Source organism: Diadema antillarum, unplaced genomic scaffold (assembly GCF_040938485.1).
Source record: "Diadema antillarum isolate AM-2024a unplaced genomic scaffold, OU_Dant_1.0 seq00000320_RagTag, whole genome shotgun sequence".
In the NCBI taxonomy this organism is placed as follows: domain Eukaryota; kingdom Metazoa; phylum Echinodermata; class Echinoidea; order Diadematoida; family Diadematidae; genus Diadema; species Diadema antillarum.
In genome coordinates, this window is record NW_027271339.1 from 1,927,079 (window position 1) to 2,178,164 (window position 251,086).

Below are 251,086 nucleotides of genomic sequence, written 5' to 3' on the forward strand. Positions count from 1 at the left end.
TCCTGTGCATCATTTGTTTTATAAAATGGGTCGAAAACTAACAGCATTTTTCACGTACCTTTGTGGGTCAATACCAGTCAGCTACATGTAGCACTCGCTCAAGTCAAAAAGTCAAGATGTCCGAAGATGTTCGTCCCAAACATTTATGCACGTCGCACTCGGAAATCCCGCACATATAAGTACTGTACGTATAAGAGTATACGTACGCCACATGTATGCACTAGGAAGGCCGGCTGGCAGCCCGAACTAGAAGTTGTTTACAGGATTGACAGCGCGTACTAGCGCGTGACGCACTTGTAACAACTGATTGAGTGCGCACTGCTAGTGTAAACATTGTGACGTCAGGCCGTGCATGTTAGTAAGAAAGTAATGCACGCACACGTGACTCATTTCAGCGCTTGCAATTGGCTACATTCTTGAACCCATTTTATAATATACATCGTACAAATGATGTACAGGATAGAGTGCGTTAGTGGAGATGTAGGGCACTCGAGGGTATTTACAATTGTGAAACATGCACCAGGCGAAGCCGAGTGCATGTTACACTACATTGTAAATACCCGAGAGTGAGCTGCATCTCCACTAACGCCACGAAATAATCCTGTGCATCATTTGTTTTATAAAATGGGCCGAAAACTAACAGCATTTTTCACGTACCTTTGTGGGTCAATACCAGTCAGCTACATGTAGCACTCGCTCAAGAATCAATGTCCGAAGATGTTCGTCCCAAACATTTACGCACGTCGCACTCGGGAATCCAGCACATATAAGTACTGTACGGATAAGAGTATACGTACGCCACACATGTTATGCACACAAGAAAGGCCGGCCGGCAGCCCGAACTAGAAGTTGTTTACAGGATTGACAGCGGGTATAGTAGCGCGCGACGCACTTGTAACAACTGATAGAGCGCTCACTGCTAGTGTAAACATTGTGACGTCAGGCCGTGCATGTTAGTGAGAAATTAATGCACGCACACGTGACTCATTTCAGCGCTTCCAATTGGCTACATTCTTGAACCCATTTTATAATAAATTTTAATACACACTACGTATCGGGAAAGTGAAAAGTTTCCCAAATATTCCCTTAGAAATATAAGATTGTGACTTCTCTTCACTTCTTTGGTTTGTGCTTGTAAGTGAAAGTATTATTACTTGCAATTGTTGTAACAGTATAAGCAGTATGGTATTGATGATAATGATGATAATAATAATAATAACAATAATAATAAAAGCAGCTTCGACGTAACTTGGACGATGTGGGTGTGCACGACCGAGTGCAAAAACAGAATTATTTCTTTCAATCGCGAGCAACCAAATCTACAATCATTTTTGTGCTGTAATTGCCTGCAAAAAACAAAACAAAACAAAAAAGCTACGAGGCACGGCGATTCTCTGCAAAAACCCAGTCAGATGTGTAACCCATGCACCTCCCTGCATGCATAATCCATAATGCAAGCACTCTCAGGATTGATGTCTCCAGGGAGGTTCGTCAGCTCCACAGAACTCTAGCTCTCACACCTCCCTGATGTCTCTGAGATCTTTCGTACTTTCATCGACACTAATTTTGTTAGCGTTTAGTGTGTGGTTGTTTTTTTTTTCATGGGGATTGTGTGTGTGTGTGTGCTTGTGTGCGTATCATGGTTTATTTTAGTGGTTTATGATTCCTATCAATGGAACGCTAACTACGATGGTTATATATTGTACGTGTACTTCTTTTGTGCTTACTTTAAACATAATTGATATTTGTATTCCACAATTACAATGACATCTGATTAATCTTCTGCAACTAAGAATCAGCATGAATCTTCCATGCCTGATTTTATTGTCCAACCCAAGGACAGCTAAGTGACCAAGATGGACAATGCCACCATTGCCGTAGCTAAGGAGAACTATACCATGACACAGATTCTTAGAGACGAGAACAAAAAGAGTGCAATTTACAAGCACAACAGACAAAATCTGATCAAAATCGGACAAAGATTATATAGAGAAGTTATGAAATGTTGAATTTTCAGTGATCATTAATATTAGGAGTTATTAATTGTAAAGTTAATGATGATTTAAATTTATAAATGTTTTAAACTTTTAGAGTAGTCTTTTTTTTTGTACCCGCATCAATGAGAAGCTATATGAGGTGATGACATCTACCGTCTCACTCATTTGCATTATCATTCCTTATAGGCAGCTGTTCGAGAACTGTGTTGCAAAAAAAAAATAGCGAATGTTTGTCTTCTTCTTAGTTTCTAAAAGATTCATTCTAATTTTGAGCAAATATTCATCGTTGAGCTTGTAAACCTTTACTCTTTCTTTTCACCGTTTTCAGACTAAGTTTTGAGTGATCCGGAATTTCCCTTTTAGACATGGAATATGCTTTAATCATAACAGTTAACATTATGTTTTCATTCAACGTTTTAGATACATTCTGAAAAGATATGTTATGATTTTATATTGATCACCGAGAGGAATCAACTTATACAAGCTGTGCTTTTTAGTGGATCACTCTTTTCCAACGCTTTACTTACTTCTTGGCGTTATTTCTGTATATGCATTGTTTGTTTTGATACAAATACAGTGTATTATACATTCATTCGCACATTATTAAAGTTGTAAGTACCATTTTTTATATTGTGTGTATGAATATACTTACCCATACGTTTTGCTTGTATACGTTGTATTATGTATCGCCTTTTGTTCGATGGAAAGAAATTGGTGCATATGCACAAAAATTCACTATTTTTAAGGATGCAAAATGCCAAAAGTTTCCAACGCTGAAAATGAATCCGAATCATGTGACTTTCATTGTGCTCATTTTTGTGCTCATTGTTGCCTTATCTGATTACGTGGTCATCACCCCATGCGTGTGCTAATTTTTTCCCCTTGTACACTATTTGTTTTGTTTTATGTTGTTTTTTGTGTGTGCGTGTTTTCACTTCGGTCATCGATGTTTATTCCACTTGAGGTATAGATGCGCAAAACAAATATTCATAACACGGCATCTTATGTCAAAGAATATAATACCTTTAAAAAGAATGTGGGTGAAATCTTTCATAAAAACCACCCTCCCAAAAATGTACTAAACTACTCAACAATCTCTCTGATAATTTTGTTATCAAAACAATTAATCAAGATTTCATCAATAATTATAAGCAGGTGAATGAAATATTCTTTTTTAAGAATTTGTAAACAGTAAACACAATTTAACTAGATGTGAATTATATTCTAACAAGACTATCTTCCTGCCCGTATATGTCTTTGAATGATATTTCTCTCTCTGCCCTTTAAGCCCTCCTCCCTAACTCTCCCTCACATCCTCTCCCTCTTTTACCTTCCTGCTCCCCTCTAATCCTACCCTTTTTCCCTAACCCGGGGAGGGGCAATACAATCATGTTCAGTCTTGGGGGAATATTCACGCGAGGAAACTTTGGCATTTTTTAGAAATTACATTTCAATTCAATTCTGTCATTTTTTTTTCTATCATGATCAAACAAACACAACATGGAACAGGCAGATGGAGAAGCGAGAATAGAGAAGAAAAAGGGGGAAAATGGAAAGAGAGAGATCTGTGAACAAACCATTCCATCGTCAGGACAAGAGAGAGTCCAAAAATCATTTCATAAACAATGATAAAATTGTGTATGAAAAGTATCGTATGTCAACAGCAATCTCATCAATTATTAGAAAATCTAACACTCGAGCTTTATAGGGAACTTTTTCTGGGGTCAATTCCCCCATTCTCCCACTGCCGCTGCGTACGGCCCTGGAGAAGGGTACAGAGTTTACGGGTTGAAATAACACTTTGTTAAAGACCATTATCGCCAATGGGTGAGACAAAATTATGGCCAATTTAAGGCATTGAATGTTTCAGTATACCTTTCCACTTCTTTAAAAGATTGTGTAACTCATGTCTTCTCTTCGCTGCCTTTTACCAACCCGTCTAAATTCCTATCCCCATATAACGTTTTGAGTTTTCCCCAAATCAGTCAAAATCTATCATCTTGTATCACACACACTCGCATACCGTCAGTGCAGTCCCGTTAGCAGAAAACTCCTTTGATTTGGTCCTTCATAATTCCCATTCCATTATGAATTCCAAATAGATTATGCTAATCTCCGCGATTACCCATCACTTCGGAACAACTAGAGATAAGGAGACATACCGGTAATCTAAACAAACCCTAATTTCTTCAGCAGATTAATCTTCCTCATTCATGTCGAATCTCTCTGCTTTCAGCACAGCAACCCCAAAAGCTTTTGACTTGAGTCAACAGATCTTTGTAATTTAATTCATTCGTATAATTTTTATGTCCAACGAAATATACTCCCAAAATGTTCAATCTTGTCACTGTATTTATTATAGGTAACGCTCCCGTTTTTCTTCTATTTTTCCTATTTAATCAATTAGATGGTTTTTTTTCTGCATTAATATAGACCCCTAGGTCAGAGAAGGCTCAGAATATTATCCCACATTCATGGAAGGTGATCGATGCTTCATTTTTAGCAGACAACGTCATACATCAGTGTACAATATCTGCCGCATGAACTATACCAAACTTAGCTCCTTTGATAATGCTATATCTTCTCTCAGTGCAAGTGCCAAATTGTTGATTACTAGCAGCAACAAATAATTGTGAAATTGAATCATTCTGTGATACTCCTCGACTGACAATTAAAAAAAAAAAAAAACTGTTGCGAAACTTCCATTTATGACACAAATATATTATGATACCTTTATACACTGGTCTTAACCCAAGAGCAGGAAGACTGCCCAAACCCAAATAGTGATTCTATACCTTGGAAAGAAAAGTGTATACACTGTATGTAAACAGAATCAAATGCTTTTTCAAAATCAACTGCTATATAATGCAAACATCTTCTTCGCAGTAATCATTGTTGTGAATTGAAAAATCACATCGTCTACGATATACCAGGCTCATTATAGTGCACTGTATCTATATAGCTTCACCAATATTCCTATCATTCATGTATGACCTTCCTGATTTGGGTGAATAATTTCACTTAGAACCTCTTTTATTCGATTTATACCATTTGATAACTTTGAGAACTGTGTTTGATAATGTGATCGACCTGATACAGGATATTTTCCATCTTTACCATCATCTTTTATCATCTTTATGATTTTTCAGATATAGTATTACAATTCAACTTTAGCTCTGACAACGAAGATGAACTCGGTTGGCTTTGTGGAGATACCAAGCATCGCATACCTGACTCATAGTTGAGTATAGGTCTGATGCATCGCGTGCTGAGCAGTGCAGGTCAGTGACGTGATACCTGCACGTCGAGGGACCCAGGTCGGCTGGTGGGTGGTACATCAGCACTTCGGCGATGACCTAGCATCGCTTGACGGTGGACCACCACGATGTTCAGACTAAGGTTTGAACTCCATGAAAGCAGTCACTGTTTCCTTCTTCGGTAGCTATGCTGCTCTTCCTGCTACCCTCTGCTCCATCTGTGATAATGTGCAAGCAGACATTAACCTAATAGGTCCTATATATAATTATATTTCTTTTAAAATGCTCTGTTCGACTGTATAGCATTCCAAGAATAGTGCTGCCTGAGTCAACCGTGCCTTTCAAGTGTAAAATTTGTAGTCCCTTGACGCTAAGAAAAGGAGAATGAAATTCAAATGAGTGCCTCTTACTTGAAAGTCGTGTTTCAAGCATAACTTTTTTTTTCTTTTATAAATTATGAAGACACACTGGAAAACCTGTATGCTACGTTGCAACGATATCTTGGCGTGTAATAAAACAAGATTATAAGGGGCCTATCCCATCCCATTGTCAAATCGACAAAGGGCTTGTTACGCCTTGCTGCTGTCGGCATTCTTCAGACCAGTATAACAAGACATGCTCATCATTGGAAAGGCTTATTTTTACTTGCCATCAAATTCTACGGGTATGTAAAGTAAGAGCATGCGGGGGGGGGGGGGGGGGGGGGGGGGACACCGCATGCAGCGCCACTTAAAGCTGTCTAAACCTTTATCATGGGATAAGTGCGTTCTAAAGGATACTACCGTACGTCATCAGTTTAAAGACAGCCTTCGGCGCCGAATCCCCAGCACGCCACAGAACAGAGCCTGAACGATAATTTAGACTGCTCTGTTACGAATGTCTCTCGAATCAGCCCCTCATTCTACATGCTTATGTCACATTTTACGTGGCCAATACATAATTGTAAAAATAACTTCCTATATACGCACGTAACTCCGTGGAGGGAGAAAAACAAATATACATCAGGGAGTTGTCTAAATACGTTGGTTAAACAAAGTAATCGAAGACGCGTGCAGTGCATTTAAAGCAGCCATGAATATGTTAGGACATAATCATTAACATGGCATACCAGTACAAACAGAAAATAGGCACATACAATAAGAGTGATAACTGTGATGTAATCAGGAAAGACATGAAATACACAATTTTATAATCTGTAGACGTCCGATAACCTTGCAATGTTCCCACTAGCCGTTTCGCGTTTTCGACGAGGGATCTTATTGTCCTTTCACGTAGTTGCAGCCCGGAGTTGCAGATATACACAACACTGCCATTCTATACGTGCAAATTAAATTAATTCACCAGCTGGAGTGTTCCGATTTGTTCTCGAAGGCATTAACCTTTATTTAAGTGATATACTATATAGTACTCTCTTTGAAAACAATCCCAATCCCTTTCGATACAATGTATTTCAAAATCAGAAGCCGAATAAAATCCAATGTATCCTGAATGTGTGAAATACTAGTATCGGAATTTTTTTTTTTCTGTACAATTTACCTTAATGGTTTTGAAGGGAATGAATATCAACAAGCTCTACTCTTCAGCTTTACCTCCATTTTCAACAATATTTAGTACATAATGCATCTTGGCTTAACAGTTTATTGCGTGTTTATGTTATCATGTTTCGGTATAAAAATAATATATGTATATTGTTGTTTTTTGCATTATATCTTTTGTACACTAAACAATCCTTGTTGAAAATGAAAATGAATGACTGAAATGAAATGGAATGAAAGTTTTTACAATGTTTGCAGTTGCTAGATCTCATTCACTTAAAAAAATCCGAACATCAAGAGATACTCTTTGAAGAAAGCAGGATTGCATGTTATCATTATGTAATATTGATATTAACGTTATCATTTCGGTTATGACCCATTATCATCAATGTTATCATTATTATTATCGATCATCATCATCACCATCACCATCATCATTATCACCATTATACCTTCATATCATCTGACACTAATGATACATAGAATCTGACATTGATAACAAAATAAATGCAGCTATATTAATCAGTGCACAATTCTTAACATTCCGGGGTACTGAAAACGTTATCTTATATAACTATGGCCCTCGGGCCGTCTTCCCTTAGGAGATTGTTTTTGTTTGACAATCATCTCCCGAGTTTCTGGTAACTCCATTGTATCTCACGATTTATTGAGCACATTGTAAGACACAATACTCAATTCTTGAGCCTGAAACACGCACACGAAGCCAATTTGAGTGGAGATTAAAGTAATATCACTGTTCCGTTTGTTTTGTGTCTATTTTCTCACCGAAACCGTACGATGGGTGAGACAAGATTTTACTATTCCGATGATGTTATAACATCTGGGCCAACTGATTAGATCGTTGTGTGTTTAGAAACGTGTGACGCCGACATTGAAGTATGTACATGCATCAGTGATAAAGAGCACTAAATTCATTTGTTGATTCAGCTGGCCTAGTCGGCAAACAAAGTTCAGGAAAGTAATGCAGAGACGTGTGGAGGTTATCACAGTATTTTATGAGCCTCGTTTCATTGACAAAAAAGTACAATATATACCTAAATTGCTGCCGGTAGATAGTAAATTATCTTTCTCTGCGTATGAACTAATGCGTACAGGCTGTTGCCAGGTGATCAATAATTGCCGACGAAAATTTTCCTCGTGTATCTGATCGAAAGATAATTGCGCGTCTTATAATGCATCGTCATGGGGTTACTTTGTTCTGTATGTTGTAATTTTACTGAAGTACTCGTGGATTCAAGTATCGCAGACTCAACTGATAATAGCTGCACTTATCTAAGAGCCTTTCTGTTTTTATATAAAATGTTGCTTTGTATATAGGCTTGGTTGGTTGGATGATTACGATTGATTGATGATATTGATTGATGATATTGATTGATTGATTGATTGATTGATTGATTGATTGATTGATTGATTGATTGATTGATTGATTGTTTGATTGATTGATTGATTGATTGATTGATTGATTGTTTGATTGATTGATTGATTGATTCATTCATTCATTCATTCATTATTCATTCTTTCATTTTTCACTGTCACTGACATGACATGAATTTAGACCGCCGTCGATATCGGTAGGATGGAACAGCAGCACAGAACGAAAGTGATATACTTCCGATGATAAAGATATTGATAGGCGAGAAGAGAAACGTCAAAGACGCTCACACAAACTTGTACAATGAAATGAAAGGTGCGTACAAACGAACATTCTGAATTACGAGCATTATTTAGTTGTCGTTGTCGGAGTAACGAGTCTTCGGAATAACACACCTTTGAAATAACGCGCCTTATTTCATTTTCGGATTAACGAATCCTCAGAGCATGAATAGGCAGTTTATACAATTCGTTATTCCCAAGCTTCGTAATTCCGAAAATATAATAAAATTCCATTATTGCGGAGGTTTGTCATTTCTTTTTTTTTCTTTTATATCATTGCATTTATGTACTAGTATAATATCATTCATGGCTATACAACAAATAAGCATGTAGCACTTAATCAATTTTGAAGTTACAATAAAATACTAGTACTCCTAGCAGTGAGGGAGAGAGAAAGAGAGAGAGGGGGAGGGGAGGGGTGACAGAGAGTTAGAGAGAGAGCTCTTGGGTTATGAATTGAAGAGCGACATACAATGTATTCTCAATCATTACATTTTCATTATTTGCTCAGCTCCCTGAAAACCAGGAAACCAGCGGCATTATCTTCTATAGAGAATAAGTAAATATATATAAAATTTATATATAAAATATACTAACGAACATTCTGAATTACGAGCATTATTTAGTTGTCGTTGTCGGAGTAACGAGTCTTCGGAATAACACACCTTTGAAATAACGCGCCTTATTTCATTTTCGGATTAACGAATCCTCAGAGCATGAATAGGCAGTTTATACAATTCGTTATTCCCAAGCTTCGTAATTCCGAAAATATAATAAAATTCCATTATTGCGGAGGTTTGTCATTTCTTTTTTTTTTTCTTTTATATCATTGCATTTATGTACTAGTATAATATCATTCATGGCTATACAACAAATAAGCATGTAGCACTTAATCAATTTTGAAGTTACAATAAAATACTAGTACTCCTAGCAGTGAGGGAGAGAGAAAGAGAGAGAGGGGGAGGGGAGGGGTGACAGAGAGTTAGAGAGAGAGCTCTTGGGTTATGAATTGAAGAGCGACATACAATGTATTCTCAATCATTACATTTTCATTATTTGCTCAGCTCCCTGAAAACCAGGAAACCAGCGGCATTATCTTCTATAGAGAATAAGTAAATATATATAAAATTTTAAAAAAGTACGAAAAATTTGACTTATAATGTTTGGTATGGTTGAAATACATTACATGATGTTAGTTAGTAACCTATGATTGTTTTTCTTTAACACATCTGAAAGATATCGCAAAGAAAAACAAAATGTTTCCAAGGTGTGCCTGTAAAGCTTCAAACATTAGATGGCGCTATTTCGAAAATACTGATCATGTCAGAAAGGCACTCGAGGGTTTCGTCCTTGCGAATGAATCCATGGATATTTATAAACGGGTTTATAACTAAATGATAGGTGATTGAATAATCAAGAACAAAAATCGATTCACTACATAAGTATACAAATTAATAAATAAACAAACAAATAAGAACAAAAGTGCATGCATACATAAAATGAGAGATAGGCAAATAATTAAGATTAATGATAGATAAGTAAGATAAATGAGATAGAAAAATGAATAGAATCACTGAATGAATAATAAATAAGTGTATGACAACAATAATACAATGTAAAAGAAAGAAGAAGGTGAATTTCTTTGATTGTTAGAAGACATGCCCATCATCTGCCAATGAAATTTTACAGGCAATCTTCACATTGTCCTACCTCATCATATTGGAATGACTATAATTATTGTAAACATGTGCTGCGGAAGGAACTATTTAAACTTCTGCAGACATGATTATCTATTGATTACCATTGATTTTGATGTTTAGCACAATTAGTTGTCATTAAAGGAAACCCAAAACCAAATATAAGTATGTATTGAGCACGTGAAAGCAGCAATATTAGCTTAGGACACATAGACCTCTGTGACAGCATGAGAAAAATAAGAAAAGTTATATATATAAACCCCTTCAAAAAAAGTTTGGAAATGTGAGCTTGATCAATCATTTCTCATATTTCCTTAAAAATAATTTATTTGTGCTTAGTACCACACACAGATTCTTTAATTCTGTATAAAATGATATCAAACTTGTTATGATTATCGTATACATGGAGGTGCAGTGCTTACAAATATAGGGTAAAGTCAAAATTTAAAAGTTGCAAAATGGCCCAATTTTTGACCTCCCTAATGGAGATTTTTCGTTATGAGTGAGTTCCCCATTGTTTCGTTGGTGTTTATTTACTGTAACATCAGCATTTTTACTGAGTGAAACATGTATGCGTTCAAACAAACAGATAAACAAACAAACACACACACACACACACACACACACAAACAAAAACGATTTTGACTCATACCATTTTATTTCACAGAACCTCGCCACATTAACCACAACAAAGACATAAAGAAGTGAAAGGGCACGGTTTGGGTTTTATTGGGGTTTCATCTTTATTTGGTCTTCATTTTGTCGTTATTTTGTCTTTACTTTATGTTAACTTTGTCATTATAATCGTCAATGAACATGATCGGGGCTCAGTATCTGGTGCACCGCCGCCTGGCACCACGTCCTTCAATTATGCTGTTGATTAGCTTCGTGCTTCGCTGCTGAGGAATGGTGTTCCACTCGTCAACCAGTATCTGACGGAGTCCTGCCAATGTCGTTGTATTTGTGACCCTCTTCCCCACAGCTCGGCCAAGTTGATCCCAAGATGTTCTATGGGGTTGAGATCGGGGATGCATGCAGGCCAGTCCATTCTTGTGATGCCCTCTCTCTCTCTCGAGAAAGTTCGCAAAAGTCTCGCTGTATATGGTCTTGCGTTGTCATCTTTTTGAAGCATCTCAGCTTCATTTTGCCCTATTTCGCGGGCTTTTTGAACATTGCTTACACGTGGCATGATGTACAACCATAAACTTGATGAGCTATCAAAATTGCCTGACATGGCACCACTGAAAACTTGAATGTGAAGTTAAGATGTCTGTTGAAATTTGCCTTCATGGCTGACCAGTTGAGAACAAAGACATAACACAAAAGAGCATGTTCTCTATTATTACTCTTCACGACCATTCTCATTCATTAGGACCGTTCTTGTTCATTTTGCAACTTTTCAATGCAGACCTTATCAGACATTTTTGAGTACAACCCTTTACTTGAGGGCATAATCATAATGAGTAGAATATCATTTTAAAGAAAATTTGATAATCTTTCCATTGACATCAAGCATGTATTGTATAGTGGTTATAAACTGGAGACATTTACAACTGAAGTCAGATTTCCAAACTTTTTTTGAAGGGTATATATATATATATATATATATATATATATATATATATACATACATATAAATATACAGTATACACTGTAATAGAGACAATAATAAGGACAGAAGATGTTGCAGGATGCTGGCTCGTGGAAGCTTTTGACCTTAGGTCTTCTTCAGCTTCATTGTCTGTTTATATAGGAAATGAAATAGATGTTTCGAGCATAACAGATCATACTATGGAGTAATGAACATAAAACATTGAATACAATTTCAGCATGAGTTACAGTATATATTGTATATACATATATATATATATATATATATATATATATATACCTATATATATATATATAAAACATACACATACACATAGTGGTATGATGCTGGTATTTTTACCAAACACTTTTGTCATCATTAGAAGATTGATATAATTGTGTTGTTAGTTTATGCTGAAATCACACCCATTTCATTCTGTTCATTATTCCATATGGCTTGTTATGCTCAAGACTCATATTCCATCCATGCTTGTTTGTACTAGGTGTTACAAAAAACATTTCCCACTTTTGATCCTTAATAGTTCAAAAACTATATATCAGATAACACTGATATTGATACGAGCAACAGCTGAATAGTATACAATTTTGTTGGAGGTAATTCAAAAATGAAAGCATAAATCATTTTCATTAAATTCAAGATTTATTTCTAAGTTAGGTTTCAGATTTTGCTCTATTTTCAACCCTCTGTACAAAACTTTAATTTTGCACAGGGGTCAACTGGTGTGTATGGGAGTGTGTGTTTAACACCCAGACAATGGTCCTGTACAATGGCCAGGGTTTGAATGCAATGCTCTGGGTTTGAATGCAATGCTCTATTACATATTCATGAGAAATTCCACTTTACAGCTAGTCTTTATTCATCCTGAAATGTGGTGTATGCAAGCACATGAAAACATGTACATGCATTTACCCTTTACCATGTGCATGCATTTACCCTTTACCATGAATTCAGACTAGCAGTGACCAGGGTAATTCACATGAATCATTAATAAGCATTCATGTGCCTTGGAGCAAGAGACCAGAAGCCTATGTCAGCAGATCACTGAAAAGGTAGTACTGGTATTTGTGGTATTCATGTCTATTGTTCTGGGTCATGTAAGCACACAATTACATACACATGATTGGTTCCTGTGTAAAGTTCAATTTTGTACAGAGGGTTCAAATTTGAGCAAAATCTGAAACTTAACTTTGAAATTAATCATGGATTTTAATGAAACTGATTCATGCTCTCATATTTAAATCACCTCCAACTAAATTGTACACTACTTTTGTATTCAGCTATTATTCATATCAATGACAGTGTTATCTGATGTATAGTTTTTGAAATATTAAGGGTCAAAAGTGGGAAATGTTTTTGTGACACCTAGTATAAACAGACAATTAATCTGAGGAAGACCTAAGATCAAAAGCTCCTACTACACAGCTGACATCCTGCGACAGCTATTGTCTTAAATTGTCACAATTATGTTAATCTTCCCAAAATGACAAAAGCATTTGATACGTTAATCAGCATCATACCATGCTTTCATATTTTACATATACATTGTATGTTTAAATATAAAAGTGTCCATGGGGGAAAATATGTCTGAAAACAAGGTATCTTAAGGGGAATTTGCTCCAAAGGGGAAATTTTTTATTCTCCTTAATTTTTTGACAATTTTTTTCAAAGGGTTAATCATTGATCTGGGGCCTCAGGACTACTCCATAGCAAGGCACAGGTGGCATAGTGTGTGTAGATTGAGGACTATACCATCAATACAATTTAGGGGAGATTGGCAGGGATGCTAAAAATGGGTGTATATCAGGTGCGAGTTTCTTCACTTTGTCTCCCTCTACAATTAATCTAATATGCCTTGTCTGCCTTGGACTACTTAACATAACAATGTCGGAATTTCGGAGCTTGGATATTTGTTCCATGTTCATCGTGTGACTGCTGGCAACCAGGGACAGCCTGGTGGTAGTGTCGCTGCCCAGAAAGCAGTAGATGACAGGTTTGAGTCCCACTGGTTCCTTTTTTCCGACATGTTTGTTAATTTACAGATCAGCAGTTGCGATCTTCACTAATTTAATTTGTACAGGGAGACAAAGTAAAGAAACTCGCACCCGAACCTTTACCCCTCTGAATAATATCCGTCTTTCATTTAATGGGTGTATATATTGGATGTGCATAGAAAACGGGTCACTGGGGGAATGTAGGTATATCTTCTTTTTCTAAAAAAGAGTTGTATTTTCTCATTAACATACAGACTTCAGTGGCATTAGGTGCATTTTGTGCTCTTGTCAGTTCAATTCTGCATTGAGCCCATATTAATGTATAATTCTTCAAAAAGGGCAATATTTGCATTTTCCTGAATATTTTCATGCTTTCTATCAAATTCCCCCAAACTATTATTTATATAATGATTACTTACTTTTTTTTGTGACCATGAAAAAGAGTGCATTTTTTTTTTTTTTTTTTGGATATCATTTGTACATATACTTTATATTGTATTCGACAAACTGTATTATCAGATAAATGAAAGTCAAATTGACAATTTGTACCGCTGGAATTATTCTTTTTTTCTTCTTTGATGGAAATAAATAAACTATTGAATTGAAAAAAAGAAGAATATATATATATACACACAATGTATATATATATACATATATATATATAATTTTTTTTTTCAATAAAGCATATATATATATATTTACATATACATATATACACTCAGCAAAAAAAGTAAGTTCCCCCCTAACATTTATGTTTTTTATGTATTTTATGTATTTATGCCATATTGCCGTTTTATCGCTTACATCTCCGTGCATGTCAATGTACGTCATATTCCTGTTCTGGTGTAGTGAATGTTAACTTTTTATGCCATGATGCTGTTTACTTTTTGCTGTTTTGTTGTTTTTGCTTTAAGCTCAGTTTCATTAAAGGCAATAAGTGAACAGCTGCAACTTCCACTAGTTCTTCCATCCTGTCATGACTACTTGTATACCTAACAATGCAGCACCCATCACGTATGTGGCTAAGGCAATTTCGTGTTACACATGCATATATTCATGTTTTAACAATCTCCAGTATTATGTACTTCACACAACCAACAAGGATATGTGAACATAACTACACAACTTGCTATTCACTTGCTATCAAATATTGAAAAACCATGTAAGTGGTATATCGCTGCTGGCATGTATCATTCTGTTTAGTCTGAGGAAATATCTGCCTGCAACTTTGTCTTTATACATATTACTCGTTATTTCTTGTGTTCTGTTGAAAATGTTTCACACTTCATACTGATAAAACAGGGTGGTTTGGTATCATAATGTATAGTCGCTTCTGTCTGCTTGATATCTTTCAAATTCAAGTTGTAGAGGTACACAGTGTATATATGTTTGGCTGAAAATAGAATTAGTATCCCACTATGTTTCTTCAATCTTCATCATCATCATGTTCAACAAACAACAGAATGTGCGATTAACCCTTTACCTGAAAAATCACAAGTCACATCAAATATGTTGCTTGTAAGAGAGAAAATTGAGTAACCTCGATATATATCTTTTCTTGTTGCTGTTCTCCGTATTTTCACTTCATTCATTTTGTTGTCATGCAGTATGGATGACTCTCGTCTGACTTCTGTGAATATAGAATAATGTCATCTATCTAAAAAAGTATTTATTACCTCCGCCAAGGGAAGGGTTATGTTTTCATCGCCATTTCCTTGTTTGTTTGTTGGTTTGTTTGTCCTTGTGCAAAATAACTCAATAAGTAGTTAACAGATTTTGATGAAACTTACAGGAAAGGTTGAGAATGACACAAGTAACAGATAATAAAATTTTGGTAGTGATCTGGGAATTTGTATGGATTTTATGAAGTTTTTTTGATATTTTGGTCAATGAACTTAGGAGCTCAAGCTGCACACTTAAGTCTGCACACAACCACTAAAGTGCGTGCTCTAGTTTCTGCTAGGGTGAGGAACGCCGCACAGCTAGAAGTTGATGATGTAACAAAAGACTTCTATATTGGGAAATCGGGCGATTTTCACCATGCATATGTATGGAAGAACAAGATCGGTGGTGATACAATGGGCTGCTTGGCGGAGGTCTGTGCTCTCAGAGTGCTTCTCTAGTTATAATATGCTGTTTGGTGAAATCAAAATCAAGGTTACATTGTTAAATCATTCTTGACCCCAGCCAGGCTACAAGGGGTCTACACTTACAGAGTTAAAATCATCATGTGCTAAGCAAATTAGAGTCTGTGGTTGTCAGTTATTGACATCATCCCATTTTCCCACAACTTACTTGCATTTTCAGTACATGTATTTTCAAATGCGATAATCTCGTACTTTTATTGACAGTTAACAGATCATCAGAATTGGAGACTGCAGTTACCATTTAGTGTCAACAATGACCTTTATTAATAGTGCAATGCTCCTTTCACACTAAAAATGATGCATAAAATGTTTCCAGTTCACAAGTCCAGATGACAGAAACTTGAAAACATTGGCTGAATTTTAACTACCTTTGATTCTCTGATAAAGAATTGTATCACATTCTAGTCAAACCATGTATTCATGATTTCTGACTGCCACTGCCTTTCTAAAATAACCGAAGAAGTTGTATGCAGTATAACTTAGGTTTCTTTAATCATAGCCTTACATGAAAGGGGTTGGTGCAATTTACAACATGAATTTGTTACCCACAATAATGTGATTTATATTCTGTTTTGGTATGTACCTAATTTGGGACATAGTGATAGTAGAATGTACCAGCAAGGGAGGTATACCAGCATTTTGTGCAAGTACTGAAATGACACACATTTGTCACCATCCAGTATCCATTTTCCCAGTCAATAGGTAGACAGCTATGTGCAATCTGATCACGCAAACATCAATCTAATATAATGGTGGACAAAGACATCACATAACTTGGTTGATGACACACAGCAAAGATGTGAAAAATCAAGATGAAGGGAGTTAACTTAACAAACTCAGCATTCTTGCCTTGTATCTTATCTTGCAACAGATGTTGATTAGGTAGTTACATCATGTCTTTACCTCATATTTAAAATGACTGACTCGATATTTTTCGAAAAAACAATAACTAAAACAATGATGACATAGTTTTTTACTGCATCTTGACCCAAATCCTTCTCTGGCTAACATTTCAAACAGTCCATGTTTAAATGTTATGGCATTCCCTCTGCCATCAGTCAAGAGGTACATAAATTTCCACTCTCCCCATCATTCACACAAAATCCCATCAAAGTTATTTGAAATATAGTGATTAAGTTAAGAAGTAATACAATTTTGTTGGTCTTTATGGTTCTGTAAGCATGGGACTCTACACAGATCTGGAAGACTTTTTGGTCCATGACAGACAAACTTAATGTATAAAACAGGGATGAGGGTCAGTTGTGAAAAACTGCTAAAAATGATGTTAACCTGAAGTACCCGAGGTAGGTTTTCTTATTACTTTCTTTAATTTTTAGCAGCTTTAATTGTAAATATCTCAATTTAAAAAGAATGGGGTTAACTCATTTTGCAATTAAAGTCTTTATTGAATTATGTTACCGCATAGACAGACACTGTACAGACACTGAGAAATACAGTCCTTATGTTCGGGTGCAAAACAATTTGTTATGCTTATTTACAGCATTTTTCCTTTCTAAGGGATCGACACTGGCTAACTGTATTGGGTATTTCTGCATTAATTACAGATTGTTAAGACAGGGGGATGCCAAGGAATACAGGCTTAAATTCATACCATTCCCTCTTTGTGCTTCGTTGGAGCCTCTCTCTTAAATCCTCTCTGTCCAATTATTCAGTCATAAATGTCAACTTGATGGTACAATTTTTTCCAAGACTAAGATGCTCTGAAAATTATGATGCAGAGAACTGGGTCCTGTTGTAATTCAATTTGCAATTGCCATAGCAATCTTAATCTAAGAAACATCTTGGGCTGTCAACCAACTCAGATAAGCCTTTGGAAGCTGTTTTTTGGCAGAAAGGATTTCTGGCAAGACCAAATGTAATGTGTTGTTGTGCAGGATGCCTTTTATGTTTGTGAATAAAGCTGTTGTCCATGAGGATGCATCATCATCAGTCCATGAGGATGTATCATCATCAGTGAGCCATGGTCAGGTGTGTGAGGATCTCCTCAAGACATCCAGACATCAGCCACACACCACATGACTCCCCTACTCCCACCAATCAAAGTCTGCATCTCTACAGCACACTGGATGGATACTCTCTATGACATTCCTCCCTGATTCCAAGTCTGTCCATTTTGCAAAGGCTCTTGACATTATCTGCAGTATTCTGCACATGTAGGTGCCCACATGAAAGTCTGTAATGGTTGTTGCATTGACAGCCTTGGCTAACTCGCAGCAATTTTCTGCTGCTCTGTCTGCCCTGAGTCCAGCTCCCTTACAATCCTCTGGTGGAGCTGACTGTGCTTGACTCCATCCAGAGGAAGAGGTGGTCTCTTTTCTGGGATGTCCAGTAGGTTTCTGAGGGCGACGTAAGCTGCCTCCTCCTCAGCTGCTGAGATGGACTCTCCTGGGGCTGACAGATTAAGAGAGCAAAACATTCAGATAGTTTTAAACTAATCAACTCAACATTTGATGTATTTACCCAGAAGCTCTATATGGCAACATTCACAATATGAATCAGGTATTTCATATAGGTCTTGATCCATTTTCTGAGTTTTTAGATTACTCAAAAGTGGAAATATGCAAGTTGGGTCCCAATCTGCTCACCATTATGTAGCGCCATCTCATGTTCACACAATGTGCAGTTACACATTGCTATTATGGCCGCCAAATTTTAGCAATCTGCGATAAGAACCACAATGTCAATTCAGCATTGTAATGACATGGTTTACATAATAACAATATTTCATATCTATTATAGTAAATAATCACTCATACATCCTTAAAAAATAAGAATTATATTATTCAGGCATATCATAGACAACCTACAACTATATTCTCACATCCATCAGCTTTTTAGAGGACTATTAAGAAAACTCACCCCATCCTAACAGCCTCTTGTTGCTGTAGACACCAACAATGTACAGGGGAGTGATGGTGGACTTCCCTGCTTCTCGCATTAACCTGTTGAAGAGCAAATTCAGAAATCATCACTTAACATCATGCGACATTACAATGGGCATAAATCTTCTTTACTTAGTAATTTTATATGACATTAGATTGGCATTTTTTTATCATGTCTATGTCTTTTTCCACTGAGAAAGAGGGGTCAAATCTCATTTGTACATGTTAACCAATACTCTAAAAAACAAGAGAGCGTGTCTAGTGCTCACCTGAGCATTGGACTTTGCATTCATGGCACTTTGACTGAGGCAAATTACAATTGTATTTAAAAAAAAAAATCTTGAGATTCTGGAATTGCTGCATGCCCCTTGGGCAACATCTTCCTAATTTGGGGTGTTTGGGACCCTCCTAGGGCCTCCCCCCCCCCCCCCCCCCACCTCCCCTACTCATGGGGCACCCCCGCACATTTTTATACAAGCTCCCCTCACAGATGATTCCTACTTGGTCATAAGTTTGGTCACAATCCGGCCAACTGTTTACAATTAGAAGATAACAAAGCAACAAATTTTATGGATGCCTCTCTCTTAAGAGAGGGGGTCATGGTGCCCATTTGTACACATAGTATTTCTATTTCCCTTGCAATTACAGTGGAATCTGGTAAACATTTCATGATGTAATTTCAAGAAGAATACGGCCAAGTGAAATTTGACCCACAAATGGTCCTGGGTCCTGGGTCTGCTGTGAACAGAAATGAAACTAAACCCTCCAATGTACTTCTCCATAGCATTATCTTAGCTGTATTACTTCTAGTTTCAAGGATTGCCTAGATGGGCTGGGGTGCCCAAGGGGGTCATGGTGCACATTTTTACCATTCCTCTATCTTCCTCATGATAATGACAGCTAAGTTTGGGGAAAATTTGAATGCAAAGATGAAGTCACTGACCAGGGACGCTAACCTGAAAGCATTAATCTGCACATTACTTGAATATGAGACCATTCTAAAGCAAATCATTTTCACACAACAATAGATATACAATGAACTCTTGAATGAATCCCATAAGGATTGGAACAATCATCTCCAGCATTTCCACTGATTCCCACTGATCAGTTACTAGCCTTCCCCTTTGACAAATTTGTTTCTATAAACCAATGCAAACTACTTAGTCGATGTCACTTTTCAATGTGTTATTCCTAAAATGTGTCAAACTCAGCTTCAAGGCTTGCCCTGTGATAGATAAAAAGTAATGTACAAAGTATGATGCATGCACTGCCAACCTGGACTCCGGCAGGTCTTTACCCTCCGCCTCCAAGATACCAGCGACCACACCCATGGGGTTGTCCACTCGCCAGATCTCACACAGATCCTTGTCCATTAACTGGGGAAGAAGGAAGTCCCGAACAAACAAACCTGCCCTGTCTGGTCCCTGCAATGTCATAAAAACACAAACAAACAACAAACAAAAACACACTGATACATCATATGCAGTGGAAAAGCACAACCAAACTCATACATAAATGGAGGGTTGAGAATTGAACTTGATTTAAAGAAACAAACCGACAAAAAACTAGTGCAATTTGGCAGCAGATGTTTATGCCTTTTCACGTGATCACTATATTCTCCTTAAAATATGGATTTTAATCACATAGAAATGACATTCATTTATCATGATATTTGGTTCTCTTTTAAAATCCTCTTTACATTACAGAGGTATCTCCCAATGAATATCTATCTTTCTGTTAAATCACATTTCATGAGACATTCCTAGCTGAAATTAAACTACAATTCAGTGATCTCGGACAGTAAATGTAATGTTTATCATTGGGAGCAGTGATTTAAAAACTGTTTGAGATATCACATTTGATGCATTTGTGTAGTTCAGTTGTATCACAAAACATCCCACCATATAAAAGTTTGACAATAAAGCCTAAAATATAAGAAGATATTATTATTTTTCTCACAAAACCATAACTGAAGACGGTTTATCTAGAAACAATTCTATTATAACTGTTGTTCACATTCTGCATATTCCATAATACTTACAATTGATAATATGATTAACTTTTTTACACTGGTCGTTTCTATCCGTAACTCACATTTTAGAACTATTTTGAAGCACTAAACCTAGGATTTTTGTTCTATCTGCAAATGATTAATAATGCCTTTAACGGATTTTGCTTTAAATATCAGTGACACATCTATACTTCATGCAGCATGCTTGGGCTAAGTACAAAATCAAAGATCTTCTCTTCCAATTGCAATTAACTAGATTGGGACACAGGAATGGAGGATAAACAATCCAGAAACATAATGTCTTCTGCACCGTCAGAGTGCAGACAAGTGAAAATAATACATTTCATCTGTGAGAAATTTTATAGTTCCACAAATCAGTTGTCGCATGTTTGCTTACCTGATCCTCTAGAAGAGCACCAATGATTGCCATGAATGTCATCTCCAGGATCTCACTTGGTACAGGAAAGTCCTGTCAACCAAAAGAGAGAAGGGCCATTATAAAAAGTGTGCAATTAGTTGGATTCTTAAAGTGCAATTCCATTCTATGTTTAAGGGGGTTGCAAGGCTCTCTCTTTTGGGTTTGTTTTTATTTTTGTATTTTTTGCTTTAGAAGCACATGCCAAGTATATAAATTACATGTGCAGCTTACTTCTGTTTGTGCATTTTATGATGCACAAACAGCATAATCTTTAAATTATTGGATCAACTGTATCAATAACAATAAAGCATCTGCCTCACAAACATATGTACAGTAGGTATAGACTAGATATATCATCACAATGCATGAGTGGTAGTTGCCTCTGGGTGCACGCAGAGGCCATCAATATACTGTTCTACATTACACTGACTACGTCTAGTGATGCACTGAGCTTCAACCCACAAAAAGATTGTACATACAATATCTTGTCCTTTTGTGGAGTCAATAGGTACAGTATATTTCTGACAAAAATAGTTGTGATATGTTGATGAGTGGTGTATCTGTGGTATATCAAAGTCCTTGCCTAGAGGTACCCTTTACCAAGGTTACCAAAGTTGATTAAAATGAATTAGGTCAAATCAAACAGAGTGGTAGAAGTTTCATGAAAAGTGGATATAAGGAAAGTATTTTGGAGTTTCATATGTTCACTCTTGCAGTGACATTTGTAGATAACCACATGTGCAAGTCTCCCTTTCACTTGCACACAAATCTTACTGAAATTTCCGTGCAAGAATCAAATCAAGAAAATAATCTCATACCATTTGCACCAAGTTATTGTAATGCTGCAACAACCAAGTGACTTTAGTAGCTAAATCAGTGAAACAATTGAAAAATACTTTCGTCCACAAACCAATGAATGTTATAGATGACAAAATCTTTACCTCTTCCCATTTGTATATATAATGTACTTGATACCAATACCACTGGTTAGAGAAAACACGTGGAATTTGTATGTAGATCTAAGATGACACTAGGAAAATTAAACTATTTCTTAATCTTTAAAATTTTCTTTCAGGTATCTAAAGCCACAAAATCTTCAGGAATAAAGATGAAAAGTGGAGAAAAAATTAGCTTACTATGGTTTATTGCATAAAGCTCTATCATGCAAACCACTATGCAATTTTGATTAAAAGGGCAAGGAAACTTTTTTTAAACATAATAAAAAATTTACTGAATATCACGTATTTTATTAGGAACCAGCTTTGAAAGTGCATATTGGGAAAAGTCTGTTTTTACTTGCAGACAGCCAATGTCATGGTCATAAGATACAAGCTTATGACATTTCTTGCACTTTTATCATATACACCCTAACTGTAGGAACCCTATGCCTACATGTGTGTGCATACTATCTTAAATGTTTGATTAACTTCACTGACTAATAATTGGAGACACTATAAAAAGGTGAGACTTATCATTTTGATTTACGATCAATATATGCAACAAAACATTATGCTAACACATTTTAAGCAGTTCTCACAGCAATTTTTTCCTAAAGCTGAATTTTGAATTTAACCTGGAAGTTCTAGGATGATTTTTGCTACAAAAATTATTCCTTTGTCCTTATCAAATTGGCAACTTCTACTTTCTACTGCAAGAACAGATGGAACCACACACATCCATTAAATTTGCACAAAATGGAAATAATAATAAAAAAAGTACATTGGTCATAATCACCCATGCAAAGTAAATAAGATGATGATGTCATAGCAGCAACACCTTTGACCTGCACACATATGTTAATCAAACTCTCTTTCTCTGAATGGAAATAAAAAATTCATATACACCTCATTTGATAAAATCCTCTATTCTTTATACTGGTTGAAACTGGGGCAATTCCATAATTGTCCGTTATTGAAAAATAGTACTATACTGCCCATAGCATGTAAACTCCCCATAAGAATAAACTGATCCACAATACTAAACTGCCCCAGAGTACTAAACCACCATCTTTTGGTTCATTGCAGTACATACGATGTATTATAAATGCATGGCTCACATAGCGAAGAAGTAACCCTTGTCCAATGTGATCGCAATACAAATAATGACTATGGCAGCGCTGACAACAATTTGTCAACATTAAAATAATGTGTGACTAGACTCACTTGATCACGACTGACCAAGTAAAATTTCACTTAATCTTTTATTTGGTATATAAAACAGATATGGACTGCTTTCATTCAGGGCATTGTTGATATTGTTGCCAAGAGAAGCACTCCATATCTGTATCATAGATTAGACACAAAGCATCAGTGATTGCAGGAAGATTAAATTTTGTAATTTTGATGAGTTTGTAGTTGTGAAATAGTAAACAATCTTAATTTTATTAAATTTTGTGTACAAACAGGACACTTGTGAGGCAGTGGTATAATCAGCGTCACTAATATGCATTCCTGGTATGTGGTTGCAACCCATACTATTTGTTGTGAGAACAGGCTTACCTCTGAAATTCTACATCTTTCTTTTCTAAGTCAGATTTCTTGAATCTCCTGATTTCTTGTTTGATTTCATTCTCTTACTGTTAACTCCACCTTTCTACCTCAATGCTAGACAATCTGAAAGCATATTTACATCAACAAACACAAGGACAAATTTGTCTGACCCTTAAACCAATTTCTTTCTCTTTGTTGTATGAGTGTGTGTGTGTGTGTGTGTGTGTGTGTGTGTGCGTACGTGTGTGTGTGTGTGTGACACAAAAAGAGAAGTAAAGTATCAGTCAAATTAAAAGGTTATGTGAGAATTAAAGAATAATTTCACTTACGGCACATAATATGAGATCCCTCATCCCCAAGTTGCCGGCGACATGTGACAGCACATTTCCGCTGAGGAGATACTGATGGATGGCCCTGCATCAAGCAAACAATAAAACTTCCCTCGCCAGTGAAACAAAAACACCACAGACAGGGTGACCAAAATGCAATACCAGTCTGAGGCAGTAATGCATGCCGGCTGCAAGCAAAGGGAGATGTGGGGGGGGGGGGGGGGGGATGAAGGATGACACAGGATTGAGCCTCAGATATAACCAAATAAGTGTGGGTTGAACTGATTTCTGTTGGTGTAGAGTGTCTGGCAAGACAAACTGTCCGAGATAGGTTGGCATTAGGTGGATGAGCACTAATAGTCACCTGGGAGAATCCCCACGCTCTCATTTCGCTGCTGCTGGGTGCACGGCTGTCACCCATTTTGGGGGGTTAAGATGATTGAGCAGGCATCTGAGACAATGGAGTGATGCTAAGTGCGACAAAACTAAAACAAAAGACTTAAGAATCCCGAGAATGGAATGTTTACACAATAGTGGTCCCGCCGGTCTAATCATGAATCTGGTTTTTGCCTTACAGCAAGATGACAAGTAGGATTTCATGTTCAGGGGATATAGTAGATACTGTGGCAGTTTCTCCTATCAGAGTGTGATATATTGCTGCAAACACAAACAAATATTACAACTAGCAGAGGTTATCAATCACCCCTAGGTCATTCTAGCTGATCATACTTGTCAATTTCAGCCTGCATTTAAACCATCAAAAAGACCCGTTCTATTTGTTTTATTGAAACTCTTTCTGGTAACAAGTAAAGTGAAAGAATTTAAAAACTTATCATTACTGAAAAGATTTAATGATGGTGCTACAGTGTAAGTAAAAATTCTTGAGATTTGTGTGTGAAAATGATTGTATGTTTTGTGCAATTTACATATCTAACCATGTACATGTATTTTGTAGAAATCAAGACCCTCCCTAAATTTCATATTGAGATATTAAAAAAAAAATCAAACACATCAATAATGTAAGTCAAATAGCGGCTAAACCATTATCTTCCAATGGCTGCATTACTACAGACACAAGCTAGATACAGTGTCCTAATCCTCTGTTATCATATTAGTCCCATTTGAAAAATAGCACAAGACAAATATTTGAAAGGAAATAACATATATTTTGCTCTACCTTTCATGTACCTACACAATATCATAAATGTTGGCTATCAACTGTATACAAGCCAGTTTACAGTTAGCAGGAGTCTGCAATGATCTCTTAACACCAGACTTGTCAAAACATGGACTAATCTCTTAATAAGAGAGCAGCTGAAAACAGCCACACTTATCTATTTGTTGAAAATAATGTAGATTCACTTGTACATTTTGTCATGCACCTAGGTCATACATGAATATTTATAACATAATCTTCATGAAGACCTACCAGGTAAGGGTCTGCAATGACTTTTACACATGCTCAAATGGTTAACTGTGAACTGGCTTAACCCTAAATTGAATTAAAATAAATACATACAAAGGGTTACGTTTTGTGACACTGAACCAAAAGTATATTGTGAAACTACAAAACATCACTTTCCCTCTGTCACACCTACATTGTGCAGCTGAATACATTTCCCATTCACTTGCCAATAAATCCTCGTAAAATTTCCCTGTACACAGAAGACTTGAATTATATTTGTGAGGGATCAAAATACAAACTTGTGTAGTCTGGAGTTGTTATACAATGATCTAGTAATAATGGATACTAAAGTGGGAAGGGGTTACAAGGATCACTGCCCATCACAAATGATAACTCAAAATTATCATTCACATTTTTTCAACATACAAGCCAATAGAAGTGTTAACATGCAATGAAGTCATCGTCTCAGACTTTTGTACAAAGCTGATTGTGATCGACAACCCGGTACATGTATGTAATAAATCACTGTTCCAGAGCTGTCAACATTCACACTTCAAAAGAGAAAGAATCCAGAAAGGTCTCAGAAATACATTTGTGTGTTACATGCATTTCAATGGGCAATGAGAGTTTCCAAATCAGGGAGGTTTTGTATATTCTTTTGTCAGGACTAGATGAAATACTGTTCAAAAGTTTCATAGAGCCTCCTGCAGGATGAAGGAGACTTGGCAGCACTGCTGGTCTGCTCAGACATGTATTAAAACTAAAAACGCCATGACTTTATATCTTTTCTCCAATTTCAATGTTATCTTCGTCTGACTTCATTTTTCAACTTTAGCATTTAGGAGTTTATAGATTATGAGTCATGCCGTTACATTTTGATTCCTACAAGAGTACATACAGACGGAAGATACTTGTTTCATAATAACTTGTATGAAGATATTCCTGTGAGTTCCTCTTCATGTAACTACAAGTAAAAAGTTAATATGCACACAACATTTTGAACACATAACACCAATATTATCATTAACCATTCCAGACAATCACACCAATTCAACCATTACAAAGCTAGGACTATTTCACTATGATCACAAATAGTCATACTACCATCTTGCACTAAAAACATCCAGTTGCTCATTTCCAATTTTCAATATTTTTCAACATTGAAGCTTTCCATATTTCATGATAGTGTGTTTCACTCAATCCTGTTTCATGATTTTCTTTACATTCAAACTGAAAATACAATGTCTATTCGGCAACATTCTATTTTCTTGTACATCATCACTATCCTGAATATGAAAAGGCATGATACGTGGTATGGAACAGCAGTGTCGCATTTTCATGCTGGCATTTTATGAAATTTTTCATAATTCATTCTGAGAAAGAAACTTTTTGACACATATATATATATAAATTCATTCTATGGAAATCTTTCTATGAGTCTACCAATAATTTAGTTGAAACAATCTGAATGTCTACAAAATTGAACAAAGAGTGACACAACACTGCATAGAAAATTGTCATGTCTCACAGATGTTTCTAATCCTGGGTTGTACCTCGGATTCAACTGCCACAACATGAACTTATTACTGAGACAATAAACTACTACACAAAGCCATCTTCAACACATTATCTAGATATGACCAAGACGGCACACAAACTGTATATAACAAAGCCATTCCTGTCTTTTACAAAGTTTACATAGCTTCAAATTCCAATTGGTAAAATGTTGTTGTTGTTGTTGTTTTTATATGATGGCACTGATTGATCAGCATTTGATTCTATTATTGCACACAGCACAATGAATTAGGTTTCTTACCTGTGTCCTTCCTCTGGGACTTTTGGCAATGAATGCCTCAGGTAGCTCTTGATATAACTGGATGAAAACAAATACCCTGTTTTGGCAAAAAGCCAGAAAGGGAAATAAAGTGACAACACCCTATCAATTCTCCTTGTATCTTGAAATTAATAATACAGTGTAACAACAAAACAATTCCACATAGGTCGTCACATTGCCGGTGTAACCCCCCCCCCCCCCCCCCCCTTTGCAATGATTTATACTTCCTTTTAGTTTTAGGATCAACATTTCCTAGTTTCCCACATTTATCCTTCCCTCAATGAACGTTACCCGAATTAGGAAAAACTGCAGAATTGCTTGTACAAACAAGCAATTGCTGTATAAGCAAAACTCCATTTTGTATATCAGTCGCCCAATCCAGCCAGTAAAAGATTAATTTTGTTCTGTCACAGAGATGGCTTGATGTCATTTATCAAATTTAACTTCAAAGTGGTTTGGAACTCTTTGAGCTCTTGCAATGACGTAATTTTTCCCTCATAGCCTTACGAGCACAGTGTGGGGCAATGGTTACATTGTCAAGAGCATTCCGCTCTAATTACCTGTCTGGGAAAGAGCACTATTGTCTTCAAGTTGCAGCTGGGAGTCCTTTTCTAGTAAGCCCATCTCCTTTCTGTGTGCCTCCTCCTTCTCTACATAGCTGTGATGGGTGAATGCTGTTCTGATTGTAGCATCATTGAACTGCTCACCAAAACGTTGTCCGAAAGCATATATCTCACTGGTATAATCCCTAGAAGACAACAAATACATTCAAAATCACAAAACGAAACAAAAATACATGTAGATGGATCACAACTTAAAGACAGAGATTAATCAAACTGACTCGATGTCTGTACATCTTACTGCAGAATTTCTTTTTATGATTTGGAGCATTGCAAAGACATCCAATCGACCTTACAGTCAATTGACTAGAATTAAACCACTGCCATTGGGACTCCTAAGACAGAGACAAAGCAGCCCCGGCGATACGGTGTAATTAACTCACTGATAAGAGGCCAAAGCTTTTGAATTCGTAACGGTCATCGAAGCGCTGTGCGGAGGGAAGGACAAAAAAATCTCGAAAGTTCACCTCCTCGTTTCTCCCTTATTTTAGCACCAAATCCCTTAAAACTTCACACATATATCTAATATGGATATATCATCCTTCATATGATTTGGGGTGAAAATGCTGATGTATCTTTTGAGATATGTGTGTTTTTCTGTTTAAGTCGACCGTGGGAAAGGGTTACAATTTTTTTCTGGACATAAGTCTGCGCCTGCATAAATATGCATTTGATTAACAAATTGCTAGTCTGTATACACCAGACTCACTACCTGCGAAGTTTCGTGTTGGCGCAATTAATAGTTAGGTGAAAATAAGAGCAAAAAGACAACCCAATTTAAGAGAAAATACTGGACATGCACAACTAGATCATCCTCCTGCACATGCGTTCTCTACTGGTCAGTGCACGCTTAGCCAATCAGCGGCATCAGGTTCGGCGCAGTGCGACAGGGTTCGGTTTTCGGTCCACAGGGTGGTGAGTGGGCAAGAGAGGAACCCTGCAATGTGCTTCAACTGTTTCACGCAGCATGAAAACCGATACATCGGACTGTGTACTGCTTACTCTATGGATTTTACGTGGGTCACAAGTGACAGTGATCTCGATTTTTTCTGGACATATCTGTGCGCCAAATGATACAGAAAAGATATTTGGAACACAGTATGGATATACTACCATAAGTCATATACCGAAGTTTCATTTTTGGGCAATGAAGGAAAATGTGAAAAAATAGCACTTGTTTTGAGACCAAATTTTCTGTTTTGGAAGCTATATTTCGACATTATTTCACAGGTCTATCCTCAATAAAACCTACAATAACTAACATAGCGAGTTAGAGACTTGTGTTTTTCTTCAATTTGCTGTATATAGATTTAATCATTTGATGGCTTCTGAGGCGAGATATTGCGATTGCCCTGCAACACTTCCCCAGCGGTTTTGGGTACACAAGCTGTCTACTTTATGCAAATGAGGCTTCAAGGTCATAGCTTTTGGCGAGTTAATTATACCGTATCGCCGCCCCTGAAAGTGATGAAGATTCCCAAGGACATATCTAAAAAGGACAAAATGTTCCCTAGCCCACCAATTATCACCGATCAAAACAAAAATACAAAGTACATCCACACTGTTATAAGCCAGAGACCAGCAAGAATGAATCAAGCCAAATTCTAGATATAAACAAACAACAAATGACTGTTTCGGGTTTTTTTTTTTGGTTTTTTTTGTCTCTCTCAAATATCAAGTACAAGGTAAGTCCCTGAAGCTACCCACTGCCATGTGCTATGCTGGTAATGGTTAGGGCTAAATCAGTGAAACCTCTCAACAAATCTAAGGAATAGAGGAATCCAGAAAAGCTGAGAGCTCTACAATACATTACCACTGTATGTCTCCCCCCATGCCACATACACGTGTACATGCACACACACAGAGACATTATGCTACACTACAACTTGTAGATCTGAAAAAAATACATGTATATTATGCAGACTGCTGTGACACTACATTTTCCAGAAGTACAAAAACAAAACAAAGTAAATCATCATATTTCAAGTTCAAGTTTTAAAATGTACATCTGGAGTTAGAATTCAAGATTTGAACTGCAAATGTATTTATTTCAATAAAACCTTGAACTGGCTCTTAGATCAGGTCAAATTCTAAATATCTCTCACCAGTTATCTTGATGTGAACGGGGCTTCTTAGGTTCTTCTCCATACTTTATCCTGAGAAATTTCAGCTGACCCCCAAGGGCAAACAGAAATGGCTTCAACCAACGAGCATGATGCCGTACATCTGCATTGTAAAAGGATAATGCAAGAGAGCATGTCCATCAGTTGAAGAGCCAGAGGGTAAATCCTAAATGATCATTGTATGCTCGTTTCTAGATTGCATATTTGCAAGAAATTACTCTCATATTAATTACTCATGTTGTAAATTGTAATAGTTATACAACCACAACAGAAAAGTCACGAAAAATGAAAATAAAATGTCTTGGACAAAAATTGACGCAATATTTTACGTACATGTACATGGATCACTAAAGTTACGCACAAAAGGATAAAATTCATACTGGACTGTGAACTATAGGACAAGAATTGCATTCATATCTTTTTAGGACACTGGAGGGATTATGGCAGAGCAGATTCAATATCAACCACTATTTACCCTCACTACTAATGTACGACATGCTAAATAAACAATCATGTTTGTTTGTTGGTTGATAAAGACTTTGATAAAGAAAGAAAAACTAGACGGACACAATGACAAATATTTCTTCTAAATCAGACGATAAGAAAATTAAAATGCAACTTGAAAGTATGCACAAACTGGAAGAGGCGATGATGTCATCACCTCACAACTCATCCACTGGTTTGCAAACAAATACGAGAACAAATCTTGGTTGATGACTCAGCAAATTGCAATAGCTTTCCCCCTAGGAGTCATTAAGGTTATTACAATACTACAACTATTTGATTATGAGGCTGCAGCTACACGTACATTGTAATATTTCTGATAGTTTTTGGATTATATAAAAAATTTTAAAATCCATAACTAAATTTTAAAATCCATAACTGTTTAATCTAGGTCACATTTTAATGAATAATCTATTATTAGGTTCCTTTAATTTTACTTAAAATAAACTTGAGTATGGTGCGAAATTGTATTTTACAACTTCATACACTATCTCTTCCTGTCACACAGAGCTCCCTAGAGACAAATAACATCTACACATGTAATATAGTGTATACATTTGAATCATTATAAAAAAAACCCATAACCTTTTAAAACTACGTCATGCTTTCATTGACCACTAAGTACTGCAAAAGTATGCACATTTTTTAATGCAACTTTTCAGAAAGCAAAGAACAATCACATTTAGGCAGTCCAGTAATCATGTAGAAATGCACACAATACATTGTACATTTTGTACCAAGTCCATTTGATTTAACTGAAACTCTATGTGGCTAACAGAATGTACAATTCTTGTACTTGGGCATTTTGTGAAAGTTTTAAAGTTAAGACAAAAAAAAAAAAATGACTCCCACATGAAAACCACAACATTCATTGCATCATTTGTGTGTTATCAATTGGTTATACATGACTTTATTGCTTAAAGCCAGTCTACATACATAGTCTCTTAATCAGACCCTTAGCATTTTACAAACATACATACAATTATAACAGGATGGCTGACTTCTGCAAGCAGCTGAATCAGCTTCCTACACCTACTGTATTGCATGATGAACATGATTTCGATTCTTATATTTATAGGTTACTGTATTCACATTTGGCTGTTTTAATTCTTAAATACATCTAGGAGAGAAAGAGGGCAATGGGGAAAGACTGCACAAGGAAGCTAAGGAATAGTTGAGGAGAATCCTAGGCTCAGAATTGATCAATAAGAAGAGTTTATATGACCTGGAACACACTAATGATTAGAAAGACAACAGGATATATCATTATTTCACAAAGCAGGGTTTATAACAATAGAATTGTTCAAACATAAAAATAAAAATGCAAAAAATGCAAAACTTCATATTTCACATGACATAGACCATAGAAACAAATATTGCAATCAAACTAAGATCAGAAAAGTTTGCTTAAGACTGAAAGATTCTGGCAGATGAAAAAAAAAAGATAAACAAAAATAAATATAGAATCAGAAATGAACACAAAAACATATTCTCTACATAAGTTGTGTATTGTGGTCACTTGCACATGTTTGCTGATGAGTTCTGTTGCATACATACATGTACATGAAAATTTCTCCTGGGTATACATTACTTTCTTTCATTCATTATATCTAACAACAGCAGAATACTGGTACATCAAAGTATAATCAAAATCTCATCTTAATCAAATTACCAAAATATTACAAAACTATTATCATTATCATTTTACCATTTATACTTTTTATTATTGGCAGCATAATGATGTTATGTCAAGATGTTATTAATAATCATAATTTAAAATAGTATTTTTTAGTAATAATGAAATATCTATAAAAAACAAGTGTGAGATATACTTGTAAATGTTTCTCAAATCAACATAAAGGTGTTTTTTTTTTCAAATATAATCAGTTTGATTGACATCCTCTCTCATCAAATAAACATTAACAACTTTCATATCAAAATACATTCAATCAACTCAGTTTCTACAAATGTAAATCAGGTCTTTGAATAATATGATATACTATATTGTATATGAAAAATGCATAACATAAAATACACTGTACTTGCTAACAAGTGCACTATCTCCTCTCTTGACAATGCATCTCTCTCTCTCTCTCTCTCTCTCTCTCTCTCTTTCTCCTTACTCCCATTAAACTAACACATACAAACACTCTTGTATATACACATTTTTTTTAAATCCTCATTTTGCAATATCATATGTTTTAAAAGAGACACCTTGAAACACACATACACACACACAAAGCACAACTATTAATTCAAAAGACAAATTAAATGGGGAAAGAACTGGTCTTAATTTACTCTTAAATGTCTTTCTGTTCTGTAAAGGAGAGTGGTGAATTTCTGCAGGCTTCTTGTACCGTACTTGTAAGACTGTATTTATAAGCTGTTATTTTGGCATAACAAATATTTTCGCAAATGAGGTCACTGACATTTTCACGAGATGTTTTCGCGTATTGATACTGTAAAGGCTATCGTAAGTGCACTATCACCCTGGCACATGGCAACATTTTCGCGTGTTGTCAAATTCCTGGTCCAACAGTGATTCGTGAAATTTGTGAAAACTAAACCCTCGCAAAAGTAACAGCTTATACAGTATGGTGTAAGTGTTTACAGGGTGCCGGAAGCAGATGGTGCACCTTGGAGGCCGTATCCAGAAGGGTCCTTGTGAAAGACACACAGAGATCTCGCTGTCTATCACTGAGGGTGGGGAGGCAAAGTGTCCATAGCATCTGAATAGCCCGAATAGTCAACAAATGATGATCCTCCAGTCTCGCTTCATATGAGCTCGATAAAGTCGACCTGTTGCTTGGTGATAGCCATGGCCCAAATAGGCACAGCATATTCTAGGATTGGTCAAACGGCGGTTAAATAGATTGCAAGATGGTCAGCTTGAGGGAGGCCATGGAACTTAAGTTTGCACAGGATGAAGAGTTGACTGTTGCCCTTGCAGACCATGCTGTTTACCTGGGCGTCCCATTTCAAATTTGACTGGATGAACACTCCAAGTAATAACAACTTTGGTGTTCTCAAGCACTTGGTCGCTAAGAGTTATGATGATACTTGGTGGTAGAAGTGCTCTTGCAAATATCCATGTTTACACACTTCTTCAAGTTAAGTTCTCCAACTTAAATACTAAAAATTGCTTCAATCTGACTACATACATAAATGTTGACAACAGAATACGTTGAACATTTGGTTCCTCCATTAGTCTATTTCTGTCCAAACTGATGACTTTAAATGATCCGGTCAAGAGGAATCTGTGAGAACGGCAACTGCTCCGTACGACGGATTTGAAACCTGTGCACATGTGCTAGCCAGTAGCAGTGTAGCCTTGTGACCAGGCACTCCTGCTGCGTGACATATTTGTGTGGTACCCGATCGCTCTCTGCTAGGCGTGTTTCACTCAAACCCTTTCACACTCGCCACTACACTAAACTTGGTCCCCAGCGCGCACATTACAAGTAGACCCCCTGGCCCGAATTCACGAAGGTGGTATAAATGAAATGATGGTTCATAAACAAAATGACCGTTTCGTTAACGAAATTATCATTTCGTGGACGAAATGTTCATTTAGTTACAAAATGTTGTCATTTCGTTACAAAATAATCATTTCATCGACGAAATGACTGATTTCGTAACGAAATATCTCATACGACACTTGGCGCTCCATGGTTTTTGTCCATAGTTTAAAATCATGGTTTCATTTGTACCACCTTCGTGAATTCAGGCCCCTAGGTCTACTTGTAATGAGCACGCTGGGGGCTGAGTTTACCCGCTAGGCAGCCAAGCAGCCAGGTTTGTGTTTCACGATTACCGGTACTCAAGGGAATCCAGTGTCACTTCTATGCTCTCTTCTCTCGGCTGGGATACACTACAGCATCGTCGCATCCTCCATCAGTGCGAGATGTTGTACAAGATCCACTATGGTTTTTTGTCAACATAGCCAAGCCAGAAGAAGTCAGCATAGCACAAAATAACACAAGGAACCACAACCTGTCATACCTCCAACCATACTCCAGAGTCAACTGCCACCTTTACAGTCTTTTTTACCCCTGAGCCATAAGAATTTGGAACACTCTCCCTGCCAAAGTAGTAACATCAGGTACTTTGATGACCTTTAGGAGTGCAGCCCTACCTGTATTAGACAGATGGCGCCGCCCCCTACCCTCAAGATGCTGTAATGAGAGACACACCAGCACTGAGCACCTGCACCTGTATATAGACGCACCTGAGCTCACATTACCACAGGCACATGCCACAGGCACATGCTACAGCACACTGCACAGCACAGCCCTCTCCAGGACAGCGTCTTTGCTTTTGGGAGAGTAGTTCTACTCATTCAAGGTTCAAGGCCAAGTTTACCCATAACTATGATAGGGTTACTTAAAAGTAAGCCGTTTACTGGTAGAATAGGACACTTAAGTCTTTATGAGGGGCTTAAATTTGTGTTTCTTTTTTCATCATACAGAGAAGAGACACCTCTCTCTTGCATGTTGACTCAGGGCGCTCCCACAGTCAGTATACTGTAAAACGAGGAATGTTCGCGTACATTCTAATTTCGCGAATTTCGCGAGCGCCAAGATTCGCGAAATTAAAATGCATGCAAAATTTCTTGTCTATACTATATGCATTAAACGTTAGTGGCAATTCGCGAAAATTTCATGCCACAAAAAATGCCGTCAGCTCTCAATTCGCGAAAATTTCGTGCCGCAAATATATCATGTTTTACAGTAATAAACTGGGACCAGCATTGTAGGATTTTGGACCTGGTAAGGCGCAGTATCACGGTTAAATCTAACCTTATATACTAAAAAATGCGTCAATTTGAATACTTACCGATGTATTCCAATTATTGATAGGAGAATACGCGGAACGTAATAGTCTGTTAATAGCCCATTTCTGTCTAAATCCATGATTTTAAATGATTCGGTCAAACAGGGATCTCCGAGATCAACAACTGCTCACGAAGACAGGATTTGAAACCTCTGCGCTTGCGTGAGTCGGTAGCACTGTAGCCTTTTTGACCAAGCACTCTTGCTGCACGACATCGTGTGGCGCCTGATCACTCGGTGCTGGTGTGGGCGCGTTTCACTTGAACCCTTTTGCTCACCACTACACAGCGCGCAGCGTAAGGGCCTGGTTCAAAGGCTAAAATCATCACGACTCTCATGCGTTATTCATATCGCCAATGCGTAAAGTGCCACGGAAAGGTTGCATCGAAAGCCAAAGAATGAACGGGAGGTACATGTATAATGGAGATGATCTCGTAGAAAAACTTCTTTACAAGACTACATGGGATAAATGTGGAAATTAACAAGTGAACGTATCGTCTGGACAAGGTAAGACACATAAGTACATTATAATAAAGGCATATATCAGTTCGGGCAACCTCAGAATTCGGAAGTTTTCCAAAATCGGAAGTTAAACTTCCAAATTCGGAAGTTTTCGTAGATTTTCGGCTTTCGGCACGCATTGGCTAACAACGGCACGCTTCTTCTTACCTAACTAACCACTCTCACCCATAATCACAATTCTAAACTGCTTTCAAAGGAACTCACCCTACAAGTTTGACAGATATTCCACAATCCACACATCAAGGTATGTAAAATTCGAAAAAAACATGTTGATTTTGATATGAATTTCTGAGATTTTTCCTTGCTTTGCGCAGTCAGTCTCCCTGCCTCGCACGAGTGCTGTGTAGCAATATGAAAGCGTGCATGCAGCTGCATTGCCGACGGCCGCTACCGCATTGGACACTTCCGAATTCGGAAGTATTGAGCGCACTCTACGGCAGGCTTTGGCCAGGACTGCCGATATCGGAAAACTTCCGAATTCTGAGGTTGCCCGAACTGAACTGATATAAAAGTAAGCCTTTTGCTGGTAAATTACGAAACTTATGGCATTATCGTGAAATTTGTCACCAGTGACAAATTTCCACGTATGGACAACTTCGCCTTTGACAGCTCGCGTATTGCGCTGCGAGAAAGTGACTCAAACAATTGCAATTGATCGGTACGGTGGGGTCGCATCGCGTGCGATCCACGATTGGCAACCTTTCAAATCGCTCGTTCGTTGCGCGATCTCAAGTACGCGATTATGCGTGTATTCAAGTCGTCGACTGTTGCGCGATCTCATTTCAAGTCAACTGCTACGTGATGTCTGTCACCACCACTTTTCGTAGTGAATAAATCGTAATTAACCAGTTATTCCATCAAACCCCACTTTTCCCTTCTCTTCAAGATCACTCAGCCACTTTTAGAATACTGCTATCCCATGTGCACATATAGGCAAATCACAATTAATATACAACACGATTTATAGATCACCAGCCCATGCTCCTTGCATCAAAATATCCTTTACACGGTGACAAATTCCACTACAAATTGTATCAGTATTATAGAGAAATTCCTTGACCTTCTAAAACTAAATAAGTCGTGGATTGTGTCGTGATTTATCCATGGTGGATAGGATGCATCTTAAAATAGGGATTTTGTCACCACCACTTTCCTACTGAACCTATCGTAATTAACATGTTTATTCCTATCAACCCCACTTTCCCCTCCTGATCTTCAAGACCACTCTGCCACTTTCAGAATGTCTCCTATCCAACATAAACGAATCACAGTAGAAAACTCTCTATATACTGATCGTGGAATTTGTCACCAGCTCGTATTAACTGGCGTCCAAATCCCATAGGCGGTGACAAATTCCACGATTAGTATAACTAATCGTGGAATTTGTCACCAGCCCGTGTTCACTGCGTGGAGTTCCTATATGCGGTGACAGATTCCACGATAGGCCCTTCGACCAAACTCTCTATAAACTCTGATCGTTGAATTTGTCACCATACGCAGCCACTTCTGAACTATATAAATCGTAATTCACCTGTTTATTCCATCAACCCCACTTTTCCCTTCTCTTCAAGACCACTCTGCCACTTTCAGAATGTTATCCTATCCAACATACGAATCACAGTAGGAAACTCTATACTGAATGTGGAATTTGTCACCAGCCCGTGTTAACTGGCACCCAAATCCCATAGGCAGTGACAAATTTGACAATGACAAATTTGTCACCAGCCCGTGTTCATAATGCGTGGCGTTCCTATAGCCGGTGACAGATTCCGCGATAGGCCCTAAGCTCTCGCCCAAACTCTCTGTCATTAAATTTGTCATCATATTCGGCCACTCCTGAACTAAATAAATCATAATTAACCTGTTTATTCCATCAACCCCACTTTTCCCTACTCTTTAAGACCCCGTTTACAGTGCGAGGCTCGGCCGCGGCCGTGCCCAGCCCCGCTTCAGTGTAAACCCGCAAAAGGCCAAATGCGAGGCCAAAACTGGCCTCGCATTTGGCCTCGCTCTGGAGGTGGTCTCGGCCGCGGCCGAGCCCGGCCTTTTCTTGGTGTAAACGCAAACTGGGCCAAATGCGCGGCCAATTACGCGGCCAATTTTAGTCTGGCTTCCAAACCCTCTGCCTGTATCTTTCGTTATTCAGGATATTAACCCCCTCCACGTCGAAAACTAGTATAGTTTAAGGTGGTTTTTTTCCTGCAAAGGATTCTTTCCTTCGGCAAAGGCCTTTGCCCGAACGGCGACTTTGTCGCCACGGAATTCATTCGGCAAAGGGTCTTAAAACCAGACAATACCAAACTGCATTTGTTTACAAGCAGAGCGCCACTACGACAGAATATTGAAAGGTTTGAATCAAAAGCTCGGCCGAGCCCAGCAGTGTAAACGGACAAATTTGCGAGGCTCGGCCGCGAAATTGAGGCGGGGCTCGGCCGCGGCTGAGCCCAGCCCCGCACTGTAAACGGGGTCCAAGACCACTCTGCCACTTTCAAAATGTCTCCTATCCAACATAGATGAATCAGAGTAGGAAACTCTCTATATACTAATCGTGGAATTTGTCACCATCACTTTCTTACTAAATAAAGCGTAATTCACCTGTTTATTCCATCAACCCCATTTTTCCCTTCTCTTCATGACCACTCTGCCACTTTCAGAATGTTATCCTATCCAACATATATACGAATCACAGTAGGAAACTCTCTATATACTGATCGTGGAATTTGTCACCAGCCCGTCTTAACTGGTACCCAAATCGCATCTATAGGCGGTGACAAATTCCACGATTAGTATAACTAATCGTGGAATTTGTCACCAGCCCGTGTTCATATTGCGGGGCGTTTCTATAGCCGGTGACAGATTCCGCGATAGGCCCTTAACTCTCGACCAAACTCTCCAGTGTCGTTGAGTTTGTCACCATATTCGGCAACTCCTGAACTAAATAAATCGTAATTAACCTGTTTATTCCATCAACCCTACTTTTCCCTTCTCTTCAAGACCACTCTGCCACTTTCAAAATGTCTCTTGATCCAACATAAACGAATCAGAGAACGAAACTCTCTATATACTGATCGTGGAACTTGTCACCACCACTTTCCTACTAAACCTATCGTAATTAACCTGTTTATTCCATCAACCCCACTTTTCCCTTCTCTTCAAGACCACTTTGCCACTTTCAGAATGTTATCCTATCCAACATATACGAATCACAGTAGGAAACTCTCTATACTGATCGTGGAATTTGTCACCAGCTCGTGTTAACTGGCACCCAAATCCCATAGGCGGTGACAAATTCCACGATTACAGTGCACTCCCGTTACAACGAACACGGTTATAACGAAATTTCGTTATAACGAAGTAAATCTTCTGGTCCCAAAATTATCACCATCAAAGTCTATGGTACAAAGTTTGCTTATAACGAACACGGTTATAGCGAAATTTCCCTTATAACGAAGTCTTTTCCGAGCGCCACAGACAAAGAAAAACAAAAGAAATGTGCTCCGTTATAACGAAATGTGAATTGCTTTCGAAAATACATAGCGGAACAAGCATTTATAGCGTCTCTGCATGTGTGAACGCTTCACACCACTGTGTGTCCGCTCCTTGTGTCACGCACAGTTTCTGAGGGGACCTTGCGTTTATTATTGTAATACAGTTATCCCATCACATTTCACATAGCTTTCCAGTGTATGATGAGTATTCAGCAAACATGATATGATATGTAAACGTGGTTTCCTTGTTTTCGTTATATATTGTATTTGTTCGGTTATAACGAAATTTCGTTATAACGAAAGAAAACTGCCGGTCCCCGAGCATTTCGTTATAACGGGAGTGCACTGTAGTATAATAATCATGGAATTTGTCACCAGCCCGTGTTTACTGCATGGCGTTCCTATAGGCGGTGACAGATTCCGCGACTCTCGATAAACTCGCTGCTCGTGGAATTTGTCATACCACTACCGAACTAAATAAGTCGTAATTACCCTGTTTATTTTCCATCAACCCCACTTTTCCCTTCTCTTCAAGACCACTCTGCCACTTTCAGAATATTATCTTATCCAACATGAATTATGTCACAATTCACGATTTAGTGTAAGGAGACTTGGTAAACTCTCTATACTGTTCGTGGAATTTGTCACCAGCCTGTGTTAACAGCAGCTAAAATCCCATAGGTGGTGACAAATTCCACGATCAGTATATAGAGAGTTTGCCGAGAGTTTCCTATATACTGATCGTGGAATTTGTCACCACCTATGGGATTTTGGCTACAATTAACACGGGCTGGTGACAAATTCCACGATCAGAGTTTCCTATGAGAATTATTATTCAATTTACAAGTTAAAGTGTCTGAGCATTCATCGTCCCGTCAGGAGATAGTGTATCAATAGGGAAATGTGTGGTGGAAATCTGTCACCGCTTGCCTCTTGTGTGAGGAGAGCTTTGCACGCACCGAACAATAGCTTTCATTCAAAATCACGGAAGCGTGCAAGCGGTCTAATATTCGGGTACGTGTTAGCGCTAGAAGATGTCACCAGTGACAGAAGAACACGATATGGCCAAACTTCATAGAGTACAATATCCCGTTTGCGGCAGTTTAAGCATTGTTAAGGGTTTTTCCAACTTGTAAACAAATCAGGCAAATTATTTTCAACCATTTCATATTAACTAGACATGATTATTCATTAACGCAATTGTTTTCATAAAAGAAATTTACCATTGACCAACGCAGTTTTCATGATTTACCAGGGCAAAACCCGGCACAATTTTCGCCGATAAGGGCGATATGCGACTTAGTATTTCTGCTTGCGGCACGATGTACAATCCCTATGCAATACGCGCGTGCTCCGCGATCTTTAGCTTAACGCCTTCACATGTCTCACGAACATTGCGTAAGCGCCAATTCCCATTGCGAAAGCACGTGAAAATAGCGGGTGCACATGCATTGGCCGCAAACAAGATCGCAATTCTGGCAGTGTTGTTGATGTCTTTCTCGTGTTTTTCTCAATTTTTTCGATGGTAACATCCACTTTCCGAACAAAAATGGCGGCCCACATCGGCTTGCAAAAGTTCTATTTTATGTGAGGATATGTTTTCAAAATCCATGAGCATCGGGAAAACGACAAAAAATCAAGTTTCTTGGACCATTATTTCTTAATTGTTATGTTAAGAAGTATCGAAAATTTTATTTTGGATGCGATATGTTGTCATTTAGGTGAGAAAATTTCACTTTCGTCAGAGATCGTGCCCATTTTATTGGTTGGTTTTTGTTGATTGCTAGTGTTATTATATGTGTAGTATGCATGTAACAGTGCAATGCTGTGTTTAGCGGCATATTACGTGTATGTTGTACCTGCCGCGAACGTTTGCACGGCCGCTTGACCGAAAGATCGGTCTGTATCTGTCCGTCGGGGAATGTTCAGCGGAGACTGCGTCTGGCTTCACAGATCCCCTCCGTATACAGACCGAAGTCAATGATCCCAGCTCCTGTGTGGAGCAACGCGCACAGATCAAACGTCACGATAAACCAAATTTCAGACAGCTTTTTTACATTCAAACAAGTTTGACATGACATGACACATTATGCAGCAATATTTGGGGTTAATTTCTCACATTGAGCAATCGAAATACTCACAGTAACTCGGTTATAATGCAGAAATTTTTCATTAATCTGGTGAGTGTAGTCTATTCTTGAATAGTTGATTTAACTATACAAGCTTAAATTTGCTGACCTAGGGCCGTGAATTAGACGCAATCAAGAAGGTGAGGTACCTCACCCAATTTTCCATAGACACAGTGGTTAAGAATATCCACACAGCAATGGCAAATGGGTACTGGTACCTTCCGTCTGTCTACGGAGGACAGCGTAAACGGCAAAATATAAAAGAGTCCTCCGGACAGACGGATCTTTCTGTCTACACGGCCGCTTACTGCCGCAGTTACTCTAGTTATAGTTGCGCGAAGATATAATTAATAGCACTCTTTTGACTCGGGGCGCTCCCACAGTAAGACTGTGTACAAGGAGCGCCCCGATGCCCGGGGTAAGGTAAAAACCCGGGGCTGCCGCGCCGGCTGGTCGACTAGCAGAAGCCCAACAAAACAAGAAGGCACAAAGCCAGGTCTAAGGGTTTCAAATTTGCTAGCAACTGGTAAAATTGGGTAACACAATAAATCTGGAACGTCTCTAAAATTACAAATGCTTAAAGTTACACTCTAACTCACGAAATTGATGCGGCGAAGACAGACGGCCAGTGAGCAGAGGTACGAAGATTCCCTTACAGATATGGGACACTCGTGCTTGCATAGAAGCTGCCATCTTTACATCAGGGTTAACAACTCACCAACGTTAGATGGCGCTCGACCATACAGTCAAGCGGAGCCTTACTGACGAAGAGAAAAACGACAATTTTTATTAATAGTATTTTTTTTTCCTGGTCACATTATGCTTAGAAATGTCCACGTACACGTCCCTTGAAACAATATTTCTGAAGGGTGAATGTATCATTTGAATTCCCAATGTCTAATGTTATAATACACAATTATGTGTATCACGTGTATTCCTCCAGTTTGTAAGTTGTGCATAGCGCTATGGAAAAAATTGGTAATCCACAATTATGTCAGCTAGAATAATCTTTCACGTATTTGTGTCTTACCTGTATAGGCCTACACTACACTTCCAGCGGGCAAACGGCTCTGTATGTGACCGTCAATTGCATACATTGTGTATACTAGTATATTATTGTGAAACAAGGTGATCTCAGAGGCATTGCGGACTCTCTCTTCTTCTCCTCCTCTTCCTCCTTCACTTCATCCCCCTCCTCCTCCTCCTAGCGATCCTCCTCCTCCTCCACAAACACCTCCTCTTCTTTTTCTCATTCTCCTTCTTTTGGTTATAGCCTACAGTCGTAACACAGCCTGCCTCTTTCAATTAGTTAAGAAGATTTTTGCAGACTGACGATTCTTGCAGACCTCCTACCCCACTTCCTCCTCTTCCAGTCTTCCTCTTCCATCTCCCCTCCTCCTTCTACATCACCTCCTCCCCCTCTTCCTCCTTCACTATACCTCCTCCTCCTCCACCATCAGCTCCACCTCTTCTTCCTCCCCATCCCTCCTTCTCTTGCTTCTCCTCCTCTTCCTCCATACACGCAATCTCGCTCCTCACCTTCTCCTATACACCTCTTTCTCCTCCTCTTCCTCTTTCACCTCCTCTATTCCTTCACCACTACCACCACCACCTTCTCCTTCTAGCTCCTCTTCAGTTCTTTTCTTCTTCTCCCTTTCCTCCTTCTCTTCTCTTTTTCATATCATTACGTGATAATACTGTAATCTTGTTGGACAAGTCAAAAAAGAAAATACAAAAGACGGACTTACCAAACCTCTCAATTTTCTTCGAGCCCGTGACGTCATTATGCAGATTCTCAAACAGCATCACTCTTGTTTTCGATGGCTTTCTCTCATAAAAATAGCTTGAGAACTATGACTTGCAATTTTATTTACTTCCTCGTTAAAGATCACTTGGTTACAGATTCAGTTAGAAATACGGATTAAGGAAATCCCGTAACCAGTTCTTGCCTTCATAACAATATTTAGATTTTATTGTGCAGTTCTTTTGTTTCACTTTCGCCTTCAAAGCAAGATAACTTCCTCTGTTAGATTCCTCTCTCTATTGTTTCTATATAATACAGGCGCGTTTTTACTTGCGATATAGGTGATCACTTGCGGGATTCTTCGGTGCGGTTCCGAATGACATTTTCTTGACTTTTTGAAGGCTTCTGAGTAACGATTGACCGTGATATTTTGCTTTATATTAAGTTAAAGGGATGGTATAGTTTTGTTTGAGATGGGGCTTCAGGATTACAACTTTTTTGTGAGATAATGAGAAACCTCGAAAGAAAAAAAAAATATGAAAGGACACTCAGATTCTCAAACAGCATCACTCTTGTATTTTGAATGGGCTGAGTATATCCAAAACAAAGCAATCCTAAAGGTGGGACCCATCTTTTATCAGGATCGCTTTGTTTTACTTTGATTTGGATATCTCGGCCATTTCAGAACCAATTTTCAACAAATAAACTTTGAATTCCTCTTTATAGAACGGCATGCTCTTCAATATTTCATGCGTTGTGGTTTCTACGTATCTTGCAAAAAATCAAAAGCTGAATCTTTATCTTAACGGGGTTGTATACCATCCCTTTAAGTCATTATGATATCTATCCATAGGAGGGCATTACTGGTTTAGGAATCCCATTCCTGATAGAAACGTCAGCACTAATGATCAAGACTCATTAAGTATGAATCCATTTGTTGGTGCGTATAGTCCCAAAGGGTGCTCTTCTTGGCCAACCATTATGTTTTTTAATGACCGCTAAAACATCATTCTTTGGGTGCGCCGCCTGCCCTTCGCGGCTCTCTCTCTGTGTTGACTTGAGCAGTGCGGCGTTGTGTGCTGTATTGTGCTGGCCAAGCACCTCGGCGAGTGCTTTCGTGGTCGGTGGTTTGGACGTGGTATCGGAGGTAGACATGGTTTATCTACATGTTTTTACTGATGATGTATGTTATCATTTTTCGCATTGTGCAAGATTTTTCTGAAGGGATAGTCATAAGTCAATTGATAGTTTTTGTTAAATGTTGGTGTACTTTTTTACCGGCCAGGTGCTTTTTCTTACCCCTCCTCATCTCCACCAGTCAATACCTTCTACCTTTCTTCTTTTCCTGACTCCTCTCTATCACATGACTTTTTCCCTTTCATCCACTTCTCAACATAAATGTGCTGGTGTTTGTGTGTATTTCTATATGAATTACATATTTATTTGATATCATTCAATACACCGTCCGTGCAATGTTTTTGTTTGTTTGTTTGCTATATAGGCCTATTATAATATGTGCAATACGAGATGCTTGTTGTTTTTTCCTTCTTTGTTGTTATGCCAATGGAAGGCGAATTTCTGTATTTTAACATACAAAGTTCCTTGTATCCTCGTGTCATTCATTGCAGATCCTTCATTTTATGTCCTTTCTTCTTCTTCTTCTGATTCAGTCTGCCTCCTTCAATAGACTGAAGATTCTTGCAGACTGGTGCTATTTACATTATAATACAATTTATTTACAGATATTTACAAGCACATAGAAAATATGACGAAAATAACTAGCCACTGTGATCAACCGTTAGACGGTTTCGAAATGATCCCACGGATGGCGCTGAAACAATTTCTGACGACAGGGAATTCCATTTCCTTACAGTTCTTGGGAAGAACGAATGGCGATGCGATTCAGTTCTCGAATATGGTACCTGATAGGAGTGTGGTTGCGAGGCTCTCGTCAACTGAGTAGCCTGTTTGATAATATAGTCCTGTGCTGAAAGAGGTGCAAGATTATTGTGTATTTTGTACATCATAATTAGCCTGTCATTTTCTCTGCGCTGTTCCAGAGTGGTCCAATTAAGTTCTTGTAGCATTTTGCAGGTAGTACAATTTTATTTCTCTCACACCGTAACCCTAATACACTATACATATACTAAATAACAAATTGAACTTTGTCCAGTCTTGGATCCAGGATAAGTAATCGCTAAATATTGATAAAACGTAATACTGCTATGAACTCATAACAAGTTATTTCTGGTCATGTAAAGACAAACGACATCAAGATTTTAAGACTTCAATAGCGATATATCATGCAGAATTCACGTCAAACTTTTAAAGCAAAATTTTGTCCAGTAACACAAGAATACGCCTATAAGCTGAAACATAACTTTCTCTCCATCACTGCAAACTATATAAATTGTACTCACTATGATTTCCCCATATTTCAACTATAGAATGCTAGCTGGGGGTAACTCATCCAAACTTTCGCTTGTTTCGATTTTTGTTCTTCAAAAACGCGCTTTAGAATTAACCATGCCGGGTACCTGATACAGACTATTTTCTTTGTCCAAACTAAAAGGTCCTTAAATCATAGATTTGTTTGAAAATTATAGGGAATTTATGTGTTTACATTTTCCTCTGATGAGCTTCCTGATATCTTCCTACAAAATGTTTAAAAGACACAAATTTGTCCATACACTGTATCCAACCCTCTAACGTGACGCTTATCATTGCGCCTTCCTCGCGCTCGAACAATCTCCGCGGAGAGAGAGGGAGAGAGAGAGAGAGAGAGAGAAAAGAAAAAATGTGTTATACAGGGCTAAATAGTTAACTCAACGCAGAAGTCACATGTTGCTCTGTCATCATTACCATCCTCCAAAAGCGTCAATAAAAACAGCATAATATATCAAATAGTTACACCACTCAAATTCATTAATATTCTTCTTTATCATGTAAACGGGTTGTGCCGTCCACTCACGTTGCCCAGCGAACAAACCTGTGCCCAGCTTTCGAAATCCTGCAGTCTGGGGCAGTGTTCACCTTCATTTTGGGGACGCGACACAGGCAGCAATGTTTCATGCGTCTCAGTATAACTGCTGGCTGGTAAAGTAGATTACTCTTGAATCGTCAGTAGGCCCTATATACACGTTTTTTCCAGAAAAAAAAAGATACTTTCCTTATATCTTATGTGCACCCTATGTATATTTTGTTCTGACTGCCCTGATCCTATTACTCACTTTAGGTAAATCATTGTTTCATATTCCTATCATAATGACCGTTGATTTGACGGCAGCACGAGGTTTATTTTGTTCTCTTATGCTAACATTTGAGAAGTATTTGTTGTTTCACGAGCATTAGTGTCATTTTGTTTGTTTTTTTAAAAATGAATATTTTATGCAGGGCCCCTTTATAAGTCAGTTTTTAACGGAAAGGGCTACCCTGTATGTGAATGATAAAAATAATGATGACTGTGATTTATAATCTTATATTGTACAACAATTTTGTATGTGAACTATGACTCAGAATAACAACTGACTTATACGAAAGGTATAAATAAGTAGGCCTATACTTGCCCTATATCTATGCTCTATAAAATGCATATTTCAACAAATGAAATTTAGATTGAATTTAAAAGTGTCAAAGGTTGGCTGATTCTGATGTTTCCTGGTTGTTCATCCTCCCACCCCGTGTGTACTTTTGGAAAGATGAGGAAATTAACATATCCATGATCAAATATTGTTTCACAGAAGTGGCAGAGCCACAGACACACTGAAAAACCATGACTGTATGATACGATGATTTAAAATACATGCAGGCCTAATACAACATTTAACGGATATCCAGTTGTAAGGTTGGACGCAAAGGGCGTGCCTATGTCGGGTGTTGATAATGGAGTTGTTAGTATTTTGCAATCCTGACAGTTATAGATTGAGATTGGGATAATCAATGGTAAACTGTGTACTCACGAAATCGCTATGATAAAACCTGAAGAAATGGGCGTACTGCGTGAGTATAGGGATACCTGCAGATACGACCATAGTCGAACAAATGAAAAATCACCTTATCTTTTTTAGCGAGAGAGTTTGGAATATGAACTTAACATGGGTCTTTAAATTGCGAATTGAGCTGATTTGAAAGGGACCGCAAAACAACCCAACAATTCATAAGTTAAAAATAACGAACATAGGATGCTCACTAGGTTTATGTTGTTATTAGGTCCTATGGCCAATTATTCTTATAATGTCAATTGGTGGAAATATCCTCGAATCATGGTGAATCTATGAAAGTTTAAGATATACCGGAATTGAAACTGGGCGACTACTCGCCGGCGCCTGATATTACGACAATCATACCGATGAACACTAGAACCTCAGCCAGAGCTCACCCGCCCCGCATCGTTCGTGCTCAGTTTTTGAAGCTCGGGATTGTTAGCTTATGAAATAGAGCAACACAGAATTACGGGGAGCTAGTGTCTTTCATGAGATATCGAAAAATTCACATGCTGAAGAAATTTGCCAAATATTATGTAGCTGAAATGATAACAGAACGTATATATATATATATATATATATATATATATATATAAAACTTATTATAGGGGCCTGCTCATAATATTCAGTGAAGCTGAATTAAGTTGGAAATTTGGAAATGAGAACAAAATTATGTTATCAGGTCGATGTTACTGTAAATTTTTATTCTGTTCTGTTTTGATTTTAATTATCGTAACAATATATATATCTATATATATATATATATATATATATATATATATATATATATATAAACATAATCCCTCTGCCGCTCCCTAAAATGAAAGATTGGCAAACATTCATACACAATGGAGTAAAATCACATCTTCCTTGGGAAGCAGAAATAATAATGGTAAAATGTAGTTTATTATACGTAAGTATTATGACAATCTATATGTTCTTGGCAACGACATTTTCACCGAACGACCTGCCTCCTCCTTCCTCTTCTATCCTCTCCTTGTTTCCCGCCTCATAAATTATACTTCGTAGTTTCTATTTATTTTGGTTTGACGTTATCGTTCGTTATGTGCCATGAATCAGTTCTTGATCGCTATCATTTGATATATATGATTACTTTGAATGGTTACGCGTTTCTCCGACTGAGGTACTTATAAGCTTGTCTTTTACGTGGGCCTCTCTTTTCCAATAACATAATTATTTTGAACATTATAGTTTTACATGTATATACACGTAATTGTTGTGTACAACGCATTTTCCCTCTTGAACTTGTATCAATAAAAATGTGCTATTGGAAATAAAATCTCATTTGAATTCAATTAAATTGAAAAAGTGACATATAATGTCTTCCTAGTCAATTGTCTTTAAGAACCGCTTCTATTTTATCACATACTTTAAAAAAGGCCTACACGTCGACATCTCATGCAAGGTGGGCCGTGGCAGTATGATGATTTTAATTCTCCTTCAGTCTTTCAACATGACTCGTCAGAGCACTGACGAAGATTGAGGTCTCCTTCCTTTTTCTCTCCCCTACCCCCGCCCCTCTTTCAGTGTTCATCTATTCATCTTTTTCTCTTTTTTCAGGTATGTTTCTACAATCTTATGATTCGACTGTCTTCACAATAGCAACATCCCTTTTCTCGCCATCTATGACAGGAGCTTCATAATAACATTTCATCAATCTCCCAGTTTCCTCTGTGCAGATTTATACCCCCATTTATTTTGTTATGTTTCAAAGCGATGACCGTATTTCAGGCATTATTTTTATATAGAATATGATATTTTTAATGTTTTAATTTCCCCTTGACTTGATAATGAAAGTTTGTGTTCAGCATCTCATAAACAGCAATGAAAGAAAAGGGAATTTTCAGAATTGGCGTAAGGGTAAGATTATTAATAGCTGAGCATGCATGATCCTTATTTAACACAAACATGAAGTCAAATGACGGCATGGACAATGAACCTGAAGAGGTTTCGAAATTTAAACCATTTTATACTCTGAAAAGTTTATATAGTAAATGTTGATCTTTAACATACAGGGACTTTCCTATATAATTCGTCGAAATTACACTGTTTTGTTATTGTCTCATCTGTCATATACTGTTATATACCTGCTACTTTGGCGGGCACAAAGTGAACGTGGTGACGGGGCACACACATGTCATTATTTAGTATCACAGCTCGCAGCGCACTAGCTGACAGGTCCCCGTTGGAAAGGTGGTGGGTGTAAAGGTGGGCCACTCAGAAAATCGAACTCCCATTGCAATTGGTTCCATTGGCTTTGGAACGACTTACCTCGTAGTATGCAAGTTTTGTCATCTATTCCTATGTTTAAAAAGCAGAGTGGAATTTTATCTATCAAATTTTAACCTGATTGTGATTTTTTATTAGGGTAAACAGAGTGCAATATATTTATTTCTGTGACACCGGGAACTGACATATCATTTGTTTTGTTGTTATAGTTGTTTTTTAACTCGCGTATTATATTCTCTCGGTTTCTTTTTTTCTTATTCCCGCTGTAATTTTATCATAGTATGATTTTGTTACATTTTCTTCTTTTTTGTCTCTTTTTTTTTGGGCTATCTGGTTGATATGTTTACGTTTGTTTTGATTGTAACGTTGTGCATTTGAATATATGTTTCTGTATCTTTTTATTGTGCAGGGCCCCTTGGTAGAGCAGTTTTTTTTAACTGCAAGTTTTTTTAACTGCAAGGGCTACTCTGTTGAAATAAAACGGAAATAAGAACAGAAAAAAATATATATGCATGAACAAAGGCACAAACACAGGCACAAGACGCTCACGTAGAGATGACAAACAACAAGAGACAATGGGGGGGGGGGGTTAGAGGGAGAAGGAAGAGAAGGAAGGTATTCTGGGTGAGGATGGTGGAGAGTATAAAAGGTAAATGAAATTCATCTGATTTTCTTGTCGGATACAAATGAAAACTGACATTTCTACAAAATACATCATCAAATACTTCAGGCAACTCATTTTCACCCCTAAAACTGAGCATAAATTGTCCTAATTAATATAAATATAAATCTTTAACCTTCAAAATTTTACTATTCAAAAACAATTCGTCGGTGTGGACACAATGGTTGGAAGTGATATATAATTCTCAAAGCCTTTTTTTTTTGCAACAAATACAATTTTTCAATCAAATATTGATGGGTGTTTCCCCAAGCAAATTATTAGTACTGTATAGTTCAGATTATTATAAGACTGTAATATAAATTGAGTAAAGTATGGGTGGGGAAGAAATGTTTAACTTATTTATTATACCAATATTCCAGGATATAATCTTACAACAGTCATGAACATGAACAATTCCAGGACAACTTACAGTCAACACAATAATAAACGCCAAGAAATTTAATCGATGAACACATTTCTAGGGGAGTGCCATCAAGCATAACATTGCCTGACAGCGTTTCAAGTGAATTTCCAAAAAGCATAAACTTATAGTCTTTTGCCAATTGAGAAATAATTTATTTGCCCGTATCATTGTGTAACGTGTTTCAACTCTTTGTTGATAATTTGTAAAAGAATTTCGGGGTCTCTGTGGGAATAAACAAGATTGCGGAGTCATCGGCAAATGAGATGAAAGAGCGTGGCGGAAGATCTATGAAAATCATTTATATAAATAATAGATAAAAGGGGGCCTAATAAAGTACCTTGCGGTACACCACAATGAAGATCACGCATCGCAGATATACAATATTGTCGAGAGACAAGCTGTTGCCTGTTATTTGAGTAACTCCTGAACCACTCCAAGTCCTTTCTGCGGAAGCCGTATAATGCTGTAACTTATAATAGAGCAATATTTCGTGATTAATTGTGTCAAAGGCCTTGTAGAAATCCAGAAATATACCAATCATATGTGAAAAAATTGCTAATGAAATGGTTACCTAATTGTCTATAAATGCAAGTGAAGCATGGGCAATATCATTATGTTTACGTCGAAATCCAAATTGAAAATCAACCAAAGAACCAGAATGATTTAAACATCATTGTTCGGAAATATCTTACTTTTCTTTACATTATCAATTGCTTAAACTTATGTAAGTATGATAGATTATACAGTATGAACGCCATGTGTGTGAATGTTAAGTCATGTGCACAATATTGTTTGTCTGTAGGTGTGTTTGTAAGTATTTCGTGAGAATGATATGTCTCTGTTTTCCGCATCGTGATATTCATATCGTCATTATAGTATAGAAATGAGACAGTTGCGTGTTCGTAGCATGAAATGATTTGCTATCCGATGATTTTCGATGTAAGCCAATGTGAAAATATGGCATGATATTGGTAGGAAATAAATCTCCATCTACACAGAAGCATGTCAGAGAAAATTGATTTGTTTTGTTATAGACTGGCTGTTTCCATATTTATGATATTTTGTTGCTAGAATAATGATAAATGTGTGTTACTTCATTTAATGTATCTATAGTTGAGGAAAAGAGTATTGACAATATTCTACACGTTGGCTCATTGTACAGTAGATGGCACTTGCGGTTAAGATATCTATTCAGATTCTAGTTCAAAATAAGAGGTTGATGAGAATATCATTAATATTCGTTTTCCCGTGTACATGAAGTGGAATTAATGAATAAATGTGTGATCATTGACAGTATAAATGTTAATTCTTAAGAAAAATAATTAACAACACATAGCATCATTCTCATTCCGGATTAGGAATCATACTTAGGACGAAAATACGATATCTGTAGCAGGGTTAGGGACCCGCGGCATCAACAACACGGCATTATCACGAATGTATACTCGAACCAAAGGAGATAGTATACCGTAGATATAGACAGAGTTGTTGAGGGTCCCATACCGCACAAGCTTTGCTTTGTAGTGGGACCCTCCATTACCATTCCCATCCTTCTACTATGCGGGTGTATAATATACCTTTAAAAAATGCAGTTATGTTGTTACTCATGATCACACGTATTTTGTTAATTTACGTTTTTGAAATAATATCATTACAAATATGTTCTGTTAATGCATTGTATATAATTTTCCCTGTTTATTCAATGGAAATGAAAAATAAAGTTGAATTGAAATGAATTAAATTGAATAGAAATAGGAAAGTATACAGGATCAAAGTTTCTTTTACAAATAAGGAGAACAGTGGTTTTAACACAGCATTTTATAAATGAAACTATTTGTAATGTAAAGAGTTCAAGAATCGTTGTGTCAGAGTCAGTCATTTCTTGTGTGTGTGTGTGTGTGTGTGTGTGCGTATGTGTGTGTGTGTGTCTGTGTCTGTGTGTGTGTGTGTGTATAATTTTACAATAATTGTTTGTGGCACTACAATTTATTTTTCCCATGTGGCGTTCTTTTTGAAATAATCTAATTTATTCGATTTTTGTTTGATCAAAGTTTGATCAATTTTTGTGACATAGAGTGATAAATCGTCATATTGCTTTGAATAGGTTGGACATCTATTTCTCTTCTCTCTTCTGAATCAGAGCGCCCATTCGTTTACTCAGATAAGTATTTATTAATATACGTATGCAAATACTTTTTATTTCACAATTTTAAGTAAAAATGAAAACAGTTCAAATATTTTTCTCTCCTTTTGCTGAGGTAACTTGGAAATTGTGCAAGTTGTGTTTTTTTTTTCAAGTTCCCTTCATATTCCTTGCAATTTAGGCCAAATATTTCAATTCGGAGTAACTTCACGAATGTCAAAATATTTGTATATTATTTTTGGTATGTATATAGAGTAAGGGATATATATGCAGGTATGTATACATACATGTTTTCAGAATGTTTGATTTCATGTGCGTATTTTGCAGTTACTTTATCCTGTTCACCCCAATATGCATTTTCACCTGCTTGTACAAATTATCATTTTCACTTTGTAATGAGTTTGTATTATTCTGGACATGGAAAATAAATGAAATGAAATGAAATGAAATGAAATAAATGTCCCAGTGAAACCAAAAACAAAAAAAAAAAAAATAAGGAAAGAAAAGAAGAAATGAAGGAGGAAAACCTGGGGGTGTGTTTCATAAAGCTGTTCGTAATCAGTTCTAAACAGGGCCCAGGTCAGGAAAAGCTAAGATTTGACTCGCTCGTATATCTCCACGTACTTACCAAACAAACAAACAAACAAACAAACAAACAAACAAACAAACAAACAAACAAACAAACAAACAAACAAACAAACAAACAACATAATGGACATTCAAACCAAACAAGGCAGCTCCAACATCATCATGCTCACACGTATCACCTGTGCGCGCGCATGTGTGTGTGTGTGTGTGGGGGGGGGGGGGTCTCAGGTGCGAGTGAGTCTGCGTACGAGTGTTCTTAACTTTCACATTTTTAACGATATATAACCAGTGTATTAATGCATACGAGTGTTCTTAACTTTCACATCTTTTTTTTTTTGATATTTAGTTTTCAAGTTAATTCATGCTGTGTATAACTGGAAATAGTCCTGTATACCTAAACTCTATACTTCATGCTGATATTGACCCATCAACTCAATTCTGATTGGCTAGTTCTGATGAAATATACTTTAGTAGGTTATCGAAGGATGTAAGGACGCGATATGATTCTCCATTTCCTACTTTCCCCTCCTCCTACTCGTCGCCATGGTGCAGCCACTTGGAAGAGGGTTGCACGTACCCTGGTATGATAGGCATTATCATTCGTACGTTTAGCACACCCCTGACGCGGCCGACATGCGTTTGTTTGCTCGAAGTGACGGCACACAATATTTAGCACACCCGGAACTACCCACGTTAAAAACACCGAGTTGGCTCCATTCATTCGTGTACTGCAGAAGCTGAGCGGACCTCTCCCCCGACAGTCGCCCGTGCCGTGCTCGTCTAGTCTCGGGGCTCATAAACCAAGGACAGGTGACAGGCATCACGAGCTGCCCCCTACTCAGCAGATTTCGGCCCCGATTTTGGTCGAAAAATGGCGCAGCCGGGGTCATCAGAAGAGCAGACATTAAAACCTGAGCAAGCTACAAGTGAGTACTTCGATTTTTGGGGCACTTTACAGTATATCACACTATACTTTTAAGAAGAATACAGATTTTTGGATTTGTTTTGCTGTGTTGAAGATGTGATTTGTGTTTGCGCGATTGAGCCGCCCCTATCCGTATCACGCGGCTCCTTCCGTGATCTGTCATGCAGTGAGGTGGGGATCTTTATTCCCCAAAGTGGGTCATATTTCTTTGTTCATACGTCAAGAACTTATCGAATGACAGCTCCCCGTCGCTCTCTGCGGGGGAAATGCAATACCCAGAAGAGAGGGAGAGGTTTATTTCTCGGCCAGAGATCCTTCAAACCCACCAGAGCAGAACACATTTGTAAGAGAAGAAGGGGGATAGAATTTTGTTTCAATCCTGTTTTCTAACTGCAGTGCATAGTGACATTAGCCATTTGATTTCAGCACTGATCTGGGTAAAAACAAGATGAAGGGGGACATAAGGACAAGCTATTTTTACCAAGCATGTTAGGGGTTAAGGGTCCTTGTGCTCTAGCCTAAGCTGAAGAAGTGTTTCGGAGGTCTCTATGTTGTTATGACAGAGGAGTTGTCCTGAAAATTTATTGTACATATTCAGACTGCTGCCTTGATCACGGTAAGCAGGCAAGACAAGCAAGTGTCTGTATATCACCTGTGCCACATATCAGAGAAATGTGAACAGTCAGTTGGCTTGAGAGAGCAGGAAGAGGGCAGGGACAACATGCTGTGAGTTTTTAACCTTGACCTAACATGCAAATCACAAACCTCCATTACTATTCTTTTGGGGGATACTATAGAAAAAAATAATATAATTGCCTCCCTTTTCAAGTAAGAGGAAATGTTGAATATGATGATCTGCATCCTTTGCCACAAATCTGACCCTGTTTATCCTACTAAGTATATGAGGTGACATTTACAGATGTAGGGAAAATGCAATTGGTAAAAGAATATAAGATTTATCAATTCTATTCAGGAGAGACAAGATCATTATCAACAAGTGAGGCCCTTATGTAACATTTCTCTATCATTTCAAGGGTTTTATTTGCAGTATTCATAAAGCTTACCAAGTAGACTTGAATAGCACTAGTAGACACTAATTTGTAAAGTCAAAGTACTATTGTGCTGTAGGTACCCATAATGTAGCCTATTTGTACAAGCCATTAGTAGCACAAAAGTATTTATCAAAGTGTAATGACACATCTTTAGAAAGAGCCTAGAGCTATCTTTGTTGTTTTGCTGTTACCACTTTGATCGTAGAACTCCAGTTTGTTGGCAAATTAATCATGGAATACTACAAATACGGTGTTCCATACCAATATATTTTAAAAAGTATATATTCAATATAATTCAGACAGAAAAATCTACATCAAACTCGAGTTAAACTTGAATTTTGTTAAAGGAACCCAACCCACTCTCAGTTACAGTGACAATATATAGAAAGAGCCACTAGTCACATATGCAAGTTGATATTATTTCAAAATGCAGGCTGTTTCTAAAGTGGTAGGCACATTCAAAGAGAGACTAGACTTTACCATCAATACAAGATGTGAGGAGAAAATATTATCAAGAACTATACTATTAGAGCTCTATAGATAATAAACCTAGCAGGACTTGAATGCTAGTACTGCCAATGTGTATTTCACAAAATAGGGTATGAGAATGACTGATTTAGCTATTGGACTTCCTGTCTCTTCCCTCCTTGGCATTTTCTCTACAAGTTTTGCTGACTCTCATCTGCTGAATCCACAGAGCATGAGTTTCACAAGAGGGGGACAAACGTTGAAGGCAAAGAAGAAATCTGTTAACATATGACCCTGTGCATTATCATTCAATTTTCGTAGTGTCTCTGAATACAAATGTACTTGCTGCTGCTGCTGCTGCTGGGTTGGAATGGGCCTCCAAGACATGGCAGGGGGCGGGATAATGGATATCTCATTCCCTGAATGCACAAATTCTTTGTGGTGACCTCCCCTTTTGTTCTAGAGTCTGGGGGCATTTTAACCTCCTGGTGTGTGTATGTGTGTGTGTGTGTGTGTGTGTGTGTGTGTGTGTGTGTGTGTGTGGTGGGGGGGGGGGGGGGGATGGGGTGGGTATGGCGTGTCTCAGAAGGGAGGGGCAGCGGTACATAGGTTTAGGAGTTTGCCGGAATGGTAAGTTGATGCGAACTTGTGCACACCCTCCTTTAATTGGTTGAAGTTTTTGCTTCTTCTTTTTTTTCTTCTCAAAAGGATTGTACTCTCAGAAAAAAGGCTATACTGTTTAAAGTGAATCCTTTCTGATGTATAGAGTGTTCCTTGTTTTTATATTATCTACATCAACTCTTTGCCTGGATAGAGATTGGTTATAAATCCAGAGAAAGCAGAAATGATACATTTAATGATAAGCCTAAAGGTGTACAGAGTATGTCCCGCCAAATATTGGTACCTAATCATTGGTTGATATGATTACAAATTCTGATATTCCTGGTATTTGTCATTATATCATAAGCAGAGCTGTATTTTTTTATCTACAGAATTTTCCAATAAGTTTGCCAGTAAGTGCCAAGACCTGCCCACCAAATCATGACAATTAAACAGAAATGCAAGGAAATTAATCAATTTCTCTTTGTTATTGTGCAAAATCTCCTTGAGGTTGATAACACTTAGAATAGTGTTGCTTACTGCATTATTGCAATATACCTTTAAGCCATGCAGAGTCAGCCATCTCTAACAAGATGAGCACAAAGTGAGCAAAAGTCCATACCTCAGGGGAGAATGTTACAGGGTACTATGCTGCTGCCATGAACTCACTAGCAGTTTTTAAAGGTAAAGACAGTGCAACAGAGAAGGGGTAAAATCTGGTCTTGTAACAATGGGCTTAGCCTGCAGGCAGAAGATCAGAGAGAGAGTGACAGACATTTTCCAGGAGAGGAAAAGGATATGATTATTGAACACTTTGCCCTTTTCAACTTCTTTCTTGAATCAACATCCATAGTATGTCCTGCCAGTGTGAGAGTCTAGACAGGGAAGTCTGATGATTATGTGATAATGTTATCCCTTCAGAAGTTTACATTCCTCCCTACCCCCACTTTTGGTCTGGCATGTCTTTACCCTTCTCCCACCCCTTCCCTTTCCAAGTGAAGAAGTAGAGGAGAGAAATGTAGGGTACAGCAAACCAGCTGTGATGGCACCCCAGGCTGATCATAATTTGAGCTGTTTTTCGACTTGACCTTTTCCTTGAGACACGACCCCAGCGAGATTTCACCCTTGCCATACCAGGGGGCCCAGGCTCCTGTCAAGGACACGCCTCAAATAACTACCAAAAGAGAAGAAAAAGTAGGGATATCCTCGAATAAAGGAAAAGGCAAAAAGTAGGTTTTCTGAGTACAAAAAAAGTCTAGTAATAAAGTTGCATCCTCCTCAAGGCTCCAAAATGAATGACTTTCAATCAGTATCATCTTGTTGAGCAAACATTTCCTGTTTTGGTTAGTAAGGGGATAGCTATAAGATGAATCCATGTCAGTGATAATAGCCTGTAATGGTTTTCAGTCTGGTAGTCCCTGAAGAGACTGCAGTATTATGTTCATCATGTAGGCCTGTGCATCAGCTACATACTGTTTGGCTATGAAAAGATCCAGATTAGATTATATGGTACATTATCCAATTATTCCATAGAATCTGTGTGTATGTTTAAAGCTGCAGACATTATTATTGATCTCAGGATGTGTGCTTCAGAGGGAAATTTCACTCCCTATAAAAGTTTACTTTACTGAACAAGATTTTAGCTGTTGTTTCAACTCTTTGCCTTGGTGCCCCTCTGGTCGTGATGCGGTTCCAGTTGGTTAGTGAGTGCAGAAATTGCTAGTGTAACAAACCAGTTTGACCAAGAAACTTACTTTTACATTGAAATTATGAGCACTAATTTAAGAAGCCATAAATCAAATTGTAAGTCCAATATCAGTAGGTGAAACTCAGTGCCCTGCATTAGCCAGATATTTAATTCCTTTAATCATGGAAGACATTGTATTATAATCTTATTAAATAGTAAGCTGAAGAGAAACCACGAAAAGAAATGGAACAAATAGAGAAATACACACTATGGACAGAACCTGCATTATGATAAACTAACAGCTACAATAAGATGAAATGAGGTAATGTGAAGTGGCCATATACTCCTAACTGAAAAGATCTCATCAGTAAGTGATTTAAAGCAAATGAACATGTGCCAGGCTTCAGGTTATTTTAGTTTAAAGTCAATCTGACAGCAGGATGTGCCAAAACTTCTTAAATGCTCTTATCAACTGAAAGCTTTATATTCTTTTGATTTGATCCAAATAAGCAGTAAAGTTTACTTCTATACTTGTAAAAGGAATGATAATGGAAATGTCTTGTCTGAAGAGGTAGCATTTTGTCATTTGAGAAGAACCAATTAATTTCAGTCCACTTGATATTTCCATCCCAAGTAAAATGTTGGTTTCACTCCATGCCTTTAAACTAACTTATCATTTATGGTGATGTCTAAAGAAATCATGTTTAAGTGACATCCTTACCCTTATTCCCCATACAAGGCAGGATATTTCTTCCACTTCCCTGAATTGGTATTCTGGCAAGGGTCTTATGCTTTTAAAACATTGTTTGTCTTATCATTAGTCATTTCATTTGCCTGATAAGGAGTTTTAGTTGCCCTGCGACAGCAGGCGAGTGCTTTTATTTTTAGCACCCTGTAAGGTGTTTGTTATGTTTACAAGGAGATCAATTTCAGTCAGTGTCAATCACATGACCTGGACTATCGTCTCGTATCCAAGCAGTGTAATGGTTACAGGCTAACTGGACTTGACCAGCTCAGAGACATAATTCCTTGCTAACAGAATATCATATATGTATTTGAAAGCACATTACCTTTAAAGGGCTGCAGTCTCAGGAAATGTTTTGTGTATAAACATGTTTTAAGTGAGTCATGCTAACATGTGATGATGAGAACATTTCTTGCCACGCATATTTTGCCGCTGATGTTAAGGTAAACAGAATATGGAAAATGACAGATGTGATAATGTGGAAGTGATGATGGTGTTGATTTTGGGCTCATATTAAGTTGATTTTTCAGACAAATCTGATTCCTGTAATCCCAACCATGCTATGAAGAGGGCGATGAAAGTCTTTGTCATCATCCTTTCAGCACCAGTGAAAATAAATGGTAGAGGGTGGACTAATAGTCAAGGCAGATGGACAGAGAAAGAGATGGATGGATAGATAGGTAAATGGATTGATTGATAGATAGCTAGATGAATAGATAGATAGAGAGAGAAAGAGTGATTGGGAGAGAGGAAAGTATAAAGGAAGAGAAGAAGAATGAAAGCTGAAATTGATGAAGGCTACAAAGAAGTGCTGCTTTCCACATTTCACCTTACCAATGGGACATTGCTGATGACAAAATGAAAATAGTGCTGAGGAATGACATCATAGGGGAAATCCCCAGGCATGACTGCATTTTTGCAGCAAGTGAAATGTGTAACTTTCCTTAAAGGGATAGTGTTCCTCTTTATATCAAAAAGATATGGCAAAATATCCAGGGGCATCTCTGTTTTAAGCAAAATGATATGCCACACATATAATCTCATTCGCATGTCAACTGAGAAATAAATATTTTTGCTTCAAAATGTGCTAAAAATGATGAACGTTGTGCTCAGATTTGGTCTGGTGCTGTGCATTTGCTCAAATCTCACTTGTAAATCATCACAAGCCTGTTGCGTGTAATAAGAAATGGCTGAGTGTCTTCGTGATATTCTCCTTTCATGTGGTAGCTTTTGCATAGTAGATTTTGAATAGAGTCACTGCATTGCAAGTGAACTAACTCTACCACCTCCCTCTGAAATCTGTTGGCTCGCTCACTAACGAAAACCACACTGATTTCTTGCGGGATCCAACAATTTCTGGGAAAAGCAGGAAATGTCTCACCCTCCAGCTTGAAATGGAACTAATGCTATCATGTTTCTAACTTAAGCTTTGTATGTCAATGGTTTCCTATATCTAGAAACATGGCAGCACTGTACTACTTGCTTCCTTTTATCTGAAAGATTCCATCTTTGTCAGCTTACACCAATGCTAGTTTTCTTTTTGATACCAGTTACAGATAACAGAAAAGGAACAGAAATGAATTTGATGACAATTTATGATTTTTTTTCATTGTTTAGACCAGATCAATAATCAATGATATATTCTTGAAACATTTATAAATACAAAGTCTTGTATCATATCTGATATCAACATAAATGTGAAGACAGGCACTTAGATGAATCATTTTTTTTTCTTGTATAGTATGTGTATACACTTGTTATGAATTGCCCAAAGTGACTGAAGAAACAGATCTAATGCACTATGCCCCTGTTTTTCTTGTGTGAGTGTTGTTGAATGAGGGGAAAATGTTAAGAATGGTACACTGGTAAGGTTGTAAGCTCTGAGATTTACTCATAGCCAATGAACAGCCTTTAAGCACAGTATTATTATCGTTATGATTATTATTCTTACTTGCATGCTGTTTCCACTTGTTCAAACATGAGTTAAGTAGTATCATGGCCTATTTGAAGGTTAGAGAAGAGATGAAAGAAATTTAACCAAAAAAAAAAAAAAAAAAAGAGGGACTATAGAATTGTTGTAAGGGGAAATCAGCCATGAAGGCCAAGGACACAAAACGCCACCAAGGGTGAAGAGCAAAACAGGCATTTTGGCAGACAATAGCTGTGTCTAGTCAAGTCACAACTGGTATCACACAGGTCGGGTCAAGGTTAACCCCACAGTTCCTGTTCAAGCCCACGAAGTGTGTGTGTGTGTGTGTGTGTGTGTGTGTGTATATATGTATATTTATGGTTCAGAATTAATGATTCAGGAACATTTACCCTTGCTCAGGACTTTGTAAAAGTTGTACAGCCCACGTCTGCAAGTCCAAATTTTGGAAAACAACCGCTACCACCATTAAAAAAGAATGAAAAAAAAAAACTATATACTTCTGAAAACATATTATACTTATTGTCTCTTCTATGATCACATATAGAAAAATATATGACTGATGATATTTTCTTGAACAGTAACCCTAATTTTTATTTGAATGCAGAATGACTAAATAGTAACTGTCCAGAAATCTGTATGAAGGGTTAGATTCCCTTGCGACATTATAATTTCTTTCAAAGTTGTCAAAACTTGTGGGATTTATAATCAATTTCTATTGTTGTCAGGTTTGAATTTGGCATATTTGTTAGTTACTTCCAGTCATACAATTTGTTCCATCCACTATATCCACATTCAAAATGCTTTCCACAGTCGGAGATTGAGAGTAAAGCATAGTTCCTCAGAAAAATTCACTTTTGTTTTAATGTTATTATAGGTATTTACCTGAAACCTTATAATAAAGGTTGAAACATTCTCTGGTTCCATTTCTCAATTACCATCCCTTTTATCTTGAATTAGAGTGAAAAGATGGAACAGTGAAGTTGAATCTTGGTAAAAAATTCATGCAGTGTGAACTCCTATGAAATTCTCCTAAATCTAACAATAAAATCTTGAAAAAAATTTCAAGTTTTGTTGACCAAGTATACTTATTGTGTCATGTGGGCTTCCCTTCTTCTACTGTGAAACATACCATGATTTTGTTCAAAAACACAATATTTTCTCGGCATGAAGTTTTTGCAAATGGGAGCCGACGGCCTCATTTGCAGCATGAAATTTTCACAAGTTGCCTCTAATATTTAATGCATATGTGTAGACAAGATCTTTAGCGTGCATTTTAATTTTGCGAAACTCGGCTCTCGCAAAATTCACGAAATGAAAATGCACGCAATCATCCCTCGTTTTACAGTATTTGAAACATGAAGTGGTGAGGTCTGAGTACACCCAGAGAGAGAGAGAGAGAGAGAGAGAGAGAGAGAGAAGGAGAGGGAGAGGGAGTCTCTCTGGGAACAGACACTCTCTGGAGTATTCCCCCCTTAACAAAAGGAATGTGATTTTCACAAATATAATCAGAACTGGGACAAACACAGTTGCATGGTAGGGACAAGGATGTCCAGTCATCCGTGGATCACAGACCAGGGCTAACAAAGGGTGCTGTAGTCAGGGGGTTGGGGTGGGGAGGCTTCTATCAGGTCACACCCTTCTTCATTGACTTTTGTGACATTTTCCCAAGGAGTGACTCCCATTTTCTCTCTCACGGCAGATTTTATTTGTTTTTGTTTGTAAAGTATTTGTTTACCTTTTGCAAATTTTAATCATTGCATTTTCCTTTTAAAATCAAAGAAATGAGAGGGGATGTATGGTTATAATTATAATTGGGGTACATAGAATGGTATTACATCTTAACACTATGCTGGTGTTTATTATAAAATTTAATGTCATACAGAGGAAAAATCTGCAATGTAATTCTTTAACACACACTTACCATTTAGGAAGCCATAAGCTGTAGGATTTCCGATCTATATGTGTAGTGTGTTAATGTAGTATGAGATCAAAGAAGTGCAAGTAGGTTTCTAAGAGTTTGTGACTTTGGACGTCCATGTGAGACATGTAACCTACTTTTTAAGTCATGGTACACTTGTCCTTTTCAGATGCCAAGGGTAAGATCTACTCTCCATCACGAATCAGCCACTTTCTACAGCTTAAAGGCATAATTTACCATTTGCAAATGAAACAAAAACCCAGAATTAGTGCTTTAAAGTAGTTCTAAAATGTGAGTCAGAGATAGAAACAACCACTGTAAAAATCTGAATCAGTAAAATCGATGTTAAGTATTGTTAAATATACAAAATGTGAACGATAATTGTAATAAAAATGTTTCCAGACTAAACCGTCCACAGTTACGGTTTATTGAATAAAATGCAGATATCTCCATATATCTTAGGCTTTATTGTGAAAATTTTATATGATAGGATGTTTTGTAGTACAACAGACCTATACACATATTTGCATTAAATGTCATATCTTGAAAATTCTTAAAATCACTGTTCTCGAAGGTAAACAGGACCTTTAAAGAAAAAACTTGGAGAACAAGCAAAAGTTTTTATTGTGACATACCAAAACATGAATAAACCTTTTCCATTACAAAGTTGTATCTATGTTATATAATGATGATAATGATATATATGTTTCAAATTATGTAAGCATGCACAGCAACTGTATTTTTTTAAAGTGTACTGGTAGGGCTCTCCAAGTAATGTTGTGATGATTATGTGGTGTATGTGTATATACAATGTGTTTGTGTGTGTGTTTTTCACCTGTCTAGGGTATACATGTGCACACTGTTGCAAAAAAAAAAAATAATAAGAGTAGGTTAAACTTGTTGGTCCAAAGTCTCCAAAGTAAATGAGTGTCTAAATATAGGACAATACAAATCTGCTAGGCTTGTGTCTCATCTGGGTTGAATTCGAAAATCAGTTTAGATATTGGTGATTTTATGTTCAAAAATTGGGCTACTGTAACAAGACACTCAGTTCTTGAATGGCCCTTGGCAGTTTGTCAGCACATGTTGATTTTATTGCATATTGAAATAAATAGATGAAATATGTGTTTGCTTTGAGAAGTATGCATGTCTGTGCATGAATTATTGGTGATTGATACTGGTCAAAGCATATCATCATATGGAAGCCTATCACATTAAATGCACTAATTTAAACCGTGAACAAAGTCCAAGTTTGAGTAACAGTGGGTGCATTTGTAAGAGATTTGTTGCATTTGCGTGTGAATGATTTTAAGTTTAGACCAAGATACAACTTGGGCCTTGTACAGGGTGCAGGAGGATCATGGCACTGAAATACCATCGTAGAGAGCATGGAGCAATGTAGCATGCACTTTGCTGGCAGTTTGAATCAACACAAATTGTATGAAAGTAATATGTCAAAAGATAGCTAGCATATTTTCAGTGTTTTTACTTTTGTGTCAGTCCTTGAAATATGCATAATACATTTTTAAGAATATCAAACATATTATTATTATTATTATTATTATTATTATTATTATTATTATTATTATTATTATTATTATTATTATTATTGTTATAATTATTAACAATAGTAGTAGTACAATAAAAGTACATGTAGTAGTAGTAGTAGTAGTAGCAGCCAGTAGAGCATAATTATAGATTAAATTTATTGTAATCATCATCAAGCATTTAGCGGTACTCTACATTGTATGACAAGATCACAACATTTTTATAAAGTGTGCATATTAGAGGATTATGGATGTATGAATGTGATTCAGGAGGGAGATATGTTTTCATATTTTTTCATAATTATTTTTCTGTTTTTAGCAGATCTGTAGAGTGAACTAGCAGATTTAACAGCGGTAGGATAGTACAAAAGATGTTCATCATCGTGGTAGTAACTGAAAGGATAAAGCTAGTTTGTTGTCTCACAAAGCGAGGTAGGATGTGTGTGAATTTAAAGGCCATTTCAGTAAGTTTGCAGTATCAAGGCGAAATATGACGGAGTTGTACACATAGCTGTGAGTACCGGTATTTTGAAGTAAACATGAAGAGAAGAAGTTGGGGGTCACTCATATAGTGTGTGAAATATGAAGGAGTTGCACAGATAGATCCAAGTATTCTGAAGACAACGTGATGACAAGGATTTAGGGATGTAGTGCACAATGAGCGATTAATCTTTGTCATCACAGGGTTTGATGGATAACCTGTTGTTCCCAGATCATCCTGTGCCAGTGGGTCTGGGCGTGACCCAACCCCCTCTTCTGTTTGCCCTAGCCCCTGCCCCCTAGTTACTCAGTAACTAGAGGTCATAAAACTACAGCAACCCATCCCCTTTCTTTGATTAAAGGGTGAAGTGCACCCTGTTGGAAAGTTAAGGAAAATGCAAGAGAACAATAATAAACTAAAGAGATGTTTACAGCTTTCTCATGTGACGTAATGTCTGTGAAAAATGTACTGCAGAAGATTTTAGCCTGCTGTTTATCATCATTGACTACTATTATTCTGTCAGTAGTATCTACATCATTTTCTATTGAGCTAATAGATGTCAAAGACACTTATTGCACTGAATGTAAAATTTCCAGCATATTTAAAAAGTTATTGTTTTCTTTTTAATCTATACTTCTAAGATAACAACTTTTCTGGCATGTAAAGCAACTATGATATAAGTCTTGTGACATTTAAAGACCATTACATGTAGGCAAAAGAACAATTTTTTTGATGAAACGATGTCACTTAATAACTTTGGCTGCATGCACTGTATAATTTACACCTAAGTTAGCATATAGCTCATTTACCACAATCACAGTGATGATTGTAAAACAAAAGTAAAACTGTTACCAGCCATCACACAGTGTACATTATGGGAACTCCCAAGCTATCCACACCACCAATCTAGATGTTGCCAAAAATTTTCTTAAAAAGATAAAGCTGGTCACAGATTTTTTGTTGTTGGAATGACTCAGTTTTACTGCACATGTGGTCTTAATCCCTTCATGATTATTATCTACACACTCAGTCTGTAGATTTTCATGGCTAGTCAAAGGTAATCTGTGCTGCCCTGCTACATACTGGACAATATTTTATTTGTTAGATTCCTTGACACACCTATTGTAATGATGGTTCTTGGTCAATCTTTTTATCCAAGAGTGATCAGAATACATCAATTCCCATTTCACCAACCATTCTAGTGCTGTAGGCCTAAGGGTATAGATAGGTGAGAGGCACAATAAGTCTACAAAGGAATATTATTTTCAGTTTGTGTTCTTCAGCAGTGCAGCTTGAATATGCATTAGGGCCCAAGGGGGAGTTTTCAAGACTTATTGTAATCGCATCATATGGGTCATTCTAACCAAAGGTCAAGTACTCAGTGGATCTATGAAAATAGATATCTGCAGTAGTCCATTCCTTTTCTCAGACTGTTCCTTATAGATTTACCCCTTCCTGGATTTGAATTTGAGGCTGGTTATTGAGTAACTATTTGCCAGTCCAACAGTGTGTGCCTCCTGAATTAAGAGACTTTGTGATAAGGGACAATCCTCTGTTTCCTTAAAGCAGCACTCTAAATTTTTTTAATCCTCAAATTTTCAAGTAGTTTACTTCACAGAAGGTAGATGCATTTGTGTAGCATGATAATGGTAAGTTACAAAGAGCAAAGGTCAAGTTACAGATTGTACTTGTCTTAAGCTAGAAAAAGTGACCAATTAAAGTGAGATCTGCTCAAGAAAGTTAAGTTTTCTTTTTTATAACAATCATGAAAAGAACTGGTGATTTGAGAGAAATTTGAATTAAATGAAGAAATTGACAACCTACTGAATATGATGCGAGATGATGTCCTTTAGCATTATCAAAGCCACTTGTAACAGTAGTCATTCAAATTGTATGTATATGTAATCAGGATTACTATTTTGAAATTAGCTTAAGGCGAATGTCAAATTCATCCAGTAAAGCCCTTTTTACACTTGTGTTTCTTAACCCCGTACTTTCTCTGACCCAGGACTATCGTTAATCCCGTACCAATTTTTTCAGCTTTTAACACTCGCCAATAAATCCCGTACTAAGCTCTTGTCCTGGGCTAAAGAGAAAACTGACCTTCTTACACTTGTATTTTTTAGTCCCGTACTTTCCAAACCACATGAATATTCATGATTACGTTGTGCACTGTACAAGTACACGCACGCACCGACAGCACTTGATTACCTCGTTTCTGATTGGTCAGTGGGGGTCGGACTTAGTCTCTGTTGCTTAGCCCCGGATTATTTTTTCGTTCTGTTTACACTCGCTTGCTTGGCACCGCAATTGCGGGGTTACCACCGCAATTGTGGTGCTAACCCTGCTATTTTGCAGGACCAGATAGTATGGGATTATCGATGGGGCTAGCCCACTTTGGCAAAAACAAACTTGTGTAAACAGAAAGTGGGCCAAGGAAAGTCCGGTACCAACGGTGGGGCTAAGGCCGCCCCCCCCCCCCTTAGCCCCTCCGTTGGTACGGGACTAAGCAAAAATTTGCAAGTGTAAAAAGCCCTTAAGGCTCCAATTTTTATGATCCAATTCTGCTGAAATTTTCACAGCTATTCTGCTCTCATACAACAACCTACAGGTATAAACCCATCAACTTTCTCTGTGGGAGAAACTCTTTTTTTTTTTAGAGGCACATATCCTGTTGAAACAAAATTTTTATAGCACAATGTGATAACAATCTAAATGTGATCACCTTGCCGAAAACAAATGCCATTGCTTATCAATCAGTTGTAATACACCCCTTCACTTCGTTAAAACAAAGAAAATCAAGATCAAAACTACATCTCTGTTGAAAGGAATGGCAGATGGCCAGAAGTGACTGACATGTGCCAAAATAACATTTTTTTCCTTTTTCTTTTTTACCTTTGTCATAAGTGCCATGCTATCTGTAGTCATATGAGTAAAGTGTCATTGTGCATACCAAGGTACTAATATTTGAAAAAAGCCTAAGTTAAGTCTGGGTCATCAGCCTCATATATATATATACTTTGTATCAAAGTTGTGTACTTGTTGATCACATCGTAGATGAATGGTTTGTTGGTTGGAATGCAGTTGATGAAACATTTCTTATCACCATTTCATATACTTCTCTTATTGTAATGACTGAATTATTTGAGTAGACAATAAGTCCACAGTCACAGAAATGTTGTGTTAAATCACTGCCTGCTGTCAGCTGACAATGTGATGATTGTTACTAATGAGATCATGATAGTGTGTAGACGTCAGTGAATGCTAGAACAACTTTATAAGCAATGTCGAGGGAATACTCATGCTTGATATCTTCTATGATACAGTGCATTAGTGTGTAGAACTCTTTGACATTGGAGGTGAATAGAAGTAGGGGGAGACGGAAATCTATGGGTGGCTTTCACAATAACTTGGCTGGTTTACTTTGTTCTATGCATCCCCAAAGCCTTTGTCATTTATCTCATTGTGGTTGAGCACCTGTGATATAAAATGGGGTGTAAAAAAACAGAGTATTCTTTCTCTGACTCGGCCTTATACAAGCAGACTGCTCCCCATGCCAGAGCCAGAATGTTTAATTGCTTTATTTTGAATCTTTTCTTTTGGTGAAAATTACTTTTTGAATGTGAATTTATTGACAAAGATAAAGGCATAAATATTCAACCTTGAATGATGCACCTTAAAGAAAAACACCACCAACAACAGAAAGAGAGAAAGAGAAAGAAAGAAAGAGTTGGAGATGTGTTGAGAGAAAATGAAGACATTAGGAAAATGTGACAGCAGATTTACAGTGATCATCCTGTAACAAACCATGTTCTAAAACATTCCTCAGACTGGTATAGATGGACTGGAAGAAATGAATGGCACGAGCTGTGTGTGTGTGTGTGTGTGTGTGTGTGTGTGTGTGTGTGTGTGTGTGTGTGTGTGTGTTTGTGTTTGGGGATGGGGGGGGGGGAGAGGAAGTTCATGATAGGATTGAACCCCCCCCCCTCCCCTTCATGGTCTAGAGACCTTGTTGGATATGACTTCCATTTGGATGGCCTGATCCTGATTTAATGTAATAACTCCTGTGACAATTTGTGATCTTCCTATCAAAGGTATAAGTCTAACAAACAAAACTTCACACTAGAATTCAACAAAACGTTAAATAATAGTCATTTTGGCAGCCTTGAGAGTTTGTGATCAGTAATTCCACCTCTGATGAAGCTGCTGATAATTAAGAAGAAGGCGAGAATTAATATGACAACGCTTGAACTTTTTTTTCTCATTGTGAGAATAGGTAATTGGCCACATAGTATTAAGTAATCCCAGTCATTGATCTTCATGTATTTGTGACTAACCTCCAAAGAGATAGTATCGTGCCCTTGCTCTGAAATATTGACATTTTCTTGGTTCACTGCAGTCAAATATTTTGCTGTGGTCGAAGTAGATTATTTCAGTTGATAACAATGTTATCAGAGCATAAAGATATAGACGGGTACAGTATATGTAACTGCATGTGTGTTTGTGTTTGTGTGTGTGTGTGTGTGTGTGTGTGTCTGTCTGTCTGTCTGTGTGCATGTACATGTCTATGTGTATGAACATAATATAGCTAGGGCTAGGTAGCAAACTACAAGTAGATAGAGAGAAAAGATTGAGAGAGAAAGAGAGAGACATTACTGTGTTTGGTTAGACCTAGTAAATGGACACCCAGTCAAGCTTTGTTCCTGTGTGACGTGTTATTATATATTTTCAAGCATGACCTCACCACACGTATCCGATTCATGCTATTGCTACATTGTTGTTGGAATGAGAACAAGGCTGTACAGATGCATTTTGATGAAGAGGATGTCAGAGACATTTTTCTGGAAAAAGAAGAGTCCTAGCTATCCTGGCCTTCGTGTCATCTATTTGAAAATTGGAAGTCACTTCCATTTTCACTCTACGTGGTAGCATACAGGATGGCCAGAAGCTCCAGAAAGAAGTGAGTTAAGGAGATGTTGGCTTCAGATAATTTCTGATTGGCTCACAAGTATGGTAATGAATATAATATGCAAGCTCAAGGTAGTCCACAGGGGTGTCACAGTGCTGTAGTGACATGCAAACATTTTTTTTTTTGGCGATATCCTAAGAGATGCACAACATTCTAAGCACTGTGCCAAAATTTATAGCATGCTAATGAGTCAGACATTTCTGTAAACATGTTAAGATATTTCCATTAGTGAAAAAACAAAAAGTAAGAAATAGATATATAATAGAATAAGGCAGAGGTAGCATCATGCAGAGAGCATCTAGAACCAAGGAACTTGACCATGCCAGTAAGGGACCTAGCACTTTGCAATCATGGTGTGGGCTATGCACACATTCAAACATAACATCAAGATTTTTTTTCCATGAAACATGCTAAACCTTAAGTTGTGAACCAATTTGTAAATTGTTCATATAAAAACATATTTAATACATGTTGGACAAGATGACTATAACCACTTGTAATTCTGTAAATATTGAAGAAAGAATGAGGAGTAAGAGTAGTACCTAATATTTGTTAGTGATCAAATGACTTTTCTGTCATTCTTCTACACATGCTCATAAGAAGTCACCTTAAAGGTAGTAACGTTTATGATGTTTCTTTTAAAATTTATACCCTAAACGTAAGATGTATCACATATCTCATAATGTGAAAGTGAAAGGTGATGTATTTGATCAGGCATTCTCTTGTTTAGTCATCAGTTGCTGTATGATGCAGACTGTCTATAAATGATTATATGTGAATAGCATAGTCATGTTGTGGAGCCACAATAGAGACATTTACAATGAGGTTTTCAGTTAAAATCTGTTCTTTTTAATCCCACAATCCTAACACATAAATAGTTTGGTCAGTAACCTACAACAAGCAAAGAAACTGCTGGGATTCACTGGGAGGCACACGATCACCATTCCCAGTGCACACCTACACATATCCCCATATCAAGCTGACTGAATTGGAATAGGGTGGTAGGAAGAACTGTAGTGTGATGCAAGGTCGGACTGGGATGGGTTAAGGGACCGAGGCGAAGAGGAAGGGACCACATCCGCTCCTGCTGATCCCCACATGCCGACGCGATGGCCCTCTGAACTGTGCTGTATTTCCTGGTCTAGGACTGGGGCACAAGGATCTTAATGGTGCATTGTTATCAGCAAGATAACAACATTGAATCTCAGATGGGTGTGTGTTCGTATGTGTGCGTTGGCGTTTACTGTGTGTATTCTCAATGAAAATAGAAACTGATGGAAGGCCACTTCTACCGGGGGACAAGAGATGGGTTTACGTGCATGCCGTGCCAAGAGCATGTCCTTACATTATTTTTTTCCATTGTAGTGCATACGTGTTTGCAAAAGGAAATATGGCCCCGAAATCTGGGGAGGAAGTAGCAGAAATCCCTTCCTGGATTGTGCTTGTCCATGCTGGCAACAGCCAGTATCACGAGTTTAGAGGAAGGGACGGCCATATTGAAGTCAGAGAGGGTGTATGTGAACTCTTGGCTTGGGTTGTCTTAAGCTACCTTCCCCTTCTACTATCTCTCCTGCAGTGTAAGTTGTGAGGTAGTGAGATACGGTATTGTATTTTTTTTACCAAACCTTGCCATACAAGCACACATCGTCTGCCATAGAGAAGAGACACAGAGACTTGAAGATAAAATACCTTATGTCCTATCCAAAGATATGATTTATGCCCATTAGTAACTATAGTAGTGGTTTGTTGCATAAGATTATCTCACAGTTTCCTCCTTTAAGCAAATGAAAATTACAAACAACTAACCAAAAAGCCATACTACAGTGAAAAAGATATGGAAATTTGGCAAATATGAAAGAAGGGTTTGGTTTCAGGAATATTAAAATCATCTAGATTTAGATCTAGAATCATATGTATCAGGAGCAGTGCAGATGGAGCCTGAAATATTTGTAATGATATTTTGACACATTAATCACCATCACTGGTATATGTAAGGAAATGTACATAACCTTGATGTATCAAAGAAATTTTTACTTGCTTTTTCTCTTCTGAAATGAGCCTTACATGATTTTTTTTTAAATGTCTATTTTTTTTAAACATGGAATAGTTCAGTCCTCTGCAGATTCACTGAACGACCTTATAGAAACTCTATTGATCAACATTTGATAATTAATGATAGAAGTTTGGTATAATTTGCTTTGAGATTAGAATATCACTCTGCTTGAAATGAGGGAACTTGGTAATATTTTTATTTCCTCACATAGCCTCTAACCATCTTTAAATTATTTTACTAGTCTGTGAAAACTATTGTTTGGCTGTGATATTAAATGAAGAAATTTGCAATTATTAGAAGCAATCATGTGGTATAATTTTTCATTTATTATTATTTATTTATTTATTATTATCAATTTTTTTTTTTTTGGGGGGGGGCATTGGCATTATAACAAAATGTTGGCCTGACAAATTCAAATATTTTACTTGTACCAGAAAGATGACTGTCATCATTGTAATGAATTACTTGTATTTATAAGACTTTGTAGGAGTCATTACCAAAATGGAGGGAGCAACTTGTTATATGAGCTTTAATTTTCCATATTATCACTGTACTTACATTAAAAAGTGACATGATTTTCAAAAAAGGGGACAACACACAATGTGGACGGCACATATTGTGGGAGACCTCCACGGAATGGGAGAAGGTATTATCTGGGTACTGTCATGAGATGTATCCTCAATGTCTCTCTCTACTCTTGTCTCAGTTCAGACTTGAGTGATGATTAGATAACCCGAGATAGCTTCCCCAATTTTTCAAGACTTGGCTCCAGCAATAGGGACATGGAATGCACTTTTAAAACACAATACAGAGGATCTTGAAGTTTATTTGACAGTGAGGATGCCTTGAAAAGTTTATCTGTGTTGGTGAAGTCAGGAGCTAAGGTGAAAGTGCAATGGTTACTGTGAACTTAATCACATGTTAGCTTCAGAAAGCAACTGTTGGATATAAGATGTATTTAAACAGAACTTTGAAACCTGGGAAGATTAAGATTATTACCATGAAATTTTTACCATGAAATAGGAATGTGTGGTACAAAATTCTTCCCAAATGTGTCAGTGCATCATGTTTATACTAAAAATGTGAAAATAAATGATGTTAGAATGTAACATCTTTCAGTTTTGAATGAGTGGGTGCTGCAGGAAGTAAAATTGTTGAAATTAATGAGTTTATTGTGAGGGTGTGAAATGTCACATGATGTCCCATCAACAACACAATATAAAAGTCTCCCTGATATGTGATTTAGTTTAGTCTACTGAGATACATTTAATACACACATTCTCCTCATTCTTACCATGTTTTTAATGTCTGAATGTTGGCAGCCTGGATTTAGTTATGAGAAGATTATTGTGTGATTGATTATAAAGGAGATGCTTTCCATGGGGGATGGGGGGGGGGGGGGGAATGGGTGGGGTGGGTGAACCTTGAACCTTGAACCTTGAAGTAGTAATCCCTTTCAGCAGTTCCTTGAAACTATCCGGGGATGGTAGAAGTGTCGTGCGTCAGTGAGAGGTGACATGGTGAACAGGATGATTTTAAATGTCACTAATGTACAATAAAAGTGACGGTGCATAGTGCTAGTAAAAAAACATGCATCTTTTCTTATAGCATGTGTGACCCAACAGGAGGCTGCATCACTCCGATGACTGGAAGAGCAGCCTCTCTGAATGTTAATGGGTTGGTAATTGTGACCACAGGTCCTGGCAGATGGTTCCAGGTTCTAAGAGCTCGGATTGAGTATATCAGGACTAAGATGCATGCACCCATGACTACTGATCTGATTTCTCATGGAATTATGTTGTGAATGTCCATGCCGTCATTGAAATGCATTTAGACAAGCAGAAAGCAGAAATGTAGCAAATGAGAGGGACTTTGTTGAAACAATTACTGAAACCAAATGCCTGCTTTATCAAGATAAAGCTTGTATTACAGGCTCTTGAAGGAGGGGATGCCAAGGCACAAGAGAACATGTTCCTTCCCTTCATAGAGGGGTTTCACACTTGTAAAAGAGCTTGTTTTTTAAATTATGTTTCAGGAGCATGTTTTTAGATGTGCATTGTGTGTGGCATTCTGACACAGAAATCTGTACTCTAGCCAACAGCTTACTGCATATGACTTTTAATGCCACACATGACCTGTCATTGGTAATCAAGCAACTCTGTATGTTATATGCTTATATGATTACCTGTGAGAGTAGAGATCTACATACAAGTAATATGGCAGAGTTGAAACAAGATCATGCTGAGCTCCATATCCTCATTCATGTGTTAGAGGTCATCCCACATCATGATAATGCACTTTGATTTGAGCATAACATGTTAAGTAAAACACCTCTGAACTGTGACTTGTCAAGCCAGATTTTAATAACTGTGCTTTTGAGATACACGATACAAGTTTGCATTAAATAATTACTTAATAAACAGGAAACTCTTATATAAACATGTTTCCAAATTAGTTCTTTGTAAGTCTGAGAGCCATCCCTAACACAATTTGTTTTATGTTATGGTCTATCTTTTGCCGCTAGCATTGGTCCTGTGGGAAGTATTAGATGTATAATCAAAAGTCTAACACTGTTTATTCAAGTTGATGTCAAAATATCCTTTCAAGACAAAATGGTGGGATGACAAATTTCATATAGTGATAAATCTACCAGTATATAAGAAAAGATCAGTGATCGAAGCATGGGACAATTCTATTACACAATGTTTTTTTTTTTCCCCAGATGCAGAGAATTTTCTGCAAGAACTATAAACTGCAGTGTTAGGATCTTAGGATCAAAAGAGTATTCTAAATAAGTTTTGTTTAACAAGAAATGAAATGTGCAGTGCACTCATAATAAGTTTTTACCATTTACTTATTTGTAAGCAGGTAAAACCGTGGTTTAATTGCCGACTTCTACAAATGCCCATGGATACCACACATGGTGCAGACTAGGTTCATACATGATATGCAGACTCCATTTCTTTATCAACATTTGATATTTTTACCAGCATCTGTTGCATTTTCTTATCGCTTTAGCTTCAAACAAAGTTCTAGTTGTGCTATCCTTGACTTCAAGGTGGATTCAAGGTGGTATTGAATTTTGACCATATACAGTTGAACCTCTCTTATCCGGCCTCCCTTTATCTGGATCTCTCTATTATACGGACGCAATTTTGCCGGGATTTTTTTAAATTTTTTAATAATTATGGAAGGAAAGGGGGATTCCCAACTCAATCTAACAATGGCGACCTACAGTCGACTTTGCCGAGCCGTGATGATCGAATTTTGAAGCGTCGTTTCATCGACTCGTACTGTTTATTTTCAAGATCTACTTGATACATTTCTTAATAATTATTTAGGTAAATCATCCCAAGAATTTATAAAAGAAAATGATTTAATTCTTGCAAGCACGAACCTCTGTTTTTGGGTCTGTTGCTGAGTGTAACAATGAAAAGGTTGCAGTATACACATTACTACATGTGGTACTACAATGGGCTACATCAGTACATGTGTAGATGTATAAAGCATTGAGTCTCCCGTATCCGGCCAAATCCCTTATCCGGATGAGCCGCGGTCCCGACTTGTCCGGATACGAGAGGTTCAACTGTACTTATTTGTGAGCAGTTAGACGTGGTTATATTGCTAACTTTGACAAATGCCCAAACCACACAATGCTGCTGGGTTCGTACATGCAGACTGTTCCATTTCTTTATCAACATTTGATATCTCTTTAATGTGACATACAAGTATCTGTTGCATTTTCTTATCGCTTGAGCTTCAGACAAAGTTCCAGTCTGGCTGTTCTTGATTTCAAGGTGGATTCGTTCACAGAAACAGCAGAGCATGTCTAATTTCTGTTCCACTTGCCTGTGGTATTTGTAGTTACTGATGATATTGTTTTGATTTCATTCCATTCCCCCCCCCCCCCCCTAGATTCCACAGACATCTTCCACTTTCTTTAGGATTTAAAATGATGTCTGATGAAGAAGATGATATTTTGAGGCACCATAATTTTGAGAGTGGAAGTACATTACAGTCATCCTGTTAAACTAGCCTCTTTCAAAACATAAGTTGTGCGGAAACAAAGAATAAACAAAGAAAATGTCCATATATCTTTACACCTAAATGCTCAGGTAAACACAAGGAGTCAAATCAGTTTTTGGACCTATCTTCGTGTACATCTTTACATTCTCCTTTGGGCATACCTTGTGGCATACCTGGCCAGAGCTTTGCTGTTTGTGTTTTCATATATCAACCAATGATAATTGAGTCAATCTGATTATACTTCTCAGGTAATTGTAAGTTTGAATTTTGGCTTTCTCTTTGTTCACCCATAAATATGGCAGTTTTGAATATCATGGTTCTCATTGCTCATTTCTTATGCATAGACCAATGAGTAACCTTCCTATATCTTACTAAAAAAGGGATTGTAAACCTAATGCCACAGTTTACTAATTTCTTTTTTTTTTAAACCACATGATGCAGTTTTTCGTTATACCTTGTCCTTACTTGCAATGTTACCAATGTTATCCCATAGCATTTTACCGCATTTGAGGATGTTTTCTTTTAATTAGTCAAGCATGCTGATACTGAAGATGTTAAAGCCCCAACAAAGTTCTAGTACGCCTGCAAAAGTTGTCAAATTTTGCTCCCAAATGTGAACGTATGCTTAGGAAATGTGCGGGATAACGCTTTAATAACAAGCTATTTGATGGTTAACGACGAAAATGAGAAATATTAACCAAAAAGATTCAGTCTCAGAACTTACCCGAACGGGGTCAGGCCAAACTCGGACTCGGGGATAACTCGGCTTTGCTTTGATGGCGGGATGAGTTGTAATAGTTGTCCATCTGATTGCACAGTGTTGTCCTATATGGGAGCGGCCTGTATAAACTAGCGCTTGGTGTTCTGACTACTCGCAGTAATGGTCCGAGTTGTTACACCACGCTCATCAAAAACCTCTTTTGCGCGCATGTAAAATTAGTTTGCGCCAATCAAGCACCTCTAAAACAATCAAAGACGCTCGATATTAAACAACAACAATAACTTCAAAGACCGCGCGTCTCGACTCAGCAACTGAGTTGATGTGCGTATAGGCTTGAGGACCGCGCGCTGTGATTTTTTTGTACAGGATTACGTTAGCACGCACTTTCCTGTCTATTCAGTTAGGCCTCGTTTGGTATTATGCAGTGGCCAGTAGAATAATATGGTGATCACAAACTGCATGTAATTTGTCTGAAGTAGGGTCGAATTTTTCCTGAGACCGAGTTAGTCTGGAGCCTTCTGGAATAAAAGTCGGTTTTCCTACTATTATCATTTTTCTCAAAATACTCCAAAACGACTCATCATTCCAGCAAACTGCGTCAGCCAGGTAAGTTTCTTAGTAGACTCTTCCGATATATTGCAAGCAAATATGAAATGGTGCTAGACGGGTTCTCAAGCCCTTACCAAAACTTTGTTTTCACTTTAAGATATCATACAGCTAATTGTTAAGTGATAAAACTATGTCCTACATACATACACTCACTTTTGGGTAATTACCTCTTCATTAGGCATTACTGCTGTTGTCTAACTTTAATTTTCAAGGAATTAGGGCACATACAAATCATTATATGAGGAAGACATTTATATAAATGTAGACTCCTTGTCTTTGTGAAATTCAAAGCTTTCAAAAAGAACAGAAAACATTCACTTCTCTCTAACAGCACAAATAAAGCCGTGTGTCTCAACCTCTTGCTTGGTTCCATAGGACATATATTGTATTTCTACATGCATAAGATACGATCTCTTCTTGTTTTCTTCATTTATTACATATTTAGATTAATTTGTTGGAGGATAACTTTGACTTTTTACCAGAGCACTTATTGAAAATTAATTGATGTTAAATTTCAATTCTCTGCAGAATGTTTATGTAGCCTTGCTACAAAGTAAAGAACAATAATGATATACTTTATAATACCCTATAATACTACTCGAGTGTTCAAGAATCACAATAAAATGTTACCGTAAAAATGTACAAAGCTCAAAACAGAGATAGCAAGATTTTCCCCCACAAATCAGCTGCTTTGCTTCGATGAAATGCTATTCTTTGGGTGGAATAGAGATGATAAAGATGGGATTCAATGTAGATTAATAAAATCATTTCTTTTGAGTGTGTGTGTGTGAGTGTGTGTGTGTGTGTGTGTGTGTGTGTGTGTGTGTGTGTGTGTGTTTCTCTGTCTGTCATAGAGAGAGATAGAAAAGATGTGTTGAAAAGAAAGAAACTGACTGCCGTCAGAGGGGCGTGCAGCAGTTAGCCAGTGGATCTCTTCCGTCTGTAGAAACTAGATAGTGGTATCAATAGGCGTGCAGCTTGAAACCAGGACATCCTCCAAACGTTTACGAGAAAGGGGAAAAAATGGAGAAAGAGAAAGAGATACAGAGGGGGAGAAAGGAAGAGGAAGGGAGATAGAGGGAGAGAGAGAGAGTTGAACTGGCTTATTTTTCACCGGAAGCAGGAAGGGTCTGGTTCTCTGGTAGGCAGCTGAGTGACTGGGGAGGCTTCCTGGATGCTGCGTTGTAGCAGATCCCGTCTCAGATAGCTTGACTCCAAACCCCAGACTTACTGAATAATGGATATCTCGCCATTGCATTTCCATTTGTATGTGTGTATGTATTTGTGTGTCTGTGTGTCTGTCATGTAAAGGGAAAGAAGCAGAAAGGGTTTTAGGGCATTTCATAGTTTACAAGTGAAGACAGCACATCCTGGTAACAATTTTCGAGAAGAAATATCTTATTAAAATTCATGATATTCCGTCAAGATGTTTTCATTGCAACTGATTGACAAAATGCCCCACATCGATGTAAATAAGCACTGAATTGATCAGTGTCTTAGTAGTAGCCAAGATAAAAATCATGGGCATACATACTCGAGCAGGATTCGAACCTACGACCTCCTGATCATCGGAGAGGCGTCATCTCCACTAGACCACCGAGCTTTCATGAATTTGAATAACTACGCAGTACCCGCTGCGTGCTATAAGGATTAGAACCTGTTTAGAAAATAATGATGAGAAAAATAATGACAGAGCACACTCATAGTTTGAGACAGTGCATCTCTGCAACAAACCTTCAATCTTTTGATCTGCAAACTAGCCCATGTTGGGAGTTCAAGTTTACAGTAGGCCTACAGTACATATCAAGTCACAATGCTTCTGATCCTGCCAATGCCAAGAAATAAGCAGTGTTGCTAACTTATACATGTTTCCCTTACGTCATTTAGATGATGGCTTTTACATTATGACACTTAGTGATGAACACATTTCTCTCATATTCTATTTTCAATCACATTTCCTCCTTGCTCTGTCTGTCACACACACACACACACACACATGTGTTCACATATACAGTCAAACCTGTCTATAGCGGCCACCCAAGGGATACGGAAAAAGTGGCCGTTATAGACAGGTGGCCGCTATAGACAGGTAATCCAACTTTGTGTGCATTGCCTACATGTACATGTATCATTGTTGTATTTATGTGTGTACGTATGCACACGTGTGTATCATGCGTAGAACAATATGCTGGTGTTTATGAAATTGTTGCACAGTACACTAGATGTAGCATGTGCACAGTCATGAATTAGTGCATTATTGTGACTGAATAAGTGATGAATGCAACGGTGGCGATCACTGAATGTTGCCCAGAAATGACTGGCACGGCTAAAAAGCAGAAAAACACGCTGAATTATCAGCTCGGCTACGGCTCCATCGGGTTTTTGGCCGCTATAGACAGGTTAAAATCTACCGCGGGAAACAAAATTTGTGGCCGCTGGCCGCGTTAGACAGGTGGCCGCTATACACAGGGTCTTTAACATGGCTTTTCTCTCGGGGGGATTTTTCAGTGGCCGCTATAGACAGGTGGCCGCTATAGAGAGGTGGCCGCTAAGGCAGGTTTGACTGTACACACACAACACATACAGATGCAAAAAGAGGGAGAGGGTGGACCGCATGTTGGGAAAGTGACTCCACATTCTTACTGAAGTAGGGGTAAGTGCATGTATGAGTAGAAGCTGACGACGCTCAACATGACCGCCAGCACTACATCCCACTACCTTTACACCAATTGTTTAGACTGTACAATTAGTACAATCTATCCAGGATTGATTAAAGAATGACCTTTCCTGTAAGGAAATGAAATGTTGTGATTATTTGTGAGGATTTAGTTGTCATTTTAAGACAAGAATTTACTTAATTTATAGAAGTGCTTCAGCCAAGATATATATCCTGATAAAGTGGTTTGTGGTTATGATTAAGCAACGGAGTTAACACTTAAGGGTTTGTTACAATGATTTTTTTTTTCACTGTTCCTGCTAAAGCAGTTCCAATCTATCTGGCAAGCACTGTACTACAAAGATGGTTGAAGTGATGCACTTTTGTCTGTGATAAATGAATTGAAACAGTGGCAAAATGTGACATACTTGTTTCAAATTTCTCAGAAAACCTTTCGACATTACAACCCCAGAATCTTTTTGATATTTTTTTCGGTAGAAAAAAATATTTTTGTTAACTTGCTGTTTCCCACTCAAATTCCCATGCAATGTACATTTTCCTAAATTGTTGTAGATTAAGCAGCGAATGTATTTAGAACACTCCATCTTTAGTTTTAACTTGAAGGTTGAAACAAGGTTAGAAGAGGAATCATTGGATATTTGTGGTATGAGCAGTTTTCTGGGTTTAGCATTACTTTTTGCAGATGGGCAAAAGTTGCACGAAACAGCTGATATCCTCCCCAAAGTCTCCCTCACTTGCTGTGTTAGCTTGCAATTCACACTGCACAATCAGAGCCTGATCGTGCAATGTGATTTCATCAGGTTAATGACAGAGACAATTCATCCCACATTTGAGTTTACTTTGCTAAACTGAAGTCAAAGCAACAGACAACTTTCTTCTGAAATTGAGCATAGGATATCTTGTATGTCATCTTCAGGAATCATCCAGATGGTGTTGAATATTTTTGGGAAAAAAAGAGTGAAATGATGATATTACATGCATAAAATAAATGAGGATTACACTGCAACCACACTATAATCATGTGACTCAAACTAGTCTGTCGAGATGCCCACTTTGGTAGCACAATGTTTATTGGTCTGCTTTCCCATGAATTTATGCAATACTTTTGTCTTTGTTGGGTATTTTCATTGGTAAAGTATATGAATGGTTATGGGGGTGTATTATATTATATACTGGAAACTTACATCTATCACATAAAAAAGATGGTTGAGCAAGTGGTGAGTGTTTACTTTCTTCATAACATACCATCTAGAAAAATGGAAATGGGAATTGAGTCATTATAAGTTAATATTTCATCATTTGCTATGGCGTGCTTTTCACTTGCTTGGGCCACTTGTCAACTTCCATAGTTGCATTGCTGGAATGGGTACAAGTTCACATACTGTGAATTGTTACATTCTGCAAACCTATCATTTTGGTTGAGGAAAGGACACCTCTGTTGAAAGAGAATGGATGTATGCTGTATGGGTACATCCTCAGTAGATATGAAATTTTTGACAAAGTATAATGCACTTTACCATGCTAAACAAAACAAAACTAACTTGTCCCACTATCAGAGATGTGCTGCAGATGTCCTGGCATTCATTTGTACAGTCTTCCACTATCTAGTATGCTTCTGAACATGTTTTGCAGAACCAGGTATGAATATAGAAAAATCAACAACAACCATCTAATTATGTTGTGAATTATGTTGTAGGGCCTACTTGTAGGTGATTTTGATGGGATACTGTAAGAGCTGAAATTTTCGCGGTGGTTTTATTTTTCACGAATTTCGCGAATCGCCTTTGAACCCCTGAATTAACAGCACGCGAAAATGTCCTCCAAGTAGCAATTCGCGAAAATATCAGTACGCGAAAATTTCAGCTCGTACAGATATGATCATAAACTGCTTTGATGTTTGGTGCCCACATCATGGGTGGTAAAAGCTTACAAAGTCCATGTGAGTTATAGCCTAGTGATAAAATAGGTTTCCCCATGGGGGAGGTGAGGCAAAACACCTGTAGATGTAACCTTTGTCTTATATATTTTATATATATATATATATATATATATATATATATATATATATATATATATATATATATACTTTTTTGTAATTGATAAAAGATTGCCTGAAATATAAATTAGACGGATCCGTATTGATCAATAAACGCCCTAGAAAGTATATAACCATTGTATAACCACCAGCAGAATTCATAATTTCAATTTTGATGTGATGATTGAAGAGAGAATTAGTGAACTTCATTTGCATCTCCGTGCAGTTATGTCACCATATTTTTTTTTCTTTGGTATCATAAATCGGCTGCAGAATGTCTTCCTTGACATTCTGACATAGCACAAGTATAACTCAGAGCTTTTTTTGTTTTGTTTTGTTTTCAGTTTTATCAAGTGCAGTTAAAACAAAAAGAGGTGAGTTCCAGAGATGATAGCCTAACTATGATTATGATGTAATGATAGCCTGACCAGCTAGCTGTACATTTCATGTTGACCCACAATGTGTAGAAGTAGAAATTAAATGACAAATATGGATATTTTTTTTTCTGTGGTGAGCATTCTCATTGCAAAATATCATGTAAAGCAAAGTTGGAGAAAGTATTGTACTTTTGAGTAGCATTTGGTGCAGTTGTGTAGTAATAGCAGAGGAAATGGCCTTTGTATTAGTTTAGGTTTTTTTGGGGTACAGCATATACTTTCGTAATGTTCGTATGAAAGTACTTCCTCTGACTACAAAGTGGGGCAGCTAAGAGATCAAACTGAATTTTCAGTGGCCTAAATCAGAGTGTAGTTGCATGAAGAAACCAATGGAATTAATGAATATTTCACCTTATTCAAGTTTTTGTTACTCATTGAAAAAGACAAAGAAAAAAGAAATCTGTAGGAAAGATGGCATGATTGCCTGTGACTTATTACTAATCAACTATGACATTGTTATTTACTTTACCCAAAGCAATTGTGCTAGTTATGGGTTGCAGTAAGTCAAACAGTTGTGATATACATGTAGCCCACAGAATGGTGACACTGGGTGCATGTTGAAGCAAGTTTAGTAGAAGTAGAAATAATTGCGTGGACAATTTATTGGTATTGTTTCTTTTCTTATGTACATGAACACACTGCCTACGTGGAAACTATTCTCAATCACTTTGTCTTTCACTTTCTCATGTCCTTCGGCAGGAGCAAGTTTCACTATTGTGCAGGATGTATTCCTGGTAGATTTAGATGAGTCATGCCTGTTACCATGGGTATGCCCAGCTTTTGTATGTATTTTTGTAGCCAGCTTCGTTCTCCCCACCCCCCCCCCCCCACACACACACACACCATTAACCATATGTAGGGAGCGATGCCTGTCGATCCGTTGCTATTCTCAAATGTTTACCTCAGCTTTTCATAATGATAGTATCAGACAGAGACCACACACAAGATACAAGCAACGAGATAAAAGATACAAATCACTTATCTTAGCCTTCACTCTCCTCATATTATCACACAGAAGAAAAAATTCCTCTTGCAAATGGAGCACTGACCATTGCCTCTGATAAATGTGTCTTCATATTTGTATCGATATGATTCCATTGATTTCCATGAAATTCAGATTTTGTTCTCAATATCACATGAATTCTTCCAAATACAATAATTACAAGAAGTAAATGTAATATAAGATTATGAACATACACGTGAGAGCAGTAAAAGAAAAATAAGCAATTACATAACTTAGATGTAACTTGGATAACCTGAATGTATCCCTGGAAAAGAATAGACATCAAAGGATATAGTATTCCTTGTAGAACCAGTATAGGCACCATATGCCTGTCATCTGACATTATCAGAAGTCGTCTGAACTATAATGCTTTTGCCTGAACAAGTGGATGTTGTGATGATGGTTCAAGTTAACCCCTTGTTTCAGTATGCCATAGATAAGGAGCATTAAAGCAAACAAAATATTGTAAATATTAGTGAAATCTAAGATCACATAAGAATGTTAAGGGATTGTGAAACATCTCACATGTTTTCATAAAATAATAATATATGTTACAACCACATAAGCAAATTGAATTGGTTCATGATACAGTCATCTCTCAAGCCAAACATTGAATTGTACACATATATATATATTTTTTTCTAATTTCCTTCTTTAAAAAATTAAAAAATGGCAGTGGGAATGTCCTGTATCCTTTGCATCAAAATATTGTGTTTTGTATCAATCCAGTGATAACAGCTTTCAAGTTGATAGGGTACATTATTCTAGTTGCTGAATCATTAACCAAAATGATATCTATCTATTTCTTTTGTCAATATTTTGCACTTTATATTTATCCAGATTGCCAAAAGATGGTTAGGGAAACAGCTTGAGTCTTCTTTAAATAGTTTTGTTGTGAAAGTGTGTTTTCTTACATAGTTAAACTTTGGGCAATGCCAGTAGAAAGATGCCTGAATAAAATGAAATATGAAAACTGACAGTGGTTACAAGCTTAATAAGTAATAAAGTATATTTGATGATAATCATTATACTACTAGTGATAGTTATGATACAATGATAAGGATAATGGTGGTCATGTTCACTTATATGAATATTAATTAGAAATAGTGCTGATAGAAACAGAATAAAAATAAGACTAGCAATCAAACCGATACTTTCCTGTGAATACACTTTTTTATCAGGTATCACTCAAAGTTCAGTTGAAATAGACTGTCTATTCTTCAGAAAGACAAGAGTCCAGCTATCTGTAGTAAGACGCGAACTGCTATGGCAGGGCAACGGACCCAAACTTTCAGTTTCCGGGGCTAGGCTGATGTGCTAGGAGAACTCAGGACTAGAATCCATGAATCCCAGGCCCCTTGTCTGCCTCATCAGGAGTCCCCATTTTCACCAGCTATGGTGTACCAAGGAAAAACACTTTTCACACCCAGTCTCTTATCTTACCATGCCAGCAGATGCATGCAACCAAACACCCTAAGTGAGTTTTTAACAATGTCTAAATGAATTTCTTAAGCAAGAAACTTCCCCCTCCACCAGCTATTTCATATTCAAGGAAGAGATTGGATGGAGAAAAGAGGAGAATAGTGAAAAGTGGACCAGTGTTTTGATATGAACCTCCTAGGTGATCTGATTTCATACGGAGAGGTGCGTGTATTTCCAGCGATCCGGTAATGAGAGGGCAAGAAAGAGGCACTGATTTTCTAAGCGCAATATTTGTTTGCCAAGTTTACTCAAGCTTGAATGAACAGATGAAAAAAGAGAAGGGGCAAAGAAGTTTATATAAATATGTAATAATGTGTGTGCATGTGTGTGTGTGCGTGTTTGTGTTCTTGCATGTGTGTGTCTGTATGAGTATGTCCGTGTGTTTTCTTTCTTCAAATTCATCCAGGGGAAGGGAGAAGAGGCGTGACCAAGAGATGACAAGGAGTGTTGGATTTCCCAGTCCCGTATGAAACCAGAGTGTGCATGCTGGCCACAGCAGCGAGATTAAGGATTCAGAAATGCAGGGGGTGACATGGATATTATACATTAAAAAAAAGATCTTTGGTCCTGCTCTCAGCTCTCATATTTGTTTAGTTTACTCTGCTCAAGGAGAGGGAAGTCATGGGTGAATTTCAAAGGAAGCTTTTTGTACTTTGCCTACTTGTGTCATAGGTGACTGTTCTCCTTCACTCGAGCTGCATAAACAGACTTTTCGCTTGATTTTTTTTTTTCTGTGGGGGGGGGGGGGGGGGGGAGGGGGTTGTCGAGAGAGGTTTCTGTTTCCAACATGTATCTTTCATTTCCAATTCATAGAACACACCCTGGTGTCATTTTCAGAGTCATAACCATATTGCTGATCAGCTTTGTACGTATCTAGTAATACCAGGATCGCTATTCCAGGAGCAAACCTTACATATCATTGATGTATCTTTGAATGTAATCCTGTTAGGCCGAGTGCAGACATACTTGTGATTTGTCAGACCGTCATTTTGTAAATTGTTCAGGGATTTAATAACATAAGACTAATTGGTTTGTTAATCCCTCATTATAGGATTTTCTTAACCATAAAGTTGGTCACAGTTGCACAGTAAATAACAAACAAGTCATGAATGGGACATTAAACCTAGTGTAGTATAGGTTTGTATAAATATTTGATAGAGTGCAAAAATAAATTTGCTGTTAAAAGTTATAGAGTTGACAGATGGATTAGTCTAAATGATAAAACTGGTGCTACATGAATATAGTGGTGGATCCAGAGGGGGGCACACTGGGCGCACACCCCCTCTTTATCTTTTGTTAAACAAAAGGGGGGGGGGGGGGGCTCTTGCGCCCCCCTTTAATTTTGAAAAGGTGCCTCCCCTTTACGGAATTCCTGGATCCGCCCCTGTGAATATGGGACAAATGGTGAGTTAAGCTATTAAAACCTCTCTTCCTGTTAGCATGCGTATATCTACAACTTAGAATGCAGTGTGAATTCTATCTAAAGTGCTTGTCAGATAGATTCATTTGGTCTTCTCAGAGGCAATTTCCATGTGGATTCAGTTTGTAGGCTTTGTTGCCATTAATGTATCAGTATCTACTCAAGACAGCATTTTTTTTCTCTCTCATGAGGGAGTCATTTGCCACTCTTTGAGAGGAAGGTTTACCTTTCACCTGGTGTGATGCCTATCGTTAACATTTATTTGTAATTCTATTTTTGTCATTTACTTTAGGAAGCTCCGCTTTTCATCTTTTCCTTCCCCCCCCCCCCTTTTTTCTGGGCAAACCCTGTCTTTGTGTTTACACAGGTATTTGTATTTTTTCTCGATAATGCAAAGTAAAGTTGGATATAATGGTAAGCTTTGACTCCACATTTGTTATAAATGGACATCTCTGATTGTTTTAATCCATTCAGAAGTCTGAATCAGTGATTTAAGTCCTTGTCTGAGTTGTAGGGCCTACGAGTTGTTTCTCACTGAGAATTTGTCTGTATGTATGGCAGTGGTGCATAAGATCCACCAAATTTCTGCCAGATCTGCCATTTATGTTCTAAAATTCACTGTAACGTGAAACACATCCTCTCAAAGCATAATAATATGCAGAATGCCTATGGTTTCTGTGTGAAATGCACAATGTGTGCTTGTAACTTCCTGAAAGCTAGTGGTTTTGCATACATGAATCTTGGTTAGCAAGTGTTATCACACTGTCTTGCATGACTGCATTTGAAAAATCATTGAAAAAATGCTGAGTGGTTATTGCATTCTAGCTGATCACAACATCACCTAGAAGGTTAAAGGATAAAGTGTCCATAGTCATAAATATGTATGAATTCAATAAACGCTGAAACATTAGTGAAATATTCCGTAAAATGTGAGAAGCTAATAATGTTAAATCAAAACATAACACTTTTAAAAGGTTTTACTTAATTTCATGTGCTGCCTGTCTAGATAGGAACTCTATAACATCTGGGATGTCAGAATGCTGCAACAATATTTCCGAAATGATTAGGATTTTACTAATGTTCACTTTCTGTGAATAATGTTTTCTTGACTTATCAAGGCAACTATAATTCTCCCTGTCCTATGGAGAAGCCACTGGAAAATGATTTTTCCCGAACATTTTGTGATATGTTAAACTTTCTGCCTCAACAAAAGGTTGGAATTTTTCACTTAATTGATGGCCTACGATTGTTTGCTCTTTTCATAACTCAACAAGACCTTGATTGAAAGGATCCACTGGAGCGGCAAGACATACAGTAAATGCAAGACAGTTCACACAGTTACGCCTGTTGGCAGAGAAGAAAATACAGAAAAAGGTCTCTGCTATGGTGTCAAGATGTTTTGAAACTGTTTCATGGTGAATGTTGTCCTTGGTCTTTACCCTTTTCAATGCTTGAGTTATCTAGTATGTATAAATCCACTCTGGGACCATCCACAGTATGTGGTTGTGGGATAGCAAAGAAAGAGAAAAAAATGTGTGCATCTCACACTAAAAGAGCTGTTTCATGTCTGATCTGTTCAATAAAGTTTGGTAAGTGAAAAGCATTCATAATGATCCAGCACCATATGAGTTGGGCTTTTGGGTATCTAAAACCTTCTTTGAAAGTACACAATATCATATTTGTATTGCTTTCAATGTTACAGTCAGAGAATGATGCAATAAATTTCCACCACAGACACTGGCAACCCTTCAGAAAGCAAAAATGTTGATGTCAAAAGTTTTTTGTTTGTTTGTTTGTTTTGTTTGTTTGTTTTTTGTTTGTTTTTGTTTTTTACCTCAAAGAATCTTTTCATTTAACCAGACTAGTCACTAGTACCCTGGTTATTTGTTTTCTCTATTTTTCTATCAATGTAAGTCTTTGGCTTATTGCAAAATGCAAATCAAAGAAGGAATAATTGTTGGAAAATCTGCATACAAGCACATGTTTTCCCAATGATTGTTATGAGGATCTAATAGTGTTTGAAAAGTCCTTAATAGTTTAAATGATATCTATAATGGCTATCTCATTTGCTTCAATGTTTTGATCTTTTATCAGGTTTACAGAAGCCAAGGAAATAAAATCCTAGCTGAATTGTGATTAAAAGACAAGGTTCCATTGTGTTTTGACATTAGAATGTGTATCAGTGTATTATATTGAGGCAGAGATCATGCTTGGTGTGGTTTTAGACTGTGTGAAAACTGGGTGAATCTCACACCTGCCTAATGTTTTTGCATGCATCGGGATGCTGCACAGCACAAGATGATCCAATATACATACTGCCGCCCTCGCACGGGAGTGGAGCTATTTTCCTGGGGATGCCTAATTGTATATTTGACAGAAATGATACCGATACGAATATTCTCTTCGCAAACTATCAATGTTTGATAACCCGTCGAGGTATGATAGCGTGTCCAGGCGACACATCTGCGGAATGGCGGTAACATAAGACTGACGTCGCTCCACTCGGTTGTAACACACACTGGAGTAAAGTGTTTGTTCGACGTGTCGAACATCGATACTAACGATCTGGAAAACTTCAAAAAAATTTGTCCAGCGCATTGGGAATGGCAGTGAAATGCAAGCTGGGGGTCTGCAGAACAAAATAAGGTACAGTAGGGATTGTTTCTCGACCGGTGTAAGCCATTTTTTCCCCTCTTTTGCTGGCTTGTCAAAAAGTTGTGGAAAAAGAGACTTTTTAAAGCTGTGTTTGTTTCAAGTTTTTCTGTTGTGCTCCCCTTCCGGTTCAGGCTGAAATGTAGGTCTGCCAGAGAGTAGAACATGGAAGAGAGTTTGATTTGTTTTTCACGCTCATCTGTGGGGCGCTTCTCATTGTGGACTCCCAAAAGTTCTGTTTGAGGAGAGGTAAGTGCGCATTGAAATGGTAGATGGCCGTTTTGGACTCTGGTTTCTTGTTTTCGTGCCAACTTGTGGTTTCTCCCTCTCCTTCCCCTTGTCGTTCTCAGTCACTCTCCCTGTCTAATTCCTTGGGAGAGAGGGAGAGAGGTGGACACGAAATACAGTCACTTAGCCGTTGAGACACGGCCGTCTGAAACCCCATCTTGCCAAAACACCTCCATCTTGATGAGACGGGGCACACATCGCGGGGAAAACGGACCCTGCTTACGGGCTCGGGTTTCGGTGGCTAATCAACTCGACTGGCGATTGTTTCGTGTAACCCACACCGACTCCCACAACATTGGTTCTAACTCGACACCGGCCAAACTCTCCGCTGTCAGTCCGCTTGTGCTCCTCTACTAACCCTGTAAAGATTTTAGTCTCTAGAAATGAGGCTGGCCCTCTTGTCATCGACAGTGCTACTGTTGCAGGTCAAGCAGAAGACTCCAGCATCAGTGGCTCTGATACAAGGCTGTGAGTGCTATCCCCCTTCCCCCTTCCTCCTTCTCTTGCCCCATGTAGACCCTGTATAGCACCCCTATCCCTTCAATCACCTCATTCGTTGCTGGCTGGATATCTTATCCATTGCCTTAGATGGTAATGCATAATTCTTGGTTGGCTCTCCTAATCTGATAGGTGATACCAAAGGTTGGCAGGGTGTGCTCCTGCAGGGAGCTGACTGTCCTGTCTACTGTGGCCTGGTGATGGCACACTGGCCACTTCTATGACCCTGGTCACTTCTATGACCCTGGTCAATCTTGTAGAGGTTTTGGTGTTACATCGTAATGATTACTTTAAAATTTATATCCCATACTGTGGTCAGGAATCAAAGTTTATTTGTTGATGAATTGTCAGTCTCATATGAAATGTTCCTTTGCCCTGCCCTGTCTCTTTTTGTCCAAGAATCTTTTAGAACCACATTTCTGCCACAAATGCGATTAGTTACTCTCAAGAGAGAATCATGACATAATGCTTCCCATGTGAACAGGTTGAATTTTCCCCACAGCAAGTTAACAATCTGTGGACTACCACCATAGACGTTAAAATTGTACACAAGCAAGTGTCCATGGTATCTGAAGAGTTGTACATTCACAGTACTTGATCCTCGAAGAACCAGAATTGACTCATGATATGGAAGTAAATAAAAGTAGATATACATGGGATTGCTGTATGGATGCAACCACATCTCAGTGATGACAATGATTGCAAGGGTCCCAAAGATGACACAATGACTGACGTACATTTATGATAGTAATTATGGAATGCCCTAAATATGATGTGAAAGAAAATGTTATTTGCTGCAATATGTGTATGGTTGGAATTCCACCTCAAGTATGATGGAGCTAGTGATTAAAAGTAAGGAACGTAGAAGCAACCACAACTTTGTGGAATGCTGTCAAGTGGAAGGAATGTTTTTCTTGCTTTGCTGGAGGTAAATGCTGACTCTTTTCATGCGTTTGACTTTTTAGCCAACTTGTTCATTCAGGTTCCCTTTCCCAGAGCAGCTGTAGGGGTAAAAGAGGAAGGAGAATGGCTGTGATCTCAAACTTGCCATGTCACCAGTACAAACAACTTCCAAGGCCCTGTGCACCCCAGCATGATTGCCCCTGAAAGGGACCACGTCACACCCTTGCTTGGTCCCTACTCTGCCTGATCAAATTCATCTTTTTTTCTTTTTTTTTGATGACTTGTCATTTTCTTCTTTTTTGGGGATGGGGGGGGGGGTGAGGGGGGGGGGGGGACTGCTTTCCATTTGATTTTTATTCACATGGTCGCATTCTTAGTGTGTACACAGTAATGGAGATATGATAGAGAGTGTGATTGTGGGAGAGGGAGAGAGAAGGAGAGAGAGGAAGAGGGAGACTTAATAGAGGAGGGAAAACAAAGAGATCCACTGCCCCCACACTTTTATGGCTGGTTGTTTCTTTAGGGTGTGGCTTTTTGCCATGTACTTGGAGAAAGGGATGAACTTTGACTCCCTCTGGGGCTCTGAGAAAGGTACATATTTGCCAAACAAGACCGGTATTACCATGGCAGGCCTCACCAGAGTTTGTATCACACTATGATGATATTAGAGATTATTTATCTCCCCCCCCCCCTTTTTTTAACCCCAATTCTGCATGGCTAAGGAGGGGATTTATGGAATGTTGGATATGCTCATAAAGTAAAAAGAGGGGGCTGTATTGTTTGAACAAGGGGCTGTGGCATATCCACACAAAACAATCAGATAGTGTTTCTGTCATACGTGCTGTATGAAGGAAAGGAATTTGGGTGTTGTTTTTTTATACACATAATGTCTAAAATGCGTGAGAGCAAGAGAGGGTAAACACAGGAACAGGAAAAAAAAATGGTAGGAGAGGGGGAGTGAAAAGAATAGCAAGAGAGAGAAAGAGAGGGAGAGAAAGAGAATCATAATTGTAAAAGTGATCCTTTGGTTGGGAGCATGTCTTTAGCCATGCATGTTTGTTGTGACCAGAGTGGGAGGGTGAAGGGGGCGGTAGTGCCCTGTAGAGAAGGGATGGGCAGGGCGGGCTGCATAATTCACTGCCTGTGGAGACCCAAGCTTGTGTGTTGTGGGTGAGGCGGTGGTATCAAATTTTGCAAAATATGCCTTGTCTGCCATGTCCGGAGGTCTTGACTCACATGTCTGCGTTTGTTTGCACCAAGATTAGACAAACACCCATGAAAGTTAGAATTTCTGTTTGCTAATCTGCCACACTTATCTGCATTTTAGAGAGAAATTGGATACACAGGTAACTAAATACACAGTGAAAACTACACTGTACACTCACTACTGTACAGCAGTTGTTAGAATTATGAAATTTGAAAATCAGCCCCTTATTGTTATTAGATATTTATAATTGCACACTCGCATGCAAATTTGAATTCAGTCATGGAAATATTTCACATAGATCTTTATTATGCTAAAAGTATGTCTTTTACAGAAAACTTTTGTTCAAGCCTAGATAAGCAACTATCAGGCACAAATATTCAAAAGCATTTTTTTTTGCCAGATTTGCTCACAGTGTTTTAAATCCAGCTTACTTTCATATCGCAGGACTTCTAACGTTAGAAAAACTCATTGATTAATAAACAAGTGTGCAGATAAACAAACAATGCTTTGGAACATGATACTGTATACGCTGTTATTTTCGCATACAGATATTTTCGTGAATGAGGAGGTCACGGACATTTTCGCGAGACTTTGTTTTCGCGAATTGACACAAAGGCCTTCAAAAGTGCACCGCTACCTTAGTATATGGTGACATTTTGCATGTTGTTAAATTCACGGTCCAACTCTGATTCGCAAAATTCATGAAATTAAACCTACGCGAAAATAACAGCTTATACAGTACTGTCATCTACAATCGAGTAGAACTTCTATAACATTATGGTCTTCGTCTGTCTGCATTTATTCATATGAGTTTTTAGTATTTAATGTGCTGTTCCTCAGAGTATTCAGATTTAGATTTTAATATCTTTCACTGCTATTGATGACATACGTATGTAATTATCCTTGACAGAATGATTTTGCAATATCACTTACAGTATTGACTGTAGTGAAAGGCATAAAGTTACAGTTTAATTCTATGTTGGTATGCAAATGTGCTCTAAGCATACCAGCATCGGAGGCCAATTGATTAATATAGCCTTCACTTGCTCTGTAAACTAAATTGTTCAGTTTCAAATACTGAAGTACTCTAGTAATATTTTGTGTAGTCTTTCATGAACACATTTTAACTAAATTTCTATTGTATCAAGATATCAATTATATAAAGTGAAGAATACACATCTGTAGAAAGTGATTTTTGGAGATGCAGTGACAAATTTCTGCAGACAAAATGATAAACCTTGCTGTTTTATCATCCGTCTAAGCTTGCAGACACCCAGTCATCACTGTTGTGGCAGTAGATTTTTCAAAAATTGTTCCACAATACACACTTTCAATTAAGTCACCATGTATAAACATACTGACTTCATTCTGCTAGCTGTCTGGTGTGTGAAGCTAGATTTAAGCCATGGTAATTTTCCTGTCACTCTATTGGATATCAGCTCCATTTTATTGAAATGAATGAGAATAGAACACCTCCCCTGGAAAAAGATTGAGAGGATATAACACTGGAGAGGTGACAAATCTGAAAAGTATATGACTTTCACCTTCTGTTGGAGCTTTCTGTTGGAGCTTTCAGTCAAACTGCACAATTTCTCACTGAAGCACATCCTCAGCAATCTTTTAAATCAGAATTGGAATAAATGATGTACACCTCTGACAGTGCTTTATGACAAGTAATACTTGTACTCCTAACCAAAAAGGGCAGTTCCCTTGGCACATCACAGCAAGCAAGTGAACAGGAGTGAGAGAGAGAGGAAAAAAAAGACTGATTTGTCTTAATCGCTTGAAATTAGGCCAATCAAGAGTATTTGTGAATTGATGGGGATGAGGAGGGGAGAGCAATGGTGAGGGAAAAGAAGAAGAGGATTGCAAAAATCGAGTAGAATGTCCTAATTATATTTTTTGGGCCCACTTGGCCCAAATACATACGCGTCTGACAGAGCGAAGTGGGTCGAGCTTCGGAAAACATTGGCCAGGTTGGGCGGGCGGAGGGCAGGCTTTAAAAGATTGTCAGAGGATTAAATAGCGGTGCATGGAGTGGCTTGTGAAGTGTGAGGTCTATTTTGATTGAAGAGCTCGGAGATGTCCCTTTTCACTCCCCACCTCTTCTTCTCTGTCCTTCCCTGCCAATGAGAATGTTTGTTAGTTGATTTTTGGGAGAGGGGGGAGCAGTTAAGTGTGGTGCTGTCAGTGGTAAAAGGGTATATGACAGAAAATAGCTTTGGTTGTGTTTTTTTACCTTCTGCTTTTTCTGTGCTTACAGAAAATGTATAGTATATTTACTCAACTATCTGGATGGAGAAAAGTTATAAGGTTACCCCAATAAGGCAGGAGAGAGTGGCAGAGTAAAGATTATCTCTTTTCAGAAATATTGTTAGTATAATCTATTGATAAACTTTGAACAGACAAAAATAAAAAATCCCATGTTCTTCCTTCTTTCCTTTGTGAATGAAGGGTACCAATGTATTCTATTATCAATCATTTTCTTACAAAGCTGGGTTCATAAATGTTTACAGAATATCAACTGCCAGTGTCAAATCAATTTATATAATCTTTTACTAATATCTGTCAATTAGTCAATGCATGATTTGTTACTTATACAGAAAAACAAAGACAATCTGCTTAGAACCAGTGTAAAATTGATATATCTCTGTTTGATATCATATTGCTGGCATTATGCATGTGTTTGCAGTTTATCTTGTCTTCCATCAGAAAGTCAGTAAAATACAAAAATGTGAAATGGTTGTTATAATGGGTCAGTGTGTTTCTTGAGAGAGGCTTGTCTTTAAAACTAGGATGATTGATGTTGCGATGTGATGTGAGGGAGGGAGGGAGGGAAGGAAAGAGGAAGAAAGAGCAAGGAGGGGGAAAGACATCCTTGTAGGCTGATATATGCCATTAGGATCACTTACCACAAGTGGAAAGATCAAACTTGCCGTTTGGTATGGAAATTGTTGAAAGAAAACACTCTGCCAATTTGGCTGTGCATGACATTTTTCTAATGGATTTCTAATCACACAGCCCCCTTTCTGGGGATAATGTTTGTATTTTGGGTAGCTAGAGATGGGAGAATGAAGGAGGATCTGTTGCATGTTTGGGGCTGTGTATCTAAGACAGCTTTCACATTTTAGCTTGTGGTATCAAACATTCTTCTGCCACCATGAGTATTGAGCAATGTCCCCAAATGCACTGATTTTCATGAGAGATTTATTTGTAATTGAATGAACAGGAAAATTTGCTAAATTAGTTCCATAGAAGAATTGGAGAAAACATATTCACAATTCAGTCCATTGACTATTCAGATAAATGCCACTATGGTGCCCCTATAAGGAAGTTCTAATCGTCTGCCATGCATTGAATTATGTCAAGTAAATTAGAAATATTTTCCCCCATATTTGTCCACGCATCCTTACAGTGATACTGAGAGTTGAAGCAAAATGCAAAAAAAAAAGAAGAGCAATTCATTGACTACACTGCTTTTCTTTGCATTTTCAGCTTGTGAAAAATGGTATCAAGAATTAAATTTCAAAGAATCTGTTAAAAATGCACTTGCGTGTTCAAAATAAGGCTTTGAATGATTATGGAAATCTGTTAGTAAAACTTAAGTGACTTGAAATGTTGACAAGATTCATTAGTTCAGAATCAATCAAATATGCTGTAATGCCCAACCCTTTTAAACCGTTTGCTTTTTTTTTATTGTGTAGAAGTGTGTGCGTGTGTGATAGCAAGTTTTATGAATTGAATGGGCCGTGTTCAGTTGTGAAACATGTCTTAATGTTGTGGTTTGCACATATGCTCATCTTCTGCTTTGCAAATACACCAGGAAAGGGGGGGGGGGGGGAGAGCATAATTTGTCTTGTTTGGCTGCTTTGTTACACCGGCTGTGCAAATTATGAGTGTATTGTTTCTGATGATTCTTGCCAGTCATGCAGTCAGTGTTTACTCTTAGCCAAGGAACCAGAAAGCTGTAAGATCAGAACAACAGAGAAAAACAACCATAGACTGGTATAGAGATGTTCTTTTTTTTTCTAGGTGATTAGCATTTGCTGCTTACTTACCTATATCCTGCCAAGATGATAAATATGATCTCATTGAGCTGTCTAGGAATACAATAACGTGCGGCTATTTGATCATGAACAAACTCTAGCCTGGCTTCGTGTCCTGTTTCTCTAATTCTTTTTCACATTCATCAGTGATTGTTCTTGGAGTTCAAGTATCCTGCAGCATTCATATCCTGAGAAAGATAGCTGCCAAGTCATAGAAGGATTTTTTTTTCCATTCTGACATATCGCTGTGTAAAATTGTTCAAAGTTTGATTGCATTTTGAATATTTTTTTACTCTAGCATAGTTTGAAATTGCCCTAGATTGCAGGATGTGCAAATCATAACTGATTCAACAAATTACTTGATTTGTTAAATAGGTTCAACTCTACAGCAATTTGCACTCCACATTTCTTGTTTTAGACTGTCAAACATAATTCTGTTTGATTCTTTGAATGAAATTCAATTGCTAGTTCGAAAAAAAAAAAAACTTTATGGTTTTTGTGCAAGGTGAGTAACTCTCAAATCTGGTACAAAATCTTTGGTTTGCCATTGGTAGCTGTTAATAGTGAAGCAAAGTTCTTTGCTGAAGTACAAACTTTACTATGAATGATGTATTTAAAGGTGCATGGTCCCGGTGTTTTAGTCAAATGCGTACGCGGGCGCACGGCGCAAGTTTACTATAGAGACCTACGCTATCGACTCCTCTTAAGCGCTTACGCTTTGGCCCACTTCTCCGAGTCCGAAGAAGTCCGATTCACTGTAGCCAGTGGTCTGCTCACAGTTCGGCTCATGATTCGGCTGAGGGGGATGACCGCTTTAGTAAACTTCTTTTGTGATGTAATAATAACAAGCACATAAGCACGCACCCTGGCATTACTACAGACTGCGCGATGCGCAGAGAAGACAACGCAGGCAACGTTACTTAGCAACAACTACGCACTTTACTCTTGATGACAGCTCAACTTCGGTAATCTTCGTATCAATGCTAACGGTGATCGGCAGTATCATCGACAGCGCCCTCTACACTACCGGGACTATGCCCCTTTAAGAGATTAAATCAACATGTGACAGCATCTATCAAGATTCAAGAGAGAACTGAGAGAGTCTAATATTTTGAAATCATCATTCTGAGAAGTAGCATGGAATTTTGTGGATACAAGCGCTGCATGAAATGTTGTAATTTGAAAATTTCAAAGGAACAACATTACTTACAATTCAAACAAAGCCTCATTTCTGGGACAAACAAATATGCCTAGGGAGAGATGGGTGAGAGAGGGAAGTTTGTAGAAATAGGCTATATAAATTGGTACAATTTGAGATTCAGGATTCAAGATACTTTATTGACTGATGATTGGTACAGAAAATTACCTTCCGCTGGTCAAAGAAAGGAAAAGTGGCATTCTGACAAAAACATTGTACAAATAAAAAATGATACACGTCAAATATACATATAGATATATATATACACATACATAATTACACATATATGTACACATTGTGTAGTACATATACACAGGGCTCGACACTAACTTTTTTTTTTTCTGGTGGACTGTTCAGATGGATTTTGAATTCTAGCTGCACGATTTGGCCATCAAAAGATAGTCTGTTTGGAAATTTGGTAGCCGACATCAATTTTTAATGCTCCTGGACCACTGCCAATGTCATGCACTGATATGTTAGTAATATAAAAAATCTGTATGTAAAGTATCTGTACTAAATGAACTGACTAAAATGAGATAGACTGAGTAGAAGAGAGATCACGTGAATGATTGGATGAATAGGCAGTGCACTGAGAGATAATTGACAGAGAGAAGTAACTCACGTAGGAGGTGATTTAGGGCAAAAAGGGACTGAAATTTCCCACTGGACCACATAGTGACACCCCTGCCTTGCGCACACATTGCAAAGTACATGTAATGCACTGAATGGCAAGCCTGAAAAAAAAAAAGGTACACACACGGACATGCTTTAGCTTCAATGAACCGAAGGCCATTTTGCATGCAACAGTCATTTCTCCCATGTGGAGCCAAGGTAAAATCAAGGTTGGGGCCACTTGGTGCTTTTATTTGTGCACCTTGGCAACAGAGCTAACCCATGCTATCAAGGCTGAAGACTGGGGCAGACTCTGTCAGCATTTGTGGATTTGAGGTCATGACTTCAGAGATTGGACAGGTAGTTCATTAGAGATTAATTTATTAATGAGAAGTGGGTATGTAGAACTGGACAGAGGACAGGCTTGACCCAGTGTTTTGGAAGGGCAATTTGCTGTAGCATTTTGTGAGAAAAAACAGAAAATCAGCAGCAAGAAAGCTACCCATAGGTGTGATAAATCCATTGTGTTAAGCCCACTGCTCACTACCTGATCCAAACAGTGTCACGACTGTGGAGGCAAGGCGAGTCATGCGACCAGTCGCATGACTCAACACCGCACAATGTGCAATCAGACTACACGGCTAGGCTTACGACTGCACTGTTGTCAGTACATAATATTATACTGCAGCATGATTGGCTGAAAGTTCCACAATCCATTGTGAAAATTTGACATGTCCAATCTCCGTGACTGGCACTAAGACCCAGTGGCACAACTGGACACTGGCAAGGCTGGTGATGTCACACTTCCGGTCTTTATGTCGTACAACCGGTGAATTGTGGCATGGTTGTGTAGTGTGCAGTGGGCTGTAGTCTCACTATTTTTTATTGCAGGGCATTGGTATCAGACTCATAGGGAATATCAGCTTGAATTTTCTGGCTATTTTTATCCTTCAGAATAGAAATTCTGTTGCACTTTCAGTAAATGTATGGCATGCCTCCCAGTCACCTGCATAACTTTTCATGGAAGGGTAACTGTGTTTGGCATGTTGTTTTTATTGCCATTGCCATTGACTGGATGGGGGCATCTTAATAGCTTGTTACATGGATCAACCTGCAGTCCATTTTCAGTAATAGAAATGGAGTATTTTCCTCCCTGAAATTACCACATATGTGTGCCTTTGTCCTACCTTTGCTGGTATCTTGTGGTTGCTGTAAAACACAACATTTTTGCAGCATGAAATTTTCACGAATTGGAGCAGACGGCCTTTTTTGCAGCACAAAATTTTCGCATGTTGCCTCTAACAGTCAATGCATATAGCGTAGACAAGAACTTTCACGTGCATTCTAATTTCACGAATCTTGGCTCTCATGAAATTCGGGAAATTAAAATGCACGCGAACATTCCTTGTTTTACATTATACAGTCAACTCCACGTAAGTCAATCTTAACAGGACCAAGGAAAATGCATAATTAACATGTACAGAGGAATATCACATGTAAGGCTATGAATGTAAATTGGGACTTTTGATTTTCATCAACTTTAAGCCGATTGTTAAACATATGTGCTGTTGACTTTGGTAGAGTTGACTGTATTTTTTTATGAGGGAGACTTTCCTGTGTAAACAGTGGACAATACGTGTGAATGACCAATCTATGATTGGTTTAAAGAACACCTTGTTTGAAGCACCACCAGCAAATATTTTCTGGACACCCAATCAGTTCGTCATTGAAACCTGCTATACAGTTCCTTTCATTTACTCTTGATGAATGAGGTAAGCATTACATTCAATTCAAAGGAAAATTGGGTAATTGAAGAATATGAGCAACCAGACCACGTGTGACAAATTCCCAGATAACAGACATTTCTGTCCTATTTCCCCTCAAATCAGAGATTTATAGCCATTTGAAGGACAAGTTCACCTGAATATATGTGTGGATCGAGTAAATGCAGCAATATTAGTAGAACATATCAGTGAAAACTTGAGGAAAATTGGACAATCTATCCAAAAGTTATGAGTTTATGAAGCTTCAGTGTAGCCATCGCTTGATGAGAAGACTACTACAGTTTGTGATGTCACATGTCATAGAACAATGTAAAGAAAATATTTCAGGGAACTTCAACATATTTAATTTTTCTCACATATAAGAGCACTTGACTTGCCCTTTTCAGAGAGCAGGGATAGTAATATTACATTAAATATTATTCATTAACAAGTCAAGGGAATGTGTACTTTTCCTATCCAAAAATGAAATTTTGTGGAATTCTCTAATTATATGTTCTTTTATACTGTTCTACGCATGTAAATCACAAACTGTAGTAGTCTTCTCATCCAGTGATGGCAGCACTGAAGCTGTAAAAGTTTGTAACTTTTGAATGGATTGTCCAATTTACCTCAAACTTTCACTGATGTGTTCTACTAATTTTGGTGCATTCACCCAATCTGCATCTATATTAAAGTGAACTTGTTCTTTGAGTGTCAAATTGATATTCAATGCAGCCTTGTAAAATGAGCCTTGTGCAAGAGATTCCACTGTTAATTCAAAATATAGACACGCTGTATGCGGGTTCGACACTAACGGTGGCCCGGTGGCCCGGGGCCACCAAAAACGCACGTCAGGCCACCCAAATTTCAGAAATGAAGAATTTGGTGGCCTGATCAGGCCACCAAAAAAGGTCAGATATTTGCCTTTGGGCCACCAAAAATAAAAGTTAGTGTGGAGCCCTGTGTATAACATGATTACCAATTTGTTAGGAGTATGTAGAACCCTCAGTGAAACTAATTCATGTCCATATAGGGCCATATTCAGCAGCACAGTGGTCCATTGTGATCAATGTAATTATATTTTCTGGATTTTGTGTAGGCTGTTTTTGTATAGGCCTCTTGATGAAGGTAAATAATGTAATTTCTGAAAGAAAGATTTTATTCAGAGGGGTGAAGGTTCAGATGCGAGTTTCTTCACTTTGTCTCCCTCTACAATTTTCTCTATGTAATTTCTGTGTTTTAACCCCCAGTTTGTATAGTGTGAAGAAGGACAGTCAGGCAGTTTTGAAGTACAACATATTTTTCAAATAAAAAAAGAAAGAAGAATAATACTGTGCCCTATTCATAGATTAAATAGTTTACAATTAACAATCAGTCCTAAGTAATTTTGGATAAAGTCTCTTTTTCACATAATTTCTGTTTTGCAGAATTTGTGAAAAAGCAGTAGTATATTAAGGCATTTACAATGTATTTGTAAATTTTGTCAACCTATTTATTCTGAGCATCATCTAGGCAGTGGTAATATATTTTTTGCTGTCTGTATATCTCTTTTATATGAAGTATGTTGTCCAAAAAGCCATTAATGCTCCATGTCAAATCTTTTCTTGCCAGATAACCATCAGCATTATGTGGCAGTGACTGGTCATCTAAGACCCAGAGAAATCGCCCTTCTATTTCAACACCTAAGATCAGATTATTGTTCATCTGCATAATTCAATATTGAGTGGTCATGTAAGACCCGGAGAAATATTATCTCTTCTGCTGCATCCCCTGCAGTCAGATTATTCTATTTCATTTTATTGGCATCTCTTTTTACCTCTCTGTTTGATATCTTCTTCTTGTATTTCTGTTGGTGCCCCCACTTTCCCATCATTCCCCATCCCATTCCAGTCACTTCTCCCGACCCCTTGCTGGAGTGGAGATGTGTATCTTAAATCTCAAAATGGTTTTAACTGCTAAAAACAAAATCCGCATTATGTAAGCAGTTTTCCTTGTCCCTGGTCTAGTAAAAGACCTGTTTTGACAAGTGATTGATGGAACAGTAAAAACTACCTGCATGATCTTACCATCAAGAAAGATTTTGAAAAAATGAATTCTAAACTGATAAAAGAAAAGCTGCACTGTCAATGTTATGGTTTCATACCTTCATGTAGTTATTTGTTGTAACTTGGCCAAAAATGAAGAATCCACACACTGCATTCGTGCATAGCAGACACTGGTATTGTGGAGAATAAATTATAATGCTAGACTTCCGTGTTAAAAGCGGATAATGGGTCAATTAAACTCTGTTCATGACAAATATATTTTTTGAACAAAGATTCTGCCAATGTAAAAGACACTCAAATGTAAATGAATATATACTTTTCTATTTGCTGTGTTGCTGAGTGTTTTTTCTGCAAACTTAAGAATACAAGACAGATTTATGGTCTTTCAATAGGATTCATTTCTAATGTGTATCGATAATTTCCATAGTAAGTGTAAGCATAAATGATCATCATGGTAGAATTGAAAGTTTGCCATCTAAAGATGTATCATATACAGATTATATTTATGTGTATCTTTGTGCAAGTCTGAAAAGACTTTTTTGCTGAAGAGAAGCCTCTGTTTGAGCCCCTTACTTGCATTGTAACCATTATAAAGCAATGTAGCCAATGGTTTTCAAAGCATTTGAAGCCAGAACTGATGAACCACATCTTTCCCCTGTGACCATTGCTTGTAAATTTATCATTCTGGTGAATGCAGTGATTCCCCCCTCACTCTCCTGCCCCACCACCTCTGGACATTGGTCTGCCCCAGAATGCTCCCCCTCCCTCTCTTTCCTCTTTCTTTCTCCCCTTCCTTCTGTCTCCAACATGGCGAAAAAGACAATTTAGTAGCCGGGTATCGATGTGTTGCCACACCTGACCACCCATCCCCCATACCCCCACGGTCCCCACCAGGGCGATCAAGTCTCAAGCCGTGCGCTCATTACGCCATAGCGCCATCGTGGGGCCGCTGTCTTAACTTACACGACGAACATTTCCTAGATCTTGGCAAATTTACAGGGAACTCTATAGGCCCCGGCTAACCAGTGGTCCAGGCTGAGGGGTAACCCTGCCTGTGTTTACTTGCAAAAAAGGGAGAAGAAAAGAATCCTATCTCTTTCCTTTCACAGAGGTATTCTTTATATTTTGCTCTTTGCTTCTTCTCTTCGGAAGTATCTATGTTATCTGTCACTCTCTCTTTTTTTCTTACTCTCTTTCCCTCAGCAAAGCACTTTTCATTTTGACTTTCTGCTTTTAAAGGAAGAGTAATGAGTCTTGCTTTGGGCTTATTTTGGATACCTTGTTCTTTGGTCTGGTCAGAAATGTGATTTGATATACAGTGGATTTATCGATATTTGCTCCTGGTGTACTTTTGATGGAAAAGGTGTAAGTGCTTATGGGATAGAAGTGATAAAGTTTGTAGCATATTCATGTATCTTGTACCCCATTACACTACCCTATTTAATACTGTATACGCCAAATATTTCATGAGGTTTTTTATTTTCACGAATTTTGCAAGTCAGGTGCTATTCCGCGAAATTAAAGACACATGAAAAAATTGACTCTGATCTCGATATGAATGTGACGTACAATTTTGTATTGGTATGCACATTTCTCTGTTCAGTTCAGAACTCCACGGTCGCAAATTTAACCACTCGCGAAATCGTCGGGAGGTCCCGATTCGCGAAAAAACTTAGCACATGCTAAATATATGGCGTATACAGTATAGAAGTTTGGTTGTCAGAATTGATATACCCCTCCCCCCTTCACCATGACTGGTAAGCTTTCCAGTGAACTGTAGAATTTACTGACCATTTTCATGCTGTTATCATCATTATTTTATATTTGTTGAATGTGCCTCTAATAATTGTGTACTATAAGAGTTTTTTTTTGTCTGAATGAGAAAGGATATGATTTGATGTTTTAAAGCAGGACAAAACTTAGTCAAAAGTTGGAAGATTTGCATCTGGTGTGCATTTCTAGGCTGTTTAATGAGCAACAAACACAGCTAACCATGAAATTCAGATAATTGCATTGTATTGAAGATGCTCTGCAAGTCATAAATCATTTGCTGCCTTGAGTGGGAAAGTTCTGAGGAAATATCATCTATATAGAAACGTTTATAACTGTAGTTTCGCCTGTTTTTCAGATCTCATTTTGTGAAATATATTTCTGCTTTTCAAGAGTTTGTGGACACTCGAAAAAATATGGATGGAAATGCTATATTTTCAAGTAACACCTTGTGTTGTGAAACTATTGATATCTGCTTCTACAGCAGAGAGAAAGAAATTCATACCAGATAAAAAGATGTCAAAGGTGTAATTTTAGTGGCGCGCCTCTCTCTTGGCTTGACTTTCTGCTGTAAGAACAGGGTGCATGGATAGAAATATCTTCTTCAGAACCTCTTGAAGTATCAATGAGATATGAAGGACACACTGAGAGGGAGGGAAAAAAATATAGGGGGAGATGTGAGGCACGAAGAGAAGAAAAATAGTGTCCAATCCAGTCAACGACCTCCAAAATCTGTGTGGAGCTTGATGGTGGTTTTGTTGTAAGTCGAGCATTGGATACGTGATTTGTTAGCCCGGAAAAGCCGACTCCGATCGCAGCCATCAAATACTCGTAGCATCAGCTCTCCCAGACCTCTGTAATGAGGAAGGGAACACTAAAACTCCATCCCACTGCAACAGATATTGTAAAATTTCTTCATCATTTCCAAAAACGTTGAGGAGAGAGAGAGAGACAGAAAAAAGAGAAGGACAGAGACAGGAAATATAAAAAAAGGGTCTTCATCATCTCTATATGCTCTTCCTCTCATCCTCGTTAATGTTTCAAGTCGAAGTCGACTTGAATGCGCAGCCAGGGCAAGGGATAGGCTCCCTTGAGGGGGGAAGGGAGAAGACGCCCGGATCCCATCACCTAAATCAGTTGCGGGGGAAAAGTCACCGATAGTCGAATTTGTTCATAAATAAAAGGAAAAACGATATGCACAACCCAACTGCGACTACCCATCCCTTGTGTCCTGTGTCATGTAATTGCCTATGCCAAGGAAGGAATCGTTCCCCGAAGGGTATCGCATGATCCCGTGTGGACTCGCCAGGGGCCGGGCATTGACTTATCACTGGAGATGGGGAAGGAAGAGAAAAAAAGCCTTCCCTGCATCGCAAGAAATATCCACTGTCATCCCCTGCACTGGGCGTGAGACCATAATTGAGAAATGTGAAATTGATTGATCATATCTTTGTGAAAAGCAGAGTTGAAAAACTGATAGTTATTTTCACTCAGAAATGAATGTATTAATGACTTTTCTGAAACAAGTTAATCAAATTATATGCCAAAGATACTTTGGAAAGTCTTCCAAAACTCCATTTCAGAACCGACAGGTTGAGAGGTTAGGGTACCCCTCAACTCAACGTGGGCTGCAATTTCAGTCCCAGTATCATTATCAATAATTACATTTCTGTTGATTTCTGTGTGATGAGCGGGTTTCCCCATCATTCCATCTCTTCTCGCTGGCATTGATTCGATCGCATCAAGACGTGGTATGATTCCTTGATTTCATAAGTCCCACCGGACATTACCAGATTAACTTGTCAATTTTAATTTTGGAAATCAAATGGATTTATATCTGCATTATGTAAAGAAATACTGGTATAAGTGTTGCAATTAAGGGATATTACGTGTAATTTTGCAGTATCAGTGGACGCATCATGATATGTAGTAAAAAAGTTGTGGCTGCTTTCAAATTTTCCATCTTTTGTAAGAGCTGACAAGGTGTTGACAACCCATGCGAGTGAAATTCTAACTTGGGCTCTGAACAAAATGTGAGAAATTGAGTCATTTAGTTTCCATCTCGTATTGAATATAAAACTGAAGAAAAATTGCCTAATCCTGTTGCCCCCTAAGCAAATTGCAGTCTCATGTTTGGGAATTATCTGCTCAAGGAAGCTTTTGTCTCAGCTTATTAATTTTTTTCATGGATAATAGTTTAGCGCACAGTTTGAATTTGTGCTTGAAATTACGGTAGCAGAGACATATTTTGCTGGCTCTTAATTTTCAGAAAGTCAGAATTGGTGGTGTGTCTTACATAGATTTGAGTGAAAGCATTCCTGCCTACCTCTGTAATTCAAAAGGCTTTTGTTTTCATGGCGGAATCTATCTGTAAACATATTTTCCTTGCTATAAAATCTTGGATCCCTAGGCTGTCATATTCTGCCATCCATCAGATTCAATACTCTGAAAATTGATCAACCTGTCAGCGAAGAAAATTTTACTGTTCAGTTGAAAAGGACAGTTGGAATTAGATTATTGCCAGTAAATTATTAGAGGTACAACCATGAAACAGCAGATGATATGAATTGTGTTCTAAATCATCTTTTAATTCCTAAGTGGCATTGCTCTGACAAACAGTGATATCAATGTGATGAGAAAGTAAATTGAGAATGTCACCAAGAAAAATTTGGTGTTCAGTGTATGCAGTGAAATAGTGGCAGTGCAGCCTGGAAAATGTCATATTTGTAATTGCACTAACTTCATGCAAGCTGCAACCATTACAGCTGTCAGTAAGTCATCTAGAGCTGCATAGTCATGCAACTGTGTCATTACTCTGTACAAGTACATGTTTATTTTGTGATGGAATATCGCCAAATGTACATTTTTGTGAAGGAGACATCTTTATCCAGAATCTTCCCAGTGCATAATAGAGATATATGTCTGTACATTTCTATACAGAGCAGTACAGAAATTAAAAGCAACATTCATACTTTGTATTCTAGTTCTGTTATTTTTGTACACAAAAAGAAAGAAAATTTGCAACAGCATTACAGTAATATCAATATGATTTTTTAAAGGTGCTAGAAGGACACAATCTTTACTAGTCACTTGACTTACAAACAAATTTTAGGAACTATAGCTTGTATCCAATTTTTCACAAACTTCCTCTTTGCTATATTGCCTTAAAGTTTGTATGTCCCTTTTGCAATCCTGAAAATTAGATCCCATTTCATTAGGCTGATATATCATAGAGGTAGGTAACTACCTACGTCTTGAGGTTGGTAATTTAAATCTTTCCTCAGTATACAGTATAATAAAACTGGAAACTTCCTTATGATGGAGGGGGAAGCGATATCATACATTTCTAGTGAATTCATTTGGACCCCGAAAAAATTCCAACCATTATTCTCTGTACAAAAGGGGAGCATATTCTTGAGTGACATGGGATTAGTTTTTTTGTTTTTGTTTTTGTTTTTGTTTTAAATCTTAACTCTGAGGTGTATTACGGTAAGATTTCGTACTCGATGTTGGGAGACATTATTCTTCAACCATTCAAAATGGATATGACCTTTAAGTTAGCCATTATGTTCAAAGATTATTGACCATGAATGCTAAATGCCCTACCCTATTTTTGAGAAATCATGTGCTCTGTTTGAGACCCTATACATCAAGGTGAACTTGCTCTGTATATAGTGTTGGAAAACCAACCTGCCCCTCCCTTCTCCCAAGATTGTTGCTTTCATTTATGAGGGTCTTACATGCATCATTGTGTCATGAAAGATATGTTGTGAAGATAAAGCTGAATACCAGTATACATTTATACACCTAGGTTGAGAGGGACATGTTGAGTAAAAGCTTCTTGCCCAAGGTACTGGGCGGTAATTGAACTCTGGTCCTCCAATTTGGAGTCAAGAGTCTTATCCACTATACCACAGTGCCACCATGACATGAAATGGCATCAGGGAAAAAGTTGGCTCAATGTGCCCCTTGTCTATTGGCTTTTGCGGAATGTGAAAGTTCACTCATTTAACATGGTATTCTAGTCTATGGATATTTCTCAATGCATCAAGTAACAAGCCATTCCATGCACCTCAATGCACACCACTTGGATTTCAGTTTGCAATCTGTATGCATTAGTTGTTGTAATGTAGGGGGAGCCTAAAGGTGGGTATCTCGTTGGCTTGGAGACTAGGTGGCAACCTGGTGGGGACTTGAGTCTCCTTGGTCTTGAAGTGGTTGCAGAGATGTTACTGCAATGTCTCCTGGAGACTAGCCTGGTCTCCGGGGAGTCCGAAGAGAATCCAACATGTTCAATTTTTTGGAGACTTTTTCCAGTCTCCAACTGGTCTTGGAGATGTCTCGTTAGTCACGGCAAAGTCGCAGAGACTAATTTTGTCCATTAGATCTCTGAGACATCGCTGGTACCTTGCAGAGACCTGTTTGCAACCAACCAGAGATGTCACGGAGATGTCTCCATGACTGAAAAGACATCTTGGAGATGTCTCTTCACGATTTCCAGAAGAATAAGTTATCACTTTTGAAGACATCTTAGAAGTCGCCCTGGGGTTGCCTTCTTGGTGAGAGTGCAAGCCATTTTTGTGTGTGTGTGTTTTTCAAGTCGCACGAGTCACGGTGATGTCTCCTCCAATGAGATAGGCCCTTAAAGAGACTGTACAGTTCTGGTTGAGGTGAGGATTTAGCTTTTAACGTTTTGCGAGATATTCAGAAACCATTCTATGAGATGTCAAAGAGCATGCAATTCTAAGGAGGATAAAAAGTTTATTTGATGAAAATCGGTTTTGAAATGGCTGAGATATCAAAAAACAAGGTAAAAAAAGAGATCCTAATAAAAGGCGTGGCCTGTCGCCTTTTATTATTATCACTTTTTTTGGATATCTCAGCCATTTGAAAACCAATTTTCATCAAATAAATGTTGAATCCTTTTTAGAATTACATGCTCTTTCATATTTCATAAGAGGTTTCTCATTATCTCACTTAGGAATGTTATAAACCTGAATCCTCACCTCAACCAGTACTGGGCAGTGCCTTTAAGCAAGCTTTCTTGTGTCAGTAAAGGCCTGTATAAGGAAGGTATGCAAGAAGTGTGACAGTGAACTGCTCAATTTACCAGTTTACATTGTGGGAAAATGAAGAGCTGCTACAACATCATGGTGATTATATACTGTATACACCATAGATTTAGTAAGTCTACCAGTACTTCTTTGTGAATCAGAACTTTCCGACAATTTTGTGAGTGGTTAAATTCACAATTCTGGAGTACAGCAATGGCTTGAGAAATTGGTATCATTCACTTATTTTCAGATTTTCAGGAAGAAGTGTGTGCATCCATTCACATAGTAAGCTTGTCAAGACTTTGACCTGCTAGACTGTATTACCATGCACCTTGTTTTAAAGGGACTGTACAGTACTGGTTGAGGTGGGGATTCATGTTTTGAACATTCCTAAGTGAGATAATGAGAAACCTCTTATGAAATATGGAAGAGCATGTAATTTTAAGAAGGGTTCAACGTTTATTTAATGAAAATTGGTTTTCAAATAGCTGAGATATCCAAAAACGTGATAATGATAAAAGGCTACAGGCCATGCCTGTTATTAGGATCTCTTTGTTTTACCTTGTTTTTGGATATCTCAGCCATTTCAAAACCAATTTTCATCAATTGCACTTTTGATATCCCTTAGAATTGCATGCTCTTTGACATCTTATAGAGTGGTTTTTGAATATCTCGCAAAACATTAAAAGCTAAATCCTCACCTCAATCAGAACTGTACACACCCTTTAAGTGTGTACATTGCATTCATGTCATGATTAGTTCAAGCCATGAATAGCATCTGACTTACAAGATTTACAAATATGAAAACCTCATTAGATATTTGGTGTATACAGTATTCAACCTGAGGTACCTCTTTATGAAAGTCATTCCTAATCATCCATTTAAACCATTTCATTTTTTAAGTCTTCATTTTTTAGAAAAATAGAGAGAAATTGATGGATTTTTCTATTGATGAGATAACAATCTAGCAGCTACATATACTTGCATTAAGGAGAACCTTTAACAACTCAATCCTAGTGCAGAGCTAGAGACCTGCCTGCCTTGATCTGGGAGAGAGGGGGTGAAAATCATCGGCCAGTTTAAATTTCAGGTGGTGTTTGTTCATTTAGGTATCAAGACTAGCCTATTGCACAGTGTGAAGAGAGCTTGGCATGCCCAGCATACTTGCTGTGTAGGTTAGGTATCCGATTCCACCTTCAATTTATCATACCTGAAATACCAAGTGGTAAATTTCGCTTGTTGTTGACAGGCCATAGCTGATTCCATGCAGTTGACATGAAACATGAGAAAGAAAAAGAGAAAGATGAAAAAAGAAGAAGAAATGAACACATTCATACTGACAGGCAGACAAAGGAGAAACAAAGCTTGGTGTTGGAGAGATGGAGATAGATCAAGACAGTAACTGCTGCAAAATTAGAAAGTATTGAATTAACTTGTAAAATGGTGGGGTTAAATGGAGGGAGTTTTATAGTATACTGAATAATTGCTCAAGCTTTTTGGCCCTTTCTATCAAAGCTAAGCTTGAGTAAAGGTGTAAATGCTACGTATTGCTAATTCAAACTCATATAATATTTAGCCTATTATTATTTAGATGTTCACCTAAGTTAATGTTTGCCAGAGCTAAGACCCCAATATTTATGTTTTCATTTCCAAATGATAAGGATAGATGTGTGTGTAATCACTTTTTCCTTGAGTACTGTTGGCTCGTATAATAGCTGTATTTCACTGTAATACACCTAACTGTTGATCAGTTTGTTCAATTTATTATGCTCAAATAGTTTGTTTTCAGAATACTCTAAAAGAAAGTCGCATTTAGCCACCTTTAAGTGAAAAGAAAAAATCCTGTGATAAATAAGAGTGAGATCACTGAACACAAGAGTGAAAGTTTCATTAAAATTAGATTGAAATTAAGAGAAGCATGAATTTGATATTTTTTTTTTCATGATTTCTCAGAATTGTGATACAAGTCACGGTATATACTGTAAAATCAGAAACATTTGCGGCATGAAACTTTTGCGAATTGGGGCTGACGGCTTTTTTCGCATCGTGAAACTTTGGCAAATTGCCACTGGCATTCAGTGCATCATGTTGATGAAGCTATACATTCACATGCATTTTACTTTTCTAATCTTGGCTTCTCGGGAAATTCGTGAAAGCTTCATGCACTCAAAAATTTCTGGTTTTACAGAATGCAAAGCAGATGAGGGGATGATGTAATGGCTCTACAATCTCCCTTAAGTTTTTACATGCAAGTTTGTTTATTTTTTTAAATCTCCTCTTTTGATGGAAATTTAAGAACAAGAAGTAATGAGAAATCGTTCTAGAGTTTGAACTATTCAGCAATTCAACCTTTGTGAAGCAGTTACCACTTCTACTTGATGGACATATCTGAGATTGAGTACACAGTGCATTGCCAAATATCTCTGTCCATCATCAGTGTGAAGGAGAGGGGGTCAAATTAATGGCTGAGATAGTTGATAAAATGTTGATATTGAAAAAAAAAAACAGCTTAAAGCTTAAAGGGGAAGGCTAGTAACTGATCAGTGGGAATCAGTGGAAATGCTGGGAGATGATTGTTCCAATCCTTATGAGATTCATTCAAGAGTTCATTGTATATCTATTGTTGTGTGAAAATGATTTGCTTCAGAACGGTCTCATATTCAAGTAATGTGCAGATTAATGCTCCGTCACTGACCAGGGACGCTAACCTGGAAGCATTAAAGTGCACATTACTTGAATATGAGACCATTCTGAAGCAAATCATTTTCACACAACAATAGATATACAATGAACTCTTGAATGAATCCCATAAGGATTGGAACAATCATCTCTCAGCATTTCCACTGATTCCCACTGATCAGTCATTAGCCTTCCCCTTTAAATATTACACAAAAAAGAGTGCTTTAGTATTGTTATGTATGAATGAATGGGGCAGGTAAGACAGTATTTCTCTGTCTAATATACATATGTGATTGACAAAAATCATTTCTGCAAAAAGAAAAAAAACAGTTACATGTAAGTATCAAATTTTTTTCCATTTGCTTCTGATGGGAATGACACCTTTACATTTCCAGTTGTTTGACTTTATTCTTGTGATCAAAGTCAACCTGAACATTATTTTCAAGAAAATATTAATGAGTCTCAAAGCAGTGGAAAGAAACACCATTATATTATGAGAGAATCTAAGAAACTATATCCGGTTAGAAGATGAGTTTCCATATGTGTATGAATTGGTATTGTAATCTGGCAGATCAGGTCTAATAATGGATTTTGTTTCTATTGATATGCCCTTTAGACAGGGATTGACAGAAAAGTTATAAATAGGCAGATAGTTTGAGAAAGATTTGTATACAAAGTTCTTAGAATTTATCTTGTCATGTAATGATTGATATGCAGACCAGTAATTTCTGTTATCAACAAATCAAATATGTAAGGATGTCAGTCAACAGCTGAATCAAATACCAATGTTCCACTATGGTTATGAATTCTGGTTTCCAGTTTGACCCAAATAGACATGTCCCACAGCAAAGAACAATCCATGAGTGACAAAGAATGTCATTCAGTAGGAAGAAATGAATGACATCAATTCATCAAATGACCCTTATCAATTAAATTAGTGGATAACTTTAAAGTCATCAGCACAAGTGTAATTCATATGTCTCATATGTCTGAAGGGGATATGTTAATAAATTTGTCTGCCAGCTAATGACATAGAAAATGAAACTAAATTACTCGTTAAATCGACCAATTACTGGAAATGACTTGCACCAAAGATCAGCAGCCTCTCTAGCCACTCCAGGTCAAAGGTCACACTGACAGGGACTAGGTTGCAGATGGTATAAGCAATATTTTGTTGCTTCAGTGAATTGTAGCATGTCAGTGAATCTCATGTTGCTTTCTTAAATGTTGGTTAAAGTGAAAAAAGTTGGATCCTGATATTTGAAGACAGGAGGTTAAAAAAAAAGATTTTTATGAACTTTTTTCTGCATTAACTTGATTCAACCAATTCATCAACAGTGTGGTATGTGCTGTGGAATTGATTAAGAATGGATGTAATATGACATTATTTGTAGGCTCTCCATTAAAAGGTGAATCACATGCAGCATCTCTTCATCACAGATTTTGATATTTGATTTCATGATCTGCACACTTGCCCTCTAAATAGTTACTAGCTGCCCCCAAGCATTCTGGTATGTTCATATAGATATTGTTAAGGTTGCTACTTTGTTGGCCCTATGTTTGCACCATTGTCTTGATGTGCAGTCATATGACTTCTATGGGGTTTCAAAGTGCCACAGTGAATCTGGAGGAGCCTTGGGGGCAGTAGAATGATTCTTAGAGTGTCCAGACCTGCTTGTTCGATACAATATCAACCAAAGATTGCACAGCTATCACAACCACATCAGAAGCCCCAAGGGATGTGAGCTTCTCCCATTATGGGATTGCAGTTCTGGTTGCAGTTGGTAGAAAGACCTTTTTAACCTCCCACATGTCAGCCCTCTGCCGAGAAAGCGAGGGAAAGAGAGACTCATCATTTCCCTCATTTTTCCCCGTTCTGGAGAGCCTCTTTGCTGCTGAATGTGACACTGCGACAGGCTATCATCCAGAGGGGCTTGCCAGAATATTGCCTCCTTCAGAAATGTTACTTTTTGAGCAAGATTATATTGTGACATGCCACTTAGGTGTCAGGGCAGATGGGAGGCAGGGTGTTTGATGCCAATAAGTGATATAAATTTGAGCTGAATTTTCACCTGTGGCCATGCAATGAAGCAATAGCTGCATTTGTTTTCCCATGTCTCTATGTGCTACAGGTAACTTGCAAACTGACAGTTGCAGATTTTTGAGATGGCTTGCAAACAGATGACAGTGTATCGCATTTTATTCAGCTTTAATGAAAATAATAAATTCAGGTTTAGGATGGAGTAGTTTATGGAGTGGCAGGACATTTTTGAAGATTTGATTTCAACACTAAATCACAATCAGAATAACACAGCTGCAAGTTAATGTATCTAAGCAATTTGCAAATAAATAGATAACAACACATTTATGATTGCTAAGATAATACAACATTCTCATCAGAAAGATACCATACAAGATCATATAACATTTTAAAGTATGCACTTGTTTCTTTCTTTACAAGTCTTATTGTGGTTTGTTTTCTGTTTTCTTGCAGACATTAAAGATGATGACAAAGATGGAGGTGCATCTTCGTCATCGTCGACCATGGGTGACTCCGGCAGCATACTAGATGACTTCAGGAAGTGCATTGAAGGTTTTGATCCTGCAGATGCCGCTGTGCTTAAGATGCAGGCAGTGCAACAAGCTAGTACTGAAATAGCAGGACTTGCCAATGGGAGTGAGAAAGGACATACGGGTACGCAACCAGAGAAGACGCCAAAGGTTCTTGAATACTTGAAACTGAAAGAGAATGGTTGTAGAGACTTGGAGGGGAGAAAGTTTCTGAGCAGAGTGGGACCAAATGAGGATGATGCGGCCATGTTCAAAGAGGTTAGAAGGTATAATATTGTCGATGGGACGATAATGCACTGTCGAGAGTTGGAGACAGAGGGCGCTGATGGGAGTCAGGATGATGAGGATGATGAAGACAAGCTGTATGACGAGGAGGAGACAGGATCAGAAAGCAGCCCCAGCCAACCAATGGATGGAGAGGCAGGGGAGAATTTCTATCCATGCAAGGTGTGCAAAAAGCGTTACATTTCCAAGTCCAGCTTGAGAAAGCACATATGTCGAGTTGGAGCAGAGAATGAAGACAAGGGCCTTGCCGATGCTGAGAGGAAACAGGGGGATGAAGTTGTTGTTCCTGGCCATGCTTCCATCCCACTTCAGATACCCATCCCCATTCCTGTTGACCTGATGAGAGACACTGGTAGCACTGATAGTGAAGTCTTGGACATGAGGTATCAGATCCCTGCCACCCAGCCACTTGAGAATGGCCACACCATCATCAGTCCAGTGACTGGCAGCCTGCTACCCTCTAACGGAGAGTTCTTCACTCTGACGGGCGAAGCACTGGTCATAAATGAGAATGGCAGTCTTGTCACAGAAATCCATGCCTGTCCAATTTGCAATATGACATTCCAGCATGCAAGCCAGCTGATGAGGCACAGGAGAACCCACAGCAATGAGCGGCCTTTTGAGTGTGCTGAGTGTCACCAGGCCTTCAGGCGCAAGTGCCACCTGAAGAGGCACTGGCAGCGTATCCACAGTGGGGAGAAACCATTCAAGTGTGGCATTTGTGGTAAAGCCTTCAGTGATAGGGACCACCAAAGGCAGCATGAGACTATCCATGGCCCCGAGACGTATCCTTGCCTGAAGTGCCGTAGTGTGTTTCCCACTGAAGCATATTTAGTAGCTCATGTTGCAGAGCATCCTGACTGCAAAGCTGCCTTTGCAAAGGGTGAGGATGGTTCACCCAAGAGGGTTAGAGGTAAGCGCAAGGGGACACCGGGCTCCTATAGATGTGGCCTTTGTGGGGATTTCTTCAAGAAGTTACGTCAAATCCAGACGCATCAACGTGTCCGGCACCATGATGTCTTTGAGAAGAAATACAAATGCAATATTTGTGGAAAAGGATTTGATTTGATATCTGACTTAACACATCATCGCCACACACATGCTGCTCGGGGAAGTAAATATGATGTGGATAAGGAATCAGAGAGACCAACCACATTAAAGCAGATGCTCACCAATGGAGCAGAAAAGAATGGTCAAAACAAGCAAGAGCTTATGGGTATGCTGCAACTGCTGGAGCGCCGCATCCAACAACAACAAAAGCAGGTGCGCAAGATGGAGAACCAGCAGGACCGAATTACCCAGGAACTCATTGATGGTACAACTCCTTCAACGCACAACAACTCAGCAACGCCTGAATCAATCCTCAACAACAGCAAGTTGCGCACTCTTCTAGAGAGGCGGCCACTCAGTGAACTGACAGTACTAAAGAGAGAGTGTGACCTACAGCAAGGTGGTCCTGACCCTAAGATGCTGAGAGCCAACAGAATGGTTTTGGACCTATCCAACCCGAAGATTCTCAAGACACCCACATCACTGGCACCTCTACAGAGGCCTGGCACTCCTGGCCAATCTGAAGTCACCCACATTGGGGAAGCAGCACCTGAAGAAGCCAGCATACTTCAGTCATCTGCCATCATGGACCTGATGACAGGAAACCGGCACAAGTGTGAGGAGTGTGGCCTCTCCTTCTTGCTCTACTCAGACTTCAGAGCCCATCGCAAGAGGCATGAACGAGCACGGCTGGCCATGGGCAAGGGAGACGCCGTAGGGGGCACAACGACTGACATTGTGTGTGGAAACCCGGAGGGAGACCGCTCCCTCTGTAGAGACTGCTGCAACCAGAATGATCCCACAGGGTCTAAACCTGCCCTGATGATGCACCATAAGCATGATGACGAAGCTGGAAGCCAGACAAGTAAATTGGGAAGCAAAATGTGGAATGGCAAGCATAACTCTTCAGGGTAAGGCCAGCAATAAGAATAATCTTTTATTTCATTTTCATGTTTTTATTAAAAAAAGATGGTTGTAGGTGTTGAAATGTTTCTACTTCATCATGATGAAATGTAAACTTGATAAAGTTGTTCATTCTACAAACTTTGATTTTCTTGCACAATGTAAAGTGTGGACACATAATGATCTTTTTTTTGGCATTCTTGATGTGGAATGGTAATGAAGGGCAATGAAGCATGAAGTTTTCCCATTATTTCATACATTGGCTTGTGTCTCTTGCATCGCAGGCCTTGACTTGCATTCACTCTAATCCATGATAGTCCCACTCCACTGTCAACTATTCTTGGATGTGTCAGCAACATAAAACCCACAATCATTTATCACTGTTGTTCAAAGGCATTGGAAAGGCAGGTATCCATTTGTGAACCTGTCAAAGCCAACTTACCTCTTCCCACTCCCTCAATAAAGCACATGTTAAGAGAGGAAGAGAGACAAGAGAGAAAGAAACAGATAGAGAGAAAGAGGGAATCTTCTTACAGTATCTCTTGCCCAGCATTAAAACAGGAAACTGTCGCAGATCAGTAAGGAATCTCTTGTTTGTCGCCCAGCTGTAGCTTTTTCGGACGCAAGCCAAGATCTCATGTCCAAGGTTTTGCCATAAAGATCAGCTCATCTTCCAAAAGTGGCATTAGTGCACGGCCGCTCTGTCGGGCGGTATCATATGAGCAGCATTTCAAATAATATCTTAACGGACATTTAAGCAGGGGCTGGAAGGAAACTAGCTTTGATGAGAAAATGCAGAAACTTTTTGCATTCCACTTGGAAAAGTATTTTGGAAAAGTTTAGATTATTGGGGAGAAACTGTGCATATGTGTGTAAGGATTTGTGGAATGTGTATAGAAAATGGATGGTAATGTATGTTATACTTCAATATGAATATTGTCAGTCATATCTTGTTAAATCAAGTTATCAGATGCTTCCCAATTATATAGACAGCATACGATAAGTGTTAAATTTGAGAAACGTCTTGTATTGGCTGTAAATCTGTTATCTGATAATTTAAATCACTCACATTTCACAGTCATTTGTTTTCACGTACACACATGCAACAGCCTTTCTGTATAGAAATTAATGACTCTTGAATGCCTTCTAGTCAATTAACCATCTTGTGTTTAGCTCATTGCCAAACTGGAAAGACTGAGATAAAAAAGAGGAAGTTTTTGAGAGTTATATTTATTTCAAAATGGCCCATCGATATTGTTAAGCGCTATACTGCCCCTTCCCTGAACCCCCTCCTTTATTAGTGCCTCCCTTCCAACCTCTTAATCTGGCAAACTGAAGGAAGAGCAAATTTCAGGGTGGACAACAATGACCGTATGCTGAAATAGGTCAGTTGGCAATTATTTATGCTCATCCGACACGTTTGATAGTCTGTGTTGGATTATGTCGTCTCATCTGGAGGGAAAGCCGATCAGGAGCCTTCAATATAGCTGCGATTAAAATGGGGATTTCATGTAAGCGATAGGGCTCAAAACGGGATGATTTTACCTGGAGTTGCCATGGAGGGTCAGAGTGGATTGATTTTCGTGTGGACGAGAAGAACATAATCACTAAGGGTTATTGACTGGTGGATTGAAGAAATATAGTTAAAAATGCATTGACATAAAAAAAAGACAGACAGAGAGACGCGTTGATGAGAACCAAAGAAGAAGGGAAAAAAAGAGAGATGGAAGGAACAGGGAGCGGGAGGTGAACAGAGCCTTATCACGTTAACATGTATCCCATTTGTTTTCTGACAATGAAGGACAGCCAGAAGATTATTGTATCAGGGAAAAGAGTGTTAGGTTGTCATGATTGGCTTACAATTTGTAGACATTTGGAAAGTTTGCAAAGATCTACCAGTGGTTATTGGGCATTGCATATCATGAGAGTTTGGGGCCAGTCACCTGGGATATATACTTGCTGTATTACACTGGCCAAGCATTCAGTATCCACCCTGTAGTCCCACAGGAACCAATTCTCAAAATTTGAGCTTTTAGATGAGAATTTTTACCAAAGATGATGTGTATCAGTCTTACCAATGATTACAAATGAAATGCAATTCACTTTTTTTGGGAGAATTTTCATCAAGATAATTTGCCAAAAAACATAACTATAGCCTGGGTGATTGTGGAGTAAATTGAAGTACTTGTGTCAAAATGCATGCCTGTTCATAGAACAACACAACTTGAAATATCTTTTCAACAAGGAATCATCCATGTTGTCTGGAGTAATAGGAAGAAAGGACAGAAAAAGAAATCAGCAAAACATTAGAATGAAATCCACTTTGGAACGGATGCTTCTGGTCTTGTGATTGTGACATGCTGCTATACTTTAGCTCTTATTTCACTTTAATTTTACTATAACTGTTATCTCACACATCTTTATTTATTTATTTTTATAACTACCTTTTTTCTCATATGATGGCTACTAAAGTATGTCAGGGAGGGCTGGTTCTTAGGCCTAAAAAGTTTTTTTTTTCTTGAACTCACAATAATGTAATTTTTATCAAAAAAGTCATTGAGTACAGAAGTAAAGAGAAAAGCATTACAGAGAAACAGAGAATTAACTTCATGAATTAACTGGAGAAATTTATTCTGAATGAAATCAGAGAAATTGAAATCAAATGGAGATAAGCAACCTATCAATTGAATCCCAGGTGTATTTATAGCATTTTGAACTCAATGAGACTTGTATAAAAAATATGTGACCTTGATTGTAGTCACCGAGAAACCTGTTGTTACTCTGTCCTCAGAGTGCCAAACAATGTTTATTCAAATTTACGCAAACCTTTTGCTGTATTATGACTGTATCAGTGACTGATGAATGATTTCTGAGGATACATCCTTTAGCGTCAAGATATGTTGGACATCTTCACATGGAACTATCTTGCATGACCACAGTGTACTTGGAGGATCTTGGGGCATTTCATCAAATGTTTTGTCAGTGGTTTCACAAACAAATTTTCTCTCAGCCAATCAGATACAAAGATTCTGATAGTTTAAAAACACTTGTCAGTGACTGAGCGACAAGTTTCATGAAACACTCCTCTGATATTTAATTTTTAATTTTTCTGTTTGCTATCAAGTTTTTTTATCAGTATTTATTGAGTGGGAATACAGAGACTTACCAACATTACCTGATCTTGTCATCCCTATATCAGTACATTCATCATTAATGAGGTCATGTGTGTCTGAGAGTTAATGTAGCTCATGGTGGCAGTGTGTGAGTCAGGCTGGAAAAAAGTTAGCTGTTCAAGGTAATAGTACTAAATCCATTATTATAGGAGCAATGAGAATTGTATTATGTGCGTAAGTGTTTGTATGTGTAATTAGGAATAGAAGCAATTAGTTTTATTGGAGATGACCATAAATCTACATTACTGCAATGTACTCATTGCATAGCATTGTGAATCATAGATGAGTAAAGTCTGACCTATACACTTGATATCTATCTGCTTGCCAGCTCTGCTGCATGTTTGGTCATGCGCGCATCTTTTTCTTCTCAATGTTATCCTCACCGTCAATGTCTTTATTATGATTAACCTTGATGCATTTCTGCTTTCCAATAACAGCAGATATCAAAAATTTTTGTTTGAATTCATGTTTTGTCACATTGTTAGCACTCCACCAAAAGGTTTCATTATTATCCTCCTAATAGTTTCAGATTTTTTTATTTGTGGGGGGGGGGGGGAGAGGGGGAGGGGGAGGGGTATTAAATGGCTTATTACCTCAGCCACTGCCATGTATGTGTGTATGTGTATTTGCTCTTTTCACATCAAGTACATGATTGTATGCATCTCTCTCATGAACATCATAGTTTATTTTGTCATCATCATCCTCCTCCTTATCATGATAGTCATCATTGTTATTCATAGCCTTGTCTTTACACAGAGTAATCCACCATCGGTAAGTTTTACTTCGTGAATCAGACCTGGTGATTAATACTTTAGTCGTCATGGCTTTCATGACTCACTCTCGATGTATAGGAAAGGGAGGGCATGAGGGAAAAAAACAACAACCTAAACACAACAAACAGCTATATGCTTTAGGAAGGGAAGAAAGGGAGAAGGGAAAAGGTGACAGATAGGAAAGTAAATCTAGCTTATACCTTTTTGGACCTCTCCGTGAAATGAATACTCATCCTCTTGGTAAACTCAGTCACCCTTCTCCCCTCCCTCTTTTTCCTCTCTCTCTCTCTATCTCCATCTCCTTTCTCTCTGTCTTACCTTCCTTATGCTTCTATAAATTTGTCAGAATTTCACTCCATTTCTGTGTTGTCTTTATCTAGATTTGTCCATCTTTTGACTTACTGAAAAAAGGGGAGCAAAGAGAGCATTTAAAAAAGAGAGTCACAGCCTTGATAAATCTTGCTATGTTCATTTGTTGACATCACCAGTTCTTTCTGCCACTCTCAAACCTGCATCATGTACCTCTCCTTTTACCTGTAGATTTTCCTCACTCTTTATCTTCCTGGCTGCCGATTCCCTTCATGTGCTCATTTTGTCTGCATGTTTTCTTCTCTTGCTTTATAGAAGAGTGGTGTTCTCACTGACCTTAATGAAAGATGATGTATTTTATTCTGTCGTAGCTATTTCATCTAACATTTTTTCTTTCTTCTCTAGCCACCAATATCCACTTTTTAGTATGATCATTCTTATTTAATCTTTGTTTTTGTTTTTTGAATACCTGAATATACCTCACATTTTCTTTCTGATTGCATGTCTCTATTTCTAGCTGAACATAATTATATGTCCCATAAGTTCAATATATACATTTTTTAGAATACAATGTGAATATAAAGAATGCGATATGGTATGTTTTTGTGTGAGTGTGTGTGCTTGTGTGCACTGCTGCTGTCACCTCACTCCCCTCCATTCCTCCCTCTCTCCATCCCTCCCTCCCTCCATCCCTCCCTCCCTCCATCCCTCTATGCCACCCTCTCTACCTCCCTTCTTCCCTCCCTCCCTCCCTCCCTCCATCCCTCCTTCCATCCCTCCCTCCTTCCATACCACCCTCCCTCCATCCTTCCATCCCACCCTCCCTCCCTCCTTCCATCCCACCCTTCCTCCCTCCATCCCTCCATCCTTCCATCACACCCTCCCTCCCTCCATCTCTCCCTCCATCCATCCTTCCATACCTCCCTCCAACTCTCCCTCCTCCTTCAATCCCTCCCTCCCTCCATCCATCCCTCCATCCCTCCATCCCTTCCTCCCTCCCCTCCTTCCCTCCCTCCCTCCCTTCCTCCATCCCTCCCTCCCTCCCTCCCTCCCTCCCTCCCTCCTCTCCCCTCCCTTCCTCCCTCCTTCCCTCCCTCCCTCCATTCCTCCCTCCTCCCCTCCCTCCCTCCCTCAATCCATCCTCCCTCCCTCCCTCCTCCCTCCCTCCCTCCCTCCCTCCCTCCATCCATCCATCCATCGTTCCCTCCCTCCCTCCTTCCCTCCCTCCCTTCCTCCCTCCCTCCATCCCTCCTCCCTCCATCCCTCCTCCCTCCCTTCCTCCCTCCCTTCTTCCCTCCCTCCCTTCCTCCCTCCTTCCCTCCTTCCTCCCTCCCTCCATGCCTCCCTCCTATCCCTCCCTCCCTCCCTCCCTCCCTCCCTCCCTCCCTCCCTCAATCCATCCTCCCTCCCTCCATCCATCCATCCATCCATCGTTCCCTCCCTCCATGCCTCCCTCCTTCCCTCCCTCCATCCCTTCCTGCTTCTCTATATCTCTTTCTCACTCCTTCACTGTGTTAGATGATTAATACATGCACTGGCATAAACAAGATTGCGTTTAAAACATTAGCTGGAGCCTGGGTGAAGGCTTGTCAGAAATCAGATCTGGGGCTGGTGAGATCAGTTTCCCTTTCCAATATGATGAAAGTTATCAAGTTGCCTGCTCAGGTCCGCTCTGCTAATATGCTATTTGAAGGCTTGCGTTTCAGCGCACAGTAGAAACGAATGATGAAGGACCAGGTGAAAATGTGTATACATATATATATATATATATATATAGATATATATATATACACACACACAGCACATACAATTGTATATATACATATACAGTGTATCTGATATGCACACGTACGACATTTTTTAGCTGACACAAAGAAGTGCTTAGTACAGAAATTGTGGATATTCTTATGTTTGTATGTACTGAGCTTTTGTCATGTTTGAGAAGTCATATGTTTGGATTATTATTTTGATGATATTTGGCAAGATTTTCATACAAGATAGTCAAATACCGGTATGCATTTTAAAAGCAATCAATTGCTTTCACGTTATGCCATCATATATGCTCTGTTTATGAAATTTGACTTCCTCTCAAAAACAGTGTCCCTGCTTCATATTAACATTTCTCATGAATAGGCTTTTATTTTTCCAGATAGTAAATCTACTTTTTGATGCATCTAAACTTCTGCTTAAAATTTGGCTTGCTTTACATAAGAACAGGTTAACTTTGTCAAATACTCTAAATCTCAAGTCAGCAACGATAGAAGCCACCAACTTGCGGGATTTCTGGTGAAACCAGAATATCTAGTTGCATTTCATGTCAATGCCCATTGTTATCATAATATAAAACAGGTCTAGTTTTATGCTTGTAGTGTGTGCCTGCCGTTTCAGAGGTTTTTAACAGAGAGTCTTATAGGTTTCTTTTAGAGCTCAGAGTTATTTCCTGATAGTGGCAATTCTCCTCTGTCTACATCCATGTTGTATTTTTCTCCCCCATATTCAAACACCTTGGATCATTGGGCCATTGTGGAGTTGGGAAATGTAGCATTGGTGTGAATGAGGGGGAAGAATAAAACATGCCGCTCCTTTTTAACATACAACATGTGATGCTCCAGAACATCTATAGAATTCTTCCATTCTTTTTCAATGCAGCCAGTGCAGATCATGATAATAGGACCATTTAAGTATGTTTGTTCTAGAAGTACCTGAGTGTACTTTTTGATGTTGAAAATGGTTTTCTCTCCACCTCACCAAATCCCCTTTGATGCTCTCACTTGATGTGATTTTGAGACTTCTATGTCTGTGCCCTTATTACTAAATATAGCTCTCTAACCCTTTGGAATGACACAAAATCAAGTTTATACAATTAAATTTGCTTTTGCAATCACCATGAATTAAAGACCACCTCTGAAACTATGGCCTATGAGCATTTTGGGGGACTTCTTTTTGTTAAAGATTATTTCATTTAGATCACAGTCTCTTCTGCAAATGCATAGGTATGGAGTGTACGCTTCAATACTGACAACATTTGAAGTAGTTATCACACACTGAATATTTTGTTTGGACATTTTACTGAGTTTAGGCAGGAATTCCCCTGTAGGATTTCAGTTGATGCTAAATACAATTGTCTCAGAGTTCACTGAAGCTGTCTCATTTATATGAGTACCTGTTACGCTACTTTCCAAGTACAATTGCAGTTGATGAACACTATACCCCCCTAAGGCTGCGTTCACATAGAAGTATTCGGTATTCGGTATTAGCTATTCGCTATTCAGGCACCAAGTACACCATCACCCGCACCGTCAACTCACCATCCCATGCAGTGAGGATTTCTTCCTCCTACATCCCAGCAAATTTTATTAACAATTTCTAAACTGCGTCAGAATGTCCGTCTACATGCTTATTTTTGGTAAAGGGCAAATCCAGACCAAAATTGTCATTATTTCATAAACGAGAGACGGTATACGCTGCAAGAAAATCGAACAAGCTCGATTCCCACTTTGCTATACTATTCGCAGCTATTCGGTACTTTCGAATAGTGCCCTATGTGAACCGGTGTGAGGAAATCCTATCGTTCGAGTCAAGCTATTCGCGTGCCCTCAAAAACGAGCCCCGAATACCCGAATAGTATACTTCTATGTGAACGCAGCCTAAAAGAAATTACATCAAAACTGGCACGTAATATGTGATATAGGACTGCACTTTATTGTTTGTGATGCTGAGCTTGTCGTGTGAGTTTAACTGAGGAAGTTGATTGAAGTGATTCATAAACTGTAGCATGACTGAATAAAACAGCATTTGTGTCGCACCTTGACACTCACAATGATCCATTACAAAGCATTGCAGTATACACCAGCCATTCATTATGCATTAGGCATTAGATGAATGCAGAAAGACATAATACTGGTAGAATAGACATTCATAGAGAATCACAACTTATTGTAATTGAAAGTGATAATGCTTCTTAAAGTTGTGTGTCCCTTTTGAAACCGTGAAGATTAGATTCCTTTGATATAAGCTGATATATTGTAGAGGTATGTAAAATATACCTCTCTTCAGAATAATGGAATGGGAATCTTCTTTGTAATGGAGATACTGATGTATCACCATGAGATTTCATACACTGTGTTCGGAAATACTGTTTTTCAACCTTGCAAAATTCTGTGATGTTTGCAGAAGGGATATATGACCTCTAAATATGTCCTGTGCATTTGCATGAAGTATCCACATGAAGGAATAATATATAAAGAAATCAGTGATCATCTGTAGACTCCGATGTTCTAAGGACTCAAAGAAAAAGTTGTGATGAGGAGCCAGTGTGAAGACAATGAGTGGCATAGAGAGAAAGTCAGATAAAAACTTGGTGCCTGGTTTATGAAAGTATGTAAAACTACATGATCATAGACCTTCATTGAATGCACTCAGCGAAGTTGAGACAGTACTTACTTAGAAGTGGGGGAGCTATACATTGAGTTACAGGATAGGAGACAAGCTGCATTGTTTTGTGACTTCTGTATGTGCACAGTGACGGTTGTCAGACCAAGTATGCCATCTGTGTAGTGTGCATACTACCATATATATTTGTTCAAGTATTCTTTGTATAGAACCAGCAGCAAGAAGATAACAGAACAGTGTTTGCCTTTTATATGATTTTTTTTTCTGTGTTTTGTTGTTGGCGTCTTGAATCACAATATAGCCAACAAGGAAATGGCTGTCAGTGATGAGTTGTTATATCATGTATAATATAAGTCTAGACCCATCTTGTGTGTTTACTGCCCTCTGTTGCCCTTTTCCTGACTACACCACTGCCCCTAGTTGACCCAGTCGTTGCTTCCTCATAGTACTTCCTGCCAGTGCAGGGTACATATTCCATTCAGCCTAATTCCTCCAGAGAGAATGTGGCCTGTACATCCAAGATACCCCACCTGAAACCTGAATCCCACTGATAAGAGGCAAAAGAGTGGCAGCTCCATTAATCGTCCATTGCTCAATTGAGTTACTAAAAGGAGAAATTATCTGCATTTTTCAGACAGTGTCTATATAAGTTGCATTCACACAGAAAAAAAAAGAAGCGAAATAACAATCACGATCCAAATACCAAGATTGTTTGCCCTGGTTCAGATGGACAGAAATATCCTGCGAATTACTGATCCCAATAATTTGTCAACCAAGCCACTCGTGCCCAAAATCAACCGAAATGCTGACCCTTGCCCTTGCGTTCACACATTGTTCAATCATGTGTTTTGAATAATGAGATAAGAAATCTTTGCTCCAACTTTCTCAGACTTGTTGCAGTGCTAGATATTGCACCATTTTTCAGATGATTACTATAATTCAGAAATCATTGCAAGATTTCTGGGGATTTGGATAGCAATGCTGATCATGCGCTATTAGGTGGGATCTTTATGCCCACACAGGCAAAGATTTCAAAAGTTGACTCCCACTTTTTTTCATCAGTGTGAATCCCACTAAAATACAGTTTGCTGTTCATCCGTCATTTATGTAATGTGATCACAAGATTTCCAGTGATAGTTTGCCTTCCTCCTATCACTCATATATTTGCTCTCTCTTGTCTGACACTTGATGTAAAATAAAAGTTATAACAACAAGAATTCATTGGAGGCAGAATTTGAAACACTCTCCACCTTTCTGTATTTATTCATAATTGGACAGTCAAATGTTCACATATTCTAACTTTATTTCCTCAAATGCTTCCAGTTTCAGTTGTAAAGACCAAAATTTTCATTATCTGACATCAATGCTACTTTAAGGATCATGAATGTAATGTAACCAGATGTAGCAGGATCAGTTTGAAGTCAAGCTGCACTGAGTTCGTTCTTAAGGAATGCCTTCAAAGTTTTAAATGTAGCTTCTTCTTTTATATGAAGTAGGTCTTTTTTACCTATTCAATTCTGAGATATTTTGGCAGGTCTTTTTGTGAGATATGTTTGATTGTAGCTAAAACGGAGCAACTGTATAGATGATTCTGTGTTGGATATACTGGTAAAATATTACACAATCTACACCATAAGAAAGGGAATTCATGCCACTCCACGTACAAGGTGATTTGAATAAAACATAAGTCAAACAAACTAACAGGTAGAAGTTTCACTAGCATTGAACATAGAATAAGACTCCTATGAAATGTCGAGTCTTTGATTCTTTTGAAAAGTTTCAGTGGTCACAAGATCTTTAATTGTCATTTAAATTTGTTTTCCAAGAAACAGTCTATAAGATATTATGTAGCTGTGATTGCACTCTGTTCTCTCTTTCTCCATGAGCTGAAGTGTGTCATGTCGACAAAACATGAAGTAAGCAGATGGACTGCCAGGGTTGTGTGGACCATTAACCCATTGAGGACGAGCTGATTTTGCTATACCGTAACACACAATTCCCATAGACACCCGGCTGCATATACTCGAGGTAGTCTTCAATGGGTTAAAGGTCATGGTATAAGTATTCTCATGATCACCAACTATGAGTTGGGTATTGTGGGGACAAGGATGGGTGATAACATGTTTAGAATTATATGCATGTCTTTCTCCATTTGATACCACCTCAGGAAACGTCCAAGTCTCATTAGACCCTTCAACAGGGAAAACTTAGTACAAATCAGGTAAAAGCAACTCAGCTGAGATGAATTCACCCCACAGAGAAAGTTATTTGTTATCTGAGCTTGAAAGTGCAAAAAAAGAAGAAGAAAAGATCAGTCAAAATGCTGGTGTGCAGATCATTTTTCTTTTGTGGAACCTTGAAGATTTAAAGCTTGTTTCTTGTGCCTTTTATTTGTGTTTCTGTATCTATATACATGTACGAATGTAAATGTCATACTTGAACAAATTTTGTAAGTGGTATATTGTATGAATTTTCCCTCTTTTGTATTGTTGCATTTGATTGATATACCTGGTGACTTTATCTTTGGGGTGAATTTTCCTCAGCAGGCTTGTTGAATGAGGTGTAATTATTTGAGGTAGCATAGTTAGATGTAGTATAAACCTGTCTTGATTCATTGTTTGATGTATTGCTGTCTTCCTGACCAGACCCTTTAACCTTGTGTTCTTTCTTGCTTGCAAAGGTCATAGTCTAATGTGATGAAAAGCAGACATGCATGAACTTTGGAAGTATTTTATCAAGTTCTCCTTACCTTCTTTCTTTGGTAGAAAAGTTTCTTTTTTATCTATTTTTGTTTTTGCATTATTTTTTTTATTTATGTTTTATTGAAGAACTATACAGAATCACACAATTTACAACAATTAACATGATTAAAATAGCACAATCACTGAACAATGTAGAGTAATTGTACAAAAATAGAAAAAAAAAAGGCAGAACATTAAGTTACAATATACAAATCGGATCTTGTTCAAGGGCGAAATTCCGAGATGAGGAAGGAGAATAAAACAAACAAACAAACAAACAAAGTAATGAGTGACTAATTAACAATTTCATCCTCCCCTGCGACTGAAAAAAAAAAGTGTGTGCATTGCAGAGACTGGAACGAGCAAAACCAGGGGGCGAAGAGATCCACATTACCCAAACATAAATTGAACTTCCACACCAACTACACCTCCCCCCCCCCCCCCACACACACACACCCCAAACATCCTCATCCCAACACACATAAACTCACACCCCACGCACATACCTTGTAAATGTATTTTGCATTATGACATTTGTGTGGTAATACTGTTATTTTTTGTTTGATGTGTTAAGTACAGTAGGTTTGAACTGCAATGATGTGCAAAATGTATCATTTTTTAAAACAATCTTGTAGATCATTGGTTGTCGTTTGAAAGATGTCCATTCTGTCATAATGTCCACAGTACTGCTGATTCAATTGCTTCCACTATTACTGCCATTCTACAGCTATAGCACGTAATAGTAGGTCATGTCACCACAATGATATCTTACTATAGTACTGCGACTACATTTTCCAGTTATGTTACCTTGAGACACCTTCAGGACCATACATGGTTTGTCTTTTATTCCACAATCATTTCAAAAAGCAGCATCTGATGCATGCTGTACAGTAAGACTATGGGCAATGCTTACACTGAACTGCTTGGATGTGACAATTTAGGTTGTGAATTTACTGTTCTAGTAGTGAGTGAAAAATAATTGTCCCAATATTGTCTTGGCCCCATGCATCCTTATCCTCGCGAGCTGAACGTATGCCCCATTCACATACTAGTAATATGTTCTGCCCTCTTGAAGTGAACCCAGCTCATGGGCATGCCAAGCTCATAGAACTGAAACTGCCCATGGGCGTACTCTGTTCTCAGAATTGGGGGAGTTCTTGGACCCAGAACGGTGTTTGACTTCCCAGGAAACATAAGAGTGAGCCCTTGCAGATATGAATGTGTGCATTGCCTTACCTAATACATACAATTGTATGTGATGTACGCTGATGTTATACCTCATAGCTACAATGACTATGGCCTGTTTTAGCATCAGCTGGCATCACCCTATCAGCTTGGTTGTATGAAAAGATAATTTCATGATTTTTATTTATACTACCTGGTATTGTTGGAGATTTCCGTTTCTTTTGTCGTGATTGGTAGCCTATAGTTTTTAGATGCAATAAGTAAAAATCCTGCATGTTCTCTTTGTAAGTTGCTTGTTTCCTGTGTGGCTATTTGATGGAATGTTTTCTGTTTAGAGAAGCTGGGGATACTGTGGCACATGGTACACCTTTTCTGTATCAGAATGTATTTTCACCACGCATTCATGGCAGTAAAGTCAGACAAGACCCAAACCTAATGACCATTATTTTGACAAGTCTTCGCCACGCAAAGCATTTCTCCTTTGATTAGAAAAAAAAAAACCCAAAGAGATTGCAGATGACCCTCAATTAATGTTGGTACTTTCTGGTATCAATTGCTTCTTGAGAGTTTTAATGTTATTGTTTGTATTCACGTTTGGGCCACTAAAATTTTTAAGCTTCAAATTTTGGTGGCCCAAAATAAAAGGAAACAACATTACATTTTGAAACTTGGTTGCTTGATAGGGCCACCAAAATAAAACTTTTTGGCAGAAATTTGGTGGCCTAATATAAATTTTTAGTGGCCCCGAGCCATTAGGCTATTGCTAATGTCGAGCCATTTGGCTATTAGACATATTGTTCTACAGAATACAGGGACCAACTTACCAATTTCAAACAATATTCAGCCAGCTCTCTAAGACTTCATTCTTTTCTGCAAAATTTTATACTGGACATTTAATTTAGTTACGTTTGTAACTTCATGAGAATTGGGTCCATAAAAGAAATGAAAGGGGGAAATCTTATTTACTTTTGATTTCAGTAGAGGAATCTGTGAACATTGAAAACAAGGGTTGAAGACTGACATTTTAAAGTGTTTCTCTTGAATTGCCTTCATGCGCAAGTGAAGTTTGTATCTGTGATTGATTTCAGCCAAAGTCCCTAATAAGTTTGGGTTTTATGCTGATGAATGAATAAAAGAATAATCAGAACCACAAAATTTGCACTTCATGGATTATGGCATCTTTTTAAAAGAAAAGACTGAATTTCTGATTTTAAAAAAAATTGTTAAGTAGTACGAAGTAGATTTTAGAAGTTACAGAGAAATTGTATGGAAAGAATTCTTTAATGAAAGAATTATCATAAACACTTGAGCATAGTTAGACATATGTGGGTCAACATATGGCCGTCTGAGCCCCAGCAAACAATCTTAATATTATCATGGACAATGAAGCGGGGTATGTTAGCAAAGCAAAGCTGTGGTTATATGTTTATGAATTATATGTTGGTTATTAGAATTCTGTGGAAATGGGAAGGGCTTGAATTTCAGAGAAGTTGGGTGCATACATGTGTCGCTGCATAGAATTTCATTACTCTATGATATTGTATTGTGCAACTGGGTTTTCCCTCCATTATGTGATACGTAGTGAAATACATTGTTGTCTTTTTTTCTCACCTCCTAGGAGGCACTGCGACAGGAAGTCCGAGGAAGGAGAAGACTGCTCTCAATGTACACTACTCAGGGATCAACTTAGCAAGGTGTGTATCAGGAGAGAGCAGGGATGCACTGAAAACTTTTGCATTATCACACCCTGTTGCACAGCTGCAAGTTTGGGATGAAATCAACAGATGATATCCACCATCCAAACTTTGATATATAGGGCCTGTGATTGATTTTCATGCTAGAATGCAAAGCCAACTTTCTATACCCCCCCCCCCCCCCAATATTTGTACTTGTTCACTGTGTGGGTGGTTATGCATACATTCCCTTTTCCTTTTAGTGAAAACAAGTAGTCCCGGAGTTTTGATGTTGTTGTTGTTGTTGTATTTTCTGCATAAATGAAACAGGAAATGTTTCAACTGTTATCCTACCTTTGATGAGCAAGAATAGAAATGGAAGAAAGTTTGTAAGAGGTTGGGTGAAAAGAAGGGAGAAGTCCAAAGGTAACTTAAATATATCAAATCACAAGTTTGCTTGTCTCCCAGGCTGACCATCGGTCAGTGCTGGGCTCTTCAGACTTCAGCCGGTGCCCTCTGTCCCTCCCCCATCTCAAATGTAATTTGGTGAAGCAAAGCAGGTATGAAATCTAATCATGGCAAAATATGGGCCAAAGATTACACTGGGGTGCTGTCTTTCACCCACCCCATTTCCAGATGCCTCGTGAGGTGGAATGGTTTCTTCTTCTATCTTTTTGGTTTGTTTGTATGCTGGTGAGTTTGTCTCACTTTCATGACATGCATTATACATAGAGGTATCGCTGTGGTTTTCTCTGTTTTGAGGAAGTGAGCCTGTCCCTTGGGATTTTACGTTTAGCCTGACAACTTAAGTAGATTGCAATTTCTGTTTCTTTGGGAGAGAATTTGTCTGGCTTGCTTGGAAATGCTGGAGAGGTATGTCGAATTGAAGACATCATGATGATTTCAGGGAAATTTTGTCGCAAGAAAATGCAAAATATATTTCTCTGTGAAGAGTGAGATTCTGATGTATTTACTGTTAAATATTGCTTGTAAATCTATGGCTGCTTTTCCAGTTCATGTGAAAACTACAGCAAGTATACACCTTCAACATTGTATTCTGAATGCAGTTAGTGGTGATCAGTGAGTAATATTCGTACAGAGCAAGATTTTAAAAAAAATAAGGCAGTGACATCTTAATGTATTTGTGTACCATCAGTTGAATATTTCAGATATCAAGAGGACATGAATCAACATCTTGGATGATTTATTAAGTCTCAAATATGAATGATGTTCTTTGACTACCTGATTTCATGGTTTTCACTCATCTTGTCTGAGATTAGTCAACTTGAATGGAAAATGTTTCTACCACCACTGTTTGACTTCTTCCTTTTTCTCTTCTTTCTTTATGTGATGTGTTTGATGTTGGTCTCTCCCGGGTCCCATCTGACCATTCACAGGAGCGAGAGGAGAAGGGTGTGCTGAAGGAGGAGGTGGACCGTCTCCGAGAGGCGCTGGTCAACTTTGCCAAGATGGCCTCTACCCATCCAACCTTGAGTACCAGCTTTGGCCAAGAGCTGTCTGCCCTGTTTGCCCGAACGGTCACCATCAAGCAAGAGATCCAAGAATTAGTTTGACCTTCCCCCTACACCAAGCCTGACTGTTGCCATTTTTTGTTTTCTTTTAACTAAATTTTGATGCCAGAGATATTATTGGGTAAGGCTTTTCATTAGTGTTCTCCCTCTCTTGTACTAATAGAATGGGAGTTTTTGGAATACCAGATCAACGGCTTATGTCTTCTTTAGAAATAATGAATGACAGTGTGTGCTCACAAGTGTGATGGCTTTAATTGTAGTCAAACTAAACCAAAGGAGTCTACTGTTCATGCAAGGTAGGCATATATTTTATCAGATTCACAGTGTGATGTACAAATTTGCAGTTATGGTACTTGGATAGGTACTAGTAGCATATAACTAATGATATATCAAACTTTTGATAGATTGATCACACAGATTGCTGAGACAGTCATGCAATCTCGGTGAAAGTAAAACTAAAATAATTTTTAAAAAATGATATAGAACACCAGAGAATTTTCATTTGAAGATTCTTTTCCTCTGCAAGTTGACTCCAAATGTAATAGGGAGATCAAATGGTGGTAATGTACACCAGTGGCAGCCCCATCAGTATAATCCACCCTTACATCAATACTTTACACTACCATCATCATCTATATCATCACTTTCAGTTACTATCAAGCACCAAGTCACATCTTGTTACCATCATTGTCATTCTCCTCATCCTGAACTGCTTTACTGTCACCTCCATCATCATCATCATCATCATCATCATCACCATCATCATCACTTCATATGTTGCCATTAAATAAAGAGTAAGTCATATACTAGTTTGTCTGCTAAGATACTGCAGCAAACTGCATTGTATTGAGGTAAAGTGTTGTATACATAAAATCATTAACTCGTTCTCCTTTATAGTCTGAAATCCCCATACACTTTGTACAAGGCTTACTAGTGAATGGCAGTCATTGGGTTGATATGTGCTTTCCAAGCCAGCACAAAGGACTAAGTTGAATATTTGGTCATTAGATTGTCAGTACATTTTTTTTTAAACCAGCTGTTCATGGTTTTTGTAAATGAAATGCAAAGCAAAGGAATTTATCTTTGTGGACTCACATGTTTAAATACCAATTTCAGTCCAGGAAGAAAAAAGCAGAAGAACAAATAAAGCACTGAAATAAAACCAAAGTTACAGGCTTCTCAGTACTTTAAAGATTATTGTACTAATGACAGATTTCCAGGTAAGTTCTGACTTGAAACATTCTCTAGAATGAATAAGTTTCTTCCTTTTGTTTCTTTTGCTAAATTTGTTCACTTTTGTACATTTGTAATTTTATTTTTCATCGTACTGTGTAGTGTGAACAGAAGAGAGAGAATACAGGCGAGGTAATTTCAGTACTAGAGTTCATGATGAAATATACTTACCAGATTTATATCAATTAGCAAGTGGTAGGTGACTGATGTATTATCTAAATGCTTTAGAATTTTAATCCTTGCCAAGATGACCACAAAACATTTTATGGTAGTCTTGTGTACTTGTTTATTGCAAAAAACAGAAATATCAATGTGAAGTAATGCAATTGATCCCTGATTTTGTTTTTGATTTTGAGTGGTTGTGTAATGCATGCACTTGTCAATGGTTAAGCAATGGAAGAAGTGCCACAGGTGCGCGCAGTTTTCTCTGATCTTGGTACGGCTGGCTGGTTCTGTATGCTTTCTAGTCATTTCCTCTACAGGGGATGTGACCCCACACACTGAACTCAAATTTTCTCGTGTGTGTGCAACAAAATGTGCAACTTTATGGTCAAGGGGGTACCACTGGCAATGCCAATGACCAGAGTTTGTAAGTCTGAGCCAAAATGTTGAAAGCTGTGATATGTCTGTGTGCAAGCAAAACCACTCGAGGTCACTCAGGGGTGACTGCTGTGCAATTAGCTTGAAGTATGGGAGCTGGCCTGATGAATGTATTGTACATCATATCCAGATAAGGAATGTACAGAGGATGAAATTACACAGTGATGTATAGCATGACTGACCTGGACCCATTTTGGGGGGAGAAATGCATGTGTTAGATTTTCACAGTGATTGTACTTATAAACTTGCTTGCCAGCAGCTTATTTGGGTGTTGCTAGTGGTTACCATGATAATTGTAATAATTGTGGGTTGAAATGGCTGTAAAATTCTAAAATTTGTCTTCATCAAGTGTTCTTGAGATTCAAGACTTCTAATGTGGTTTGGTATATTTACACCACCATCTATTTCCCTGTGATAACAGACAAAACCTAAAGCCTAAAAATGAATAAAAAAGAATATCTACCTAGAAAGAGAACTATTCCTGTCAACTAGACTAACAAATAGAGCATTCAGCGACTTGAAGAACAGAAATAATGCCCTACTAAGAATTCTTCTCCACAGATAGATGTCAGCATTTAGGGATCAATTTTATACTCACATTGGTATTTCCTTTTTTGAAACCAAAAAAATTTGCTATGAAATGGAAGAAAATTTTGATTTTATATCATTCCTCAAATGTACAGTACATTACATTGATGTATGCTTACAGGTGATCTGTTAAATTTTGCTTATTTTTATACATTGTCCATTTGTTTTTTATACTTTGAAATTTGATATGTAAATGATAATGCGATGAATAGTTTGTACTGTGTATGCATTGTTAGTGTTGTAGTTGTGTGAATTCCATACCTTGTACTTTGTTCTATGTGGTTGGTATATAATCTTTATTATGTAATTATTGTCTTGTCTCTCCATTCAGAGACTTAACTGTTTGTATCGTATGTGTGATTTTATATGTTGCTCTGTGTCATTTTCTTTGCAATAGTGATGTACTAGATCCTATTTCCCCAAATAGTTTGAGGCACAGTTTTGTCATTGTTGAAGGTGCACAGATAGAGTCTATGTTGTCATATATATGTTTTAGATAGTGAGGAATAATGAAAGAAGTTAGTCCACTTGTTTCATCTCTCTATCTCAAAGGATGTTGGATGTTGTGCTCTGTGATTTATGTCAAGTACTGTGGACCAAAAACCAGACTCTGACCATATGTGACCCGCTACAACAAAATGATCCTAAAGTCGGGCGAGGTCGATTATTTGATAATTACATGACACAATTCCCTAATCTTTCTGCTTGAAATTGATATATAACACATCTTATAAAGATAATCGGCTGCGGAGATATCGATGTTTAAAAGAGAGCATGTCGAGACGTCTGGGAAATCACTGTTTCTAGAAAAGCGCCCTAAAAGTTCTCCTTGAGACGCAATCACGATCAAGGGACACGCAAGTCCAGTATTCACCTCCGGACAATAGAAGGTAAGCCCTAGCAACCCCCGAAATGCTCATTCAAACACAGCGTCGGCGGTCTCCTCACCGACCAATCAGTGACCAGGATGCCAGGAGAAGCGGCTGGGCATAGCGCACCGCCAGCACGCACCAGTCGACTGGGCAGTGTGCGAGCTTCACGCTTCGGTAAGCGGCAAGCAGCAAACTGACCAATGAGATCACTCTGGTCGTTGTTAGGGGCGGAGCCTATGTGTGGCGCTCAATCCAAATGTTCGAACCAGTTTCTGCTTTGTTGAAACGCCAAAAAACATGGCCCAGAAAAACGCTATTTGTTGGTCTTTCCTTTAATCATTTTGCTTCAAAATTTTGACAGATGACAGAAGACATGTCAGACTCCAATAATATGTCAAATTCAGAAAATCGTAAGTTTTGACCAATTTTGATGCTCTGACTTCAAACTCGATTTTCACGGCTTCGACCGTGCGCGACTTTAGGACCATTTTGTTGTAGCGGGTCACATATTGTCTGTCACACAAATGCTTTCCTTGATTTCATGTGGCTTAAAATATCAGTACCAAGGTAGAATACTTGAAACTTCAGTACAATTAGCATATTTTGTAGTTTATTTGCCAATTTGTTCGAATGATGCCTAGAGCAAATTTGTAGCTTGCCATCAACTGTCACACAGCTCAGAGTCTTTATCAATTAGAGTAAGGAGCTTTTTTTTTTTCTTTATGAGTCGCTTACCTGTACTTAACAAAAAGTTAGACAGTACTGATTTTGTGTTATGAGGTTTGTGTGGCCATTGTTCCATAGTTCTCATGATTATGGTTCTTGATGTTTTTATGATTGGCAAACAATTCCTGTGATGCCAGTCTGTTATGGTGTAATCTTGCCACTAGCAGCACACAAGGACTGCCCTTTTCCTTTCTACATATTATGTCACAAGACATCAGCCATCTGCACTGGGCCTTAAATGAGAGGCATGCTTAACATACATTTTGCAGTGCTTTTCCAACACTGTTTGTCATTTCTCTGAGTTTGATTCCCACTTGTATCAACGAAAACATGGTTGAGTACTGAACATTTATTCAACCACAGAATATCAGATATACATGGCTATGACTCACTAGTGGTTGACTACATGATGCTGTAGTGTGAGATATCCTCTGTTATGATGTATGATCCATCCAAAAACAAAGATACAAAACCTACAAGAGTTTACGTCAGTGTGGGTGTATGGCTGTGAAGGAGATCTAGTTCAGAGTGATCTCATGTTATTATTTGCCTGTTAATGTAATTTTGCATTGGAATTTGCCACAATATAGAAATTCTTGGGGCAAATTTTTAGATTTTGTGATAATCTCCCCTGCACCCCACTACACCCTTCCTTTGCACTAAAGAGATATCTACTTTTGGTGACTAGACAGATGACATCAGTTAAGCACTATAAAATGTTGGAAAATAACATGTTCAAACCAACATGTGCACGATAAAACAGGGGAAGTGCAGGCAAATGTTTACACTTTTGCTGAGTAGCAATATACCATGACAAATCACCATTTGGCCACGGTGTATTGCTACTCAGCATGATAGATTTTAGGCTTGAAGTGTTATGAAATATATTCCCCCTGTGTTGTTTAATTTAAGGTAATGTCTGCCAGTGGATACCTGCCACTATTTGCAGAATATGATCTTCCTTTATCTTAAAAAATTACAAGGGAACTAACTTCTTCATGTCTAGAGTACAAATGGCTTATAGGTGTAAATAATATGTTATGCAAACATTGGAAAATGTGTGTGTGGAAGGTAAGCTGAATATTTGATCATGAACTATTGCAACAAATTATTAGTGTGTATGTTGCCTGCAGCAGCTCAGGCATAAGCATATTTTGTCTGAGTTATATATTCTCTTGAAGAGGGATAAGATAGAAGGATGGATTAAAATTTCCTCCATCTGAATGGAAGGTATTTCTGCTTTGAGGAAACTATTAAGGTATCTGTTAAAGACAACTGCTAGGTGACATTTGTACTGTTGGGCATTTCTTTCACAAAAGTCTGAGCCTTTTTCTTGCCTGACCAGTGTTATTCATAATTGCTGTTACTTTCCTCTAATGCTAGGAGAAACATTACCATGTGGAGAAATAGTGTTTGAGTATCATGTCTTGCATTTTAACAAATATAAATCTCAAACAGTTAATTCAGTCATGTGATACATATGTGATGAACTCCAATTTTTGAATTTTCCTATATGCCAGTCACATTAAATCATATTCAGATTTGTACATTATCATGTGCAACTGGCAGAATCGTGGTGGTGTAACTGTAGATGATGTTCAATGTACAGTATACTTGATTTCTGTAATGTCAAGTCAGACATAATTTAGTTTCATTCTTGCTTTGAGATGTGCTCCTTATTATGTGTTTGCAATAGATATGTACTCACATGTCTATTAATGTTAGAGTGACTTGTGTGTAAATAGCATATGCCTCATAGGCACAGTAGCCATTCTAGATATGCTGTCTGTGGCTGGTTTATAGTAGTGTCTCCAATTCAAGGTGGTAGACACAGGAAGCATGAAGTCAAGATTCCATGAGATTTCATCTTCAACTGGCAAGTGCCTGCAGAACAATTGTGCAGTGAGTTCTTTGTCAAACTCCTCCTAGGTTTGAGAATGGCAAATGAGACTATCCATTTATAGTATTGGGTGCCCCAATATGTCGTTTAGATTTTACAGGAATTGTTAGGAGTTACGTGCACACATGTAAATCAAGACTTTCATGAACAAATTTTAGTTTAATCATGTATCTGAATTGACAGCCCAAGTCTACATTATGTAAGAGTGATGTGAATTCTTAAAGCGCACAACAACCAACTCTTGGTGTTAGCCCGTCAAAGACGCGCTGATTTTGCTACAACACGCATTTCCCATAGACCCCTGCCCGAGTATACTCGGGACTCGTCCTCAACTTGAGGAAGGTATGATTTTTTATTTTTTCATGTCCCTGTGTGGATTTTAGTGTACTTTTCAGTGTAGAAGTAACAACCTCTCACATACACACCACTCAGAATGAAACTAGCTGATGTAGTGATATTTATTAGGTTCTGTATCAAGTGACAGTGATGGCAAGAGCTTCATATTTCAAGTCTCATAACATTAGCCATAACTTGCTTCCCTCTCCAGAAGAATATCTATATCATTCAATTTATGTGATGTGAAAATTGAGTCACATGCTGGAGAACTATTTTTTTCTTTGGTTACCACTTAACTTTGACTTTACTTCGAAACTCCTAGAAAGTTTTATTGTTCTCCTAAAAAATGTATTAATCCATTTGAAAATTGATCCCTTTCATTTTTCTTTTAAATCTTTAATGAAAATCTTTCAGAGGGAGTAGGAGCTTTGGAAAGATTTTCAATAGTTCTGTCACAACTTTTTTTTTTCTCAGAAATAGTTTAGAAGAATTGATGTTACTCAATGTCTTAGACTGTCCCTACAGTATTCAAGACTATGATGACCAACTTCATGCTTAAAGCATCACTTGTCATGATTCCTAGCCATTTAATAGTATGATGCCATTCCTGCAATTTAGCCTCAATTATTTCTTTAAAACTATTCCAAGGACAAGGTGTTTTCAACTTTTTGATATGTTTGCAACACTGGAAATTATTTGCTGTACAGCATCATGATGATGCTCACAAATTAGATTGGAAAGTGTGGAACATCATCGTCTTGATGAAAATTCAACAGCAATTACCTACATGCAGTATTGATGATGTTGGTTAATAGTCTGTTTGTAGCTCGATCACAGCTTAGATTTTTGTGGCTTCACCACTTTCATGCAGGGTAATGACTGTCAGAACAAAATCAACCATGGCTAACTCATCTCCTGTTGCTTATATATTTGCAATATGTGCATCATGCCAGACTGTGTGATGCTTTATCTTTTGCAATAGTAAACAACTCTGCAACTCACCCAACTTGGCATCTTACTCACATATTTGTATACTAATCTCAGACTGGATTGCATGTATTGGTTTAGCTTCAAAGCCAGAATTTGAATGTAAGGAATAAAGATGCAACAGAATTCACTGTGGGCTGATAATGAAAACAAAGACCTCGTTGTGATCATAGCTAAACCAGTGATGGCAATTTGAAACTAAAGTTGGCGATTCCAGATGTCACTATAATTTGTTTCAAGAATACCTTGATACCGGTATATGTTTCCTATCTACTCTGCATTGAATTATTTTAGGATACAGCATTCACTGGCAGGCTAGAAATCCAGTTTTGGGTAGGATTAACCCCCCCCCCCCCCCCCCAAAAAAAAAAAAAAAAAAAAAAAAAAAAAAAAAAAAAAAAGAAGAAGAATGCAAGTGATACATTACTAGATAACTCATCAAGTGATTCAACTTTAAAGATTTAAAAATGCAATTGCTTACATGCTGAAAGTTATAGACTGTTCAGACACCCCTTGCGCTGCAAACAGACATGCCAAATGACAGCCAAGTCCTGATCCTTCAAACAGGCAGCTCTCAATATGCATGCATGAAAGAGAACCTACCTATATCTATGCATGGACCATATTCACATGCTCAAAGAGCTCACGGTTTGTTGGAGAAGTAACTGGAAGGCCAAGTTTAGCTCCACCCTACCAAACATGGCTATAAAGTGGTAAAGTGTTTCAACAACAATTTAATGTTCATCCGAACCAAAGCAAAACTCGATAGGCACAGAGCTGCAAAGTCTCGTGATTCTGCTGGAGGTCCCTTGAAAATAAAAGTGTTGCTTGATGTTCTGACAAGAGAATATGATAGCCTTCCTGATCTAGAATTATTTTTGCCTGTTGAGATACATGTAATACACAAGTAATTCCCAAAATCATTTGTAGAATTTCCTTGATTTTGATGTGTGAATGTTTGTGTCCAGTATGAAGACACATTTGGAACATTAATGGCAAAGTTTGATTTGAAAAATTTGATTCCAGTTTGTGACATCAGATGCAAAAAAAAGAAAGAAAATTCCTGATCAGTATGAAACATAGTTTGATATGCATTCTTAAAGGAATCGCTTGGACTGTCTGAAATAACTCATAGTTCTTGAAACTTTGTAAACTGCAAGTTCTCTGCTCATAAGGTCACATATACCAGTGTCACAAAAGAAAGCAAAATGAAATAGTTTTCTTAAGAATTCTGACAAGAGACAATAGAACACTCCTCGCCCATTTCACCCTGTGAGTGAAGATTTCAATTGAAGTCATTGTTATATTCATAAAAAATGTATAGCCTCCAGTGGAATACTTGAAAGAAGCTGACTCTCTACTGTATCAGGATAGCTCAGGTTGAATGCATGGCACAACATTTAAATTATTACATCAACCAAACAATGTAATTAGTATGCAGATGTCTATATCTGCAATGAGCAAATAACAAAAGTGTAAGAAACATTCTGTGTGCTATATATGTGGGTCTTTAGAGCAAGTAATCAATGCATGCTTTTCTGATACACTTTTAATCTTCAGACAATATTTGACAAAAAAGAGTAAAGCTTTCAAAAGAAGGGGGTCCTGAAGTATAAATCATTAGGTGTTGTACCTGTTGGTGTGTGATAATGCAGGTTCAATTTTTAAATTAAATTTTGGCAATGACTGCAGGTTGAAGAATTACCATGAGAAAGATTCTGACCATCATCAGAGCCTTGTGAATACCAAGTGTCAGTAATCCATGATAATTGGGGGAAGGGGGTTCAAATGCATGTGTGAGTAGGGATAGTGGTATTATTAAGCAGAGATGAAACATAAAAAAGAATCTTACTTTGCCTGCACCATCATTTTATTATTGCGTTAACATTTCAATTCATCCAGTTATTGAATTTGAATAAACAATGTCGCTTGAATGATGAATATTTGTAGAAGTTTTTGCAAAAAAGAAAAACAAACCAAAAAACAAGATATTGTATCTCCAATTTCATTGCCTGCTTCCCCTGCTTCCTAAATATGTTTTATGCTTCTCCTACTGAGATATATATTTGGTATTGAAACATGTAAATGGTAATGGCTATACTGCAATATTCAGGGATACATGGGTTTTTCCATTGTTTTTGTTGTTGTGTGTCCTTTTTTTGTACAGAGAGATGTAATGCAACCATGCATATTTTTGCCAGCTCAATATTTCACTATATGTGTCTTTATTAGTCATGAAATAAGAAATGTATGTATGTACTTAAATTCCAGTTGCATGAAAATTAGATGTATAGAGATATTAAACACAGAGTGCTATATGCACATTTACTGCAATGTTTTTGTTTGGTAGAAATAGCTTTCCAAATGAAACTTGATCTTCAGCTGCTGAAATGTCTTGTACTGTTCTGCAAAGAAATGTATCACTATAGAAAAGCAATGCGTGTATATCATGTCGTTACATAGAAATATTGTAGAATTATGTCATAAACACCTATATGTAGAGCTATTGTGCACATATACAAACATATGAATATATATAGAATATGATATATTACATGTCAGTCTACTGCAAAAATTCCAGCTATATATATTATATGATATATGTATACATATATATAGTTCTGTATACCATTTCATCTACTTTTTGTAAAGTGACTGATGAAATTTGCTATAGATTGTAACTACACCTCATTTTTGTATACGTTTTTTATACTCGTAGTGTGCATATGGTTTTTTGAAAACATTCTCTTTGAGTATCTTTTTGTTTTTACTATTTCTCTTTTGCAATGTTACCTTCTGTTTGCCAGTTATTTATTTACTTGTATGTCTCATAATCTCTAATAGTACGCAAACAAACAGCAGTTACAACAAGATATTAGGTCACACAATATACTGAATTACTACTACAATTAATCTCTATTACCATTTTGTTGTAGCCTAAGCTCAGTGCTCAGATACATATTATATATATAATTATATATATATATATTATATATATATATTACAAGAAAGTACCAATGATTTAATAAAAAGTACTGTACCAGAAATGGAAATCTGTGTATATCCTGGTATCTTTTCTACCTGTTTCTGAGTGTCAGTGTCTGGGTCTGAATGTGTGTAAATGACAAAAACTTTGCTTCATAGTCATAAAGAATTAGGTTTGTTATCCCTTACTATGACATGAGTGGTACAGCAGCATTAATTCAATGTCAGTGTGTACAAAAAACACTGACAAATAGAAGAAATACACTCAGTTTTTGGTGTTGGCCTTGTGATGAAGAATCTGTAAAGGTAGAAATCCTTTCTTCCCTGTCATGAAAGCTGAAAAAACAGCAACACATACTTGAAGCATTCTGCTTGAAATGGTACAGTAAATACCAAAAATTACATCTTCTGTATCAAATCATTCTAGAGTTGTCATGATTGAGCTGAAAATAGTGAAACTAAGTTGCATCATGTAGAAAACTGCCATTACAAAGTCTGATGCTGTAAGTTGATCTTTTCTCTTTTTAGCTGAAATCATGCCAACTTACTTCGTACATCAGCTTACTTTTTGGTGTGTGGATATTAGCAATTATATTTGTATGAACGTGAGTATAAAATGTGAGAGTAAACATATTCTTTCCGCATGGTTATTAGATGAGGAGGAAAGGAGAGGAGAGTAGCAGCATGCATGCTGGATCAGATGTGTGAATCTGATACCCAAGATTCTGAAGGTCACAGTCGTTGGAGGCAACTCGTCTCTCCTTTGTAGGACAGACAGACTCCTAACACTACTTATTACTATATACTCTCTTAAAAGAGAAGGAATACTGTACAAAGGATAGCTTGAAGATTTTGTTTGCAATACCTAATTATGATATAGCTGCGTGATTTATAGCTCAAAAGGGATTTGTTTTTGTTGGTAAATACATAATCCTAAGTTAATACATGCAGACTACACTGAATTAGTCAGTGGCATACTGGCAAGACAAATTTGTGCTGAAGTTGAAGCACATTTTCAAGACCAAAATATGGAAAGTGTCCATTGTGCAGGTCAAGTTAACTCTCATGTCTCAACAGATTTAACTTACAAGAGTTGACTGCATATCACAAATCATCAACATTTTCTGATATTGGTTAAGACTGGTCATCTTGAATTTGCCAACTGATGAGGTAGATCAATGGTTTTAGCCATATTTCAACATTTTACTTCCAAGCTTGTTTAGAAACAACACATCAAAGTACAGTTAAACCTGTCTACAATGACTGCTCAGTTAACAGAAAATGTGGCAGTTATAGTCAAGTTCTTTGCAGTAGCCATCATGGCAGATAATTTCAATGTACATCATGATACTACTCCAATATACAACTGTGTTATATATCATCACATATGTACAACATGTACATGTAGATATAGGTACACATTTACGTATATTCTATTCTCATAATGGGCATTCTTTTTAACATTCTTTTGTATCCTTTTGTTTTATTTTTCTCTTTTGAAATGTGAACTTCAGTTTGCTGATTATATGTCTACTTGTATGTCTCATAATCTCTCATAGTATGCTAACAAAAACAGCATTTTCAAGAAGCTATGACATCACACAATAAACTGATATGAATATATATAGATATATATATATATATTAGTACATTAGCTTATGTGTATATATATATATGTATAATATATATATATATATATTTTTTATATATATATATATTATACATATATATATGTATTATATATACGCGGAACAACTACAATATATACATATACATATATATAATATATATAAATATATATAGTATGTTTCCTTAACATAGTAGATGCTTGTAGTTGAAATGCTGAAAAGAAAAGCAAATTGTGGTGTCCACTTTGAAAATAGCAGAATGACAGACACACTACAGCAATGCATGATTTTATATGATGACAGAAATCTAGTTTTTAAAAACAGGATGGAAATTTAACATATGACATACTTTACTTTCTAAGAGCTATATTCTATCTGTGGCTTTTTCAAGAAATGCTTCAATTCACAGCATTCACAAAAAAGAATACAAGTAAACGAATATGGTATTACTACGTTTGTGAGACAACAAGCCCCAATTTATTTTGACTCATACATGTATTTCATGTTACTATGCCATGGAAGTGCTTCTCTGGACCTGCACATCCCATCTTCAGTGTCTGCTTGGTGCGTGGGTTGGAAAAATTCATAGATATGAAAGACAAAAACTGTTCACAATGACTTGAAATGCAACACTGCAAGAGGCAAGACTGCAGAAATGACAGTACAAAATGCCCAAAATAGATATGGCATGCACACAAAAACTAATAAAGTCCATCATAAGATGGTTCCAACCTTTTTCTTTTTTTTTTTGTTGGTTAATGGAAGTCATAATATTTGACACTGCAGATTTGTTTATGCCATGTTACACCAGCACATGAAATGATAGGCACACCATGAAAGGCAACAACTCTAGTCAAACTAGAGACTAGAAATGTCACCATGGCGACTGGTATGCCTCTGCCATGTCCCATGGTTCTTCCAATAGGTCTAGAGTATGTCTTGACAATGTGAGACAATAGTTTCACATAACTGGCAAAAAAAATTAAATGGCATGTTTGTCACAAATGTGTTGAGTGTTTACTTTCCTGGAACTAGGTTTCATTTGGATTGATGGCTAAATGTTGTAAGAGAGCAAGTATTTGGAAATTTTATGATTCAACTTGACCTTCCAACCTCACCGTTTAACCCCATGGCTCACAATTTTTCAAATAATCAGTAACTGGTAACATACATTTTCATGACACTTTGAGCTACTTTAAAAATATGGGGAGAAAATGTGACATTTTTAACATATTCACCTGACCTTTGACCCCAAGGCCAAAATCTTTCCCTATAGAATTATTGTGTAGTAATGCATGTATAATTATACAGTGCACTCCCGTTATAATGAACACAGTTATAACCAAATTCCGGTTACAATGCAGTAAAAATTCAGGCCACATTATCCGCTCTTTGTTTTCTATTGTTTATTTGTTTTGATATAATAAGATTTTGGTACAACGAAAGAAAACTGCCGGTCCCGAGGACTTCGTTATAATGGAAGTCCACTGTACCTAGTTTAAGTTTATGCATGGAGTAATCTCTAAAATGAAATCTGCTGAAATACTGCCTAAGTACTGAGAAAAAGTGTAATTTCAGCATTAAACAGTAGAATTTTAGCATTTTAACCTGACCTTTGACCCATGACCTTTGACCCAACGACTCCAAAATTTCCAAGAGAAATCATCGTCACTATCCCCTATGTGAACACAGCCAACAGCTGGCTAAATACCATGTGAAATCACACCAGTTAGACAAAATTTTGGTAAATCTCATGGCAGTAGTGCTTATCGCTGGTCTTTCCAGGGAAAAAGACCCCTGGAAGAAGCTCCTCTGACTTTGAAACTCAAATCAAATGAAGCATTTAGAATATATATTTCTGTCAGTCCTACGATTAGAAAGACAGTAAAAGAAACAGTCTTTATTTATTTTTATGTATAAACATCAAAATGGAATTTATCAACTGCTCCGTGACTATAGTTAAAAGTAGTTACATGTATATGTTGTATTTAACACAAAGAGATGATTGTTATATTTAACACAAAGAGATGATTAATGTGCCTTTCCCAGGACATTCCCAAATAAAACAAATAATTCTCATTCTGAGAAAAGTTACTGCATAAGCTGTTATTTTAGCGTACAGATATTTTCACGAATTATAAGGTCATAGACACTTTTGCGAGATGTTGTTTTTTGCGAACTGACATCAATGCTATCTTAAATGCATTGTTACTCTAGCATATGGCGACATTTTTGTGTGTTGTTAAATTTGTGATCCAACTGTGATTCGCAAAATTCGCATAAATTAAACCCTCGCAAAAATAACGGCTTATACAGTACTTAGGCAGTATTTCAGCAGATTTCATTTCAGCAATCGGTATCACTGTTCGGTGGGTCTCTTTTTTGTTTTGTTTTGTTCTTTAAATTCGTTTTAAGTTTAGTGTGGCAGCTACTTTAGTACAGGGAATGTGATGTCCCCAGACATTATATCCTGTAGCACTGTCTCTCTTGCCATTTTTTCTATTACCTCCGCCAAGGACATCATGTTTTAGTCGGTGTTGGTTGGTTTGTCTGTTTGCAAAATAACTCAATAAGTTTAGAAAGGAGTTAGATGAAACTTACAAGAAAAGTAGATAATGACACAAGGAACATATGATTCAGTTTTGGTAGTAATCCTGGAATTTTTAATAAATTTTTGAAAGATTGTTTCCCTTTCGGCAAATAGGGTCAATGAACTTGGGAGTTCAAGCTGCATGTATTTGAGGTTTGCATATATGTGCATTAAAGCGTGTGCTCTGCTCAAGGCGCCATGTGCGGCAGGAAGCTGATTAGGTAAACACACTGCTTCTTTTATTGGGAAACTAGGTGATTTTCAGCATGCATGTATGGGTGGAAATGAGCTGCTTGGCAGAGGTCTGCGCTCTCCAAGTCCTTTCCTTTCTTTGATTTAAAGACTAATTGCACTATATCAATAAAATTAATCAACTGTACTATTATATAGTGACGCTACATATGTAAGACACAGAGCACTATGTATCATGGCTGGCAGCCATTGGCAGCCGAGTCATGAGCTCATACAACAGTATTTCAAAAATCTCCATTGGTGTATTCAGTTAATAAGCTTTTCCTTACACGTGAACTTTCTGCTGTTTTTCAACAAGAGATAAAGAACCAAGTGGGATCAGTTCTTGTGACAACTGGAAAGGTGAATCTGGCATTCCTTGCAATATCACTTCTGCTCTGAACTGCTCTGCAGCCATAGAATACTGTATACGCCGAAAATTTCGCGAGGTTTTTATTTTCGCGAATTTCGCGAGTCAGGTGCTATTCGCGAAATTAAAGACACGCGAAACTATTGACTCTGATCCCGATGTGGATGTGACGTATGCGTGTACATTTCTCCGTTCAGTACAGGACTCAACGATCGCGAATTTAACCACTCGCGAAATCGTCGGGAATTCCCGATTCACGAAAATTTAGACTCACCAAATATATGGCGTATACAGTACACTATCTCCTCTGCTCTCCACTCATCAATCCTCTTACATCTCTGTACAACATGGAGTTACCATATAACTTTGTATCTAAGATGAATTTATGAGCATGGAAATACAAAAATCTTTGACTGATATCTCACACTTCACTGCCAGATGAGTTTGATGAATTCAGCAGCCTGCTTTTAATAACAGACTTCATAACTTTTGACAAGGAAAACCTATGGTAGATATACACATCCAGTGTAGTGGATGCCAACTGATCCACATATATACCTGTGGTGGGCATGATAATAAAGTCAGAAAGTATGTACGCTCCATTGTTATCATGGCCTCTTATGTGCCATCCACATCATTATACACGAGCCAGTTCATTGTAAATAACATTCCATTTACATTAGGCTTTGTCGAGTTTCATACTCCCTCAAGTCACAAACATTCCTGGTTGTCTGAGGATACCATACACTGTTACTGCCGATTCATTTATCCAGGGCAAGGTAGTAGCAAATTAATCATCCAATCAAATGTTCTTATTCTATCCTCATCCTCATGAAAAGCACGTTTTAAAAACTATTATCTCACTCCTCCATGCTATGTTGTTAAGTTAACAATGTACATTGCCATAACTCCTTGTGTGTCATAGTGCAAACCCCTTGTGTGCTACATTATTCTGAGACTGCAATGAATGAGCGCTGCTGGAAAACATTGTTTTTTCAAAGCCATGTAACTTTTTTATAAAAGCATTTATGTCAGAAATGCAGTACAGCAAAGCTGTATAGAAAATAGCAAGCTTTCCTGTGATGTAAATTTTATGACAGAGCTATGGCTATGATGCTTTAGACTTCCTGCAGTATACTGGGATTTATCAGTCCATTTGTGCGCAATTGTGCATTTGAGCAAAAAATGTAAATTTGGCAAGCTGGCCACAGAGTCAGGACTGTGAACACGGCACACAAAGAGTTAATGGAAAGATCATTTTGGTTTCTTTACATGAGAGCTCTTTGGATTCACGTCTGGAATCCCTGTCCGACTTCAAATGTAGATATTTGTACACTTTGAGGATCATATCGGATTTTCTGTGACCTTTGTATGATTTCACAGCATACATGTATATCAACCTGAATATTTCTTGTAATCTCACAAACAAGGAGCACGTTAGTTAATCAAATTTCTATAGATAATAATGCACACCATCGAGTTACTCCTGTGTATTGAGCCTTCATGTTTACACTGGAATGTTTGTAGAGTAAATCTTAAATGCTGACACCAGACAACGAATAAAATATGTCCTATAAGTATGCTGTAAAATACAGATGACTGCTATTTCTTTGGTATATCCCAGATGAAATGTGATGGTTTGGCCACCACCATATACAATATATTTCACACCTCTTTGTTGGTATAAATGGTACTACGGTATATGCATTCGGATATTAGAATTGTACTTGTGCAATTTTAGCTCAAACTTTTCCACAGTTTAGCAGTGACTAAAAAACTTTCTTTGAGTACTTGAGGCATCTCCTTAGTTTGTTAAAATTAAGCTGTGTTATAAATAGAGGATGTTGAGACTATAAGCAGGGCTCGACACTAACGGTGGCCCAGGGCCACCGAAAATGAAATTCGGGCCACCAAATTTTTAAAAAGGGCAAATTTGGTGGCCCGCATCGGGCCATCAAATTTTTTTTAAAAGTATGTCAATAAATTCGTAACTTTTTGTGCCGGAAATGCATACACGTAAATGCATGCAGTGAGTTAATGTTTTTTATTGTTTTTTGGGGGCCACCAAATTTTTCTCTCGGGCCACCAAAAAAAAAAGTTAGTGTGGAGCCCTGCTATAAGGCACATATTATTACAATGTGATACTCAACTAAAGTCACATTCCACACCTGAGTTCTAATTAAACAAGATCATCATGTTAATTTGCTACAAGACTTTCTCACTCTAACCATATATGAAGTGGGCAAGTTATGATATGAATCAAATCAATTCAGAAGTACATGTAGATAATTGATTTTTAATGTGTTGCAAAGCACCTGGAAGCATTCATAGCAGAACAAATTATTCACTGTTAAATGTAGAAGTGCCTCTGCAAATTTCTCTCAATTTGTTGTTTTTGTTTTCATTTTTTAATAAAAAAATAGAGCCATTACTTGAGCAAATCATTAATTGCAAACTGACATTCCAAAGGTACAGTTGACTGGACACATTGGGAATCAAAACAACTGCCAGATCAAATGGATAGAGTAATGATTGGGGAACTAAAAATTCTGCATGGCTTAGAGATGAAATGAAAATATGCAATAAAGGTGAAGTGAAATCCCTGTTTAATTCATAATTTTTCTCCCTTATGTTCTGAAGTCTGCAGCTGGCCTACCATCATTTATTCCATTGGTACTCATCAATGTCTAGACAAGCAAAGAGTGAAAAAGACTTTTAATTATATCCCATCCCTTGCGATACGCTCTTCTCAACTTGTAATGTCTGTGCTCACTTCAGAGAAGCCAGTAGACATGATTCAATTTCTACTTTCACAGGCATTTCAAAAATTTACAAAAGATTCTTGGAAATAAGAGGCAGCATCATAAGATATCCATGATTGTTGTCATGTAAATACTATAATTCCCTTTTTTTTCTATACTGGCACAAATTATGTACTGCTGCTATGGGTGAGAATTATTGCAAATCCCATCTGCACTCTTGTAAAAGGTACTTGTATGTTCATTGGCATATCATCATCATCATCATCATCTATGTTTCGTCCCTTACAGAGAACTCTGTTACTTTCACAGCTGATGGTATGGTATTACACACCAGCTGATAAATATGAAAGCAATGTTTAATTCTTTTTCAATTCTCTCTCTCCAAACCCCTACCAAAAAGTATATAAATGAAAAAAATCACAAAAGTATATCCAAATATTGACATTTGATCATTATCTGCATCACTGTTTTGAAACTGGTGCAGAGATAGAGTGCTACACCTGCTGGACCAGGTTTTCTCATGTCAGTGACACAAATTCACATGTCAACTTGGAACTTCACCTCTGGTGTACAATGCACTACTACATGTCCCACTTGGTCAGATATTTCCCTTACAGCTAGCCATGCACTGCCTAAGCTTGTGCCACTTTCTCTACTCTTTCCTTTTCTGTCTGTTGCAGAAAGAAACATCTTGTAAAGTCCATCTACCAATGTGATTGCTCTCAGTCTGTGGATACATCCTGTCACCAATTTTGGTGAAGTGCCAATCATCCGTCACTGTATTCTTCAGAAGGAGAGTAGCCAGTATCATACAGGGACAGATCCTGGTCTAGGTTCCACCTTCGTTGTCATATTCAGCATCCGTCTGTTGCTGTCATGGTCTTGTCATCTTCTCCTGACCGAGGACCTCAGTCTTGACCCTGGTTCTGGTTCTGGTTCTGCTCACCCCCTTCCCCTTGAGCTTCCTGGTCTCCACCCCACTCGTAGCCCCCCGGGCGCTCCTCTTCGGGTAGTGGGTTATAGCTGGGGTCTTCAGGTGGGGTGTCCAATAACGTATTCCTGCAGAAAATCCATCAAATTTACTACTAGTCATTTCTGTGGTCATATACAGAACTAATACTCTCACTGGGTGTGGGTTATACTTCAGTAATGATTAACTAATGAGAATAAAGAGTTGAACACTTTGTGGAAAATACAATGAGCTAACTATCTGACTGTTCATTTCACCTGAGAAATTTACTTGCAACCATAAAGGACAAGTTCACCTTGATATGAGTGGATTGAATGAATGCAGCAATATCAGTAGAACACATCAGTGAAACTTTGAGGAAAATTGGACAATCTGTTCAAAAGTTTTGAATTTTTGAAGTTTCAGGGCCACCATCGCTGGATGAGAAGACTACTACAGCTTGATGTCACATGCATACAACAATATAAAAAATATATAGAAAATTCAACATTTTTTCACTTTTCTCGCATAATAAAAGATCACTTGACTTGCCTCTTTCAGAAGGCAGGGGAATAATATTACCCTTAACATACATCAGTAAAAACTTGAGGGAATGTGTACTTTTTTTTTTCAAAATATGACATTCTGTGGAATTTTCTTTATATTTTCCTTATATTACTCTACACATGTGACACCATAAATGGCAGCAGTCCTCTCATCCAGCAGTGACTGCGCAGAAACTTTAATAATTCTTTAATTTTTTAACCGATTGTCCAATTTTCCTCAAACTTTCACTGATGTGTTGTACTGATTTTGCTGAATTCACTCCATCCACATGTATATCAAGGTGAAATTGTCCTTTAAAGTTAAAATGATGCTTCTTCTGCAATAGGTGCACAAATATAAACACAAAGGAAACATGACAAATTTCTGTAAATGCCACTTCTGATAAAGATTATTACTTTTTTTCAAACTGTCATTTACTTTTCACTATGCGACATTCACAATCACATGCTTTTTTCTTCCATATTTTCATGAGACTTACAATATGCTTGGTGTCTTCAGCATCTTGAAACCTCCCCTCTGACTAGGAAACACATCCTCCAAGAAGAAGTATATATGGCCAACAATCATTCCTAATGACACAGGGAAATCAGAGAAAGGTCAATTAGTCAAGAAACAATTCATAAACAGTCCTGACTTCTATTGCATGATTTATGTTTCAAATGTAACCGCCCAACGCAACACCCACAAAGTCTCAGATTATGATTTTCTGTAATGGACCAAAATATGTCATTTCGTTTGACCTGCTCCATTTATTTTTTAATGTTTGCCTTTAATACTTGGGAGAGTAATCTTTCCTCTTCCTACTATCAAAATTTCGCAGCTTAAAATAAAACCGAAATCAAGATATTAGCAGTTTTTCTGCACCATAGTTTTTTGGGGCAGGTGCTGCTTTCATTGGGAAATGTAATATATTTTCATTGACATTTCTGCACAGCACAACTAAGGAACCCTAATCTTTAAATCTTCTTTTCTCCCCCCCCCTTTTTTTTTTAAATGAAACTCCCCCTCCTAACTCTCTCTTTTTCAATCACTTTTTGAATGGGTTAGGATGATTCAATTTTTACAAGTCATATAACATGGCAATGCAATTCTGCTACTCTAAGAATTTGTCCTGCACAACTTCATATCACAGTCACCATGTGTGCCAAATTTCTTTTGAATTGCTTGAAGGGGGATTCTGGACTGATGAAAAGTTAGTCTGAAAAGACAGAGTAAATCATACAAGCATAACAGCTGATATTTGAATAAAATTTGATTTAATGTAAGGAAGTCATGAAATATTACAGATTCGCTACTTTTCGCAACACAGTTCTTGAACAGTGGATATGAATATGCGCAAATGAGTGTGATGATGCCATCATCACACAATTTTCTACTGACTGTACTGATTACCTAATTTGATCAAAATTTTTGCTGTTAAGCTTGTAAAATTCTATTCTTTTATTTCAGACTAACTTTTGATTTTGACTGGTCTGGAATACCCCTTTCAAAACTGAAGAAGAAGTTCCATCTGCAAGGCTTTAACCTGATTTGTTTGTTTTGTTTTGTTTGTTTTGCTTTTTTTTTGGGGGGGGGGGGGGGGGGGTCATGGTGCACTGTTACCATGGTAATATACTGTCCAGTACAGTACTCTCAAAAAATGTGTCTTGTACAACTTTGCATCTAGTTTTTCATGTGTGCCAATGCTCTTGTGAACAGCTGAAGAACTTGAGATGGCGCTTGATATGAAAGCCTTTCACCTGATTTTGAGGGCCATAGTGTGTTGTTACCATGGCAGCACACTACCTGCTACTATTGAAAAATGTGTCTTGCACATCTACCTATGATAGTCATCACACACATGTTTGCAAATTCATTCGCTTAAAAATGAGGGAGTAATTTGATCCACAAGATTTTGCAACAGACTGAACGACATAACTGGCCTAAATGCCCAACTGACCGCCTGCATAGCCATCTGACCTCAGGAGAGATTCCTATATACTCCCATACACACTACATGTGGGCAGGGGTACAATAACAAGAGACCCGGGGGTCATGCGCTCACCTGAGTATCGCAATTTCACCTTCCATGCATTCTTGCACATTCTTACCTGAGAACATTGAAAACTTAGGTCTGCATATGGACCCCCCCCCCCCTCAACTCCAGGGAGCGTGGGGGGGGGGGGGGGTAGGCAGCCCTGGATCTGCAATGAACAAACTTGGAACTAAAGTCATCAACGTACAAACTCATGTTATTAACTTTGCTTTATCATTTCTTGTTCTAGAGTACAAGATTATAAATATTCCTTAATGTGTGTGTGTGTGTGTGTGTGTGGGGGGGGGGGGGGGCCCTCTGGGGGCCCCCAAGAGGGACATGGTGCCCATTTGAAGTAATTGAGATTCTATCCCCCTAGGGATGCTACCTGCTAAGTTTGGTGAAAATCAGACATGGGGATCTCAAAGTGAAGATGAAAATGTACAATTTAGGCCCCATTAGGACCCCTCCCACTCCCCTCTCCTGGGTCCCAAGGGGGGCACCCCTGATTCCCCCATGAACAAACTTGAAACTACAGTCATCAATGTACTAACTCATAGTATTAACTAAGCCCTATCACTTCTGGTTTTAGAGAAGAAGATTTTTAAAGATTCCTTAATTTTAGGGGGTTTGGGGCCCCCAGGTGGGCCATGGTGTCCATTTGAACAAATTGAGATCCTATCCCCCTAGGGATGCTACCTGCCAAGTTGGTGAAAATCGGTCATGGGGTTCTCAAGAAGATGAAAATGTAAAAAGTTTACGCACGACGCACGATGCACGACGGACGCCGGACGAAGAGTGATCGCAATAGGTCACTTGAGCCTTCGGCTCAGGTGAGCTAAAATGCAGTTTTTACAGATGTCAGCATATCACTGATGTTACCTAGAGGCACATGCTATAACCTGGTAAATTCTCTGGCTCACGATAACATAGTGGCGCAATCATTCTGTTGCCAGTTTAGAAATGGGTTGCCAAGTCAAACAAGGTTTGACCTAGAAATGATGTCCGAGTCAAGTAACCATGAGGTCAGAGGACCATTTTGACATGATGATACAGCACATGTTAGGTGACTGCCTGACGTTTAAATGCCCAGTCTTGATATACAGTCGACTTGCTCACCGTCTTGCTAAGATGTAACATTTGTTTCATTCCATGTACCTTTCATTTTTTCCTTGAGACCAACACTCCTTCAAACATTACTTCACAAACAAGCCATAGTTAGCTGTGCAGAAGGTTGTGCCACTGACTCAAAATGCAATCTGTAACAGACCAACTCACAGGCAAGATGAATTGCTGAAATTGTATGAAAATTAATGTCCACACATTAAGATTACGGTTAAACACAAGCCGAAAAGAAGAGAATAATACATTACTGTCCCACAACTTTAAATCATACCAAATTTTCGATGCAGCACAAATCTTCTTCAGAGTTTCGGATATAGTAACATGATGACTCTATTCTTAGTGCTTATTATAGAATTAAAACATTGTTTCCTAGGAGACTGTTGATGTAGGGATGTACTTTCCCACAATACCATGAGCAGGTGGTAATAGCATGGTTTCTATGGGTAGATGTTTATGTGTTGGTGTTTGAAACAAAACCCCTATTCTAAGTTTGAAGAGTTGAGAGTATTCATCTGAACTTTACACTATTAAGCATTCAGTCAGCTGACTTTATTTCTTACCTATTAAATCTACAATGATGGAGTTGCCTAGTAACACTGAGAATCCGAGGAGGACCCAGGGGAGGTAAGGGGCGGGGAAGTTCATGAGGCCGAAGAAGTTCATCCTGATGTACGGGTTCCTCCGGCTCCACACATAAACAAGCATGATGGTGAAGGCCTGACCAAGGAAGACCAGGTTTACAAAGAGAGCAATGATCTGAGAGGACATGAAGGGTTAAGGATATTTCATGGTTCTGTGGTTTCAAACAAATGCAGGTGTCGACTTTAGACTGTCTCTTATTTTACTGAAATGATTTATAAACTTGCATTCTTTAATTGAATCTAGCATAATTTGAAAAGTCTGAATAACAGAAATAAGAAAAAATAAATAAACAGGACAAAATTAATCCACTGAACTTTAAATTCCCAACAAAGTTTGTTTGCTAAGGCCAAAAGAGATTCCACTACCAAACTTGGAACCTGGCGCTGTGCCAACATACATGTGAAAGCAAAGGATGTTCCTTGAAAAAACAGAGAAGCTTATATTTCTGACATGAGGAAGTATCTATCATATTCCAGTGACCTCAGTGCAGGGGAGAGAAAGGATACGGTCATGAGTGACCCGCCAAAGAGGAACATGAAGAAGAAATCTGCTGTGCGACCCCGAAATGACCCCTCCTCCAGCATGCGACAGTACCGTAGGTGAAGATCATGTTGAAGAGGAAGTTGAACCCTATTGTTCCAAAATACATAAAGTTTGTAATGAGCCTCCAGACCTGGAAATGAAGACAGAAAGACAAAGAAATCATTACCTTTAATTTGAAGCAAGCATTCAATATGGTACAGTGTATCATATGATATCTTTCTTACATATAAATGATACACAAGGAACACATACCTTAAAATATAGTGTAATTTACTCCAGCACAGGCAAGTGGGACTTAGCAGTAATCAGTTTTAGTTTTAAGTCAGATGAATATAAACTTGTGACTGATAGTGACCTAGTTTAGAAAGGTATCATCACTATCAGGTAATTGAATACACAAGTCATATGTAGGGATCACTGGTTAGAATGAGTATTATGACAATTTTCACTGAAAAAATGGAGTAAAACAGCAACAAATTAAACAGTACACCTGTATAAAATGTCACTTCGAGGAACAGATTTTCATGTAAATGATTATAGAACATTTATCTGCGATCATACAAATTTGTATGTATTTTTATAATCAGTGCACAATGATGGGAGAACCTTCTGCAATTGGTAGTGCTATAAATGTGCTATTGACTCTGAGGAACATTTCATTCATTGTCACTATTTCCCATTATCAGCATTAAATTATCATTCTTCTTTCCTTGCATTTATATACCAATCAATTATTATGCAAATACCTCAAAATGGTTGAATATCAGGTCTGGGTTGAAATACAGTTGAAAAGGTGATAGAATTTCCAGTTGCTGCAAGAAAATTGACACAGGAAAACACAGTTCAAGCAAAACATGCATAAATGCATACTGACCAAAGGTGAGAGAGAGAGAGAAAACACATTAAACTAAAGCTTTTATGAAATTATGAACACACAAATTGAGGGGAAAAACATGAAAACACACATCAGAATGCTTACAGTGATCCTAATAGTGATGTTGCTCTCATTTTGTTGACTATCAATAACCACCATCACATATCAAGCCTCTTCAAACTTTCTGATTTTTTTTTTAAGAACAAATTTGGGACTTTCATTTTGTTTATGATGTCTTTTATTCAACATTTTCACAAGGGATAACTGAAAATTCTAATGGCTACACACTACGTTAAGTGGCTTGAACAAACAATAAATAGATTTTTTTAAATCCCTTTATATGTGATGCTGACAAGAGTGAAAATATAGAGAGTTATATTGACTTGATGATCAAAAGCCTTGCTTTTCTCTCAATCTTCCTGTCCATGTAGAAACCTCCTGTTACCTCCAGAGAGTATACTCTCTCTAATGCATGTGATTTCACTCTAATACCCCGTTCACAGTCCCACTTTGTCTAGCACAACCTCTAGAGGTTGTGCTGTGTTCACGCCAGACGATGGGGACTGTGAACGGTCACGGCGTAAGCGTCTAGCACAAGTCTGGAGTGAGTCTGGCGTGAATCTAGCGTGAATGTCGTGCTAGACAGCCTAGCACGACTCTAGCACAACCTCTAGAGGTTGTGCCGTATTCACGCCAGACGAGATGACTGTGAACGGTCTCGGCACAAACACGGCGTGAACATAGTCTGACTGGTTTTCAGACCCTTTGCCAACTGTACTCCTTTTACAAAATGCACCCTCCGCGGATTTTGTTGCCGCCCTTAATGAAGTCACCGTTTTTGTCAAAGGATAAGGCCCATCAGCTTAACCTGCTACTTCTTTTGTTGTAAGAAGCAGTAAATATTCTGAAAAGGAAATTAGTGTGAGAAAACGGTCTGAAAACCAGACTAGCATAATCACAGCATGCACTTCCAGGGACCAGCACTGTTTGTGGTGGAAAAAAATACTCTTCCACTGATTTCCATAGCAGTGTATGCGGACCTCACTCTAGACAGCAAGGGGACTCTGAACGGGGGTCTCTCTTACCACCCACTGAGTTTGTATAAGAAATAGCTAGTTTTCATCTAGCATGTCCTCTAGAGGTCCTCCTAGACAGGGGGACTGTGAACGGGGTATAATACATGTGAGTCTTGGGGCATAACGAGTACGTGATTTGTACATATTAAAAGTAAGTATGTACAGTCAAAACACTTAGCTCAAACATGGTTTTTGTAGTGTTGTGGCAGCCAAAGGCCATTCTTTTCTTCCCCCTTCCTCTTTTATTTTTTCAGATAGAACCAACACCATCTCAAAATACCTGATTTCATGTCCACCATTACTCTTCTCTGCCAATACTTCATTACTGAAGATTGGCTGAATATACTAGTAAACCCTATGAAATGTTGGGATAATGGAATGAGCATGAATAACAAATTTATAAATAATCTATTCCTACCAGTTTCATTTACAAAACAACACACAAATGGGAATAAACAGAACTGTCCCTTGCTTGCAGAACAAAACTCGGTAGCATTGTGGATTGCAGCTGTAATGCCGTGTCATTAGAATAGTCATGTACAAAATGTGACCTAAAAAAACACAAAACACAAAACACAAACACACATTTTTTTTTTTTCACCATCAGCAACTTGCTGCCTGTGGGTGAATGGGTGGCTCATTTGAAAGTAATTTCATCTTTTCTTTTGCAGACCAAGCCAATGCTAACGATGCTCCTACACTACAGTTCTGCTTACATACATAATGTTCACTGTGTTTTCAGCTTTTCTTAGAAATATATTTCGGCAAAGTGTATGATTCTTGATAAAATTCTCCCCTAAAATGGTGTTCTGGTTTGTATGATGAGACTTGATATTCCTTACCACTGCTGCAGTCGTGAGTACACAGGATGTGGCATACAGTCTGGTGATGGGAGGAGTCTGCATGTACTCCTGTTGAAAGGTTTGGAATGCCATGATGCAAGAGACTCAGCTTTCCTCACAGCAAGAATTGTAACCTGATGAAAAACATATGGAAAGAAAGACAGATACACGCATGTCATGGTACAATTATATACCGGTATTAGCTGTATCTACACAGGTGGTTTATGAGGATAATCTGTGGCAAGTTTCTGCACTTCTGCTTTTGGTCTGCACCTCTAATTTCACTGTTCAGTAACAGCAATACTTGCAGTAATTCATCTGTAATAATGCTTTCCTTAAAACTACAACTGTAGGTGCAGTCGTTTGTGATAATCAAGATTGGTGATATACGTGTAACTGAAATGCATGGAACATTTGTGCCATCACAATCAGATGGTGCAAAACCATTATGTCAATTGTTACAGTGTCAACATTTTTACCACTAGACAATCTTAATGGGTGGAGAGCCTATTCTCAGGCCCTGATGTGAATAAACAATATGTTGTTAATCAAACATATCTAGGTAACTTACAGTAGACTTGTTTTAGTAATACAAAGGAAAGCAACACAGGTCGTTGTAATCTTAAACATTATATAATAGATTTTTCTGAATTTATTTTGCTATGTAACAATGCTATACACTGTATGTGGAATGACATGTGGTCCTGTTGATTATAACATTTTTTTTTTTTTTTTTTTTTTTTTTTGGGGGGGGGGGGGGGGGGGGGTCCAAGTCCTAACTCGCATGGAGTAGATGTAAATGCCTTCAAATTCATTCAATTCAGACCTAATCAGTGTAGACATACATCTTGTAAAGAGTACTATTAAGAAAGTATTAAGTATGACATGGACATGGTACCGGTACCACAGGAGCAAGTACAATTCCCCCTCCTCTTTTTGTGAGTGTGTGTGTGTGTGTGTGGGGGGGGGGGGGGGGGGAATGCAAGATCAAAGAGTCTGCTGTGACTTCACATTTGACATTCTCCAAAGCTACTAGATGTCTATGTCATTATTAGTATATTACCAGTCGGTTCTGTGCTCTGTGCAATGAGCATCAATGTACAGACTTTGTGCAATCCTACAGAATAACAACAAAGATCCTACACAATAATGGAGTGTATTAGATCTTTGATAACATAGTATTGAAGTCATGAAGTTGTTATCACTAGAGAAGCGGACCCAGTTTGTGGCAGTTTAAGGTCTTTTCAAGGGTATTTAATAGTATTTTGGTAAAATGGGCAACAGAAATTATTATTTTTTTTTTTTAAATTGAAAGAGGTACCAAAGGCCTCTTGACAATGCATCACAATTTTGTATGGTGGACATTTACCCTAGTCATAATAATCAATTTCATGCAGAAAATTTGCAACCACCAAGACTCCTGAGAGGACCCGGTTTGCGGCAGGGGGGTCCAGTTTGCAGCACCCGGCCCACAAAAAAATGTCCCCTGATTTCTTCAAACATTAAAATTTTGCAAAAACAAAATATTTTTTGATGGTCCAACTAGTTTTCAGCTTGTTAGAACACTTTCTTTGGATTCATTATCTCGATCCTTCACGATTTCATAGTTTTTCAAGATCGCATGTACATATATTTCATCAATTTCCACCCAATTTGACATGTAAAATAGCGCTATGTGTGTAAATCCCATGGCCATGGGGTGCTGCAAACCGGACCCATCCCCAACATTTTGGTCACTGTTGCAATCCTCAAAACTGACAAAGGAAATTAATTTTAGGAATATTTAACACAGTTACACGAGGAATCCTTACCATGCCTCTTTTGATAGTAAGATTTTGTATAAAGATGCAAACAAGGGATGATGGTGGTTGCCTAGCAACAGAACAAAATCTTAACGTTTTGTTAAGAAAGTCATACTTTTTTAAAAACAGCGTGACACAGACGGTTTAAATTAGAATTATGAAGGTCATCATCCGAGTTATTTCATGATTCTGGTATCAAAAGAAAGCTCTTCTGCATCTTCAGTTGCTCTTCAAATAAAACAATTTAGAAAAAAAAAACCCTTCTAACCCCACTAGCGTTACTTTTGAAGACATGGTTAGATATTCCTAGGGGTGCCGCAAACTGTACCCCTGCAGCAAACTGGTGCCCCGACTCTATACTAAATCTATAGCACTATTTTTTGCAAATCTAGCACAAATTAATTCCAAAACATTGCCTTTGTGAAAATACTGGAAGTAAAACTATGAATAATGATCCAATGCCAATGGCCAATTAGACAGAAAGATCCGTCTGTGCGGAGGACTCTTTTATATTTTGCCATTAACGCTGTCCTCCGTAGACAGACGGAAGGTACCAGTACCCACTGTTGTGTGGATGTTATTAACCACTGTCTCTATGGAAAAATGGGTGAGGTACCTCACCCTTCTAGATTGCGTCTAATTCACGGCCCTAGGTCGGCAAATTTAAGCTTGTATAGTTAAATAAACTATTCAAGAATAGACTACACTCACCAGATTAATGAATAATCCAATATTTCGGTAGAATTTTTAACGTAAAACATACATCAACCAGCCCGCCGCGTCGTCACGTTCAAACTGCAGAAACATACAGTATGAATCTATTAGCCAATCACATGCGAGGTAGTTTCTACGCGTTTTTTTTACTAAAACACGTACCTCGCATGTGATTGGTTTACAGATTCAAAATGGCGACTTACTGCTAGCGAACGGCGATGTTGCGATATGGATAAAATTTCTGCATTATAACCGAGTTACTGTATTTCGATTGCACAATGTGAGAAATTGACCCCAAATATTGCTGCATAATGTGTCATGTCGTGTCAAACTTGTTTGAATGTAAAAAAGCTGTCTGAAATTTGGTTTATCGTAACGTTTGATCTGTGCGCGTTGCTCCACACACAGGAGCTGGGATCATTGACTTCGGTCTGTATACGGAGGGGATCCATGAAGCCAGACGTAGTCTCCGCGGAACATTCCCTGACGGACAGATACAGACCGATCTTTCAGTCAAATGGCCAATGTGACCCCACTGGCACTGATGTACAATAAAATACTGCATCCATAGTTATGCAGTCCAGTTCGGGAAACCCACTCACAAGGGGGGCCCCTCCTTATAATGCACTTGTCAATGTAATGACTCACCCCACTACCCCCGGACATGGGTGCGTCATTTCCTCGTTTGGTCCGTCAAATTTGTGACCCAGGTGTGCGTCATTTTACCAGCTATGTCCGTCAAATTTTTGACCGAGAGGTGCGTCAAAATCCCATCATTGTCGTCAAATTTTTGACCGAGGGGTGCGTCATGGTACGTCACTTGGCTATGGAAAATAACACGCATTATTCTGAACCGAGGGGTGCGTCATGGTATGCACTTGGCTATGGAAAACTGCACGCATTTTTGCACGCTACCAGTACCGGATACACGTACGTACCGCGAGTGAATTTACAGTGAGCGCTTTCCCGCGGCAAGTGAAAATCAAAGTCGGGAAGCGTTTTGGAGTAGGCCTAAGAGGGAAAAATGCTTGCCCGAATCTGGCAAGCAAATGATTTAAAAGCCACCCTTTCTCCTCACATTTTCTTTCCAACAAACTCATGAAATCACGCATACTCAATCTCAAGCCAGACGGACTGTTTAGCGATATAACGATTTCAACCTCACAGTACTATAGTAAAATCAAAGATCGTATACGGAATTCCTATACGATCTTTGGTATACCGCTACGTGGTGCGTACTGCGCGTACCTGCAGTATAGTAGCAGGCAAGTCGAGTGTTAGTGGTGCGCGACTCGCTCGCTAACGCTGTGCAATTCGCAAGTGAGCAGCGTGCTCGTTATTCCTCATCGAACGTACATCGTCCATGTGTTGCATTCAACCGGACTAGAAATGGCCGCGTACATACAGCGCATCTGCAGACAAGTCATGGCCAGGTGACTATGGATTGCATGCACATACATTCGGAATATCGTAGCAGCAGAGTGATGTACGGTGAATGACGGTACGGTGCTTACAGGGCCAGGGTAAGGGAAACTTGCCGAAACTTTGACAAATTGTGTTTACGAACCGAAAGAAAATTAAATTGCGTGAATAAAGCGTATGCAAAAATCCTTTCAGTATTTACGGGGTGCGTCAAATGTACCGAGGATGTCCGTCAAGAAAGTGACCTAGGTGTTCGTCAAAAACCCCGTGTTGTCCGTCAAAAAAGTGACTGTGGTGTTCGTCAAAAACCCCGTGTGGTCCGTCAAAAAGTGACTGTGGGGGTGCGTCAAAAACACCGTGTGGTCAGTCAAAAAATGACCATGACGCACCCATGTCCGGGGGTAGTGGGGTGCGTCATTACATTGACAAGTGCATAAGTAACCCGTCCCCCTTATAAGTAACCCCGTCCCCCTTATAAGTAACCCCTGGGGCACCCCTTATAAGGAGTCTCCACGCTTTTTTGCAATGCAACGCGAAAATGAAAGGACTGCGGCAATTCGCTTGATTATGTCCATAAAGCTTCACAAGTTTCCTAGTTACTCACGAAATTTGAGCAAAATCGGTTCGAGGCATCATATCTAAAATCATGGATTTAAATGCGATGTCAAACGACCCATGCGAATGCTGAAATGCGAGCGATTACTGGCGTGAGTGTCGCCAGGCGCGGCGGCGCGATGCTTGAGTGCAGACGTGGCGACTGAGTACAGATCAATTACTCAGTCGCCACATCTGCACTCAAGCATTGCCGCGCCGCCGCGTCTGGCGACACTCACGCCAGTAATCGCTCGCATTTCAGCATTCGCATGGGTCGTTTGACATCGCATTTAAATCCATGATTTTAGATATGATGCCTCGAACCGATTTTGCTCAAATTTCGTAACTAGGAAACTTGTGAAGCTTTATGGACATAATCAAGCGAATTGCCGCAGTCCTTTCATTTTCGCGTTGCATTGCAAAAAAGCGTGGAGACTCCTTATGCACTTGTCAATGTAATGACTCACCCCACTACCCCCGGACATGGGTGCGTCATTTCCTCGTTTGGTCCGTCAAATTTGTGACCCAGGTGTTCGTCATTTTACCAGCTTTGTCCGTCAAATTTTTGACCGAGGGGTGCGTCAAAATCCCATCATTGTCGGTCAAATTTTTGACCGAGGGGTGCGTCATGGTACGTCACTTGGCTATGGAAAATAACACGCATTATTTTAAACCGAGGGGTGCGTCCTGGTACGTCACTTGGCTATGGAAAACTGCACGCATTTTTGCACGCTACCAGTACCGGATACACGTACCGCGAGTGAAATTCAGTTCGGGAAACCCACTCACAAGGGGGGCCCCTCCTTATAAGTAACCACTCAAGCATTGCCGCGCCGCCGCGCCTGGCGACACTCACGCCAGTAATCGCTCGCATTTCAGCATTCGCATGGGTCGTTTGACATCGCATTTAAATCCATGATTTTAGATATGATGCCTCAAACCGATTTTGCTCAAATTTCGTGAGTAACTAGGAAACTTGTGAAGCTTTATGGACATAATCAAGCGAATTGCCGCAGTCCTTTCATTTTCGCGTTGCATTGCAAAAAAGCGTGGAGACTCCTTATAATAAGGGGTGCCCCGGGGGTTACTTATAAGGGGGACGGGGTTACTTACATTGTATAAGGGGGACGGGTTACTTATAAGGAGGGACCCCCCTTGTGAGTGGGTTTCCCGAACTGAATTACAGTGAGCGGTGTCCCGCGGCAAGTGAAAATCAAATTCGGAAAGTGTTTTGGAATAAGAGGGAAAAATGCTTGCCAGAATCTGGCAAGCACATAATTTAAAAGCCACCCTTTCTTCTTACATTTTCCCTCTAACAAACCCATGAAATCTGTGGTGACAAAGGCGAATTCTTGACAGTAAAAGAAGCGGCAGCAGAAGAAACTGCCTGCAGCATGCCATTTTCTGCTCGCGGGATAGCCCGACCAGTCGCGCGACGCTGTTAGCTGTGCGAATCTCTACGTACAGCGACTAGGCTGTATGTAGTTAATACTCGCGGGAATGCCGTGGCGTGGTGTGTACCTGCGCTGCAGCAGTATGCATCCACCGCACTAGCAATGGCCGCGCACACACAGCGCATCTGCACACATGTGATTGTCATGTATGGATTGCATGCACAGAATACATACTACTGTGCGGAATATCGTAGCAGCAGCGTGATGTACGGTGAATGACAGTACGGTACTTACAGGGCCATGGTAAGGGAAACTTGCCGAAACTTTTACAAATTATGTTTACGAACCAAAAGAAAATGAAATTGCGTGAATAAAACGTATGCAAAAATCGTTTCAGTATTTACGGGGGTGCGTCAAATGTACCGGGATGTCCGTCAAAAAAGTGACCGAGGTGTGCGTCACTTTCAACGTGTTGTCCGTCAAAAAAGTGACTGTGGTGTTCGTCACTTGCAGCGTTTTGTCCGTCAAAAAAGTGACTGTGGTGTCCGTCAAAAACCCTGTGTGGTCAGTCAAAAAATGACCATGACGCACCCATGTCCGGGGGTAGTGGGGTGCGTCATTACATTGACAAGTGCATTATAAGGGGTGTCCCAGGGGTTACTTATAAGGGGGACGGGGTTACTTATAAGGGGGACGGGTTACTTATAAGGAGGGGCCCCCCTTGTGAGTGGGTTTCCCGAACTGAGTCTGGATTCTGTACAACCTCTAGCTAGTCTAGAATCTAGTAGATAAATTACTCCAAAAAATCTTCCCTCATCTGAGTGTCTAACGGTTACAACCAGGTACTCGAGTATTTAAAACTACTGCCTCTGCCTCCTGTCCTGAGTCCTGGTAACTTGTTAATGGTACAGTAACAGTTAGTGGTAAATTTTTGCATACCGTACTAGTAGGGCCTAACATGTGCTACACCATATTCATGCCCATGCACATGATATAGATCTAAACTTATGTACTTCTATTGTTAGACCCATCTATTGATATTGACCGAATGATCTCAACTTCAGTGCATTCGTAAAAACGCGTTTTTACAGCGACTGGGCTGTGTATAGTTGACTAGCGTTAGACATTCATTGGATTTAAATGTCAGAATTGGAAGAAACAACCCACCTCTGGATCCCGCACGAGTGTCGAGTAGGTCGGAGTCTAGATTAGCCGGACCACAGACAGCCGACAGAAGCAGAAGGAGAAGACTTCCTGCCTGATGATGCGCGCTGTTGTCTGTATTCTTACAATACTGAAAGTCGAGTTAGTACACGTCAGACTAGCTATAGTTAGCGGATAGACGACTCGACCTTCGTATAACCCAATCCTGGATAATCAAAAATGCGACCCGGACTCCGGACAGCTCGACCAGGTCGAGATGTCCCAGACAGGGCCGGGTATACGATCAGACAAACTCTGCCCTTCACAGTTTATAATTGTTATTATCTTTATTAAAGGAACCATTTTCTTTCCTTTTTTTTGTAAATGCTTTTCAAATTAGATGTGTGTTGTCATATAAATGTTTTACGCAATTTATAAGCAATTCCCTTTTTGGCCTTTGTATAGTTAGGATGGCCGTTTGGCCGTATAGTTGTGTGAAAAGCGTGCTGTTTGTTTGTTGTTAGTTTATGTGTGTACGTGTGTGCGGGTTTTTGTTGTTGTTGTTGTTGTTGTTGTCGTTGTTGTTGTTGTTGTTGTTGTTGTTGTCGTTGTTGTTTGGTGGGTTTTTTTCTTTTCTTTTCTTTTTTTTTTCTTTCTTTTTTTTTTTTTTTTTGGGGGGGGGGGGGGGGGGATACGGGAGTCGTTACACCGGGAATGAAAACAATATATAGACGTGGAGTGGGTGATAGTAGGTATAGGCCTAAACCCTGCAGGCACATACGCACAATTTCAATTCAGTTAATTTCAACTTCAATTCATTGTCACAAACCATTCACATGTAGGCCTAATACAAACGTACCCCTTGTGGGGACACATATATCGTTTTATATAATTAAAAAAAAAATTGAACCAGATCGATGCTTACATTCGTTGTGCCCGGGGACCCAGTGAAAAAGCACAGATCGTAAACAAGGTCTCCCCCCCCCCCCCTCCGCCCCCCCCCCCCCCAAAAAAAAATAGTCCATGCAGATGAGTGGAAAGGATATACAATGTATTGCGAAATGAATAGAAGGCTGAGGTAAGAAACAAAAACATGAGGGAGATGGGAAGGAAGAGAAGAGAAGAAATAAAAACGGAGAGAGTATAGTGACATACGGTATACAAGTATGCGTAAATACACACATTGGTCATTAAGTATCTAAGTCAATCATCAATCGACATAATCATACAAGATGCAAGGAGCTAGGTGGGGTTTTTTTTTTATCTTTGCTTGAATACAGATAAGCTGGGGCAGATTTAACATCAATTGACAAATTGTTCCAAAGCTTATAGGACCAGAATAAACACGAAAGTATTTTGTGCAAAGGTGGTGCGTGTGAGAGGTATATAAAATGGAATATTCACCAAGTTTTGCTGACGAGAATTATGAACATGTACATAAGACCGTAAAGGACAGTAAATAGGACATTCATTCACGTAGGTTTAAAACATCAAGCATATATGACTTTTATAGGTGGAAAGGGTCCCAGTCGTGCGGAATCTTTGGAAATTCAATTGAAATGCGTGGGTGTTGGGATTTTTTCCCGAGCTTAAGTCCCCGATCATTTTTTGTTCTTTTTTTGATAAGGCAAAAAATGGGGGGGGGGGGGGGAGGGCAAAATTGGCTGGAGCTGCAGCCCCCTCAAAGCTTACCACGGCCCCTACGCTGCAGAGTATAGTTTGGATGCCAGACGCCAGAACTGGTGTAAAATACAGGGGGCCGCGGATCCAGGAATTCCGTTTAAAAAAAAAGGGGGGGGGGGCGGCCTTTACAATAATCAAAATATGCACCCCTTTTTTTATTTCTTTTGCCAAAAAAAAAAAAAATAAGCGGGGGGGGGGGGTGCCCGGTGCTCCCCCACCTGGATCCGCCATTGCACTTTGTATATACTAGAATGCATTATTTTTATTATCATTATTATTATTATTATTATCATCATTATTAGTATTATTACTATTATCATTATTGCTATTATCATTATTATTATTATTATAATTATCATTGTTGTTATTATTATTACTATTATTATGTGAGCATTGTTAATAGCCATGCAGTTACTGACAGGCGTCAGACAATGAGCAACCTTGCCCGAAAGATCAGTCTGTCATTTCAATACCACAATGGACTACTATATAGGCGTCAGGGAATAAAAGGAGCGAGAATCGTCACAGTAAGAAAAAAATGTTACAGAAATCATCCAACAGACGAATTTTTCTGTCTTTAGAGATGCAACCGAGGTGTCCGTGCAAAGAGGAGAAAAATTTGGCCAAACGAATAATACCAAACAACAAGAACAACAACCAGAAATAAATTGGATAGGCCCATGCACCTTATGGTATATATAGGCCTATAAGGCTTGAGAGCTGTACGAGCGAAACAGGTATAGTTGTAGATAAATCGGCTAGAAATTTGGGCCGACTATTTTCGCTGTAAGACTTTTTTAGTCTCAAACTGATTTTTTGTTTTGATTCAATTCAATTATTTCCATCTAAATGTCTAACGCTAAAAGTGTAATAGGAATACAAAGCATGCATGCTTGGGGTGACGAATTATTTTGTTTTAACAATTTGTAAGAAGTAAAAGTCATAGAGATAAAGGATATGATTGTATTTCAAAATATCTCTATGAATGAATATACAAATGAGACGAACAATCCGTGTCATTGCAAAGGATAACTATCATTATTGTTTATATTATATAGCGATGGCCGGACTATACCGAATGATCTAATTTACATATCTCTCTAAAAAAAAATCGAGTGAAAATATTCACTCTTAAAGGAGTGAATACAAAAAAAGAGTGAATTTAGAATGAAATTGGAGTGAATTTTGAGTGGAAATGTTAATTTTCACTCGTTTTAGAGTGACCTCAGGGATCACTCCAAAATCTTCGAGTGATCCTTGAGGTCACTCCAAAATAGGACTAGAATATTGACGAGTTGTAGGCCATATTGTAAGGCGTGCCTGATATCAAGCTGCTCTTTTCTTTTTTTGGGGGGGGGGGGGTGGGAGGGGGCTCCTCTTTCATGACTTGTCATTGTAATAATTTTCATCGTATTCATGACGGTGATGATGATCAGTACCGGGTATTGAAGGAAATCAATATTACTCTGAATCTGAATTTTTGCACGTGTTATATCATACTCTACATGGGCGTCACCAGGGGGGGTGCGTTTGGTGCGAACGCACCCCCCTTCAGACCCTTAAAAAAAAAAAAAAAAAAAAAAACTTCAGTCTGCGAGCGAGCTCAACGCCGGACCCTAAGTAATTATGATTTTTTTTAATCTATTTTTTTTTTTAATTTTGCATCGGGGACAAAAAAAAAAAAAAAAAAAAAATCGTGGGCAAAAACAATTCGCACCCCTGGTTCTGGCAGCACTGATTTTATACATATCTATTGGTACAAGTGTATTCTATACAGTGTTTACCATTTAGATAGATTTTGGACATCCTTCCAATGCTTGGTCACTTCGACGCCACCTCGCTGGTCATACCTCCCCCAGTCATGAACATAAACCGACACCCTTGACTACCAGTGACGGATCCAGGGGGAGTAGCGCACCGGGCGCCCCCCCCCCCCCCGCCCCCTCTTCATTTCCAAAGCGAAAAAGTATAGCTACAAACGGCAGTTTTTGGGCTGTAAAAAATAAAAGTCAAAATTTTCAAGCTCGCTCGCTCCGCTCGCTCGCATTTAAATCCTCCTGATATTGCTGCATACTATAATTGCCAGCAGTTGCGCCCCCCTTAATTTCGAAAGCAAAAAAGATATAGCTTCAAACGGCAGTTTTTGGACTGTAAAATGTCAAAATTTTCAAGCTCGCTCGCATTTAATCATATGCAATTCCCCTGATGTTACTGCCAGTAATTGTCTGCAGTTGCGCCGGGCGCGCGCCCCCCCCCCCCCTTAATTTCCAAAGCGAAAAAATATAGCTACAAACGGCAGTTTTCCTACTGTAAAATGTCAAAAATTTTCAAGCTCGCTCTCTTCGCTCGCTCGCATTGAATCGTTATGCAATTCACCTGATGTTGCTCCAGTAATTGCCAGCAGTTGCGCCCGGTGGCATGCGCTCCACCCCCCCTTAATTTCCAAAGCGAAAAAAAATATGGCTAAGAACGGCAGTTTTTGGATTGTAAAATGTAAAAATTTCAAGCTCGCTCGCATTTAATCGTTATGCAATTCACCTGATGTTGCTGCCAGTAATTGCCGGCAGTTCCGCCCGTTGCGCCCCTTCCCTTAATTTCCAAAGCGAAAAAATATGGCTAAGAACGGCAGTTTTTGGACTGTAATATGTAAAATTTTTAAGCTCGCTCTCTTCGCTCGCTCGCATTTAATCGTTATGCAATTCACCTAATGTTGCTGCAAGTAATTGCCGGCAGTTCCGCCCGGTGCGCCCCCCTCCCTTAATTTCCAAAGCGAAAAAATTATGGCTAAGAACGGCAGTTTTTGGACTGTAGAATGTAAAATTTTCAAGCTCGCTCTCTTCGCTCGCTCGCATTTAATCGTTATGCAATTCACCTGATGTTGCCGCCAGTAATTGCCAGCAGTTCCGCCCGGTGCGCCCCCTCCCTTGATTTCCAAAGCGAAAAAATATGGCTGCACCCCTCAGAACGGCAGCTTTTGGACTGTAAAATGTAAAATTTTCAAGCTCGCTCGCTCCACTCGCTCGCATGTAATCGTTGTGCTCTCCTGATATTGCTGCCAGTAAGTGTTATTGCTAGGAGTTGCACCCGATGCGCCTCCTTAAATTCCAAAGCGAAAAAATACAGCAACAAACGGCAGGTTTTTTTTTTACTGTATGTCAAAATATTCAAGCTCGCTCGCATTTAATGCCTTTCTCCTGATGATGTTGCTGCCAGTAATTACCGGCAGTTGCGCCCGGTGCGCCCTCCCTCTTTCATTTCCAAGGCGAAAAAATATAGCTCCAAATAGTAGTTTTTTTACTGTAAAATGTCAAAATTTTCAAGCTCGCTCTCTTCGCTTACTCGCATTTTAATCGCTATGCCATTCACCTGATGTTGCTGCAAGTAATTGCCAGCAGTTGCGCCCGGTGCGCACCCCCCCCCTTAATTTCCAAAGCAAAAAAATATGGCTACAAACGGCAGTTTTGGGACTGTAAAATGTCAAAATGTTCAAGTTCGCTCGCTCCGCTCGCTCGCATGTAATTGTTAAGTCATCCTCCCGATATTGCTGCCAGTAATTTGTCGTTTCACACCGTCATTCCATAATCCATTTATAGGGGGATAACCCCCTCCAACAACCTCTCCCCTTGTTTGTTCCGCTTGTTCGGGCTCGGTCGCGTTCATGACATCAGTGTAAGAATTATTACTTGAAGTTTATTTGAATTATACCATTTATAGGCAAATTGTTCAATAACAATTTACTTCAAAAAGTGCTGATACCTTAAACAAGTGGGACTGTTTCAAGTCGATAAAACACGCAAAATACCTGCATCAAATTGCACCATTTACAACATCAAAATGCAAAAAGTGCTCACCGTGGGAGGGGGACACCCCCTCCCACATTCTCCTCCTCGCTCACTCCTCTCGCTCTTGCTTGGCGGCGTTCATGATATTCAATGTAAATATTAAAACAGGAAGTTTATTTGGATGATACTATTCTATAAGCAAATTGTTCGATAATTATCTACATCAAAATATACTGCTTTACTTTAAACAAATGGGACTGTTTCAAGTCGATAAAACAAGCAAAACATGCATCAAATCCCCCCTCGCTCTCTCCGCTTGCTCGGGCCCGGTCGCGTTCATGACATCAGTGTAAGAATCAATACAAGAAGTTTATTGAAATGATATAGTTTATAGGCACATTGTTCAACAACAAATTCCAACAAAATGTACTGCTACCTTAAACAAGTGGGACTGTTTCAAGTCGATAAAAACACGCAAAAAGCCTGCATCAAATTGCACCATTTACAACATCAAAATGCAAAAAGTTCTCACCGTGGGAGGGGGGGGGGGGGGACAACAGGCACTTTCACACCCTCTCCCCCTCCCCCCCTCCCCCTCTTGCTCGCTCCCTCGCATACTAACAGCCCCCCCCCCCCCCCAAGATGAAATCCTAGATACGCCAGTGCCCTTTCCCTGCTTGGTTTCCATCAAAAACAGTAAAAGTCTAGGGACTGAGAGCTGCCTGTATTCCAAATGTCTGTCCAAAAAAAAAAAAAAAAAAAAAAAATCTCGTTACATTAGGGTCGAAACGCACCCCCCTTGAAAAAAAGCTGGTGACGCCCCTGCTCTATCTGTCGATCGAGTGTTGTACTCTTTTAAGGTTGTAATGTTGCGACTTTTGAAATGAAAGCCATTGCAAAGAACGCGAGGGCCTTTCAATCCAGTTCTTCAAACACTGTACAGGATTACGTAACATTAGTGATGAGATAGATGATACGAAGGCGGAAGTACCGTAGTTCTTCCAAACAAGGAGGGTGGGCGTTGTGATCAGTTGGTTTCTTTTTCTTTCTTTTTTTCAAGAGAAATGAAGAAGAAATGAGTTCTTCTAGAAGGGAAACAGAACTTGTTCTGTTAGAGAAAAACTGTCCTATTTGGAAACTTTTCAACAATTGACAAGCTGATTTAATTTTAAGTTGAAGTTGGAAACAAAACCCAGTCCTACAAAAATGTACATTGTATTTACTAAACTGACGGACAATGGACGAACATAAAATTGAGTGATCGATGATGGGGGAGCGAAGGCAAACAGGCAAGGCTGGAATAATCTCTTTGGCATTGGATTCAGGGTTCATCTTTTTAATACGCACGTGTGTGCACGCCGCACGCGAGCGAATGAGCGAACACTTTAATTCTTGTGGTAAACACATATGTGCACATGCTCGATCGCTCGTTATACCAGTGGATCTGACTAACCGGATGAAAGATACGGGATAAATTTCTTGTAATTTTGATTTTCGTTATGTTCATGTTTATGTAGACAACGCCAAGCAAACTGGAAATATAATGGGTCGCAAGAAATCACGGTCTTTCAACGCGAAGGCCCGTCAAGTCGTGGACGACACAGACGTTCGAAGATCTCAGAAAACCCCGTGTGTACCAATCGAGCCAGCGGGATGTCAACCATTCGCCTCCCCGGAATTGCCGGGGACGAGTCAAGACACTGAGCTGGGAAGTAATGCCCTCGTGCTTCCCACAAAGAAAGTTCCGAACCAAGAAGCCAAGAAACTCGCTCTTCATCAGAACCAACCCAAACGCTTGAGCAAAAAACAACGAAAGAGACTACAAAGAATATTAGAACAAAAGGAAAAGAAAGGAAAGGTATTTTATCAACAACAAAAAATGCAATCTTGTCATGACATCATGCTGTTTTAGTAATCAAGTAGCCTGGTAGTGGTACAGTGCTCAGTGGTAGTAGTACAGGGTCTACCGGTGGACTATCATGCAGGCTCCTGAATCATGGTATTTGTATATCTGTATATATCGGGGAGTAAATCGGGGTACAGTGCAGTACCATGTGTATGCGTGTCAGTACATGTACTATCCGTGTCAGTGAGCATCAGTGAGCTTGACATAGAATAATGACTAACAATCTAACATAGAAATGCTGGGCAATAATGTGAATTCTTCTTCTTAAAATCTTAGCTAGGTTCGCACGGCATCCCCGTGTGTCAGTTGTGTACAGCAACAGGGCTGTGTGTATGGTTACTTTTTGGCCGCCTTCTTTTTCTTCTTCTATAGAAGTGCATCCTTCATATAATCATAGTTGAAGATCAGCGCGGCGCACTGCAGAGTGGTGTGCATGCCGTCGTGGCACTTTGAGAGACCGGGCTCTTAAGAGCCAATCATTTAATTTACAGAGTGAAAAATATGTTGTGCAGTATACAATTTGTACATGTGAAGTGCTGCTGATAATCATTGGCATGACTACAGATGCTAGATGAGGGCTTTCCTCAATGCCTACCCTTGTTTAAGACATTGAGTGATGGGAAGATTGCAGGATCCTTCTTTAGGTTGTTCCATTTTCTGCAGGTGCAGGGAAAGAAGAATGAAGAGAAAACTTGTGAGCTGTAGTGTGGGATCCAGAATCAGCTAGCATGGCCTCTGGTATTTGATGTCAATGGTGTGCGGTGGTCCTTCCAATTAATATCAACTAGGTTGAAACATATCTTGTAGAGCATTGCTAGCTGACTGGCGACGTCTGCTCTGTAGTGTGGGCCAGTGAAGCTCATTCAGCATAGCGCTGACACGTGATTGGTGGTCATAGTTTGTTAATGACATATCTTGCACTATTCCACTGGACCTGCTCAACTTTCTTGATGTTTCGCTGTGTGTGTGGATCCCATGCTACTGCTGCATATTCTATTGTGGGTCTTATATTACTTTGCTCTAAATGTACGTAATCAAATTGCACCAAAATCACAGGTTATACTTGTTGTACATCATGGTCTAAAGTTAGTTTAAGACCAATCTTTTCCCTAAATTTGAACCAAATCAGTTTGTTGGGAAGGGTTAATGCAAGAATTCATTTTGATTAAAAATATGTTGTACCTGCTGCTTTAAGGGATAAGAATCAGCATGAGCTGGTGTTGGGCAAAAGCTAGTATTACTAACAATGCCTGTCTGTATAGTAATCAGGAGATTGTTGGTTTGTGTCCAACCCAAGTATATGTATGCCCATTATTTTTTTTTTTAAATCATAGCTACTACTAAAACACTGAATAATCAGTGCTAATTTATGTCAATGAAGGACAATTTGATAATCAGTTGTAATAAGAATTCAACCCAAGAATTATATTGAAATACAATTCTGCATGCCATAAACTTAATAAAGTGTAGAATCAACGATCAAAATGATTTGCAGAATGCTGGTTTAACTTTTTTTTTTCTATTGACAGAGGGCAGAGCTGTTGGCATCTCTCGGTGAACACCAGGCTTCTTCAGAGGAATTGGCCCAATTTACGTCATTTGCTCATATTGGGCAAAAGACTTCAAAAAGGTGTGACACTGCTGGCTGTGGATCAGAGAGCAGATAACCAGTGATGATTATTTTCAAGCCTATTTCTATAATCAGTGCAGGGAGGGGAACTTCAATTTAATTTGTCATGTGAATCTCAAGTTTTTTGCTCTATATTAAGTTTGGAACAGACTTTTTTATGCTTGCAATAGTTACCTGATAGAAACATGTATTTCATATTTTCACTACTCCTAATTGTGATGTACTTGTTATCTTTCACACCGACAAAAGACAGTGACAAGAAATCAAAACTTTAGTGGCAAACATTGATCAAATGTGTTGGAATAGATTTATGTTGTCTTCTAGCTTATGTGTAAATATTATGTAACAAGGTTGTAAACATATTAGTGGAAAAATGAGCAAAGAAAATAGGATTCCATCAGGATTGTCAGAATTCATGTAAATTATTAAGCTAACCTACAAACATCTGTTAATCATTTGAATCTGTTGCACTCTCTGATGATATTATGCTCTGCTGGTGAGGATTTGACAATGAAATGACTGTAACCATTGTGTGACTATTATCCCAATATTCATATCATGAAGACTGATATCATTTAAGTGTGATTATCTACACTGTATGTCTCAAACTTTTCCTTATTCACTAGCCATACAAAGAGTTTGTCTTTAATCAGTGTGGTTGTTTGTTTTTTTTATTATTATTTCACAGGAAATCAGATGGGGAATCAGGAGCAATTAAAATCAACAGCATTGGGGGCAGCAACAAGAAAATGAAAATAGCCAGGACTAACAAGGAGGAAGATGTTGAAGATGACACAAAAACAGAGGATTCATCATCATCATCATCGTCATCATCAGAGGATGAAGATGATAGCACTGCTGAGGAGGAGCAACAGACAGCTTTGGGAAAAGGGTCTGAAGGAGGCAGTGTGAAGCAAAAAGTGGCAACAAATGTTTGTGACAAAGTGAACAGTGAAACTGAGGAAAGGACTTCAGGCGTGGGACAAAATCCTACTGAGAAACAGACAGACAGGACTGACCTAAATGATTCTTTGACAGAGGCCACTTTGCTACAGAAAGAAGCTGTGAAAAAGGAACCAGCCACATATGTCAGTGTGCAACGGACACCAGAAATTCAGGTGAGCTGTGTGATGCATTTGTTCGGAGGAGCAGAGAGGCAGTAATAAATAACTCTTTCAAGTACTTCTCTTCCTTCTACTGATACATAAACCATGATTGAATAATTACCAGGTAATCATGGTGAAGAAGTAATGTTTGAATTCCAAGCATTATGTGTTTGAAAATTGGGATGACTTTTTGTAAAACTCAAGGGGACATACAGTAGGTTGTAGAACATTTTACATTCAGCTGTTGGTAGGGTGAAATTGTGTGGATCAAAGACCTTTGTAACTTGATGTTATAATAAAAACAAACACTGAATATTTGTGTGTTTGTAAGATTTCTGCATACATAAAAACAAAAAAGATATCAACATCAGAAATCTTGGTGGACAAAGTCTCCAATACTGTGTTCACCTGAGAAAAGCCTATGTGAAACAAATTGAATGTAACCTAATCACAAAGGATTATTTTGTAGGATGAATGAATAAGGGTTTGTCCTAGTTAGTTGCCCAAATTCTGAGACCATGGTATTATTTATGATTTCCATTATAACTGTGGATGTCATAGAGTGTGTTTGCTTGTTCCTATGGGTATCAGTTGTTACAATAATAGTGCATGTTTATCTAGTGTAGTGTATATGTTTTTCACTCTGTAGGGTGATTTGCACTGTGTAATAACAGCCACTCCTTAGCTGGAGCCAGCAGGAGATAACCTTGTTTCCTGACCCCTCACAACTATAAAGCAAGAGCCACTGTGCTACATATTTTGAAATAAAAGCTCTATGTTTATGTGTCCAAACATCCCCCTTCCCCAGGAGGCAAGGTTGGCCCTACCTATTCTGGCTGAAGAGCAGGCAGTGATGGAAGGTATCCATGACAACCCAGTAGTCATCATCTGTGGAGAGACAGGGAGTGGCAAGACTACTCAGGTCCCCCAGTTCCTCTATGAGGCTGGCTATGCACTGTAAGCAGACATTGTTATCATGTGCAGGATAGGATTGCCTGAAAGATGAAGTTACTTGTCACATTTGGTAATTAGTGAAGATTACACAAAGGAAAAAGATTAGTTTATTAATTTTCCAAATGGAATTGAAATTTGCTGTATTGCTGTATTGACAAATCATGATTGTAGTTTTGCCAAAACAAACTGTATATCTGGTTACAGTTAGTCCTATTTGAGTAGAAAAATAGGTGAAGTCAAGAAAGATGCAGCAATTTATTAAGATAACAACAAAAATGTGCCCATGAATTCTACAAGTGATTCGCATATTGAAATGTTTTTTCTCTATAGCCACACATTTATGTACAGATGGAATTTTATGTTGGGTAAATGTGAAAAGTGGAGATGACTTCTATACTGTATTTTTCTTCAAAACATATTCTTGCTCTACTAGGAAAGGTTTGATTGGTGTGACAGAGCCCAGGAGAGTGGCAGCAGTCAGTATGTCTCAGCGGGTTGCCAAGGAGATGAACCTCTCAAATAGGTTTGTTCAAAAGCTCTTTAAATAATGTTCTATCAAAATCTCTTACTGTGGAAGAATTCCAGCAAGTCTTCAGTCAAGCTTGTCAGATTCTGTAGGGTTTCTTGGTTTTTTTTTTTTTCTGTGCTTTTTATTTCAAATTTGTGTGCATGTCAATTTTGGTGTTTTTCTTCCAAATGAGTTCCCCAATAATATGCTGCATTGCAGTTTCAGTTATCTGAGGTGTGCTTGCAACATGAATCACACACTTGCTCCAATAAGAGAATGTCCTCATAAACATATCAGTTCGGTTCTAATGATTCCCCTTTCCTTATGTCTTGTATAGTGAGGTATCCTACCAGATCCGCTATGAAGGAAATGTGACAGAAAAGACCAAGATCAAGTTCATGACTGATGGAGTACTAATGAAGGAGGTGCAGAAGGTATGTCTTGTAGTGCAATATTTTGAGTTGTGTCATGGGATGATATCACACATGCAATGATTCTTGCTATGCTGTTGGTTGACTGTTCATCACATGGCATTTGCCATCAAGTAGTTTTCGATAGCACACGACAATACCACTAACTATGTATATTACTATGTAATACTCCCTCTTCATCTGACACCCAGTGTTGCTGCTTTGCAGTCATCATCATTTTAATCAGGCCTGCTGGACTTGCACCATGCCTGTTAACATTTGAGGAGTCATAAAAAAAGGAGTGAATAGTCTTTATCCATGCAATGGAACAAGATTTCGTAGTTGGTGAAAGATGAGATGCTCTTTCACCCCATGAAATCTGAAACTAAAGTGCTGATGTCCATGCATTGTTTGTATGACATGACATACTTATATGTGTGCCTGCAGGAATGATTTGTTACTGCACATACAAATATCAATAGTGGTGGAGAACTGCTTTTGTGAGAAGTGTACAGTGAGTGAGAATTGTTATTGTTAGGTGCCATGCACTAGAAACCAATCATGTTTTACATAATTATCTATCAGTTTGTGGTATTTTTGAGATGTGTCCACTGTTGGTGCACGTAGAAATTAGGTCAAGGGTATGTTTGCAACAAAATGCATGATAGTAAATCACATTGATTATACTGTATAACAAATGTGTCAAAGCATTGTATACACCCAGTAGTTGTTGGTTCTGGAAGCAGCTACAAGGTAATAAGATAGATGCTTATATTCATATAAAGTGTGTTTTGTCTGCATACCTGGTTTATGCATATTGTTGGAATGCTTGTCTTTGTGCCCAAAGTTGAAGAAGTTCAAAATCTGGTGAGGAATACCTAGTACATATACAGGGTAAGATTTCCATATTCCTCAAGCAACTGAAGTCAACATTATGTCTGATGCTGACACCAACTACTAACTAGTACGCCTGGTAGGCCTGGCGGGTCTAATATTTAAACTCAGTAGGCTCCTGCATTTTTGCAGTGATGAGACCAGATTTCATAGAGGATACATTCTTCATGTCTTTTCTTCTTGTCTGTTATTGTTATGCTTTCTGTTTCATTGAATTTTGTCAAGGACTTCTTGCTGTCAAAGTACTCTGTGATCATCATTGATGAAGCTCATGAGAGGAGTGTGTATACAGACATCCTGATTGGTCTGCTCTCCAGGATTGTACCACTCAGACACAAGGTAGGGGCAGCATTAGAATTTACCGTCAAGTAAAAATTCATCCTTAATCACTCCATTGTATTTAAACCCAATTGTCTGAACAAGATATGTAGTATTCAGTACATTTCATCTTAATGGCATGAATGCATTTATATGTACTTACATCAAACATTCGACAGTAACAGGTGCAGGATACATGCATGTATCCAAGCATTTTTTGAAGATGCATGTGTCTATTATAGTGATGGTAACTGTTCTGCCAGGGTACTCTTGTATGAAGTGGATGGCAGTGAATTTTCCATGACGGTGCTGGCATGTACATGTATATGCATGAATAAGTACATGTAGTCAATTGAAGTGCTAATTGAACTGGGGTCTACCACTAATGTTTAATAAGAAATGTTTGTACTGGATTTCTTGTACTCATACATGTACGCATAGTGACCTTTAAAATATGGTTCATATTACAGTTGGTTGATACAGGCGACTGAAAGCTAAGAGAGTAATGTGTATTTATCTATCCCACAGAAAGGAAGCCCTTTGAAACTTGTGATCATGTCTGCTACCCTGAGAGTTGAAGACTTCACAGCAAACACCAGACTTTTCAAGGTCACCCCACCAGTAATCAAGGTAACATTATCATCAGTGCCTCTTTCACTATTGATCAATGCAATGAAATATGCGGAATTCCTGTATATTTCATAGCAATGTATGTTTCAGTGTTTATGGTGAATCAAGCTTTTCCATGGATTTTACTTATTCTCAAATGATCCACATCATGATAGAGATGTCTGACAAATTCTGTGATGTAAATGTAATTGTGTAATTAAATCAATATCAAGATATGATTTGCAATCGAACATTATTTCTTTGTTATGTTGACTGTGCAACAGCATGTGAAGTATTTTTGTATATTGCAAAGATAAACTGAAGAAAGCTGTGTACTAACAGGTAACATCAATGCAATTATGCCAGTGAAACATGACAGTGAAATACAACAAAGAATGACTTTCCATTCTCATGATGAACAATCTTCCTTGAAGGTTGAGTCAAGGCAGTATCCTGTGACTGTTCATTTCAACAAACGCACCCCTCTGGAAGATTATCTGAAGGAAGCCTACCGCAAGGTAAATTGAACTGTGAATGTGACTCATTATTGCCCCTGCAGAGTAATCTACTCATTGAATCCAATAATTGAAGTTCCTACTAGATTTTAATTGCTCAGTATTGTGCAAGTACAGTAAGACAAGAAGTTTACTGAAGCATTTCTCTTTCTTGAAGTAGTTACCTACAGTGATCTCATATCAGAATAATGAAGAATATTTCCAAAAGTGTTTTTGAATTGACATCCATAGACCAAGAATGTCAGAACAGAATCATTGATACATAAATCCTCTGTATGATTTTCAATTACTGTATGGTAGCTTATTTCTTAACGAATTTAAAGTTATGTATAATGTCAGCACTGGGAGTAAGATTGGAAGGGTCCACAAAGTACTCCATGTTTGAGCAACTGTAGATAGTAAATTCATTTTTTATTAGCCTACACAGACCTGTAATTTCTAACCATTAAAATGCACTTTTTTTCACAGTTTTCACATGACAAAAGTGCTAGTTGTGAATAGACTAGAAGACAATGAATAACATTTTAAAGCTGGTGATGAAATGCTAAGAACGGGAGGGAAGAGAGGAGAGAACTCATTTACTTTGGACGGGATTTATAACTTGGTCCTGTGATAGCTCACTTGTAAGCATTTATAAGATGCTTACTCAGTGGCCACATGAAAGGAATCCAAAAGAAAAGCACAACACGAATTCTGATTCCAGGTCTTGAAGATTCACCGGACGCTACCACCAGGGGGCATCCTTGTGTTTGTGACAGGTCAGAATGAGGTCAGCACACTTTGCAGAAAGCTCAAGGCAGTAGGTAAGTGTGCTGCTCTGTAGGGAGAATCCATAGCATGACAACCTCAGATGTCTTCAGGATTATTTCGTCACTCTTACCATGCAGTTTGAAAAAGCTTCTGTTCAATTGCTCATTGAAATTATCTGTAATTTAAATGAATTTAATCTGAATTTTTCGCCAATATAAGACAACTGCTGCATAGCCCATACTCAGCTGCACTAGTATAATTGCTGTTGATATTTCATGGGGGACCAGTTGCATGTATTATGTGTAATTGGACCGGACCACTTCACCAGGTTATGCACCCTCCTCTTTACGATGAATGAATAAATGAATGAAGTGGGAGTATTTATGTGCGTGGGACATGACTCTCTCACACTTGAGACCTCCATTTTATGTCCCATATGAGGGATAGGGATTATTGTAGAACATAGTAAAATGCATGATATATGATATACAAATACTTGTCTAGAAAAACTACTATGAGTTGGGGGGGGGGGGAGATAATAAACCAGGAAATTCATCATTATGTTCTAGTATATTTTCACTTTGATCATCAAAGAATGAGCTTCATTGCATTTACTTCTTACAAACATGTTGATAGCTTGTCGTTCACATATATCGTGAGAAAACTGTTGGGTGAATTATTGATCTATTATTTGTTCAGAGTGAAAATAGGAAAAAATATGTCCCATTTAATCTTATTTTGGTAGTTATTGCACAACCACATGTCCTTCAGCATTTTTAAAAAGATTTTATTCTGTTAATCTTCGCAATTATCAATTATTTTCATCTTTTATCTTTCAGAACCAATTTTGTTTATTAGTCTGAAGATAAACATTGCTATCAAATCTGTTGTTCATAATGTCTGTTTGTTCATATTAAAGTCTTGCATTAAATTTATGATTCTTTATTTAAAATAATCTTTACTGCTCAGGCACGAGGCAGGGACCAAAGCAAGTTCAATCTGAGACAGGAGAGACTGAATGTGGGAAAAAGGCAGAGGGAGAGAAAGAGGAAAGTCAGGAAGATTTGACAAAGGAGCAGGAGGAGAAGAAAGCCTTCAAGAAGTGGAAGCTGCCTAAGATCAGCCTAGACAAGTAAGACATCAGTGTGTACTACCTCCATAGTCATACTAGAAGTGTTAAAACTCTTGATTGTGCAATGTCAGCATATAGCAGTGTAGATATTGAAATGGCCACGAGACAGGTTTCCTCAGCAACATTATAGAGGAGGAGGAGTTGCTTGATGAGTACTGTACCTTTTCAGAGACTTGTTTAAGTGATCCACAAAGTTTGATTTGCCTCACTATATGTAGACAATGATTTTTCAATCCACTAGTTATTCAGCACAGCCCCACGATGAGGAGAGCGATGTCGATGACGATGATGACTTTGATGATGATGGCCAGTCTGATGATGAAGCAGGAGTTCTTCCAGAAGAAGATGAGAATGAGGTAGAAATGTCATCTTATGTCTTGCTAGCATTGTACAACATGATGGACAATTGTTCAAGACAAAGGAATTTTCCTCAGAGAGTATAATGTGGCACATGAAGACAGAAAGAGTACAGAATATAAGTGAATGCAGACAAATTTTAAAAAGATTAAGTAATTGGAAAATTGGAATTTGAAAATAAAATTGTAAATTTCAGTAAATTAAGTGATATGGCTGTAATGGTTCAAATAGCACTTGTGTGTGATAGGTTTATGTGATAAGATGGCTGATATATTTTGCTGTTATTATTACTTGTTATATTGGATTGCTATGGATGACTTTATGTGAAGAGATATATAATATAATATAATATTTATAATGAAGCACATGTTTTCTCCACTTTGAGAATGCAGCTAATTTCCTTTTCTAAGAAATCATTTATTTCTTCAAATTTTGCCTTATGAAGGAGAAAATCCTGAGCATGGAGGCAGCAGAAGACCAGGTCCCTCTACACGTCCTACCTATGTACTCTTTGCTGGCTCCTCACCGGCAAGCCCAGGTCTTCCAGCCACCTCCAGAGGGCAGCAGACTGGTTGTTGTGGCAACCAACGTGGCTGAAACTTCACTCACCATACCTGGCATAAAATATGTTGTGGACACTGGAAGGGTGAGTTGTCCCTGTTACTGAGTATTTGAAATCAGTAAGATCTGAAGTCAAATAAGAATATGGATATAATTAATCACACATTAATTTTTGCAAATATACATTTGTATTTGAAAGTCCATGTATCTTCAGACATTTTATGAACGCAAATAATCTGATGGTATGCGAATTAAGATACCCGATGATATGCAAATTAAGATGGTAAACGTAGTAATTTTTTTATGCATGTTGTATTAATCAGGTCAAAAGGCGGTACTATGACAAGGTCACTGGAGTGTCCTCATTCAAGGTTACCTGGACATCCAAAGCATCAGCCAATCAGAGGGCAGGGAGGGCTGGCCGCACAGAACCAGGCCATGCCTACAGGTGAGAAAGATGACAATGTCAAGTCATGGTAATGAGTCTCAATAGCCTTGGGGTGCTCTCGTTACAGCGAACACAGTTATAACAAAATTTTGTTATCAGGAAGTAATTTAGGTGCCAGAATTATTATCATTAGAGTCAATGCTGCAAATTTCCCTTTGGAAATGATAACAGTTAAATGTAATTGAAGAAAATTGCAAGTCTCAAGGACTTCATTATAATGGGAGCCGCCTTTATCTGTAAGGAAGAAGGATGGAGTCAATTATTGTGTTCAGAATTTAAATAGAACCTTGCCTATGATGATTAATTCTCAGCATAGTCCTCTTTGTCAGTATTTGCTGATTCAATGAATTCCTCGTTTCTGAGGCAGGCTTTCTATATATCTGTATTAGATTAGATAATATATCCCCTCTTCAGGTGATATCATTTTCCAGACATGTACAATGTTTTCAAAGATTGCATGTCACTAGTAGTTTAGATTATTCTTTGATGAACAGTATATATTTGGGTAACTGTTTATATGTGTGGTTACTTATTTTCAGTGACATCTGGTGTGCATTTGATGCACAATGTGTGAAATGTTCAAAGTCATAACGTATAGTCGGTCATTCACAAAATGAACTTGAATGATCATTTGTGTATACACTGAAATTGGATGAGGGATAAATCTGATTTCATATTTTTTTAAATCTTTAAAGAAATCTGTGCTTGAGAGCTCAATAAATGATTTGAAGTTGCTGTTATACCTTTGTTGAACAAAGCAACCACTTTTTACAGAAACATCACAAAAATCTGTGATTCAGTTCAAGCACTAAGTTGCTGACAAATCAGTTTGTGGTGGTGACGAAGACTGAAATTCCCACATCCATCCAAATGTTTACTCCTGCCTACCAGATTGTATTCATCTGCTGTGTTTGGAAATGACTTCGAGACCTTTGACCCTCCGGAGATCACACGACGACCTGTGGATGACCTCATTTTGCAGATGAAGGTGTGTAGAATGTCTGTTCTTTGATTTCTTTTTTTAAGTACCTATTATAGTGGAAAGCCCTATTATGTGACCTGCTTGTAATAACAAAACTGCAAGTATGTCTCTTACAAGAATCATTTTTGTTATGCCTCCGCCACGAAGTGGTGCCGGAGGCATTATGTTTTCGGGTTGTCCGTCCGTCCGTCCGTCCTTCCGTCCGTCCGTCCGTCCGTCCGTCCGTCCGTCCGTAATGAATTTTGTGGACAGGGTAACTACCAAAACCTTTTGAGGTATCCTAATGAAACTTGGCATGTATGTGTATTAGGGGGTGAAGTTGTGCCTATCAACTTTTGGGTGCACATGCTCAAGGTCAAAGGTCAAAAGGTCAAGGTCAAATGCTTAAAATTTTACTATTTCCCCCATATCTATGCAATGCCTGAAGATATTTTCTTGAAACTTAGTGTATACATGAACTACCTAATTAAGATTCTCTGGTGAAAGTTTGGGGTCATGAGGTCAAAAGGTCAAAGGTCAAAAGGTCAAGTAAAATGTTAAAATTTCACTTTTTTCTCTGTATCTTGGAAATTGTTCAAGGTATCTTCATGGAACATAGTGTATATGCTGGTCTACTGACTGGCAGTGGTTATCTAGGGAATTTAGGGTTCATGGGGTCAAAGGTCAGGGGTCAAAGGTCAAGGGCAATACTTCAAAATCTTACTATTTTCCTTATATTTGCAATGCCAGCAGGATATTTTTTTTTAAAACTTGATGTATACATGTCTAACCCAATAGAGATTCTCTGGGATTTTTTTTTTTGCCAAGAAGGTCAAAGGTCAAAAGGTCAAAGATCAAGTGAAAGTGCTGAACTTACTTTTTTCTCCATATCTCGGAAGTGGCTCAAGTTATCTTGAAACTTAGTACATGTTCTGCCTGACAGTGATTCTCTTATAAATCAAAGGCCAGATGAAAATGATAACAATTTACTGTTCAATACAGAAATTGCGCTTTTTCTCCATACCTTGAAAATTACTCAGTGCATAAACTTATGAAATGGTCAAAGTCAAGTTAAAATTCTTAAATCCCCAAATACATGATCTCCTATTCATCCAATTAAACATAGGTTAAGGAAGGTAAACATTCAATAGATTTGTGACAAACATGTTATTTTAATATTTTGCCAATTTTGTGAAAATGAAATCACACATTGTCCACATGTACTATAGACCTATTAGGAGAATCATGCAGTATGGCGGAGGCATACCAGTCGCCATAGCGACATTTCTAGTTTGATTCTTGTTTGGATGGGGAAAAATCCAGTTGTAACTCCTGTCAATATTCTCAAATCATTCATGCATGCTTTCCAAGGGAATCGGGTCAGTTACCTTGTTCAGAGCGGAGAAAGAAGAAGGCAAAGAAACTTTGTTTCCACTGATACAAAATCAATCTCTCAGTCTTTATATTTATGTCTATCTATTGGATTTTGTCCATCAATATAGCTGTCTTTCCATTTGTGTATATGTATGTATAACCACACTGGTATGTATGTTCATGTATCTTCAAAAACTTTTCTAAATTTTCCCTCCTTTCCTCTCCACAGGACATGGGGATTGACAAAGTTGTCAATTTTCCCTTCCCTACTTGCCCTGATGAGGACAGCTTAAAGGTAACTTTATCATCATTTTTTCATGTATGTTCAGTTTTTGAAGCTTTATATCAGTGCTATTTTTGTGTCAGAAACTCAGTGCCAACTTTGCTCAGTCTGTACAAATGGATGCCATTTGTTGGTCCAGAAATTATTCAATATCTGTAATCTGTAGCATGTCTGATTTAATCAATTGTATGTTGAAAAGTGTATCAATTTCACTGCCTAATAGTGATATCTACTTGTATGCATTTGTCAATCTAGTGTATGAAAATCTTGCATGAATTGTAGCCCAGCACTAAGATCTCTTCCCAATTTGATCTTACTGTCCCTGTCTCATTCTCTCCACCAGGCTGGGGAGAGATTACTCATAGCACTTGGAGCCCTGGAACAACCTCCCAAACCAAAGAGCTTCAAAGACATCAAGAAAGGTGAGCCTGGACAGTGACCTTTAATACCATTCCCACTAGCATACCATTGAAGTACTTTATTTGTTGACATCATATAACATAGCACTGAAATTGTTTTAAATTTCTTAAAGACATTCTTCTGGTATGTAAGTCATATATATTTGCAATTTATCTATTTTCTTTTCAATCATTGAGGAGTAGTTTTTGTGAGGTACATTCACAATACACTGTCTTGATTTCCCCATTAAATTTTGCTGTGACATAAAAATCATTACAACACATTTTGTCAGTGTTTGCAAATTCAAAGTTAAGAGAAATGTGATTGTGAAATATAAAAATATATTTTTACTCTGAATTTAAGAAATATTTATAGAGATCATTGTTTGCGAGTTTGTTTTTGATAAGTTCGCTTCCATGACATACAGATACTCCATGTAATGATAAAACATAATGAATGATGACACCAAAATACTTGATTCTATGATTGTAGAATCCTTCAGTACCAGGATCACAGAGGTAGGGAAAGCTATGGCCTGCTTCCCGGTGGCTCCCTGCTATGCCAAGATGATATCACTGGGCCAACAGGAGGGATGTCTGCCATACGTCATTGCCCTGGTGGCTGCACTCACTGTCAGGGTATGTACAAGCAGCCACTTTACCATGATAATTTAAAGTCACCCAGCGTGTAACCATTAACCGTAAGAAAAGAAGTAGAAACAGTAATCCTGATACATTATTTGTTGCACAATGGACCTTGAGTTGGCTGCAAGGTTTGTGATTGAAGTACCCAACAGAGTGATTAGAGGCTAGTTCACTGTGTCATTTAGTCTGCAACAACTTAAAAAGTTTAATACATCATGCATAAAATTGTCCAAATTTTCCAACTGTTAACTGAACCCACATCAAAGTCTTACACGCCCACCCCTACCCTCAAGTTCTGAACCTTAATCCTAGTCTTAAACATTGTTCTCAGTCTTCAACCATAATCCAAAATCATGCTCCAATCCTGACTGTGCAATTACTCTTTATATGAGTAGACAAAGTAACAGCCTGTTGTTGATTTACTTGTTTTGAAAGCATGTTTGTCATACTCTCCTCATTCTGAACAGAGATTTTATTTGTGAATTTTGTATGTTTTGTCAGTTTCTAATGATAAAGATTATCATTGGAAGAGGTTTTGAGATTAATTTCTGTGTCCTCTTTGCAGGAGATCTTTGAAGAAAGTTCTCTACAAGGAGAAAGTGAGAAAGAGGTAAGCACTTTGTAGTGCTCCCATGTGATGGATCCCAGTGATGTGTGTGTTAGAATGATTTTTCAGATGCAAGGATTCGTTTGTTTATGTGTACTGTAAAAGTGGATATTTTCGCGCAACTTATTTTTCACACTTGGCCGGGTAAGAAGAGATTCGTGTGTTTTTAATTTCGCTGTATCAAGACATCATGCACAGGAACATATGACAAGCAAAAATATTTGCATGCCATTATTTTCGCGCTGGTTTCTGGTTGCGCGAAATGTGCGAAAATTTCAACACCGCGAAAATTTCCACTTTTACAGTATGTGGATATAATGACATATATTACATATATCGCTTGTATGTTCTGTCTATGTTAATGTATTTTGTGCTTTAAGGTACAAGTGTATATGTGTTTCCTGATTAGTTGGCATTACTCCTTAGAAGAGTAATTTTCATTTTTGTGAAATGATAGTCTCCCTGGTTAAAAGAGGTTTCTATGTTCCAAGGAGGTATGTTTCTGTAAAATTTCGCTATCATTAATACAAATTTCATTTTATATAATGTATGCTATTAAGTGTGAAGAACTTTCATGAGATAATGAGTTGTAAGTTGTTTATTATATGTAGCTGAAAATAGATATCATTGCTGTAATAATTACTTTGATATTTACTGAAGAGAGTATGGTTTGTCTTCACTTTTTTTCTTTCAGAAAGAAGCACACAAGAAAATGCGTGCAAAAGTTGCTCACAACAAGCGTATCTGGGCAGGAAAGGTTTGTAAATATTGTATTACATTATTGATAACATCTATGTCCTGCAGGAACACCTTAGAGAGATAAGCTGGTTTGCTGTTAGTAGATACTGATATCAGTAGAATGTCTTTTTTAACCCTAACTAGGCCGGGGGGGGGGGGGGGGGGGGGGGGGGGGATGTATCGCAATCGCAAAAAGCTATCACCGCGACGTTTCATGACTTTTTTCTTTCGAGTCTCCCGCATCTTTTGACACCAAATTTGCGACGCCCGGGTGCGCGGTTCCGAAGTTACGCATAAATATGTACATGCATGTCAGACCAAAAATTGCTCAAAAACGTTAATTCGTGTACAATTTCAATGCAAACTGTGCTTACAGGCAAATTTCATAAAAGCATGATTATTTTGGTGTTTTATTGATTAAAATCAATGAATAACATATTTTCTTGTTCGGAGCGATGTCGCGGACAAATTTCATCGAAAAAACAATGAAAAACATAAAGTCGAAAAAACAATGAAATACATAAGAAATTCAAAAAAACAATAAAATACTTAAGAATTTTTTCTGATATCACAATTTTTTTAAATTACATTTGCTAAGGACACTAAAAAGAATATTTACACAAAAAATTTGCCTGTTCTGAGCTTTATTTTGTGATTTATACCAAATAGTCTGATTTTATGCATCATCATGCATAAATTAGCATAATTTAGCATAAATGATGATTTTTTTTTTGAAAAATTAACTCACGGTATTTTAGATTACATCATAGGCAATGTGTGTGCCAATTTTCGTCGCGATCGCGCGGTCGACGGCCGAGATCTGGAGGCCCCCCCCCCCGGTTCTATCAACTACCTAAATAGCCCGGCCTAGTTAGGGTTAAACCCTGAAAGGTTGCAGAATTATAGTTCATTTGGATGTTCACAGTTGAGAACTGTTTGCGTGGACTTACTTCTTGCCATAAGAGGAATCTGGATTAAATTTTGTACAGGTATTAGTAAATCAACCCTTGTTAGATTCAAACCTGTTTTACATGTGTGGTAAACACTACACAAAGAGAGTGTGTGTGTCAGACTTCTATGATGTAAAAATACCATACAAAGAAATGTCACAGTTACACATTGTGTGAAGTATTCAAGTAGGCCTTTAATCAGTGGTCAACTCTTATTTCTTGGCAACGTTTTTTATTTTACCAAGGAATTATGATACAGTGATGCAGTCTGTCTTTATTCTTATACTTGCAGGGGGACAGCGCCCTCCTAGGTGACCTGATGGTATTGCTTGGAGCAGTAGGGTCATCTGAGTATGCAGGCTGTACGCCAGCCTTCTGTGCTGCACATGGACTGCGGCACAAAGCCATGGTAGAGATCCGAAAGCTGCGGAGACTTCTCACCAATGCAGGTAATGTATATAATGTGAGATTCCTTAACCCTCTGCATGCCACATTATATTACTTGCCCATAGGTTTGTGTGTCAGAGTTGTTCAAATTTGACTCATTGGCATAGAAAGGGTTAAATAGTCTCCTGGTTTGTCAAGAACAAGCTCATGAGAGTGTTTCTCATTCATGGAGACCTCAAGCAAAAACAAATATAAACACAGCAAAAGAGACATATGGATGAAAGATTGTAATGTGCTGTGTAGTCAAGGAGTCTACCACATTCCTTCTGTTGGTAATTCTTACTGTGCTTAGTTTTCACTCAATGTTATGAGATGGTGACCACAGCCTTTTTGTGGATAATTTATCTGCCTCTTCATGTTTGCAGACAGAGTATTCACTAGGAAAGATTTTATTACCACTACCACAGAGAGAGAGAGAGAGAGAGAGAGGAGAAAAAAGGGATGTTTTAAGGAAGTGGCAATGACCCATGTAATCTAGGATGATCAACATTAAGGTAATGGTGGCAGAGTTTAGAAGATAAGAAACACATCTCTGCCTGGGTGGAGATGAGAAACAATGTTATGGGTTTGAAAAGATAAAAGGCATACCTTCGGTAGCTTCGTTATTTGAATGAGGTACCACAGGAACCACCATGACCCAGATGTGTCATGCAGGCCAGTCTATTCTCCATTCCTCCTCAACAGGGAGATGCTCTGAAACCACTAGAATCTATGCAGTGTTCAATCTTATGTGGTCATTGCTGTAATTGAATCCTTGTTTGGCTTGTAATCTGGAGTCCATGTCCTAAGTATCAATGTATTAGATATGGGATAGGAGGATGCTGAATAAAAAGACTGTCATGTCATGCATTTTTTTTTTCATGATATCACTCGTGCATTTTTGCCCTCTTTACTTGGAAACAAGTGCATTGTCAATTCCTTTGATCTCATAGCATTATGTCCAAACTTTAAAGATTGTCGTGATTATTAAACTAGGAATGTAATATTGTGGGGTTTTTTTCTATTTTGTTGTCCGATACACATGTTGCCATGTACATGTAAGATTTTCTTGAAAAAAAAAATGCAGAAGTAAAATCAGACTGAAACTGAACTGAACTGTCATGTCATTCATTGGCTCTCCTTTGTGGGCAAAGAACAATATGAGTATGACTCTTTTGTTAATGTTTTGTTACTGGGGAGATCAGCACTTTTTTGGTACATTTACTTTCCTTTTTGATTTTGCCAGTGAATGTAGTTAATCCAGACTGTGGAGTCTTCATGGATCCCAAGATGAGCCCACCATTCCCAACTCAGGTATTTACCAGTTGTGACAGCAAGGGAGACAGTCAGATAAAAAGTCAGACATAATACATTCAGTCTGTGTACAATGTTATCTATCTATTTCACTGTTGCCAGTGAAAGTTTTTGTACCGCATGCTATTCAATGATTTGTTGTTATGTGTGAATGTGTAGCGATTGTCTCTTCCATATTATGAATATACAATCATGTACTTCTAAGCTTTTGAACTAAAATGTTAAGCAAGATTATCTCGTTGAGGATGAACTAAATTTGCTGTGGCACACGTTTTCCATAGACACCTGCCCAAGTACATTGTATACTCAGGACTAGTCTTCAACAGGTTAAAGATAGTATTTGAAATGGTTACAATGAAGTTCATGCCACAAGAAGAAGTTACAGTATTTTAAACATGAACCTCATATGAAATGAAAAGTATTTCAATGAAAAGGAAGAACTCTGGCACAGACAGCTAAGTAGTCTTTTTTCCCATTTTATAAGTACTTTGATGAGTCCTTGTCAGGACTCTAGATCTGCCCTGTACATTCCTATACCATGGCGAAGTCAGTTGAGTCATTGACATATAACCATTTCCAAAAATGCTTCTATTCTGTGTAACTGATAAATATCCAGCTGCGATGGTTTTGATTTTTTTTTTTTAGAGCTGAAAGCTCTTCCCAATGTTCCATATACTTACAAACCTGTCACCTGAACCATCAGATTTCATCATTCCATCAAATTAAGAACTATATCAAATCTTTGTGGTATTTTAGTGATAATACAGTGATAATACTACCAGTATATTTTGTTGATAATATATGTCTGATAATACATGAAGGTAAATCACTTGAAAGTGTCCTTTGATGCCACAAACACCCACTTTATTTATGCTCTTTTACTGACACATGCAGAGAGGCAATAAATACAATTTCATTTCACCGTGCGAATTAGTCTTATTTAAGAAATTCATCAAAAAGTAGACATTTAGGTATGTGTACATCAGTATCAGTAGTTGCGTTTATGACTCTGTGATTTAAGTGACCTTTGCTTACGTCAGGAAAGCTGCATGATTAAGGGCTCCACAAAAATAATATATCATTGATCTATGGTACATGGGTGATTTTTCTCTTCACAGGTCAAAATGCTGCGTCAAATAGTTGTTGCAGGCCTCGCCCATCAAGTGGCCAAGTGAGTGATCTTTTATTCATTTTTTCTTTCAAGCAACTTCTACCTGTAGTCTTAACCTGTTGAGGACGGACTGATTTTGCTACACTACGCATTTCCCATAGACACATGCCTGAGTATACTCTGGACTTGTCCTCAATGGGTCAATGGCATTCAGGAGGTTAAAAGGCAAAGAGTACGAACAAAACACATGATGCTGCAGATTAATTGCATATTTATCTTGTTTTCTTCTGTATGAAATTTATTTGCCTTCTTTGTAATCTTTTGTCATATTTTGTACAAGTCTTAGAGTTAGATCATTGTGTAGTCTCTCATTAAATACTGTAAACATCAATATTTTGGCATGAATAATTTTTCACACTGAGCGGCTTAATAACATATTTGCGGGTTGCACAATTGTCAACCCATTCATAATGTGCAGAGAAAACTGTGAAGATATTTTTTGCGAGTTTTAGAAGTCGCGCTAGCCGGAAGTAGCGTGAAATATGCAAAAATTAATGTACCATGAAAATTTCTGTATTTACAGTACCCCATCGCACTTCACCCAGTGGAATGTACACATTGTTAGTACTCTACATTATCTTATTACCTCTTTTAGGTACCTTCTGATCTCCATTATTTTGTAATCACACAAAGATGTTTGTGTAAAAGCATGTTCCAGTCTGTAAGATGACAGAAGGCATTCATGTGTAAGATAGATCCAGTCCCCACTGTATTGATAAAAGATTGTTCATCCATTTTCGCTCCTATTATTTCAATGATTGTGAACCTAAGTATTGATCAGTGTTACGTCCCCTCATGTTTGAAATCTGCATATATAACCCCTCTTTTGAATAAACCTTCCTTAGACCCAGATTCACTCCAAAATTACCGCCCCGTGTGTAACCTTCCATTTTTGTTTAAAATTTTAGAAAGGATTGTTTTCTCCAGACTTACAGATTATCTCTTGGTTAATAATTTATTCGATCCTTTTCAATCCGCATATCGTCCTTACCATAGCGTAGAAACCCTTCTCCTCAATGTGTCGAACTTCATCCTACAGGAAATGGATCGTGGAAATGTCACTGCTTTGATTTTACTTGATTTGTCCTCCGCCTTCGATACTGTTAATCATGCAATTTTGTTAAACACCCTCCAATCTCTTGGTGTAAAAGGTCAGGCATACGAATGGTTTAAATCTTACCTTTCATGCCATTCACAGGCAGTGTGTGTCAACAGCTGTAAATCAAATGCTATGCCTCTCAAATGCGGTGTTCCACAGGGCTCTGTGGGCGGGCCCACCTTGTTTTCCATCTATCTTATTAGCCTGGGACACATATTGCGCCAGCACAAAATTAATTATCACATATACGCTGATGACATTCAATTGTATTTGTCTTTCAAACCTAACCAGGCCGATGCCTTACATGCTTTGAGTCAGCTTGAGAATGCAATGAACGATGTTTATTCATGGCTGAACTCACATTCTTTGAAATTGAATACGGATAAATCTGAGTTTTTAATGTTTGGTTCGAAGACACAATTAGGTAAACTTGACATTAATTTTATCTCCTTTTCCGGCATGTCAATTAGTGTGTCCCAAACCTGTCGCAACCTGGGTGTAATGCTAGATTGTAATATGACTATGTCTCATCAAGTTTCTAGCATTTGTAGATCTGTAAGATACCAACTTCGTAATATCGGCTTCATTAGAAAATATTTGAACTGCTCTTCTACTGAAAAATTAGTCCATGCCTTGATATCCTCTAGGCTCAATTTTGGAAACTCTGTCTTATTTAACTTACCACAAACTCAGCTCTCCATGCTACAGAGGCTTCAAAATGCGGCAGCACGCATCATCACACTATCCAAGAAGCACAATCACATCACCCCTATTTTGAGATCACTTCATTGGTTACCAGTCAAAGATCGCATTATTTTTACGATTTTACTTTTGACTTTTCATTGCATTCAGGGCGCTGCTCCTCAGTATAACATTGACTTACTCCATAATTACATCCCTGCTAGATTTTTACGCTCATCCAACTCCGGTTCTCTGATAATTCCAAGATTCACTACAATATGGGGCACACGTGCCTTTGGCCATGCTGCTCCCACCTTATGGAATAACTTACCTTCAGCCGTAAAAAATTGTTCTTCATCAGACTCCTTTAAAAGCAGTCTAAAAACTCACTTGTTTAAAGCCCCAATTTGACTACTCATTACATGTACTTGATATTTGTATGTCCTTTGTCTCCTTCACTTTCTCTTCCTTCCGCGCCTAGAGCACTCTGCAGAGTGGATTTGACGCTATATAAATCATATCATATCAATTATAATGTGTGTTGCATTTACTAATTGTAAAGTTGTGTACTATTCTGTTCACTTTTAGTAATTATTGACTATTTGCTAATTGTGGAGTTTCAGGCTTATCTGTTGACTAATGTCTGCTTTATTTAATCTTCAATGGATATACAATGTAATTGCAGTATTAAAGTTTGGGTGCTCTCAGTTCAGATTGTTCTATATGAGATTCAATCTGGTCTTTAGGCGCATGTTGCCAGATCAGGAAGGGTTCCAGCGAGGTGGCTACCAAAGTGTGGGCCTAGAGGGCGCTGTCTTCATCCATCCCAATTCAGCTCTCTTCAAGCAGATGCCTGAGTATGTTGTGTACCAGGAGATCATTGAAACCACCAAGCCTTACATGAGAGGTCAGTGAAGTACCAGGGACACAAATCACCTTTCATCATCAAGTTGGGATACTTCCTTGTAAAGTGCTAAAATTTATGTATATAGCATAATAAAATTGATTGGTTTGAGGGTGCAAATGATATGGTGACTTGGCACCTGTACTGGAAGAGAGAATGAGAGATCTGTGTAGATATATGGGGTAAAAGAAGCAACATTGTAATTATGCTGCAGTCCTCTCTTATTTGTTGCATACAAGCTGAAACACATGCTGATGAGATTGTCACAAAGGAACCAACGAAATGGCTGATCATCTAATTTTGAGCAGAACAAACTGCCTGCCTTATACAAATGTATTTCGCAAAAACAAAGCAAAACAAGACAATAAACGACTTTCCCCCTTCCCCCCAAAACCACCAATTTTTGTGTCTTTTATCATGCAACTATCCCTATGATAATTATGGGGCTTTTCTTCTTCTTTTGTTGGTATATGAGCAAAGCATTGCCAGAGAATAGTGTTTGCTATTTAAGGCCAGAAGAGTAAGACGTGTATGATTAGGAAGTGTATGATGGGGGGGGGGGGGGGGGGGGGGGGGGGGGGGGGGGGGGGGGGGTCCCTGTGTGGAGGCACTCAAAGTCTTTGTGAGGTAATACAATAGGCAGTTTGTGATCATCTTTTCGACCAATTTGGCTTTCTGTTTACTTTCCCAGGTGTGACAGCCATTGATGGAGACTGGTTACCTCTTCTTGTCCCCCATCTGTGTACATTCTCACGGCCACTGGAAGAACCCACACCATCCTACCACTCTCCCACTGGCACTGTGAGGTGTCACATGACCAGTACATTTGGTATGTTGACTTATTACCCTCTTCTTCCTCATTTCCTTCTCAATATATTTTGAGAGGAGGATGAATTTTCTATTGTCATATAATCAATTTTACTCACTACACACGCACAAAAGATAAGATATTGTATCAATTGGCTTTGTATAGTAAATAGTATAGTAAATGAATTATAAATTTGATGGGCTTACAAAAAGGTATTAGCTTGAATTGACCCAATAATTGATTTCGCTTTTAGTTTCAATTTCAAGTACTCAAATCTCCACTTTGGCCTTTGACTAAGTCAGATGACTCTGACCAAAATGATAAAGATGTCATGAATTATAGGAGGGAATGGTTGCTATTAAATGTAAGGATGAATGTTAAGACTACACCATTTTACCAGCCACATGGTAAATTGTCATGAGATATTGTGTGTGTACTAAATCCCTTGACACGCTGCTACAAAGACATGGCACTACTAGACAAGACAGCCTTGAAGGCTCTATCAGGACTCTATGAATAGTAACAAATGACTTCCTAATGAAATGTGACTTCAGCAAAACAGAAAATACTGAAAAATCCACAAGATGCAGTGTCATTCATTTGTAGCATCTTTGGAAATAAATTATCATGTTTCACTGAATCTAAGGGCCTTTTTAGTTCACTCTACCCATGGGTTGTCAAAGCCAGACTCAAGTATTTCATTTAAACTGTATGCATATTTTTGTGAATCCATGCTGCCAAAATACATGTACAGCAGCTCTTTAATTGAAGGAGAGTATATCTAGCCTTCAGATGGAAGGATACAGATGAATTCACTTGCATCAAACACTGCTAGCCAGATGTTATCCAACCAGTGTTCCATATATCTGAAAAGGAATTTCCCAAGTTAATTGTGTAATATATGCGATGGGGTTCAAAGAGGTTCGTTGCGTTAACTGGTATGAGACATAGAATGAGTTAAATATATCATGGATGTTTCCTGACACCAATCTACAGGGCGGAATGCATGGCAGCTCCCCTCCCAGGAGCTAGAGTACCCAAAGTGTGTGGACAGGGTCAAGTGGTTTGCCCGCTTCCTCCTTGAAGGAAAGGTAGGTAGCTCCAACCTTGATATTCCTATCTCTTATATGCACCAAATACATTCCCAGAATTTTGGTCATGAAGAAACATTAGAGGATGACAGAATTTATGATGCAGAAAATAAGTGATAGAGTTTAAGAAAAAGGAAAGGTTTCAGAGAAAATTTCTCAGAGTAGGTGAATTCAACATGTCACTTAGCTTTTTTGATGCTAAAATGAAATTTTGTGGCAATCTTTCATTTTTAGCTTTTTACTCTTATAAGCCCTAATCTATTAATTTGCATCTCATGTGAAATGTATTTCTTGTACTTTATAGTTTGTAAATTTCATGGCATCACATGGCTGAAAGCATACATGTGTGGGCATCATGAATTATACTATTTTCTACAATACTTTTTAGTACATGGTAATAGAGTATTGCGTATGTAAGTTTTGTATCTATTATATTCATTTTGAATTATATGCATTATATCAGTTTCTCTCATTGTTTAATTGCATATTGTATCTGTAGTCTTGTAGCTCCTTCATAGCAAGTTGGAGAAATGAAAGACTTGAGTAATACAACTTGATCTGATATTGTGATACATGTGTAGGTGGTACCCAGTCTGAAGAAGTATACTTCATCCCTGCTGTCTACTCCTAGCACCATGATCAAGACATGGGCAAAGTAAGTCAACTAGTTAGGCTTGATTGATTAATGTTTGTACAGTAGGTGTCTTACCACCACCATTCCAAAGTGTGAATCTCTCCTTGTCAAATTTTGGATAAGGTTACTCTGATGATATATACATTGATTGGCCAACAAAACAGTGTGATCACTTGACTGTGATGTGAGCTGTGATTCTGATGTACTAATGCCAATTTGTGATGCAGGGAAAGTACAAATTGTTCGTTCAGTTCATGAGGCAAGGCAAGCAAGGTTGCTTAAATTTGTGAGTGGCATATGACTTGAGGTGTTTTGAGAAGCTGTTATGAACCATTTGTTGTGTTTACAAAAGAGATGTACTATATAATTACGCTGTGTGGTATGACCAAGACCGTTTCATCCATAGCCAACTTAGGTTATAAGTGTCTATGATTCATTGGGAAGTAATTAAGGTTACAAACTGCAACACTATGTAAGGAATGTCAACAAGAAGATAGAAATTGAGAGCTTTTGGTAGACACAGCATACAAATGTAGACACACTTGTCAGAGTCACCTTGTGCTACTTTGAATCTTTGACCAATATCCTCTGAATTTCTCCAGACTCCAACCCAGAACTGAGATCCTGCTAAAAGCCCTGGCAGGGAAGAATGTGGATAATAAGGCAGCTCTTGTACAGGCCTGGAGAGAGGACAAACAATGTGAGTTTCTGTGTCAAATGTTATATAATTATCTCATGTCTATACTTGCCAAAGGAGGCTTTTGTTGGCCTTGACTTGATCCAATCACACACTGTAAAACAAGGAATGTTCGCGTGCATTTTAATTTCGCGAATTTCGCGAGTGCCAAGATTCGCGAAATTAAAATGTACGCGAAGTTTCTTGTCTACACTATATGCATTGAATGCCAGTGGCAATTCGCGAAAATTTCATGCTACGAAAAAGGCCGTCGGCTCCAATTCGTGAAAATTTCGTGCCGCGAATATATCATGTTTTGCAGTTGACAGGTTTATTGAATAATGTCCAAGTTTGCTATTACTTTGTGTATCATTTTAGAGCTTAATTTGCACTTAAAAACATTGAGCATGTGTACAATGAAAGTACTGCTCATCATTGTTCAAGACAAAGTCTCAGTTTCAATCAGCTGACCCACAAAAGCTCCGATGTGTAATGAAACAAGTTTTACATGACATGGATGGATGATTAAGTTGACGAGAAACCAGGTGTTCACTTCCCTCCATTTCTTCACCCAATCACCTCTGTATTTTTGCTTCTTTCCCCCTCCCTTTGTTCTTTTTCCCCTTTTTATCTCTCTGTTTCATTCTCTCCTCTCTCAAATAATCTTCATCTTGTCACTCTATGGTTCTGCCTCCATCTCTCCACCCACTCATTCCCCATGACCGACCACCAGATTTGCTACAGGCATACCAGGAGTGGCTACCCCAAGATCTGCATGCTGAGCTCCTGATGTCATGGCCCCCAATTGATCTAGATGAGTGACTCCTCTAAGAGTGGTCAAAGTAATGGGAGGTGTCATCATCTTCTGGACTAGTGTGATGAATGATGGGAAGACAGCTGGTCAGGCTGTAATAATGATGACACTGTTCTTGTACACACTTTGCGGGTGCTGTTAGGACTACAAATCAAGTCACTTGAGTTACACATTTCCAGACAGAAGTGACTCCCATTATCTTACCATCCACAGAATTAAGCCAGACAAACTATTTATAGTTCCTACCAATGAGCATTATTGCATTTTAATGACCATAATTGGCTCATATCTGTAATGTGTCTGCAGCTATAAGAGGTGCTGTCTGTCGTGCCATAATGAAAATTAATTTTACTCTCTGCATTTTACATTTGCTGCCTGCTAGCAGTAAGTTTTCAGTAAATCGTCACATCAACAGTCTGCCAGACTCCCTCTTTTTGTTAAATTGTATAATTTGTTAAGCTGTTATTTTTGCGTACAAATATTCTCGCGAATGAGGAGGTCTCAGACATTTTCGCAAGATGTTGTTTTCGCGAATGGAAACCTTGGCTATCATGAGGGTACTATTACCCTAGCACATAGCAACATTTTTGCGTGTTGTTAAATTCGCGGTCCAAGAGTGATTCGCAAAAATAACAGCTTGTACAGTATAGAGTGTTGGCTCATGCAGTGTTGCGTAAGTGGTACATATCTGATGAGGACACTGTTTTTATTGATTGAGTAATGTTTCACAGAGAGACTGAAAACTCAATGCAATTACTTATTACTTGCAGGCTACACTGTAGTTTATCTGGTGTTACAGTGTGCATCAAATCATGTGGTAGCTGAAATCGTGTGAAGCAGGTTGACTGATACGAGGATAGAATGAATCTAGGATGTTGCTCACCCTGTTGCTGTCTTTTTACATCTATGTGTGGATGCAGTCTGCATTGGGCCTCTTGTAACTTAGTAATTATAGAGAATACCAGATTAGGTAAGGTGTAGAGGGCTTTAACCAGGGAGGACCTTGACATAGTGAATGTCAGTGAATGCTTGCTTACTCAGACCTTGCATTTCTTGCCAAAAGATTCTAGGCATCAAAAGCAGCTTCAATACTTTTTGATAGTAGAAAAAAAAAAATCATTATTTTTCTTTTCATGGTAAATACACATTTCATAGTGCTTTCCACTTTAATCACACTGTTTTCATTGTTTATGACTTTAGATGCCAGTTATGTACAGGATTCTTGCAAAGCACCTGAATTCCATTGTATTACCTTGCAGAAATTCATAGATTTATGACAATATACTTTTTTGATAGTCTATACCTTCAGACAAAATGTGTTTATATATTTCTTTCTCTCTCATGATTGTTTTTAGTCTGTATGTTTGGGTTATGTAAAAGCCAGTGATTTTGAATTCAGTTCACTCTACCAATTGTATACACGCCGAGGTCCTATGGGTGATCTTGTGTATGTTGTCCACGATTAAATACGCATATTCATCCTTCCTTTCAGCTGTTCCTTTCACTCTCGACGTTATATCATATTCACACGTACACACAGTCACAGACGATAGGGGGGTATTCGCCGTACTAAACAGCTACATGCCTACAGGCACTTTACACGCTCCCATTTACTGACATCGATGTTTCTTCCGTGCTATGTACCAGCATCCTAAACCTCCAATGAGCCCGTACTATACTGATCGTGCACCACATGTTCGTTATCGTACTCACATGCGACACACGCAGTGATAGTAATCACAGATTTGGATCTCATCTGGCGGTCAAATAGACAACTCCCTTTTTTATTTGATCCGAACCAAGTGGCAAATATCACATGATATGAGTAATGAAATCAATGTGAGCAATGAGAGGTTAAAGGAAACTTGTAGGTTTCCATCCCTACCTCTGGTTCTCTACCTTCTGCTCTTTATGACTCTTTTCCTACCTATTTCTAACAGCAGGTCTTCACTTTACTTCTGAAGCTCTTTTTTTACCCTGGAATCTCACCTCTCCTCCCTCTCCCTAACAACCAACATGTGTCTTTTCCTATGTTCAACACTAGATGGCGCAAATGAAACAAATGAATGAAATGGCTCCTACATACCAGCCCCTTAATTTTCAAAAGGGGGTAAACCCCTTTCAGAATTACCAAAACCTGCTACCACCATCATTAATCACATTAATGTTCCTTCTTGCCACCCAACAGTCTATTGACCACAATAAACAACGCTAACTCGAAAATATGCAACATATCATCAAACTACAACAACCCCTTACACATACAACCTTGTGCTACACCTGTACAGAAACATGTCTTTGATGCAGCAATAGTCACCTTTCACTGGCAACAATGGCAAGGACAAAATTGAATATACTCGCCGCCCTTGTATAGACCTCACGAAGGGAAAAGTTATATTTCCCGTTGATGTTGCATATTTCCAAATCATGTAATACCTGTGTTTTTACCACCTTCTCATCAGTCATGGTTTGCATATGTATCATTCTTGACTTTCCTTTAACCTGCAACTTCTCCTTCAGTGTTTCAGTGCAGAATGTCCCATTGCTGCCACTGTCAATGAAGGCATATGTGTTTACTTCTCTGCCAGTTGCCCTTGATCGCACCACCACAGGAATAATGGCTGGCTGTGCATCCATTGTTACTCCACGATTCGTCATTGAGCAAGTATGGTTCTCCACAACTTGTGTTCCTTCTCCATTCCTTGTTGACAGCACTCCGGTGTCAGATTCCCTTTCTTTCGTTTGAGTCGTTTCAGATTCAGCATTCTTTACCTGGCTCTGAGCTTCAAACTTCCTCTCATCTGAATGTGCTGGATTCCTATGTAGCACTGTAGGATGATTATTCTGACACAGCTCACATTTCAACCTTTCTTTACAGTCCTTGGAGAAATGAGATCCTCGGAGACAAGCAAAGCATAAACCCTTCGTGCGACAAAATTGCACCTTCTGATCATTGGGCTTCTTGGTGAAGATTCGGCATTCTGTCAGGTGATGATTGTCCTTGTTACAATACAAGCACCTCTTCCTTTCATCATTCTTTAGAACAGTGCTGAAACTCTGCCTTGGTTTTGAAGGAATAGCCTTGGATGGGTTAGCACGTCCCTCGCCTGACTGTTCCTGTTATATTGCCATACAATGGGTTGTTTACAATTTGTGATTCACGAAACGCACCACATCATTAAATGTCAGGGGTTCTTCATGTACTTCCTGTATGGTGTCGACAGTGTACCTCCATTTGTCTCGAAGCTTGAATGGCAGCTTGGATATCACCATCTTAATGTGCTGTGTATGATTGATTTCTTGTTCAAGCTGCAAGTCTTTGGCCAGATTACTCAGCTCGGTCACAAATAGTGAGTAGCTTCGTAATCCTTCAGCATCCTCATTCCTCACATTTGCCAAGTTTAGCTTTCTTCATCATTCTATCGAGGACTTGATGCTTATTACCAAACTTCTTCCTCAACAATGCCTTTGCCTTGATGAAAGCTTGCTGATGGTCGTCGCCATACATACAGCTCCTCACAACTTCATTAGCCTCGCCTCTTGTGTACTGTTCCAAGAAGTACAGCCTGTCTGAGTTATCGATAGCCTTGGATTCAATCACATGTTCAAATGCCCTCATGAAACTGTGGAAATACATGGGATTTCCATCAAAGGGTTGCACATTCCTCTGTGGTAATGATGACTTCATATGACACTCCAACAGAAGCTGTGTGAGTTGATTTTGCTGCATCTGTACCTCTGTCAAGTGACTGGTCGCATTTATATCTGCTCTTGAATCTCCTTCAGCAGGACTGCCTGTGATTGGGTTTGGTGTCTGGCTATGAACTTGCTCTGGTGTAGCTGGAATGGATTAAAGGCTCGAGGGAACGGTCCTTCAAACTGCTTCATGGCGTCTGCCTTTGCAGTTGCTGCAGCAAGTTCTATTTCAACTTCCATTTGTTCCTTTCACCTTAGCAGTTCTTGTTCCTCCCTTTCGAGGGCCTGTCTCCTCTTTAATCCTTCCAACTTCACCATCAGTTCTGCCTTCCTCCCAGCAGCCTACATGAGCACACTGGTCATGCTGGTCTTTGAATTACCTGATGCCTGTGACTCACTATCCATAGCATGTACCTCATCACACTTTGTTGGGGGCGGCATTGCTCCGTGTGACTCCTCAGTCTCTAAACTTGTCCCAGGTAAATCTGAATCTACTGGCATCCATGGATCCATACTCTGAAGAACAACACTTGGTTGCAGTGAACTATCTAATAACTTCGAACTTGGAATTGGTTCATCCATTCGTGTATCTCCAACAAACCTTACCAGTGTGTGAAATCAAATAGGTTCTAGATGAGAAAGCCTCTCACGTCCTTCCTACTAATGATCCTGCCTCTGAATGCAGACCTGATGAGTGAGATGCTTATCCTTCATCTGCTACCTCTCCCTTCTGTATTGCAAAGTTCTCAATTTACTTTCACAACTACTGGTAGAACCCTTCTTCCGATCTTGCTTTATATTGTAGATGGTCCTCCTCCTTCCTATTTGTTTGAAGTCTGATCCTGTCTTCTACCTGCTCCTTATGCAACCCAGTAGCTGTTCCTCATTGCGTAGCCTTGCCTCTATGACTACGATCCTCTTTCAAGGCTAATTCTGTTCCCTATTTATGTGCATTGGTTTGCATTTCTCTAGTCATCTTTCTCATTTGTTCGTTTAGGTTCTATTGTTGATGTGCAATCCATTCAACAATATGCTGTAGGTCTACATCTGACTTGAGTGTACAGTTCTTGGGTCTTGTAGTCAAATACCAGATAATAGATCTAAATACCATATCCAGACATAAGTCTAGTCTCATATCCTTCTCCTTGGTATTATTGGAGTCATAGACTTGGTCCCACATTTCAGTCTAAGGCAGAATGCTTCGTTCACTCAACATGTTTTCTACTGCTTGTTTCATCTATTATGAACTCATTTTATTAGGTAGGTTCTACCTGTGTATGTAGGGCTGTACCTAGTTCTATAGAGTACGATGATATTTCACAAGAAGTATGCCTGCCTTTATCCAGCAGGGCAGAATGTACACTGCACTGTATAAATTCTAGTGCCTGTACAAGTACTCACACTCGCAGTTCACTTAGCAAATCCAAACGCTGGAACCGTTTGTTGCATCTGACTCTGTGTTGGCTCCAGTTGAACTCTCCTTGATGTAACATTACTCCATCGAGGGTGGGTAATGACCAGCGTTATGCTGTCATCTTAAATACCTTGACTTGAGAGTTGAAATGTAGATTTCTAGCAGTTCTTATCCTCAATATCCAACTCAAAATCCTAGTAGACCCCACAGTAGAGCAGTAGAGTAGATAGACTTCTAACTTCTAGACGTCTTAGCCCAAGGGCGAAGGCTGCCTAGGCCCGATTCCTGTTCTAGCTGGCCTGGGGCTGTACGACTACGTGGACCTTACCAGTGCCAGTACCGCTCACTCTCAGTACCTCTCACCAGCTGGCTGTCGAGTTAGACCTGTCCTTTTAACTCATGAACTGTGTAGCTGAACTGCTAACTAAAGTTTCCGTTTAAAGATAATAAAAGTTTTGGTACCTCAAAAGTTTCCCTGAATTTCCTTGTCTTAGTTTGTGTTTCAGGTTAAAGTACCTTTCATATAACTAACACGGTGAGACTTACTCGCCCAAAGTGCTCTCATGTCTTAGTAATCATGCAATTAACTGCGACCAGCAGCCCCATACGCATAGCGTAATCGGGCTTCGCATTGTAGCATTTAGGATCATGACAGATTTAGTATCGCAGGGTAAATGTCAACTTAAAATTCCAAAAATTCTTAAATTTGAAGACTTACCAATTAAGTTGAAGTATTGAAAACAGGCTTCGGGCAACGTTTGGTTCTGCCTATAGTCCCTTTCTGTTCGAATTGATGACTGAATGTGACTCGGTCGACAGGACCTTGGGAGAGCTACATACACTGAATACTACAGCCAGTGCATGCGAACACATCACATGCACACAAATTTCAAATAATAATAATAATAATAATAGCTGGTTTTTATATAGCGCATTTCACACTTAAGTGTCTCAATGCGCTTTACAGACTATTATTACCCCGGTCACTGGATACATGATTTCCAACCAGCACTTCCAAATCCATCAACGGATAAGATGTTTGTGTGCGCATGCGCTGGCCGTAGTATTCAGTGTATGTACAACCTGTAGCTCTCCCAAGGTCCTCTCGACCGAGTCACATTCAGTCATCAATTCGAACAGAAAGGGACTATTGGCAGAACCAAACGTTGTTAGAAGCCTGTTTTCAATACTTCAACTTAATTGGTAAGTCTTCAAATCGAAGAAATTTTTGGATTTTAAGTTGACATTTACCTGTGATACTAATTCTGTCATGATCCTGAATGCTACAATGCAAAGCCCCATTACGCTATACGTATGGGGCTGCTGGTCGCAGTTAGCAATGCGCACAATGGGCTGCACGCTACTGGTCGCAGTCATTGGTTTCGTACAAAAGTTATCGACACGGTACCGCGACGGCTCTGGTACGAAACCATTATTGCATGATTACTAAGACATGAGAGCACTTTGGGGCGAGTAATTCTCACAGACAACGTACTTTAACCTGAAACACAAACCAAGACAAGGAAATTCAGGGAAACTTTTGAGGTACCAAAACTTTTTATTATCTTTAAGGATATACAAGCCAAGGTCCTATGGGTGATCTTGTGTATGTTGTCCACGATTAAATACGCATATTCATCCTTCCTTTCAGCTGTTCCTTTCACTTTTGATGTTATATCATATTCACACAGTCACAGACGGTAGGGGGGGTATTCGCCGTACAGTACTAAACAGCTACATGCCTACAGGCACTTTACACGCTCCCATTTACTGACATCAATGTTTCTTCCGTGCTATGTACCGGCATCCTAAACCTCCAATGAGCCCGTACTATACTGTGTACTGCGCACCAACACCGTGCACCACACGTTCGTTATCGTACTCACATGCAACACACGCAGTGATAGTAATCACAGATTTGGATCTCATCTGGCGGTCAAATAAACAACTCCCTTTTTTATTTGATCCGAACCAAGTGGCAAATATCACACGATATGAGTAATGAAGTCAATATGAGCAATGAGAGGTTAAAGGAAACTTGTAGGTTTCCATCCCTATATACCTCTGGTTCTCTACCTTCTGCTCTTTATGACTCTTTTCCTACCTATTTCTAACAGCAGGTCTTTACTTCACTTCTGAAGCTCTTTTTTTACCCTGGAATCTCACCTCTCCTCCCTCTCCCTAACAACCAACATGTGTCTTTTCCTATGTTCAACACTAGATGGCGCAAATGAAACAAATGAATGAAATTGCTCCTACAAATTGTATTCCTTTGACTACAATGTAGAAATACATGCCTACAGGGAGACCCAGCTATTGCACACTCCCATAAAACTTCCTCTTGGTACATGGTGATTTTGGCAAATCCCAGTGTGTTCGTGCATGTTGGAGCCATCGACACTTTTTACGGTTCAACCACCATGCATACTCCTTCGTCAGGGAATGGATGCAATACAAGTGAATGTGTCATTGCCATGCTTTAGTTCCTGCAGCTATATCGTGCTTACTGAAAAAACGAGGAACGTTCACATGCTTTTTAATTTCACGAATTTTGCAAGAGCCAAGATCTGCAAAATTAAAATGCACGTGGAAGTTCTTGTCTACACTATATGCATTGAATGCCAGTGGCTATTCGCAAAAATTTCATAGCGAGAAAAAGGCATGCTGTGAAAATGCTATGTTTTAAACACCTGGTAGAGAAAAGTTCAGCTAATTGTCAGCATACAAGATGTACCTGTATCGACAACCTGTATCGATTTTCAGTGCAGAGTGCCATGGTGTCTTATTCCAGCAATTGCATTGAACTTAATGTATTGTACAATGTATATAAATATGGTAAATAATACACTACAGACAACCCGATATTTGTCTCCTTGTTTTTTGTTTTATTCACAAAATATTAATATTTACATTCAAGTCTTGCAGACATGTACTTGGCACAAGGCCATGAAATAGTGTATACAATAGCATTACAAACGTCTTTAAGATTGCGTTATACATGTACAGTGTATGAGCCAATACTGTGAACTTACTTTTGTATGAAGTTATGCTGCATGCACCATTTGCTCCAACCTCGGAACTAACTCTTTATCCTCCCATACCCACCAGACACCCTCGGTCAAACAAGGAAATATTCCTTGAATATAGCAATAAAGCCAAGGTTCTGATTTGGGGGCTATTATCCTGGTTTCATATGAAGAAAAATGACTGTTCTTGCTTCTCCATATGGGCACAAATACATATCTCACTTCCAAGTTTTGGTGAAGAGTGTTAACAAACAAGGGTATATTTTTTCTTTTTTTCATCTTCTAGAGATGTTTCAGAAAGCTTTCTGAGAGCAGTGCAGGGTTTATAGGTTCTTTTTTTATATGGACAAAAACATTGTGTAGCATCGCCAATGCACCACAGTAACTAGCATCAAAGAATATCATGGCTCTCAATACACAGTTCAGGATATTTAAGAGACCCTTGAATGTTTACCATATCTAGTATATTAATGATACTGTTACATTGATGTTGGCTATCAGGGAAGCATAGCACTACGTAGATGCCATCCAATAGCCTGCCTGGGATCCATGTCAGGTTAAAAGCAAAACCTGACAGTGGTTGTCGGGTAATCAACATTCTCCAAGTACACATGGATTTCACTCTTTTCATGAAATCAAATTTAGAGTGACTCTCTTTGGCGAATAATATTTGATGAATCATGCATATGACACGACCTGCTGGAATGATGAAAACTGATCCTTCCTAAAGTTGCCATACTCAGTACTTCTACATACAACACTAGGAATCTCAGCAATTTCAGTTCTGTGATTCTAGGCCCACTGCACAGAGTGGTTATTTCTTATGCCTGGAACTTTGTAATCCCATCGGCATCACTACAGACATGATTTTGATTCTTGCAATGAAGATGACAATAACACACAAGGCTTGAAACATGGACCACCTCCTGTGGAAGCAGTAATATGGAAATAATGGCCATTGCTTGAAATGTAATATATTTCTTTCCACTGCTGCAAGTTTGGTTTAAATCACTTTACAGTACAATGTACTCCTGGTGGTCATTTGATCCATTTCTCTGCCCTGCTGGAAAATGTTACAATGTCCATCTTTTGGAAAAGTTCACATGACTGTCATTTAATACAAACCTTGGGACAATTGCATGCAGACACAGGTTCACAGTATTTTATAGTCATGCCTCTTTCATGAGATATCTCCCAATTCTGGGCTCTCAATGACCACCATCTTCACGTCATGGAAGGATTTCTTGATGGCTACTGCATAGCTGCCAAGTATTACGAAAAATTCGTAAATATTACGAATTTTTACCTATTTTACGAAAATACGAATGCACCTTTAAATTTTACGAATATGAGCGCCATTATACATGTATTATACTATGCCCATTCACGCACGTGTTATACAACATGTCAGCGCAATTCTATCCACGTACGTACGTGCACATGCATGGCGTGGACCATTACTGTAAACGTGGAAATTTTCGCGGTACATTAATTTTCACGGATTTCGCGCTACGTTCGGCTAGCGCGAATTCAAAAATGCGCGAATATATCTTCACAATTTTCTATGCACATTTTGAACGGGATGAATTGTGTGCGCTTCATCGATGATACTGCTACGTAGTACAATGTACAGGCATGTTTACGCTACTAGTACTGTGCGAAGAGACGATAGATTGCTGTGTACTGTAGCATGCAGTGTGCACCGCGCGCACTGATGCTACATTCCCCCGTGACTACGGTACTACAGTCACAGCTGTACTACGTATTTGAGTGCTTGTACTCGCAGTCGAGCCGCTCGCTACGTCGCTTGTCGTACGCTGGCATAGCAAGCTATGTAGCAGAGGCTTTGGATGAAAGCAGTGAATGTGTACTACAGTAAAGTAACCTGCTGCGGAGCGCGAATTTAAGAACCCGCGAATACGTTTTCGAGCCGCTCAGCGCGAAAAACTAATCGTGCGAAAATATTGACGTTTACAGTATACCACGCTCGTACGTGTAGACGAAAACAGCGCATTCGTGTGAAGGCAAGAGGCCATTCATAGTACATGCATGTTGATGTTAGTGCATACACACTGCTATGTATAGCTTTATGATGATTGCAAGTGCGCTGCACCGATGTGTATTGTGTGTGATGCAGTACAGTTGCGATGTTGCTAGCGAACGTTCGACGCTATCTTCTCACTTCTTCTTTTCTAGTTTTGACTTTTGGACAATAAATGATAGAGAATGGATCATAAAAAGGGACAGTGTTACATTAGCAAATACGAAACAGAGTTCGACTTCATCACAAAATCTGGAAAGAGCAAACGGCATGCATTTTGTAAGATGTGTCGCCGGGATATTTCAATCGCTCATGGCGGCCGCAGTGACATCATTTTGCATAGGAAATCAAAACTTCACATCGGTAATTTTGAGTCTGAATCTTCATCCACACCCAAGATAACATCATGGATGTCAACTTCGCAGGATTTAAATGTTACGCGAGCTGAGTGCTTGTTTACATCATTCTACTTGGAGCACAACATTCCTCTTTCTGCTGCTAGTCATATGGGGCCATTGTTACGGAAAGCCTTTCCAAATTCGGAGGAGGTGAAGAAATTTTCAAGTGCAAGGACCAAAACTTCCTGTCTAGTTAAAGAAATGGCCAAAGATGAACAAGAACGGATTGCTTTAGCAATGAAAGCAGGACCCTTTGCAATTTCAACTGATGGGAGTAATACAAGCACCAGTAAATTGTACCCAATAGTTATCAACTACTTTGACGGTAAGCAAATTTCTTGTTCTATTTTCTCCCTTCAAAACTTGGAAGAAGCGGGAACTGGCGAAAACATTGCGCAGCTGCTTATAGCAGAAATGCAAAAGCATAGTATCCCATAGTATCCCATGGCAAAACTGTACAGCATTGGGGTCAGACAATGCAGCGGTCATGACAGGTGTGAAGAAAGGAGTGGGAGCATGCCTCAAAAAATGTCAGCCAGAGCTCATTGTGCTTGGTTGCCCAAATCATCTCATTGATCTTGCCGCCAAAGCTGGATCATCAGCGTTACCATGCTCAATAGACTCGCTTCTCATTGATGTGTTCTATTATCTTGAAGCCAGCGTAAACAGGAAACTTAATCTCAGAAAGTTCCAAAAGCTCCTTGGTACTGAAGTGCAAGCAATCTTGAAACATGCTTGTACACGCTGGCTGAGCTTGGGACAGTGTTTGCCACGATTTCTCCAGCAGTGGGAAGCTCTCATTCTCTTTTTTGAGGAGGAAGTGGCTCAGCAGCAGAAGCCTGTTAAAGAGACCAAGACAACACCCAGTATCAAGACCAACCTTGAACCGAAGAAAGCAAATCCAACTTTGAAAAGCAAACCTGCTCAGGAACCTGCATGTGTCTCCCAGCAGAAGAAGCTTACTCCACAAACCAGCAAGGTTAGGATCACATCAAGCCTCCAGAAGTTTCGTATTCCAAAGAAGGTATCTGCAATTCATGCAAAACCAGATGTAACTGTAAGCAAACCTCAACTGCTTCAGCCGGAGGTGAGTGCATCATCATCACAGCCTCAACGAGTAAATGTGTCTGCAGCAAGTGATTCAGTTGGACAGAAACGGCATGGTGATAATGTAAAAATACATGTACCTCACCAGAAGAAACAAAAGACTTGTACAGAAGGACCTTCTGCTAAGGCAGTATGCACATTGAAGCTGAAGCCTGGAACTTCAAGTCATTCTAGCAAATGTACTACAGGAGTGACCAGAAAATCTACTGCTAAGAAAACAAGCTCACACATACTCACACCTGAGACTTCAACTAAACTTAGTCAAGGTACCAGCAATGTAACTGAAAAGGAAGAAACAAGACCTGTGAGAATTCTGAAGACACTGAAATCAAAGCTGAAGTTGGCCATTGCACAATTTCTGAGCCAAAGTATTACTTCATTTGACAGGAAAAGTGTCATCCTCCAGACCAGAAGTCCTCTTATCCACAGACTTAAAAGAGAACTTGAAAACCTACTGCGTGATCTGTACAGCAAATTTGTCACTCCACAAGCCATTATGGCAGTCACTGATCTGACCCTTCTTGATTACAAAAAGAAGAATCTTAGAGAAGAAAGTGAGATTGTCATAGGAAGTGAAGCAAGAGAGACTGTGAGCACATTGGACAAGGCTGATCGCCAGAAGTTTTATGCAGCAGTATACTCTTATTACTCAAAGGCATGTGACTACATTGTTGCAAAATTTCCACTGAAATCCAATGTCATCATCCATGCACAGGTTGCAGATATTTCATGTAGAATGGATGTCAAATTCACCTCTGTGAAGTTTTTCATGGACAAGTTTCCGTGCATGTTACTCGTCAAAGAAGGAGAAGACAGACATAGTGCGATGGATGCACTGGAAAACCAGTTTGTGAGCTATCAAATTGCTCAGATTCCAGACTCAGTGCTAAGAGAGGAAGGAGCTGACAAGCAATGGGCAGTTATGATGACACAGAAGGGTGCATCAGGTGAACTGAGCTATGATAGACTTGGAAGAGTAATGCTAGGGATCCTGACAATACCGAGTGTGAAAGGGTGTTCAGCCAAGTACGCAAGAACAAAACTGATTTCAGAGGATCAATGAGTGATGAAACTCTGTCAAGTTTACTAATCACCAAGGCTCAGCAGACAGGACCTTGCTACTTGAGAGACTTTGATGACAAATTTCTCAGGAGAGCTAAGTCAGCTACATGTAGAGCTCTCAATGAATAACAATCTATGTGTCATGAGGAAAGAAACTGATTTCAGGCAGTCAACAAATGTTTAAACAATGCTACTGAAATAAACTCAACTTTACTTTTCCTCCAGTGAGAGCAGACAGGACCATTATACCTCAACAAATTAAGAATTTAAAGCATCAGCTACATAGAGCTCTTAACACCTGTGCCTGTGGTAAGTTTTTTCTTTTTTCTTAAGGGCAGTAAAAATCCAAATGCATACTTTAATTAATGATATTTTGAATGGTCCATTTAATCATATTTTATTGTGTTATTCATTTATCTTCAGATTTATGAATATTTTGGGCAATAATTTTCTCAAACCTAAGATTCACCCTAAAAACAACTGAAAACCCCTGTAGATAATAGACTGGAGATCACATCTTTTAACAAATGGCTGATCTCAACTCTGTGTGATTTATATGTTAATTGTTATGTATGTGAAGAAATAGCTTTGCATTGATGTAATCCAGGAATGGGGAGAAAGGTTAAAATGCTCAAAAAAAAGGCTCAGATTGCACCAGAGAGTGTCTAGAACCCCAGAGCAAGGACTTCGTGCTTGTGTTTTTTATCTGATCATTACTAATTTTGAAATTCAAATGTTGGCAGCTATGCTACTGGTTTACACGCATCCACAAAACTGACTTTCTACCACTTTCATAAAACTTTGTAAAGTTTTCTCGCATTCTACTACTGATGTGCATGAAGCCTTGAATTTGGCATAAAGCTTGAAGAAAGACCTGGCTTCCACGTATCCCTGGTAGGTCCATTCCTTCCTTACAGACTGGTTGATGTGAAAATGGAGAGTGAATTTTGTAACTACAATTACATGGTAGTGTCTTTGGCAAGGAGAGGGGTATCGATTTGTTTGGAAGGTCCAGTCACTTTGCAGACATGCAAACAGTACTTTACTCTCACACTCGATGGTAGGGATCAACTGTGAATGTCTCTTTGACCAATGGCCAGACTGTCAAGGTCTCCTATCCAGAAAGGATGATGGGATGATCCCAAGCTCAGTGCAGGAATCAGCTGTCTGTATCTTTCTGTAGGACAGCAAGCCTGACGATGTCGCCAAAGGTCTCCTCTATGGCAGCCTGCAGTGCACGGTCACTATTCTTCTCGTTGCTGATGTTGGCACTGGCCATCTGGCCCTCTCGGCTCATCAGCATGGCTAGCTCAGCATCATTCCCTGTAGGAACCATGACATAGGGTAAAGCAAGGCATTACTTTGGGGTGAAGGAGGCAGGCAGGGTTCTTTCAATACAAAAATAAACATGCCAACTACAATACTGATGGTTTGATGTGGGTCAAATAAAAAGAAATGAATTTCACCGAACCTGAAAATGCAACTTAACAAAATACAATTACTTTACAGAGAAACTGTCCCTTCCATTTTCCTTACCTGCCTGAGACTGTAGAAAAACAGCCTCACTCAAAATTATGAACAATAGAGGCATTAATTCTAAAGCCCCAAAAGAGAAGCTATGCTCACCAGTATATGACGGGCTGCTACCTGCTGCTGATATCCTAGAAGCGCACATCCTCCCTAGCTGGATCAAGAGGGAGGTGATATCCTCATAGAGAGGAGGGAAAGCTCGACAGATACGCACGAGGGAGGGCAGAGTAGCCTGGTAGAAGATGGCCCATCTCTCCACTGTCAGGACTGTTGTCAAGAGGGTGAGGGAATGTGAGCACTGAGACATTACATCACTCGCTTCTAATTTGTTATTATTCAATTCATATTCAAAGTATCTATGGTTGAGGAAACTTAATTATGTGTTGTTTTATTTAATACATGCGTACATTGTTATACAGTGTATCTTCAGGAAACGAACTTCTTACTAAGTACATAGACCTATTTGGAAATTACACATATTACATGGAATTAAGGAGATGATGTTTCACATTAAGGTGTGAACTGCATCCATCCATTTATAGTATTTGGGAAGCTTCTTTTAAGTCTGAAATATTGCAGCCAAGTTCTTTTTGGTGAATAAGAAATTAAGGTATAGTTCATCAATATCCATTATTCAAGTTGTTTTACTCATCATGCAGATGGTAAAAGATATCTGTGAGTGGCTGGTGGACAGAAGTGATCAGGACAAGAATATTGTAGGAAATACACATGTCCTGCACAGATGGCATATGTAGACATACGGGTTAGTTCATGTAACACTAGACAAAACATCCATTATGCAAGGAATACAAGAATTTACCTGTGAGAAGAGATGACATGACATTGACAGCCAGTCTTGCTACACTGAGAGACTTGGGCAGGGCGTACTGGAGACACAGGTGTGACGTCAACTCTATCGCAAACATCTGGTGGAGAAAAAAAAGACAACCCAAAATGGCCGAGAGACTCATGGTCAACCTGTCAATCAATGACAGAGATGCTTGTGTACTTTGACGTTAAGATTCAGCTCGATTACGGTGTAGCTAATGTCTTGGCTCTTAACTTTCATCATTATGCTAGGTGTTACAAAAAACATTTCCCACTTTTTATCATTGATAGTTCAAAATCTATATATCAAATAACACTGACATTGATATGAGCAATAGCTGAATAGTACACAATTTTGTTGGAGGTAATTTGAACATTAAAGCATAAATCAGTTTCATGAAATTCAAGATTTATTTTTAAGTTAGGTTCCAGATTTTGCTCTATTTTCAATCTCCAGTACAAAAAACTTTAATTTTGCACAGGGGTCAATTGGTGTGTATGGGAGTGTGTGGTTAACACCCAGACAATGGTCCTGAACAATGGCCAGGGTTTGAATGCTCTATTACATATTCATGAGAAATTCCACTATCACAGCTAGCCTTTATTCATCCTGAAATGTAATGCATGCAAGCACATGAAAACATGTGCTTACTTCTTCATGTGCATGCATTTTACCCTTCACCATGAATTCAGACTAGCAGTGCCCAGGGCAATCCATCATGAATTATCAGTAAGGCATTCATGTGCCTTGGAGCAAGAGACCAGAAGCCTAGACAGCAGAACTCTGAAAAGGTGGTATTCATATTTGTTGTTCAGGGTCATTGTAAGCACACACTCACATACACATATTTGGTTCCTGTGTAAAGTTCAATTTTGTACAGAGGGTACAAATTTGACCAAAATCTGGAACTTAACTTTGAAATAAATCATGAATTTGATGAAACTGATTCATGCTCTCATATTCAAATCACCTTCAAATAAATTGTACACTATATCAGCTACTACTCATATCAATAACAATGTTAGATGATATATAGTTTTCGAACTATTGAGGATCAAAAGTGGGAAATGTTTTTTATAACATCTAGTATCTATTTGTAACTTTCGTTCAGAAATGCAAGAAAAAAACAAAAACTGCAAATTGCTCATGTCAATACAAAAATGGAGACAGATGGGCAGAAACGAATATATTTGAACATGATCTACTTGGTCAACATTGAATAAGCTTACCTCCCAATCTGACTTGATCTACCATTATTTATGTACACACTAGAGAAATATATATAATGATATGGGGGGGGGGGGAATGAAGCAAAAGTGAAATACAAACCTGTTTAGTGATGTCGGGTTGGGCTAGTAACTCTGGGATAAAATCCAGACAGATGTGCATTGAAGGGATCCCAGCCACAGTGTATGGGAGAAGACTGCTGGCATAGCCCTGGGGTAGGGAAGAATGATTGTAGGATTACTGAACTCATCAGCAGAGTCAATCAATGTTCTAAAAATCTTACTTACCACTGCAGAAAATGCATCAATTTGCAAGCAAGGCTCTTCAAAGAGGAAAACAGTAACATTGCTTCTGAAGGATGAAGGATTTTCCAAGTCTACAAACGATAGGCACAATCCTAAAAAATAAAACGAACTATTTTGATTCAACATAGTGGCTCCCATACAAACATGTATATGTACATCTTACAAATGCAAGATGGTGCAACACAATGCCATACTCCAGGATATGACGGTCCCCCAATTATGACATGCTGCATCATATGCTGCTGTATAACAACACTCACCTGGAAGTGAATGAGTTTGGCCAGGCTTGGGTCAGCAATAAACATCTGATGGAGGAGAGAGCAGACCTGACACCTGACCTCTCGTAGGCATGACAACTGACTTCCACCGTCCTGTCCAAGATATAAACAAAAAGGCTATCAAAATGAACTGGAGGTCAAACTACACAACAAACACTGTCTTTTTAGCAGGATGGAGCAAACTTCTCTGTGATAATCTTGTACATGCATATATGACATCTCAAAAGTAAAAACGGTATCAATTGAGAATGAAGGGTTTATGGGACAAACCCTGTACCACGGCTTTCTGTAGTTCAATCGGTAGATCACCGGGCTAGCAATCCGGAGGTCTCGGGTTAGAATCCCAATGGAATTCCATGTACTTTGCTCAATTTTTCACTTATGAATCTTTATAAATTGATGGCAAAGTGCAATGTGATGACAATAAGGTAACAAATGCTGCCTGCTACCAAAATAGTCACAACAAGTGGGTATGGAGTGTGTGGGGTGGGGCAAACCAAGGCTTTCACCCACTGATGACCTCCTACCTCCTCCTCGTCAAATGGAAGGCAGACCTCCAGCAGGATCTGCACTGCAGCACTCTCCTGGGTGAGAAGCAGGGCTGCCTTCAGCTCCTCCCGCTCCACCTGGGAGGGCAGGGGGCTGGCTGCTGCCGGGTCTGGCCGGGCTCGGGCCACGGTGGGGTTGGACAGGATGTGGGAGGAGAGGTAGGCACGGCATGCTGCCAAGTAGGCACGCAACGTCTGCAGGATCAACTCTAAGACGGGTGGACATCTGGATATAAGAGGAATGTAGGAGAGATTCAAGGTAAAGGTAAGGATTCATATCTCCCTACAAAGTTATCCTCACCATCAGCATAGCCCGAGTTTGCTTTTACAAAGTATTGATACCCCCCCCCCCCCAATATATTTATATAAACATGTTACTTCTTCAGATTAGGATGTAAGTAACTGGATACAATTCCACATGACAGTCACTTCCCATTTCCAAATACAGATGATTTGAAAACATCCAATTCTACTCCAAGATGATTCATAGACATAGACTTCAGAGGAAATGGTAAAAAAAGCGTCAGTGTCATATTTCTTATAGAAAAATTGCTGTAATTACAATGCAGAGACTCCAACTCTCCCGTTTTCGACGGGAGATCTCCCGTTGAAAGCCCATTTTTGCAAAATCTCCCGTTCTCCTGATTGAGATTTGATTTCTCCCGCCCTGGCTCTGTGTCTCCTGGTGGAAAGGATTTCTTACTTATTGCTATCTTATGTTGAAAAAATAAGCCTTAGATAACACCAGAGAACATCTAGAACCCTAGGAACTTCGCGCTTTGCACACATCAACTTGGAGTCTCCCGTTTTCTAGGAGTTTCGGGCGGGAGAATCTCCAGATCATCAGGTGCTTGGGGTTGGAGTCTCCGACAATGGTAATTAATGGCTTGTGAATTTGAAATAAATTTTTAGTCCCTGTTGCTGCTAAATGGCGTAGGTGAGGAGAAGCGATTGGATGCTTCCTCTACATTTAGACACAACTAGATACACAACTAGACTGACTGCAAACCAAGTGTCAGTCCTGGTCAGTGCTCTTATCAATACTTATTTAAATAAAAACAGAATAAATAACAGTACAGTGCTCTCATCCAATAACAAACACAAAAAAATGATCTTCTATATTTCTTTTTATACTTGATTTACAAAGCTACAACTAAATTTCTATTTAACGAAAGAAAACTCCCAGTTCCAAGAACTTAGATATACCAGGAGTTGCCAGGACATGGTGAATGGGGTTTTATATGATATATTTGTGATTCTCAATTCAAACATTGTACTTGAAACTGAAATATAAAGGCTTAAAGCATCTAAAAAAAGGAGACAAACTTTCAAAATAAGATCAGGGGCCCGTTTCATAAAACTTGTCATCAGTGACAACTGCCACATTTCTATGACAAATTTGCTCTCAACTGTAGAATAATGTAACACGGACTGAATTAACACTATCACGGATGAAACGTATTGTCAACGTTCTGAGTATCACGAGCGAACCCCACATTAAAGATCTAAATGAAACGGCAATAATAGTTTCCCTTTACCATCTTTTGCGTGATTCTACATTAACCACTCAGATGCAAGGATTTCAGTAGCTTATCGCATCTATGACAACTTGTCACTAAAGGCAAGTTTTATGAAACGGGCCCCTACTTGAAGCCTTTGCCTGATAAGTATCAAGTGATGTTTACTGGCCAAGATAAAAAAGAAATCATTGGATTTACAGAGACAAGGAGTTTATATCAGAAAAGACAGATGGAATACCTGAAAACTCTGAGATCACAGCGAAGGACAATCAATGGGTCAAGTGTCAAGTCTTCTTCATTGTATGGTGTGACTGGCTTCACCTTGGACAGGGCATTGACCGTCATGACGTGGAGTCTAAATATGAAGGAGTCAGACAGAGAAGCAAAGCTTATAATGACATGATTTTGAAGCTTCCAAAGAACAACTACCTCCCTTTAATAACAATAGTCGATATCAGTTTTCTCCTTATCTACCTTTATTGTCAAAACCACACTTAAGTGCTGGGGCATGCTATTGCGATAACCCATGTACAATGTACCTTTGCACAAATGCAAATAAATGAACAATGTCAAAAGAGCTTGAAATCTTTGATGCAAAGCTGCCAGGTCCTTCTACTTTACAACATCTTCATAGGGCATATTGCCAGACAGTAATCTTGACATTGCATGTTATGTGTGCTGGTTTCCCGAGTCAAAACATGTGATTATCAAAAGATATGAAAGTTGGATGTCTAAACAACACACTATCAAATTCGAATTCTTGGCAAAGGTAGCAAAAAATATATGTAATATATACATATATCTCTCCTGTCCTACTGACGTCCTTCCCCCTACCATTTTAATATGGAGAGGAATTGAACGTTGCTGGCCATGTTACCTTCTGGGCATGACTGTGTTGAGTTTGTGCCAGAGACTGACTGCCATGCTGGTGACCTTCCTGGGTACATCAGGAGCGAGGAGTCCAGGCAGGCTGGCCACCAGGGTGTCTGTGTACTCCATCAGACGGGGATTGTCTCTATCCAACAGGGCCTCTAGGATCAGCACGGCTGGGGTCGGGTTGGTAGCTGCCACGGATAGAGCTGCCATGGGATTAGAGTGGTGGGAAAGAGATGTCATACATTATCTGTGGAATAAAATTGATGGAGGCTCAGATGGTCTGCAAATGGTTTTTTTTTTTTTTTGACAGATCCTCCAGCATCCAGGGAATATTAGAGAGCCATGTTTTGCCTCAGACCATACTGAATTTTACTCCTGCATACAGAGATGAAGATGTTCCTTTCATTTGTTCTTATATTTTAGTGCTCAACATGAAACTCACACTATATAAGCCAATTAAATTTGTCAGATTAACATCAAAATGTTACAAAGACTGAATAAGATTTCTTTTATCAAATAAGATGCCAGTAAACAGCACAAGGAACTTGCTTCTTCACAACCATGATGCTTAGCAAGTGACAACCCCAGTGAGGGTGATTCCTATGTGAAAAGCATTTATCCCAGCTGCTGCTTGATGAGAGTTTTAATGACTCACCCTCTTTGAGTTTGTCTGGACTGCATCTGTCTCTCTCCCCTGGACCACTCCCCAGCCTCCTCCCACCACCATTGGCTCCTCGCTTCCTCTTCCTCATTCCCTGGCGATCCCTCTCCTCCATCTCATCGGCCAGCCAGTCCTCTACCAGGCACAGGTGGGGGTAGTGGGTGGAGACACAGCGCAGCAGGGTTGGGTAGAGGGCGCCGTACTCTGTCTGCTTGGCCTGGGCATGTCGCACCAGGTACTTGATGGGCAGCTGAGAGATCAGCTGTCTGGAGTAGGTCAGGGGTCGTTCATTTATTATCACTGGAGTGGGAGAGAGGAATAGGCAGAGAAAAAGATAGCTTACCATAGTTTCTCAATATCACCTTCAGAAGACATATAACTGCTAACAACAGCACTGCTGTTTGAGAAACAACAAATTTACTGGATCTTGCAATGGAATTACCTTCACACTTATACCTCTACCTTTAGTGCTACAGTTAAGAGGGCACTTCTTGTAAAGCTCTTAGAACTCGATTACCCATACCAAGATTTGAATGAAATGAAACTCAATAATCTTCACTACTGACGTCATGTGATTGGTCAATTATTGATTTACAATTACAAAGATGTCACTGGCTACTGTCATTAACACATAGACAAAGCTCCAGAAATTTCCTTGCAATATCACATGTCCCTTGCTTTTTGGCACATCTCTTATTCTGACTAAACAGCTTCTTACTTCTGTGATAACATCTGATAATAAATATCTTTTAGTAGATTTTTTTTTTCCCACACATGATGCACCTTTCTGTCATTTAACAAAATGTTTTATTTCCCATGGGAATATCATACTGTGGCCTTGAATCTAATGATAACACTGTTTTTTAAATTAGCATCATTAAGAGCTAATAGGATGAAGACTCATAACTATAACATGCTGTTGGAACCTGCCCTCTTTATTACAGGGGATGCAGTCAAATATAACACTCACTGAGATGTTTCATATTGTTCAGCACACAGTCTTCGTACAGCATCACATAGTACAACATCAGGAGCTGTGCCGCCATTCGCGCTTCCTCCCCCAGCTCCACCTTTTCCTCCACCTCCATAGCATCTGATGTATTGCCCTGCACGAGGGACACTGCAGAGGACTTGAAGACCGACAGGATCTCCCTCTCTGAGAGTGGAGTGTTCCGCAGGTGTTTGGAGCCAGACTGAGTGGGCATGACCACGGAGGTAACAAACACTTCAATCAGCGGGGGCAGCAGTGGGTGGAGGGGTGGGGTAGCGTTGCATATTTGCCTAAAGAGCCAATCCTGATGAGAGAAACAAACGTAAGTCATACCAAATATTATTGCTGCTTCAATAAGCACAAAATAATGCTGTTCAGAACCACAGAATCTCAAGAAACTTTCAACCCAGGTGTATAAATGAGAATCTGACAATGCCAGGGTAATGATAATGACAGGACCCTGTGGTACAAGTGTCAATACTGAAGAGGCTACCCTGGATAAAGAAGACCATGTTATCATTATTATTACTATTATTTCAAAGTACCTGGTACCTGAGCACCTGGTGGTGTTGTGTGTTCAACCTCAGTCCAAATGGGGGGCATTTCATGAAGCAATTTGTCAGATATCTCGTCTGACAAACTGTTAAAAGCTACTGAAATCCTTGCTTCTGATTGGCTGAGAGTAAATTTTTGTCCGACAAGTTGTCGGACAAAATGCTTCATGAAATGCCCCCCAGATGGCATTGTGTGTTCAACCTCAGTCCAAATGGACAGTTTTAGAGCTGTCATGATGTGGAATAAAGCAATGACTGAACAGTTGAAGTTGAGACATTCTAGATAAAACGCCATGAGTGCCCTTCAAAGGCGGATACCGGCACTATACAAGACGTCATCATCGTTATTCATCGTCATCATCGTCACCATCATCATCAGCATTTTTTCAACTTTACAAGATTTTTGCTTGAATTTGTCTGAAAAGGGCACCAATGATTGCATGCAGCCCATTAACAATTTATCCCTACAATATACATCTATGTGTAGTTCATGTGGTTAAATATTGTTCATTATCACAAACCAACTCCATGCCTTTGACTCACCAGTAGTTCGTACACTATCCTCTTTTGCGGGTTTAGTAAATAGCAACCAACTTTATATTAAGTGAAGTACTTGGAAATCTGTTTCATGAGCTTGGTTTGGTTATTAGTGGGGCTAAGCTTCTGCCTATACCTTGATTGGGATATTATGCTTTAGTCAGCAACTACTGTCATGATAAATGAAGCATTGGACATCAGCATTATGGGCTTGGTTTGGTGATTAGTGAGGCTATGCCTGTGTCTCTACCTTGATAGGGATGTTATGCTTGGTGAATGCCCGGCTCTTGAGGAGGTGGAAGACACAGTGAATGGAAGGAACCCTGTCGTTGATGCACTGAGTTTCGGGGTGACAGCTACTGTCACAGCATGGGCGGCAGCTACCTGCAAGGAGTAAGTTGACACAGTCATGCAGTGAGATGAAGACTAGCTATCAATCATCTACAGTACATAGACAACACTCTTCATTCATTGCTCTGAATTCAGCTGGCAGTATCACAGGAATATGTTTGTGTCCATAGCAATAGCATACAGTCACAAGGACAAAAGGGAGGGAACAAAATATCAACATAATCCCTGTAATGCCAGTAACTGCATTACACACAATGTGTGAACAATTCTACCCCAAAAAAATCTAATTATAAAATGTTCAACATCTTCATTATTATTACCACTATTGGACCAGAACATTATACCTGGTGATTGCAGCCACATTACCTGTTTCTGTGAATATATCTTGGATGAAGAGAAGCCTCATCTTGGCAAGGGAGTTGGTTCTCATTGCAATCTGGAAAGAAACAGGAGAACACATCAAGTGATTGATGAGTCGCAAAAACATGTTTTACATTCATTTCATGACTCTAAAGTGACATCACAGATATAAATAATGACTAGAGACAAACCTCTAGGCACTCACTCACCTTCATTCCAAGAGTGGTACACACTAGTTCTACGATGGCTTGCATCTGGTTTGCATGGAAGTGAATGGCCATCAGCAGAAGCATTTCACTGAAAGAAGCACTGACACCGCTCTCCCTGCAACAAATAACAAAGAAACATGCAAACTACATGGCACTGCTCTGTATAAAGAGACTCTGACTGAGCTACAGCAATGTACTGTATGTTTGAAGACATATATTAATATCACTATTTCTAAGGTATGTCTACTGCTTTCAATACAGTTTATAAAAACGAAGGTAGCCTCATACTCTTAAAAAAGCTGCTGAGAGAGCAGAGGCCAACCTAAAGGCAGAATTTCCAATGTGCACTGTAGAGAATTTTCCCCAACATTTCTGAGACAAACAAATCAAACAATCCTATTAAAGTGATAGTACAGATCCTCATCATTTCAGTTTTGAATAAAACAAGTTTAAATTCTAAGTGTTAAATTTATTATGAAATCCAGTAAATGCAGTGTAATATCTAAACTCAAAAGTGCATCTGATTCAAGTTGTAGCCAGACAAGGAAGTGAGACATGATAAAGGCATTGCGCAAACAAATCAAAACACCTTTATAAGCAATTAGTCATTTATCCTGGATTACACTGCTCACCTCTCAAATCTTGGTCCCTCCTTCACGAGCCAATTTATCCACCTCGTCACAATCTTCTCATCATCTCCACTGTCAAGAGCACATGAAATCAGAACAAGTACTAAACAGAACACATTCATTCACCACTTATATCAAAGCTTTGATCATCAGGACTGTTCTTCCTGTCAAGATGAATTTGGGTCTTCAAATGTATATGCTTGTGTGGCTCCTGAATATTTAAAAAAAAAATCTGTTTTAAAGGTCTGATAGACCTGCAATCATCAACACCATATCTGCAGCTAATTGGATCAAGAAAATATCTGTATTTGCGACATGATGAAATGGTCCCATTTTAGTCCACTGTTATATAACTCTAAAAAATGTTCATAAAGGGGCCTGAATGAAATTTGGAAAATTTCTCCTCTCACTACTACACAAGCTGTCAGTGATCCACAATCATTTTCCAGTTTCTGTGTGCTCCTGATTACAAGAAGAAACAGATAGTTACAATGCAAACAAAATCAACAGGGATTACAATTTTTGTTTGTGCATTGTTTGTATTTTGTTTGTTTTGACACCAAATAGACAGAAAAGAGACAAGTTATGACTACTTTGGAAGACAGTGATAGATTGAAGCCTACCTGACTAGGAAGGGGCAGGCTAGCAGCATGCACAAACCCATAGATATGAATCTGATGCCGGCAGCTGTGGGCGGAGGATGGCTGGTCAGTAGACGTAGCAGCTGCTTGGTTTCTGTCTCACTGAACCTGTGTGACCAATCAATTGATCATGGAATGTCACCTGTCATTGGTCTAACTCTTGTAACAAACTATATTCCTGCTTCTGGGAAGTACTGGGAAATATCTGCTAAGAATGAGTAGCCACAGTAACCTATGCGAGGAAACGAGGCCCCTAATGGTCTTTGGTAGCCAGATGGATGAACAAGGACTTTTTGGAGGTTTGTATCCAATTTTCTGACAATCAAGTGGCCTTTTGCTCTTACAGTTAAAAAAAAGTGGAGTCTCTGGAATATTCATCTTTTATTTTGGTGAAAACAAATTCCTTACAAGCATAGTACACATACAGTCTGTCATATACGCTTGTATATCCCCTCTCATGAGGCCTTAAAATCTCAGGCTTTCCCTTTCCTATTTCCAAATAGATAATGATGATTTAAGTACATATCCCTCTGTTAATTTCAAGAAATATCTCTATTCAGTACACAGCACATCATTTCTAATATACAGTCAACATAGGTTGGGGTATATATGTATATCCCAGCTCACATATGGTTGTGAATTCACTGAATGCAGAATAATGCAAAAATTCCTCCAGAAAATCAATAACAGGGATAATCAAAATGAGAAAACAAATCTCGGATTACCACTGTCCTGCTGTTTTTCCTAGCATTAATGAAAACTACAAGAAGCAAGACTACAGACAAGGAGTAGTCATTGCCTACAGAAAAGAAGAAGAAAAACAACAAATATGACACAATGTGCAATATATCTAAGCACCATTAATGCAGCTGCTGTGCTTACCCCTCCCATCCCTTTCCCTATCAAATACCTGAGTGAAAACATGTGTTTCTCTCACTCTAAACCCTATGGCCCAAATTCATGAAGGTGGTACAATCTCTGTCCATGGTTTAAACCATGGACAAAGATTGTACCACCTGTGTGAATTCGGGCCTATGACTTACTTCATGCCAGCAATGCCCTTCAGGGCACAGTAGAGTCTCATGAAGGCACTAGCCTGTACCACGTTTCTGGCAGGGAGGTCCCCAAAGTGCTCCAGAGAGGGGGTGATAGTCCTCAGCTCCTGTAGCAGGTGGTCCCTGAGACTTTGCAGCATGGTGTTATCTTGCTTCAACTGATACCAAAGGAAGCAGTCATGTTAGCTTAATCTTAGTCACTGACAAACTACATTTCTGCATCCTGCAAACCATGCTTGCAAACGGATTCAATCCTCATGGAAAAAAAAAAAAAAAAGGGAATTGTACTTCAGGGATCAGAAAAGGAAGAATGTACTATGGTATCTACCTGGTAATCCTGTTCCTTGGATACCTTTTGACCAAGATATCATTATTTTGGTATGAAGTCAAGTGTGGTTTTGGGAATATTACAGGAAAATTAGGAAAATTAGACTCTTATTCACACAATTTTATAAAAGACGACATAATGTTACATTTAAAAATGTAAAATTTACATATGAATATGAACATATGAATGTTGACGTGCTCTAGGCTGACTGATCTCCATATGCTTTTTAAAAATATAATGGAGCATTTTTATATATTTCACCTGGTTATATGTCTGGAAGCTACAATGTTTAATATGACTACTTTCCTGTGTACTCGCAATCAGAACAGCTGAATAATCTTGTGGGCAGGAAAGCAGCTATCTTGCTGATCTTTAACCAATTCAGGGCTTATACTATACATATTTGGCATCAAACTGCACAACTGTCAAAGTAGGAATTTGAATTTTCTATTTAGTGTACATTACTAGTCAGCCACTTTTGAAGGACACAAAACTATGTTTTTAAACAGCCAAATCCCCATTGGTTGTGGTTAAAATGGGCAATGTACGGTGTTGTTGTTTTATCTCCAGAAGTACCATAATATACTGCTAATCAAGAGATAGGCTGTAAAATAATGGTGAGGATTGTTGAATTGAATTGAGTTGACTGGATTGCAGTCCTCCATGCTAGAATGAATGTAAACAAAGACAGAATTATTTCCTACCTTCTGGCTGATGCGGACAAACTGGGCAAACCAGTTGCGGACAGTGGAGCTACTGCCCAGTAGCAGGCCACTGAGGAAGCTGACCATATCGCCCTGACCTCCAGCTGCCTTGCTCCTTGTGGCATGGTCAAGGGACAGTGCCACTGCAAGACCAGGAAGGCGGCACTGGTCAACCTGGATTTAAGAGATAGATGTAATCTTTCGCGTGGGGAAAATGATGGGCTGGAAACAGCATATGCAGGAAGATTATGACAATATTTGTGACCGTCCAGCTCAAAAACCCACAAACAGTCGCACACTAAGATTCTCTGTAATAGACAAAAAAATATGTCCATTGGGCGGAACTCATATTTTAAAAGTTTCCCTCACCTGAGAGAGCAATCTCTTCTCTACTATCTGTCACAAATCTTACACTTTTAAACTACATAGAAAAGTGGAAATCAAGTTTGTCCTACTTTTTGTGAGTTTTGAGCTGGGCAGTCACATTTGCTATTTTCTGGAAGAGCACATTATACAGCTCTATAAGAAGGAAGAGGAGGCATATGGCACATACGTGACTACTCATTCAGTCTACAAGCTTAGTGTCTAAAACAACATACTAATTTGTGATATTCCGGTAAATAGACTCTTACAAGAAATAGCTTAACATTTCTTGCTGCTGGGCTACAGGAAGTTAGTAAATCAAGCATAATTGAAATCAAACAAGCTGTGTGCGACTTGCTATTGAAGAAATGATTTCACATAGGGAATACTCACAGCCATCGCCCTAAGTTTGAGTGTCTGACTTGGATTCATGGCAGCAAGAAGTCGTAGGCTCTCAGTGCGGCGACGCCCACCAATGCTCTCTTCATCCTGCCTCTCTCCACTCTTGATCAAAATGTGACAAACTGATGTTTGGGGGGTCAAGAAAAGGATGGAAAATTAGTTCATTGTTCATTATACAACAGCATATCTCTCTTCATGTCATACAAGTGAATTCAATGTTAAATGAAAATGGCAACAAATTCTACGGCAGCATTACTTACTACTACTTACTTATTCGAGGGCATGTACTTGCTATAATATGTACTTGCTTCAGCCGATGCCAACTCGGGTTCCATAAACAAAGTTGCGCCTCCAAACCTCTCTATTTAACATGACTGTCCGTAGGTCATTAATGCTTTCAAGGCCTGCATCCTTCTTCAGGACACTGATTAAAGTGGCCTTACGTCTCCCTCGTTTTGCAGTTCCCTGTTTAGGTTCCCAGAGTACGAGGGAATTCGCAGATAGCTCAGGGTGTCGCACACAGTGTCCCGCTAGTCGCATCCTTCTCTCACGCACTTTGTCAGACACCTTTGGCAATGTACCATACAAATCATCATTTCTAACGTAGTCACTCCATGACACATTAAGGGCTATCCTGAGCATGCGTGTGTACACTCCGTCCAATGCTTTCTCTTGTCTGGCTGTAAGTGTCCACGTCTCTGCTCCATACAGTAATACAGACTCAACTGTTGTGACAAAAAGTCGCTGTTTTATGTCGTCGCTAAGCTGAGATTTCCACACTTTCCTCATACTGTGCAAAGCATTCCATGCGTGGCCACGTCTGATCCTGATGTCTTGTTCTGTCGAGGCAATCCAGGAGCCCAGATACTTGAAGTCGTTCTTCACATCGAGTACTGCGCCGTCTAAGGTTGTGATAGTGGTATCGTCGATATTAAATGCCATCACCTTTGTCTTCTTTGCATTGAGCCGTAGCCCAATCTTCTTGCACTCCTTTTCCACTGCAAATAGCAGCTCCCTTGCCTTTTCAGTTGTATCTGATATTAAGGCAATATCGTCAGCAAAATCAAGGTCAGTGACCATTATGGGCGGAACACGACGGCTTTGACGGGGCACCAATGTAAATCCAAGCTCCTCCTCCTTGCCATTGATGGCAAGCCTCAAAGCATAGTCAAGGGCTACGATAAACAGAAAGGGTGCCAATGTGTCCCCTTGAAGTACCCCAGCCAGTATTTCAAAATACTCTGTCTCTCCATCAGGCGAGCACACCTTTGCATGCGTCTTGGAGTAAATGACATCAATCGCACGAACTAGTTTCTCAGGAATGCCATAAGCGTTGAGAATCTCTAGGAGCTTCCCCCGATGGATGCTGTCAAAGGCCTTCTTGAAATCGATAAATGTGATCACTGCAGGGAGGCTCCTATCTCTCACTCCTTCAAGTATTCTTCTAAGTGCTAGGATCTGTCCTACAGTCGATCGTTCCTGTCGGAAGCCATTCTGGGAGTCCCTAAGCAGTGGATCAATGTAGGGTCTGATGCGGTTCAAGATCATTCTGTTATATGTTTTGGATACTACTGAGCTCAGACAAATCCCACGGTAGTTGTCAGTCTGGGAGAGATCCCCTGATTTTGGTACTGGGATGATGTTAAGTGTAGACCACTGTTCCGGCTGGTCCCCATCCTCATATGAGCGGTTGATAAATTCTAAGATAATATCATCCACAGGAACATATTTCAGAACTTCAGGGGCTACCCCATCCTCCCCACTGCTTTTGTTGTTCTTCATTTCTGCTTTAGCCTTCGTGTACTCACTCATCGTAAACGGACCATCTGGTATGGGAAGGTCACTAAAAATAGGTGTTATTGGTTCATTACTTTCTAGAAGCTCAGGAGGGTTGCCCAAGAGGTTCTTGAAGTGTGAGTACCAGGTCGCAACTCTCTTTTCTGCACTTTCACCTCGAATCCTGACAGACTGAGATGCCTTTCGTCCGGAGATGTCATTGATGAGCTTCCAACTCAGTCCATATTTTCTATTTTCATGTGCTTGCTCTACTTCAGCTATTTGCCTACGCAATTTTTCCTGATCCAGAATTGCATATGTTCTGTACAAGTTTTCCCTTGTCCTTGCATATTCTTCTCTGCTCTTGCCATCTTCACCCTTGTCTGCGATGAACGCCGTATATGCAGCTTTCGTCTTCTTCCTGGCAACAGTAACTTTAGGGTTTAAGCTTTGCTCCTCCCTCCGAGCCTTTTTGATCTGCTTGAGACATGTTTCTGCTGCTTGTTGATTTGCATTAATAAAGCGTTGGTACGTTTCTGTGGCAGACTCATTCTCCTCCTGGAGTACATGAAATCTGTTTCTTATTTCCACTGCGTATTGCTCCTGTAATTGACGGTCGGTTGTTAGATCCTCCCAAGCATATTTCACTCTTTTCACTTTCTGCTTTTTCGGCGCCCTAAGACTAAGTCTTATTGTTGCAGTCACCACCCTGTGATCAGATCCGAGAGAGGAAAAGGACCCATATGCTTCACTGTTAACGATGCTTTTACGGCAGCATTAAACTGTGGGAAATGCTGATAAATCAATTTCATGAAACGCTGACTTCACTCGAGAATGATGTCGACAGTAAGAAATGTTACATTATACACTTTGCACACCAGCATATACATTTAGGCCTATAGTTTAAATTTTCTTGCTGAGCCATGTATCTTTTAATACAAACAAGAACCCGTAGGTCTAGCTCTCATCTGAGCATCACAGTTTATATTCATGGCAGTCCACGTGAGACAAATTATTTCAAAAATCTTGAGATTTTTCTGTTTTGTTTTGTTTTTGTCGGGAGATAAAATCTTGCTGCAAGACTAAACTGAATTCAGTATTAACACACAGACTGTATAATTATTCCTTTTCTCTGAAAGAGAAATTGTGTAAGGCTAGCACACTAGTAAATTTCACATAGCATGCAAACTTTGATTTGTTCATGTACGAGGACTGAATTTTCTCCTGAGAAGTGTACAATGATCTGGAAAGGAAAAAGTTTCCAATCCCAAGGCACTGAAAAGAGATCGTGAGTTCTGTCTGATGTATGTTGCAGCACCACTTGCACAAATGCAGTAAGAGCTAATCTACATACCGATACTTATACAGTCTAACAAAACGAAACCAGACAATGTCTCTTACAGTGAGAAGCCACAATACATACCTTGGAAAAAGCTGTCTGGAACATTGGCCACCAAACGGCAAAGCATTGTGGGACCCAGCTTAACCCTCAGTAGTACTTCAGCTAGCTTGTTCATTGGTAGCAGAGATGGCAGCTCTGAAAGTGTCACAGTCACATAAAGTTAGTGTAGAAGGGTAGAAAGGGTAGAATAGCCTATTTGATAATCATCAGATTGGCAAGAATTTCTGTAGAAGTCCATGTGGACATTTACAGCTGTAAGTTGATCCGACTGAGGTCACTATCCTCTGGTCTTTTCTTTTTGGGTTTCTTGTAGTTTAAAATGTTCAAATGTTAAAACGTACATATGTAATTCTGAAGTATTGCCATCAACTCTACTGTCACTGTAGAAACTGAAGAAGAGCTCCTCGTTTAAGAATCTTAAGATCATGAACAATAAAGACACCATGAAACATGAACACTCATACAAGCACACAACCTGCTTTGGAAGAATTTAGAATACAGCACATGATAATGCTTGTAGCAATGCCAATTCAGATGCACATATCGTCGCTGGGGCAACAAGACCTCATATCTACAAAATGTCAAATGATCACGAGAGCAATAAACATGGCAGCCAAAGCACTGCATCAAATGGGAGAGCTTTTCCTTTGACATGCCTTGGTGGCTTTATTTTGGGGATTAGAGTTAGACAGCTAGGATTTGGACAGGACATCACTGAACTGATTATCTGACCATTAATCCGACAAAGTCATTTTCGCCAAAATTTCAGATAGGAGGTCTTGAAGTAATATCATAACTAGATGCAAACTGTAGCTTTGTTTGTTTGTTTGTTTATTTGTTTGTAACACAGCATGGCATAACAAATACAATTTTGATTTCCATCCTGCTCAAAGAGAGGAAAATACTGTGTCCCCCTAGTGATCAGTTAATTCCAGGTCTGGGAAAGTGTGAAGAATCTGACTAGCATACCTGCTTGTGCAATGCAGATCACATCTGATACCTCCTCCTGATAGACCTCATTTTCAAACAGCTCACAGGATCTGGTGGCAAAGTCAGTGGGCTCTTTGATCTGTGTATCACAAGCAAAGACAGAGACATGACACATACTGTACTGGAAGTTTGGCTAGAAATGTGGACGTAACTCAAGGCAAAGGTGTCAGTTTAGAATGATCTTACACTGTAGGGTACCCTGCCACTGTTTATGACAAAAATTCTGTCTAAGCACCTTGCACACTAATCTGCCTCCTATATACATATTCATTTTTGTGTGTGAGAACTCATATTGTCATCCCTTGAAAGGAAAAAAGAGAAAAAAATTACACATACAATGTGAAAATATGCATATTCACAAATTTAAGTATTTAAAACACATTTATACTTCTAACTTTAATACAAATTTTTGCATTTCAATTTTATTGTGTGAATTAGATTTGCATGACTTTGCACCGACAACATAGCAACATATTATTTCATCTAGATTTCAAAAGAAATAAAAAATATCATATATATTTAAAAATATCAAATGTATATTGTTATTTTATCTAGAGATTTAAAAAATACCAAAAATGAAAAAAATATATCTGTGCCAATTGAGACTTGTGGTACTTTTGGTATCTCTCAGACTGAATGCAGGCATGCTTTGTCTCTGTATTTTTAGTGCCAGACTTATATCCTCTTTAGTGGGCTTGGATTCCCAGCATCTCACTTCAAAACTGTGTACACCCTTGACATACATCCCTTTTCATGTATGTGCCTTATGGATGGACTTATCATATATTTAGGACAGTCCACTTACAAGTAACAATGCCACATACCACAGTTACAGCACATGAAGCCACAGGTGATGCAAAAAGGGATGAAAGGGACTAGATAATCTTTATTCGCTGACATTTAGGAGTCAAGACATCTGTGCTAATAAGCAATGAAGGCTCAGTAAGGGTAAAATCAATACAACTGTTCTATGTTTTACGCATTTAGCCTTAAAAAAAAAATGTTTTACCTGCATGTTCTTCCTACAAATGATTTTATAAAATGGTCTCTGGATTATCCATTATTTATGACAACTAATTGCAGGTTACTTTAGTATTAACTGGACATATAACACTGTCTTCTTGCAGCATACCTGACTTGAAATGAAGAGAACTTCACTGATGAGCAATCGCAGTCTCCTGGCAGAGTCACTCTTCTCAAACTCCAGGGCCAAGCCATGCTGGATGTGAGCAGTTAGATGATTCTCCACATCACCAAGCTTTTGCCTTTAAAATCAACACAGCACACAAGACGTTGGGACAGAAATATGCTATAATATCTGACGTTACATTATTAGTTGACATAACCATGCACTGCAATACTACAGGTATCTTTAAAAAAAAAATAAAAGTGAATTCCACAAAATATCTTTTTTACATCAACAGTACACATTCCCCTTAACCCGACCAGACGTCATGCGAAGCCTGTCGTGATACTTGTGTACAGCGACAGGGCTGTGTGTAATTAATTAACATTCCCTCAACTTGTTGCTAACATAGAACTAGTATTAAATAATAGCAATAGCAGTTCGGGAAACCCACTCACAAGGGGGGCCCCTCCTTATAAGTAACCCGTCCCCCTTATAAGTAACCCCGTCCCCCTTATAAGTAACCCCCGGGGCACCCCTTATAAGGAGTCTCCATGCTTTTTTGCAATGCAACGCGAAAATGAAAGGACTGCGGCAATTCGCTTGATTATGTCCATAAAGCTTCACAAGTTTCCTAGTTACTCACGAAATTTGAGCAAAATCGGTTCGAGGCATCATATCTAAAATCATGGATTTAAATGCGATGTCAAACGACCCATGCGAATGCTGAAATGCGAGCGATTACTGGCGTGAGTGTCGCCAGGCGCGGCGGCGCGGCAATGCTTGAGTGCAGACGTGGCGACTGAGGACGTACTCATTTTCGCGTTGCATTGCAAAAAAGCGTGGAGACGCCTTATAAGGGGTGCCCCGGGGGTTACTTATAAGGGGGACGGGGTTACTTATAAGGGGGACGGGTTACTTATAAGGAGGGGCCCCCCTTGTGAGTGGGTTTCCCGAACTGATAGTATTCTAATGTTAAACGGGGGGGGGGGGGGGGGGGGGGGGGGGGGTATTCCCCCTGCTTTCAAAAGAATTTAAAATGTGTTACTTGAATTCCCGAATTCCCTTTCAGATCTAGACCTCTAATTTTCTTCATAATAATGTCCTGCGCTGTGGTGATGTCGCAAGAGTAAAAGACGGTTTTCAATACTAAGATGGGTTACCTCGTGTTATTTTGTATCATATCAGACACAAATGCCAATGTAAAAATGTATAGAAACATCTCATCTATCTAGTTCCCGATCCCGCGAGTTCACGTCTACCACCTAAACACTGCCACTCTAGCTCTACTCGTAACCGTTTACTGAACTCCCGGTACCTCATTCTAGCTTCCTTCAGTGCGTCCTGCTCCAGGGTGCTGAAATCCACGGACAGCAGAGCAACGATCGAATTCACCACCTCCAGCCCGGAGAGCACCCGCAGTAACTTCTTGCGTCCCTGCACCCAGGCCTCGCTCGTGTCCAGCGGTGCGCACAGTGACATTCGGACAAGGCAAGGTAGAAGAACGCGAAGTTTTTTCTCTTCTAGCTCAACAATAGCGTCAATGTCGACATTTTGCATCGCCTGGAAAGCTGCAGGCGACACAACAGGCCCGACTGCCATAAGTTCCAGATTTTTGATTTGGTATTTCAGGAGATACATAAAGCCATACTTCGCATCAGTAGTGTGTCTGTAGTTATGCGTCAGTGGTGCTTATAGTACGTATCACACATGCACATGCGATGTAGTACGTACGTACAGTACAGCCACAGAACTCTTACACATAGAAGAATCACTCGCCACCCGTTTTGTCGCCGTCGCTCGACTCATTGTCACGTGACGTCCGCCATTTTGCTTAGCGGAACTTTTTTGCGTGCAAATCCCAGCAGACGCTATCCACATACAGTGACTGCATGTTGTACCGTGTTTTTCTGACGTTCCGAGACCCTGAGCGAGGCATTAAAATGCCATATTGTGCGGCTGTAAACTGCACAAATCACTTGACAAAAGGATTTGGAAACAGGTAAGTTTGACACCAAGCCATGATGAGAATAAGAAGTAAATTAATTCCCCAAGTAACGTTACAATTAGGCGGATCGGTCGTATGTTGGCTTTCTTGTGAGCGCAGTAGCAAAGGTAGTCCCAGACACTGGATTTTGTGTTTGCCGTCGACATATCTGTTTACCACCAACTACTATGCAAAAATAAAAAGATCAAGTAGGCCTAATTTAGGCCCTGGGGCTATATTACACTCTGTACGTTGTGTGTTGGGGCAAACAGCTTTGTACATGAAAAAAGTGTAAATTTATGTAAATTTGAGCTTAGGTGTAAACTTTACACGTAGATTTATTCTTGTCTAGCTAGTTAGAGTCACAGTACCAGGGCAGTGGTGGGCCAGTGTCAGTGACAACACTACAGTCGTTTAGATACTAGATTGTCTAGACTGACTGTGTACTCTAGTATTAAAGTAACCCCGGGACATTGCTTTTGCAATATGCAATATTTGTCATACATGTATTTGCGAGACTTGTCTTGCCTACATATTGTTGCCACGTTAACATTTCGTACTATACCATATACGTGTAGTAAAGTATGTTTTCACACTCATCATAAAGGATTTCATTTTGAATTGTGCTTGAAGCGAACAAGTGCAAGTGAAATCTTGGATTATACAGTATTGCCTTTGATATTTTTTTTTATATTCTTGCCAGTGTCCATTATTCATGGTTTTATTTTGCTGCCATATTGTATGCTAAGTGATTGTACATGCATTTGCTTTCATGATATACAATACATGTAGTTGTCTTATTTGTGACACTTGTTTTACCTACATGTACATACTTTGAGATGCAGCGTAGTATGTTTTCACACTCTTTAGATTTCACTTTGAATTTCGTTTGAAGCAAATGGGTGCGTGTGAAATCTTGCATTATACAGATGTTCATGTATTGCCTTTAGTTGATATTGTTATGCCAAGAATGCATTTGATATTCTTGCCAGACAGTGTTCATTCTTTATGGATTTTATGTTGTTGCTATATTGCATGATAGTTGATTATACAGGCATTTGCTTTCGTGATATACAACATTTGTTGTATATCTGTGATACTTGTTTTGCTTACATGTTGTTACCAAATTATGTTTTCATACTACACAGTGTATGGGATAGTGTTTGTTAAACTCATTACTAAGGATTTAATTTTGCATCATGCTGAGCTAAGTACAAGTGAAATCTTACATTTACAAATGTATTGCCTTTAATACTGTTGCCAGGAATGCCTTTGGTGTTCTTTTCAGTGTTCATAATTTGTAGATTTATATTGCCATAGTGCATGCGAATCAACACAATATGTTTTCATACTATACCATAGTGCGTTTTTACACTCATTAGGATTTTCTTTTTGAATCACGCTTGAAGCTATCAAGGGCAAGTGAAATTGTGCACTATATTGATGTATTGCCTTAGATAATCTTGCCAGACAGTGTTCATTATTCATGAATTTTATGTTGTTGCCCTATTGCATGTCCATTTTCACATAGATGTATATGCATTTGATTTTGTGATTACAATAGTTGTCACAAATATGCGACACTGGTGGTCTTGCCTATCATTTGCATAATATGTTCCTGACGCATGTACTGCCTGTGATTATAGCCGCCGTATTAGGTATGACAATGGTACGTGTACTTCAAGCAAATGGTATATCACTGTACTGTGGTTGATTCTCAGCAATCAACTTTGACCTTGATGAATGTCAAATAAATTGTAAAAAATCAGGAAAATTAACTCTGTCCAACTTAACTTTCTGTTTTTTGTGGAAGACAATCTTGAAAGGAGTTCATGCTTGTAATGTGTGTGTGTGTGAGTGTGTGAATATATATATATATATATATATATATATATTATATATATATATATTGAGTACCAGGTAGTCTACATGTTGGTGCAGCAATATCATGATATCGAAAGTAAAACAGAAACCAATTTCATGTTGATCACCAACAATTTATTTACAGCACACAAATATTTGAGCGATTCGCTCTTTCTCAAGTGTTGTTGCAAATCGCTCAAAAATTGGTGTGGTGAAATAAATTGTCGGTGATTAGCATGAACTCGATTTCTGTTTTATTTCATGTATACAGATATACAGTGTATACATGCCTATAGGCATATTGCTTCCTATACCAATATGTGCAATAGTGGTAACTACATTGTACTACACACTACTAATGATAATGATAACAGGAGGAATATAGATATTTAAAGGACAAGTTCACCTTCATAAACATAAGGATTGAGAGAATGCAACAATATTAATAGAACACATCAGTGAAAGTTTGAGGAAAATTGGACAATCGATGCAAAAGTTATGAATTTTTAAAATTTTTGTGTTAGAACCGCTGGATGAGGAGACTACTACAGCTTGTGAGTCATATGCGTACAACAGTATAAAGAAAATGTAAAAGAAAATTCAACATATTTTCACTTCTTTCGCATAATAGAAGAGCTCTTGACTTGCCTCTTTCTAAAGGCAGGGGGAATAATATTACCCTTAACATTTGTCGGTAACGAGTCAGGGGAATGTGTACTTTCTTCAAAAGATGGCATTTTGTGAAATTCTCTTTATATTTTCCTTATATTGTTGTACGCATGTGACATCTAAGTTATTCATACACTGCAGTAGTCTTCTCATCCAGCGGTTACTGCACAAAAACTTCAAAAATTCATAACTTTTGAACGGATTGTCTGATTTTCCTCAAACTTTCAATGATGTGTTCTACTAATATTGCTACATTCTCTCAATCCGTATGTTTATGAAGGTGAACTTGTCCTTTAAGGTGATGTTGTCTTCCAAATTTCTAATATGTTGAACGAGTGTCAGATGGGGAAGATGTATTACATGATCATATCCACAAATCATTGATTTTTACAACTGGACTGACTGGAAATTTAATTTGACCTGTTTAATGGGAGAAAAATCAAAAGCACGAACACACATCTTCTTACAATATCATTGGAGGGGAAAAATTGCAAGACATAGGGGTGAGAGGGATATCAGAAAAATGGCAGGACACAGACAAGGACAGGCGCGCGTCTTAGATTATTTTATACCAAAGCAGATCACGTCTCCGAAGTCAAATAGATCTATCCGAAAGGGGAAAAAAACACCTGTTTCAATACAGACAACTTTCAGGGAAGAGTGTGAAATAAATAACATAAATGAGTACATGAATCTGTGGTCAACGCTGGATTGAGAAGTACCAGTTTGACAGTTTACAAGTACAAGTAAATATCAAGGGCTATAGCGGCTGTCATACTGTCCGATCAGTGAGTTGCCGTACCGTACTCGCGAGGAGCTGCGGAGGTACCGCTAAGCAACATGGCGGCGTGTGCACTGAGGCGTCACATCCGGGGTGCGCGGTGGCGACACCGAGCTCAGCGGGTTGTGAATGGGTATGATTCTTCTATGTGTAAGACTTCTGTGAGTACAGCCGGTAGTTAGCCGTGAAAGAGAAGTGCTACTACAACACAAAGATCATTTTGGGCAAAACTGCAATATACCGATGGGATCGTATCCGGGCACTTACCCCCTGGGCAACTACCCTCCGGATAACTACCACCCGGATAATTACCCCCCAGGTCTATTCCCCCTTAGGGCAACTACCCCCCGGACAATTACCCTCCTAGGGTAATCACCCTCCAGGGCCATAACCCCCTAGGACAACTACCACCCGGTCATCTACCCTCCTAGGGCAACTACCCCCAAGGGCAACTACCCCTAGGACATCTACCCCCTGGATAACTACCCCCTGGGTAACTACCCCCTGGATGACTACCCCCCGGATAACTACCCCCCAGATAACTACCACCCGGATAACTACCCCCTGGATAACTACCCCCCGGGGTTCTAGGAACACTACCCCCTGGAAAACCACCCTCCGGATAACTACCACCCGGATAATTACCCCCCAGGACAATTCCCCCCTAGGGCAACTACCCCCCGGACAACTACCCTCCAAGGGCAATTACCCTCCAGGGTAATTACCCCCTAGGGCAACTACCCCCGGACAACTACCCTCCTAGGGCAATCACCCCCTTGGGCAATTCCCCCTTAGGAAAACTACCCCCTGGATAACTACCCCTCGGATAACTACCCCTGGATAACTACCCCCTCGGATAACTACCCCCTGGATAACTACCCCCCGGAAAACTACCCCCTGGGTAACTACCCCCCGGAGAACTACCCCCTGGATAACTACCCCCCGGAGAACTACCCCCTGGGTAACTACCCCCCGGAGAACTACCCCCTGTGTAACTACCCCCGGAGAACTACCCCCTGGGTAACTACCCCCAGGATAACTACCCCCCGGATAACTACCCCCCGGATAACTACCCCCCGGATAATTACCCCTCGGATAATTATCCCCCGGATAATTACCCCCCGGATAATTACCCCCAGATAATTACCCCCCGGATAATCACCCCCCCCCCCGGATAACTACCCCCCTCCAGATAATTACCACCAGGATAATTATCCCAAGGTTAATTACCCCCTCCTCCGAAAACTAGACCCCAGATAACTTCCACCCGATAACTACCCCCTCCGATGACTTCCCATGGATGATTACCCCGGATAAATAGGCCTACAACTCCCCCTCCCCTATAACTATCAAGAGGAAAATTACCCCAGGACAGTGCACCACGCCAATTACCCCCTGGGTAACTACCTCCCGGGTCATTGCCCCCACCCCCAATCTTACTTTTAATAAGAAGAATATCATTACTACAGGAAACGAAGTTCTTTGTATTATTTGCCAGGAATCACGGAGATGCCATACTGATACATCATCTTATGAAAACAACATCTTAAGGATTTACGATTTGTATCGTTTGCATTTAGGACGATTTATGTACAAGCTTAATTTCTCCCTCTGTATTTTGACTCTATGTTCATAAAAAACGAAGCTGTCCCTTCATATCCTACCCGGCAATCCAGTAAATGTCAATGCCTTTAACCAAAACTATTTTCGCTAAATCTGTATTTTCTTTTACTGTTCCGAAATTTTGGATTTCTCTTGATAGTATAGTATAAAAAAAGTTTTAAGTTTGAATGCCTTTACCATTGAACTAAAGACATTTTGAAGAAATGTTACACTTCAGAATGAGTTAAACTTTTTGCAATATTTTTTTAACCACAATCGTCTATCGTTTACCACAACTCCATGTTATACTTCTTTATTTTGAGGAGCTTATATCTCATGCCTCACGTGCCCTGGTTTTGACCCATCATCTTCCTCTTCCCTCTCGCTTTTCTCTGTCCACCGTGAAGGTAGTCTATTCCTGTCATTCATAACTCACCTTTCCTCTTTCTCTCATTACAAGGGATTTATCTCGTGTGTGTTCATGTGCAGTGCACTCCCATTTAAACGAAATGCTCAGGACCGGCAGTTTTTTTTTTTTTCGTTTTAGCGAAATTTCGTTATAACCGAACAAATATAATATGCAATGTATGACGAAAAGAAGGAAACCACGCATAAAAAAATTATGTTTGTTGAATCCTCATCATACGCTGGAAAGCTATGTGAAATGGGAGATTACCTGTTTAATTTCGTTTAAATATTACATTTTAAAAAGAGCATGAAGTTGTTTGTGTTGTAGAAAATGACGGTGTACGATTTGGTTACAGTTCGCTATTCAAAAGGTTCTTTTCTTACTAAAGTACGTTACTCCGAAGGCTCCTTATTCCGAAGTTTCGCCATCCCCGGGATTCCGATGGTTTGTTTATGTGAAGGTTCGCATTTCCGCAGAATCATTATTCCGAGAGCTCATAATTTAGATCAAAATAATATACTGTTCATTTTCCGAAGGTTCGTTGATCTGAAAATGAAATGAGGTTCGTCATTCTGAAGGTTTATAAATCAAAACAAGAGAAAGGTTCACTATTCAGAAAGTCCGTTGTTCCGAAGGCTTTTTCATCCGAAAATGAAATAAGGTTCGTTATTCCGAAGAAATTTTGTTAATGAAAAAAAAAATGAGAAAGGCTTGTTATTTCGAAGATTTATTTATCTTAAGACGATTATAAGAATTGCAATTCTTAGGTTTTGTTGTGTACTCTCCTTTTTCCACCATGGATTAACGATACTTTTTGTAATGTTCCGATTAACGAAAGTTTTGAATTCCTGTCATTTTCGGACTAACGAACCGTATAAGAATAAGAATAAGGACTATATTTTATTATCGGATTAACGAACCTTTGGAATAACGCCAAAATGTGCTTAATAACAAACCCTCTATCTTTTCCGAACTAACGGACATTCAGTTGTATCAGAATCTGTGTGTTTTGTATTAAAGGACTTCGGAACAATGAAACAAACCTTATCTGAATTCAGATTATTGTATTACAATAACGCAAGTTCCCCTCTGACACTGTGCGTGATACACGGGAGTGAACATTCAATGATGCGTTCGCTCATGCAGACTGAGACACTTTAAAAATGCTTGTTCCGCTATGCATTTTCGAATGCGATCCGCATTTCGTTATAACGGAGCACATTTCTTTTGTTTTTCTTTGTCAGTGGCGCTCAGAAAAGACTTCGTGATAACGAAAATTTTGTTATAACCGTCTTCGTTATAAGCGAATTTTGTACCATAGACTTTAATGGCGATAATTTTGGGACCAGAAGTTTTGCTTCGTTATGACGAAATTTCGTTATAACCGTGTTCGTTGTAATGGGAGTGCACTGTATCTTTATTTGTGTACTTCGTCTCTGTCTTAATGTGCTTTCTTTGTATTATTTCATCAATTTTGTAACTATTTTACTGTTATACCGTTAACGCTCATTTCAGAATTGCCCTACTGCATTATTGGGCATTAACAACTAGTATATCAAGGATGTGGGAAGAGATTGTCACCTCCTTGGTATGATCACCGCAGAGCATTACCTTCCTTGACAATTACTCCTTATTAAAATTAGGCTCCAAACAATCACCCCTCTTACAATAACTCTCCCCCAGAAAAGTACGTCTCTCATTGTTATTTTCGAACAACGTTTGCTATTTGAATTGAAAAAAAAAATCATATCATCTGGTTTTGGTCGAGACCTAACTTCAGGTTTTAGACATCTTTTGGGTGAAATAATTAGAAACCCCTTACGAAATATTAAAGAGCATGTTATTCCAAGAAGAATTCAAGTTTTTGTGAAAAAAAAATACTCTTGAAATGGCCGGGATAAAACAGAGCAGCTCATATATAATGTAAAAAGGATTCTGTCAACTACAACTCTCTATAGATCTATTCAAAAAGAGGGTGCGGGACAAAAGACTTCGTTAACAACTAGGGGTGTTTTGTAAAAAAAAAAGAAATACCGTTAAACTCGTAATATTTTACTCTTTCTAATGAGACTAACTTATATTTGAACTGGATTTCCACTTAAAGTGTCGAGAACATTTAATTTGAAAACTAGCACAATTCTACTTGTATGTAAAACAAGCTGTAATTTTACTCTTATGACAGATTAGGGCACCGTTTGATAAAAGTTGTCAGTTATGACATCTTGTTAGTCTCTAATAATTTCAATAAAACCATGGGTTCTGCTTGATTGATAAGCTCGAGTCACTGACTTGTTACCATGGACCTGCTTTGATCGACCTCTAACGATTGGTAATTGTGTGGAACTGACAGCTTGTCAGGACTGATAACTTTCATAAAACCGTGCCCGGATCCTATCAGAAATTATGGCTTTATATCGAAGGGTCCCTCTCTAATGTTAAGGGAATATGAATTGCAGTGAAATCAACTCTCCTTTTCTTATGTTTATCGTCTAATGTGTTATAACGGTAGAAAATGACAAGCCAAAAGAGTAAATGTGACCGTGCACCTCAAAACGAACATAAAGTCGCACACACTGATTTTGCGTGAGGACTGAAAATAAGTGAAATGGGTCAACCAAGCCGAACTTGACTTTTTCATATTTTCTGAAAGAGCGGGTCTTCTTTTTTTTTATACATTATGCTAAAATTTAGTATTATAAAACGGGCAGGAAAGTGTGTTTTCTTAGCAGTTTATCTCGAACATTTTTGGTAGAATAATGTGATTAGGCGTGTCTTTAGAATCCCTTTTTCATTTCTGAAAAACCTTGTCCACACTCTTCACTTTCAACTCTAATAACTTTTGAAAGGATAGTGTTACTGCTTTGAAAATTGGCATTAATTATGGACAGAATGTGTTAATGAGGCATGTTTAATTTCATTTTAATCTGATAATCCCTTCATTGTTGTAAATCTGGTGGTTTACTTCCTGTTTTTTGTCCCATTCATCGCACAGCCAGCACGGTTTGGTAAAGATTAAGCGCTTGAATAGACACTGTACTTCAGAGCCTCTTTTCTCAGTTCCCACTTTTCCTGAGTTTGTGCATTCTTTCCAATATTTAGATAGGTTAGGAGAGTCCATTTGATTTGAGTTATACATCATTTTAAAGCTTAAAGCTTGCTCTTTCAGAATATGGTCTTAACTATAAAAATTCATATCTGGCGACTTTTTATTTGTTTTGAGGTGCAGGGTCACAAATGATGACAGTGTAAGAGAAAGGTGCATCTTCTGATATGGTGTTATGAACTTATGGAAAAATTACAACGGGTGGTAACTTTCGGGGGCGGGGAGGGAGGGTTGTCCAGTAGGTAAGTATCAGGAGGGGGCGGGGGGGGGGGTTCGGGGTATGGTTATGGGGGGGGGTAGTAATCCGGGTGGTAGTTATCCTGGGGGGTAGTTATCCGGGTGGTAGTTATCCTGGGGGTAGTTATCCGGGGAGTAGTTACTCAGGGGGTAGTTCTCCGGGGGGTAGTTATCCAGGGGGTAGTTATCCGGGGGGTAGTTACCCAGGGGGTAGTTCTCCGGGGGGTAGTTATCCAGGGGGTAGTTATCCGGGGGGTAGCGTATCCGGGCACTTACCCCCTGGGCAACTACCCTCCGGATAACTACCACCCGGATAATTACCCCCCAGGTCTATTCCCCCTTAGGGCAACTACCCCCCGGACAATTACCCTCCTAGGGTAATCACCCTCCAGGGCCATAACCCCCTAGGACAACTACCACCCGGTCATCTACCCTCCTAGGGCAACTACCCCCAAGGGCAACTACCCCTAGGACATCTACCCCCTGGATAACTACCCCCTGGGTAACTACCCCCTGGATGACTACCCCCCGGATAACTACCCCCCAGATAACTACCACCCGGATAACTACCCCCTGGATAACTACCCCCCGGATAACTACCCCCTGGATAACTACCCCCCGGAGAACTACCCCTGGGTAACTACCCCCCGGATAACTACCCCCTGGATAACTACCCCCCGGAGAACTACCCCCTGAGTAACTACTCCCCGGATAACTACCCCCAGGATAACTACCACCCGGATAACTACCCCCCAGGATAACTACCACCCGGATTACTACCCCCCCCCCATAACCATACCCCGAACCCCCCCCCCCCCCCCCGCCCCCTCCTGATACTTACCTACTGGACAACCCTCCCTCCCCGCCCCCGAAAGTTACCACCCGTTGTAATTTTTCCATAAGTTCATAACACCATATCAGAAGATGCACCTTTCTCTTACACTGTCATCATTTGTGACCCTGCACCTCAAAACAAATAAAAAGTCGCCAGTTATGAATTTTTATAGTTAAGACCATATTCTGAAAGAGCAAGCTTTAAGCTTTAAAATGATGTATAACTCAAATCAAATGGACTCTCCTAACCTATCTAAATATTGGAAAGAATGCACAAACTCAGGAAAAGTGGGAACTGAGAAAAGAGGCTCTGAAGTACAGTGTCTATTCAAGCGCTTAATCTTTACCAAACCGTGCTGGCTGTGCGATGAATGGGACAAAAAACAGGAAGTAAACCACCAGATTTACAACAATGAAGGGATTATCAGATTAAAATGAAATTAAACATGCCTCATTAACACATTCTGTCCATAATTAATGCCAATTTTCAAAGCAGTAACACTATCCTTTCAAAAGTTATTAGAGTTGAAAGTGAAGAGTGTGGACAAGGTTTTTCAGAAATGAAAAAGGGATTCTAAAGACACGCCTAATCACATTATTCTACCAAAAATGTTCGAGATAAACTGCTAAGAAAACACACTTTCCTGCCCGTTTTATAATACTAAATTTTAGCATAATGTATAAAAAAAAAAGAAGACCCGCTCTTTCAGAAAATATGAAAAAGTCAAGTTCGGCTTGGTTGACCCATTTCACTTATTTTCAGTCCTCACGCAAAATCAGTGTGTGCGACTTTATGTTCGTTTTGAGGTGCACGGTCACATTTACTCTTTTGGCTTGTCATTTTCTACCGTTATAACACATTAGACGATAAACATAAGAAAAGGAGAGTTGATTTCACTGCAATTCATATTCCCTTAACATTAGAGAGGGACCCTTCGATATAAAGCCATAATTTCTGATAGGATCCGGGCACGGTTTTATGAAAGTTATCAGTCCTGACAAGCTGTCAGTTCCACACAATTACCAATCGTTAGAGGTCGATCAAAGCAGGTCCATGGTAACAAGTCAGTGACTCGAGCTTATCAATCAAGCAGAACCCATGGTTTTATTGAAATTATTAGAGACTAACAAGATGTCATAACTGACAACTTTTATCAAACGGTGCCCTAATCTGTCATAAGAGTAAAATTACAGCTTGTTTTACATACAAGTAGAATTGTGCTAGTTTTCAAATTAAATGTTCTCGACACTTTAAGTGGAAATCCAGTTCAAATATAAGTTAGTCTCATTAGAAAGAGTAAAATATTACGAGTTTAACGGTATTTTTTTTTTTTTTTACAAAACACCCCTAGTTGTTAACGAAGTCTTTTGTCCCGCACCCTCTTTTTGAATAGATCTATAGAGAGTTGTAGTTGACAGAATCCTTTTTACATTATATATGAGCTGCTCTGTTTTATCCCGGCCATTTCAAGAGTATTTTTTTTTCACAAAAACTTGAATTCTTCTTGGAATAACATGGTCTTTAATATTTCGTAAGGGGTTTCTAATTATTTCACCCAAAAGATGTCTAAAACCTGAAGTTAGGTCTCGACCAAAACCAGATGATATGATTTTTTTTTTCAATTCAAATAGCAAACGTTGTTCGAAAATAACAATGAGAGACGTACTTTTCTGGGGGAGAGTTATTGTAAGAGGGGTGATTGTTTGGAGCCTAATTTTAATAAGGAGTAATTGTCAAGGAAGGTAATGCTCTGCGGTGATCATACCAAGGAGGTGACAATCTCTTCCCACATCCTTGATATACTAGTTGTTAATGCCCAATAATGCAGTAGGGCAATTCTGAAATGAGCGTTAACGGTATAACAGTAAAATAGTTACAAAATTGATGAAATAATACAAAGAAAGCACATTAAGACAGAGACGAAGTACACAAATAAAGATACAGTGCACTCCCATTACAACGAACACGGTTATAACGAAATTTCGTCATAACGAAGCAAAACTTCTGGTCCCAAAATTATCGCCATTAAAGTCTATGGTACAAAATTCGCTTATAACGAAGACGGTTATAACAAAATTTTCGTTATCACGAAGTCTTTTCTGAGCGCCACTGACAAAGAAAAACGAAAGAAATGTGCTCCGTTATAACGAAATGCGGATCGCATTCGAAAATGCATAGCGGAACAAGCATTTTTAAAGCGTCTCAGTCTGCATGAGCGAACGCATCATTGAATGTTCACTCGGGAGTGGACCGTGTATCACGCACAGTGTCAGAGGGGAACTTGCGTTATTGTAATACAATAATCTGAATTCAGATAAGGTTTGTTTCATTGTTCCGAAGTCCTTTAATACAAAACACACAGATTCTGATACAACTGAATGTCCGTTAGTTCGGAAAAGATAGAGGGTTTGTTATTAAGCACATTTTGGCGTTATTCCAAAGGTTCGTTAATCCGATAATAAAATATAGTCCTTATTCTTATTCTTATACGGTTCGTTAGTCCGAAAATGACAGGAATTCAAAACTTTCGTTAATCGGAACATTACAAAAAGTATCGTTAATCCATGGTGGAAAAAGGAGAGTACACAACAAAACTTAAGAATTGCAATTCTTATAATCGTCTTAAGATAAATAAATCTTCGAAATAACAAGCCTTTCTCATTTTTTTTTTCATTAACAAAATTTCTTCGGAATAACGAACCTTATTTCATTTTCGGATGAAAAAGCCTTCGGAACAACGGACTTTCTGAATAGTGAACCTTTCTCTTGTTTTGATTTATAAACCTTCAGAATGACGAACCTCATTTCATTTTCAGATCAACGAACCTTCGGAAAATGAACAATATATTATTTTGATCTAAATTATGAGCTCTCGGAATAATGATTCTGCGGAAATGCGAACCTTCACATAAACAAACCATCGGAATCCCGGGGATGGCGAAACTTCGGAATAAGGAGCCTTCGGAGTAACGTACTTTAGTAAGAAAAGAACCTTTTGAATAGCGAACTGTAACCAAATCGTACACCGTCATTTTCTACAACACAAACAACTTCATGCTCTTTTTAAAATGTAATATTTAAACGAAATTAAACAGGTAATCTCCCATTTCACATAGCTTTCCAGCGTATGATGAGGATTCAACAAACATAATTTTTTTATGCGTGGTTTCCTTCTTTTCGTCATACATTGCATATTATATTTGTTCGGTTATAACGAAATTTCGCTAAAACGAAAAAAAAAAAAACTGCCGGTCCTGAGCATTTCGTTTAAATGGGAGTGCACTGCACATGAACACACACGAGATAAATCCCTTGTAATGAGAGAAAGAGGAAAGGTGAGTTATGAATGACAGGAATAGACTACCTTCACGGTGGACAGAGAAAAGCGAGAGGGAAGAGGAAGATGATGGGTCAAAACCAGGGCACGTGAGGCATGAGATATAAGCTCCTCAAAATAAAGAAGTATAACATGGAGTTGTGGTAAACGATAGACGATTGTGGTTAAAAAAATATTGCAAAAAGTTTAACTCATTCTGAAGTGTAACATTTCTTCAAAATGTCTTTAGTTCAATGGTAAAGGCATTCAAACTTAAAACTTTTTTTATACTATACTATCAAGAGAAATCCAAAATTTCGGAACAGTAAAAGAAAATACAGATTTAGCGAAAATAGTTTTGGTTAAAGGCATTGACATTTACTGGATTGCCGGGTAGGATATGAAGGGACAGCTTCGTTTTTTATGAACATAGAGTCAAAATACAGAGGGAGAAATTAAGCTTGTACATAAATCGTCCTAAATGCAAACGATACAAATCGTAAATCCTTAAGATGTTGTTTTCATAAGATGATGTATCAGTATGGCATCTCCGTGATTCCTGGCAAATAATACAAAGAACTTCGTTTCCTGTAGTAATGATATTCTTCTTATTAAAAGTAAGATTGGGGGTGGGGGCAATGACCCGGGAGGTAGTTACCCAGGGGGTAATTGGCGTGGTGCACTGTCCTGGGGTAATTTTCCTCTTGATAGTTATAGGGGAGGGGGAGTTGTAGGCCTATTTATCCGGGGTAATCATCCATGGGAAGTCATCGGAGGGGGTAGTTATCGGGTGGAAGTTATCTGGGGTCTAGTTTTCGGAGGAGGGGGTAATTAACCTTGGGATAATTATCCTGGTGGTAATTATCTGGAGGGGGGTAGTTATCCGGGGGGGGGGGTGATTATCCGGGGGGTAATTATCTGGGGGTAATTATCCGGGGGGTAATTATCCGGGGGATAATTATCCGAGGGGTAATTATCCGGGGGGTAGTTATCCGGGGGGTAGTTATCCGGGGGGTAGTTATCCTGGGGGTAGTTACCCAGGGGGTAGTTCTCCGGGGGTAGTTACACAGGGGGTAGTTCTCCGGGGGGTAGTTACCCAGGGGGTAGTTCTCCGGGGGGTAGTTATCCAGGGGGTAGTTCTCCGGGGGGTAGTTACCCAGGGGGTAGTTTTCCGGGGGGTAGTTATCCAGGGGGTAGTTATCCGAGGGGGTAGTTATCCAGGGGTAGTTATCCGAGGGGTAGTTATCCAGGGGGTAGTTTTCCTAAGGGGGAATTGCCCAAGGGGGTGATTGCCCTAGGAGGGTAGTTGTCCGGGGGGTAGTTGCCCTAGGGGGTAATTACCCTGGAGGGTAATTGCCCTTGGAGGGTAGTTGTCCGGGGGGTAGTTGCCCTAGGGGGGAATTGTCCTGGGGGGTAATTATCCGGGTGGTAGTTATCCGGAGGGTGGTTTTCCAGGGGGTAGTGTTCCTAGAACCCCGGGGGGTAGTTATCCAGGGGGTAGTTATCCGGGTGGTAGTTATCTGGGGGGTAGTTATCCGGGGGGTAGTCATCCAGGGGGTAGTTACCCAGGGGGTAGTTATCCAGGGGGTAGATGTCCTAGGGGTAGTTGCCCTTGGGGGTAGTTGCCCTAGGAGGGTAGATGACCGGGTGGTAGTTGTCCTAGGGGGTTATGGCCCTGGAGGGTGATTACCCTAGGAGGGTAATTGTCCGGGGGGTAGTTGCCCTAAGGGGGAATAGACCTGGGGGGTAATTATCCGGGTGGTAGTTATCCGGAGGGTAGTTGCCCAGGGGGTAAGTGCCCGGATACGATCCCATCGGTATATTGCAGTTTTGCCCAAAATGATCTTTGTGTTGTAGTAGCACTTCTCTTTCACGGCTAACTACCGGCTGTACTCACAGAAGTCTTACACATAGAAGAATCATACCCATTCACAACCCGCTGAGCTCGGTGTCGCCACCGCGCACCCCGGATGTGACGCCTCAGTGCACACGCCGCCATGTTGCTTAGCGGTACCTCCGCAGCTCCTCGCGAGTACGGTACGGCAACTCACTGATCGGACAGTATGACAGCCGCTATAGCCCTTGATATTTACTTGTACTTGTAAACTGTCAAACTGGTACTTCTCAATCCAGCGTTGACCACAGATTCATGTACTCATTTATGTTATTTATTTCACACTCTTCCCTGAAAGTTGTCTGTATTGAAACAGGTGTTTTTTTCCCCTTTCGGATAGATCTATTTGACTTCGGAGACGTGATCTGCTTTGGTATAAAATAATCTAAGACGCGCGCCTGTCCTTGTCTGTGTCCTGCCATTTTTCTGATATCCCTCTCACCCCTATGTCTTGCAATTTTTCCCCTCCAATGATATTGTAAGAAGATGTGTGTTCGTGCTTTTGATTTTTCTCCCATTAAACAGGTCAAATTAAATTTCCAGTCAGTCCAGTTGTAAAAATCAATGATTTGTGGATATGATCATGTAATACATCTTCCCCATCTGACACTCGTTCAACATATTAGAAATTTGGAAGACAACATCACCTTAAAGGACAAGTTCACCTTCATAAACATACGGATTGAGAGAATGTAGCAATATTAGTAGAACACATCATTGAAAGTTTGAGGAAAATCAGACAATCCGTTCAAAAGTTATGAATTTTTGAAGTTTTTGTGCAGTAACCGCTGGATGAGAAGACTACTGCAGTGTATGAATAACTTAGATGTCACATGCGTACAACAATATAAGGAAAATATAAAGAGAATTTCACAAAATGCCATCTTTTGAAGAAAGTACACATTCCCCTGACTCGTTACCGACAAATGTTAAGGGTAATATTATTCCCCCTGCCTTTAGAAAGAGGCAAGTCAAGAGCTCTTCTATTATGCGAAAGAAGTGAAAATATGTTGAATTTTCTTTTACATTTTCTTTATACTGTTGTACGCATATGACTCACAAGCTGTAGTAGTCTCCTCATCCAGCGGTTCTAACACAAAAATTTTAAAAATTCATAACTTTTGCATCGATTGTCCAATTTTCCTCAAACTTTCACTGATGTGTTCTATTAATATTGTTGCATTCTCTCAATCCTTATGTTTATGAAGGTGAACTTGTCCTTTAAATATCTATATTCCTCCTGTTATCATTATCATTAGTAGTGTGTAGTACAATGTAGTTACCACTATTGCACATATTGGTATAGGAAGCAATATGCCTATAGGCATGTATACACTGTATATCTGTATACATGAAATAAAACAGAAATCGAGTTCATGCTAATCACCGACAATTTATTTCACCACACCAATTTTTGAGCGATTTGCAACAACACTTGAGAAAGAGCGAATCGCTCAAATATTTGTGTGCTGTAAATAAATTGTTGGTGATCAACATGAAATTGGTTTCTGTTTTACTTTCGATATCATGATATTGCTGCACCAACATGTAGACTACCTGGTACTCAATATATATATATATAATATATATATATATATATATATATATATTCACACACTCACACACACACACATTACAAGCATGAACTCCTTTCAAGATTGTCTTCCACAAAAAACAGAAAGTTAAGTTGGACAGAGTTAATTTTCCTGATTTTTTACAATTTATTTGACATTCATCAAGGTCAAAGTTGATTGCTGAGAATCAACCACAGTACAGTGATATACCATTTGCTTGAAGTACACGTACCATTGTCATACCTAATACGGCGGCTATAATCACAGGCAGTACATGCGTCAGGAACATATTATGCAAATGATAGGCAAGACCACCAGTGTCGCATATTTGTGACAACTATTGTAATCACAAAATCAAATGCATATACATCTATGTGAAAATGGACATGCAATAGGGCAACAACATAAAATTCATGAATAATGAACACTGTCTGGCAAGATTATCTAAGGCAATACATCAATATAGTGCACAATTTCACTTGCCCTTGATAGCTTCAAGCGTGATTCAAAAAGAAAATCCTAATGAGTGTAAAAACGCACTATGGTATAGTATGAAAACATATTGTGTTGATTCGCATGCACTATGGCAATATAAATCTACAAATTATGAACACTGAAAAGAACACCAAAGGCATTCCTGGCAACAGTATTAAAGGCAATACATTTGTAAATGTAAGATTTCACTTGTACTTAGCTCAGCATGATGCAAAATTAAATCCTTAGTAATGAGTTTAACAAACACTATCCCATACACTGTGTAGTATGAAAACATAATTTGGTAACAACATGTAAGCAAAACAAGTATCACAGATATACAACAAATGTTGTATATCACGAAAGCAAATGCCTGTATAATCAACTATCATGCAATATAGCAACAACATAAAATCCATAAAGAATGAACACTGTCTGGCAAGAATATCAAATGCATTCTTGGCATAACAATATCAACTAAAGGCAATACATGAACATCTGTATAATGCAAGATTTCACACGCACCCATTTGCTTCAAACGAAATTCAAAGTGAAATCTAAAGAGTGTGAAAACATACTACGCTGCATCTCAAAGTATGTACATGTAGGTAAAACAAGTGTCACAAATAAGACAACTACATGTATTGTATATCATGAAAGCAAATGCATGTACAATCACTTAGCATACAATATGGCAGCAAAATAAAACCATGAATAATGGACACTGGCAAGAATATAAAAAAAAATATCAAAGGCAATACTGTATAATCCAAGATTTCACTTGCACTTGTTCGCTTCAAGCACAATTCAAAATGAAATCCTTTATGATGAGTGTGAAAACATACTTTACTACACGTATATGGTATAGTACGAAATGTTAACGTGGCAACAATATGTAGGCAAGACAAGTCTCGCAAATACATGTATGACAAATATTGCATATTGCAAAAGCAATGTCCCGGGGTTACTTTAATACTAGAGTACACAGTCAGTCTAGACAATCTAGTATCTAAACGACTGTAGTGTTGTCACTGACACTGGCCCACCACTGCCCTGGTACTGTGACTCTAACTAGCTAGACAAGAATAAATCTACGTGTAAAGTTTACACCTAAGCTCAAATTTACATAAATTTACACTTTTTTCATGTACAAAGCTGTTTGCCCCAACACACAACGTACAGAGTGTAATATAGCCCCAGGGCCTAAATTAGGCCTACTTGATCTTTTTATTTTTGCATAGTAGTTGGTGGTAAACAGATATGTCGACGGCAAACACAAAATCCAGTGTCTGGGACTACCTTTGCTACTGCGCTCACAAGAAAGCCAACATACGACCGATCCGCCTAATTGTAACGTTACTTG

The 251,086-nt window shown here is 38.7% G+C and overlaps 5 protein-coding genes across 5 annotated transcripts; 2 read left to right on the forward strand and 3 right to left on the reverse strand.

Moving 5' to 3' along the window:
• Nucleotides 1-17,956: 17,956 nt before the first annotated feature.
• Nucleotides 17,957-42,215, reverse strand: LOC139730515 (large ribosomal subunit protein mL44-like). Its single transcript, XM_071641360.1, has 9 exons — nucleotides 42,117-42,215; nucleotides 30,025-30,145; nucleotides 27,860-28,047; nucleotides 27,282-27,357; nucleotides 24,061-24,145; nucleotides 21,222-21,293; nucleotides 20,089-20,237; nucleotides 18,791-18,873; nucleotides 17,957-18,322 (listed from the first exon to the last, which is right to left on the reverse strand). Exons 1-9 carry the CDS (start codon nucleotides 42,208-42,210, stop codon nucleotides 18,135-18,137), a joined length of 1,056 nt encoding a protein of 351 aa, XP_071497461.1. The 5' UTR covers nucleotides 42,211-42,215; the 3' UTR covers nucleotides 17,957-18,134.
• Nucleotides 42,216-54,055: 11,840 nt separating this feature from the next.
• LOC139730524 (uncharacterized) lies at nucleotides 54,056-134,405 on the forward strand. The gene is made up of 4 exons (XM_071641376.1): nucleotides 54,056-54,236; nucleotides 113,305-115,627; nucleotides 129,811-129,886; nucleotides 131,263-134,405. The coding sequence occupies exons 1-4, from the start codon at nucleotides 54,182-54,184 to the stop codon at nucleotides 131,437-131,439; spliced, it is 2,631 nt and encodes an 876-aa protein (XP_071497477.1). The 5' UTR covers nucleotides 54,056-54,181; the 3' UTR covers nucleotides 131,440-134,405.
• Nucleotides 134,406-145,502: 11,097 nt separating this feature from the next.
• On the reverse strand, nucleotides 145,503-164,974 carry LOC139730525 (derlin-2-like). The gene is given in 8 exon segments (XM_071641377.1): nucleotides 145,503-150,264; nucleotides 151,200-151,290; nucleotides 154,421-154,616; nucleotides 155,009-155,103; nucleotides 155,106-155,175; nucleotides 155,792-155,857; nucleotides 157,838-157,971; nucleotides 164,931-164,974. Coding segments are annotated over 7 exon segments (762 nt in total). The 5' UTR covers nucleotides 157,931-157,971; nucleotides 164,931-164,974; the 3' UTR covers nucleotides 145,503-150,113.
• Nucleotides 164,975-171,914: 6,940 nt separating this feature from the next.
• On the forward strand, nucleotides 171,915-198,051 carry LOC139730548 (probable ATP-dependent RNA helicase DHX37). The gene is made up of 29 exons (XM_071641403.1): nucleotides 171,915-172,229; nucleotides 173,807-173,907; nucleotides 174,596-175,025; nucleotides 175,822-175,970; nucleotides 176,401-176,490; nucleotides 176,813-176,909; nucleotides 178,005-178,118; nucleotides 178,626-178,727; nucleotides 179,141-179,224; nucleotides 179,925-180,024; nucleotides 180,941-181,103; nucleotides 181,345-181,459; nucleotides 181,906-182,106; nucleotides 182,345-182,469; nucleotides 183,361-183,457; nucleotides 185,034-185,099; nucleotides 185,431-185,509; nucleotides 185,979-186,124; nucleotides 186,696-186,740; nucleotides 187,432-187,494; nucleotides 188,718-188,874; nucleotides 190,098-190,165; nucleotides 191,284-191,336; nucleotides 193,863-194,023; nucleotides 194,712-194,849; nucleotides 195,825-195,919; nucleotides 196,501-196,574; nucleotides 197,156-197,253; nucleotides 197,963-198,051. Exons 1-29 carry the CDS (start codon nucleotides 171,915-171,917, stop codon nucleotides 198,049-198,051), a joined length of 3,615 nt encoding a protein of 1,204 aa, XP_071497504.1.
• An 11,537-nt stretch (nucleotides 198,052-209,588) lies between these two features.
• LOC139730526 (integrator complex subunit 2-like) lies at nucleotides 209,589-232,581 on the reverse strand. Its single transcript, XM_071641378.1, is given in 23 exon segments — nucleotides 209,589-212,110; nucleotides 212,414-212,584; nucleotides 213,138-213,243; nucleotides 214,476-214,583; nucleotides 214,939-215,049; nucleotides 215,484-215,730; nucleotides 217,263-217,379; nucleotides 217,902-218,103; nucleotides 218,556-218,861; nucleotides 219,532-219,856; nucleotides 220,894-220,955; nucleotides 220,958-221,027; nucleotides 221,356-221,430; nucleotides 221,564-221,678; nucleotides 222,196-222,264; nucleotides 222,816-222,941; nucleotides 223,877-224,046; nucleotides 224,921-225,094; nucleotides 225,677-225,807; nucleotides 228,885-228,998; nucleotides 229,833-229,932; nucleotides 230,986-231,118; nucleotides 232,298-232,581. Coding segments are annotated over 23 exon segments (3,480 nt in total). The 3' UTR covers nucleotides 209,589-211,946.
• Nucleotides 232,582-251,086: the final 18,505 nt, after the last annotated feature.

Coding starts and splice junctions, on each gene's coding strand:
- LOC139730515 (XM_071641360.1), bottom strand. CDS start 42,210: ATGGCAGCTTCTATGCAAGCACGAGTGTCCCATATCTGTAAGGGAATC. Junction 30,146..42,116: donor GTCTTCGCCGCATCAATTTC/GTGAGTTAGAGT, acceptor TTTACAATGCAG/ATGTACGGCATCATGCTCGT. Junction 18,874..20,088: donor AAAGACCTGCCGGAGTCCAG/GTTGGCAGTGCA, acceptor GCTCTTCAACAG/GTTAATGCGAGAAGCAGGGA.
- LOC139730524 (XM_071641376.1), top strand. CDS start 54,182: ATGGCGCAGCCGGGGTCATCAGAAGAGCAGACATTAAAACCTGAGCAA. Junction 115,628..129,810: donor GGCAAGCATAACTCTTCAGG/GTAAGGCCAGCA, acceptor CTCACCTCCTAG/GAGGCACTGCGACAGGAAGT. Junction 129,887..131,262: donor TCAGGGATCAACTTAGCAAG/GTGTGTATCAGG, acceptor GACCATTCACAG/GAGCGAGAGGAGAAGGGTGT.
- LOC139730548 (XM_071641403.1), top strand. CDS start 171,915: ATGGGTCGCAAGAAATCACGGTCTTTCAACGCGAAGGCCCGTCAAGTC. Junction 183,458..185,033: donor ACCTCATTTTGCAGATGAAG/GTGTGTAGAATG, acceptor TCCTCTCCACAG/GACATGGGGATTGACAAAGT. Junction 185,100..185,430: donor CTGATGAGGACAGCTTAAAG/GTAACTTTATCA, acceptor TCTCTCCACCAG/GCTGGGGAGAGATTACTCAT.